The 273,528-nt window shown below is 38.0% G+C and overlaps 1 protein-coding gene, 3 long non-coding RNA genes and 1 pseudogene across 8 annotated transcripts, besides 5 other annotated features; 2 read left to right on the plus strand and 3 right to left on the minus strand.

Annotated features, from left to right (window-relative positions):
* Positions 18,291-19,871, minus strand: RNF14P1 (RNF14 pseudogene 1; annotated as a pseudogene).
* SPOPL-DT (SPOPL divergent transcript) lies at positions 97,477-108,109 on the minus strand. The gene is made up of 2 exons (NR_187149.1): positions 107,733-108,109; positions 97,477-107,294 (listed from the first exon to the last, which is right to left on the minus strand). It is a non-coding gene; the product is annotated as an SPOPL divergent transcript (long non-coding RNA).
* Positions 108,080-108,619: a silencer, noted in NCBI's record as "silent region_11986". NCBI's record gives its function as "represses an Ori minimal core promoter by ATAC-STARR-seq in GM12878 lymphoblastoid cells {active_cell/tissue: GM12878}" and the evidence as "EXISTENCE:reporter gene assay evidence [ECO:0000049][PMID:35858748]".
* SPOPL (speckle type BTB/POZ protein like) lies at positions 108,184-179,961 on the plus strand. Of its 3 annotated transcripts, NM_001001664.3 has the most exons (11): positions 108,184-108,533; positions 156,571-156,708; positions 156,897-157,018; positions 157,317-157,468; positions 158,968-159,095; positions 165,436-165,613; positions 165,696-165,751; positions 167,219-167,341; positions 171,122-171,264; positions 171,354-171,407; positions 175,350-179,961. In NM_001001664.3, exons 2-11 carry the CDS (start codon positions 156,631-156,633, stop codon positions 175,492-175,494), a joined length of 1,179 nt encoding a protein of 392 aa, NP_001001664.1. In that variant the 5' UTR covers positions 108,184-108,533; positions 156,571-156,630; the 3' UTR covers positions 175,495-179,961. The 3 variants fall into 3 exon arrangements, with proteins under 3 accessions (NP_001001664.1, XP_047300072.1, XP_047300071.1); XM_047444116.1 differs by lacking the exons at positions 108,184-108,533; positions 156,897-157,018 and adding an exon at positions 160,853-160,949 and having other exon boundaries at positions 156,643-156,708; positions 157,388-157,468; XM_047444115.1 differs by lacking the exons at positions 108,184-108,533; positions 156,571-156,708 and adding an exon at positions 160,853-160,949 and having other exon boundaries at positions 156,926-157,018; positions 157,388-157,468.
* Positions 108,820-108,869: a silencer, noted in NCBI's record as "silent region_11987". NCBI's record gives its function as "represses an Ori minimal core promoter by ATAC-STARR-seq in GM12878 lymphoblastoid cells {active_cell/tissue: GM12878}" and the evidence as "EXISTENCE:reporter gene assay evidence [ECO:0000049][PMID:35858748]".
* Positions 130,534-130,583: an enhancer, noted in NCBI's record as "active region_16594". NCBI's record gives its function as "activates an Ori minimal core promoter by ATAC-STARR-seq in GM12878 lymphoblastoid cells {active_cell/tissue: GM12878}" and the evidence as "EXISTENCE:reporter gene assay evidence [ECO:0000049][PMID:35858748]".
* Positions 130,594-130,683: an enhancer, noted in NCBI's record as "active region_16595". NCBI's record gives its function as "activates an Ori minimal core promoter by ATAC-STARR-seq in GM12878 lymphoblastoid cells {active_cell/tissue: GM12878}" and the evidence as "EXISTENCE:reporter gene assay evidence [ECO:0000049][PMID:35858748]".
* Positions 179,962-204,974: 25,013 nt separating the features above from the next.
* On the minus strand, positions 204,975-207,724 carry LOC124905958 (uncharacterized). The gene is made up of 3 exons (XR_007088680.1): positions 207,645-207,724; positions 207,155-207,229; positions 204,975-205,059 (listed from the first exon to the last, which is right to left on the minus strand). It is a non-coding gene; the product is annotated as an uncharacterized LOC124905958 (long non-coding RNA).
* Positions 207,725-208,012: 288 nt separating this feature from the next.
* Positions 208,013-223,883, plus strand: LINC02631 (long intergenic non-protein coding RNA 2631). 3 transcript variants are annotated; one of them, NR_174959.1, is made up of 3 exons: positions 208,013-208,855; positions 210,478-210,973; positions 223,666-223,883. It is a non-coding gene; the product is annotated as a long intergenic non-protein coding RNA 2631 (long non-coding RNA). The 3 variants fall into 3 exon arrangements; NR_174957.1 differs by lacking the exon at positions 223,666-223,883 and adding an exon at positions 218,952-219,666 and having other exon boundaries at positions 208,013-208,898; NR_174958.1 differs by lacking the exon at positions 223,666-223,883 and adding an exon at positions 218,952-219,666.
* Positions 250,607-251,806: an enhancer, noted in NCBI's record as "P300/CBP strongly-dependent group 1 enhancer chr2:139401763-139402962 (GRCh37/hg19 assembly coordinates)". NCBI's record gives its function as "activates an origin of replication core promoter dependent on BRD2, BRD4, P300/CBP, MED14 and CDK7 cofactors, with strong dependence on P300/CBP, by STARR-seq in HCT116 cells {active_cell/tissue: HCT116}" and the evidence as "EXISTENCE:reporter gene assay evidence [ECO:0000049][PMID:35650434]".

A 273,528-nucleotide genomic window follows, 5' to 3' on the forward strand; every position in this document is an offset into this window, starting at 1 on the left:
CTGAACTCAGATTCCCTGATCATTTGGCAAACATTTAACGAGCACCTAATATGTGCCAGGCACTGTTCTAAGAAGTGAAAAAATGGAGCAACTGTAATAAGGCAGTGTCCTGGGCTACATGGTGCTTATCTACCGAGTGAGATAAAGCATAAGCAATGAAATGCACATTATGATGAAGTCGAACAGTAACAACCATATGACAAAGATTCAAAATACAGAAAGCGAAGAATGTTCTTTAAATTCTAAAGGAACAAAAAGTGCAATAAGAGGAAACTGTATTGACTCTTACTTCCAGAAAAGACACTTGAATACATTGAAGCCTTCCGCATTCACCTTCCTCTGTCACAAAGTCATTCTTAGAAACATAGTGGGAAGAGATAGGAGGCACTCTCAAATTTCTTCTGGAGTGTCAAGAACCACCCTCCTATTTCTTATCAGTTTGGTTTTGAGAGATATCAAGCCTCATCACTTTCTCCTCTAAATACAAGGGAGATCTTGTGTTTTTATATTATTTGGGCAATGGTTCTGCTTTGCAATACCTGTACTGCAGTTTCTTCAGGAACAGAAAACAGAAGAAAACAGTCTACCTGTTTTGTGGGTTATATGTGAAGTGTAGGGGCCTCTTCTTTAACCATTTGATCCTGGTGACACATGGCTAGGGCATTTTCCATACCTGTAGGGGATCCTGAAGCCTTTAGGTGCATTGGTAGCCTGAGGTCCATGACTGCACATGGGCTCCCTTCCTTTCCCAAAACACCCAGGTTACAAAATGTTGCATTAAATTTCAGAAAGTTCATTGAAGACCATCAATAATAATCTTCCTGAAGACCCCTTCAAAACACAATCATGTTTCTCTGCATTATGGAGAATGAGTTCTAACTGGCTTAGGCAGGGAGAATTGCAATCCAATAATGCACATGTTCAGAGGCCTCTTGGCAAAAGGGCTTTGGGCCACCAGTCTGCACTGTTCAGGGAGCAAAATTCACAGGGATGACTAGTAGTACTATTAACTGCTGTTATTAAAAACAAGAGGATACCAATTTTCTTAATTTTAAAAAGGAGCTTTAAATATATATGTAAAAATGGTTGCTCCTGAAATTCATAGAATAAATACAATGGAATCCTTTAAATATTAATTCTCAACTCTACCCATATATTAGGATTAGAAAACTCTACAAATGAAATTAAGAAACTAAGTAAATAAAGAGATATTCTATGTCTACGGATGGAAAGACTCAATATTGTTAATATGTCAGTTTTTCCTGACTTGATCTATAGAATCAATGTAATCCTAATCAAAATTCTAGCAAGTTATTTTGTGGATAAACACAAACTAATTCTGAAGTTTATATGGAGAGGCAAAAGACCCAGAATAGCCAACACAATGTTAATGGTAAAGAACAATGTTGGAGGCCTGATATTAACCAATTTCAAGAATTACTGTAAAGTTACAGTAAACAAGACAGCATGGTATTGGCAAGAGAATAGACAAAACAGGGTAGAAAGCCCAGAAATAGATCCATGTGAATATAGTCAATGGAAATTTGACAAAGGAACGAAGACATTTAAAAAGAAAAGATAGTCTTTTTCAATAAATGGTACTGGGGCAGCTGGACTTCCACATGCAAGAAAAAAAATAAATTTAGACACAAATCTTACATCCTATACAAAAATTAACTCAAAATGGATCATAGACTTAAATGTAAAATGCAAAACTATAAAACCCTTACAAGATAACAAAGGAGAAAAAATAGATAACCTAGAATTTGGCAATAACTTTTTATATATAACAACAAAGGCACAATCTAGGAAAGAAATAACTGGATTTTATTAAAACTAAAAATTTATGCTCTGGAGAAAGGAGGTGGAGTAATATGGCCTGACCAAATATAAACTTCTACTGATCATCACCCCTGACAGGAACACCAAATTTAACAACTATCTACACAAAAAATCACCTTCATAAGAACCAAAAATTAGGTGAGTAATCACAGTACCTGGCTTTAACTTTCTATCACTGAAAGAGGCACTGAAGAGGGTAGGAAAGACAGCCTTGGATCACCAATGCAACTCCTCTCCCATGCCCTGGCATAGAGAGAATATGTGTGTTGTGGGGAGAGAGACTGCAGTGACTGTGGGACTTTTCCTTGGACCTTAGTGCTGCCCCGTCACAACAGAAAGCAAAACTGGGCTGAACTCAGATGATATCTATGGAGGAAGGGTTTAGTCAAGTGCTAGCCAGAGAGGAATCACCCATGGAACTTGAGTTTCATCAAGCTTAGCCACCACAGGCTAAAGTGCTCTGGGGTCCTAAATAAACTTGAAAGGCAGTCTAGGCCACAAGGACCGTAACTCCTAGGCAAATCCTAACACTGTGCTGGGCTCAGAGCCAGTGTACTTGTTGGGCATGTGACCTAGTGAGACACCAGCCATGGCAGACAAGGGAGTGCTCTTGCTACACCTCCCCAAACCCCAGGCAGTGCAGTTTGCAGCCAGAAAAGTGACTCATTTCTTCTATTTGATGAAAGGAGAGGAAAGAGTAAAGAGGATTTTGTCTTGCAACTTGGATGCCAGCTCAGTCACAGTAGGATAGGGCAGCAGGGAGAGTCATGAGGCCATTACAATACACCCTACCTCCTGGAAAATGTTTCTGTATACACCCTGAGCCAGAAGGGAACCTGCTGCCTTGAAGGGAAGCATCCAGTCATAGCAGGATTTATTCCCTGCTGACTAAGGAGCACTTGGCCCCTGAATAATCAGCAGTGATACCCAGGTAGTAAGTCATGGTCCTTGAGCGAGATTTTGAGACATGCTGACTTCAAGTGTGAAACAGCACATTTCAAGCCGTGGTGGCTGTGGTGATAGACTCTTTCTGCTTGAAAAAAGTAGAAGAAAGAGTAAAGGGAACTTTGCCTTGAACCTTAGGTACCAGGTCAGCCACAGTGGGAGAGAACATAGGGTAGGCTCTTAGAGTCTCTGATCCCAGGCCTAGGCTCTTAGATGGCATTTATAGATCTGCTCTAGGCCAGAGGGAAAGCTCACTGCCCTGAAGGGTGAGTCCTAGGCTTCGCAGCATTCACCATAAGCTGACTGAAGAGCCCTTGGGCCTTAAGGAAACATAAATGGTAGCCTGGCAGTACTCCCCATGAACCTGAGGTTGTGGTGGCCACAGGGTGAGGTTTCTCTACCTGTGGAAAGGGGAGGAAAGAGTGGGAAGAATTGAGTCTTACGGTTTCAGTGCCAGCTCAACTGCAGTACAATAGAACACCAGGTAGGCTTCTAAGATTTTTGACTCCAGTCTCTGGTTTCTGGATGGCACCTGTGAATGTACCTGGGGCCTGGAGGAGCTCATCTCCCTGAAGGGAGAAACACAGGCATGGCTGGCTTCACCACTTGCTGATTATAGAGCCCTAGGACCTTGGGCAAACATAAGCAGTAGCCAGGTAAGGGTTACAGCAGACCTTGAGCGAGACCCGGTGCTGTGTTGGCTTAAAGTCTAACCCAGCACAGTCCCACTGGTGGTGGCCACAGGGTTGCTTGTGTCACTCCACCCACAACTCCAAGCACAGAGAGACACTGCATTTGTTTGGAGAAAGTAAACGGAGAGAGCAAAAGTTTCTGGTAATCCAGAGAATTCTTCCAGATCTTATCCAACACCACCAAGGTGGTACCTCTATGTGTCAGAAAGAACCACAGCATTACTGGGCTTGGGATGCCTCCTAATGCAGATAAAGTTTAGATCACAACACCCAAACCCCTTCAAATACTTGGAAAGCCTTCCCAAGAAGAATGAGTACAAACAAGGCTAGACCACAAAGACTACAATAAATATTATACCTAAGTCTTTAATGCCAGACACCAATAAACATCTATAAGCATCAAGAGCATTCAGGAAAACATTACCTCACCAAACAAACTAAATAAGGCACCAGGGACCAGTCCTGGAAAACAAAAGATATATGATCTTTCAGACAGAGAATTCAAAACAGCTGTTTTAAGGAAACTGAAAGAATTCGAGATAACACAGAGAGGAATTCAGAATTCTATCAGATAAATTTAACAAAACTATTGAAATAATTTAAAAGATCAGACAGAAATTCTGGAGCTGAAAAATGCCAGTGGAATACTGAAGAATGCATCAGAGTCTTTTAATAGCATAATTGATCAAGCAGAAGGTAGAATTAGTAAGTCTGAAAACAGGCTATTTGAAAATACACCGTCAGAGGAGACAAAAGAAAAAAGAAAACAAAAACAATGAAGTATGCCTACAGAATCTGGAAAATAGCCTCCAAAAAGCAAATCTGAGTTATTGGCCTAAAGAGGAGATAGAGCAGGAGGAGTACAAAGTTTATTCAAGGGATAATAACAGAGAACTTCTCAAATATAGAGAAAGATATCAATATTCAAGAACAAGAAGTGTATGGAAAACTAAGCAGACTTAACTCAAAGAAGACTACCTCAAGGCATTTAATAATGAAACTCCCAAAGGTCAAGGATAAAGAAAGAATCTTAAAAGTAGCAAGAGAAAAGAAACAAATGACGTACAATGCAACTTTAAGATGTCTGGCAGCAGACTTTTCAGTAAAAATCTTATAGGCCAGGGGAGAGTGACATGACATATTTAAAGTGTTGCAAGGAAAAAAAAAAAAAACTTTTAACCTAGAATAGTATATCTGGAAAAAATATCCTTCAAATCTGAAAGAGAGATAAAGACTTCCAGACAAGCAAAAGGTAAGGGATTTAATTAACACCAGACCTATTCTACAAGAAATGCTAAAGGAAGTTCTTTAGTCAGAAAGGAAAGGATGTTAATGAAATCACCTGAAGGTCCAAACTCACTGATAGTAATAAGTATAGAGAAAACACAGGATATTATAATGTGTAATTGTTGTATATAGAACTACTCTTATCTCAAGTAGAAAGACTATAAGATGAAGCAATCAAAAATAATAACTACAACAACTTTTCATGACATAGCAAAACGAGATATAAATAGAAACAACAAAATTTAAAACCAGGGGGATTAAGTTAAAGTTAAGAGTTTTTATTTTTCTTTTTGCTTATTTGTTTATTTGTTTATAAAATCAGTGCTAAGTAGTTATCAGATTTAAATAATGGGTTATAAGATAGTATTTGCAAACCTCATAGTAATCTTAAACCAAAAAGCATACAACAGATTATGTAAAAAATAAAAAGCAAGGAATAAAGGAATAAAAACATACCACCAGAGAAAATCACCTTCACTAAAAGAAAGACAGGAATGAAAGAAAGAAGGAAGAGAAGTCCACAAAACAACCAAAAAACAAATAACAAAATAGCAGAAGTAAATCCTTATCAAAAATAACATTGAATGCAAATGGACTAAACTCTTCAACCAAAATACATAGAGTGCCTGAATGAATTTTTTTAAAAAGACTCAATAATCTATTGCTACAAGAAACACATTTCACCTATAAAGACACAGACAGACTGAAAACAAAAGGATGGAAAAAGATGTTCCATGCCAATGGAAAACAAAAAGGAGCTGCAGTAGCTATATTTACATCAGACAAAGTAGAGTTCAGCACAAAAACTGTAAGAAAAGACGATGAAGGTCTTTATATAATAACAAAGGGGTCAATTTAGCAAGAGGACATAACAATTGTAAATATAAATGCATCCAACATTGGAGCACCCAAATATATAAAGCAAACATTATCAGAGCTAAAGAGAGAGATAGACGCCAACACAACTACAGCTGGAGACTTCAACACCCCCATTCAGCATTGGACAGATATTACAGACAGAAAATTTCATGAGACTTAACCTGCATTACTGACCAAATAGATCCAATAGCCTTTTACAGAACATTTCATTCAACAGCTGCAGAATACACATTCTTCTCATCAGCACATAAATCACTCTCAAGGATAGACCATACGTTAGGTCACAAAATGAGTCTTAGAAAATTCAAACAAATTGAAATAATATCAAGCTTCTTCTCTGACCCCAATGAAAGAAAACTAAAAATCAATAACAAGAGGAATTTTGGAAACTCTACAAACACGTGGAAATTAAACAATATGCTCCTCAATGATCAGTGGGTCAATGAAGAAATTAAGAAGAAAATTGAAAAATGTCTTGAAATAAGTGATACTGGAAATATAACATTCCAAAACTTATGAGATACAGCAAAAGCAAGTACTAAGAGGGAAATTTATAGCTATAAGTTCCTACCTCAAAAAAGAAGAAAAACTTCAAATAAACAATCTAACAATGCATTTTAAAGAGCTAGAAAAGCAAGAGCAAACCAAACCCAAAATTAGTAGAAAAAAATAATAATAGAGAAGAAATAAATGAAATTGAAATAAAAATGCAAAAGACCAATTAAACAAAAAGTTTGTTTTTTGAAAAGAGAAACAAATTGACAACCCTTTAGCCAGACTAAGAAAAAACAGAGAAGATCCACATAAATAAAATCAGAAATGAAAAGAAAAACATTACAACTGATACAGCAGAAATTAAAAGGATCATCAGTGTCTACTATGAGCAACTATATGCCAATAAATCAGCAAATCTAGAAGAAATGGACAAATTCCTAGACACCAAGATTGAACCAGGAAGAAGTCCAAAACATCAAAAGACCAATAACAAGTAATGAGATAGAAGCCATAATAAAAAGTCTCCCAGTAAAGAAAAGCCTGGGAACTGATCGCTTTATTGCTGAATTCTACCAAACATTTAAAGAACTAATTCCAATCCTACTCAAACTATTCCAAAGCATCGAGGAGGGAATACTTCCAACTCATTCTACAAGGCCAGTATTACCCTGATACCAAAATTAGCTAAAGATGCATCAAAAAAAGAAAACTACAGGCCAATATATCTGATGAATATTGATGTAAAAATCCTGAGTGAAATTCTAGCAAACTGAATTTAACAATATATTAAAAAGATTATTCATCATGAACAAGTGGGGTTTATACCTGGGATGCAAAGATAGTTCAGCATACGCAAATCAATCAATGTGATACATCATAACAACAAAATGAAGGATGAAAACCATATGATCATTCCAACTGATGCTAAAAAAGTACTTGATAAAATTCAACATCCTTAATTTTAAAAACCTCAAAAAACTGAATATAGAAGAAACATACCTCAACATAATAAAAGCCATATACAACAGACCCATAGCTAGTATTGTACTGAATAGGAAAAGACTGAAAGTCTTTCCCCTAAGATCTGAAACATGACATGGACGGTCACTTTCACAACTGTTTTTCAACATAGTACTAGAAGTGAGTAATCAGACAAAAGAAAGAAATAAAGGGCCTCCAAATTGGAAAGAAAGAAGTCAAATTATCCTTGTTTGCAAATAATATGATCTTATATTTGAAAAAACCTAAAGACTCCACCAAAAAACTATTAGAAATGATAAACAAGATCAGTCAAGTTGCAGGATAAAAAATCAGTATCATTTCTATATGCCAACTGCAAACAATCTGAAAAAGAAATTAAAAAGCAATCCCATTCACAAAAGTCACAAATAAAATTAAGTACCTAGGAATTAACTTAAACAAATAAGTGAAAAGCCTCTACAATTACAACTATAAATCACTGATGCAAGAAATTTAAGAGGACACAAAAAATGGAAAGACATTACATATTCATGGATTATAAGAATCAGTATTGTTAAAATGTCCATACTACCCAAAGCAATCTATAGATTAAATGCAATCCCCTATCAAAATACTCATGACAGTCTTCACAGAAATAGAAAAAAAAAACCCCAAAACTTATATGGAACCACAAAAGATCCAGAATCGCCAAAGCTATCCTGAACAAAAAGAACAAAACTGGAGAAATTATATTACCTGACTTCAAATTATACTACAGAGCTATAGTAAACAAAATAGTATGGCACTGGCATAAAAACAGACTTACAGACCAATGGAACAGAATAGGGAACCCAGAAAAAAGTCCATACATTTACAGGAACTCATTTTCAGCAAATGAGGACATACATTGGAAAAGTACAGTCTTTTCCATAAACGGTCCTGAAAAAAATGGATATCTATAGGCAGAAGAAGAAAACCAGACCCCTATCTCTCACTATGTACAAAAATCAAGCCAAAATAGATTAAAGACTTAAATCTAAAACCTCAAACTATAAAACTACTACAAGAAAACATTGAGGAAACTCTCCAGGACATTGGACTGGGCAAAGATTTCTTGAGTAATACCCCACAAGCACAGGCAACCAAAGCAAAAAGGACAAATGGGATCACAGCAAGCCAAAAGGCTTCTACATAGCAAAGGAAACAATCAACAAGGTGAAGGGGCAACCCACAGAATGTGAGAAAATATTTTCAAACTACCCATCTGATAAGAGATTAATAACCAGGTGATATAAGGAGTTGAAACAACTCTATAGAAAAAAAAATCTTGTAATCTGATTTTAAAAATAGGCAGAATATCTGAATAGACATTTCTCAAAAGAAGATATACAAATGGCAGATATAAAAACATGCTCAACATCATTGGTCATCAGAGAAATTCAAATCAAAACAGAGACATTATCTTACTTACTGTACACTTTCTGTACATTGGGGAAAGTACAGAAAGAGACTGTATTTCCCCAGTGATGTTTATCCAAAAGTCAGGCAATAACAAATGCTGGCAAAGATGTAGAGAAAAGGGAAACCTCCTACTCTGTTGGTGGGAATGTAAACTAGTAAAGCCACTATAGAGAACAGTTGGAGGTTACTCAAAAAAAAAAAAAGGAAAAACAGAGCGACCATATGATCCATCAATCCTATTGCTAGGTACTCAAAATAAAGGAAATGAGTATATAAAAGTGATATCTGCATTTCCATGTTTATTGCAGCACTTCACAACCACCAAGATTTGGAAGCAACCTAACTGTCCATCAACCAGTGAATGGATAAAGAAAATGTGGTACATATACACAGTGGATGATTATATACACATTTCAGCCATTAAAAAAATGAGATCCTGTCATTTGCAACAACATGGATGGAACTGAAGGTCATTATGTCAAGTGAAATAAGCCAGACACAGAAAGACAAACTTCACATGTTCCACTCATTTTGGAAGCTAAATTTAAAACAACTGGACTAGTGGAGATAGAGAGTAGAATAATGGTTATCAGGGGCTGGGAAGGGTAGTGGGGGTGGGGGCTAGCATAAATGGTTAATGGGTATAATAAATAGAGAGAATGAATAAGATCTAGTATTTGGTAGCACAAATACAAGAATATAGCACAAGGGTGACTACAGTCAATAATAGTCAAATATAGTCAAATAGTCAAATATAGCACAAAGGTGACTATAGTCAATAATAATTTAATTGTACATTTTAAAATAACTAAGAGTATAATTGGTTTGTTTGTAATACAAAGGATAAATGCTCGATATGATGGATACCTCATTTACCCTGATGTGATTATTACACATTGCATGCCTGTATCAAAATATCTCATGTACCCCATCAATATATATACCTACTGTGCACTCACAAAAAATAAAAACTTAAAAAACTTCTCTGTGATAAACATTGTCAATAGAATAAAAAGAGAAGCCTAAAACCAAAAGGAAGTATTTGTAAATAACATATCTGATGAAAGACTCTTATCCAAAACATGCAAAGAACACATAAAACTCAACAATAATAAAAAACCTGATTTAAAAATGAGCCATAGACCCTAAAAGACACATCATAAATGAAGATATACAAGGAGCAAATAAGCAATGTCATAATCAGGGCAATGTAAATTAAAACATAAATAAGATACCACTACACAGTTATTAGAATGGCCAAAATCCAGAACACTGAACACCACCAGATGCTGGAGAGGATGTAGAGCCATGGGAACTCTCATTCACTGTTGGTGGCAATGCAAAATAATACAGCCACTTTGGAAGACAGTTTGGCAGTTTCGTACAAAGCTATATAAACTCTTACCATATAATCCAGCAATTGTGTTGGAGGCCAAAAGATTGAGGGTCATGATCAACTCAGTATACCACTGGAGGCTATATGAGTAAACAGCAAACAGTCCTTATAAATGCAGAATGTTGGCAAACTGACAAACTGCGTCTGCTGCCCAGAAGGAATGTGGAAGGCAGTCACGACCCAGGCACAAGTGTTGCTTGTGATTAGGCACATCTGAAGCCTGTTAGCAATAAATGAACCTGTGATCAATTAAGCAGCTGACCAATCATCACCTCCTCCCTGCTCTTTGTCCCCAGTAAATACGAAAGGCTGTCGAAGCTCAGGGGCTGCCTTTGCTCACCAGAAGCAGGTAGCTCTCTTCTTCTTCTCCTGACCCCTTCTTTTAAAACAGTTTCTTTTGTCTTAAGTTTTCATTTCTATGTTCGTCCCTTCATTCAGTCTCATAATAATGGTCTCAAGTAGTACCAGTAGTGACAGTCTCAAGTAGTAACTGTGGCAGTCAGCCACACAATTGCACTCCTTGGTATCTATTCAAAGGAGCTGAAAACTTACTTCCACACAAAAACCTGTACATGGATGTTTATTGCAGCTTTATTCATAATTGCCAAAACTTGGAAGCAACTAAGACGTCCTTCAGTAGGTGAATGGATAAATGATGGTATGTCCAGGCACAATGAATTGTTATTTAATGTCAAAAAGAAATAAGTTATCAGGCCATAAAAAGACAGGGAGGAAATACAAATGCATATTACTAAATGAAAGAAGCCAATCTGAAAAGGCTACATACTGTATGTTCCCAATGATATGACATTCTGGAAAAGGCAAAACTATGAAGATAGTAAAAAGATCAGTGGTCTCCAGGAGTTAGGGGATTAGTATAGTGTCATACTATAGTATCATAATCTGCATGGTGAGTATGTGTAATTAAAAATTTGTCCAAGCTCATAGGATGTGCAGCATCAAGAGTAAACCCTAATTTAAACTACGGACTTCGGGTGATGGTGATGTGTCAGTGTAACCTCATCAACTGCAGCAAATGTACCACTCAATGGAGGATGTTGGTAATGGAGGAGGCCACACAAGTACAGGGGTAGAGGGACATATATCTCTGTACCTTCTGCTCAGTTTTGCTGTGAATCTAAAACTGCTCTAAAAAATAGTCAATTTCTTAAAAAGAAAATAAGTACTAGTGCTATAATGTATATGAATCTTGAAATATTATGCTAAGTAAAAAGCCAAACACAAATAACCACATATTATGTTATTTCATTTATTCAAAATGTCCTGAAATGGCACATCTATAGAGACATATCTAGATTAGTGGTTTCTATAGACTGGGGTTAATGAGTAAGGAAAAGAGAAAGCTAATGGCTATGGGGTTTTGGCGAGGAGGGAAGATTAAAATGTCCAAAAATTAGTGTTGATGGTTGCAAGGCACTGTGAATATACTAAAAAGCACTTAATTATACAGTCTAAAAGGATAGATTTTATAAGATGTAAGTTGTATCTCAATCTGTTTTTTAAAAAGATCAGCCTCTAAAAATTTCTTCACCAGGAAAGTTCTATTAAGTGTGTAGTCAACGATAAGTGTGTAGTCACTATTAAGTGTGTAGTCACTTAAGCATGACATTAAGGTAACTTTTTTCAATCCATGGGCTCCACCCATTTCTTTTTTTAAACACTTTATTGGGGATGATTAGCATACAAAAAACTGCACATAATTAATGTGCACAACTTGATGAGTTCAGAGATAAGTGTATAATCTTGAAACCATCATCACAACAAAGGTTATAAACTTGAACTCATCACTTGCCAACATTTCTTCCTGCCATCTTTATTATTTTTATTTTTATTCATTTATAAGCATTTTCTTTTGTGGTAAGAGGTCTTAATAAACAATCTACCCTCTCAGCAAATGTTTAAGTATACTATACATTATTGTTAACTATGGGCCCTTCGTTGTACAGTAGACCTCCAGAACTTACTCATCTTGCATAACTAAAATTTTGTACTCTTTGAATGACACCTCTTCCTTTCCCCTCCCCCCAGCCTCAGATGACCACTATTCTACTCTCTGGTTCTACGAGTTTTACTATTTCAGATTCCTCATAAAGGTGGTTTTATGCAGTACTTGCCCTCCTGTGCCTGCTTATTTCACTTAGCATAATGTCTTAGTTCCATTCGTATTATCGCAATGGCAAGATTTCCTTCTTGTGTAAGGTTAATCATATTCCATTATATGAATATACCACGTTTTCTTTATCCATCCATTTGTCTATGGACATTTAGGATATTTCTATATCTTGGCTATTGTGAGTAATGCTGCAATGAACATGACAGTGCAGATATATTTTTGAGATCCAGATTTCAATTTCTTTGAATAAACACTCAGAAACGGGATTGCTGAATCATATGGTAATTATATTTTTACTTTTTTAGGAAACTCCATACTGTTTTCAATAGCAGCTGCACCAAGTTATTACATTAATAATACATTAATACATTCCCACCAACAGTGTACAGGGTTCCCTTTTCCCTACATCCTTGACAAAACTTGCTACCTTTTGGGTTTTTTAAATAATAGCCTTTTAAACTGGTGTGAGGTGATATACCATTGTTTTGATTTGCATTTCCCTGACAATTAGTGATGTTGAGTACCTTTGCATATACTTGTTGGCTATTTATATGTCTTCTCTGGTGAAATGTCTACTAAATCTTATATGTTTTTGATATTAACCCCTTATCAAATGGATGGTTTGCAAATACTTTCACCCATTCAGTAGGTTGTCTTTACTTTTTGTTGAGTGTTCTCTTCGTTGTGAAGAAGCTTCTTGGTTTGATATAATCCCACTTGTCTATGCTTGCTTTTGTTACCTACGCTTTTGGTGTCATATCCAAGAAATCATTGTCAAATCCAATGTCTGGAAGCTTTTACTCTGTTTTCTTCTAAGAGTTTTGCTTCAGGTTTTGCACTGAAGCCCTTAAATCATTTTGAGTTGATTTTTGTATATGGTATGAGATAAGAATCCAAAGTCATTCTTTGCCTGTGGGTATCCAGTTTTCCCAATACCATTTATTGAAGAGACTATCTTTTCCCCATTATGTATTCTTGATACCATCATCAAGATTAGTTGACTTTATGTGTATAGTTTTGTTTCTGGGCTCTCTATTCTGTTTCATTTATCTATATGGCTGCATTTAAGTAAGTACCATAGTGTATTTATTTCTGTAGCTTGTTATATATTATGAAATCAGAGAGCATGAACAGCTTTGTTCTTTATTCTCAAAATTACATTGGCTATTCAGGGTCTTTTGTGGTTCCAAATAAACTTTAGAATTGGTTTTTTTCTATGCCTGCAAAAATTGCCATCAGGATTTTCATAAATATTTCATTGAATGTGTAGATTATTTTCAATAGTATAAAGATTTTAACAATATTAACTCTTCCAATCTATGAACACAAAACATCCTTCCATTAATTCATGTTTTTAATTTTTTCAACAATATTTTATAATTTTCAGTGTAGAAGTCTTTTGCCTCCTGGGTTAAGTTTATTCCTAAGTATTTTACCTGTTTTGATGCTATTGTAAGTAAAATTTTTTCTTAATTTCCTTCTCAGGAAATTCCTTGTTGGTGTATCAAAGTGCAATTGATTTTTACATGTTGATTTTGTGTCTGAAACTTTACTGAATCTATGTATTAATTTTTATATTATTTTTGTGGTATCTATAGGCTTTCTACAAATAAGATGACATCATTTGCAATCAGGACGATTTTTACTTCTTCCTTTGTCACTTGGGTGTCTTTTACTTCTTTGTCTTGCCTATTTGCTATGGCTAGGACTTCCAGTATTATGGTAAATAGGAGAGGCAAGAGTGGCATCCTTACCATGTTCTGGATGCTAGAGGGAAAGCTTTCAGCTTTTCACCATTGGTATGATGTGAGCTGTGGGCTAATCATAAATGGCCTTTATTGTATGAAGTCATTTCCTTCTATATATAATATGTTGAGTTTTTATTATGGAAGAGTGTTGAATTCTATCAAATGCTTTTCTTAAATCTATTGAGATTATAATGTGATTTTTACTCTTCATTCTGTTAATGTAAACCATCCTTGCATCCCAGGAATAAATCCTACTTTGTCATAGTGTATGATCCTTTTAAACATGCTGTTGAATTTGGTTGGCTAGTATTTTGTGAAGATTTTTGCATCTATTTTTATAAAAGATATTAGCCTATAGTTCCTTTTCTTGTGGTGCCTTTGGTAACTGAATGATGCCTCAAAAACTGAATTTGGAAATGTTTCTTGTTCTTTTCTTTTTTTTAAGTTTATGACAAATTGGTATGTCTTCTTCTTTAAATGTTTGATAAAATTATCCCTGAAGCCATCTGGTTCTGGGCTTTTATTTATTGAAAGGTTTTATTATTATTATTATTACTGCTTCAATGTCCTTACTTGTTATTGGTCTGTTCAGAAGTGCTATTTCTTCTTTATTCTGTGTTAGTAGGTTGCATGTTTCTAGGAATTATCCATTTCTTCTAGTTTGTTCAAACTGTTGATGTATAATTGTTTGTCAGAGTCCCTACAATCCTTTTGATTTTGGTGACATCAACTGCAGTATCTCTACTTTCATTTCTGATTTTATTTGAATCTTCTCTTTTTTCCTTAGTTAGCCTAGGTTTGTTAATCTTCTTTATCTTTTCAAAGAACAAAGAATTTCATTGATTCTTTTTCTATTGTTTTCCTATTCTGTATTTCATTTATTTCTACTCTATTTGTTTTTCTTCTGCTAAGTTGGGACTTCATTTTTTCTTTTTCTAGTTTCTTGAGGTACAAAGTTACCTTGTTAATTTGAGATCTTTCTTCTTTTTCAATGCAGATGTTTATTTCTATAAACTTCCCTTTTAGTACTGCTTTGCCTATATCCCAAAAGTTTGGGTATGTTTTGTTTTTGTTTGTTTCAAGATATTTTTTAATTTCCTTTTTTATTTTTATTTGACCCAATAGTTATTTAAGAATGTGTTGTTTAATTTCCACATTTTTGTGAATTTTTCCAGCTTCTTTCTATTATTGATTTCTAGTTTCATTCCATTATGATCAGGTAAAATACTTTAAATGATTTTAATTTTATTGAATTTGTTGAGAATTGTTTTGTGATCTAGCATGGACTCTATGCTGGAGAATGTTTACGTGTATTTGGGAAGAATGAGTATTCTGCTGATATTGAGTAGAATGCTCTATATATGTCTGTTAGGTCCATTTAGCCTATAGTATTCTTCAGTTCTGCTGTTTTATTGATTTTCTATCTAGATGATCTATCCTTTATTGAGAGTGGGGTATTAAAGTTACTTATGGCCAGGAGCAGTGGCTCACGCCTGTAATCCCAGCACTTTGGGAGGCTGAGGCGGGCGGATCACAAGGTCAGGAGTTCGAGACCATCCTGGCCAACATGGTAATACCCCGTCTCTACTGAAAATACAAAAAACAAAATTAGCTGGACATGGTGGCACGTGCCTGTAATCCTAGCTACTTGGGAGGCTGAAGCAGGAGAATTGCTTGAACCAGGGAGTCGAAGGTTGCAATGGGCCAAGATCATGCCACTGCACTCCAGCGACAGAGTGAGACTCCATCTAAAAAAAAAAAATTACATACTAGTATTATGTTTCTATTTCTTCTTTCAATTCCAAAATGTTTGCTTTATATACTTAGGGTCTTTGATGTTGGGCGAATATATATTTATAATTGTTAATCTTTTTATAAAGTTGGCCCTTTATCATCATTTAATGACCTTATTTGTCTCTTATGTAATTCTTTGATTTAAAGTGTATTTTGTCTGATATAAATGTAGCCACTCCTGCTTTCTTTTGGCTACTTTTTACATGGACTATCTTTTGCCACCCCCTTCACTTTTAGCCTAAGTGTGTCACTTAAATTGGGTCTCTTGTACACAGCATACAGTTGGCTATTACCTGTTCTTTTAAATCCACTCAGCCATTTATGTCTTTTGATTGGGGAGTTTAGCCCTTTAAATTTAAAGTAATTAGTGATAGGTAAGTACACTACAATTAACTTGACATTTTGTTAATTGTTTTCTGTCTCTTTTATAGTTTTTCTCTTCCTTTCTTCCTCTCTTGTTATCTTTATTGTGTTTTGATGGCTTTTGTAGTTATATACTTTGATTCTTTTCTCTTTATCTTTGGTGTATCTACTGGAGGTTTTTTCTTATGGTTACAATAAGGCTTGAATTGAACATTTTATAATTGTGACAGTCTATTTGAAGCTGACAACATCTTAACTACAATTGCATACAGAAATTTACACTTTACTCCTCCACAACTTTATGTTATTGATGTCAGATATTACTTCTTTTTTATATTATGTTTCCATTAACAAATTTCTGTTGTTACAGGAATTCTTAATAATGTTGTCTTTTAACTCATTATAGTGTTAAAAGTAATTTATGTGTCACCATTACAACATTACAATATTCTTTGTTTATCTTTATATCGACCTTTATAGTGAGATTTATAATTTCATATGTCTTGGTGTTGCTGTTTAACTTTTTTTTTTTTCATTTCACTGTTAATACCTCTTATAAGGTAGATCTAGTGGTGACAAACTCCTTTAGCTTTTGTTAGTTTGGGAAAGTCTTTATTTCCCCATCTTTTATTTATTTATTTTTTTTATTTTTTTTGAGACGGAGTTTCACTCTTTGGCCCAGGCTGGAGTGCAGTGGCGTGATCTCGGCTCACTGCAAGCTCCGCCTCCAGGGTTCACGCCATTCTCCTGCCTCAGCCTCCTGAGTAGCTGGGACTACAGGCACCCACCACCATGCCCGGCAAAATATTTTTTTAGTAGAGACGGGGTTTCACCATGTTAGCCAGGATGGTCTCGATCTCCTGACCTCATGATCCGCCCACCTCGGCCTCCCAAAGTGCTGGGATTACAGGCATAAGCCACCGTGCCTGGCCATCTCTCCATCATTTTTAAAGGACAGTTTAGTTGGGTATAATACAGATACCCAGCATCAGCAATATAATACAGATTTTTTTTTTTCCTTTCAGTATGCTGAATGTATCATCCCATTCTTTCCTGGCCTGTAACATTTCTTTCTTTTTAATAAGATGATTTTAAAATTTATTTTTATTTTTAAGATTAAGCATCCCCTTTGACAATCCAGAAACATAGTCCTTGCTCACTCTTTGGATACACACACCTAAAACAGTTAAAAGTGATTCCTCAATTTTCAATGACACAGTAGGAAAAAAGAATATGTTCTCAAGCAGCAGTTCAATTTTTCTGTCCTCTTTTCCAAATAAATCTTACTTTGCTACCAAGCCACTCATCAAACTATAAGAAAAGACAATTTTTCAAAAAGCCAAGAAAACCCAGAAAAAGGAATAGGTATCAATCCAAAATTATCACCCAAAATACTGCCATTGCAAAAAAAAAAAAAAAAAAAGTGGAAGCCAAATTCCCATAGCTTGTTAGAGAAGATATTTAAAAAGAATTCAGAAAGTCAGGACTGGAACTACAGTGGTATAGACAGATTATACTGTCACTACAGGCATATACGGTGCTAAATGTGGATAATTCAAGAACTTTCAACTTGGGAATATATTAGGCTTTCTCCTATTCCAGCAGAGGAAATAAAAACAGACATTGCTGGAATTAATATTAAAAGTGTCCTTACAAACAGAAGGTAGGGCAAAGGTAAAGAGGGGGAATGTGGAACAAAAGTAGTAAAGACAAGTCATTTTGAATCTAGGCTCTGATGCCCAGGAAGGTTGAATAGAACTTAAATTCTTCTGAGCCAGTATCACTAAATTCTAGATTTGGCCTGAAACCAGTGGACCATATACACCACTAATAAATATCAAGTGCCCAACAGTATTTGTGGTATTACAAAATATTTTTAAAGTATTATAAATTTCCATTCTGAAAAGCAGTATATCAAAATAACACTGGACCACCCAGTCAGTTACAGAATACAGGGCTCCCTCCAAAGAGAACTGACTTGGCCAAAATTTAGGTTGGAAAGAATGTGAGTAACATGGAGTAAATTAGATCAGACTCGCAGTATAATTTTCATAAGCCTTCTACCCACCCCTGTTGTAAGGAGTAGTACTGAGGGAGCTCCAACAGAATGCCTTAGAGGGATGCTTCTCAGAGACAAAAAGGGTCTCTAAGTTTAACTCTTGACCCCTCTTTTCCTACCTAAAGCTTTGAGGAGAAAATAAATATTTAACTATTCAGTGCTTTGCACACATTATATTTAATATTCTGTTCTTTCATTTTCTGAAGCTTTGGCTTATAATTTTGCTCAACTTACATTACATTAAAAAATGTATGAATGCACCTTCATCAGTAGTACCACATGAAAATATAAAACTTGTTCTTCCATATATTCTATACAGGAAGAGTGAATAAATAGTGCCATAAATATCCTGCAAGGCTACTTTGTGTACTTGACAAAAGATTAGGGAAAACCAATCCACTTCCATATCTTGAGCAGTCATTAACTAGTCTTCAATCCCATCTTCCCAAATATCTCCATTAACATCCACAGCATGAAACAGCCCATTAAAACATGATGAGGTAGGATCAGTGAAATGTTTGTAAGAGTCTGCTCTAGAGAAAGAACCCATGCAAATCCAACAGAAATATTGCATACAGCCAGTACATGTCATCTTATTACATTCATCAATTTCTCTATGGGAGTTCCACAACATGGCAGCCCTTTGAGTTCTTTTCTAGCCCCTCCTTACTTTCCATCTCTTCCAGTGCCTTCTGAATCACCCTCTTACGATACCTTTGTTACAAAAATCTTTTATTGGCCTCATCTGCATTCAGGGATTTATTTCATAAGTCTATTAATTTATCTGCAGTCACCTTACATAGAGAGACCCCATGGTAGGTCAATTTGCCCAAGGTACAGAAGGCAAAATTGCAGCTAGAGCAGATGCCCATGCTGCAGCCAGGATTCTGCATCACGGGCAGCTGGGCAGCATGAGCAGGGGCAGTACACCACATGTGCCATCAAGTTCAAAGTGGACTGGAGGAGAAGGCAGTGATAACAGGCACTAGCTCTTTGACCTGACCAGGAGTGGCCATCAAAGGACACTTTGGTTTTGGGCAGTTGAGGCATTGGACCTGACCATCTCTGATCTGGAGTTCAAAGTCGTCCTTCAGACAAGCTTTGCAGTATACATACCTGCCCTCCAAGAAGTACATGCATTCACTGCCCAGCTTCTCACAGAAACATATTGCACAGGAAAAATTTACTATTAAAGCATTTTATGTGCTGAGCTTGATCAAAGTCCAAGATTTTCTGGATTAGACTTGACAGTGATTCCACATCCGCACAGCTCTCTCATCCACAATTTCCTCTTGGCCTACATTAGATCCAGCAGCTCCTCCAGTATCTAGCTTTGTGCTGGGAGAGGCTTGGGCTGTCATTCTCTACACTTATTTCTGAGAACCCATCTTGAGCTCAAAAGGAGAGACAATATTCAAGTACACTAGCGTCTCTTCCTTAACAAACTGCATCCAGGCAAAAAGGACCATGCTGCCATGGTGTTCTTCCCATAGGATGTCTACATGCTTGCATAGAGCAGATAGCACTCACAAATATCTTGAAATTCTGTGGCAAATCCAAATGGAACCTGGTTTCTCCACTTTGAACAGACTCTGCTTTTCTAAATTCATCCCCATCATAAATACTCTCCAGGGCCAACAATTCACCCTCCTGAGCTTCTCTGTCTTCTGACAACATTTAATTTTCTGAGGAACTGTTAATAACAATCAGAAGAAAGAGATATTAACACTGCAATCTCTGTTTCAGTTCAGAGTGGAGTTCATGCAAATCCCATTTATTCTCCAGCTGGTGGAGCTGAGACTGCTGAAGCTGGATATGCTGGCCTGTAACATTTCTGCTGTGAAGTCTGCTGATGGAAGTTCCCTTTTGTGTGAAAAGTTTCTTTCTCTTGCTGTTTTTAAAATTCTCTCTGACTTTTATAACGTAATTATAATGTTTTTCCAGTATACCTCTTCGGGTTCAGCCTATTTAGGAATCTTTGGGTTTCATGAATCAGAATGTCTATTTTCTTACCTAGATTTGGAATATTTTTAGTCATTTTTTTTCTTTTTTTTTCTTTTTGAGACAGAGTCTCGCTCTGTCTCCCAGGGTAAGGTGCAATGCCACAATCTCAGCTCACTGCAACCTCCACCTCCCAGGTTCAAGCAATTCTCACATCTCAGACTCCCAAGTAGCTGGGATTACAGGTCCCAGCCACCATGCCTGGTTAGTTTTATATTTTTAGTAGAGGCGGGGTTTCACCATGTTAGTCAGGCTGGTCTCGAACTCCCGACCTCACATGATTCACCCACCTCGGACTCCTAAAGTGCTGAGATTACAGGTGTGAGCCACTGCGCCTGGCCCATTATTTTTAAAAATAAGATTTCTTCCCATTTCTCTTTTTATTTTCCTTCTTGGACTTCCATAATGGGTATATTGTTTCATTTGATGGTGTCCCATAACTCCCATAAGATTTTTCACTCTTTTTTGTTCTTTTTTCTTTTTGTTCTTCTGACTGTATAATTTCAAATTAACTGCCATTGAATTCACCGACTCCTTCTGTTTGATTTAGCCTGCTGTGAAATGAAGATTGCTAGTAAATTTTTCAGACCAGACATTGTATTCTTTAGTTCCAGGATTTCAGTTTGATTCTTTCTTATGGTTTCTATTTCTCTGTTGAACTTCTCCTTTTGTTCATGTATTGTTTTCCTGATTTAGTTTCATTGTCTATGTTGTCTTGTAGCTCCTTAAGTTTCCTTAAGTCTACTATTTTTAATTATTTGTTAATTTTTTTTAGATCTCTATTTGTTTATTGTCATTTACTAGTGTTCTATTGAGTTTCTTTGATGGTATCATGGTTGCCTGATTTTTCAGGATTTCTGTAACCTTTTGTTAATGTCTGTGCACTTGAGGAAGCAGTCACCTCTTCTAGTTGTTACTAACTGGTGTTAGCAGGGAAAGATCTTTGCCAGTCAACTCAATCAGATATTCCAGGTATATAAACTGGCACAGTTCACAGGTCAGCTGGGGGACAGTGTTCACAGGCATGTGTGTCTTTGGTGGGCCTGTTGCAGGTATTTGCAGGGGGCAGTCCTACTGTTGGGGTCTGTGGCTGGCCTGGGCTGCCACTGGAGTCCACAAATGGGTGTGGCTACCTTCAGGGTCTATAGGAAGGTGGGGTCACCATCATGTTCACAGGTGGGCCTGCTGCTGAGTCTACTGCCACGAAGCTCCATTTACTTTCTTTGTGCCTTACACAAATTATGAAAGCTTATTAAGTTTGTAATTTTCCATCAGTTATGGAGATCATACTTAAAGTACAGTTGTGACAATTTAATATTATATCATAGATAAAGTACCTGGCATGAGTTTTTGTCACTGTTGTAGAATAAAATTACCAAGGAATGATGAGGAAAGGCTAAAATAAATCCCATGATACTGAATTACAGTCAGAGATATCAGCATAAACCCATGTTTATTTTAAAATATTTGCAAATAGATACAGGAATAATTATTGATATGTATGTATGCATGACTTAACATACATATACATATTTCCTAGCTTTGTGAGCAGAGAGGACTTAGAAGCAGATATTCCAATATCAATCAGCACATCTAATATCCATATCTTAATTACTAAATACTATTCTCCAATAAAGAGAATAAGAACTCCCTGGAGAAATGGCTGATTCTAGGACCAGGGCAGCAAAAATACAAATAAATCTGGACCATCTTGTAGTGCCAGAAAAAAGAAAGCGCTTTAACAATAACAAAACAAAGGATGGGTACATAACAATAGGACATAAGAGCCACCTGAAACATTTTTAAATGGGCAAAGATGGAATAATTTTAACAAAATAAATAGAGATAATACTGGATTATGACCACCCAAAATTAAATAAATATCCAGTTCATACTAATCTAAACAAATGATTAAATACATAAATAAACTGGGGAAAATAAACGAATATTCTTTAGAAAAGAATTTTAAAGAAGAAACAGAAAGGAAATTAAGGAAAAATAATATCACCATTACATACTATGATACAGGCTGGGAATCCCTTATCTGAAATGCTAGGAGCCAGAAGTATTTTAGAATGTTTTTTGATTTTGGAATATTTTTATTATATTTACTGGTTGAGCACCCCAAATCTGAAAAGTCGAAATTCAACATGCTGCAATGAGCATTTTGTTTTAGCATTGTCAGTGCTCAAAAAGTTTTGGATTTTGGAATTTTATATTTGGGATACTCAACCTGTGATGGCTGTAGGCAGGATCCATAGATGAATGCTAAAATTTGTGGGTGGATCTTTATAAGGAAAGAGTATATTTGCTTAGACTTAAAGTATCATGCTCAAAATATTTATCAATTACTGTGGTGGTTTTAACATTTGTTCACAAATTCCTCGTAAGTATTCAGTGAAGAAAGCTTATATCACTAGTAGTAGTCATGTTGATTTCACATACCTCTGATAACATGATATGACGCTATCAGAGAATGTATCACCTCCGTGATATTCTTCTTGCCCCGAACCTCAGTCAAATCATGAGAAAACATTAGAAAACCCCAAGCTGAGGGACCCTCTACAAATACCTGACCAATATTCTTCAAAACTGTCGAAGTAAACAAAGAACAAACAGAGACTGATTAGAGGAGACTATGATGATGTCATGATGACTAATGCAATATCTGATATCCTGGATTTAATTCTGGAGCAGAAAAAAGACATCAGTAGGAAAACTTGTGAAACCTGAATAAAGTCTGCAGTTTAGATAATATAATAGTATGCCAATGTTAAGTCTTGGTTTTAGTAAATATACCATGGTTACATAAAAGACTAATGTTAGGGGAAGCTGGATGAAAGCTATTCAGGCATTCTCTCATCTGCACAATTCTTCTGTAAATATATAATCACTTTAAAATAAAAAGGTTTTTTAAAAAACTGCTGTATATCCTTAATAAATAATAGCTATTATCATAGCTTTCTAAGATGACTCCTCTTCTATTGATTATACAATCCACTTTCCCCTTTTCTGAGAAAAAACTTCCTCCTTGGCCTCCAGATCCCTTTGGTTATAATGGTGAGTTTCCCATAAATCACATTAGTGAATATGGTGCCTCCTACTACATACCTCCTTATGCCCTGCCCTGTCATAGTTGATTGGACCAGGAATGGGGCCCTTGACTGAAACTGAGCCAATGAGCCCCTTTCCCAGGGAATTTCAGATTCCAGATACATCTGTCTGACATCTTGACTAGGGAGATCTATTTAAGAGCTTTTAGAAGCTATTTTCTAATATCTTGCCTGAGAAGCGAAGAAGCAATTCTATAGCAAAGGAGCAGAATAAAACAGACATGCCCTGAGAGGGAGATAAATCGGTAGAGAGAAGACTACCTGGGTCACTGTGGAACTCCAGCCTTTAGTTCTGAATTCTACCTGCTTCCCTGCCCTTAGATTCCACAAAATAACCACTTTCCCTGTTGCTCTTTAGGTATAAACTGGCTAGATTTGGTTTCTGTTAATACAATTAAAAAGTGTTAATATAACCACTTTGTAGCAAATGACTTGCAATGCATCTAGACTCTATTTCCTGTTGTGTTTGCTTTCCAATAATTCAGGTCAGTAATTTTTTAGTCATATTTTATATAAGCTATTTGGTTAAATTACCTCTATGTTTACATGTATACCACACCTTTTCTATTCTGATCATTTGTTTATTCTGTGTTCACTCTCCAAAATGCCTTCATTTTATCTCACGCCCCAATTCTATCTATACTTCAGGGCTTGATTAAAATGTCATCTCTTTCATGCAGACTTCCCTGTCACCCACCCAAAAAGAGAAAGAAAAAAAATCCCATGTCCCCTTATCTGCACCTTTTGTGGCAATTATTTCTTTTTATTTGCATAATTATTTACATATATTTATTTTCTTTCCTCTTAGATATGAAGCTACTTGAGTTCACTATCCCTGTTCTTATTCAGGCACCATTTCAAGAAATATTTATATAATAATGTTAACACATACATTAATTTCAACTGCTTTAAATAAGACAGAAATGCAAGATATTAATAATATTCAACAGCATCTTTTTCCCGTACTTAATAAGAAAAAAAATTTTAAGTAAAGTTATCTCACACATACTTCTAAAAATATATTGGAAAATAGCTTCATCACCCTGGGTTTGGCAAAGATGTCTTTTTTTTTTTTTTTTTTTTTTGAGACGGAATCTTGCTCTGTCACCAGGCTGGAGTGCAGTGGTGCGATCTCAGCTCACTGCAACCTCTGCATCCCAGGTTCAAGCGACTCTCCTGCCTCAGCCTCCCGAGTAGTTGGGACTACAGGAGCGTGCCACCACACCCAGCTAATTTTTGTATTTTTAGTAGAGACGGGGTTTCACCATGTTGGACAGGATGGTCTTGATCTCTTCACCTTGTGATCCACCCACCTGGGCCTCCCAAAATACTGGGATTACAGGCGTGAGCCACCGCGCTTGGCCAGATTTCTTAAACAGGACACACAAAAGTACTAATAAAATAAAAGTGAATACATTACACTATATTAAAATTAAAAATTTCAGTTGATCAAAAAAGTATAATTTAAAAATGCCATTAAGATGGGAGAAAATGTTTGTAATATACATAAAAGACTAAAACCCAGATATTTAAAAATGTACAAATCAATTTTTTATTTAAAAAAGGACACATTCTAATAGAAAAATGCACAAAGACTTGAGCAGGTCCTTCACAGAAAGGGATATCTAGATGGCCATTAAACTTATGAAAATGTGCATGACATCCATAGTCACCAGAGAAATAATGCCTATTAGCCATAGTGAGATACCACTTCACACCTGCCAGAAGAGCTGAAATGAAAAAGATGGAAAAAAACAAGTGTTGACAAAGTGGGTGAGGAAGTAAACCAGGAGGCATTGCTACTATGAGTGTAAGCTGATGCAATTATTTTAGAAACTAGCTCAGTATGATGAACTAAAGCTGAACACAGGCATAATTTATGACCCAGTAGTTCACACCAATGCATGTATACGTGTGTACATCAATAGACATGTATAAGAATGTTGATAGCACCATTATTCATCATAGCCAGAACCTGGCTATGTTCATACAGAAGCACATTATACAACATTCACACAGAGGCCCATTAAATAGCAATGAGAATGAACAAATTATCGCTAAACTCAAAATATATGGATGATTGTATAAACATAATATTGAGTGTTTGTTTTTTAAAGCAGGAACAAAGATTTTTCTACTGTGGGGTTCAGCTTACGTAAAGTTCAATACTATGCAAAACTAATTAGTGATGTTAGAAGTCAGATTGTGGTTATCTTTTTTCAGGTGCTAGTGCCTAGGGTGCTGGTATATTCTATTTCTTAGTCCAGAGACTGACTATACAGGTGTATTCACTTTGCAAAAACCCAGCAAGTTGTAAACTTATAATTTGTACACATTTCTTTATGATGGTTATGCCTTAATAAAATATTTTTAATAAAAGGTTTTTACATATTATTTGCAGCAACAATTTCACTGCCTTAGGCACCATGCCAAAGAGTTGTGTATGTATGAATTACATACCCTTTTAATAGCACAAAAACTATTAAAATCAATATTTTTATATTACACCTTTAAGAATTAAGAGGTAAAATTACACAGTGATTTATTCAGCAGTACAAATGGAAACAATAATAAGTGTTTATTGATTCTGAAATTATGGAGGCCTGAGAATTTAAATCAGAGTTTCAGTATGCTGAAGCAATTCATTTGTTCAAATCACCTTGGCATTTATGATTAGCTAGAATTTGATTAATCGGGGGTATATGTCATCATCTTGCAGTGTGAAAGTATCCCCCCAAGTCTCTTTTCTTTTCCTTTGGTGTATTTTGATCTGGGGCGTTCTGGGACTGTCCTTAACATTATAAGCTCATTTGGAAAGGCAGATAATGCTTAAAATCTAGCCAAGTGGGTTATGGCTCCATTAAAACTATCAGAAAGATCAGTAGAAAGAAGTAATAAGAATCTATCTAGGCCAAGAAACAAAATCTGCTGTATGCTATAGAAATCTCCAGAAAAAAGGTGCTTCCTTCCCACCTCCAATCCATAGTGAACTTAAAACAATCCCTAGGACTTCAAGGCCTAGTACAAAAACATTTTGTTAGGTTTTCTGGGTTTCAGCGATTTTTCTCAGTAATTAGATTTAAGTTCAAATAGACATTGGTACGCCTGGAAGAATCACAGAAGGCACTACAGGGCATAAAGCAACAAGGAACTGTGCACCTCAGAGTAGGAGGGGTTGCTAGTTAAGGAAAGGAAAAGGGAGCCCTTTATATTGTATACATTTTTTGAGACTCAAAGATGTAAGTGATGGTTCAGGCCAGTTAACCCTGGCATGCTAAATATTTGCTAGTCACAACTCACCATCTTGTTCCTTCAAAATGGGCACTAATGTTATCCACAACCTTGCCATTTCACACACACCCTCAAAGAGTTCAGGCTTCTTCCTGGGTTTCATACTTTAGGGGTCTTCACAAATTCCTCTCTCTCTCTCACACACACATACACACACACATACATACACATACACACACACACACACACACACACACACAAGTATACCTATTAAAAAGCACATATGTGCCTCTGCCACTCAAGACCCTGTCCTTGACACTGGCATCATGTCACTAGAACCCTGTACTGCTCAGTTCCCAGGTAATTGCTATTCCACACCTCTTGCCCTACAAACTCAACTGTGCCCTTATGTGGTGAATGTATGAGGACTGTGCTAATTCCAGTATCAGAGTCAGAAGCTGCCTCCCAGTTGCTGTGGATTGAATGTGTTCCTCCAAAGTTCATGTATTGGAAACAATCCCCAAAGCAAAAGTGTTGGGAAATGGGGCCCTTTGGAACGTGAATTGATTAGTGCCACCATAAAAAGGGCTTGAAGGAGTGGGTTCACTTTCTTCTGCTCATCTGCCATGTGGGGACACAGCAAGAAAGCCCTAACCAGATGCTAGCACCTTGATCTTAGACTTCCCAGCGTCCAGAACTATGAGAATATAAATTTCTGTTCTTAATAATTATATTCAGATGTCTTTGGTATTTTACCAATTTTTAGTTATGTAAAAACCATGGATGTAATTCACATATCTTTTAATTTGGTTTTATATGTGCTATAAAAGTTATATTAGAAACAATTGGAAGATAAAATATATGTTATGTAACAGCTTTTAGGATGATTTATCACATTTAAATATTAGCATATGGCATGTAGGCCTCCATTTCTTTATCTTGCTGCAGACTTCACAAATGTAAAATGAAGGTCTGCAATAAGTCAGATAAAACTCTATCACCTCATTAATACCATTTGTAGTTTTTAGTCTTCATATTTATTCTCTGATGTGAAGGTTATTTTTTAAAAAGTAAAAACAAAAGAATTATTAGGAGTTTTAGCACCAAAACCTAATGTAATATTATACTAGTAACTTTTTTATCTTCCTAAGTCTTTTAATAATCAGAGGTGGTTTTTCCTGTTTTCAAATGTTAGAATCTGATTATCTTTTAATCAAACATTAGTTTATTCATAATCATCTGCATTTTTATTTTTTATTTACAGGATACTTTATATGCATAATATTTCCCAAATCTGCCTAATCCTAAAAAGTCACATGGACCACTTCCAACACACAAATTTCTACATCCCAACCTATATCCATATTTCCTGTATCGAAATATCTAGGAAAGAGAAGCTTGTGTATCTTTTTTTTTCCTTTTTTCCCTCTTCTCTCCTCCCCTTTTTAACGAACACCTGAAAGGATTCTCATCAAAGAAGTCTGAGTAACACTGTTTTGTAAGGAAGCATTTTTCAGTGACGAATCACAGATTATTATTCAACTTCTCCCAGCTTGTTAGGTCAAAGAACAAACATAGGTCATCTCTTTTATGACCTAGAGTTGGGTCATATAACATCTCTCTCTCTGTCTCTTTTACTCTCTTTCTCTCTCTCACCCTCCTCAAAACCAAATGTCTTTTAGTAACATCTTACAGTTATTCAAAGCACTTTCACATCTATAGTATTGTCTTAATTTATTCTCAAAACCAGGCTATGATAGAGGTGTTATTATCCTCAAGTAGTAGATTGAGAGACTGGACATAGAAGGGCTGAGGATCCTGTTGACATCATCATGTATCTAGGCACAGATGAGACTAAACTAGGTCTCCAGTTCTAGTGTCAGTTAGCTCTTACAGTATGATATACAACCACAAAAACTCAGTGGTATTCAGCAAAGAGCATATAGTTTGGGTTCAAGTGCCTGAGACTGGGCTGGGGCAGCTCCTCTTGTGCATCTCATACTGGAACTCATGCTAGAGGCACCTGGGGCATAATCTTCTCCTGGCACTGCAGAAGCACAGTGCAGAGGGAAACAAGCCTAACCACTCATAAAAAATTTCAAGCCTCTGATTACATCATACTTGCTAATTTCCCTTTGGCTAAAGCACACCCAAGTCAAGGAGGCAGGAAGCACACTCTAAAATGCTAAAATGAAGCCATAGCAAAGGAATGAATCAATTATTTTACCAGAGCCAAGGAAAACTTTGCATCAGTTATTCAATCTACTTCACTCAAAGGCACAGTTCTTTCTACTAGATCATACTACTTTGACCTTCAAACTTTGACATTGGCTTATTTCCATGGCTTACTCTGGCTATTTTAAAATTTGCTACATAGGAAAAAAGTAATTTTACAAATAATGTATAATTAAAAGTTCATCACAAATTAGTGTATTACCTTATACAAAAATAATAAATATAAAACAAATGTTTCAGTAAATAAGAGAATATATTACTAGTTCAGCTTGCTGAGTCTACCATAAAATAATGTTTCATGCTAAAAGTTTTGTCTATTGTTTGACTAAACACTAAAGAGCTTTCTTTTAAGCAAATCCACAAGTAATAGTAGAATAGCTAAGAATTTGTACAGTTATGAAATATAAGCTTAGAAAATGAAGAAAATGTTTTTAAATGTTAAATTTCTAAGTCTATACCTTCAGGCAATTGCATATCTTGAATTTTGAAATTTTCTTTTTCAAATAATGACTAGGAAATTTGTTTTAAAAAGTCAGTTTCCTGTTATATTCTGTAGACAAATATTTTTCAGAAAAAAATTTAATATTAACACTTTAATCACTAAGCAGGAGTTATTAATAATGGAATTCCTTGAATGAACTATTGTTTTCAAAAGACACATATATACATTTTTTAATTTAATTAATACTTAATCATAGGAAGCAAGTTTTTAATTGGACAAAAGGTAGACTCTGGCATCATGAAATTTGGGTTCTAGTAGGTCAGTTCAAATATAGTTAGAGCACAGGCATAAAACTGACTCTGTTATCAAGTTGCTTGTGAAACATGTTGAAATAAAAGTGATTGTATTATTAGTCAAAATATTATCTGCCCATACATTTGGGAGGTTACACTTTCACCTTATGAAGTATCAGGCGTAGTTATTTGCCCAGCAGTGACCTCCCTGTGAATGCATTATACAATCCTGCCCTGCTGACTTCAGGCATATATACCTTGAGGTATCCCTCCCTGCAGGAGGATTGTGTGTCCCTGTGATGGTGAACCCAGGACTTTTTTAACCAATGAAATATACCTGGAAATGACCTGGGCCACTGGAAGAAGAAGATTTGGGTACCACTGTATGGTTATGCCATGCTCTGTTCCCTCTCTATGATGAGGCTGTACACATTTCCCATTGATACTGCTTCCTCTGCCTTGATCACAAGCAGAGATGTCGAACAAAGTTTCAGCTGACCTTTGATAAGCCAGCCGTAATGTGAATGAGAAATGAATCCTTGTCTTTGTAAGCAACTAAGATTTGGCTTAACATTCTACAGACTAAACTTATACTCTACAGCCTAAACTTACTGGTATAGAAATTGATCCCCAAAGTGAGTGTTATCATAACACAAAACCTGAAATACGTGGCATCAGCTTCACTGCTGGACAGTGGATAACCAGGAAACTTATGTACAGTGGAAAGATGTGACCCTTACCATGTAGTGGCAAATTGGAATAACTAGGAAGAAAGATAATGTACGAAATGAGCTCATGGCTTTAAGTGGAGAGGTTGGGAGACATAATGTTAGGACCATTCTTTGGTTGCTATTGGATGCATTTGGTAAGGTACTGCAAAGAAATGAACTCAGAAAAGGACTGACGGCTTGTAAATAAGAGTCAAAGGAAATAAAGAGAGCACAGAAATTTGTGGGCCTTTCAGTTTTGAAGGATGCAACTGTTTTTCATCTCCAACTGGTAAAACATTAAACCAAAAGAGAAAGCTTTGGGTGACAAAGGCCAATTTGAAAAGAAGTTTCATGGGAAAGACAAAATCAAGCATGTGACCATAAAACCCATTGTGAAACTTCTGAATCAATTAAGAAATCAAACAAAAATCCTTTCAGTTAGACAAATGGCAGAAGGAGAACATACTAAGGATGTGCCTTCTGTGAAAATCTCATCAGCTTACAATGCCCAGAATTAATATTAGGAAAAGGAGCACATATCAAGAATTGTTGATGTAGGTATTGGTACAGGAACTAAATAAAATAAAATAGACAAAAGGCCATGTAAATTTTTGAGAGAGTTGTACTCAAAAGATCATCCAGTCTGGACTAAATAAGAATGACTGAGACATAAAGTAACTCTTGGTCCTGAACTTTCTGTGAGTAGTATATCATTTGAGGTTAAGTCAGGAAACCAGAACCACTATATGTATCACAAGGAGAGCATCCATCGAAGTACAGAGAAACAACAAAAAAAAGAAAAGAAAAAGGAATAAGGGATTTAATATGGGAATTAGAGTTTATACAAACATGAGTGGAGCTGGGAAAGTAAAGGGGTTGGACGTAGAACTTGAGAAATTGTCACTAACGATTTTATCCTGATGTGCTGGCATGGGAACACAAGTTGGAGCTTGCAGGAAAATATAAGTAACCTGTGTGTGTCACTGCCAAAGAGGAACTGGAGAACCTGGCAAAGAAGGAACACAGGGAGAGTCTTGTGTAAGCCTCTGTGGATCCACAAGCCAAGATCAGGTGGGCTTGAGGCAGCTGTTGGTCAGCATGGCCAGCCATCAAGATGAGTTGGAGCAGCAGAGTTACAACCAGAGACTCACCAGGCACCTCTGCAGATGATGCCTGATGCGAATAACCTCCCAAGAATGATGTCCTCTACTCTTATCTGCCTTCCAATCTCACAAAATTTCTTTTAATGGACCAATCCATCTGACAACCATACAGAGAAGATTCTGAGAAATGTAGTTCCTAATCTTAGACAGGAGCCCAGGTGCTAAGTCAACAGTAGACAATTCAACACAGAAAGGAAGCAGGCTCAGAAGCAGCTGGGGGTGAGGGGAGGGCAAGGAGAGCATTTTCTAATGTGGCCAAAGATGATCATGAAAAACATAGGAACTCCCAGAAGATGAGGCTAAAAGTCATAGAATACAATGGACTGAAAATCTACTTACATGAACAGAGACTAGGTGACTAGGCTATGAACTTGGAACAATTCTGCACTGCCCCCCAACCACCCCCCTTGCCCTGCCACTGCACCCCCGGCTCAGTAGAAGAATCTTGCTTAATAGGATTTCAGAATATCTATGGACCAGTAACTGCTCTGTGCATCTCATTGTTCTCCTTTCCAAATAGAAGAGTTAACTGTCATTATCCTGTCCCTGTTCTTCCATCCAATCAGTGTTCAAGTCATTTTATATACTTTTTAAATACAGTTTGACAGGTACCTGCAAACTGTAGCCTTCAGGCCAAATCTGGCTGTCTCCCATTCTTGTTAAGTACAGATGTCTTGGAATGCAGTTCATTAGGATTTCTATGGCTGTTTTTGCATTATAAGGGCAGAGATGAGTAGTTCTGACAGAAAATGTAGGACCAACCCACAAAGCCTAAAATATTGACCAATCTGGCTCTTTGCAGAAAAAGTCTGTCAACTCATAAATAAGATCTACACAATGCAATTGGTGGCTGTTGCAGGAAGTCAGGGACCCCGAACGGAGGGACGGGCTGAAGCCACAGCAGAAGAAGATAAATTGTGAAGATTTCATGGACATTTATTAGTTCCCCAAATTAATACTTTTATAATTTCTTACACCTGTCTTTACTGCAATCTCTGAACATAAATTGTGAAGATTTCATGGACATTTATCACTTCCCCAATCAATACTCTTATAATTTCCTATACCTGTCCTTACTTTAATCTCTTAATCCCATCATCTTCGTAAACTGAGGATGTATGTCGCCTCAGGATCCTGTGATGATTGTGTTATCTGCACAAATCGTTTGTAGAGCATGTGTGTTTGAACAATATGAAATCTGGGCACCTAGAAAAGGAACAGGATAATAGCGATTTTCAGGGAACAAGGGAGATAACCATAAAGTCTGACTGCCTGCAGGGCCGGGTGGAACAGAGTCATTTTTCTCTTCTTACAAAAGCAAATAAGAGAAATATCACTGAATTCTTTTTCTCAGCAAGGAACAGCCCTGGGAAAAGAATGCCCTCCCAGGGGCAGGCCTCTAAAATGGCCACTCTGGGAGTGTCGGTCTTATGCAGTTGTAGATAAGGAATGAAATATGCCCTGGTCTCCTGCAGCGCCCCCAGGCTTGTTAGGATTGGGAAATTCCAGCCTGGCGAAATTCTAGTCAGACCGGTTCTCTGCTCTTGAACCCTGCTTCCTGTTAAGATGTTTATCAATGACAATATGTGCCCAGCAGGACATGGAAACTCTAGTTAGTAATTCTAATTTTGCCCTGGCCTTGTGATCTTGCTCGCTCTGCCCCCAATTGTCTTGAGATATTTTATTGCCTTTGAAGCATGTGATCTCTGTGACCCACACCCTATTCATACACTCCCTCCCCTTTGAAAATCGCTAATAAAAACTTGCTGGTTTGCAGCTCGGGGGCATCACGGAACCTGCCGACATGTGATGTCACCCCCAGAGACCCAGCTGTAAAATTTCTTTCTTTTGTACTCTTTCTCTTTATTTCTCAGACCAGCCTACACTTAGAGAAAATAGAAAAGAACCTACATTGAAATATTGGGGGCTAGTTCCCTCGATAGGTGGCTGTGTCTCTCAAGTCTCTCCTTTAATCTATTAGTTCCAGAGATGGCTTCATTGTAGTATGTTAATAATCTTTCTAACTTCTTTTTACCACTACATATTACTCCATCATGTGTATGTAACACAGCCTTCAACCAGTCCTTTTATGATGGGCTCTTGGGGTTTTCTAAGCCTTTTGCTGCAATGAGTAGCCTGTGCAAATGTCATCTTGTTTTTTCCCTCCATTTTATTCAAAATAGGTTCCTAAAAGTAAGATTTCTGTGCCAACTAATAAATATTGCCCACTTGCCCTCTGCTTGAAATTGTACATTTCTTTATTCCAACCAACAATGTATAAGCATGCCTCATCCAGCTAGCAGGGATACTGTCAAACTTTTGAATTTTGGCCAATCTCCTAAATGGGAAAAGGGATCTAAGTATAGCTTTAAATTGTTGAACCCTTTACCAATGATGCTGAATACCTTTGCAAATAGTTAAGGGCCATTTTTATTTTTTTCTATCTTACTTAAATCTCTTGCCATTTTTCTATAGGATTTATAGGATGTTTTTCTTCTCTATTGTTATAAACTCTTTGTATACTCATAGTATTAAACTTTGTCTTTGATATACATTGCAAACACTTTCCTCATTTTCACTTTCCTAGTGTTTCCTTGTTTTTGCCATGAAAAGTTTTTGGATGTTATTATTTTGAATTTTTATGCTGTCAAATTATTAATATTTTTCTTTACTGCTCTTGTATTTTGAGTTACATTTCCAAGAGTTTGTCTTATGCCTAGGATATAGGTTTGCACCTATGATTTGTTTCAGTACTTCTTTGATTTAATTTAACTCTCTGGCACATTTGGAATTTGTCCTAGTATGCAGTAAGGAGAATGAGACCAAATTTCTCTCTATTGCCATCTACTTATGCCAACACTAATTTATTTAAATAAGTTATTTACCCCACTAAGATTATTTTACACTACATTTGCGTATGTATTTGGGTCTATTTTTTTCTTTCAACCTTTGCTATAATGTTATACTCTTTTAATTTAGAGATTTTGTAGTATGTTTTAATATATTTCAGGATTAGTCTACCTTTTTTGGTTTTTTTTAAGGTTCTTATGTCTACTCTTGCTTCTTTTTTTTTTTTCCAAATAAACTTTATAGACAAGTTTTCTAGTTCCAGAAAAAAAAAAAAGATGGCATTTTTATTAGGAGTGTATTAAATGTATTAATTAACTTAGAAATAACTGATATCTGTATTATGTCAAATTTTACTAACCAAAACATATCTCTTCTGGTTGTTCAACTGTACCTTTGAATCTTCCAATAGTGAGTTATAGTTTTCTTTACAAAGGTTGGAGACATTTCATGTTGAGCTTATGTATAGGTGTGCCTGTATTTCTGTTTTTAAGCATAAATTGGGTCTTCAATTTTATTATTACTTTAAATAATCTCTCTCTCTATATATATATATGTTTATTCAATTTTGTATGTCAGTTTTAACTCTGCAATTTTATTACACTATTGACTATAGTAATTTTTACATAGATTATTGATTTTTTGTCACATAATCATACCATCTGAAAATGGAGATAATTTAACTTAATGCTTTATTCTTTAAAATATCAACTCTTAATTATTGATTTTTAAATTAGATTATCCAGAAATGAAGAGGTCTGTTTTTACCTTTCAAAAAACTACACAAGAATCTGAGATGATACATTGGCTTTCTTTTCTTCCTTTGTTGTATTAATTAAATAAGTCAAATGCTAATTGAGTGGCAATTTATAAAACAATTTTACAGTGAAATCTTTAAAATATGTTAAAAGCTCTCAAGTTTAAAAAAATGTGTAACCTCAAGTTTGCAGGTTTTATCTATTACTTAATTGGAAAAGTTACAAATAGAAAAAAGGATCAGCTCTAGGCATAACTATCAAACGGTTAAAGTTTAAAGTTTTCTCTCACAATCTGTGACCCTTTCTTAAACCTCTATTTCCCCCAAGGATGTTTGGTTATCATATTCACCCCTTATACTCTAAGAACACTTATAAAGAAAGCCACCCAACCTTGGATATCCTTTTTATTCCTGTCCTTCCTGGCTCCCATCTAACGTAGCAGAGGCTGAGCTGCTGTCAAAGTAAGAACTTTACCTAAGCACTACAAGCATAACCTGACTCTGTTTAATCTGGCATGTAAATATGATTCCCAAAAGGAACCAAAAAACAAACAAACCAAAGCAAATGATATGGTTTGTCTCTTGTGTCCCTACTCAAACCCCATCTCGAATTGTAATCTTCACATGTAGAGGGCGGGAGGTAACTGGATCATGGGGATGATTTCCCCCCTGCTGTTCTTGTGATAGTGAATGAGTTCTTACAAGATCTGATGGTTTTATTAGGCAGATTTCCCTATTCTTGCTGGCTCTCTCTCACCTGCCACCATGTAAGACGTGCCTGCTTTCCCTTCCACTATGATCATGTTTCCTGAGGCCTCCCCAGCCATGCAGAACTCTGAGTCAATTAAACCTCTTTGCTTTATAATTTACCCTATCTTTACACCAGTGTGAAAACAAATACAGCAAACAAACAAAAGCTAATGTGAATGAAGCACTGATGACTAAGTAAACTCAGAATGACTTTTCAGACTTTCAACAAAAATGGTATTTCTTTTTCTTTAGCTAGCACTCTTTTAACCAGCCATAAGGAGGGCCACAGAGTTTCAGGTATGAAAAATATCGTAGCCTCATTTGACTCACCTCCACCCCTTTCCCTTTACAGGCTTAAATTCTCCAACCAACAGCCCAATAACTGACAACAAAAATGACTGGCTGGACTTAGGACAGAAAATCTGTTCTGTGACTTCTTCCTATCTCCTTAGTTCCAATTGAAAATTTGAAAATGAGAACCTTTCAGTTCAAGTGGGACCAAGCTAGAACATGTGCAAAAATCAGTACAAATCCATTCTTGTGACTTCTAAAACATAGTAGATACTACGTGCTATCTATTGCATGAACGTGTTGATATGTTTATGTCAACAATATTATATTTGACTATGAAGGATACTACATTTTATTAAATATCCAGAGATTACCAAGGGGACTTTATGATCAATGTCAAACTCTACAGTAAGCTTTGTACATTCATTTTCTCTGGTATGCAGACATAGTTATAAGTAAAGGTTTTCTCCAACTTTGGGTAGAATCACTTTAAAAATTCAGAGTTGGCCAGGTATGGTGGCTCACGCTTGTAATTGTAGCACTTTGGGAGGCCGAGGTAGGCGGATCACCTGAGGTTGGGAATTCGAGACCAGCCTGACCAACATGGAGAAACCTCGTCTCTACTAAACATACGAAATCAGCCAGGCGTAGTGGCAGGGGCTGTAATCCCAGCTACTCGGGAGGCTGAGGCAGGAGAATCACTTCACTTGAACCTGGGAGGCAGAGGTTACAGTGAGCTGAGATAGCACCATTGCACTCCAGCCTGGGCAACAAGAGTGAAACTCCATCTCAAAAAAAAAAAAAAAAAGAAAAGAAAAATTCTGAGTCAATAAATAAACTTAGAGAGTCTCGTATATCGTCAGTAAAGGTTTTGATGAGTTGGAATTTCCAGAACCCAAGAAATGAAAATGGAAGTGTAAAATAGTACTCATAAGGGAAAACATCAAACAGATTTCTCTTTGCCACGTATTTCAGCAAGTTTTAGATTTCAATCAGGGTCTGACTTTGGATTAAAGTTAAAAGTCATAGTATCAGTGACTGAATCTCAAATTGCCTCTGAAATATAGTGACAGGCCCACCAAATGATGAAAGCACTTTCAATCACAAGGAAATCTTCCTTTAGGTTTCCTTCTCTGAACACTCCTTAATATTTAGCAAATATATGTGGTATTAGTGCTGATAGTATATAATATTTAAATATGTGTTGGTTAATAAACTCTTAGTTCTTAGAATTCAGAGTCTGTTGTATTTTTCTTGTGCTATCTACTAAACTTAATAAAAGTCAGAGAGAACAATGTGATGTTCAATATATGTAGAAGATTGATTTAGACCATTAAGTCTTGTGAAATAACAAATATATTCAAATTATAGATGAGGACCCAGAATTTAATCTAGAAACAGAGATTCAAAGGATTTTTAATAGACTTTCATGAGGCTAGGAATTATATTTTTCTTATCCTTGCCTGGTATTGCAGGAGTTCATAGCGCAAGGATTTTTTTTAAAGGCACAGTAAATATGTGCTAAATTAATTAATTAATGAGTTAATTTTGTTCTCAAACTTGTGTTTAGAAAATACTGAAAATCAGTAGAGACCTTCATGAATGTTATGCAGAAAGGGAAGAAGGTCTTCAGACATTTTCTTCTATGCTGCATAAGCACAGATCTCTGCTCCTGTTTTCCCTCTTTCTCAGATACCTGTAACTTTTGCAAGTTAACTCCACACATCTGGTAGCTGATAAGTTCTAACTGACATTTTCCAGAAACGTTTGAAACACCAGTGTCCCTTTAACAATCCAAATGGAGGGTCTGAATAGTGGACTTTAAGCACGAAAGGAACGTAGGGTTCTAGTGTGGGGTGTACACGCACAGGTGAGAAAGTCAGCTTGAAGTTCTGTCTCCAAACCTTATAACAGCCTAATGAGGTAGATACTATTATCCCCTTTTAAAGATGCAAACACTGAGACTCTGAATGGTGTTTCTCAAAGTGTGGCCCTGGACTGATAGCATTAGCATCACCTGGAAACTTGTCAGGAAGATGCTTGAGCCCATTTCGGACCTATCGATTCAGAGACTCTGGGATAGAGCCCCACACATCGTGTTTCAGCAAGAAGCCTGGGTGATTCTGGTGCATACTAAAGTGTCAGAATCACTGCATTAGAGAGCTTAAATGATTTGATTTGCCCAGGGTCCCACACAGATGGGAAAGGCAGAGCTGGTAACTGAATCCAGGCATCGAATGCCAATATCTCACTTTATTTCACCCCATTTCCTCATGTTGGAGAGTCAGTCACCCTCCACTCTCTCAAAAGGCCAATCCTGTGCTAGAGCTGAAATTCAACAAGGAAAAAGATGAAGCCACTTCCTAGGAGAGCCTCACAACTTCAGAATGTTAAAGACTCTTAAAAATCAGTTTACATATAAAGTCCAAATAAGTATATAATCTTCCTGATTAAAATGGAACACATATAATGGTTTTTGCTATGAAAATACAGAGATCAGGAAGGACTTTTCACTCATTTCATTCAGAGATTTCTCTAAAATTGTTGTTTATAGATCTTAAAAATGACTTTCTTCTCTTTATCTAATCTGATCCTGACAATGAGTAGATGTTTAAAAGAGGTAAAGTAATTCATAGTAGGATACATGTATTTCGTGTCTTAATAGCAATTTTCCCTTTCTTGACCTGAGCTGACCTACAAAATTCTCTAAGAAGAGAACAAAAAGTAAAAAAAAAAAAAAAAAATACTCTGAAATGACTTTGTTGGAAGTAGCACAGTACATTGGTTAAGAATCTAGGTTTTGGGCCAGGCAGTGGCTCATGCTTGTAATTCCAGCACTTTGGGAGGCCGAGGCGGGCAGATGACCTGAGGTCAGGAGTTCGAGACCAGCCTAGCCAACATGGTGAAACTTGTCTCTACTAAAATACAAAAATTAGCCGGGCGTTATGGTGAATGCCTGTAATCCCAGCTACTCAGGAGGCTGAGGCAGGAGAACTGCTTGAACCTGGGAGGCAGAGGTTGCAGTGAGTGGAGATTGCACCACTGCACTCCACTCCAGCCTGGGTGACAGAGAAAGACTCCGTCTCAAAAAAAAAAACAAAAAAAAAAACAAAAACTAGGTTTTGGAATTAGAATCACCTGGATTTGATCCAATTCTGACAACTTACTATGTCCAATAATTTATTTAGATTTCTTGTGCCTCAGTTTTACCATCTAAAATGAAGATAAAAACTACACCTACTTCACAGAGTAGTTGCAAGAATTTTATGAACTTAAAAAAAAAAAACTAGGTTCTGGAATTGGAATCACCTGTATTTGATCCAATTCTGACAACTTACTATGTCCAATGGTTTATTTAGATTTCTCGTGCCTCAGGTTTACCATCTAAAATGAAGATAAAAACTATACCTACTTCATAAAGTAGTTGCAAAAAATTTATGAACTAATACAATGAAGCACTTAGCACAGTTTCAGCACAGAGTAGATGCTTAATAAATGCTGGCTTATTGTTATTAGTGTTACTACTATCATTAGCCATGTGAAAATACTACAGCTAAGCTCCAGGTTTGCTATTTGTGCATATAGTTATTCATTCAACACATTCCTCCCCTTTATGTCATTCCTCAAGATGTTTTGTAGGGCCCCTTTAATTTTCAGTAGGTATTTCTTCTGCCTGTGTTTCATCTCCCCGAGGACACAAACCCACACATTCACACACCCACTCATTCTCATGACTCAGGTTGTCACACTCACATCCCAGAGTCTGGGCCTTTTTACCAAAGCTGATTATAAGAGTGAAGATAACTGCAGAAGATCTTTTCCCTGAAAGTGTCCTTGCCACCAATCATCGCCACCTGTCATTTTTAGTGATTCTTTGGTGTTAAGATGAACTATTTCCTCACCACATACCCCTTTTTAAACAAAAATGCCACTGAAAATGGGTAACTTACTAAATCATCAGTGTAAATAAATTATCGAATTGAATGAAAGAAAAATGTAGATCTTGAGTATGTTGGATTCTTCAGGGAGAGGAAGTAAAAGTTCTCCAGTGGGTGACTGGAGGTGTCAAGAGCAAACCTGTGCATTAGACATTAGTCTGTAAAAGCTGACAAAGGCCTTTGCCTTTGAAATCAATACAAAGTTGCAGAAGTGTCTTTCTATGCACACATTTTCACCTGAAAAATGTTAGCTCCATGATTTACCCAGGATCAGGGTAAAAATACTGAGCGCAAATATCTACAGTCATATACACAGCAGTGTCATATGGGTAACCTCTAACTAGCCTAAGCAAACCAGATAAATAGAATGATAATAAAAGAGAGAATATATAATTTCACATACATGTACCTCCATGAAACCTTTAAATAGAACCAAATACACAAAGACTCCAAAAATTTAAATAAAGATAGTCAGTACCAATCTTTCCACCTACACATATTAACCCACCAACACTGGTCTAATTCATACCATAGAAGTACCCAACCTAGGCAAGTTCAATGCTAACATTAAGGAGACAAACAATCATGATGGTTAATTTCATGAGAGTCTCTTTTGAGAGTAAGGAGTCTGGGTCCTCATTAAATTAGCTGACTTTAGATTCCCAAAGTTGCAAAATTAGCATCTCCACCCTCCCAAAGCCATCACCATGTAGCATGGCCAATTACACTCAACAAGCATCAGCATGTTTGGGCTTTAAAAGCTGCAGTCAGTTGCTGTAGATGAGTTGGGCGTGTTTCCAATGCCTTCCTAAGTATGAAAATAAACATATATGGGAAACATTCAGTGAAGCATCTGACAGCCAGTTCAGACTGGCACCTTTATCCCTTTCAGTTTCATCTGTCTCTCCCAGTCAGTCAAATGACTAGGCACCAGTAGTGCTGTGGTGGGGAGGGGGCTGGTGGTCCTTGCAGAAGTCCAGGTGTTTTGCCTAAACACTGATTATGACAATGTATCCTACGGTGGTAGGCATTCTATCTGCAAAAGCCTGATAACTCTATCAGACTCTGCTCGATCAAGCGACTCCAGAGGCCCCCTTTTCATCTTCAGCTTGAGGCAGATCTCAATGGGCTGAAAGAGTATGAGAAACTGAGATAAGTGCAGGCTACAATTACAGAGATATGTCTGTGCTGCTGCAATTAGAGTTGTGTCAGCGCTTCTATTAACCTTTGCATTGCCAGCATTTTCCCATTTGGAATTCCAAGTGAGTAATAGCATTTAAACTAAGAAGAAACACAAGCCACTGCCTGAGTTGCAGACCCGTGAAAGGGGTGAAAATGGACAGCAGCGATAGGACAGTATCTATTGAGCTGCTAAACAAGCCAAGCAGGGATTGGGAAAGTTTACGAGAGTGGCTCCCACACCACTGTTCTTTTGTACTGTGATGTTGAAACAATTTCTGGGGATAGGGTGGACTATTACTGTGTCACTGAGAGAAGCTGGGCACTGGTAGGATCTCAATAATTTACTGGGCCTTTCCCTTGCCTGTATTAGATTCCCTAACCAAATACTCCTTTTAAACAGTTTAGAATAATGATTTTCAGACGACTTTGAAATGAAATATACAGAATTTGTGATTATCCAATGAGTTTAATAACTCTTTGTATTTATGCCCATTATGGCATTCAAGCCTCACAATAATCTGTATGATGCATGGAATATGTGTTGTTATGTCCCATTGACAGAGATTGAAGATAAAAAGCAGAGAAGCTAGGTAAATTGCCCAGAATCACACAGCACGTTAATTGCAGGACCAACACAAACCCAAGCCTATTAATTAATATCTGGAATAGATTACATTAGTTTTCACCACTAAGGAATAGAAAACTAAAGTATCTTTTCTTCTCTATACCACAAACCAGCCGTCAGTTGCTTCATCAAAAAAAAAAGAAAAGAAAAGCTCTGGTTTTGAGAAAAGTTTATCATAATCTCCACTGAGAAGTATTTATCAATTGTATTATACATAACACAGTTTTTTTTACTACCCTCCTCAAGCACCTAAAATCTTTTTCACTAAAATTATTGTTCACCCCTTTGTTATTCAGCTCTTAAACTCTATTAAAACTGAAAACAAGACAATGATCTTCTCCTAGAAACCAGATTCTGTCTCTCCTCCATATTTGATTTGCTTCAAGTATCCAAGCATAAAATTAAAATGAATGATACAGCCACTGTCTTTTTACTTACCCCCATCTGATTCTCTTGCCCCAAAAGCTTAGTCTTAGGAATGTAGAAATGGAACAAATTTGAGTTTGGTTGATTATTATTTTTTTATTAATAGGATTAAATATTAATTATGTTAAACTTTGTTTATAAATCTGGTTTGGAATGCTGTTTTCCCGTCAAAACTTAAGGGCAATTTCAAGTTTATCTGGCCCAGTGATCTGACTGACATTTCAGCTGTATGTCAAACCAGTTTGGATTGTACAGGCCTGAGTTGATTATCAAGAAATCTAAGGCTAAATTTCAAATAGCTTTGGGCTAACTGAGTGATTCCCAAACTTGCTAAAATAAAAATAACCTGGAGCTATTGTTAAAAACATAGATTCCCAGACTTTTCTGGAATCTACAGTTTTAAGATGTGCCCCAGGTGACTACTTCTCTCAGCTACATTTGGGAAACATTGTGCTAAATGTTCATTTTAAGTGGAAACCAAAAATAAAGCAGGGATTTTTATTGACTTTTTAAAAGATCTTAGAAGCTCCTCTTAAATCAAGAAATTCAAATTAATGTTTGTCAAGAAAACTTGGGAAAATAAAGACATTATCAAACATGGTCATCGCCTACTATACACATATTTCAAGAAGTTTTTGTTATAATCTTTCTGTAGGCATCAATTCTTTCTAAAATTTGTATCACCAGCAGCTAAGCCAGGTCTACACACTGTGCTTGGTATAGAATGCTTAAAAATATTTCATTAAAGAATGAATGAAAAAATGACTCAAGTCCCCACTTCTTCAAGAAGTTCACACCCATCTTTCCAACCACCTGTGATATCTTACCTCTCTTTCTCATATGCATGTTATAAATAGAGCCTACAATGCACTTGATCCCATTGTATGCAATTGTTCCTCTAAGGCAGCACATTGTGGTAAAAAGAAATATGACTTTCGGTTCAGGCACCCATGGACAAATTTCTTAACCTAGAATCAACATGTGGATATGATAAGTATTTTACAGGGTTCGTGAGGGGATTCAATGAGTAATGCCCACCAAGTATTATGTATAACCTCTTTAAAACTACCTAAGTCTTCTTATACTTAATACAATGCCAAGGTCACTGCAAGAGCTTGGTTTATTCTATTTTCCTTCCATTCTTCCTTCATTGAATAATCTACAAATCCTGCAAGATCAGGGACCAAGTCTTACACTTCTTTATATTCCTTTGCCTCTATCCTTTGTCAGTTATTCTGAGCATATATGTTCAAATAATTGCGAATTTAGAAAGATCAAAATGAAATGGCACAGGAAAATAACAGTACAGAAATAAAGAGAGAGCACTGAAAGAAAAAAATACTTAAAAAAATTAAATGCTGGAGGCCAGGCGCGGTAGCTCACGCCTGTAATCCCAGCACTTTGGGAGGCCGAGGCGGGTGGATCACGAGGTCAGGAGATCGAGACCATCCTGGCTAACATGGTGAAACCCCGTCTCTACTAAAAATACAAAAAAAAATTAGCCGGGCGTGGTGGCGGGAGCCTGTAGTCCCAGCTACTCAGGAGGCTGAGGCAGGAGAATGGCGTGAACGCGGGAGGCGGAGCTTGCAGTGAGCCGAGATTGCGCCACTGCACTCCAGCCCAGGCAACAGAGTGAGGCTCCATCTCAAAAAAAAAAAAAAAAATTAAATGCTGGAAAGAGTTGTCTTCTCAATAATTATCCCACGCACCATGGAACTAGCCCTCAGTGCAGAATTAGAGTTGACATCCTAAGACGGCCCAGCAGGAGTTGTTTCTCACAGCAGTAATTGTTTGCAGTTTTGTTCACTTCCAGTAACTTAGATTTCAGAACAAAGAGTAAATGTTTGATTTTTACCTACACTGCACAGTATTCTCTCTGCAATATCGTTTTTATTTGCTGAGGCTTTTCTGCTTATCTGCAAAGTTCAAAGTTTCTTTCAAATATAATTCATGTAATTTTTAATCTTTAAAGTCAAATGGAGAGGAAAAGTAATACTATATACTGCCTGTAGCCCAGAATTCTCCACATTCCTAGCTCCAAATAAAAACTAAAAACAAATGGGAAGACATGTTTTTGTTAAATTTTTTTAAATATTTTTTATTTTTTGAGACAGGGTCTCATTCTGTCACCCAGGATGGAGTGTAGTAGTGCCATTATGGCTCACTGTAGACTCAACTTCCTGGGCTCAAGTGATCCTGCCTCAGCCTCCTGAGTAACTGGGACCATAGGCAAGCACCAACATGCCTGGCAATGGAAAAAATAGTTTTTCAGGTTGCTTTCATTAATTAACTAAAGTAATTTAGAGCTAAAAACCCACCAGAAGTCTTTTTACAGATGAGTTCCAAACTGAGACCTAAAGAAGGTAAATGAACCACCTAAGAACAAATCAATCAAAATTCCAACCAGGATGAATAATTTATATCTAAAGAAATTTATAAAATCATTACATTTTAGACCCACAAATGGTCTTAGAAACACCCAGGTCTAAAATATCACTCTCAAATAGAAATACGCAATACAACATTCCTGATGGTGCTGCCTGAATATTACCTCTGAGAGTTAATCACTTGTCACAATTAGACAGCTCATTCAATTTGTGAGATATTTTGTTTTCATATCTAGCCATAATATCTTTCCTTCTACTCTTTGTTCCTGGTTCTGATATTTGAGAAACTGGTTAATGCTGCTTCCTTTTCTCTTTAATATTTTCACATTTCTTTTAGGCATTATACTCCAGATTTTTTAATAGTCAAATAATTGTATTTTATTATTTTTTAATTTATTTTAAGTTCAGGGGTACATGTGCAGGTTTGTTACATAGGTAAACTTGAGTCATGGGGATTTGTTGTACAGATTATTTCATCATCCAGGTGTTAAGCCTAATACTAATTGGTTATTTTCCCTAATCCTCTACCTCCTCCCACCCTCCACCCTCCAATAGGCCCCAGTGTGTGTTGTTCCCCACCATGTGTCCATACGCTCTCATCTTTTAGCTCCCACTTATAATTGAGAACATGCAATATTTGGTTTTCCATTTCTGTATTAGTTTGCTAAGGATAATAGCCTCCAGCTCCATCCATGTCCCTGAAAAGGACATGATCTTGTTCTTTTTTATGGCTACAGAGTATTCCATGGTAAGTGTGTGCCACATTTTCCTTATCCAGTCTGTCACTGATGGGCATTTGGTTTGTTTCATATCTTTGCTATTGTGAATAGTGTTGCAATGAAAATATGTGTGCATGTGTCTTTATAACAGAATGATTTATATTCCTTTGGGTATATACACAGTAATGGGATTGCTGGGTTGAATGGTATTTCTGTCTTTAGGTCTTTGAGGAATTGCCACACTGTCTTCCACAATGGTTGAACTAATTTACACTCCCATCAGTAGTGTATAAGCATTCCTTTTTCTCCACAACCTCGCCAGCTGTTATTTTTTGATTTTTTAGTAATACCCATTCTGACTGGTGTGAGATAGTATCTCATTGCGGTTTTGATTTGCATTTCTCTAATGATCAGTGATTTTACTATAAATTTTTAAATATTTCATGACCTTGGTCCCCTCCAGATATTCTGTAATTAATATTGATGAAGATAACAATAGAGAAAAAAATAATTATCAGAACAACCTATATTTATTGAGCGTTTTCTATGATACGGCATTGTAACAAATAATTAGCATTTACTATCTGTTTTGTCCAGTGCTCTATCCACAGCACCCAAGACAGTGCCTGACATACATTAGGCATATGATGAATGTTGGTTGACTGAAGCCACCTTCAACAAACCCTTCAAAGTAGGCATAATTATTCCTATCAAAGAGCCAATATATATCACAGTTGGAATTTGAAGATAAGTCATTTTGACTACATAACTTGATACATGCAATTAACCATTGTGCTTTAGGCTTACAAATGTTCTTCTCTCAAATTGATTCCATTTATTAACTATTACAGTAAGTCCTCACTTAACATCGTCAATGGATTCTTGGAAACTGTAGGTTTAAACAAAGAGATATTCAACAAAACTGATTTTACGATAGGCTAATTGATATAAATAAGAGTTAAGATCCTGTGGCATATTTCTGGTCACAAAAACATCACCAAACTTCTTAATAAAGACCCACTTCTAATAGTAAACATTGAAATAAATGTGGCCTACATGTACATTTCAGAAAGATTAATAAAAACAAGTAAGATAATTACTTAAATCTAATTTTTAGTGAATCAGTGAGTCACAGCAGTAGTAGTCGTGGTGGTTTCAATCGAGAAATAAATGTTTGCAAAGTGAAAGTTGTAATGAGCACCTCCAACCACCACACAGTCCAAAAAACCATAAATATGTTATGCTCACTGAGTGCTTTTATGCCAAATTGTTTATTGTCCTGGATTTGTATGATTATTGTATACTTTACTAATTTTTATTTTACCATCATTTCTATTCATTCTTCATTTTCCAACCTGATTATTCCAGTTCAGGGTCTCAGGTAGCTGGTGCCTTTCCTGGTAGCTCAGGGCACCAGGAGGGAACCAGCTTTGGACAGGACACCATTCCACTGTGGGGCACACACATGCACACACACACAGACACACACATATACATACACTCTCTCAGACTGGCATCATTTAGACATACATGTTAACCTAACATGCACAGTCTTGGTATATGGGAGGAAACATAAGTACTTGAGAAAAAAATCCATGCAGACATAAGAAGAATATGCAAACTCCACACAGACAGTGACCCTGTCCCAGAATTAATTTTTTTCATTGATGGCATAATAAAATGACTTTGCACAAAACGATGTTATTTGAGGATATGCTGTATAAGTAAAAGTTCTGCATCTAGAAGTGGACTGTATAGTATTCCAGAATGCTGTTCATGGGAGTTGATTCCTATAATATACAAATAAGCTGTTATTTCTTGATTCCTGACCCCTGCAAGCTACTACTCTATTTCTTTTATTCCCTTTTCAGAAAAATCCTTTAGAGTTATCTGCCTTGCTGTTTCCAATTCCTCCTCTTCAGTTACCTTGTAAAACCACTTCATTTACTTTCTCCCCAAATCCTCCATGAAAATTGTTCATTAAGATCTTCAATGACTTTCACTGTACTAAATCCAGCAGTCCTAGTTATACTTGACTTATCAGCCACATGAAACACAATTCATCCCTCACTTCTCTCCAATACACTTCATTCCCTTGCCATCCAGGACAACTTTCTTGGTGTCCTCGCACCTCACTGAGCACTCCTTCTCAGTCTCAATCCTCTTTAATCCAGAGCTCTTGGTATTAGTGTGCCCCAGGGCACAGTCCTCTTTATCTATACTCACTCCCTTGTGATCTCATTCTTTCTCAGGGCTTTAAACACAATTTCAGTGCAAAGACTCTCAACTGTCACATTCCTGCCCATAACTTTCTCTCCACTGCCTCATTTTAATGTCCAACAGAGAACCAAAACAAAATTCCTGCTCCCAACCATTCCAAACCCACTCTACCCACAGCCTTGCCTGTCTCAGTTGATGGAAACTCTATCCTTGCTGAAGGTCAACACTCTTGGAATCAACATTGACACTTCTCTTTCTTTAACATATAATCTGTCAGAAAAATCCTAAACCTTGATTGTTTTCTTTTTTAAAAATCTGATCATGTCACCCTTCCACTCAAAACCTTGCAATGGCTCTCCACTTCACTTAGAGTAAAAGCCAAGTCCTTAACTGGCCTTTCATGTTCTGCCTGATCCATTCCTCTGTTACATTAAACATCACCCTCATTAGCTCACTTAATCCTTGCAAAAACCCTATGACAGTTTGTTATCCCTACATTGTAGATAAGGAGACTGAGGCTCAAAAAAAGTGTTTTTTTTGTTTTTTGTTTGTTTGTTTGTTTGTTTGAGACAGAGTCTCACTCTGCTGCCCAGGCTGGAGTCCAGTGGTGTGATCGTGGCCACCAGGAGTTGCTCAAATCTCTGCAACCTCCGCCTCCTGGGTTCAAGTGATTCTCCAGCCTCAGACTCCCAAGTAGCTGGGATTACAGGGACATGCCACCATGCCAGGCTAGTTTTTGTATTTTTAGTAGAGATGGGGTTTCAACATGTTGACCAGGCTGGTCTCAAACTCCTAGCCTCAAGATTCACCCACCTCAGCCTCCCAACATGCTGGGATTAAAGGCATGAGCCACTGGGCCAGCCAGAAGTTAAGTATTTGATCTAAGATTAAAAGACTAGTGAATGATATAGCCAAGATGTGAACTTAAGTAGCGGTACTCTTTATCATTCCATTCACTGAACCAAGAAGAACAGACGTTCATTGCAAAACCCCAAGGAGGCAAAGAAACAGATGGTACCTGGTACCTCTAAAAATGAGAGGTGGATGTAGGACTAAAAACAGGTAGAGTCACTGAAAATCTGATTAAAATTTTAGTCTTCACTTTGCATAGACAGATCCTCTCCAACCTTGGAAGAGGAACTGAGACTTATATGATGGTAAGGGAGGGCCAGAGAGATACAGAACTGGGGAATACTGGACATAAAGAGCCAAATCATTCCCCAGTCTAAAACGAGATCGTATTTTTCCTTGTATTTCCCATAACTTTTTCCATGAACATTTCAAAAACAATTTTTAGAACATTAGCATGGAGTAGTATAGACCTGGCTAAACAGCTTAGTCCAAAAATAATGAAAATGACAAGTCTGCATTCAAAGACAAACTACTTAATGACTAATTTTTTTAATTGGTTCTAGGCTGAGACCTTTGTATAACAAGTTTCAGCCTAGAGAAAAATTTTTATGCTGTAGTTATGAACTGCTGATAATAGAAGATTTAATGGAATTTCAAATAGGCCATTAATTGTAACATGCCAATATAATAACAGGAAGATTAAAATATGACTAAACTAAACAAGTTCAATACAGCTTAAGGACTTTGTTTGAAATTAAACTTTCCCAAGTATATATTTTGATATCAAATCTTGAAAAGTTAAATACTGAAACAGCAAAAGGTTTTTGTGGCAAATTTCCATAATATTCCTGAATAGCTTACTCTAACAACTTTGCAACCGTATGAATTAGAAATTAGATCAAGCATAAAATAAATTGGGATAAGACAGTTTTGTGTGTATTTATAATTTCTTATCCTTTTCAAAAGAAAATTCTGTGAAATGTGATTCTTGAGGGTAAATTTTGAGGTGTTTGTGACTTTTAATTTATTTCTCACAATATGGGGTTGCAAAACAGTAAAAAGGATTGGATGGAGTATTGTTGTTGAGTATATTGAGTGTAAACCTTGGAAAGGACAGGTGGTGTATAGAGGGATTTCATTCTGTTTGGGGAGAACAAAGAAAAAGATATGGTGGTAATGGCTACTGTGTTGTTTTTCTTAGGATGGTACCATGTTGGAAAGAATTACATAGATTCCAGCTGTATTTTGTATTACCATGTGTATACCAAAAAGACTCGCTGGTGGGTTGGATGTGGGAGGTGAAGAGAGGAAGAAGTTAAAAATGATGAACAATGCCGGGCATTGTAATTCCCAGCACTTTGGGAGGCCAAGGCAGGCAGATCACCTGAGGTCAGTAGTTCAAGACAAGCCTGGCCAACATGGTGAAACCCCGTCTCTACTAAAAATACAAAATAAGCCGGGCATGGTGCTGCACACCTCTAGTCCCAGCTACTCAGTAGGCTGAGGCAGGAGAGTCGCTTAAACTCGAGAGGCGGAGTTTGCAGTCAGCTGAGATTGCACCATTGCATTCCAGCCTGGGTGACAAGAGTGAAACTCCACCTTAAAAAAAAAAAAAAAAAAAAAAAAGATGAACAAGTTCCTGGCTTGAGCAACTAACAAAATGATGATGTCATTTGCTGAAAGAAGATGAGTAGAGCAAATAAGTTCATGGGGTGTGGAATCACAAGTTCTGTTTGGGACTTCTAAAGTTTGTGATGCTTGTGAGTCATCCAACAGGTGAAATCAATTAGGATGCTAAATATCCAAGTCTGGAGTCATTATCTCCACTAAACTAAGGACATCAGCAACAGTGAACACAAAGTTGGTCAGATTCAACATTATATAAGCACAGAGTAGGTGGTCACCTTGAAAATGCTATGACGTAGTAGCAAAAGTCTAGTAGGAAAGTGAGGAAATCTAGATTCTTGTTTTTCTCCTCATTCCACTATCTAGCTGTGGGATTCATTCTAACTTTCTAGAACTCACAATGGTGCAATTGTTTATAATATACACTCCCAATTCAGAAAACTGGGGCCAAGTTCTAGTTGTGCCTCTTACCAGCTGCGTAACTTCAGAAAAGATAAAATATTTGTCCCTCAGTTTCCTCATCAATAAAAGGGGGATATCATTATAACTATTTCATAAGATTGTCTCGAGCATTAAATTACCATGTGTGTTTATGCACACATACACACACAAGCATAACTTAAGGTTGTTTCTGAAACATAATAAGTGCTAATTAAGTGTTTGTTATTATTATAAGATGGATTAGATTATAATAACATCTTTTAGATTTTATCTATTAATAAGATCCTTTCTTCTAAACAATATTATGTAGAAACTCAATATGTAAATATATATATAAGTAATAAAGAGGGAATCGCTACGGCTGGAATGTAGAACCCATATCCTACCAGCTTAACAGTTTCCCCTCCCTTTTCCCTGTCAATAGCCTCAGTGGAAGATCTAGAAAACTTCTGATTCTCTTTTCTGAAAACCATCAGACTAGATAATCTTTCCAAAGTGAGAGAGAAATAAAGATGTTTTCAGACATAGAAGCAATAAAGAGTCTAAAAATAGATCCTCACTAAAAGAACTCAGTGCTTTGGCAATAACAGTAGTGAAGCTGGAGGTTCAGTCCGTCTTACTGGAGGGATGCTTCTTCTCTACTCCTATATTCCCTTCCATATGGTGGGTCTTCCACTTGCATCACAGCCCGGGGCTTCCTCTCCCCACCCCACCCCCAGCTCACTAGTCCTCCTCTGAGAAAAGTATCTTAATATGATGGGAAAATTTGAAAGGAGAGACGGGGTGTAAGCAGTGCAGCCACTTCCTCTCTCCTTCTGCTTGGGAGCCAGTTGTCTATAGGAAGAACCTTATGCTGTGCTGCTTCCATATGGTACTATCCGGGCACATTGCCACCCACTGTCAGGGGGCTTTTGCTATCATCCAGAACTGCCTGTGATGTGGTTTGTATAGTTATCTAATTCTGGGGACTGGTATTAGAAAGCCCACTTGTCCACCAGTAGGCAATTTTTCAAGTATCAGCTCTGTCGGTAACAAATATCACATTTGGGTTCCCATATGCCTTACACTTTTGTTTTTGTCTTATTTTTAATGTACTCAGAACTTGGATGACAAGATGTGTGCTATTTAGAAGACCCCCTTGACCTCCAATAGTGTGGGGCAAAAACAAAAACAAAAAAACAGTGAACTCAAAAATACATCAAATATGCTGGCAAATTCCTGAGATAAGAAGGTTCCAGATCACAAAAACAAAAGTTATCATGCTAAAGAGGTTGGATTTTATCCTGTAAGGAGTCAAAGGTCATTAGAACACTTTAAAGAAAAAGTAAATGGCCAGATTGGTATGTTTGATTATTTTCTCAGACAGGGTCAACATAGAGAGAAGACAGTACTGAAAACTGGCTAGCATCAGGTTAAAAAGAAAAGGCAGCATTTTCTGAAGGCCAAATTCACCTGCTTTATAACTTTGTCTAAGGCTGTCTCAAATGATGATGTCATGTTTTCCCAACCTACTATCTAATTTTAAACAGATGGTCAGCCTGTTCCATAGATTTCATTAAGTCAAGCAATCGGATAAGCAAATCTTGAACTGCATTGGGATCTTTATCATGCTGTTTCAAAGATGCTTTACAACTTTCCATTTAAAAAAAAAAAGAATGAAGTAATGTTGTTTCTCTTCTGATTTCCAAAGTTTATATTTTCATGGCATATACATGATACATTATTATTTAGAATTTTATTGTGTAATTTAAAAAGGCAAAATACTGATAATCACAGAGTGATAGCTTAAGAACTAAAATTTGTGGCTATAAAATAGGTCATTTATCACAAAATTAGCACAATTTTAAAATGTTGATGCAAAACAGATGTATACTACATTGCAGCATTTGTTTTCTCCCTGCATACAATTTGTTCTTTTTAGTAATTGTGAGAATATGTCAAGTACCTAATAGTACCTCTTAGCCATAAGCTAGGCCTTAAGCTCATACTTGGTTCCTTGCCTTTCTGAGTCCTCTCTTTTTGTGCAATTCCTCTGAGAAGAATGCTTCCAGCAGAACTGATTTTGACATAGAAGTAAAGTTAATAGTTTCTGCTACAAACATTTATTAAGTTCCATAGTCAGCTAACACTGTCCTGGGCACTGGGAATACTGTAATGAATAAGCAAGAGAGGACACAGTCCATGGTTCGGGAAGATCAAAGTCACACACAAGCGAAAGCAGTAGTAGTAACACCCCATCCTCAATTCCTAAGGGTTCCCCCATCCCGACGTCCTATCAGGAAATCCCCTGATGTGTACACTACCTGATGAGGAACTTTGTTGAGGAAACACAAGAAAGGGAGGGAAAGGATACTCACCTGCCTAGGCAAATCAGCCAAATCACCTGAGATGACAAACATCATAATCATAGATTGCCCTGCTTCCAGGAGGAGCCATTTGGTGACTTAAATCATTCAGCTGTTTCGTTGTTATTCTTTGTTTTATTGTGTTTTCTTCAACACAGCTGCTAAGTACTCCCTTTCTTAGCAGGGAAAAAAGTGCAGGCCTAGCTATTTCTAAAGTCCAGCCATTAGTTCCCTAGGAAACAAAATATATTAATACGAAAACTCTTTTAGTAAGAAAAAGCCTACCCAAACTACTTGGAAGAAACAGACTCATCTGGCTTTCTAGCTGGGAAGTTCCACCAATGAACTTCAGGCATGGCTAGATCATAATGCTCAAATTACGTCTTAAAGATTTGACTTTCCCATTCTATCTCTGTTTTTCTCTGGGCAGATTCTTCCCACATAGTGGCAAAGATGACCACCAGCAGCTCTAGGCTTCCATCATCTTTACAGAAAAAATGCCTATCCCTTGCCCTCCCCACACCAGCAAACTGTCTCTTTCCTCATAGTTTCAGCAAAATTCCAGGGATTGTCCTCAAGAGAAATGCTAGAAAGAAAAAATATGTATATCCACTTTAAAAAAAAGTATATCCACTTTACACAAAAGCCCTGTAATATTTTTAAAGACTTTTAAATAAAGAGAAGAAAATAACAAAAAAAAATCAAATTACAATGACAAAAAACTATATAATTTTTTTATAGATCTCCCTCTGGAGTTTATGGAAATGTCAGTGGAATTAAGCCAGTTATTTCTTAGCTCCTTTCACTGACTCACTTCTTGTTGTACTGTTTAGAACGATCTCTGCCTAACTTTGTTGTTTAGGTTTTTGTTTCCAGGATAATGCTCATAGGTTTTCCCAACTTCTTGGTTGCCATCCTCTCTTTCTAGTGATATAGCCAACAATGAAATTATGTAGCCACTAGTTATAGGTAACAGATCCAAAGAGAGCCAAGTAAGACTTGTATCTTCTCAGAAAACTACAGGCTTTCTAGATCTAAGGTCTTCTGGCTTCACCTAGAAAAGTCAATTTACTTAATTCCTTGATGCTTGACCTATGCTTTACTCCAATATTTTTTTAAAAATGGTTGTCAAGCACAGAGCTGGAAATTTGTCTCTATGGGACTGGAACATAGAAAGCTGGTGCTGGGCTTTGAGAAACCCTCACAAAAGAGGACAGAGACCAGGCACTCTAAGGAAGATGAAGATTATACACATTCTCTCAATCTGGGTGGGCCTCTTGCCCCTGCCATTCTCTCAGGCTGTAGAAAAGTGGAGACAATGAAAAGTAGTCAGCCCACTACCTGTGGCTAAGAGGAAAACAAATTCTTCTCATATGGTAGGAAGAATGCACCTGTACTGTATCAATGGAGAATTACCTGGGCATGATCAAGATTAAAATAAATCTCATGGCAGAAACAAACAAATATTTAATGCAAAGTAAAAGGATCCAGCTTGGAAGAAATTATAGCTTAAAAATGAGATGGAAATACCTCACAGTTGCTTTAAGCTATAGATGAATTTAATAAGAATACAAATTCAAGGGATTTTAAAAATGAACTGAAAAATGAGTTGATCAAACAACAGTTTGAGATCAAAAAGAAGATTGTCAGTCTGAGCAAAAAACAATTAAGGATGGATAACATTGTTCTCAGGCCATAAAATTCATTGGCTCTTCTCTCTTCTTTCAAATAAAATAGGGCTTAGGAACTCAGGAAATAAAGCAGACTCATTGTTTGAAGAGCTTCCCTAAGATACCACCTGTTTCCTGCTTTAAAGATAATACACCTTCTCTTCAAATTAGGAAAAGATCAAGGCTTCACGAAGACTTTGGTGGAAACTTGGCAAATGCACATGTGTGCCTGCACACACACTCACCAGTGGAAAGGAGTAAATATTTGAGACCTATTGAAGAGTTAAAGTCTTTGTGTTCCTTCAGCAACATCACATAAAATGACAAGTATGCGCTGATCATTCTCACTGGCCAACCCCTCAATACCATTGCCACCACTACCATTCTCTGACCTTCTCTAATATGCTGTGGTCTGGGAAAGCTGACCCCTGAGGACTTATCACCCTTGTTCCTTTGTCCTTGGGCTTCCAGTTGGGCAGGAGATCAGAAGGTAGGAGGAGGGAGAGGCCAAGATGTTTTTTCTCCAGTTTTTCCCTGCTGCTTTGTAGGTCTCTGGCAGTAGATATAACACTCCACACTCTGCTGGTGTGAGAGGGGACCCTCCTTTCTGTGTTCATTGTCAGTTGACTCCAGGAACTCTACCTCCTCCCCTTGTGCCTGCAGCAGCTTCAAGCAGTGGTTAGTCTCTGGAATCTCACTATTGCTTATTTTTTTCTCTTAATCTCATTCTCACCTCAACAGTACTTCTTAATTTGTCTAAATTTTAAGCAAATAGGGCAAATTCTGTTTCCTCACAGGATCCAAACTGAGTTGCAAATACAGATACTGACTGGCCAAATTGAGAAAAATGAATAATTTCAAAGGAGCAAAGAAAATAAAAAAGGTTCTGATAAATATAGAATTGTTCTCATAGGGAAATGGCTAAAGATAATAATAGTGAATGTAAAAAAGAAAAGAAGGAAGAGAAGGAGGACCGATCTAAGAGATTAGGGGGAAACTAATATATAAGAGAGTTAGATAAAAAGGATCTAACATAGATACTGGGTTGTAAAGCACCAAACAAATACAAAAAGTTATTTGAAAATATGAAACAAGAATAATTTCCCTGAATTGAAGGCAAATGCTGCAGACTGAAAGAACACACTGAATTTGAAAGAAATTTGACGCAGAGCAGTCAACGCCAATTTATATTCTAGTTAGGTTATTCTCCTTATGCTAGTTGTGCTACTATCAAGCATTAAGGAAAAGAATTCAAACAAAAAAGACCAAAAACGCCAATCACTATCACCGGGGAAGTAATCACACTGGCCTCAGATTCCTTGACAATTGGAGATTGGTTGTACCGATCTTCATGGTTCTGGGAGGAAATCATAGTTAATAGTACATTGTAATAGTCCTATTATGTTAAAAATAATTTTTAATAAAACTAGGAAGGTAGATAGAATGAGATGACAGAACATATGTGACTGTTAATGTCCTCATCATTTATAGCAGGGAATCACTATTAAAACTGAGAACTTAAAAAAAAGACTCCAATTCCAACCTTTTTTTTTTTTTGAGATGGAGTTTTGCTCTTGTTGCCCAGGCTGGAGTGCAATGGTGCGATCTCGGCTCACCACAACCTCTGCCTCCTGGATTCATGTGATTCTCCTGCCTCAGCCTCCCAAGTACCTGGGATTACAGGCATGCGCCACCATGCCTAGCTAATTTTGTATTTTTAGTAGCGACAGGGTTTCTCCATTTTGGTTAGGCTGGTCCCGAACTCCTGACCTCAGGTGATCCACTCGCCTTGGCCTCCCAAAGTGCTGGGATAACAGGCGTGAGCCACCGCGTCTGGCTCCTCCAATCTCTTAACATTTGTGTTTTTCCAAAATTTCTTCCACAGTCTTAGAGGAATATTTTACGTTGAAAGAAAAAAAAAATATTTATTTGAAGCTTACACTTTCATCAGGGTGTTTGGGAATTTTTGTTTGGTGTGTACGTATGCACATGTGTGTTTGGGTCATAAAGAAATTTGCTTGTTTCTTTTTCACTTTAAAAAAACATCTGTAGGCCAGGTGCAGTGGCTCACATCTGTAATCCCAGCACTTTGGGAGGCTGAGGCAGGCAGATCACCTAAGTCAGGAGTTTGACACCAGCCTGGCTGACAGAGCGAAACTCCGTCTCTACTAAAAATACAAAAATTAGCCAGGCAGGGTGGCACATGTCTATAGCCCCAGGTACTCAGGAGGCTGAGGCAGGAGAATGGCTTGAACCTAGGAGGCAGAGACTGCAGTAAGCTGAGATCGTGCCACTGCACTCCAGTCCAGATGACTGAGCAAGACTCCGTCTCAAAAACAAAACAAAACAAAACAAAACAAAACAAAACAAAACAAAACAAAAAAACTACAATAGGCCAGGCATGGTAGCTCACGCCTGTAATCCTAGCACTTTGGGAGGCCAAGGCAGCTGGATTGTTTGATTTCAGGAGTTCAAGACCAACCTGGGCAACATAGCTAAACCCCATCTCTACAAAATATTAAAAAATTGTCTCGGCATAATAACATGCACCTGCAGTCCCAGCTACCCCAGAGGGTTCCTTGAGCCCAGGAGTTCAAGGTGGTAGTAATCTATGATAGTGCCACTGCACCTCAGTCTGGGCTACAAAGTTAGACCCTGACTCTTTAAAAAAAAAAAAAAAAAAAAAGTCGTCTATAATATAATCATATTTTAAAGCATTTCCTTCCTGTCTAGCTGTCTATTTTTTAAAGAAACATGCCTGGATAAAGTTCATCTAATATTAACCAAGTTTCTTCTTATGTGGTGAGATTTAACTGATTTTTAAATCTCTATGTTTGTACTTTTTGCAGTGTTTGAATTCCTTCTAAAAATACACTTAGTATTTACAAGAAAAGATAGAATAATTTATTTTATTAAAAATAAGACTGTAAACAAGACAAAATATTAACCAACAACTATAAATCTCTTTATGGAGGGATATGAATCATCTTAGTGTCCTTCTTTTACTTTTTTCTGATTGACAAATAATAATTCTATATATTTATGGGGTAGAATGTGATGTTTCAATACATGTATACATTGGGAGATGATCAAATCAGGGTAATTAGCATACCCGTTACCCCAAATGCTTATCATTTCTTTGTGGTGAGAACATTTAAAAACTTCTCTTTTAGTTATTTTGAAATATTTAATACATTAACTATCGTTACCTTGCTGTGCAACAGAGCAGCTAGAACTTATTCCTCCCAGCTGTAACTTTGTACCTGTTGACAAATGCCTCTCCTTTTGTCCATCTACCTCCCCCAACCCAAGCCCCTGGTAACCATCATTCTGCTCCCTACTTCTATTTTTTTCTTTTTTTTTTTTAATTTTAGCATCAGAATTACTTGCAAATCTGCTCTCTCCTTCTATGAGCTTGCCTTTTTTAGATTTTACGTATACATAAGATCACATGGTATTTGTCTCTCTGTGCCTGACTCATTTCACTTAACACAATATCCCCTAGGTTCATCCATGTTGTTGAAAATGACAGAATTTCAGTTTATTTTTTAAGGACGAATAGTATTCCATTATGTACATATACCACATTTTAAAAATCTATTCATCCCTTGATGGAAAGTTAGGTTGTTTCCATATCTCGGCTATTGTGAATAATGCTGCAATGAACATGAAGTGCAGATGTCTCTTTGGCATACTGATTTTAAATCCTGTGAGTATATACCCAGTAGTGAGATTGCTGGATCATATGGTAATTCTATTTTTAGTTTTTAAAGAAATCTTTATATTATTTTCAAAATGTCTACTAATTTACAATACCACCAAGAGTGTATAAGGGTTCCCTTTTCTCCACATCCTCACCAACACTTATTATCTTTTATGTTTCTGATAATAGTCAATCTACAATTGTGAGGTGATATCTCATTGTGGTTTTAATTCGCATTTCTCTGATGATTAAAGATGTTGAGCATTTTTTTCATGTATCTGTTGGCCACTTTAAGAAGTGTCTATTCAAGTCCTTTGCCCATTTTTAAATAGAGTTGTTTTCTTGTTATTGAGTAGTTTGGGTTATTTATACATTTTGGATATTGGCTCCTTATCCCATATGTGATTTGCAAATATTTTCTCCCAATCTGTGGATTGTCTCTTCTCTCTATTAAGCTTCTTTTACTTTTTAATAAAAGTTTGTTTCATGTCTTTGCAAAACAAGGTTCCAGACTTCATTTGAGAATATGCAGGGAAGTTCAATAATTTGTGACAGCATATTGCAGGGTAAAGAGTACTCAAGCTTTAGATTGAACCTAAGTTAAATATCAATTATCTATTGTTATGTAGTAAATCACTCCAAACTTAGGTAGCATAAAATGACTACTATTTTATATACTTATGACTTTGTGGGTCAAGTAGTTAGGCAATGTACAATGATAATAACTTGTTTCTGTTCTTTGATATCTGGGACCTCACCTGAGGTTACTTAAATATCCAAGAGCTGGCTGGAATGGCTCAATGGAGGCCATATGTCTGGAGTCTTGGTTCTGACTCTTAGCTTGGGCTCCTCATATTATGGTAGTCTCAAGGTTCCAAGAGGAAGCATTACAAAGAAGACAAACTCCCTAAGTCCAAGTGCTTAGTAAGCCTCTATTAATATCATGCTTGCTAATGTCCCATTGGCAAAAGCAAGTCCCAACGTCAAACCTAGACTCAATGTGGGAAGGGCATACACAAGAAATTTGGATCTTGGCTCTATCATTTTTGACCTTGACAAGTAATTTTATTTCCCTGAGTCTCAAAAGAGTTTTCTTTTCTGTAAAATGATGATAACAATACCCAATTCACTTGGTTTAAGGGATTAAATGAGACAAAAGTATAGCTAACAGAGAACCTAAGAAATAGTACATGTTTAATAGATATTAATTTTCATAATACTTATTATAAAAACATAAAGGGTACTTTTGTTTAAAAATGGTTGCACAGCTTATAAACTTACCTTTTGAATAAGTTTTATACAGTTTTGATTAGCACCATTTTAAATCTGTTTTTCAGTGTTTTTATTTACTTTGGGTCCCCCACACAAATTCTGTAAGTCCTTCTATGCAATGGTTACCTTATTTTCTATTTCCTTTGTTTCTCATCTTAACTTTTATTTTTATAGGCTTCTAATCAAAAGTACATTTTCCATTAAACTACTTGGAGGACATCTTATTTGATCTTCATGCAACCTTATGATATAGATAAAGAAAGTACTATCTTCACTTCACAGTTGGGGAAATTATGGCTGAGAAGGGTTAAATTAATATCTAAGATCATCCATTAGCATAGGCAAGACTATGTCCAAAGTCTCAGTCTTCCCAGTCTTCAGAGCTGTAGACCATAATATATCTTTCTAAATTCTCATGAGCCTCTTAAGAAATCTTTGTGAACATTCCAGAAATGTTATCATTGCAATGTTTCTACAATCTTTTCATATGTTGATTTACTGTCTAATAATAGAAACAGAATCCACCATAGTTAAGAGAACCTAACTTACTTTCTCCAGATATCAGATGCAAACCTGTTATAATATTAGTATGTATTTAACATTGTAAGAATATGCAGGAAACTTCTGGCTGTAAAAGGGCTCTTTTCTTTGTATTCAAATAAAAAAGGACTTAGAAGCTCACCGATTAACTGGAGAGTGTTGAAGGGAGACTCCTTAGAATATACCTGTTTCTGCTTTGTTTCCTTTAATTAAGAAAGATCAAGGTCTCATAAAGATGCCAGTGGAGGCTGGGTGCCGTGGCTCACTCCTGTAATCCCAGCACTTTGGGAGGCCAAGGCAGGCGGATCACCTGAAGTCCGGAGTTCGAGACCAGCCTGGCCAACATGGTGAAATCCCGTCTCTACTAAAAATATGAAAATTAGCTGGGCGTGGTAGTGCGCACCTGTAATCTCAGCTACTTGGGAGTCTGAGACAGGAGAATAGCTTGAACCCCGGAAGCAGAGGTTGCAGTGAGCCACAATCGCACCATTGCACTCCAGCCTGGCTGACGAGAAAGTCCGTCTCAAAAAAAAAAAAAAAAGAGGCAAGTGGAAGCTTGATATTTGCAGATGAGTCTCACATACCAACACACATTCATTCATACAAGCATGCACACACACGTACACATCAGCGGAAACGGGTAAATGTCTGATATCTGTATACTGATATCAAATGTTAAATTCTGTATAATCTTTTACAAAAGTAACACAAAGATTGAGGAGGAGTACAAGATTTTGTGTACCAATTAGAGATCTTCAGTTGCAATGAAAAAGGCTAATACTGGCAAACTTGAAAAATAAAAAAGGACTTACAGGAAGGATATGGGTGGCTCACAGAAGCAAAGTAATAACTGCCGAAGTGTGCTCAGCAAAGAACCCAGGGATGCAGGTAGCAAGAGCCAAGTAGCAGGAACTACTCTGTGGTTTTATTAGGTCACCTCTGTGGGGATGAATTAGCTCTGTTTTTCCCATCTTTATATCACTCTTTTTAAAAGTTAAATCTTGAGCAAGAATGTTTGGTTGGTCCTTATACTCACCCCTTGGCCAGGTGAGGACAGGGGACTTTGACAGTTAATAAGACTACAAACATTGGGCAAAAGGTAACTCAAGAAAGGAAATCATCGTATTATAACAAGAAGAAAAGAATGCTGGACCACTAAAAATTAAATTACAGACCAAAATGTCTTGTTTAGATTTAAAACATTTTATAGAAGGAGATATTTGCCCCAGATAAACCCAGTAGCTAAGCTGATTTAAGATTATCCCATTTAATCATTACAGAGACTTACATTAGAAAGTTCTCAGTACATCAGGTTAGAATAATTTTATATTATTCTCTTAGTATGCTACTTACAGTTATCTGTTTTATTGTTATTAAACCTGTCACTTAAAAACATAAGCAGCACAATATAGTTCATTCCAAACTACACTTTCTTTCATCTCATAATTACATTAGAAAACACTAAGCCTTCTGCTACAATGAGATAATACAATTCCTAGATGTTCAAAGACACATGGCAAACAACGCCTAAAAGGCAATGTTATCTTACAGTTAAATATGCCTACCTCTGAGGGTTTTACCACTGCTAACGTGCTTTTAGAATTCTGAAAGAGATGTACTATAAGAATGTCAGTGATTGGCAAATCATTACATACCAAATACCTAGAGAAAAATGATAGTAAGAATTCAAAACAAGATAGTGAGTATATTTTGAAATGAATTTTGAAAAACATACATGGAAATTAAAACCTTTTCTGCAAACTGCCATAACTGTTTTCCTTGATTATAATGAGACATTGGCAGAACTAAGTATTTGATATCTATAATCATTTAAAAGATGAAAAAAATGGCAGATAGGAGACAGGACTAACTTGCAGCTCCACCTGAGATGGATAGAACAGCACGTGGAGACTCATATTGTGAACTTTTGCTCTAAAAACTACCACAGGAACATATCAGAAAAACCAAAAGAATACAAGAGACCCTTTGAAAGAAGCAGGTTGCTGCTACAAACTCCGTGAGACAGCCAAAAAACTGAGTGCCCAAAGTGTGAGAGGGGAAAGTCCACCTTCTAACACACACTCTCACTGGGGAACCTGTCAATCCAGATCACAGGAGAAAGATCTAACCTTACCTAGATCTGAAACAAATGTAGAGAGCCAAGAGAAATACAAAAGTAGAAGAAGCAGTGGGAAGAGCCCTTTAGGCACTGCCAGTCCTCAGGGAAGCCATTTCTGATTTTATCTCACAGGGATCCCTGGGGAGGGCTGCCAGTGGAAATGGGGGAAGGATCCCAGGGAGAAGGAAACTTCTAGCAGATCTCTGTAATAATTATGACCGAACACGAATTTTCCTGGACACAATTGGGTGGGTGGGGGCAAAAGGGAAATGCAAATAGGAGCACAGAAGCCATGGCCAGTAGGTAGGGGTGGGGCCTGAAAGCCCTGCTTACTTTCTTAGCAGGAAAGCTTGTAGCCTGGGGCAAGATCTCAGCCCTGCTCACAGGCTGCCTGGATATGCTGTTGATGGGGCATGATGGGAGTGAGATTGGCCTTGCTGGCTGCATGGGAGTTGGGTGATGCCTGTCACTGCTAGCTTTCCCCTACTTCCCTGGTGATCTGTATGAAACAGAAGAGGCAGCCATAATCTCCCTGAGAATATAACTCCATTGGCCTGAGAACCACAGCCCCCATACCCCAGGGCAGCTGCAGCAAGCCCTGCCCAAGGAGAGTCTGAGCTCACACCACCTAAACCTGCCCCTACATGATGGTCTTTCTCTACCAGCCCTGGTATCCAAAGACAAAAGATATAATCTCTTGGGACCTCTATGGCCCCACCCAACACCTGAGAAACCGGAATACTTATTCAGGCAACCTTAGGGCAAGCTTGTATCAGCTGATGCTCTTTTTTTTTTTTTTTTTTTTTTTTCTGAGATAGAGTTTCGCTCTTATTCCTCAGGCTGGAGTGCAATGGCACGATCTTGGCTTACCGCAACCTCTGCCTCCCGGGTTCAAGAGATTCTCCTGCCTCAGCCTTCCCGAGTAGCTGGAATTATAGGCATGCGCCACCATGCCCAGCTAATTTTGTATTTTTAGTAGAGACGGGGTTTCTCCATGTTGGTCAGGCTGGTCTCGAACTCCTGACCTCAGGTGATCCACCCACCTTGGCCTCCTAAAGTGCTGGGATTACAGGAGTGAGCCACTGTGCCTGGCCCAGCTGATGTTCTCTTGAAAGCACCATCTCCTGGCTGGAGACCAACCAATGGCTAGCAAAACTAGCACTCAAGAAAACCAGTGCACTAAACACAACTACAACCAAGGACCTTCACAGAGTCCACGACACTCCCTTACTACCTCCACTGGAGCAGGTGCTGATGGCCATGGCTGAAAGACCTGAAAACCAATCACATCACAGGACTCTTTGCAGATACTCCCCAGTACCAGCCCAGAGTCTGGCAGCCCCACTGGGTGGCTAGTCTCAGAAGAGCAATAACAATCACTGCAGTGCAGCTCTCAGGAATCCCCATCTCTAGGGAAGGGGGAGAACAATGGGACAAAAGAATCTGAACAGCAGCCCTTGAGTCCCAGATCTTTCCTCTGACATAGTCTACCCAAATGAGAAGGAACCAGAAAAACAATTCTGGTAATATGACAAAGCAAGGTTCTTTAACACCCTCAAAAGATGACTTTAGCTCACGAGCAATGGATCCAAACCAAGAAGAAATTTTTGAATTGCCAGTAAAAGAATTGAGACTGTTGATTATTAAGCTACTCAAGGAGGCACTAGAGAATGGTGAAAACCAACTTAAAGAAATTAAAAAAAAAATACAGGATATGGATGAAAAAATCGCCAGAGAAATAGCATAAATAAAAAACAATTAAAACTTCTGGAAATGAAAGACATACTTAGAGAAATGCAAAATACACTGGAAAATCTCAAAAACAGAATCAAACAAGTAGAAGAAAAAAAACTTCCAAGTTTGAAGACAAGGCATTTGAATTAACCCAATCTAACAAAGACAAAGAAAAAAGAATAAAAAAAAAAAAAAGAAAGAACGAAGCCTCTAAGAAGTCTGGGATTATGCTAAATGACCAAACCTAAAAATAATTGGTGTTTCTGAGGAAGATGAGAAATCTAAAAGTTTGGAAAACATATTTGAGGGAATCAGTCAAAGAAAATTTCCCTGGCCTTGCTAGAGAACTAGACATCCAAATTCAAGAGGCTCAAAGAACACCAGGTAAATTCATCACAAAAAGATCATCACCTAGGCACATAGTCATCAGATTATCTAAATTCAAGATGAAGGCAAGAATCTTAAGAGCTGTGAGGCAAAAGCAACAGGTAACCTATAAAGGAAAACCTATCAGATTAACAGCAGATTTCTCAGCAGAAACCCTACAAGCTAGAAGGGATTGGGGTCTTATCTTTAGCCTCCTTGAACAAAACAATTTTCAGCCAAGAAGTTTATATCCAGTGAAACTGAGGTTCATAAAGGAAGGAAAGATAAAGTCTTTTTCAGACAAACAAATGCTGAGAGAATTCACCACTACCAGTGCCAACTGGTAGACTACATACACTACAAGAGCTGCTAAAAGGAGATCGACATCTTGAAACAAAACCTCAAAACAGAAAAAACAGAACCTCCTTAAAACATAAATCTCACAGGGCCTATAATACAATACACAATGAAACAAAAAGGTATTTAGGCAACAACTAGCATGATGAGTAGAATAGTATCTCACATCTCAATACTAACATTGAATGTACATGGCCTAAATGTTCCACTTAAAACATACAGAATGGCAGAATGGATAAGAATTCATCAACAAAGTATCTTGTTGTCTTCAACAGACTCACCTGACACATAAGGACTCAGATAAACTTAAAGTAAAGTGGTGGGAAAAGATATTCCATGCAAATGGACACCAAAAGTGAGCAGGAGTAGCTATTCTCATATCAGACAAAACAGACTTTAAAGGAACAACAGTTAAAAAAGACAAAGAGGGACATAATGATAGAAGAACTAGTCCAACAAGAAAATATCACAATCCTAAATATATAAGCACCTAACACTGGAGCTCCCAAATTTATAAAACAATTACTACTAGACCTAAGAAATGAGGTAGATCGCAACACAATAATAGTAGGGGACTTCAATACTCCATTGACTGCACTAGACAGGTCATCAAGACAGAAAGTCAAGAAAGAAACAATGGACTTAAACTATACCCTAAAACAAATTGACTTAACAAGTATTTACAGAACTTTCTACCCAACAACTGCAGAATATACATTCTATTCATCAGCACATGGAACATTTTCTAAGATAGACCAAGGTGTATCTTGTATCAGCTGAAGCTCTCTTGAAAGCTCCACCTCCTGGCTGGATAGACCTTGTTTTGTGGCTAATACCATATAGGTCACAAAACAAGACTCAATAGATTTAAGAAAATCAAAATTATATCAAGTACTCTCTCAGACCACAGTGGAATAAAATCGGACATCAACTCCAAAGGAACCCTCAAAATCATGCAAATAAATGGAAATTAAATAATCTGCTCCTGAATGATTGTTGGGTCAATGAAATGAAGATGGAAATTAAAAATTATTTGAGCTGAACAATAATAGTGACATAACCTATCAAAACCTCTGGGATACATCAAAAGCAGTGCTAAGAAGAAAGCTCATAGCATTAAATGTCTACATCAAAAAGTCTGAAGGAGCATAAATAGACAATCTAAGGTTATATTTCAAGGAACTAGGGAAACAAGAAAAAAACAAACTCAAACCCAGCAGAAGAAAAAAATAAAAAGGATCAGAGCAAAACTAAATGAAACTGAATCAAAAAAATCTGTAAGACAAATGAAACAAAAAACTGGTTTTTTTTTTATTTTCTTTTTCAGATGGAGTCTCTCTGTCGCCCAGGCTGCAGTGAGGTGGCATGATCTCGGCTCACTACAATCTCTGCCTCCTGGGTTCAAGCAATTCTCCCTGCCTCAGTCTCCCAAGTAGCTGGGATTACAGGCACCTGGACCATGTCCGGCTAATTTTTTTTTTTTTTTTTTTTTTTTTTTTTTTTTTTTTCTTTTTTTTTTTTAGTAGAGACAGGGATTTGCTATGTTGCCCAGGCTGGTACTGAACTCCCGACCTCAGGTGATCTGCCCTCCGCAGCCTCCCAGTGTGCTGGGATTACAGGCGTGAGCTACTGTGCCTGACCAACAAAACTGGTTTTCTGAAAAGATAAAGAAAATTGATAGACCATTAGTGTGATTAACCAAGAAAAGAAGAGAGAAGATCCAAATAAGCTAAATTAGAAATGAAATGGGAGATATTACAACTGATACCACAGAAATACAAAAGATTATTCAAGTCTACCATGGACACCTGTATACGCACAAACGAGAAAACCTAGAGGAGATGGATACATTCCTGGAAAGATATAATTCTTCTAGTTTAAACCAGGAAGAAATATAAACTGTGAACAAACCAATAACAAGCAGCAAAATAGAAATGGTAATTTTTAAAATCACCACCAAAAAAAGACCAGGACCAAATAGATTCAGAGCTAAATTCTATCAGACATTCAAAGAAGAATTGGTACCAATCTTATTGACACTATCCCAAAAGATAAAGAGGGAATCCTCCCTAATTTCATTCTATGAAGCCAGTATCACCCTAATACCAAAACCAGGAAACGACATAACAAGAAAAGAAAACTACATACCAATATCCCTGATGACTATAGATGCAAAAATCCTCAACAAAATACTAGCTAACCAAATACAACAGCATATCGAAAAGATAATCCATCATGATCAAGCGGGTTTTATACCAGGCATGCAGGGATGATTTAACATACACTAGTCAATAAATGTGATACACCACAAAGGATTAAAAACAAAAATCACATGATAACCTCAACAGACGCAGAAAAATCATTTGACAAAATCCAGCATCCTTTTATATTAAAACTCTCAGCAAAATTGGCGTAGAAGAGACATTTCTTAAGGCAATCAATGCCATCTATAACAAACCCACAGCCAACATTATACTGAATGAGGAGAAGTTGAAAGCATTCCCCCTGAGAACTAGAACAAGACAAAGATGTCCACTCTCACCATTTCTATTCAACATAGTACTGGAAGTCCTAGCCAGAGAAGTCAGACAAGAGAAAGAAACGGCATTCAAATTGGTAAAGAGGAAGTCAAATCATCGCTGTTCACTGATGATATAATTGTATACTTGGAAAACCATAAAGACATGTCCAAAAAGCTTCCACATCTGATAAATGAATTCAGGAAAATTTCAGGATACAAAATCAATATACACAAATCAGTAGCACCGCTATACACCAACAGAGGCCAAACTGAGAACCAAGTCAAGAACTCAATCTCTTTTATGATAGCTGCAAAAAAAAAAAAAAAAAAAAAAAAACCACTTAGGAATATACCTCTATTGGTCCATTTTCATACTGTTGTAAAGAACTGCCCAAGACTGGGTAATTTATACAGGAAAAAGATTTAATTGACTCACAGTTCGGCATGACTGGGGAGACCTCAGGAAACTTACAATCATGGCAGAAGGTGATGGGGAAGCAAAGCACCTTCATCACAAGGTGGCAGGAAGGAGAAGTGCCCAGTGAAGAGGGAAGAGGCCTATATAAAACCATCACATCTCATAAGAACTCACTATCATGAGGTCAGCATTGGGGAACTGACCCCATGATTAAATTATCTCCACCTGGTCTCTCCCTTGACACGTGGGGATTATGGGGATTACAATTCAAGATGAGATTTGGGTGGGGGCACAAAACCTAACCATATCATTCTGCCCCGGGCCCCTCCCAAACCTCATGTCTCTTTTACATTTCAAAACAAATCATGCCTTCCCAATAGTCCCCCAAAGTCTTTTTTTTTTTTTAATACTTTAAGTTCTGGGATACCTGTGCAGAACGTGCACGTTTGTTACATAGGTCTACACATGCCATGGTGGTTTGCTGCACCCATCAACCCGTCATCTACATTAGGTATTTCTTCTGATGCTATCCCTCCCCTAACTCCCATTCCTCATCAGGCCCCGGTGTGTGATGTTCCCCTCCCTGTGTCCATGTGTTCTCATTGTTCAACTCCCACTTACGAGTGAGAACATGCGGTGTTTGGTTTTCTGTTCCTGTGTAAGCTTGCTGAGAATGATGGTTTTCAGCTTCATCCATATCCCTGCAAAGGACATTAACTCATCCTTTCTATGGCTGCATACTACTCTATGGTGTATATGTGCCACATTTTCTTAATCCAGTCTATCATTGATGGGCATTTGGGTTGGTTCCATGTCTTTGCTTTTGTGAACAGTGCTGCAGTAAACATATGTATGCATGCGTCTTTATAGCAGAATGATTTATAATCCTTTGAGTATATACCCAGTAATGGCATTGCTGGGTCAAACGGTATTACTGGTTCTAGATCCTTGAGGAAGTGCCACACTGTCTTCCACAATGGTTGAACTAGTTTACCGTCCCAGCAACAGTGTAAAAGCGTTCCTGTTTCTCCACATCCTCTCCAGCATCTGTTATTTCCCGACTTTTTAATGTTCGCCATTCTAACTGGCGTGAGATGGTATCTCATTGTGGTTTTGATTTGCATTGATCTAATGACCAGTGATGATGAGCTTTTTTTCATATGTTTGTTGGTCACATAAATGTCTTCTGTTTCTTTTTTTTTTTTTTTTGAGATGGATTCTCACTCTGTCGCCCAGGCTGGGGTGCAGTGGCACGATCTCAGCTCACTGCAAGCTCTGCCTCCCGGGTTCACGCCATTCTCCTGCCTCAGCCTCGCAAGTAGCTGGGACCACAGGCACCTGCCACCACACCTGGCTAATTTTTTGTATTTTTAGTAGAGACAGGGTTTCACCGTGTTAGCCAGGATGTTCTCAATCTCCTGACCTCATGATCTGCCCGCCTCGGCCTCCCAAAGTCCTGGGATTATGGTTTTTTTTTTTTTTTTTTTGAGACAGAGTTTTGCTCTTGTCACCCAAGCTGGAGTGCAGTGGCACAATCTTGGCCCACTGCAACCTCCGCCTCTGGGGTTCAAGCAATTCTCCTGCCTCAGCCTTCCAAGTAGCTGGGATTACAAGTGCCCACCAGCACGCCCAGCAAATTTTTGTATTTTTAGTAAAGACGGGGTTTCTCCATATTGGCCAGGCTTGTCTCAAACTCCTCACCTCCGGTGATCCACCCACCTTGTCCTCCCAAAAATGTCTTCTTTTGAGAAGTGTCTGTTTATATCCTTTGCCCACTTTTTCATGGGGTTGTTTGTTTTTTTCTTGTATATTTGTTTAAGTTTCTTGTAGATTCTGGATATTAGCCCTTTGTCAGATGGATAGATTGCAAAATTTTCCCCCCATTCTGTAGTTTGCCTATTCACTCTGATGACGGTTTCTTTTGCTGTTCAGAAGCTTCATTCCAGCACTAACCCAAAAGTCCAAGTCCAAAGTCTCATCTGAGACAAGGCAAGTCTCTTCCACCTATGAGCCTATAATATCAAAAGCAAGTTAGTTACTTCCTAGATACAATGGGGGTAAAGGCATTGGGTAAATATAGCTGTTCCAAATGAGCGAAATTGGCCAAAATGAAGGGGCTCCAGGCCCCATGCGAGTCTGAAATCCAGCAGGGCAATCAAATCTTAAAGCTCTGAAATGTTCTCCTTTGCCTCTATGTCTCACATCTAGGTCATGCTGATGGAAGAGGTGGGCTCCCATGGCCTTACACAATACCTAACCAAGGAGTTGAAAGACCTCTACAACAAAAACTACAAAACACTGCTGAAAGAAATCATAGATGACACAAACAAATAAAAACACATCCCATACTCATGGATGGGCAGAACCAATAATGTCAAAATGACCATGCTGCCAAAAGCAATCTAAAAATTTAATGCAATTCCCATCAAAATATCATTATAATTCTTCACACAACTAGAAAAAACAACCCTAAAATTCATATGGAACTAAAACAAAAAAAAAGCCTGCATAGCCAAAGCCAGACTAAGCAGCAAAAAAACAAATCTGGAGGCATCACATTACCTGGCTTCAAACTATACTACAAGGCTATAATCACCAAAACTGCATGGTTCTGGTATAAAAATAAGCATGTAGACTAATGGAACAGAATAGAGAACCCAGAAATAAAGCCAAATACTTACAGCCAGCTGATCTTCAACAAAGCAAACAAAAACATAAAGTGGAGAAAGTACACCCTATTTAACAATTGGTGCTGGGATAATTGGCAAGACACATGTAGGAGAATGAAACTAGATCCTAATCTCTCACCTTATACAAACATCAATTCAATATGGATCAAAGATTTAAATCTGAGACCTGAAACTGTAAACATTCTAGAAGGTAACATCAGAAAAACCCTTCTAAACATTGGCTTAGGCAAAGACTTCATGACCAAGAACCCTAAAGCAAATGCAACAAAAACAAAAATAAAAAGGTGGAACTTAATTAAACTAAAAAGCTTCTATACCGCAAAAGAAATAATCAGCAGAGTAAACAGAACCCTCAGAGTGGGAGAAAATCTTCACAAACGAAGCATTCAACAAAGGAATAATATCCAGAATCTACAAGGCAATCAAACAAATCACAAGACAAAAAAAAAAAAATCCAACCAAATACAAATAATCACATCAAAAAGTTGGCTAAGGACATAAATAGACAATTATCAAAAGAAGATATACACATGGCCAACAAACATATTTTTAAAATGCTCAGTATCACTAATTATCAGGGAAATGCAAATCAAAACCACAGTGCAATACCACCTTACTTCTGCAAGAATGGTCATAATTAAAAAATCCAAAAATAATAGATGTTGGCATGGCTGTGGTGAAAAGGGAACACTTTTACCCTGCTGGTATGGAAAAAAATATGGAGATTCCTTAAAGAACTAAAAGTAGATTTGCCATTTGCTCCAGGAATCCTGCTACTGGATATCTACCCAGAGGAAAAGTCATAATATAAAAAAGACACTTGCACATGCATGTTTATAGCAACATAATTCGCAATTGCAAAAATATGGAACCAGCCCAAATGCTCATCGATCAACGAGTGGATAAAGAAAATGCAATATATATATATACATATACTATGAAATACTACTCAGTCATAAAAAAGAATGAAATAATGTAATTCGAAGGAACCTGGATGGATTTGGAGACCATTATTCTAAGTGAAGTAACCCAGGAATGGAAAACGATGCATTGTATGTTCTCACTCATGAGACGGAGCTAAGCTCTAAGGATGCAAAGACATAAAAATGATGCAATGGACTTTGCAGATTCAGGGGGAAGGGTGGGAGGGGAGTGAGGGATAAAAGACTATACATTGGATACGGTGTATACTGCTTGGGTGATGGGTGCACCAAAATCTCAGAAATCACCACTAAAGAACTTATCCATGTAACCAAACACCACCTGTTCCCCAAAAACCTACTGAAATTTATAAAAAATCATTTAAAAGATGGAATAAGGAGCTGGGGTTATTGGAGTCATCTCTCTACCTCATTCCCTGACTTTGTTCAGGGAATGAGGTAGAGAGATGAAATTCTGTGAGTTCTCTAGCAGTTTTTCATAAGGGTGGATAAGAACTCAGGTGAACCTATAGGGTTTTAGAACTTAGAGAACCTAGAAGTAAAGAGTTCTTAGAAATCATCCAGGGCAAACTCTTCATATAACAGTTTCTTTCTTATCATTCATGTGGTTTATAAGTCTTATCCAAAGATAGTAGCAATCCTAGTCATGCTAATTCTAATTCACTACTTACCCATAGTAGAGTGGAAACTTTTACCAAAATATCTGGAAACAGTTTTAAATTGTTTTTCTCTACCAGGATGCCCCCATGTTGAAGGAAGTAGGCAAAAACTGTGATAAAAATATGAGCTAGTCCTTTCTCTTTTGAATGCCTTAAAAACACCCAAAGAATCTGTGAGCTGGTAGAAACCCAAGAGGCTACTTCTTTATACATTCTTTGTCTTGTTCTGAAAAATAATTTACGGCAGCTTTAGAAGTCAACTAGTAAAACCTTATTTCCCACAGAGGAACCTTCTCTATGACATCTCAAATTGATATTTTCTTTTATTCTTCAAAGATGAAACACATTCACAAGTATCTTTCCATTGATAAAGCTGATTATTAGAAAAAGAAATCTCCCCTATATGGATTTACATCCTCTTTCCTAGAATATACACTTTATTTAATACAGTCCACCTTTAGGACTTCTTTCAAGATCATAATCTGTCCATAATCTTCCCAGCAACCCTAGAAATTTATCTTCCTATATCAAAGAAATGGCCTAACAGAATCACTTGTCCACTGTCAACAGTAAGTTGCCTCTTCTGATTCTGAATCAGCATCAGAATCACTTGTTGTACCAATTCATAGGCTCCACTACAGACCTAAAGTATCGGAATCTCTAAAGATAAGACCAGAGAATCTACAACTACTACATATCAATAAAAAAAATAGAAACAGAAATTTTTAGACATGAAGTCCTTGCCCATGCCTATGTCCTGAATGGTAATGCCTAGGTTTTCTTCTAGGGTTTTTATGGTTTTAGGTCTAACGTTTAAGTCTTTAATCCATGTTGAATTAATTTTTGTATAAGGTGTAAGGAAGGGATCCAGTTTCAGCTTTCTACATATGGCTAGCCAGTTTTCCCACCACTATTTATTAAATAGGGAACCCTTTCCCCGTTGCTTGTTTTTCTCAGGTTTGTCAAAGATCAGATAGTTGTAGATACGTGGCGTTATTTCTGAGGGCTCTGTTCTGTTCCATTGATCTATATCTCTGTTTTGGTACCAGTACCATGCTGTTTTGGTTACTGTAGCCTTGTAGTATAGTTTGAAGTCAGGTAGCGTGATGCCGCCAGCTTTGTTCTCTTGGCTTAGGAAGGACTTCATGTCTAAAACACCAAAAGCAATGGCAACAAAAGACAAAATTGACAAATGGGATCTAATTAAACTAAAGAGCTTCTGCACAGCAAAAGAAACTACTATCAGAGTGAACAGGCAACCTACAAAATGGGAGAAAATTTTAGCAACCTACTCATCTGACAAAGGGCTAATATCCAGAATCTACAATGAACTCAAACAAATTTACAAGAAAAAAACAAACAACACCATCAAAAAGTGGGCAAAGGACATGAACAGATACTTCTCAAAAGAAGACATCTATGCAGCCAAAAAACACATGAAAAAATGCTCATCATCACTGGCCATCAGAGAAATGCAAATCAAAACCACAATGAGATACCACCTCACACCAGTTAGAATGGCAATCATTAAGTCAGGAAACAACAGGTGCTGGAGAGGATGTGGAGAAATAGGAACACTTTTACACTGTTAGTGGGACTGTAAACTAGTTCAACCCTTGTGGAAGTCAGTGCGGCGATTCCTCAGGGATCTTGAACTAGAAATACCATTTGACCCAGCCATCCCATTACTGGGTATATACCCAAAGGACTATAAATCATGCTGCTATAAAGACACATGCACACGTATGTTTATTGCGGCACTATTCACAATAGCAAAGACTGGGAATCAATCCAAATGTCCAACAATGATAGACTGGATTAAGAAAATGTGGCACATATACACCATGGAATACTATGCAGCCATAAAAAATGGTGAGTTCATGTCCTTTGTAGGGACATGGATGAAACTGGAAATCATCATTCTCAGTAAACTATCGCAAGAACAAAAAACCAAACACCGCATGTTCTCACTCATAGGTGGGAATTGAACAATGAGAACACATGAACACAGGAAGGGGAACATCACACTCTGGGGACTGTTGTGGGGTGGGGGGAGGGGGGAGGGATAGCATTAGGAGATATACCTAATGCTAAAAGACGAGTTAATGGGTGCAGCACACCAGCATGGCACATGTATACATATGTAACTAACCTGCACAGTGTGCACATGTACCCTAAAACTTAAAGTTTAATAATAATAATAATAAAGAAATTTTTAAAAATTATACTTTAAAAAGACCAGAGAATCTGCATTTTAAATAAGCATATTCTGATTCTTGCATACACTTAAATCCTTGAACTAGTGCCTAGAGGATAGGGATACAAAGCTAATATGGATTCGACCATCTTAAAACTAACTCCTAGAAAAATGCTCTCACTCTACAAGAAAAAAAGAGCATCGTTATCTGAAAGCTCCATAGTCCCCAAAGCAATACATTAACATAGCTATAGGAATCCAGTGTTTGGCTAGTACTTACTCAGTCTGTTGGGGGCTAATTGTTCAAGGGGTTGCAGTCTTCATGGAGAAAGTACACAGAAACAATGAAGAATAAACTAGCACCAGATCCAAAAGGTTGGGGGTGGGGGCAACCCTATGAAATGTTGCTGTCATTTTACTCCATGAATATGAACAATACTTCAACATACTTGACATTTAAGGAAAGCTTGGTTTATAATAAACTTTGGATTCTTGAGAGGCTTTTATGAAATTTTGTCTTTAGTAGCACAAAGTAGGGTTAATCCAATTCTATAAGCCTTAAACCAATACTCCAGAGCGCAGTTTGTTAAGAACCTATGATTGAGTTCTAGACTAACATACCAAATGTATCTCAGGGTTTAATCCTTAGATGGCTCTTCTTTTCTCTATCTACATTCAATCCTCTGGTATTCTCATGGCTTTCAATATCATCTATACTCTGCTAACAGCTAAATTCTCTAGTTCAATTCTCTTACCTGAACTCTAAATTCATACCCAATTGCTTATTTGACATTACTGCTTGGATATCCAATACACATCTCAAACTAAATATTTCTAAAACTGAATGGTTCATCACTTTCCAAACCTGGTCCTTTTGAAGGCTATGCCATCTTAGTTAACTGCAAATATATCTTTTCAATTGCTCAGGCTATAAACTTCAAGTCATCTTTAATTTCTCCTTTTCTTTTTTCACCCCAAATTTGATTTTTCAACACATCTTCTTGGCTCCTTCTTCAAAATACATCTAGAATCTGACTTCTTCTCACCATTTCAACCTCTACCACTTGATCTGAGCCACCATCTTCTCTTGACTAAATCTATTGTGATAGATCTCTAACTGGTTTCCCTAGTTCTATGCTGTCCTCGCTCTAATCCATTCTTTACCACAAAACCCAGAATAATCCATTTAAAACTAAGCTCAAAGATATCATTCCATTACTCAAAATTCTTCAGTGTTTCCTCATCTCACTCACTCAGGTTAAAAACCAAAATCTTTACTATGGCCTACAAGACCCTACATAAATCTGGCTCTTCATGACCTCTAAGATTTCATATCAAACTATTATGCATCTGGCTCATGCTGCCCCAGTACTCCTAGCTCTGGTCTCCCAATGATGTCATCATGTTCCTGCCTTAGGGGCTTTGCACAGGCTTTCCTCAGATATTCTCATTGCTTACTTCTTTGCCATTTTAAGTTATTGCCAAAAAATATCACTTTCTCAGTCAATAACCCCGACTACCCTGTTTAAAATGTACTTAGTGCCCAGAACTACTTACCCTTTTTTCTGCTTTGTTTTTCTTTCATGTAATGTCACCTTTTAAGATACTCTATAATTTACTTTTCTTTTTTTTTTTTTTTTTTTGAGACAACGTCTTGCCCTGTTGCCCAGTCTAGAGTGCAGTGGCACAATCTCGGCCCACTGCAACCTCAACCTCCTAGGCTCAAGCCTTCCTCCCACCTTATAATGTACTTTTTCACTTTTATTTATTATCTACCTTCTTCCAGTGGAATATATAAACTCCACCAAAGCAATCATTTTTGTCTTGTTTTTTATTTCCCCTCTCTCTGTCTCCACTGTTTTATTTCCAGTACCCAGAATAGTTCCTGGAACAAAATAGGTTTTTAAATAAATGATTTTTAAGTGACTCAGTTAATAAAGAAGTTTAACTGGCTTTGTGGCCCTGATAGGACAGGTCACTTAACCTTACATCCTGTGTATCCTGATTTGTAAAATGTGATTCATGATTCTTATTAAGGTGTCTTCCACACTCTGAAATTAAAGTGATGCTCACAGATCCATAGTTATGGAAGGAAGCCCAGTGAAGTTCTGGGGCACAGCCTGGCTGTTTGAAGACGGTTGTAAGCCAAGCTGCTGTGGCCATGAGAAAGGCACCCAGTGGTTCCTGTGATAAAGACTGAGTTTCAACAGAACTTGGTGTTAAGGAGAATCAGAGGTTGCACTACCCTCTCTAAAATAGTCATAAATAAAATCTGTCTGGTGGTTTCATCTTTATATCTTTTTTCTGCTTTGGGCAACCCAAGCCTTGTTCACTGCCTCTACTCAGCATGATTTTGTAAATGCTAGCCACACTACAGAGTTTAAAGGTATGAAATATCTAATTAAAATGAGACTTCTGGTGGGAATAGCTTTCAGAGAGTAGTAATATGACTAGACAATATTTAACAAAAAAAAAAGTCTGAGTCTAGGAGTCAAGGGAACTGGATCCTAAATCTGGTTCTGTCACTGTGTGACTTCAGAGAAGTCACTTAGCCTTTATGCCTCAGTTTTCTCATTTGTCAAACCGGGATTTGCCAGCCCTCAAAGGATAATTGTAGGGATTGCATAAAATAACAGATAAAAAAGTACTTTTAAAGTTTACAAATGCCCTGCATGTTTCATCCTTTTAAAGCACTAACGATGTGTTATGTTCTGAAAATGACAGAGAATTAAATGTGATCTTCACTCATAAAACTAGGAGATACAATCCTACAGGTTCACAATTTACCTAACAGGATATGACATGATCACTGGGAGATACTCCAGAAAAGAGGCTGTTGACAGAGTGGAAAAGTCAGGCATATGCAATTATAATGTTGAATCCAATCATCATCATGAGTTCAGGGTAGATATTTATGGATCATTATGGAGACCAGGAGGAACCTGACATTTTGAGTGGGTGGTAGAAGATTTTCTTTGGAGAGGTAAAGTTATCAAAGACAAAGTCACTTCCAACTTAAGAAGCAGATATTTTACAAGCTGTACATTTCATCCATTTAACAGGCCCTAGCATTTGCTGCATACAGAAATTAAGTTTGGTTGACATGAGAGCATACTGGATATTCTGAGTGCCACACTTGGTACCAGCACAGCTGTAATCAGGACAGATTGCAATAAGGATACCTTTTTCTGGGTCCACAGATACTGACAAAATCCATGTTTTCTTTTTCCAGGGCCCAGCTCAGAAATCAGCGCTGATCAAATAAAGCACACATTCCCTTTGGCACTAAATTTGACTCGGCAGCGTCTGTACAGGGATCCTGGCAAGTAAGAGAATCATTTTTCTAAGCCATGGCCAGTCCCTGGAAGTGAATTTAATCATAGTATGGTGTTCCAAGAGGGGAAGTGAGAAATTTTCAGAGATGGGCAGAAGGGAAGATATAAGAATAATCATAACAAGATTCTAAGGGGGAAAGCCATATTGAATTAAACTTTAGATAATCTACAGCAGCTCTGCAGTGCCCAAATAAGTGCCTATAATACATGTGTTAATTAATGAAAGAATGAAACCTAGTCAGGGTCGGCTAAGTATCTATAATTGTATTCATTTGGTTGCAGAACCAGAACATTCAGCCTTTAGAATCACTGGGGATTGGCTCACCGCTGTGTGGAAGCACAACTGTTATTTCTGAATGCCATCCACGTGGCTCAGCCACTGAGATGAAGCACCATTCAGAAGAAGCAAATGTGTGCTCTATGTTTCACCCAGTCTGATTTGGCCAAGATCACACAGATAGGTTCTACAAAGAAAGCACTATTGCCATTATCATCGAAATACAAATCTACTTTTGGAAGACAAGTGCCTTATAAATACACCAATTGAAAAACAAGCAAAGTGAATTTAAGCTACGTAAGTATGAGGAGATTCTTTAACAGAAATGCCCTCTTCTAAGTTTCTCTGCCAAATCTTCTTACTACATTTAAAGTTCTCAAAACCTTTTTGTTTCATGTCCTTGATTCTGGTCTCTTCAATGACTTTAGCTACTCTTTAGTACTTATACAGAGAAACTTCTCTTATATGATACAGTCAGGGAATGCAATATCCCAGCTCTACAATATTCTGGCTTCTGGAAAGATATGCTTTTGACATACCATATAACATTTTCAACAGGTTTCGAACAATAATAATACATGATATTCTATTACATCATATTATATTAAATCATATTATAATAATATATGGGTACTTGTGCTGAATGTAGTATAATCTTCTCCTGGTGACTCATCAAGTATTTTAGGATCATGGTTTGTCTGTTTTATTGATGCTCACAAAAGCAAAACAACTATGCCAAAGTGCTGGTGAGTGAAGCATTATATTGAATAGATTCCTGCTAAACCCGAGAACATCTTTGCCCTGAAACTATCTGGTATCTAGATAGCTCATGGTAACCCTAGGCATTTGCTGTCAACATAACAAGATCAGCTCTACTTAGTTTCCCAGATCAAACAAGATCAGTTGTGCTCTATTTAGTGCAGTTTAACGTCTTCCTGTGATTACATTCATTTATGTTTTAGGTTTTTTTTCACAATAGACTCCTTCTTTTGTTTTCATTTCAGATTGTCTCCAGGCTCCAAGATTTTATTTTTTCATAGCAATTTCTTCCCCTCGATGCTTATTTTAATGCTATGCACAATAAATTCCTCAAAAACTAGCCACTAACTGGTACTTACTGGCTATGTTTTGTGAAACAAAAATTACAGGAGGCCATTGTTTTAGGATGGAATTCCTGCACTAGTCCCTAACAAATTGGACCAAACCAAAACAGGGTCACTCATGCTAAATGGCACATAATCAAACTAAAGCTTTAAGAAATCAAATAGATCCCAAATGGACCAACTTTTCCTGAAAATAGGAGACTCCAGTCTACCTGAGTCAGAGTAATAAGGAAGTCCTCTCTCTTTGAACCTGCACAAAAAAGTAACCTGATATTAAATAATCAGTTATTTTTATTCTTTTTTTTATGTGGGGTCTCACTCTGTCACCCAAGCTGGGGTGCAGAGGTGCAATAATGGGTCATTGCAGCATAGAAATACTAGGTTCAAGAGATCCTCTCCCCTCACCCTCCTGAGTAGCTGGGACTAACTACAGGCACACACTACCACGCCCAGCCAATTTTTTATTTTGTTTTTTGTAGAGATGAGGTCTCACTTTGTTACCCAGGCTGCTCTCAAACTCTGGACATCAAGCAATTCTCTTGCCTCATCCTCCCAAAGTGCTGAAATTATAGGCATGAGCCACTGGGCCCAGCCCCACTCAGATTTTTATTTTATTTATTTTATTTTATTTTATTTTATTCTAATTTTTTTTTATTTTTCAGATGGAGTCTTGCACTGTCACCCAGGCTGGAGTGCAGTGGTGTGATCTTGGCTCACTGCAACCTCCGCCTCCCAGGTTCAAGCGATTCTCTTGCCTCAGCCTCCTGAGTAGCTGGGACTATACGCGCACACCACCACACCTGGCTAATTTTTGTATTATTAGTAGAGATGGGATTTCACCATGTTGGCCAGGCTGCTCTCGAACTCCTGGCCTCCTGATCCGCCCACCTCAGCCTCCCAAAGTGTTAGGATTACAGGTGTGAACCACCGTGCCCAGCCTCAGTTATTTTTACATTGCTCTTTTCCTTGTCCCCCCTTTACAAAACCCACTGTTCTGCCATTGCCCAGTGGGAGCTTTACTCTATCTTGAAGAATAGAAGCTGCCCCAATTCATGAGCCACAGATAAAAACCAATTCTATCTATAACTAAATTTGTTGTAATTTTGTCTTTTGACAATTTTATATGGCGAAAATAGCCATTGTGCTAAGTGAATAACCAAAATGTTCTTGTAAATAACATAAATTTGTGGTTTCCTAGTATACTCTGCAGAGCTCTGGGATTCTCTAGATGTACTTCACTGACCACTGTGATATGAGGAGGCAGCTAAACTCATGTCAGTCTGCGCATCCCATATCCTTCAAGCTGAGCAACTCTGTCCTAATCCTTTTTCTTTTTATTTATTTATTGAGACAGGGTCTCACTCTGTCATCTAGACTGGAGTGCAGTGGCTCCATCACAGCTCACTGCAGCCTCGACCTCCTGGGATCAAGTAATCGTCCTGCCTCAGCCTCCTGAGTAGCTGGGACTACAGGCATGTGCCACCACACTCAGCTAATTTTTGTATGATTTTAGACGTGGGGTCTCCCTATGTTGCCCAGGCTAGTCTCAAACATCTAGTTTCAAGCAATCCTCCTGCCTCAGCCTCCCAAAGTGCTGGGATTATGGGCAAGAGACACTGCACCTGGCCCTTGTCTGTTTTATATAGTGGGTTTCTACACAAGATTGTGTGTAAATGTGTTTTATAGCAAAAAAAATAGTTTGACAATTAGTAACATTGACCCAGCTGCTAATTGACAGTGAATATTTCACTTCAGTGACTCTACTTGTTTGTTGACAAAGCTACTACTGAGCAGGGGCAGTGATATTGTCAAGTCCTGTTTGTGTGTGTGTGTGTGTGTGTGTGTGTGTGTGTGTGTGTACAAATATTTTTAAATGCTTACCAATGGTTCAATACTGAATAAAGCCTATGTACTCCCAATGATTACTGTCCAAAATAGCATTATGCAAAGTACTTAACTGAGCTTCCACCTTATGATTCTAAAAGCTAAGCAAAAATGCTTGTCACTCTTTTGAAGATATGGGTTATAATTATTGGAGAAGCACGTTCACATGCAGTTTGACTCTTCTCCACGTTGGAGTAATTACCCTGCATTGTAGCTGGACTCAGGGGATTTTGAATGTAGTAATGAATTGCTGCGAACCTTCCAAGAAATACAGAACCATATGTCTCAGGAAATGGGTTGGAGGCTGTAGCTATAGATAAGAACGTGGGAAGGGAATGCTAGTACTTCTAAAGACAACTGTGTAAGGTTATGAATTGAAATTCATTGCTAATGTGGATGAAGCTGGAATGTATTTTTCCCATGATGTTTAGTGTGGAATTTGTCATAGTAGCAGGAAATTGGATGCTAAACTTTTAAGTTGCTTTCCAGTGATTAAAGAACAGAATGTCCAGATTCTTAGAATCTCCATACTAGAAGTTCAAATTTACATGTAGCTTATGTTATCTGGATGGCTACAATTATAAACTCTCAGAAGCTTAGGCCAGATCATAAAAAGGCCAAAATATGAGAATGAAACCACTGAGAATTAAAATACAGAAGTTGAAAGTCACCAACTGTAGAAGTTTCATATTCAAGAGATATTTTCTTTTTCCTGAGGAGACATTTTCTTTTTCCTGAGGAGATCAAAATCCAGTCAAATAATCAAATGTAAATAAAAAATATAACAATCAATCAAATCCATCTGTAGAAAGGATGGGATGTGTTTATAGAAGCCCAGTAATTCAAACCGAAGCTAGAAAAGGTGGTATCAAAACTAAAGATTTATAAAAATTTGTACTATCCAAGAAGAAGAGAGACTATATCTAGGTCACCTGAGGTAAATTCTATCAATAAATAAGGGTGGTTCACCAAGCTTACAGCCTGCTAAGACAATATTCCAGATCTCAAGCTTTCTTACAGACAGGAGACAATCTTTCAGATTTCAAGAAAGAAAGAATAGATAAAATAGACATCTACAGTCAGTTGACTTTAAGTAAAAGAGATAATCCTATATCATCTGAGTGGCCCTAATTCAATCAGTTGAAAAGCTTTACAGCAGAATGGTTTCCTGGAAGAAGAAATTCTACCTATCAGCTTCAGCTTGATACATTTTGGACTTGTCTAACCAGCTCCCACAACTGCAGCCTGGGTGACAGAGTGAGACCCTGACTCAAAAAAAAAAAAAAAAATCCTTAGTGTATATTGCCTATTAGTTCTGTTTCTCTGGTTGAACTCTGACTGAACTTCTCCATTAGTTGCCTGACAAAGGCAAAGTCTTCATCAAAAAGAAGTAAATAAAGAAAGAGGAAGACTAGTGTCAAGCAAACAGAGGATTAAATTTAAAGGAGTGATAAAGGGAATCCCCCGATGATGGTAACTGACTAAAAATCCCTGGGACAACACTTGTGAACCGTATTCAATAGGCTGTCTAACGTCCACAAGGTAAACAGGAACAGATACTTGCAAAGTGAAGTTTACTCACACGTGTCAGATTAGTGGAAGTTAGTAGCTTGAGAGGAAGACAAAAGTCAGAAAGAATTTAAAACATTATTGACAGTAATTCTTAGTGACTAAGACAAAAGTTGCCCAGCAGTTCATTGGTGGAACCACAGAAGTCTGTCTGGAGTTCACTGTAAGCCCAGGAAGCAGGGACATCAATGAGACTGTTCTGGAGCCTTGCATGTGCCATAATTATGCTTTTGCCTGAGATTACTATTAATATAAACTTCACATTCCAAAGAAGAATCTACTCTCCATTACAAAAGCCCAAGGTAAAGAAAGTCTGAGCAATGAACGCTTCACCATGGTTTCTTGTATTAGAGAAAATGAAGGTTTCTGAATAGCATTTAAAAAATGATCATGGAAATATGCCAGGAAGGAAAAGGTTTCCAGGAGGCAAAGGGGAATTAAAACATGTGTTGATAGAAAAATGTGTTTAGTTGATAGAAAGAAATTCAGAACTATTCAGGTTGTGCTGTGGAGAATAAAACTTTCGTACCAGAGTGACAACTTTGATATCTCTCAACTATCAGAGTCTATAAAGTAAAATCATGTTATTTAGATATCAGCATCATGTTTTTGGCTCAACTTAGTCAAAGACTAAATTTAATGCAACTTTAGATGTAAATTAGATTGTTAGGGAAAGGAATGCCTTCTGAAGTTCTGGGTAGTCCAGAAACCATCAAGTAATGAAATTAAGCAAGGAATTAAGAGCAGTGCATTCTATTAGACCTCAGGTAGGTTTATGAAATTTCATTTAGGTGAGTCATAGATGCAGAAGTGCATGAACAAGTTATAGATAGTAGTTATGGCTCTCAAGGATCAAACAAGCAGTGGCTTCAGGGCTTTAAAGATATTTCTTGTACATCATGATCTGAGGATTCTAATGAAAGAATTGGAGATACAATGCCTTATTCTTTAGTGTATTTTGTCTTACAGTAATAAAAACAAATGCATTTATATGTGTATATATGGATAAGCACTATAGTATTACAAATTAGGCAGACTGAGACATGAGGCATCCTGGTACCTTCGCAATTTGTATCAATAAGAAAGGAGCAGAAGCTGAGACTTTGAAGAACATAAGACCTGCCAATCTTGAACAGCTAGCTTCTGGGGGACTAGCCAGGAATTCCAATGCCCAAAAATCAAAAGATATGGAAGCCCAATGCTGAGTAACTAAGGGTCCCCATCAGTCAGGTAGGGAAAGCATCAGAAATCCATCTGATGTTGATTATAACTCTTGTCACAGCAAGCTTCTTGCCAGGAGCCAGGATCCACAGGAGAGAGGCTTGATACAAGCCACATAGGGAGTTGGAGTCACAGCCAAGCGAATTGCAGCTTGAGGAGTATCTCAAGCCCAGCAAGGAAAGCGTAGCAGATTCATGATCTGAATTAATATGGTGGGTAACAGGGGAGAAACAAAAACCCTGCAACAGAAGGTTTACATGCTCCAGGAGCTTGGCAGGACCATACCAATTACAAATCAGGAATAATACTTCTAGACTGTCTATAGGTGGTGCTAAGAAAACTGCTTTTACTACCTGACCTGGTTAGGCTCTGCTAGGAAACTGGAGTCACTGGGGGCAGCCTGAGAGGGGCATTTTTGACTTCAGCTGGATAGACCTGGAGAATACAAAAGTAAAGAAAATAAGTTCATTAAGGACAACAGGCACATATCTCTAACTACATAAAAAGAAGCGATGCGAGTCCTATTTCAAAGCTATTATATATGCTGTGTCCAAGGAACCCTTGTCAGTAAGGAATCAGAGTTTTTAATGAATAGGGTTATGGGAGTCCTATGCTATACATTTCTAAGCAGGTGAATGAAAATAAACTCCTGCACATTTACTCAGACAGATATTTGTTCAGTGTGGTAACAGGAAGTGTTATGTTTTGATCTCAGTAATAGTTCATGAAGCCTACTGGACAATCATGGAAATGATGATCAAAGCAAGGATATAAATAATCTATACATCTATACTTTATTTCTCCAGTAGAGTGTGAAAAAAAAATCTCATTAGCCTTTGAAAAAACTTGAGAAATAAAAGCAGATGTCTTAGGCCGGGTGCGGTGGCTCACGCCTGTAATCCCAGCACTTTGGGAGGCCAAGGCAGGTGGATCACCTGAGATCAAGAGTTCAAGACCAGCCGGGCCAACATGGCGAAACCCCGTCTCTATTAAAAATACAGAATTTAGCCGGGCATGGTGGCGCAAGCCTGTAATCCCAGCTACTGTGGAGGCTGATGCAGGAGAATCACTTGAACCCAAGAGGCTGGGGTTGCAGTGAACCGAGATCGCACCACTGCACTCCAGCCTGGGTGACAGAGCGAGACTCTGTCTCAAAAAAACAAACAAACAAAAACAGATGTCTGAAGAAGTCATCAAGAAAAGCAACCAGTCAAAAAGAGATTTTAAACAGATACATCTTTAATGAAGTGGCTGAAGGTGTTTTTGTTGTTTTGTTTTTTCCTGCTTCATCCCAACTGATCCCACAGAGTGTTGGTGGTAGGATGTTGAATGGCAGGGTATCAATCAGCACTTTTCCAAGTCTGAATGGGCTGTCATTCTACTTTCTTTGGTAAGAGAAGACTTAAAGTGGATGGAAAAATGCCTTGGCCTACCAAAAGAGCTTTATTCAGCAACCCAATCCAATTACTTTCCCCTCAGTCCACAGATACAGCAAACCTGGACCTGGAAAACTTGGAATACATCTTCATCTGTCCCTCTGATATACTTTCAAGGGAAAAATTATGAAGTCACCCCTTATAAAGGCTGTCCTGATTCACAGAATATTCATTCAGTGGCTTTTCTTTATTTCATTTCTCAGAGTTCTACTATTTAACAACAAAAATTAAAATTAAAATATCCTTTAGTAGTTGGGATACTTTTTTTTTAAGAGGATAGGTAACTTTTTCTATCTAGTTAATGGTTTGGGGATAGACAGGCACATCATTTCTAGATAAATAGATCTCCTACAAAGAGTCAAGTAATTTCTGTAACTTTTAACTTTTAATTTAACCCTAATATAACAGCCAATGGTTTTAGTGCTATAAGAGGTCTGAAAAGATTATCTTGCCCTATCCCCTATATTCTAACCAATAAAAGATAAGTAGACACATGCCTTCATTTTATGGAGTTCAATGCTACGCTCAGGTCTCACAGCAAATAAGAGGGTAGAGAATCCAGGACATGTTTACCTCATGGGGAGAGCCTTGATCTACCACACCATGCTGCTTCTCTTCTAGATCTGTGGCTGATTTAAGCTGTGTTATTATAAACCAGGCCATAGACATTAACTCAGTAATTGAGTTTTGTGAAATTTCCAAGCTAGATGAAGGTGATTAAAGAGTGTCTTCTCAAAAACAACTTTAATATTAAAATTTAAATAGGTCTTGTAGAGTAAGTGTGGGTAATAATGCACATTTTTCCTCTTAGTAAAGCAGTAAATAATAGGAGAGTCATTGTTTATAATTTGTAATATTCTCATACCAATGCTTATAATTATACAATTCCTTCATATCACAGTGAATATATTCTGGTTGGGGATAAAATTCAAGTCAAGACTGTAATCAAAGAAACAAAAAAAAAATGAAATCACTATACAGAAAGATATGGTAGCACATGCTGGTGAAGTGTGGTAAAAAAATTTGCATGTGTTCCCTGTGCCCCTTGGTGGATAAGACTAGAAGACCTGATAAAGAAGGATATAGGAAACCTAAAATGGGATATTTCCAAATTGGAATAATGGGCTTTACACTATGCTACCCTTATTCCAGAGAAAGCCATCATTCTCCACCAAACATAGCTAAGCCAAAACCCTGGTTTTCCGAGGTAGCAGATTACCACATGGTATGCACTAAGAAGTGAGAAGTGGTGTTTCTGCAGATAGTCTGAAGATGGTTGGGTGGTGACTCAAGCCAGCCTTTGAGAAATCCTTATTTCCAATGGAAAAAGTGGGGATATAGAAAATACAGTTTACTATCAAAAATACATCTTGTTATAGGCTGGGCCCAGTGGCTCACGCCTGTAATCCCAATACTTTGGGAAGCCAAGGCAGGTGGATCACTTGAGGTCAGGAGTTCAAGACCAGCCCGGCCAATATGGTGAAACTCCGTCTCTACTAAAAATACAAAAAGTAGCTGGGCATGGTGGCGGGGACCTGTAGTCCCAGCTACTCGGGAGGCTGAGGCACAAGAATTGCTTGAACCTGGGAAGCGGAGGTTGCAGTGAGCCAAGATCACATCACCGCACCCTAGTCTGGGCATCGCAGCGAGACTCCATTTCAAACAAACAAACAAAATACATCTTGTTATAAAATGTTATTAAAGTTATTGAAGCATATATTTCTGTGAAATATTTTTAACATACATTTTATGAAACTAGAGGTTTGATTTTTTACATTAACAGTGTAGACAAAGACCTCTATCTGGTAAATTATCATTTCTAATTCCAAGTGCATGTGACCATACATATTCCTATCTTATTTTAGAATAAAATTTTTTTGGTTTTTATATTGCTTGTAAAAATGCAGATATTTTATAACAAGATCTACAAATTGATTTTTCAAACACTGTGGTAACAATATTTAAAGGCAAATTAATATAAACATGATATGATTGATGATACTTAGAAATATTTTTATTTTTCAAAAGTGGTAGTCTTTTAAATTTTACACTTGTAGGTAAGAATATTTCTGGAGAGCATGTCTAGACTGATTTATTCATATAAGTGTTATTTTATATACTGGTTTGTTCCTAAAAGAAAGTAAGGGACATTACAAAGGTAAAAACCGTATGAATTTATGTTCAGATGGCTAGGTTAATTCAAGGAAATACTGTAGACAGTTGTATTTGTCAGTATAGGGTAGGTTATACTTTGGTTGAAAAACATATATTAGTAGATTAATAAAACAAAATTTTGTAACTTGTTTACTATAAGTCTGTTGTAGGACAAGGTGACTCTTCAGGCTAAAGTCCTTCATCCAAAGACTCAAAAAATTGATGCTGCATTTATCATCTTCCAGTGGGTTTCAGAGCATATCATTTTTAGTTTTGTCAAAATTTTTTTTAAAGAATCATTTAAATGGTATATGATGCTATCAATTCTAAATTTTGTTCTAAGCCACAAGCATCTATTGATATAATGTTAGGATATATATTTTTTTGTTTTCTGTTTTTGTGTTTTAGGGAGGATGATGCCTATATATATTTGCACATTGAAATTGTTTCTAGAATAACAAATAAGTTCATGTCAATGCTTACTAAATTTTTTTTGTGTGTAATTTTTTTGTTAAACCACTTTATTGAAGTATGATTGATATATTAAAGGTCATAAATATTAAATGTACACAACATGATGGGTTTGGAAGTAGGCATACACCCATGAAACCATCACCATAATCTATGCCATAAATCTACACATCACCTCCAAAGTTTTCTCCTGCCCTTATTATTATTGTATGTGTGTATGATAAGAATATGTAACAAAAAGTCTACCTTATACATTACAGTATTGTTAACTATACGCATTATACTGTACAGTAGATCTCTAGAATTTATTCATCTTGTATAATTGATACTTTGTACACTCTGACTAATACTTCCCCATTAATACCTCCCCCCAGCCCCTGCCAACCATCATTCCACTCTCTGCTTCTATGAATTTGACTATTTTAGATTCATCATATAATCGAGATAATGCAGTATTTGTCTTTCTGTGTCTGGTTTATTTCACTTAGAATAATATCTTCTGGGTTCATCCATGGTGTTGCAAATGGCAGGATTTCTTACATTTTTAAGGCTGAATAATATTTCATTGTATGTATATACCACATTTTCTTTATCTATACATCCATCAACAGACATTTAGGTTGTTTCCATTTCTTGGCTATTGTCGTGAACCTAGTAATACAGATATCTCTTCAAGATCCTAACATTAATTCCTTTGTATAAATACCAAGAAGTAGGTTTATTGGATCATATGGTGGGGTTATTTATAATTTTTTGAGGAATCTTCTTATTGTTTTCCATAGCAGCTGCACCAGTTTACATTCTCACCAACAGTATACAAGTGCTCCTTTTTTTTCCACATCCTGGCCAATACTTCTTAACTTTTTTTATTATTAATACTCCTCCTAATATGTATGAGGAAATATCTCACTGTGGTTTTGATTTGTTTTTCCCTGATGATTAGTGATGTTGAGCACTTTTGATATAAGTGTTGGGCATTTGCATGTCTTCTTCGGAGAAATATCTATTGTGATCCTTTGCCAATTTTTAACCAGATTATTTGTTGTCGGGCTTTTGGAGGATTTTTTGGTATGGAGCTGTAAGGGTTCTTTATATATTTTGGATACTAATTCTTTATACAGACATATGGTTTGCAAATATTTTCTCCTATTTTGTATTTTGCAGGGTAGGTTTGTCTCTCACTTCATTTGTTTTCATTCATTGTATCTTCACAATATTTATACTTGTCACATTGCTTTCTAAGTGATATTTGAAAAGCGTGTTTACATGGTATTCTTGCAATTGTAAAATCCTCCCAGAAAAACTGAATCTTTTACATTATCATGCCTTATTTTCCCTCCCTTTAAACCAGTTCTATAAGCATTTAAAACCAGTGACCTTGATAGGGATTTAAAGTGATACCATCTCACACTAGTCAGAATGGCGATTATTAAAAAGTCCAGAAACAACAGATGCTGGTGAGGATGCAGAGAAAAAGGAACACTTTTACACTGTTAGTGGGAGTGTAAATTAGTTCAACAAATTAGTAAATTAGTTCAATTGAAATTAGTTCAATTGTGGAAGATAGTGTTGTGATTTCTCAAAGATCTAGAGGCAGAAATACCATTTAATCCAACAATCTCATTACTGGGTATATACCCAAAGGAATATAAATCATTCTATTACAGTCCGGGTGCAGCGACTCATGCCTGTAATCCCAGCACTTTGGGAGGCTGAGGTGGGCGGATCACTAGAGGTCAGGAGTTTGAGACCAGCCTGACCAACGAGTGAAACCCTATCTCTACTAAAAATACAAAAATTAGACAGGTGTGATGTCATGTGCCTTTAGTCCCAGCTACTCAGGAGGCTTAGGCATAAGAATCACTTGAACCTGGATGGCAGGGGCTGCAGTGAGTCGAGATCGCACCACTGCACTCCAGCCTGGGGTGACAGAGCAAGGCTCAGTCTCAAAAAATAAATAAATAAATAAACCACTCTATTATAAAGATATATGCACCTGCATGTTCATTGCAGCACTATTCACAATAGCAAAGACATGGAATCAACCCAAATGCCCATCAGTGATAGACTGGATAAAGAAAATATATACCATGGAATAGTATGCAGCCATACAAAGGAATGAGATCATTTCCTTTGCAAGGATATGGAGGGAGCTGGAATCCATTATCTTCAGCAAACTAACACAGAAACAGAAAACCAAACACTAGATGCTCTCACTTATAAGTGGGAGCTAAACAATGAGAACACATGGACACAGGGAGGGGAACAACAAAAACTGGGGCCTTTCATGTGGGGAGGTAGGGGGAGTGAGGCCATCAGGAAGACCAGCTAATGAACACTGAGCTTAATACCTAGGTGATGCAGAATTGGAAAAAACTACTTTAAAGTTCATTTGGAACCAAAAAAGAGCCTGCATTGCCAAGTCAATCCTAAGCCAAAAGAACAAAGCTGGAGGCATCACGCTACCTGACTTCAAACTATATTACAAGGCTACAGTAACCAAAACAGCATGGTACTGGTAACAAAACACAGATATAGACCAATGGAACAGAACAGAGCCCTCAGAAATAATACCACACATCTACAACTATCTGATCTTTGACAAACCTGACAAAAACAAGAAATGGGGAAAGGATTCCCTATTCAACAAATGGTGCTGGGAAAACTGGCTAGCCATATGTAGAAAGCTGAAACTAGATCCCTTCCTTACACCTTATACAAAAATTAATTCAAGATGGATTAAAGACTTAAATGTTAAACCTAAAACCATAAAAACCCCATAAGAAAACCTAGGCAATACCATTCAGGACATAGGCATGGGCAAGGACTTTATGTCTAAAACACCAAAAGCAATGGCAACAAAAGCCAAAATTGACAAATGGGATCTAATTAAACTAAAGAGCTTCTGCACAGCAAAAGAAACTACCATCAGAGTGAACAGGCAACCTACAGAATGGGAGAAAATGTTTGCAATCTACTCATCTGACAAAGGGCTAATATCCAGAATCTACAATGAACTAAAACAAATTTACAAGAAAAAAACAAACAACCCCATCAAAAAGTGGCTGAAGGATATGAACCAACACTTCTCAAAAGAAGACATTTATGCAGCCAACAGACACATGAAAAAATGCTCATCATCACTGGCCATCAGAGAAATGCAAATCAAAACCACAATGAGATACCATCTCACACCAGTTAGAATGGCGATCATTAAAAAGTCAGGAAACAACAGGTGCTGGAGAGGACGTGGAGAAATAGGAACACTTTTACACTGTTGGTGGGACTGTAAACTAGTTCAACCATTGTGCAAGACAGTGTGGCGATTCCTCAGGGATCTAGAACTAGAAATACCATTTGACCCAGCCATCCCATTACTGGGTATATACCCAAAGGATTATAAATCATGCTGCTATAAAGACACATGCACACGTATGTTTATTATGGCACTATTCACAATAGCAAAAACTTGGAACCAACCCAAATGTCTAACAATGATAGACTGGATTAAGAAAATGTGGCACATATACACCATGGAATACTATGCAGTGATAAAAAAGGATGAGTTCATGTCCTTTGTAGGGACATGGATGAAGCTGGAAACCATCATTCTCAGCAAACTATCGCAAGGACAAAAAAACACCGCATGTTCTCACTCATAGGTGGGAATTGAACAATGAGAACACTTGGACACAGAAAGGGGAACATCACACACCAGGGCCTGTCATGGCATGGGGGGAGTGGGGAGGGATAGCATTAGGAGATATACCTAATGTAAATGATGAGTTAATGGGTGCAGCACACCAACATGGCACATGTATACATACGTTAACAAAACTGCAGGTTGTGCACATGTACCCTAGAACTTAAAGTGTAATAAAAATATATATATATAAAAACTACCTAGGTGATGGGTTGATGTGTGCAGCAAACCATCATGGCACATGTTTACCTGTGTAACAAACCTGCACATCCTGCACAAGTACCGTGGAACTTAAAAGTTGAAGGAAAAATAAATAAATAAATAAATCTAGTATTGATTTGGGTTATTTCAGTTTGTGTTCTCCAAATAATATTTGTTCAAAATAAAGTAATTTAGAAAATGCTCTAAAATGTGAAAGACTTACAAGAATGTGAATGTAAGACAATATCCTTTAATTTTGAGGAATACTTTTGGACAAAGTATTAAGAGTCTATTATGTGCTTGGCATCATACTAAATAATAAGAGAAATATAATACAAAGAGGCAGAAAGAGATCAGAAAGCTGGAGATGTGGGTACCTCACTGGTATCTCACACACTGTGGTGTGCATGCCATTTTGACTCAGAAGGCAGTGGTTGGCTTTTCTCAGAGGGTGATATCATGCTGATTGCTAAATGAAGAAGAAAGTAAACAATGTGAAATTTTAGGGGTAGGACATGAGGAGGCAAGGTGTGAATCATACCAGGCCAAAATGGCCATAACATGGGGTCTAGATTTATGTGTACTAGGAAGCAGTCCTTGGGGTATTTTTTGTAGGGATGTAGTATGAACTGATTCATATTTTTCACATTGCTCCCTATCTTGTACATAGAAAATAATAGTGTCTTGGTGGCAGAGTGGAAGGAGAGATTTAATAGGAGGCGAGGGTTTAGTGTAAGTGGGAGCTGAGAGAAGGAGGCTTGGATCAGTAGAGGAGATGAAGAGAAATGGACAGAATTCCATAAAGAAATTCTAAAGACAGGCTGGGCGCAGTGGCTCACACCTGTAATCCCAGCACTTTGGGAGGCTGAGGCGGGCAGATCACCTGAGGTCAAGAGTTGGAGACCAGCCTGGCTAACATGGTGAAACCCCATCTCTACTAAAATACAAAAATTAGCTGAGCATGGTGGTGCACACCTGTACTCCCAGCTACTCAGGAGGCTGAGGCAGGAAAATCGCTTGAACCCAGGAGGCAGAGGTTGTGGTGAGCCAAGAACATGCCACTGCACTCCAGCCTGGGCGACAGAGCAAGACTCTATCTCAAAAAAAAAAAAAAAAAAGAAAGAAAGAAAGAAAGAAAAAAGAAAAAGAAATTCCAAAGACATAACGGACTGGGAAAATATTTGAACCTCATATTGCTTTTCTACAGATCAGTAAGAAAAAGACTGGTAACTGAAAGTAAAATGAACAAGGAATGTTAACAGGCAGTTTGCAGAAAAGGAAATAAAAAATGCTAAATATATGTTAAGCTGTTCGATTTCACTCTTAATAAGATAAATGAAAATGAAAATTACACTGAAATGTATATTTACTAAAGATTAGCAAAAAGAAGAGAGCTTAATAGAATATAAACTTGGGGAGGGTAGAAAGAAATATTCTCATACATTTCTGGGGTGAATGTAAATTAGTATACTGTCTGTGATGGACAATTTGCAGGTATCTATCAAAATCACACAAGCACTTATTCTTAGACCCAGAAGATTCTCCTCATTGTAATTTATCCTAGAGATAAACCTTTATTCTACATCCTATAACAGAGGCTGTCAGTGCTCTGCTCATGTTCATCAGATCTGCAGCCTTCTACCAATGACTCTCAGAAGCTGGTGTGTATTCACTTCAGCTACCTCACTCTTGAGGTTAAATAACTGTGAGGAGTGTGTTTTTCTCCTTTCTCAGATTTCCTCATTTGAGCTTCCCATAAGGTTAAACTCCAGTTGCCCATGGCAGTACCTTGGCTCGATACTGCATTGGATGACTGCCTTCTTTTCCCTGGATCACTTCCCTCTTCCTTTACTGGTTTTCCCAGTACTTCTGAATAAATTACTTACAATCAAGATTTGTTTCTGGAGAAATTCAACTAAGACAATCAATCCAAGCCTTTTCTCTGAATGTTCTTTCTACTTTTAGATTCCTAACAGGGGTGCTACTGGCATTTGGGTAGCATATGTCCATGTCATATAATCTTGCCATTACCTTTCAGGATGTTTAGCATGTCTCTTCTTTGGACACAGAATTCCACTAGTTACTGTGACAGCCAAAAACTTAATACATGCATTTCCATATTTCCACGTGTCTTTCTCTCTCCCCTGGAAACACAGCTTTTCCTGTAGCCCTCTCAAGTAGAGCCAATATCTTCTCTCAGATGCCACATACCACTAGGCCAGTGGGGGGCTCCTTACTGCTTCCAGATCATTTTCTCTTCTTCCCCTAAAACCCCAGCTTTTAATATCATATTTTCCCACCATATTGCTATGATTCACTGTATTTCCCTTGACCACTCCTCCTTATTCCTTAAAGATTTAGCCTTTAGCTGATTGACATTTTATCAAACACTATTCCTATAATAGTTCTTGGTGATTGTAATATTCACGTGGATGATCCTTTCAACTCCATGGCCTCTCAGTTCCTTGACTTTCTCTCTTCTCTTCTTCAATGATCTTATCTGTCCTTCATAAGAGAACCTCCAGAATCTCCTACCAAATACCTACCTGTATCTCTGCATCTGTGCCCACCTACTGCCTTCTTTTCTGTTACTATAAATGAACACCCTGTGCCTATCCAGACCAACATGTCTTCTAGTTCTAATCCTATACTTTCCTCCCCACTGAAGGATATAATTCTAGCAATTCATCTTGCTCTACCTGCGTCCCAAATTTTTCCCTCTTCATAGCAGTCAAATATGCTGCAATTCTGCCTATCTGAAAATGATAATATGCTCAACTGGTTTTTATTCTACTTCACTGGCTACTTTACCACAACCTACTTTGCTAGTTTTGCCTTGTCTCTTTGATTCTAACTATTGGAGGGCCCCCAGGGCTAAGCCCATGAACTTTTCTCTATCTATGCTGCTTACATTATGATTTTGTTAATTTCTGTGGCTTTCAATATCACATATAAAATGAAAATTCCAGAATTTATTTATCCAGTTTGATCTCACCTCTAAATTCCAGACTTATATATCCACTATCCTTTTTGATAGCTCTATCTGGTACCTGATAAATAGTTCCAACTGGAAATTTTAAAAACCAAATTTATATCCTCCTATCCAAACATGCTCACTCAATAATCTTCTACTTAGGAAATGGCATACTCATCATTCCATTTGCTCAGACCAAAGTCCTGGCATCATTTAATTTCTCTTTCACACTCTACATCCTTACTTTATCAGCAAATCTTTTTGGCTCTATTTATATTAAAAGTATAAATAGAACTCAGTCACCACTTGCACCTCCATTGCCCCCAACTTTCTAGTCCGAACCATAATCCTTCTTTAAAATTTCAATAGCCTCCTGATTGGGTTCCCTATTTTCATTTTCCCCCACAGTCTAATTTCACTACAGAAGTCAGAGTGATCCTTTTAAGACTTAAATCAGATCATGTTATTACTTTGGTCAAAACTCTGTATCTTATTCGGAATAAAGGTGAATGTTCATGTAACAGTTCACAAGACCAGATAGAATCTAATCCCTCAGGCACCATTCCAGTCTCCTCTTTAACCTCTGAATAAATAACTGGAGAATGGAGATAGGTTCCACATAGATTTTTGGAGGCAGAACTATTAAGACCTGCCAGTGGATTTGATGTGGTAGGATTAGGGAAAGAGAGCAATAAAACATGGTAAACAACTCCCTAGTTTTTGGCCTGAGCACCTGGATATATGATTGTGTGTTAACTCTCATGGGAAAGACTAGGGCAGGAGTAGGTATGGGCCTACCTAATGCGTATTTGTAGGATGTGGTTACAGCAAGTAGATCCGAATTCTGTCATATACATGTTAGGCTTTAGGTACCTACTGGACATTTAAGTGAAGATTATGAGTATGCAGCTATAAAGTCTGGTAAGAGAAAACTAGGTGAGTGTATTTCATGAAATCTATAGAAGATGCTGCTGTTACTAAAAGGATGCAATGTTGAGAGATTTTGATGCTGCTGAGAGATTTAGGAAAAACTGAACAGAGGCTGACAATGAATTAGATACATTCAGGTCATTGGTAACCTTGTGTAACCTTATTAGTGGAAAGATGGGATGGGTTAGGGACAGAATAGAAGGAGTGAAATGGAAGATAGTTTATACAACTAACATGGTAGTAGAAAGATAAATTGATTCTGATTGCATCTATTTTTAACCATCATTGTTGTGATATAATTAACATACCATAAATTTACCCATGTAAAGTATACAATTCAGTGGTATTCAGTGTATTCAAAAGATTGTACAACCATCACTACCATCTAATTCCAGAACATTTTCAATACTTCCCAAAGAAACCTCACCTTTATTAGCAGTCACTTTCCAATCTCCCAATCCCTGCCAATCACTATCTTCTTTCTGTCTCTATGAATTTGCCTACTCTGGACATTTCATGCAAGTGAAGTCATACAATACATGGGCCTTTGTGTCTGGTTCTTTCGCTTAGCAGTTTGCAAGGTTGCAGTGTCTGTCCATGCTTTATTCCTTTCTATGACTAAATATATTCAATTATTTTATGGATATACCATATTTTATCTGTTTATCAGATGATAGACATTTGGGTTGTTTCTACCTTTCGGCTGTTAAAGATAAGGCTGCTATAAGCATTCATGTATGAGTTTTTGTGCGAAAATATTTTCATTTCTCTTGGGTACGTCCTAGGAGTAGAATTGCTATGTCATGTAGTAACTATATGTTTAGCAATTTGAGGAACTGCCAGACTTTTCTAAAGTGGCTGCACCATTTTATATTCCCACCAGAAATTCCAACCAGATTTGGGTCTTTTAAAAATATATTCCATCTCTACTTAGCTTTCTGAACATTTGGAACATAGTCACAATAATTGTTTTAGTGTCTCTCTCTGCTAATTATATCATCTGTGCCAATTTTGGGTCTGTTTTGATTGACTGGTTGCTCTCCCCATTATGAGATATGTTTTTCTTTTTCTTTGCATGCCCGGTAATCTTTGATTGCATGCATACTTTGTGAATTTGTTGGGTGCTGGATACTTTTGAACTCTCATAAATCTTCTTGAGTTTTGTTCAGGTATGATGTTAAGTTACTTGGAAACAGTTTGATCTTTTCAGATGTTGCTTTTATGATTTGTTTGGCAGGTTGAGAGCAGTTCTCAGGCTAGGGCTAATTATTTCCCACCACTGAGGCAAGACCTTCTTGAGTACTTTATCCAGTGTCTATGAATTATGAGTTTTTCCAATCTGGCCGGTAGTGGGAACAGACACTACTTCTGGTCCTATGTATGTTATGGCCACATGTTCTCTCTACCTCCTCCAGATGGTCCTTTTCTAGGCCTCATGTAGTTTCTTCATAGTCATGATCAAAACTCTTCTGAATACTTAACAGAGATCCCTCTGCAGACCCCCAGGCTTTACTCTGTGTAGCTCTCTCTCTCCTCTATCACTCTTTCCTAAGAAATCTCACTGCGTTGATCTTCCTGGACTCTCAGCAATGTTGCCTCAATTCAGAATCATAACTGGGCTTCACCTCTGTTCTCCTACCACATGTCATGACCTGAAAACTCTCTCAAATTAGTAAACTGGGGCAATAGTAGGTCTCATCCATTTTATTTCCTATATTTCAAGAATCACCATGTCCATTGCTTGATATCTAGTGTCATAAAAACCATTGTTTCATGTCTTTTGTCTGTTTTTGTTGTTGTTTAGTTGTTACAGGTAGGAGGGTAAATCTAGTTCTATTACTCCACCTTGATCATATATTTTTTCTAAATCAGAGATAGCAGGGAGGACTCTGAAATGGCCCATCGTCAGTGCCTTTCCTTCCTTATTTATGATGAGAATGAGAGCTTTGACTCAAATCATTTCTATGTATATTTACATAGTTGTTTCTCAGATCTTAAAAAACAGATGGGGCAAGCACTGATACCTCAAATAGATTTCTTTTTTGGAAACAAAATATTCCACTGAGGAATAGTCATTTATAGTATGGGATGCTAGCCCAAGCTTTGTCCTGGCAGAGTTTACAGATCCAAATGTCTGCACAGAGGCTTGACAGATGTGAAGCGTAGGCCAGATGTAATATGTGATGAACTGAGAACATGACAGTGAACTGGAGAGGCAGGCTTGGTCCAAAGTCCTTCAAATTCAAAAGCATGACGGCAAATAAAAGTGCCCTAACTTTCTGACTGAACTTAATCCCACTGTCTGCATCCAAAACTCTGACCACCCGCCTCAGTTATAAGATAGTTTTTATTTATTTATTTTTCACCAACCACAATAAGCAGCACTGAATAAGATTGTTTTATTAAAATATCTTGTACAAAAGTATCTTTAAAAGAGCAATACATATTATTAATTTTTGTACAGTGATATTATTATTAATGCCCGTAAGTCCTTCAAAGGAGGCTCACTGTCCCCCAAAAGAAGATTAACTAGGAGAATGCAAAATCATAGATGAGGAAATAAGTGTAATTTTCCTGAAGCAGTAAGTATTTTACCAATCTCAGAATGTTTGTCCACAAAGCTTAGCAATATACTCATGTCAAGGACAGTAGTTACATCTCTTTTATCTTCCCAGCAAAAAGTAACTCTTTTACTACAACCAGTTTCACCTGTTTTGCAACTTGCTTTGGTCAATATTTTCTTTAGCTGGGAAGAAAGCTAACTGACACAGTGGAGATGAAAAACTGGTTTTAGAAACCTATTGATATAAGCTAGAAGAGACATATTTGGAGACCTGGAATCAATATTTTAAATACAATAATTTCTAGACTTTACATAGTTATACTTTGGTTTCCAGTTCTCTAGAAATTAAATGGTAGCTAAGACTACCATATTAGGAATTGAAATATGAATGATTCTACAGACCATGACTTAGCTGTGATGCTCATAAAATTCTAAGTCCTGCAGCTACTCAAGGTAGTCCATACAAGTACAAACCCAGAATATATGAGTCAAGAGTGAAATATATGTTCCTACTAATATTCAATCTGAGTTACCTTGCCTTTTAAAGGACATCAAAGGATTTCAACATACAGTAGTCAGATATAAAGTGTTAGTGTGTTTTTTTTTAACACCTAGTAAAAATAACAATGTTATTAATTGTATGAAGAAGAAAGGACATCTTGGTTAGGTAGTCCGACCACAATACTTAACAGGAAGATTAGCTTCTCCAACGTAAATACTTAGTAACACACACTACTGCTGTGACAATCACCACTGACTTTCACTGTAGGGTTTTTGGATCTTTAAGGTTATATTTTATGACTGAACTGCATTTTTAAAAGATTTTTCCCAAATAATCTATGAAAAGCCAGACTTCTTTTAATTATTGTTTGTTTTAACAACTTATATCAAAAAGAAGGCACATCTTTCCAAGTAGGTTTTGTTAAATCAGTGGTTTTCAATTTGGGGCGGTTTTGTCTCTTTTTTTTTTTTTCCTAGGGGACATTTGGCAATGTTGAGAAATGTTTTGTTATAACTAGACAGGTGGGTGCTACTGGTAGAGATGCCACCAAAAATCTTACAATGCACAAGACAGCTCCCTACAACAAAGAATTATCCAACCTCAAAGGTCAATAGAACTGAGATTGAGAAATCATGTGTTAAATCAAGACTGTGATGTTGTTAAGCTTCTGTATAAATTCTAGTTGAGAAATACCTTTGTGGTAACTTTTAAAATTACAATTGTTTCAAGGAAAACAACTAATTTAGGCTTATTTACTATTTCAAAATAATAACTTCTTATTTGCTTAGCATTTTATCGTTAAAAAAAATTTTTTTTAAATACAGACAGGACCTCTCTATGCTGCCCAGGCTGATATTGAACTCCTGGGCTCAAGTGATCCTCCTGCCTTGGGCTCCCACAATGCTGGGATTATAGGCATGAAACACCATACCTGGCCTTTTCTTTTTATTTTCTTTTAGCCTTTTATCTTTTGCACAATCCTTTCATATGTTTCATCTCATTTTCTCCTCATAGATTTGTGGTGAAATTATCTTTTTTCCTGTTCTGCTATCAAGGGCACTGTTGTGCAGGACAAGGCTATAGGATTCAAACAAGCCACACTGATTCACATTCTGAATGAAAAACCCAGTGCTCTTTTGCTATCCTATCCTACAGCAGTGACATTCTTGTTAAGGACACTATATGAAAAGAAATTTAAAAATAAACAAAAACAAATCATTGTGTACCTCTGGGGATGTGACCCCAGAAGATAGGTGTCATATGCTCTAAGAATGGAGGAAGCAGGAGAGACACAGGTTGGGTATGGGAGGTGAGGAGCAAGCATGGGGAGTAAGAGGTGGAAAAAATAATGACATTACTAAAGCCATCGGGGGAAGCACAGGCAGATTCCTAAACTGAATGTGACTGCTTTCCTGTGAAAATCATTCCTTCTCCCCTAAGCAGGGTAAGACCCTTACGAAAACACAAAATGGATAAATCTGCTGAATTCAACTAGAAAAACAGAAACCACACTTATTTCTTCAAACAAAGAATGTGATACAAGGAATCTGTTGCACAGGTGATGGAAAAACTGAGAAGAATCCAGGGGAAATTCTTCCCCAGAGAAGCAACCACAGGAAACTATTACACTTTTAAGTAGGTGGCAGGAGGAGGTAGTATTGTCAGATCCCAGGGCTGATTTCATGGTAGGCCTGTCCAGCAAGAGAGGGAGCCGCTGGGGAGACAGCTGCAGGGGATGGTGCCTAAGGCAGAAAGAGATGGGGAGATATATTGGTTTCTCCTACCCTCCAATCACCTGACAGTGCTCCCTGTTAGCCTAGCCCAGTAGGAAGCCAGCTGACACATGGGTCTGGAAAACAGCCTGTAGAAGCCAGCTTAGATAAGGACAGAGAAGGGCAGGGGAGGAGTATTTTCCAAGACTAGCAGGCTAGTCATCACACGTCCCGCGGAGGAATGCCAATGGAGGAACACCATGGATTGGTTCAAGTGATCAAGTAAATATTCCAGGAACTTAATCATGTTTTCTTTCAAAATAAGATGTTTTAAGTCTATCTTGGACCAAACAATTAAATAACTAAAATTAAAATCAAACTCAGAAGAGAAAGAGTATTTAACAAATGAAGCATGGTACCTTTTTGTATAAATATCCAGGCCTTTTAGGGTTAAGTGATTACCACAGAGAGAAAAGTTTTTTTAAAATAGAAAATGGAAAGAAAACAGCTCTAATAGGGGGGATTTTGTCACACCTGTTTTGCACACAGTAGGCTCCACAGTCAAAATAGACGCAAATTCTTGCTGAGCTTTTGACGACATGAAAATAAAGGCATTCATCACCTTTCCTCTCAAAATTGCAGACTGTAGCAGAACACCATTTTTAAAAGGCTAGTCTAATTTCCTTTCTGGGGGAAAAAAATGAGAAAGGAAACTAAAGAGACAAAAATATATAATTGCAGACTCTCCCTCTTAACTGGATCACTGTGTACCCAAAATATGTGTAATTTAATTTTAAGAAATATATTGAAATTGCAGAATCACTAGTAATTCAGTGACCTCAGAAATCCTGGAACACAAAAGCCAACTATTAATGGCTATTTCAACTGAGTAATGGTTAACATTTACAAGAGACGTAACCTGGGGTAATTGCTGGGGATATTTTGGCTTTCTTGTACATGTTCTTAATCTGTATAACTGATCAGAAAAGCCACAGAGAAGTGTAGCAGGGATGCCACATGTAACTGACTCATAAAAGGCTCCTTTAGAGAAGGAGACACTCAAAGCACAGGGAAATGTAAGCAGGCACCTTAAGTAGGAAAATGTGAAGTGTGATTTCTGGTAGCTGTCCTACTTGGGACACAAATGGCCTTTGCTGGTCAGTCCCAGCAGGCAGGGAAAGACTGAAGCACCCAATATGCAATCCCAGATCAGGGCTTTGAAGGGGGCTGGGGCTCCAGAGAGCCAGATGAAGCTGCAGCCTTAAGAGAGTTCAGTTATCATTTCTACAGGGTCAAGCAAACAAATGCCATAGTCCAAAGTGGCAGTCGCCTGGGGGCAGGGTCCTCAGAGGTGGAACAAGGGCTTGAAAGGGAATCTAGGGGCTGGTGAAACTCTTGAAATCCAGGCAGGCCAGCTTGCTTTGGGAATAAGGGGAGTGTTTGTCTGAGAGCTGCTGGCAGAAGGTGAGTAGCCAAGACAGGGGATCAGGCAAAGAAGCCCATTAGGATATAGAAACTGGGCAAGAGAGAGATTTAAGTGATGATGGGGGTGAGGGGCTTGAACTGCATCATAGAGACGTGTGTGTTTGCTTTCCTCCCAGAGGCATTTTTCTAATCCTTTAAGGCTCAAGTTCTCACTATAGGTGCAGTGCCCAGAGCTCATAAGCATTTCCCAGTCTTATCAAATTGTTTGAGAGCTGGACAAGAAAATGGCCTGGCTCTAAAACACAAAGCAAATTATAAAATGCAATTAATAAATGTTTCAAGAGGAAAATTATATGATTTCCTTTAATTTTCATAACAAAACGTCGTGCTTTTCATGTGGGATAGGACATTTTCCAGTGTTTGATAGGATGTGTGATGAGGCCTCTGAAAGAATATCCAGGGTTTAGGTAACCCTTGAATTCGCCTTTCTTCTGCTTGGCATAGTTCAGGCAGGGGAGGTCCAATGTGTTAAGACTTCAGCAAGGTTGGGCAAAGAGTGGAAGGCAAAAGCCCAAATCACCATAGCCAGAAATATGGGGGAGGGGAGTAGAAGAGACTGGAAGGAAGGGTGTCTGGGACACTTGCAGAGGTTGGCTCGACTGAGTGCTGAGAGATGCAGGCATAGTGCCCCTGGGAGATGGTGCAGTCTGGTTTCTAATTTTGGAAATGGTCATACCAGGGTTTCCAATTCGGCAGGCAGGCTAGCAGTGAAAGACTGAAGTGTAGGAGAACCATCTGGAGGCCAGTGGCCATTCAGTTTTGTGTAGGGGTATAAATACAGAATTGACAAAAGCAAGACAGGGCTTAGTTTCTAAAGCAGGGAAGCAGCAGAAGGGAAGTGACGACTGAACAGGAGAATCTGGTTCTTCTGAGGCACCAGACCAGTGGAAAATCAGTGAGTCAAGGAAAACTGAGGTCCAGAGGTTCCAAGGCTCCTGGGTTTACTTAGTGTCTGATTGGCTACAAGGCAATTTCAGGAACACCACAGAAGGTCAACCAATGAGAATGGACTTCTAGATTGCTTGTCTGGGAGCAGGGCCTAATTCTATTCTATATGCATCCTCGTTGGGAGAAGGGGCACCTGAGTCTAAGTGAAACAAGGGGTGATCCAATCTGAGATTACCCTGGAGACAGGACCCCTTTGTGTGTCCAGAGAAATAGGCATGGAACTGCCATTTCTTGAGTCAGGTTCCAAGGTGACTGGGATGAAGTGGCTCCAATTTAGGAGAAGGACACAAAGACAGGAAACCACCCAGTGCGCACTGCAGGGGCAGATGTTTAAACAAACTCTTCTAGCCAGGTACAGCCCTGATAGGGAGGAGGGTGTGTCTCTCTGAGAAGACCACAGACCCTGACCTGGAGACATGGTGATGACTGAGCAGAGATAAAAGAGGAGGAGACCGATCAGTTGCACCTCTAGAGCCAATTAGGGCTGGTGCAGAGGCTGGTGGCCTCTGGCTGAACAGAGTGGAGAGCTTTAGACTTCCCCTGGGTCTGTATCCAGGTTCCAGGGCCAACCACAACTCCTCTTTCTCTGTTACCTGAGAGCAGAGAAGGGGCAGGGCCAGGGCGCCAGCAGGAGAGAGCTTAGCTGGCCAAGCTGAAGAGAGAGGTCATTAGGGACTAGATCATGGCAGCAGCGACTGCCTGGATCCTGGCAGAATAAAAGAATTCCAGCAACAGTAAGTGACTTTGGAATAAGAGCCCTCAGCTGATGCCTGGAGGGATGCTGTAGGAGTTTTGGATAATCTTGTAGAAAAGATCATTTTTATTGTTTTTCTTTTATTACACTATGAATAGAGGACCTGCAGGTAGGGTAGCCAAGACTTTTCCCAGATGATACATTCCCCAGCAGAAGTACTGCTATTTCTAATGCGTGAGGCACTAATGATAAAGAATCTATGGATTACTAGCATTTCAAGAGCCTCAACCACGTTTTAAACCTAATTCAAATGAATATTTAACTCAATGGCTATAAGATGTGGCAGTATGCCAACCATTCAACTTATTCTTCACATTTTTCACAAGAAAAACAACAAAAATCATCTCTCCTATAGACCTGACTGATTGATTATCCAAAGAACCAAAGCAGTAAATTTATGAATGTGTATTTAATTTGAAACAAAGAAGCATTCTGAAATATTTGACATAATGTGACTGGGAACATAAAGGTAAGGGTGTTGGCCGGGCACTGTGGCTCATGCCTGTAATCTCAGCACTTTGGGAGGCCAAGGCAGGAAGATCACTTGAAGCCAGGAGTTCCAGACCAGCCTGGGCAACATGGTGAAACCCGGTGTTTAGAAAAAATAAAATGAAAAAAAAAAAAAAATCAGCTGGACTTGATAGTGCATGCCTGCAGGAGGCTGAGATGGGAGGATCCCTTGGGCCCAAGAGGTCAAGACTGCACTGAGTTATGATTGCACCACTGCCCTCCAGCCTGGGTAACAGAGCAAGACAGAATGGAACGGAATGGAACGGGACGGGGAAGGGACGGGGAAGGAAAAGGAAAAGGAAAGGAAAGGGAGAGAAAGAAAGAAAGAGAAAAGTAAAAGAAAGGAAAAAAGGAAAGGAAAGGAAAGAAGGAAGAAAGGAAAGAAAAGAAAAAGAAAAAAAGAAAAGAAAAGAAAGAAAGAGAAAAATAAGAAAGAAAAGAAAGTAAGAGAAAGGAAGGGTGTCAATGAAGGACTTAAAGGACTTAAAAATGGTCCTGTTCTCAGAATTCAGGGTAGGCCCTGTTCTGAGTTTCCTGAGAATTCTCTGGGAATGATTTTTGAGTGATAAGTACATCAAATGTATGGGTCCTTTTTTGCCATAGGCATCACTAGACAAGGCTTACAGGTGGAATTGCTTGAGTTCTGAAGTTTTTTGTATGCTTAAGAAGTCAGTATCATACAGTATAAAAGTACTATAAAACTAGGAATTCACAACAAGGTGAAAAGCCAGAGGCAGAAAAATGAAGACATGGGAAGAGAGAATGAAATTACGTGTACAATAATTTACAAGTTATTAATATTAAACAAGGGTTTGGTATTTCCTTCCAGATAAAAGGCCTAATATTTATTACAGTGAAAAATAATCAGCAAATAAGTTGTCATTTCTTTCCACATTGATTCCAGAAGCTAAATGTCATTTTAATTGTATAAGTGTTAGCTTATGGAAGTTGGGACTGAGTTTGGTTTCCTTGAAGAAAATTTAGGAAAGAAGGGGATAATGATTAGAAAAATATGTGGGATGCCAGGTATGGTGGTGCGCATCTGTAAGTCCCAGCTACTCAGGAGGCTGAGACAGGATTGTTTAAGTCCAGGAGTTTGAAACTGTAGTGAGCCATCATCATGCCTATGAATAACCACTGCACTCCAGCCTGGGCAACAAAGGGAGATCCTGTCTGTTTAAAAAAAAAAAAGAAAAGAAAAGAAAAAGAAAAAGGAAAAAAAAAAAGTGGAAACCAGCTTACTAGCAAAGAGCTTGGTGGACTGCATTAAAACGTGTAGGGGCATTAGCAAAATCTCCAGCAGCAGCGAGCCCAAAAAGTACATCACCGAGGATTCATAAAGTATTGCATGCTTTTTAACAAGCATATTCCTTGCTTTTTTATCTCTACATGGAAGACAATAATGGATTTGTGAGTTTTGTATAGCTTCGTTTTGGACAACTAGAATTGGAAAATTATTGTATAAACCAGGTGGTGGTATGGAAGGCAGTGGTGAGTCCATCGTGCCTACACAGCCATGAAATGGGAGCATCTGTGGTGTTTAATTTAGAAGAGGAACAAGATGCTACAGTCACTAAAATATCAAAGTGGGAAGCTTGATTGGTTCTTCAGGCAGAGCCTCATAGGGTTGGGTCATGGAGATCCAGAGTCTGAGGCTCATCTGTTTATTAAATTCAGAATGGCTGTTTTGATCATCTTCACTAACTGCTGACATAATTATAGGAAGTAGAACTTCCAAGTTGGCCATATACACTGAGGAGTATAAATAGTTTCCTATAGAAAATCAACAATAAGTAGCAAAATAAATATGCAAAAGTTATATGCATGTTTTTTCAGTAGGCTTTTAGGCAGGACAAGTTGGGTGATCCTAATGGTTAATGACTTAAACGAAGCAAGCCCAATACTGACCTAGCAGAGGCAAACTGTGCTCTACACTAATGACAAAGCTGTTATTTCTCTATTTTAAAAATTTATTTACGGCAGCAATAAATGAAAGCCTATCATATCTCTCTAGTTTTCCAATAGGTATCCAGTAAGTAGGAAATCAAATTAAGAAGGTAGTTCTTTAGCAGACTGGTAACAAAGCATCAAGCTTTAGTAAGCTTTAATCCAAACTTACTGACCATAAAACCATCTTTTACTTTGCTAAGCCATCACAGTTTTGTTAGCATTACTTACAAGCCATATTCACTCTTACTATTTACTATCATTTTATTAGTGGGTAAAGTCATTGAATACTGCAAGCAAGAGAGGAATGGTGTGTCCTAACACTTAGGGTAAGGAGATCAAGCCTAGGGAAAAGACTCTCTGAGAATACCCTGAGGAGCAATTTGACATCCTTGTGGTGGAAGTTTATTGAATCAGTTCCCAACTTCAGCCCAGTCAACTGTGAAGGGTCAGCATCACTCTTAACTTCCAATTGGAAATGTACTTGATGGACTTATAACTTAATTCTATGAGTGTATTATATTTACTAGGTGTCTTATAATTTTTAATTATGGGAAGAGAGGGGGTGACATACTACGAAGGGATTGAAAGAGCTAAAAGGCTTAGTCAAAAATTACATGTAATTTTTGCTGTATGTCACATACCATAAAGTTAACACGGGTGGACAGTGAGTATAGCAAATCGTTTCAACTGTTCTTTGCTGGTGTTTGGAGATGGTTAAATGTTTACACAAATATTTCCTCTCTCCACCAACTCTTTCCCCATTCCCTAATGCTCACTTCCACTTCTGTTTTTTAACTTTTGGAGTTCCTTGATCTGCATAAACATTCTACCAACTCAGCCCAAGGCAACTTTGAATTTTATGGTTACATTGCTAATTTTATCTTTATCTGAAAACCTTTGGCACAGATTTTGTCTTAAAGCACGTTTTGTCTTAAATAAGTCAACAGGATTGCTAACGTAAGGTCAGGTGCTAATCCCAGCATTTTGGGAGGCAGAAGTGGGAGGATCACTTGAGGCCAGGAGTTTGAGCCCAGCCTGGGCAATATGGTGAGACTCTGTTTCTACTAAAAATACAAAAATTAGCCGGGCTCACGCCTGTAGTCCCAGATACTTGGTGGCTGAGGCACAGAATTGCTTGAATCTGGGAGGTGACCCAGGATCGCGCCACTGCACTCCAGCCTGGCGTACAAAGCGAGATCCTGTCTCAAACAAACAAAAAGAAAAAAGAAATAAAAAAGACAGCTAATGTAGTATTAATTTGAAATGAGGGGGATCTGCCTGTCCAGTATTCAAATCCCAGTAACCTCTGGATGAATTACTTGCCATTTCTAGTTCTTGTCGCTTAATTTTAAGATGGAAATTTCTACGTTGAAGTTTTAGAGAGGTTGTTGAGAGAACAGAGACGATACAAGTCCATGCTTAGAATACTCAGTACATAGCAAAATAATAAATATTTTCCCTCTGCCCTCTCTCTTTTCTTGGAAAGCCAGGTAAGCAATGAGAAGTTGGTTTATGGCCAGGTGTGGTGGTTCACGCCTGCAAATCCCAGCACTTTGGGAGACCAAGGTGGGAGGATCCCTTGAGCTCAGGAGTTCGAGATCTGCTTGGGCCACATAGCAAGACCTCGTCTCCACAAAAAATTAAGATTACCTGGGCGTGGCACATTCCTGTAGTCCCAGCTACGGGAGGCTGAGTTGGGAGGATCACTTTAGCCTAGGAGGTCGAGGCTGCAGTGAGCTGTGATGGCACCACTGCACTCCAGCCTGGGTGACAGCCCTGTCAAAAACAAAACAAAACAAAAATTGCTGACGTATGCACAGTTAAAGCAAAAAGAGTTGGGATCCTTGAATGACGTTCATGTCTGTTCTGGCAAAGCCGGGATTGTTGGTCCCCCAAACTTCTTTAAAGAAGTTTACTCCTGGTAGCTCGATTAAGTATCTTTGTCCCATGGCCGTGGGGAATAAAAAGTTCAGTTGTCACCCCCTTTTTAAACTAAATGTCCGAAGAGACAAGGCAATCCCATCCTCTCTTCACACATTTGTGCAGGTGCAGCTTTATTTCCCACCGTGCGGTCCCAGGAGGCCGCCTGGTCTTCTGCGCTCACTTCCTAGGCATCCCTGGCCGCCCCTCGGCAGCCTCTCCTTCTGGCCTGAGACTTCCAGCTGAGCCTCATCCCCTCCACCTGAAAACTGCTCCATGGGGCACTTCATCTACCTGGAAAGTTCTCGATTTCCAACTGGAGCCTGTATACTGCTGGTTGTGTCTCAGCAGTTATTACAGCTCTGGGCTTACAACGGGAGCTTAGCAAAAGTTCCACCCTGGCTTCCTAGACTGCTACAGCTCCAAGAAAAATCCTGTGCGCACAAACGGCCGCCGCCTTTGGCGTCTCCCGCGGATTAGACCAGTTAGGAGGTCTCAGTAGGCTTTTAGGCAGGACAAGTTTTACGCCTGGCCAAATAAGGGTCAGACTAAGCAAGGCGCCTCCGTGCGCCTAGCCAGAGCGGTGCCGGCTGCGGAACCTGCCCCGCCGGGAGCCTAGTGCCATGCAGCAGCGGCGGCGGTGGCGGCTTCCCAAGCGCGGCGGCAAATCCGGGCCCGCCCGGAAGTGCCCGGCGCTGTAGGAGGGAGCAAGGGCCCAGGAGCCGCCGCCGCCGCCGCCGCGCGCACGCGCCCTCGCGGGCTGGAGCCGGGGCTGGAGTCGTAACTCGGAAGCCGGAGCCCAGACGGGCCCGCGGCGGGGGGGTGGGGGCTGCGCGGGGGCGGGAGTGGCGGAGGTGGCCGCCCCTGGCGGCGGGTTTGTTTATCCCGGGGAAGAAGTTTAGGAGCGGGAGATAGGGAAGGAGGGCGGGTCGGGGAGGAGGGATGCGGTTCGGCGGAGGCGGCCGCCACAGGGACTTGCCGCCATCACCCCTGCTGCCACCACCGCAGCCTCGGGCTCCCAGGGCGGACACGGCCACCGCCTCAGCGGGAGAGGAGTCTCCACCAGGACTGACCGCTGCCGCCCAGCACGTCCAGGTAGGCGCCCCTTCCCCTCCCCCCAGTCCCCGCGGCAGCCCCAGGCGCTTGCTCCCCTCCCCCGGCTCTCCGTAGACCGGCGGCCTCCTGCTCGCGCCTCACTGCGCCCTCTGCTCTCTGGGTCCCGGACCCCTGCTCGGGCGGCGAGCTCCGGCCTGCTCTGGGGACTACCTCCCACGCCCCCGGACCGCCCTTCCCTCGCGCGGCGGCACCACTTTCCCCGGGGTTGCCCCCAATCCCTCCTTGATTTCCCAGCCTCCACCTTCCAGGATCCCCTTTAGTTTTACCCCCGGGCCTCGCCCCTTCTTTTCCTCTGGCTTCTCTCCTCCTCTATACCTGTATACCTCCACACCTGCCCCTTTTTACCTGAGTGCTGCCCAAAGGCAGAAACTGCATGCTCTGCCACCGCGCAGCGTCCACTTTCATACCTCCTCATCCCAAATACAGACACTTGAAACTCTCGTCCCTGTTAGCCCATTTTAGGCAGAGTTCTCAGCTTCGCAGACCGCTCACTACCTCCAGTCCGGTGGTCATGCCTTTAACCTCTCTTTAACCTGCTTTCTAATACATTTTTGCTCACTTATACCAGAGTACATCAAGCTAACCGCGCGGTTCGGGGTCCAAGTCTTCAAAGAGCCCACTTGTATTCCTGCTGCTCTCCTTTTTCCTAATTCTTTTTGAGTCAATGTATTTGTATATTGATTCAACATAAAAGAAAAGGGAAGGTAGCATTTTCTCTCTCAAAGCAGTCACACAACCCAGTAGAAATAAGATTCACCATCTGCTTATCCTAACTTTCGCTTGTCTCTTTCCTGACTGAACTCTGTCATTCAGTGATTCTTTCCAGGCTTCTGATGCTTTGTCTATTTTTGAATAATCTTGGGCCTAGTTTGACCCATTGTGGTACTCACTTTCCCACTTGCAATTGAATCCACTGTTTCTTGGACTAGAAACTGACAGAGGTAAAAGGTTCATACCTTGAAAAATTACATCTCTCCTGCCACGATGAGATTGGTGGAATATTTCAAATTACCATTTCATCATTCTTGTGAGAAATGTTGCCTAGTGGTTAAGAACTCTTCTCTAGAGCTCAGACTAGTATATAGTTGCCAGGGTGTAAACCCTTGCTCTGCCATCTACCAGCTTTGGCTTTGGGGAAGTTACTTAATATTTCTTCGCCTCAGTATACTTACAGCTGTAAAATGGGGTTATGATATGACATCACAGGATGGTGCTAGTAATTGCACAAGTAAATACAAGTAAAGTACTTAAAACAGTACCTGGCACAGGGCAAATATCTGATAAATGCTATCATCACTTCTTGGTTTGACTTGATCTGGCTTGTGGGTAGATTAATTCTAAGACAGGAAGGTGGGAATGGAAAGCTACTTTCTTATTCTTTGACATTTAACAACCTTTTTTGATATAGATAGCATGTATAATTTGTTATTGTATAAATTAATTCCTTCTGATTTGAAAACTACAGGGTTTTAGCCCACCATTTTCAAGGCAGCTAACTACCAAGCTACAGATAGGTCAGTCCTTATTTCAGATGTCTATTTGGAACTTCTACAATTTTACCTTTGTTTTGAGAATAAACAAAGTGAAAGTACTGTGTATAACAGATTCATCATACTGGAAAATGAGATTTTACAGATAAAAGTTTTAGTACTGTAAGTTAAATACTCAAAACTGGTGGTATTCTTCATACTCATCTGACCTTTATCTTCAATCACTACTCGAGATAGAGCTTTGGCTTGTCTTCCTTCAGAAGACTGGTGGCCGTTTTCTCTTAATGTGTTATGTTCATTCATATTCACATGTCTTCTTGGCTTGGTGTTTACAGAATTTTACTCACTTTAAAAAATGCTGACAGTTTTTGCCGTATTTGCTTACCTCTTGTGCACTGTTGCTTACTTATTACATTTTTAAAGGACTCACATTAAAAGATCTGAATAGATATTACTTTTGTGTTGTTTTAAATAGTAAAAGTTTGAAATCACTATTTGCTGTCCTAATTACATGTAAAAATATGTACATATGTAACTATCAAAATAAAAATGTTTTTCCATTTATAGTTTAAAATCATTCTTGTGCCACCATGGAACATGTTCCATACTTGGGGGTGACACTGTTTTTGGTAATGCTGTTCCCTGACCTAGAATAACCTTTGCTCTTTCTCCTGTATATCCAGGTTCTACCTGATTTTCATCTCTCACTGCTTCCACATAGTTCCTTCCAACATTTAGTTTCTTGGCTTTCCTAATGTCTATATCTGCATTTTTGGCCATGAATTTATATAAACAGGGCAGGTTGAAGAAAAATAACTCCCCTAGAATCAGACTTTTAAAGCTTATAGAACTTTGAAAGGGTGGGATAAAATTGACATTTAACATCTACTCTATGCCTGGCACTGTTTCTTAGTTTTGTAAATATTCTTTCCAAAAATATTTAATGAGCATCTACCATGTGCCAGGCATTGGGGATACATGAGAGTGGCCCTTCTCAACCATGTTTCTGGGTGAAAATCAAACCCTAATGCTCTGAGGCATCTAAGCTATGTAATGAATTATCTCATCTCCTGTGCACCTAGAATAGTACTAGCTACGTACCGTTCTTGAGAGAACTAAAGCAGTAGTTACTCCAGTTTTTGTAGGGCTTAATTTCTGCAGAGCCCTAGTTGAGAAAAGCTCCTGTACAGAGAAGAGTAATATGCAGTCTCTGCTTTTTTGTAATTTTATTCTGATGTGGCACTGACAGGCAGTTTATATATATTAACTTATTTAAACCCATAATAATTCTTTAATAAGACTTTTTTATTCCTATTTTACAAATGAGGAACTTGAGAAACAGATTACTTAACTTCTGCAAAATCAGACAGTTGAGAAAGTTTTGCAGCCAGGCAACATAGTTCTCATCTATTACTCTTTTGCCTCTCACACCTTTCACTTCCTTGTTGATTTACTTTAGAGAAGACTCACTTCCTTGTTGATTAGAGAAAATTCTTCACCTTTCTGAATATCTTATTTATTTATTTTTTATAAATTTAAGCTTCACAGCAGAGTTTCCTTCTCTTTTCATGTTGTTTAGTGAAGAAAGTAAAGGAGATGTAACTCTTTTAAAGTACTTCATCAAAAGTCTTATGTCAAGCCTTATATATGATTAAATATTGAAGGCATTTACATTTAGTGGTCATGCTCACTGTTTTGTTTCCTTACTTGGATTTGTTAACTTAACAAAAGTTTATTAACAACCCATCTGTGCCAGTCTCTGGTGACATGTAATGGAAAGAGATTACTTGTATTCATGGAGGCAGAAGTCTGTTTGGGGAATAAAATAAAGAAAAAAAATTATAGGCCAGGTGCCTTGGCTCATACCTATAATCCCAGCACTTTGGGAGGTCGAGGTGGGCTTATCACTTAAGGTCAGGAGTTCAAGACCAGCCCGGCCAACATGGTGAAACTGTGTCTCTTCTAAAAAAAAAAAAAAAAAAAAAAAAAAAATAGTTAGTTGGGTGTGGTGGCACACACCTGTAGTCCCGGCTACTTGGGAGGGTGAGGCAGGAGAATCTCTTGAACCCCAGAGACAGAGCTTGCAGTGAGCTGCACTCCAACCTGAGCAACAGAGTGAGACTCTGTCTCAAAATAAAATAATAATAATTATAAAAATAATTAGTTACCATTACTGCTACAAAGGAAGATCATTGTGAAGAACAAAGGCACACCAATCCATTAGGGAATGCTTCTCTGAAGAAATGACTTTTAGACAGAAACCTAAAGGATGAACTGTAGTGACCCAAGTGATGTTGGCAATTTCAACTTTCTGGACCTGGAAGGTCCAGTAAGAACTGAACTTCAGCACGTGAGGTTGGTTGATGGGGAATAGACTGGAGCAGATCACCATGGCCAAAATCCACGCTAAGCATTTTGTACTTAATCCTAAGAGCAATAGGAAGCCACCAGAGAATGTTAAACAGCTGAATAAGTTACCCAAATTTTTGCTTTAAAAAAATCAGTTGGCTGCTCTGCAGAGAACAGGTTGGAAAGAGGCAAGTGTAAATACAGGGAGACTAATTAAGTCATTGCTTCTCAAACTTGTCTGTGTTGAAGGACCAATTTTGTTTTAATTTTCTATTCATTCTGGTATTTAGTAACACACAATAAGATGTTTGTTTTGGCAGTGTCAAATTGCTGTAAACGTTCCTAAATGCTTTCTCTAGGTTTCTATATTTATTTCATTTCAGACCAGTAGCAAAAGTTTTTGGACCAGTGTCAGTGCACAGGTCACAATTTGAATAGCGTTGAGATTAGCTGTTACAATAATGTAGTCAAGAGTTGGTGGAACCTTGGTTCAGGATGGCAGTGATAGAGATAAACTAGCCTGATTTGACAAATAAATTTTGGGAGGAAAAATTGATAGGATTTAGAGATGGATGAGATTTGGGGGTCCTGGGGAGAGGAAAAGGCTGACTTCCAGGGCCAGTAGTTCTTGTGCCTAAGGTGAGAGTACTGGGGGAGGAGCAGTTTTTTATTTTGTAGTTTCAGGGAAGGGGGAGGTATTGGTCATTTTTCAATTGGAGACTTACTAAACTTGAGACTGAGACATATAAGTAGAGATGCCTAGTAGCAATTGGATGTATAGGTCTGGAGCTCAGCAAAGAGGTTTGGACTGGAAATAAATTTGGGAATAGTGTACAGTTTATAATTGATGTCTGGGAGTGAGGGATGAGATTGCTTAAGGAGATAGTATGGAGAAGATAAGGGGTCTTATGAGTAAGCCCTATGAATCTTTCACATTTGAACTTTGGTAGAAAGAAATGGAACAAAAGAGGCTGAGAAGGAAGAAGCTAGAGGTTGGAAGAAAATTTTGTTGGTATCACTGAAGCCAAGGCAATAGACTGAAAAAGAAGGGAGTGGCCAGTTGAATATTTTGAATGCAACTGGGAAATTAAGTGGCAAACTAAAGAGCATACGCTGAATTTAGCAACATGAAGAAAATTTTATATTTCTGGTTGTCAATACACCCATAAACTGTTTGATGATGAATTTTGTATTAATCTGCCGAAGTTACAATCCTAAATTAAAATAAAATATTAAATCTATAATATGAACCATATCTGTCTTCCTGAGTTCAGACGTGTTTTTAGTATCATCTGGCTGTTCTATAAGTATCTAAAACTTTTCACAGCTTATTCATTCATAGTATGTATTTTTTAAATACTCACTATTTATCAGACACTGAATGCTAGACTTCTAGGTATGGGATTAGAATTCAGAGACTAGGGACCATGAACGATTAAACAAATATTTGTTTTTCTTGTGTGATTAGTGCTGTCGTGGCAGTTTATTCAGGTTGCCTTGGAAGCACAGAGCAGGGGCATCAGGGGAGGCTTTCAAGGAAAATGACCCTTGAGCAGAGTGTTTCTGAAAGTCAAGTTACACAGGTGGAGAAGACGAGTTAAACATAGGTGGCAGAGGAGTTTAAAGAAATGATACTCCAAGTAATTTGAAAGCCTGCAAAGGCAGAAATTGGGGCTAGAGTACACGGGTAGTAGGTTGGAGAGGTTGGCCATGCCATTTAAAGGTTTCTCACTTGAACTTGTATCTTTTTTGGATTTTTTTTATTAATATCCTTACCACCCATATAGTCACTAAATGTGGAGGTATCTTTTTAATATCTTTAAGAATTAAATATTTCTTTGTTTTAGTATTTATTGCCCAAGGTAGTGTTTTATTTTTGCTAGTTAGCTTTACATTATATGTATTAAATCTATACTTACAGGTTCATTCAATAACTGATAGCATAAATATTTTAGTTATATTCCAGTGACTTATTATGGAAGAAATTTTATACATGTAACTTTTTCTCTCAATTTTAGGGAGTTTAAAAGGAAAGCCTTGCTAAGGATTGGTGAAGATGTAGTACTAAACCTTGGGTATATGGTCAATGATGGTGTTTCTGGGCTCAGTAGAATGACAGCCATCCCCTGATAGCTTAAATGTTATTTTAGGTGGTTGTATTACATCAAAAAGTCTACAAATCCCTGGACTTTTCTCTTGGACCATGGGTAGAATACAATTTATCTATAGACATGGATAAACTTTTTGAAGAATACTGTAGTTGGCAAAACCTTAATTGGCAAGGGCAGGGTCTCATAGAAAATAATGGGATAGAAAGGAAAATTATGTTAAAATTAATTTTATTCTTTCTTTATTTATTTTCTATTTTTTTGAGACAGAGTCTTGCCCTTTTGCCCAGGCTGGAGTGCAGTGACGTGATCTCAGCTCATTGCAACCTCTGTCTCCTGGTTCAAACAATTCTCCTGCCTCAGCCTCCTGAGTAGCTGGGACTACAGGCACAGCCACCATGCCCAGCTAACTTTTGTATTTTTAGTAGAGATGGGGTTTCACCATGTTGGCCAGGCTGGTCTTGAACTCCTGACCTCAAGTAATCCTCCCACCTCAGCCTCCCAAAGTGCTGGGATTATAGGCTGAGCCACTGGGTCTGGCCAAAGTGAATTTTAAAAACACAGTAAATGAAAAGTTCTAGAAGACATCCAGTTTATTTTATTTTTTGGCAGAGACGGGTCTCACTGTCTTTCCCAGGCTTGTCTCAAACTCCTGGCCTCAAGGGAATTAAGAAAATTATAACTTTAAAAATTTATTTTTACTAGTTCATACTGGCTTTAAAATCTTTTGCTCTTGCCTTCTCCTTGGTTTTAAGTTTTGTTATGTCTTATATAACAACTGTGTGCTTTTCATGTATTTATTATGGCTCTTACAGGTACCCTTTTAGAGGCGTTTTATCTTTATGTTGAACATAACTATAGCTCCTGTTTGGTATTCTTTATACCTGCTTATATGTTCTAAAAGAGGTCAGGATAATTATTAGCATTATATTCTGAATTGTGTAATACATGAGACTAAACTTTACATAGGTAAAAGCTAGCAGATTAAAATGATTTTTTTATTCTCAAGTATGAAATTTTTGCACCTCAAACCATGGTTGGGACAGGTTAGATAGGAGATACGTATATGTATATATACCTAAAGTGAAGGTATGATGAAGATACTCATCTCTGCAATACGAATATATTTAGAAAATACTCCCCTTCCCCCAACACACACACTTCTTTGGAGTTGGTGTATTTGCTTTCATCCTATAGTAGATAAATAAGTAAAAATATTTAGGGTTAACAATTAAAAACAAAGAGGTGTTTTTATTTTCTGCAGAACTGAAGATTGATAGTATATCTAAAAAGTAGTATGCTTTTGAAATATTATTTTATAGGTATGAGCTGAGATTAAATTCAAAAAACAAAAATAACAAAATATAATGTTATATTTATTGACAAAGAAAATACCATTGTTTCCTGTTTGGGTATGTTTTCTGAAGCAAATTTAACAATTTTTTTCTTGTGTAAAATAGATTTGTATCTCCCCTCCTCGAACCCCCCAGTTAGGTGATTTTTTAAAAAAATAGATTTTATGTTTTTGAAGCTGTTTTAGGTTCACTGAAGAAGTTGAGCAGAATCTACAAAGATTTTCCATACATCCCTCGCACCCATACAGACATAGCCTCCTCCATTATCACCATTCCCCACCAGAGTGACCCATTTTTTAAACTGATGAATCTGCATTGACCCATCATTATCATCCAGAGTGCATGGTTTACCTTAGATTCATGGTTGGTATTGTATAGTATATTCTATGGGTTTGGACAATTTTTATGACATCTATCTACCATTATGATGTCTTTCACAGCCCTAAAAATCCTCTGACCTAGGTCTATTCATTCTTCCTTCCTGCAACCCCTGACAACCATTGATCTTTTTACTGTTTTGCCATTTCCAAAGTGTGTAGCCTTTTCAGATTAGTTTCTTTCACTTAGTATTATGCATTTTAAGTTTCCTCTATGTCTTTTCATGGCTCAATAGCTCATTTCTTTTTAATGCTGAATAATATTTTGTTATCTGGATGTACCACAGTTTATCCATTGACCTACTAAAGGACATCTTTGTTATTTACAAGTTTTGCAGATTATGAGTAAAGCTGCTATGAACAACCTTATGCAGGTTTTTGTGTAGACATAAGTTTTCAGCTCTTGGTAAATACCAAGGACCATGATTGATGGGTAGCATGGTAAGAGTACGTTTAGTTTTGTAGGAAACCACCCAACTGTCTTTCAAAGTGGCCATACCATTTTACATTCGCATCAGCGATGAGTGAGAGTTTTTGTTGTTCCATATCCTTGTCAGTATTTGGTATTATGCTGCTGTTGGTTGAAGTAGTCTATAGATGTCCATTATGTCTAGTTGATTGATAGTGTTGTTGAGTTCAAACTTGTCCTTACTGATTTTCTACCTGCTGGATCGGCCCATTTCTGTTAGAGGGGTGTTGAAGTGTCCAACTACAATAGTGGATTCATCTATTTCTCTTTGCAAATCAGATTTTGCCTTACATATTTTGATGCTCTGTTGTTAAGTACATATAAATTAAGAATTATGGAGAATTTACCTCTGTATCACTTTATAATACCCCTCTTTATTCCTGATAACTTCCTTCACATTAAAGTATAATTAAGTGATCTTTAAGGTAAAGATTGCAATAGTCTCAAGGTGTTTTTTCAGCTGTCATTTGGATATATTTTTTAATGTTTTAGGAAATTCCTCTGTAGTTTTTTATAAGACAAAAAAATGAAATAAAATTAACAGTGAGTATAAATTTGTTCTGAGATTGCTAAAGCAAGTACAAATACAGGAAGCTACCAAATGTCTAAGTGAATTTAATTTCATTTAATTAAATTTTTTTGGTGACAACACTTAGGATCAGTTTAAACCTTTACTAACTGTTTAGGAATTAAGTTTTGGTAGAAAAGCTCAAGTGGGGCATGGGCACACACTAAGCAGATTTGATCATTTCTCATTGCATTTAAAGTGCAACCTTTATCCTGCATGTAGAATTTAAAAATAAAAATAATAAATGAAGTACATCTTTTAAAACATGAAAATACTTTTTCCTGTAAGCATTTTATCAATGGCGTTTGAGAACTGGCTTGAATTGTGGAGTATCTTGGTTTATGCATTAATATTGTTGATGATTTTATTTTCTCAAGTGTCTGATTTATTTTTACTGTTGTCTCTCTGCCTCTCCCTACCCCCAAGTGTTTTATCAACAAAAATTGCATCTTTAAGTTGTGTAATGAAACCAGTATTTTTTCTTAAGAGGGTATACCAGGTGTATTCGCACATGGGCCTGAGAAACTGACAGCTTTCTACAGTGTAAAGATAACCTTTACATCAAATTTCCTTATAGATTATTTTATTAAAAGAGAAGAAGTACCCTTTGTAAAGCACTTGTGTCAGACAGACACTGTGTTGAGTACTTAAGACATTTTATCTCATTTACTTCTAATCACTAACCCATGAGGTATAGATAATACCATAATTTTTTGAATCACAGTTGCTGTCAATTACCAGATGGATTATTATTTTATGTACCGCAGAGAGAGAGAACTGCGGATTATAATTGTAAGATGCTATCAATTTCAGAAATGTTAAAATGTGACAAAAATAGCTGTCTTAGAATTAGTGAAAGGTGGAATTAGTGCTACCTTGTTTTGTGGTTGTCACTCAGGATTCTCAAGACAACTCACCTCCCAAAATGAAGTCAAGTCTGGACAAACGTAGGTCTGCTTTACTCCAGAGCTCTCCAGGCATCAGAGCATAGAGACTAGGAGCATACAGCCACCCTGCCATTTAATAGCTGTATGACTTTAGGGAAGTTACTTAAAGTCTTAGTTTTCTCTTCTGTAAAATGGAAATGGAAATGATAATGGTAAAACCATATAGTTGTTATGAGAACTGAATGAGTTGTATATACATTTATAATGTGCTTTCCATGAGGTTAAATGCTTTGCATATATATTGGTTAATTAAATTGGTTAATTAAAACAGTATTGTTTCTGATCTAAGTAGATGCTTGCTTAAAAGGGAGAGGAAAAGAGCCTTATCAAATGGTTCATTGATATTTTGTGCACATAATGAATATTAAAATTATTAAATCATTAAAATATTGATTTGTCTTTTAAAATTAATGTAAGATTGCAGTCTTGACAATTTTGACATCTAAATTACATTTTTATTTTCATAAAAATAATACTGTATAAAGTTTTAGCTGAAATCTGCTTTCCTTTCATCTCTGTTATGACATATTTAGTCAGAATATTGATGTGCTATGATGGATATCTTGAAAATAACCTGTGATGTAGTTGGGATTCCTGTCAACCTCATAAGAAACTGATTCAGAAATTTTTTTAAAGGGTTTCAGTATTATTGACGCGTGTTTTAATTTCAGTTAAAATATACTGCTTTTTCATTGCACAGTGTATAGAGGAAAGATAATACCGAGACAGTTTTTGTAATAGTTTTATATGCACATGATTTTGTTGGTTCACCTTGAGATTTAAAATCTTGTCATCTTGCTGAACCACAGTTCTATAAAAATAAAATATAATATTTTCGTATACCCTGATAACAAAAATGGGTTAAGACCTTCCTTTGAACTTCTTGCTTTTTCCTTCATTCCCACTTTTGCTTTGTTTTCATTGTTTTTTGTTTGTTTGTTTGTTTATTTTGGACTCACATTATTCATTTACTTCACAAGTAGTTATTGACTGACTGTTAAATACCAGGTCCTGTATTTACAGTGATGAATTGGAAATAGCCCTTGACCTGGAAGAACTCACTATTTGGGATTTATTAAGTGTCTAGTCATTGAGTACTTAGGCATGGTGCCAAGGACTTTATATATACATCTTTTGTTTTAATCCTCGTAACTACACTGCTAAGGTAGGTCAGTGCTTCTTGAATGTTTCTATTAAATAGATGGCAGAGAAGAGGAAATTCTTGGGGAATCAAAGGGAGGTGACAGTCTGAGTGTGGTAATGATGGTGGTGAAGGGGGAGAGCTTTGATGTTAAAATTCTTTTCAATTTAGTGTTTTCTCTTACAAATGTTTTGAGGCCATGATGGCTCACGCCTGTAATCCCAACTCTTTGGGAGGCCAAGGCAGGAGGATTGCCTGAGGCCAGGAGTTCTAGACTAGCCTGGACAACATAGCAAGACATTGTCTCTATAAAAAATTTAAAAATTAGGCCGGGCATAGTGGCCCACGCCGGTAATCCCAGCACTTTGGGAGGCCGAGGCCGGTGGATCACCTGACGTAAGGAATTTGAGACTAGCCTGGCAACATGGTGAAACCCCGTCTCTACTAAAAATACAAAAGTCAGCCGGGTGTGGTGGCACACACCTGTAATCCCAGCTACTCGGGAGGCTGAGGCAGGAGCGCTTGAACCTGGGAGGCGGAGGTTGCAGTGAGCCAAGATTGCACCACTGCACTCCAGTGTAGGCGACAGAGTGAGATTCCATCTTAAAAAAATGATAAAAATAAAAATAAAATTAAAAAATTAGCCACATGTTGGTGTTGTGGTGCACGCCTGTAGTCCCAGCTACTCAGGAAGCTGAGGCAGGAAGATCACTTGAGCTCAGGAGTTTGAGGAGGCAGTGAGCTATGGTCTTGTCACTGCGCTCCAGCCTAGGAAATAGAGCTAGACCTTACCTCAAAAAAAAAAAAAAAAAAAATTGGCTTTTGCATTCTGTTAACATACCTTTCTTTGTTTTGATATAAACAAATTTTTAATGTAAAAAAATTAATTAGCATGAGGGAAGATTCAAAAAAGTATCCTGTCCCAATTTTAGGGTAGAGGGAATATGGTACTGGGAGCAGGATTTTATTATACACTTCAGGGCATCAAGGGGGCTCATTTATTTGTTAAACTTTTTTTGCTTTTTTATTTTAAGTAAACTTTTGAAGTGTAACATGCAAAGACATGCACATATCATCATACAGCATGTATGGTGTTTTATCCTGGCTTCTTACCTTAAACATACATATATGGTTATGTGATCCATAAACCCCGAATATCTGAAACAGGTCTCAGTTAATTTAGGAAGTTTATTTTGCCAAGGTTGAGGACCTGCGCTGGGGTAACAGCCTCAGGAGGTCCTAAAAACATGTACCCAAGGCGGTCAGAGCATGGTTTGGTTTTATACATTTTAGGGAGACATGAGACATCAATCAACATATGTAAAATTAATATTGGTTTGGCCCAGAAAGGCAGGACAACTCGAAGCTGGGAGAGAGGGCTTCCGTTTGAGTTTCTGATTTGCCTCTCAGAAGGAGGCAATCAGATAATGCATTTAGCTCAGTGAGCAGAGGGGTGACTTTGAATACAATGGGAAGCAGGTTTGCCCTGAGCAGTTTCCAGCTTGACTTTTCCCTTTAGCTTAGTGATTCTGGGGTCCCAAGGGTTTTTTCCTTTCACAGATTCAAGCATGTTGCCTGTAGCAATAGTTTATTCTCACTGCTTCATAATATTCCACTGTATGACTCTGTATATCATGATTTATCTGTTTTACTGTTAATGGACATCTAGGTTGTTTCCAGTTTGGGGCCGTCATGAATAGAGTCCCTGTAAAATATCCTTGTATTCCTGTCTGTGCATGTCTTTTGGTCCCATGTGTGCATTTCCCTGGGTAATGTACCTTGTAATATAATCACTGGGTCATATGTGTGCCTTGTTCAGTTTTAGTATAACCCAGTGATTTCCAAAGTTGTTGTACCAATGTATAACCTCATCAGTAGTAGATGAGAATTTCTAGTTGTCCCACATACTCTGGAACATTGGCTTGATATTCTGTCTCATATATTTAGCCATTCTGGTGGGTGTAACATGGTATTAAGTTGTGGGTAGGCTATTTTCTCAAAATAAACATGATTCCTTTCCCTACTCCTACCCTTGGTCCCCTCCTTTGTGAACACCAGGGGAACGTGGAACAGACACCTGTATATTTTCATAAAACCTATCAGATGATTCTGGTCACCTTGCCAGTTGGTAAGATGCAGAATATACAACAAATTTAAGTATAATTTAAGGAAAATGAGACGGTCATGAAAATTATAGCTCCGCAGTGTAGTTTATTGACTTTCTGACAAATAGTGCACTTCTAACTTGATAAACATGGATGAGTTTTAAGATTTTGCAAGCTGGTGAAAAGTTTTGTAGGCTTTTTTATTTGACTGAGTGAGTTTGCAACATTGGCCCAAAGCTCTAATTACACAATGCTGGAATGCGCTTGTTCTTACTTGACCATCTACCCAGATTGCAGGTTGTGTTCATTCATTATTCTGTGGGGTTTTGCTACAGTTGAAAGAAGGGGAACACTATATGAGCAGATCTTTCTCAATTTTCAGAACTTGAAAAAAGTTGGCAGAATAAATTTTACCATTTCCTCACAGCATGCTGTGTGTTTTTATGTCTAATTTCTTGTTATTTGTGGAGTTTTTCTTTTAAATTTCACAGAAGTGTTGCTAAGCTGTATTTTTTGTCATTTTGTAGTGAAAATCCAAGAGTGCAAAAAATATTTTTCCCTTGAATCCTTTTCAGTGTTAAGATTGTAATTCTTTTCTCATTCCTTAATCATTGTAGATTATGTTAGAATCATATGTAGAGAAGTGTCATTCCTGTACCTTTTGGGGATAATATTTGTTGATTTCTTCTTTTAAGATATGCACATCGACTCTTAACTCCAGATAAGCTCATAGTTTTCCCTTTCTACATTTTATATGCCTAACTTTTTACAGCTATTATTTTTATAACTGGCTTCATTTCTTACTGCTGCAAAGTACTGTTTTAAGGTAGAGCAGCCATTTGGTAAATACTTGTGCTCTACATATTCAAAAGTATTTACTGATTATTGCTAGTCACAGGACTATTGGAATTATTAGCTCATCATCAGAAGAGCTAAGATGTCATTCATTATTTGTAAGATTTTTATTTTGGAATAAACCTGTTTGATGGCAATTAGCTAAAAAACAAAAAAAACAGAAGTACATGTTTAGTGAAAGCATAACTTATGAAGCTGCTATTCTGCTTTTTAAGATTTTTTTACAGCATTGTTCATCAGCTCAAAGAAGCAGATAGTGGGTGGTTAGATTGATATGGAGTGGAGGGTTTACAGGATGGTTGCGGTAAAAGAACAAAGGAGTGAAATGTTAACCATGCTTGCTAGAGCGTCTTTGAAGTTGTGATGTATTGTGGGTTTGAGGTTTGACGAGGAAGGAAGTGAAGGCATAATGGGAATAATGACTTAAAAAATGGGAAGAGGCTAAGGAAGTATTGGTAATAAGAGATATTGAGGGATTAAATTGATGACAGAACAGGAATAAGGTCTGTTGTAAAAGATACACTGAGGTTTATTTTCAGAGTTGGTCAAGCTATTCTAGCTAATAAGTTTGTTTGGAAAAGATTGCTATAATGTTATGTGGGTGAGATCATTCAGGAATGTCAAGGAATTTGATGCTGGTAGGTTGAAAGTCCACAGGGTGCACTCATCCAAGGTGATGATAGAAATAGTGAAGAAAACTGTGGAGGGAGACAAGTACTGATGAAGTCCTTAATAAGGGAACCTAACTACCAGTAGAAGAGGTGAGCCCATGATAGCCAGGGAAAAGAGGGGAAGAGGGTATAGCATTTGACTCACACAGTTGCCAAACAGTTTTGGAAGAAGGCTGGAAAAGTGGTCTGGAAACAACATCAGGGAGTTGAAAGAACTCTTAATTGCTCCATATTCCTTTTTTCTAGATCCTTCACAGGTGTAAGAAAAGAATATTATTTGAGCAGTTCTGGTTTATCTGCTTTAATTGAGTATTTACCTCCTTGACCTTATCTTCATAATCTTTGTTTCACCAGTGCCTGACCTATTTAGGTACTTTATAAATGTTTGTTCCGTAAATGCTAGACAAATGTGAAGTTGTGCCAGTGTCCTGGAATTCTAGAACAAAGAGCATTGCTTAGACATTTAAAAAACTGATTTGAAAACTAGTAAAAGAACTGTTACTTTAACACAATTATATTTTCAAAGTATGGAATTAAGTACCATAACTATGAGACATGTTTGTGTTTACAGGCATAATACGGGAAATAAATTACATAATTTTTTACATAAATAGGTGGATGACAGGTTCTTGATGGATTATAGAGGGTGGTTGGGATGTTAGAGAGAATATTCTTGATTTTTAGAGGTTGGCAGGAGTATTGTGGAATCGATGCATATCTTTTAGAACTTCCGACAATTATTACACCTCTGATCTCTGACTGCTGCTTACTTTGTTGTTTCCTTTCATTGGAGCATTAGGCTTTTGAGGATTGAATCGTAGCAGATTAATTTTGGGGCAAGATGGGTAAAGAAATCTTCAGTAATTTTAAGTAAAATATTTCTTGCCGGGTGCGGTGACTCACGCCTGTAATCCCAGCAGTTTGGGAGACTGAGGCAGGAGGATCGCAAGGTCAGGAGATCGAGACCATCCTGGCTAACATGGTGAAACCCCGTCTGTACTACAAATACAAAAGATTAGCCAGGCGTGGTGGCGGGTGCCTGTAGTCCCAGGTACCTGAGAGGCTGAGGCAGGAGAATGGCGTGAACCCAGGAGGTGAGCTTGCAGTGAGCCAAGATCGCGCCACTGCACTCCAGCCTGGGTGACAGAGCGAGACTCCGTCTCAAAAAAAAAAAAAAAATCTGACCTAGGCCAGGGCACGGTGGCTCATGCCTGTAATCCCAGCAGTTTGGGAGGCCGAGGCGGGCGGATCACCTGAGGTCAGGAATTTGAGACCAGCCTGGCCAACATGGTGCAAAAATACAAAATACTAAAAATACAAAAATTAGCTGGGTGTGGTGGCGCACACCTGTAATCCCAGCAACTTGCAGGGCTGAGGCAGGACAATCACTTGAACCTAGGAGGCGGAGGTGGCAGTGAGCCAAGATTGTGCCATTGCACTCCAGCCTGGGCAACAAGAGCGAAACTGTCTCAAAAAAAAAAAAAAAAAAAGAAAAGGAAAAAGAAATTCTGACTTGGTAAATGAAGAAGGAAGAGAAATAATGAAGGCAAATGACTCTATTATGATTTTGTTAAAAAAAAAAGAAAGAAAACTTTGGAAGTGGCGGAAGCTTTAATAAAATGTTTAGCCAAATTGTTCTGAAACAGAAAAGGTTGGGGAAGAATGAGAGAAGGGAGAAGGAGAGAACATAGTTTTTATTATAGATGAATTTGTTTTAAAACTAAGGTAAATTTGAAAAATGCTTAGGGTTAATATTAGTAGATCCAGAATTTGCAATAACTGTGCAGGAACTACCCTAAGTATAGACCTTATCTCCTGTAATACTCCTGTAATATGACTTTTATGAGTGAAGAATTATTCTCTTTCTGAAAATGAGAAAATTAAGGGCCAGAAAAGGAAAGTAACTTGTTCAAGAGTATAAAACCTAAGTTTCTTTAATTTACAAAGTTTTATACACAGACTTTACAGATACATTTCAGTGAGTTTCGAAGGAGGTATTCACCATTGAAACAACAGCCAAATCAAGATATAGATCATTTCCATTACTCCAGAAAGTTCCCTCAAAGGTTATACAATTCCTAACGGACATGTTAGACATCAATCTGTCTTTTTCCAACTGCACATCCACATTGCTTGTATTAAAAGGCAGATTGGAGCTACTAGAGATAAGCAGTGTGAGAAGAGCAGAGTTAATAGCTGGTGTATACCTGATGGAGAGCCAAGCAATTAAAGTTTAAACAGCAAGAATAAAACCTTTAAAACTATATTTGGACAAATTTAACTCTGCTGTCTTTCATAGTTCCCAAGATTATTTCTATTTTGTAAACAAGCTCTATCTTTGAGTTTTATATTGATACTCATATGAATAATTTATTGAGTGCTTTCTATTTACCGGACACTGTACTAGGTGTCTTCTGTACATTCCCATTCAATATACCAGTCATTTGAGATAATTACCATTTATTATTCCCATATTATAGACAAGAAAACTGAGACCCAGAGACCTTACACTGCTTTGGGATTGAACCCAAGTCTGATATCAGAAACTAAACTTTTAACTGTGATGGTGTTCTCTGGATCATTCTGTAATACTAAATTATTTTTGGTGCTTTATTTTAGAAGGCATTAAATTATGTACTGTTTTGTAAACATTAATTCTTTACTAGTGGTTGACTTCTTATCCAGTCAGCATATCTTTGCTTACTTTCTGTCACATTCTATACTAGGCAGTGGTTGCATAAAGATGGAAATATAGTAATCTCAAGGAGCTTAGCATATTTGATGAATTGGAAAAAATCATAGTGTTTTCACTTAAAAATTCTGGATTCAATTTCTGATTTGTTGGGCTTTAAAAAAAAAAAAACAACTCTGTGACCTTAAGTAGCATTGCTTTTCTGTGTTTCAGTTTCCCTATATGTAGAATAGAAGTAAATACTTAACAGGTTTGTCTAGAGGATCAAATGAAATATTGTATGTGAAGAATAAAGTTTAGGTGGGAGGATCACTTGAGCCCAGGAGTTCAGGACTGGCCTGGGCAACATAGTGTGACCCCGTCCCAAAACAGACATAAAATTATGCAGGTATGGCATGCACCTGTAGTGCCAGCTACATGGGAGGCTGAGGCAAGAAGATTGCTTGTCTGGGAGGTCAAGGCTGAAGTGAGCCATGATCATGCCACTGCACTCCAGCCTGAGTGACGGAGTGAGACTCTATCAGAAAAATAAAATAAAAATAAATTTTTAAAAAAGTAAAGTTTTAATGTGTAAAGCAAACTCTTACAGATTATTATACTATTAACTACAATACATTTGATTAATTCTGTATGGGTGGCATTTTTTGTGAAAGTTCCAGGTAGCTAGGGAGTAATTTTTACCCAGGAAAATGGTATAGGGACAAAGGGTGGTTAGTGAAAGTTTTACGGAAGAGGTGACATTTAAGATTAAAATGCAGTGTTGGTGCTTAAAGAGATAAGGTTAAATTATCTGTCACTAGTTGAAATAACCTCCTCTATGAGCTGAGTAAAAGAATGTTACTATAGTTTATAAACTAGAGCTTGAATTAAATTGACTAAAAATTTTGTTATATCAAAAATGTATACTTTTCTATTCCATAATGTTTTATAAAAGACTAATTATGCATAGGTAATTTCTGATTCCTTCTGTCTTTTAAGAGCTTTAAGCCATTGCTGAAATTTGCAAAACTTTGTAGGCCAGTGCTCAAGTAAATTTGTTTTTAGAGACTGTAGTGAACTTGAAGGTACTGCTTTGGCATTAAGAGTATCTGGATGATCCTGTTCCTTTTATCGTGTTTGTGTTGCTTAAAAATATATACATACCTGCGTACATACATGTACACAGACATACATTTGGGTCACAACATTTGGTTTCAGCTATTTGTAATTTTTACCAAAAAAGGCATGGTCAGGTTTTGCTATTTTGTTTATTCACTTAAGCACATTGGAAGTTGTAGAAGATTTTATCTGGAGGACCTCTGAGAGCTAGTTCAAATTATGAGGTTAGAGGCTGTCTTTGTGTTGTTCTTCCTTGTTTCTACATGGCCTACATTAGTGTAGGTTCCCCCAAAATACTCAAATGGGTCAATGAATAAGAGAGAAAGAGAGTGAACAAATGAATGAATGATTTTTTAAAAAAAGAAGAGGCTGTGCAACTTTCCGTTGTGAGTAGTCACCTAACTGCTAGTCTGGCCCATTGTAGTTTACTACCCTGTTTATATATTACTATAATTTGAAATCTTACCTCTTATAACTGTAGTTATAAACTGTGATGCTAACTGAATAAAGTTGATTTTTAAAAATCCTAATACTGTATAAGACTATTAACATAGGTACACTGGGCTTCGTCTTTTCTTATATGCCTTGTTTATACAATATTATTAATACATAATAGAAAAAATTGGACTTGTCACAACTAGCATGCCATATAAATGTAGTTGTTTGCAAATGATGATTGTAAAAAATGGTTTCCAGAGATCCAGAATATCTTTAATATGTTATGCTATAGGAAAAGTAATCAGGTTCTGCAGTGACCTGTAGTTGGTATTTTAAAAGAAGGTAATTGCAGTGTGAGGAAATTATTTGGTGATGTTGAGTAAATCTTAAACTAGTTTATGAATCTGTATTAACTTATGGTGGAACTGGACAGAGTTTAGCAATTCTTGCCTCCAGTTCTGTCTATAGCCAGAAGCTCAGTGATGTGCCAAAGAATACATAGCCTGAAATGTGAAATGGGTAGAAGTAGAATCCAAGTATCTCAGCACGTGGACCCCAGAGCTTTTTTTTTTTTTTTTTCCATTTTTACTGTTGCCATGGAAAATGACATTATGCCTATATCTAGAAATGTTGTTAGATGATTTCTTGCTTTTAATCTTTTCTTTGAAAATACATTAAAGCAACAGAAATGAAATGATTTTGTGGCGTTATATTGTGTACACAGGGGTTCACTCTTAGTTTAATTTTTAGTTGTTTTTTTTGTGTGTGTGGGAGAACCCTGGCAGTAAGTGACAAGGCAGCAGTAAACAGAGGCTCTAAATCTTCTCTTTTATAACAGCATGTGTTAATAGCTTTTAGGAATTATCAAGTAGAAAAAGAGTTGTTCCAAAAATATCTGGAAGTCTTTACCCTTGTAAACTTTTCATGTATCTATAAAATGTAATTAAAACTACCTCCTTGCTTTCAGTGTTGGAGAATGTTGTGGATTTCAAAAGAGATTCCCTAACATTGGAATAAGACCCCCCAAAAAAGAAGTTGAAAGTAAGCCAGTTCCTTAGCATAGTACCCAAGTAAAATGGAAGACTTATTCAGAGATGGAGGACAAATGAACACCTGGGGGAATGATGATGAGTTTTTTGTGTGTGTTAGCGGTATTGACAGCTTCCTAGTTCAGCCTTCAGACTAGAACAGAGGTTCTTAGTGTGAGATCCCAGGACGACCTGAGACTTTGTTAGAAATGCAAATTTGGGAAGCTGACCCGGACCCGCTGAACCCTTAACACCCGGATTGAAGCCCAGCATTTTGTTTTAACAGGCCCTCCAAGGTAATTCTACTGCACACTTAACTTTGAGACTTACTGCCCTAGAAAAACAGAAAGCCTTAAGGTCTACCATTGTAATCACTTGAGGGGGGATTGTTGCTTTAGGACCACATGAAATTGCCAATATTCTGCCTTTGACATACAAAAATGTCAGTGTCATGTAATTCAACCTGATACAATTGACTGAAAAAACCTGTCAGACTTTGAAGGGAGGTTGCCTTTTGCTTGGGGCAGAGAGCTCACACTACAGAATAGCTATTTCACTTATGCCTCAAGGACCCAGGTAAGTAAACTATAAGGTAAATGAAGGTATTTGTTCACCCCCACCCTTTTTTTTAAAACTGGGGTCCTGTGTAAATATATTACCAACGCCAGTTACTTCAGTGTACACATCCCTCCCTTCCTTTCCCCCAGCTCTGTTGGCTTCCCCTTTAAATAGAAATATATATAACTAAGAAGAAGGAATATTTTTTCCTGTCCTTAGCCAATTTTTTTTTCTTGAAGGTTCAGCTGTTGCCATTACTGCATCTTTAACCACCCCCTCTTCTTGCCCCTGCACATTCTTTTCTATAGCAGTGGTGTCCAGCTCTGCCACTTAGTCTAATCAGTCTTCTGAAAGACACAGCTGTTTCTATTTCAGAGACGAGCCTATCCATTTAGTACACATTTTAGTCAACTTTAAGTAAACTGGTTTTGAGTAATTAAAACTACAAGATGGACTTTCTGTTTTCACGTGTAGGTCAAAATTAGCTATTCCATTAATTCTCTCAAAACACGTAACTAGCCCCCTTCCTTTTTCATTTTATTTTTAAACCAACACTGAGTGTTGTGCTAGGCTTTGCCTTACAGAAATTAATAAACTAGAGATGATATTATACTTAGGTAATACCACAGCCATGCACATAAACTCTATAGTAAAAGACAATAAATGAAGTAGACTAATGAGGGTGTATATTAGTCCGTTTTCACACTGCCTATAAAGACATACCTGAGACCGGGCAGTTTACAAAAGAAAGGTTTAGTTGGACTTACAGTTCCACGTGGCTGGGGAAGCCTCACAATCGTGGCAGAAGGCACATCTCACATGACAGCAGACAAGAGAAGAGAGCTTGTGCAGGGAAATTCCCGTTTTTAAAACCATGAGATCTCATGAGACTTACTGTCACAAGAACATCACGAAAAACACCCACCCCCATGATTTAGTCATCTCCCACCAGGTCCCTGCCACAACACATGGGAATTATGGGAGCTATAAGATGAGATTTGTGTGAGGACACAGAGCCAAACCATATCATTCTGCCCCTGGCCCCTCTCAAATCTCGTATCTTCACATTTCAAAACCAATCATGCCTTTCCAACTGGTTTTGAGTAGTTAACCCCCAAAGTCTCAACTCAAAAGTCCACAGTCCAAAGTCTTATCTGAGACAAGTCCCTTCCACCTGTGAGCCTGTAAAATCAAAAGCAAGTTAGTTACCTCCTAGATACAGTGGGGGTACAGGCATTGGGTAAATATAGCTGTTCCAAATGGGAGAAATTGGCCAAAACAAAGGGGCTCCAGGCCCCCATGCAAATTCAAAATCCAGCAGGGCAGTCAAATCTTAAAGCTTCAAAATGATCTCCTTTGACTCCATGTCTTGAATCCAGGCCATGCTGATGCAACATCCTTTGGTCTCAAGCAGTTCTGCCCCTGTGGTTTTGCAGGGTACAGCCTCCCTCCTGACTGCTTTCACAGGCTGTTGTTGAGTGTCTGCGGGTTTTCCAGGCGCACGGTACAAACTGTCAGTGGATCTACCATTCTGGGGTCTGGAGGATGGTGGCCCTCTTCTCACAGCTCCACTGAGAGGTGACCCAGTAGGATTCTGTTGGGGGAGGGCTCTGACCCCACATTTTCCTTCCTCACTGCCCTAGCAGAGGTTCTCCATGAGAGCCCCACCCCTGCAGCAAACTTTTGCCTGGGCATTCAGGTGTTTCTATACATCTTCTGAAATCTAAGCAGAGGTTCCCAAACTTCAATTCTTGACTTCTGTGCACCTGCAGGCTCAACACCACATGGAAGCTGCCAAGACTTGAGGCTTCCACCCTCTGAGGCCACAGCCTGAGCTGTACCTTGACCCCGTTTAGTCACAGCTGGAGCGGCTGGGACCCAGAGCACCAAGTCCCTAGACTGCATAGGGCAGAGGGACCCTGGGCCCAGCCCATGAAACCATTTTTTCCTTCTGAACCTCCAGGCCTGAGATGGGAGGGGCTGCTGCAAAGGTCTCTGACATGCCCTGGAGACATTTTCCACATTGTCTTGGAATTAACATTTGACTCCTCATTACTTATGCAAATTTCTGCAGCTGACTTGAACTTCTCCTCAGAAAATGGGATTTTCTTTCCTATCACATTGTCAGGCTGCAAATTTTCCAAACATTTATACTCTTTCCCTTATAAAACTGAATGCCTTTAACAGCACCCAGGTCACCTCTTCAATGGTTTGCTGCTTAGAAATTTTTTCCACCAGATACCCTAAGTCATCTCTCTCAACTTCCAAGTTCCACAAATCTCTAGGGAGGGGCAGAATGCCACCAGTATCTTTGCTAAAACGTAACAAGACCCACCTTTGCTGTAGTTCCTAACACATTCCTCATCTCCATCTGAGACCACCTCAGCCTGGATTTCATTGTCCATATCATTATTAGCATTTTGGTCAAAGCCATTCAACATGTCTCTAGGGAATTCCAAACTCCCTATCTTCCTGTCTCCTTCTGAGCCCTCCAGACTGTTCCAGTCTCTGCCTGTTACCCAGTTCCAAATTCCCACATTTTCCTGCCTCCTTCTGAGCCCTCCAGACCGTTCCAGTCTCTGCCTGTTACCCAGTTCCAAAGCCACTTCCACATTTTTGGGTATCTTTTCAGCAGTGCCCCACTCTACTGGTACCAGTTTACTATATTAATCCGTTTTCATGCTGCTGATAAAGACATACCTGAGACCAGGCAATTTGCAAAAGAAAGGTTTAATTGGACTTACAGTTCCACGTGGCTGGGGAAGCCTCACAATCATGGCAGAAGGCAAAAGGCATGTCTCACATGGTGGCAGACAAGAGAAGAGAGCTTGTGCAGGGAAAGTCCCGTTTTTAAAACCATCAGATCTCATGAGACTCATTCACTATCATGAGAACAGCATGGGAAAGACCCGCCCCCATGACTCGTCTCCCATCGGGTTCCTCCCACAACACATGGGAACTATGGGAGCTACAAGATGAGATTTGGGTGGGAACACAGAGCCAAACTGTATCAGGGTGGTACAAGTGTTTCACATGAGCTGACTGGCAGTCAGTAACTGATTTCAGTTTTCCAGATAATTGACATACTGTGTTATATACTGCTTTTTTTTCCTACTTAATAGTGCTTTTTTAAAAATAGAAGTTGTGGCTGGGCATAGTGGTTCACACCTGTAATCCCAGCACTTTGTGAGCCAGGATGATTGCTCAGGGCCAGGACTTTGAAACCAGCCTGGGTAACAGCAAGACCTGCATCAGTATAAAAAGTAGAAAAAAAAAAAAAAAAAATACACAAAAAACAATTAGCAAAGTATGGTGGCACATGGCTGTATTCCCGGCTACTCAGGAGGCTGAGGCAGGAGGATCTCTTGAGCCTGGGAGGTTGAGGCTGCAGTGAGCCTTGACTGTGCCACTGCACTCCAGTCTGAGTTAGAATGAGAACCTGTCTCAAAAAAAAAAAAAAAAGTTGTAATTGTATCAATTTTTGCATTACATGAGAGAGTAGAGACAATAGGGTATCATCCATTCTCACCTTCACTCCCAGTTTTATTGTGCTTGCTTTTACTTGTGTTAGTGATTTCTATAATGTTCTATATGTCCTTTATTAGCTCTAGATAGTATTACCCATGTTTCTGAATCATAGTCTTGTTCCTTTCCTTACTCCTTCAATCTCCCAGTTTTAATTAGTTGTTAATTTTGCATCATCAAGGTATTTGCATTTTGTTCTGACTATAACTTTTTTTACTTTTTAAATCAATTCTAATGATTTTTTAAATCTAGAAATAGATGATTATATGAATATTTACTTTAGAACAAAGTGGAATGGACCCACAGAGTATGAAATGTAATCCTGTGTACATGAAAATTTCATCAATTGAAAATTTTCCAAGTGGAAAATTCTAGTGGATTCTCATCTGATTGTTGTTGTTTCCTACTTTTCCTCTAAGGTTATTCAGCTCTGTTGTCTTCACTTCCATGTTTTCTTCATTTGGTTAGAGCTGTGGTCTTTAAAATGAGACATTCGTGTAAAAGGCACACAAAATAATTTAGGGGAGTATCAGGATTTATTAGAAATTAAATTGTGTGTTAATTTTTATCTGTAATTTTTAATTTTTTAGTATGTTTTACAATACATATATTAATATAGTGATGTATATATTTTATAAAACTATACTGAGAGTATATTCTGATTTTTTTTACTCGTAAGGGTGTGCCATACAAAAAAATTTAGAGTTTAATTGGGTTCAGAATACATTTTAAATATAGGATGTCAAACTTTTCAAGTATGTGTTGTCTGAAAATGTCCTTTATTTGGTCCTCATTCTTAAATAGAGTATGGAATTTTTTTTTTTTTTTTTGAGACAGCGTCTCACTCTGTCACCCAGGCTGGAGTGCAGTGGCACAATCTTGGCTCACTGCAACCTCCACCTCCTGGGTTCAAACAATTCTTCTATCTCAGCCTCCCAAGTAGCTGGGACTACAGCACCTGCCACCACACCCGGCTAATTTTTGTGTTTTTAGTAGAGACAGGGTTTTGCCATGTTGGCCAGGCTGATCTCAAACACCTGACCTCAAGTGATCCACCTGCCTCGACTTCCCAAAGTGCAGGGATTACAGGCAGCAGCCATGGCACCCAACCTGAGTATGGAATTCTAAGTTCAGCTTTTTTTTTCTTAACAGCATTTACCCCTTGCCTTAATACAGTATTCAGATTTTAGTCTGACTTGTTCCTTTGTAGATAACATAGAAGTTTTAGGATTTTCTTTTTTTAATGGAATTTTGTAGTTTTATCCAGATGTGTCTAGGTATAGATCTTTTTTCAGTAATCATTCTTGGCAGTTGATGAGGCCTGTCTATGAACTTGTGTCTCCCTTCAGATTATGGAAATAATCTTGTGTTTTTCTCTTTATATATCTCCGTTGTTCCTAGTCTTACCTTCTTTAAGATCACCTGTCAGATCAATACTGGACCTCGTCAATCTGACCCACAGTTCCCTCATTTCTCATATTTCCTATATTTGTGTTTTTAATCTGTCTCCTCAGAAGTTGTCTTTATCTTTTATTTTCTATTAATGCATCAGTTATGACTATATTATTATTTATCTTGCACATTAAACTTATTTTGTCATTTATTTTTAATCAAGAAGTCTTAGTTTCTGACCACTTTTTCAAAGCAGCTTGTTCTTGTCTTATTCAATTGTACTTTAAGAGAAATTTTTTAAAAGTATACCATTCAGTCCCCTGAATTGTCTCCATTTCTATGAGAGTTCTTTGTTAATTTTTTTCTTCCCATTTTGGACCTTCTCTTTTATCTATTAGTTTTCCCCAAATGTCTGTTATCCTTGGCTTTCCGTTCATATATTAGGATGAGGGACTGTGTTGCTAAAAGATGGTATCTGGCTGTCATGGTTTTCAGGGCAGTTGTGTAGATCTGTTTCCCCAGCATCCTCTTCCTTGAATGGGAAGGTTATGGACACTTTCGGTACAAGTGGGCAAGGTGTCTCAACGTGATGACTTCCCTGAAGTTGCATGCGTAAGCTGGGAACTGTTACACATGTCAAAGTAAGGAGGGCTTTATTTTGTGTGGGAGAGTGCTCTATTTGATTTCTGTTAGAAGTTATCTTTTCTCCTTATTTTTCTTCGCATCTCATTCCTAATGTCTGCTATGATATTGAGAGTTAGTCCAACCTGTATCCTGTTTGTCTCTCAGGAATTGGCGCTCTCACAAGAGACATACCCAGACAGGTGTCCCTCTTCCTTTAGAGGGCAATTGTTGGGCTTTGGCGTGATGGTAAAAGCTACAACTGCCACCCTTGGGGAAGGGTAGAGCCCCAGCTGTCTCATCTAGCCTAAATACTGTTTCTAAAATAATTACTCTGAGGCTTGCCACTTGGCCTTTTCCTGCTCTTTGTGTATGTGATGAAAGGTTAGTTTTTCTTTGGGCCTCCTTGAAAGAAACATGGATACTTACAGTACCCTGGATTGTGATTTATCTACCTTTATATCTCTGCTAATTTATTGCCGTTCCTCTGACTTGAATTTTTAAAAATGTCTGATGTACCAGTGTCACACCCTTTCTTATTTTCTAACGTTGTTATTGGTTTATTTTTTTGTAAAAATTTGTTGTCATCTCATTGAGTATCGTGTTGGGAAATAAAAGAGATTGATAAATGTGTTCATTTCACTGCCTTGAACCATATGCATTTTTCTCAAAGTTCCGTCTTGGGTGCAGTATGTGACTCAGGTATCTAGAAATCAGAAAATTACTAGAAAAACTGTATACTTTGTCACATATGAATTGATAAGACAGTATGACTCCCTTTTGTTCTGGGTTATTAAAACTAAGCATTATCTGTTACTTACATGCTGGAAAGGACATGTCTTAAAGAATTTAGTGTAAGCTTGGACTCAAATCCAGTCAAGCACTGCCAAATTTTAGTGCTAAGACTTTGGGTAGGTTACTTTGCATTTTTGCGACCTAGTTTACTTATCTATAATATTGATAGAGGCAGTTATTATCTTCTTCTTAGAGTTAATTTGAGAATCAATTAGATAAATACTTAAGCCTGGCATATTGAAAACCTTTAGAAAAAATCTGTTCTCATCGTTTTTAAATTGCCTCTCTTCAGGAAAATGTTATTTATACATTTTAGATAGCCCCTTCCTTATAGTACAGATAAGTTTCTGCAAAGTTGGCTGTGAAGCAGATTATTATAAAACAAATTTCAAAATAGTTCTCTTTGTAATATTTGGGGAGAAAAATTATGAGTTGAAAGCTCTTGGTGAAGAAGTTTGTTAGTGGCTTGCTGGAATGAGTAGAAAGTATACTTGCAGAGAGAAGTTAGCTACTAGAAATGGTTGTCCCTCTTAGGAAGCACCTGCTGGAATAGTAGAGCTCTTTGCATAATTGGGCTCATAGGAAGCCAATAAGTAATACCCATCTCGTATCATTTTTCTCTGTGTACTTCTATAAAGCCATAATGAATATGATGTATTCTTTATGGCCCTTTTGAATATGTTTTTGACCACCCCGTTTCCATATTGTACTTCATTGTTACCTTGGTCATAAATGAACTGTTTGTGTAGGTATGTGTGTGTGTGTATGCATGTGCCTGTGTGTGTGTGTGTGTGTGTGTGTGTGTGTGTGTGTTTGCGTGCGCGCGCGCTTCTGCATTCTCCTTTTTCATTAGTCAACTTCTCTGTTTTTCCACTAGTACCACTCTGTCATAATTACAGTTGCTATATTTTAGGTTTATGTTTTCTACTTCTAAGTCTTTCAACTTTGTTGTTCATGATTGCTTTGGTATTCTTGACCCATTTGCATTTCCATGTAAGTTTTAGAATCAACTTGTCAGTTTCCACAAAAAGCAGCATTGGGATTTTTATTGTTATTACATTGAGTTTATATGTTAGTCTGAAAATACATAATTTTTTTAAACTTTTATTTTAAGTTCAGGGGTACCTGTGCAGGTTTGTTATATAGGTAAACTCCTGTCATGAGGGTTTGTTGTACAGATTATTTCGTTACCCAGGTATTAGTTAGCCTAGTACCCATTAGTTCTTTTTCCTAATCCTCTCCCTCCTCCCACGCTTTACCCTCTAATAGGCCCCTGTGTATGTTGTTTCCTGCTATGTGTCCATGTGTTTCCATCTTTTAGCTGCCACTTACAAGTGAGAACCTGTGGTATTTGGTTTTCTGTTCCTGTGTTAGTTTGCTAAAGATAATGGCCTCCAGCTCTATCCATGTTCCTGCAAAGGATATGATCTTGTTCTTTTATGTGGCTGTGTAGTATTCTGTGGTGTATGACATTTTTTTAATCCAGTCTACCATTGATGGCATTTAGGTTGATTCTATGTCTTTATTGTGAATAGTGCTGCAGTGAACATATGTTCACTGTGTGTGGACACATGTGTGCATGTGTCTTTATGATAGAATAATTTATATTCTTTTGGCTATACCCAGTAATGGGATTGCTGGGTCGAATGGTAGTTATGTTTTTAGGTCTTTGAGGAATCGCCACACTGTTTTCCACAATGGTTGAAGTCAGTCTGCATATATTGAAATTGATGTCTTTAGAATAATGAATTTTCTAATTTATGAATACTGTATATCCCTTCATTAATTTAGCTTACCTGTACTTTCTCTTAATATCATTGTGTAGTTTTCAGTGTAAAGATGGCATCCTTCATTAGATTTATTTCTAGGAAGTAGACTTTTAAATTATACTTTGGTATCTTTTAAAATTTTTGCTTTCCAATTGTTGCTAACATAAAAATATAATGGATTTTTATATGCTGACTTAGTATACAGCATCCTTGACAAACTTCCTTGTTATTCCTGTTAGTGTGTCTGACTTAAGCATGTTAACTGTGAATAGTGACCGTTTTCTTTATGCCTTTCCAATTCTTATGCTTTTCATTTATTTATTTTTGCCTTAAGGTACTGGATAGGACCTCTAGTACATGTTGAATGGAAGTGGTAGTAGTGGTCTTCTTGCCTCATTCCCGTTTCTCAGGGAAACCTTACTGTAGAGTGAGTGTGTGTGTGTGTGTGTGTGTGTGTGTGTTTTAAGACACTTTTAAAATTAAGGATTTATTCCTGGTTTGTAGCGTTTTCATCTTGAATGGGTACTGAATTTTATCAAATGCTTTTTCTGCAACTATCAAAGTGATCTTTTCCCTCCTTTTTCTGTTAATGGGCTAAATTACATTAATAAATTCTGATTTTGATCTAGTCTAACGGAGTATTTGGGCTTATGTATAAATGTAATTATAAATAATATAATTATATACTTATTTACAATCTTTCCCTTTTTCTCTCCTTTTAAAAATCTATTTTATTTTTAGTTATGCTGTCTTTTCTTGTAGTGGTTACTGTAGAGATTACAGTATACTTCATGGAGTTACTTGAGCTACTGCCAATCATTATTTTTACCCCACTTCCCCAAGAATGCTAAAACCTTAGAATACCTTTTTCCCCATGAAGAACACTTTTTACTCCATTTATCCCTCATGGTTTTTACATTACTGTTGGCATGCATTTTAATTCTACTTATATTTAAGCCCCAAGATATTACAATTTTTCGTTGGCCAGTTTTGGAAAATTCTTACTTACCTCTTCAAATATTGCTTCTCTCTTTTTCTTCTGTGACTCCACTAAGTAGGTGTTAGACTCTTGCACTGTGTCTCACGTTTGCCTTAGGCTCTTTGTAATACCTATATTTTTTTCTCTGGTTTAGTGAAAATACCTTCATTGATCTTTTAAAAAGTTTTCTAGTCTTACCTTTTGCTGTTTAGTCTATTCAACTTATATTAAGTAGTAATTTCAGTTGTTTTCCAGTTCTAGAATTTCCATTTGATTCTTTTAAAATTAAATTATTGGTAAAACTCTGTTGCCTGTTGGGTTTTTTTTTCCTCCTAGCTTTTATTCATAAGCGTCTGTTTTTTGGCAGCCTGATAATTTTTTATTGAATAACTGTCATTGTAAAAATTGTAAAGGCTCCAGATGATAATCTTTTAGACAGGATTTATTTTTTCTTTTCTTAGACATGTTAGTGTGGGAGCTGATAACTTTTATCCAATCAGGGACTAAAGTGAATCAAGACTGTTTTAAGGCTATTTGTACATTTGATTTGTCTTCATACAGTCTAGTTTTACTTTACAGGCATTTCAATTTAGAGTCTTAAATTCTTGGGACACTGTCTCTGGCAAATCTCAACTCTAATCCTTGTCTTGTTTGCAGTATAAGACGTCTGAAAACTTTGCCTCTTGGCTTCCTGCTGCATGCAAAGTCAGCATTTGGCAGAAGTCTTAAAGAGCACCTCACCAGGATCTTAGCCCCTTGGATATCCTGTTTTATCTCCAGCGCCGTAAGGCCAACAGAATCTTTGCTGATAGTTTCACCCCATGGCAGTGGCTCTGTCTGGGTAAAGTGTGGATTCTCGCTCTTGCATTATGCTTAGAATCTGCAAATATTCTTGGGGAGAAAAGTGGCTGTAGTCTGTCAGCCCAATTTATTTATTTATTTTTGTTCGCTTTTTTTTTTTTTTTTTTTTTTTTGAGATAGAATCTCGCTCTGTCGCTCAGGCTAGAGTGCAGTGGCACGATCTTGGCTCACTGCAAGCTCTGCCTCCCGGGTTCACACCATTCTCCTGCATCAGCCTCCCGAGTAGCTGGGACTACAGGCGCCTACCACCACGCCCGGCTAATTTTTTTTTTTTTTTTTTTTTTGTATTTTTAGTAGAGACGGGGTTTCACCGTGTTAGCCAGGATGGTCTCGATCTCCTGACCTCGTGATCTGCCCGCCTCGGCCTCCCAAAGTGCTGGGATTACAGGCATGAGCCACAGCTCTGGGCCTTGTTTTCGTTTTTTACTTCTGTAATGACTTGAAATGTCAGCCCACCTTTAGGTTGTTCTCCCTTCTCTAGAATCTTGTGACCTTTTGTCCTGATTGCTTGAGCAGCTCTAGATACCTTTAAACATACTTATTTTTATTCAAGTTTTTCTATTTCTCAGCAGAATTTAGTTTACCTGCTAGTTACTCCATTATCCCCAGAAGCAGAACATCCCATGGTAGCCTCTAAGTACTTTTTATATACATTAATTGTTTTGATCATTACCAGGCTTATCTCCCCTGCCCATCTGTACCATCAACTGTCACCAGTAAAGTTTTACTTACTGTTTCTACTCCAGTACTCACTTTGTGCTAAGGGTGTGTATATGTATAAAATTTCCTATTATCCACTCAGCAACCATAGGGCAATGAGGTGCTATAATAATTTAATAAACAAAGGAGAGGCCCAGTATCTATAAGATCACAGAATTCATGGCAAAGCACTGATTCACATTGGTCTCAGTATATAGCTCTTGTTATTAAAGTCTATGCTATTGTTTGTGGTCTTTCTATAATCTTGTTTGCTTCCTATAGAATACAGCTCAGGGAATATCTTCAGGACATTTTCTGTGTCCTGAAGTGCTTCATTATCACTGTTACAGTACTCTCTCATATTATCATATTCAAAATATCTCCGTGTCTGTATCCTCTACTATGTTATAGTTTTTGCCAAGAGTAGGGAATGTGTTTTATTTATCTTCATACCCCAGGTTTCGTTAGAGTGCATGATATATCTAAGCATATAATAAATGTTCATTGTATTTCCCTAAAGTCATCGTATACTTAATTTGAATAGATTTAAGAAATTTATATGTGTATTACTATTTTATCACCTTTATAAACACTTATTAGAATCTTAATTATTCTCCCTGGTACAGTCTTAGCAAAACTGTTGAACATTATATGTTATATATTATATTAACTCTTTTTCATCATATATATAAAGTTGTTTTGACCTCAGGCAGTATTTTGTTATAACATCCTGAAGCAGTTCAGAGGACTTTTAGCATAAATATGGTAGTATTTCAAAATTGTAATTTACCATTTGTTAATTGTAGAATTAATAAACAAAAATACTGTATGTATAATTAAACCACAATTGATTAAGCTACCTCCTAGAAGATGAATGAGCTGATTGCAGATGACAATGAAAGACGTAGCTCATAAACATCAGTCTCATTTTATAACTGGATAAAATTTTGATAATGCTCTTTAGACAGCATGATTTTTTTTAACCCTACTTTGCTGGATAATTTATATATTTTATTGGTCTAGAAGCTTGATAGCTAACACACTTGATATACTGCAAAATTGAAGACATTTTTTAAAGAAACAATAGTTTTTCCTTTGGGTGATTAAAAATAACGATTAGTACTTTATTCTCTAATAGTGGCTAATATAGACTCAATAGTTATAGAAGGTGTTTTATAGAGTTGACCCTCTGTATCCACCGATTCTGCATCTGAGGATTCAACCAACTGTGGATCAAAAATATATGGGAAAAAAAATTAACAATACAACAATTTAAAAAATCTAATAAAACAGCACAGTATAACAACTATTTACATAGCATTTACATTGTATTAGGTGTTAAGTAATCTAGAGATGATCTAAAGATACCAGAGGATATGTGTATATCAAATGCAGATATTATACCATTTTGTATAAGGGACTGGAACATCTGTGAATTTTGGTATCCATGGGAGTCCTGGAATCAGTCTCCCATGGAAACAAAGGGACAACTTTGATTACTTTTTAATCACAAAAGAAATGTGTATATATGTGCATATGGACTTCTATGTGCAGGTATTTTTTTTAAATGAGGCAAAATTCATATAACATAAAATCTATCATTTTTACTTTTTTAAAAAGTACAGTTCCGTAATGGCTTAGTACATTGACAGTGTTGTGCAACTAGCACCTCTGTCTAGTTCCAGAACACTTTTATCAGTCCCAGAGGAAACTCCATAACCAATTACTTACCATTTCCCCCTCCCCACAGGTCTGGCAACTACTAATCTGCTTTTTGTATGTATGGATCTGCCCAATATTTAAAACAAGTGAAATGATACAATGTGGCCTTTTGTGCCTATCTTCTTTCACTTAGCATAATGTTTTCAAGATTCATTCATGTTGTAACATGCATCAATACTTTATTTATTTTTATGACTACATATTATTTCATTGTGTGACCAGGCTTAATGGCTCACACCTGTAATCTCAGCACTTTGGGAGGCTGAGCTGGAAGGATCTCTTGAGCCCAGGAGTTCAGGACCAAACTGAGCAACAGTGAGATCTTGTGTCTATAAGAAATAAAATTACCCAGGTGTGGGCAGTGAGCTGTGATTGCATCACTGTATTTCAGCCTGAGTGGCAGAGCAAGACACTGTTTAAAAAAAGGAAAATTCATTGTGTACATGTACCACATTTTAAAAATTCATTTATTGCTTGATGAACATTTGGATTGTCCATCAATGAATGGATTATTAGCTAGTAACCTTTTGGCTATTGTGAATACTGCAGCAAAGAACATTTATGTTTCAGTCATTTGAACACCTGTTTCCAGTTCTTTTGGATATATACCTAGGAGTAGAATAGCTGGATCATGTGGTAATTCTATGTTTAATTTTTTGAGGAATCCTTAAACTGTTTTCCACAGCGGTTAAACCATTATACATCTCCACAAGCAATGTCCAAGGATTCCAGTTTCTCTACATCCTCGTCAATGCAGGTGATTCCCCACTCCTTTTTTTTTTTTTAATAGCCATTCTAGTAGCTTTTTTTTTTTTTTTTTTGGTCTTTTTCAGCATTTTTACTGTGATCCATGTGTTTGTGGGTTTCTTTGCATTTAACCTACTTGGAGTTGATTGAGCTCCTTAAATGTGTATATTATTGCTTTTCAATAAATTTGAGAAGTTTTCAGCCATTTTTTTTAGTTATCTTTTTCTGCTGCTTCTGTCTTTCTTCTCCTTCTGATACTCCCATTATATACATGTCAGTGTGCTTAAAATAATGTCCTACAGTTCTCTGAAGATGTTCATTTTTCTTCATATTTTTCTGTCTGGATTGTATAATCTCTACTGATTTGTCTGTAAGTTCACTAATTCTTCTATTTGTTCATATCTACTGTTGACCTCCTCTAGTGAATTTTCATTTCAGTTATATGGTTCAGCTCCAGAATTTTTATTTGGTTCTTTTAAAAAAAATAACCTTTACCTTTTTGTTGACATTCTTTATTTTTTTTGTGTGACATTGTCATCATACCTTCCTCTAATTATGATTTCCTTTAGTTCTTTACACATACTTATTAATGGCTATTTGGAATGCTTTGTCTGTTAAATCCAACATGTAAGTTTAATCACAGTTTCTGTTATCTGTTTTTTTCCCCAGCATATGGGTCATACTTTCTGTTTTTTCATGCCTCGTAATTTTCTATTCAAAGCTGGATATTTTATGTAGTAAATTGAGAAATTCTTGGAACTGGTTTCTTCCTTCCAGTGCATGCTGTTGCTTCTTGCTTATTTTGTTTATGGACTGTTTTAGTGGAGTCTATTTAGTGCCCCCCCCCCACACACACACACACGCACACAGTGTTAAGCCTCTGATGTTGCACCTCTGGGGAAGCAGCCTTGGGTATTCCCAGTTACCCTGGGTGATGGTGGTTTGGCAGGGCTTTCTTTTTGCCTGACTACTCACATCTGTTAAGGTCCATTAATCTAGTGCTAATTGCACTGTTTTCAACAATGCCCTGGGGCATTATGTTGTTCTGCAGACTCATCAACTTTGGTTTCCTTTGAAGAAATAGTTCCCTAAGTCAGTGCCTGAAATTTCTTCCGAATCCAGGTGGGCTCCTCTCAGCTGTGTCTTTTCCTGTTTTTTTTTGGGCAAATCAGCTGTCCTGTAGTTTAGCCTTTGTATCCATTGATTCCTCCAGTCTCTTCTCATTTGCCTCTCACAGCCTCTACTGTTTTTCAGATCATGCTTGCCTGTTTCCTTGCAAATGAACTTCTTTTCTCTGGGAAGAGATTAAAAGCAGTCTGCTTTATGGTCCACTTCTTTCCACAGGCAAACATCTCCAAGCCCAGGCTCTGGAGTAAGGAGGAAGGAACAATGGTATTTCTTTCCCAGTGTATCTCTACTGTAGGAGCTGTGCTGGAGGGAGGCAGTAGCCTCAGTTCTTCTTATCTTCACGCTCTTTGTATGGAACCCACAGTTTACAAGCCAAGACAGCAGTGATTGGTACCCTGACAGCACCATGCCCAAAGTAGAGCCTCCACCTTTCCGGCAGTGACAGATTTGAAGAAGGGAGCCAGCCCCTTACCTCTTGGTTTCATTCACCTGTAACATCAGCATTAAGTAGCTAGAGGTGTAGCAGCATGAGCCAAACAAACAAACAAAACCCCTCAGACACCGAGTTGAGGAAGGAAAGGACTTTATTCGGCTGGGAGCATCGGCAGACTTACATCTCAAACAACCGAGCTCCCTGAGTGAGCAATTTCTGTCCCTTTTAAGGGCTTATGACTCTTAAGGGTGTCCACGTGAGAGGGTCATGATCGATTGAGCAAGCAGGGGATACATGATTGGGGGCTGCATGCACCGGTAATCAGAACGGAACAGAACAGTACGGGGATTTTCACAATGCTTTTCCATACAGTGTCTGGAATCTATAGATAACACAAGCAGTTCAGTCATGGGTTGATTTTTAACTACCAGGCCCAGGGCGTGGCATCGGGCTGTCTGCCTGTGGATTTCATTTCTGCCTTTTAGTTTTTACTTCTTTTTTCTTTGGAGGCAGAAATTGGGCACAAGACAATATGAAGGGTGGTCTTCTCCCTTAGAGGCAGGATGAGAAATGTTGACATCCTTCCTGTCACAGGAGGACATTGACTGGACCTGTTGGAAGAGGGAACACAGTGCTTATGGCTACACCAGTCTAGAGTGGAGTTTCTGACTCCTTGAGTTAGGACAGAGCAGCTCCTGGTTCAAAGACCACAGACTCTCACTTTTCTCATAGTCTCTACTAAATTTTCTTGAATAAATGTTTCTTCATTTGTTCTGTGCTTCCAGCAGTGTTTTTATATTTTTCACCAAATTTTCTGGGGAGTATGTCCATGGAACTCCTCAAGTTGTCACGCTGAAAGTTTTTTTCATTAGTGGTTCAGTCTCTGCTGGTTATGGGGGTCTGTTCACATTTTCGGTTTCCTCTTGAGTCAGTTTTGGTAGTTCCACATTTGTGAATTTTAAAATTTTTTCTTCTGTTACTGATTTATAGTTTCATTCAACTGCAATCAGAGAGGATACTTTGTATAATTTAAATTTTTTTAAATTCGTCGAGACTTGTTTTGTGGCCTCGGTAGCATATGGTCTGTCCTTGAGAACATTCCATATGCACTTGAGAAGAATGTGTGTTCCACTGTTGATGAGTGAAATGGCTGTTAGGTCTAGTTATTTTATACTGCTGTTCAAGTCTTCTATCTCTTTATTGATCTTCCTCGTTCTCTGCATCATTGAATGTTGGGTATTTCTGTCTCCAGCTATTATTGTAGAATTGTCTATTCTCTCTTTAATTCTGTTAGTTTTTGCTTGATATCGTTTGGGGCTCTATTATTTGGTGTATATATGTTTGTACTTGTCATACCTTCTTGATGAATTGACCCTTTTATCAATAGATAATATCCTTTGTCTCTCATAACAATTTTTGACTTAAAGTCTGTTTTGTCTTATGGTAGCATAGCCACCCAGCTCTCTTCTGCATGAAATACCTTTTTTCATCCTTTCACTTTCAACCTATTTTTGATTTCCATACACAAGAACCCTTAAAAATATTCTTCCAGTCTTTTCACATTGCCTATCTGTTGGATCACTTCTTCAGTGCTTAGCCAGGCCATTTGCAACTCTGCCTTAGTCTTCACTTCCTGTTGGCTCAGCAATGTCAGCCAGCTTAGGACCTTCTTAGCTGTTTTCTTTTTTTTTTTTCTTTTTATTATACTTTAAGTTTTAGGGTTCATGTGCACAACGTGCAGGTTAGTTACATATGTATATATGTGCCATGTTGGTGTGCTGCACCCATTAACTCATCATTTAACATTAGGAATATCTCCTAATACTATCCCTCCCCACTCTCCCCACCCCACAACAGACCCCGGTGTGTGATGTTCCCCTTCCTGTGTTCGTGTGTTCTCATTGTTCAATTTTCCACCTATGAGTGAGAACATGCGGTGTTTGGTTTTTTGTCCTTGCGATAGTTTGCTGAGAATGACGGTTTCCAGCTTCATCCATGTCCCTACAAAGGACATGAACTCATCATTTCTTATGGCTGCATAGTATTCCATGTTGTATATGTGCCACATTCTCTTAATCCAGTCTATCATTGTTGGACATTTGGGTTGGTTCCAAGTCTTTGCTATTGTGAATAGTGCTGCAATAAACATATGTGTGCATGTGTCTTTATAGCAGCATGATTTATAATCCTTTGGGTATATACCCAGTAATGGGATGGCTGGGTCAAATGGTATTTCTAGTTCAAGATCCCTAAGGAATCGCCACACTGACTTCCACAATGGTTGAACTAGTTTACAGTCCCACCAACAGTGTAAAAGTGTTCCTATTTCTCCACATCCTCTCCAGCACCTGTTGTTTCCTGACTTTTTAATGATCGCCATTCTAACTGGTGTGAGATGGTATCTCATTGTGGTTTTGATTTGCATTTCTCTGATGGCCAGTGATGATGAGCATTTTTTCATGTGTCTGTTGGCTGCATAAATGTCTTCTTTTGAGAACTGTTGGTTCATATCCTTCAGCCACTTTTTGATGGGGTTGTTTGTTTTTTTCTTGTAAATTTGTTTGAGTTCTTTGTAGATTCTGAATATTAGCCCTTTGTCAGATGAGTAGATTGCAAACATTTTCTCCCATTCTGTAGGTTGCCTGTTCACTCTGATGGTAGTTTCTTTTGCTGTCCAGAAGCTCTTTAGTTTAATTAGATCCCATTTGTCAATTTTGTCTTTGTTGCCATTGCTTTTGGTGTTTTAGACATAAAGTCCTTGCCCATGCGTATGTCCTGAACGGTATTGCCTAGGTTTTCTTCTAGGGTTTTTATGGTTTTAGGTCTAATAAGTCTTTAATCCATCTTGAATTAATTTTTGTATAAGGTGTAAGGAAAGGATCTAGTTTCAGCTTTCTACATATGGCTAGCCAGTTTTCCCAGCACCATTTATTAAATAGGGAATCCTGTCCCCATTTCTTGTTTTTGTCAGATTTGTCAAAGATCAGATGGTTGTAGATACGCGGCATTCTTTCTGAGGGCTCTGTTCTGTTCCGTTGGTCTATATCTCTGTTTTGTTACCAGTACCATGCTGTTTTGGTTACTGTAGCCTTGTAATATAGTTTGAAGTCAGGTAGAGTGATGCCTCCAGGTTTGTTCTTTTGGCTTAGGATTGACTTGGCAATGCAGGCTCTTTTTTGGTTCCATATGAACTTGAAAGTAGTTTTTTCCAATTCTGTGAAGAAAGTCATTGGTAGCTTGATGGGGATGGCATTGAATCTATAAATTACCTTTGGCAGTATGGCCATTTTCACGATACTGATTCTTCCTACCCATGAGCATGGAATGTTCTTCCATTTGTTTGTATCCTCTTTTATTTCATTGAGCAGTGGTTTGTAGTTCTCCTTGAAGAGGTCCTTCACATCTCTTGTAAGTTGGATTCCTAGGTATTTTATTCTCTTTGAAGCAATTATAAATGGGAGTTCACTCATGATTTGGTTCTCTGTCTGTTATTGGTGTATAAGAATGCTTGTGATTTTTGCACATTGATTTTGTATCCTGAGACTTTGCTGAAGTTGCTTATCAGCTTAAGGAGATTTGGGGCTGAGACAATGGGGTTTTCTAGATATACAATCATGTCATCTGCAAACAGGGACAATTTGACTTCCTCTTTTCCTAATTGGATACCCTTTATTTCCTTCTCCTGCCTGATTGCCCTGGCCAGAACTTCCAACACTATGTTGAATAGGAGTGGTGAGGGAGGCCATCCCTGTCTTGTGCCAGTTTTCAAAGGGAATGCTTCCAGTTTTTGGCCATTCAGTATGATATTGGCTGTGGGTTTGTCATAGATAGCTCTTATTATTTTGAGATACTTCCCATCAATACCTAATTTATTGAGAATTTTTAGCATGAAGGGTTGTTGAATTTTGTCAAAGGCCTTTTCTGCATCTATTGAGATAATCATATGGTTTTTTTCATTGTTTCTGTTTATATGCTGGATTACGTTTATTGATTTGCATATGTTGAAGCAGCTTTGCAACCCAGGGATGAAGCCCACTTGTTCATCATGGATACGCTTCTTGATGTGCTGCTGGATTCAGTTTGCCAGTATTTTATTGAGGATTTTTGCATCAATGTTCATCAGGGATAGTGGTCTAAAATTCTCTTTTTTTGTTGTGTCTCTGCCAGGCTTTGGTATCAGGATGATGCTGGCCTCATAAAATGAGTTAGGGAGGATTCCCTCTTTTTCTATTGATTGGAGTAGTTTCAGAAGGAATGGTACCAGCTCCTCCTTGTACCTCTGGTAGAATTCAGCTGTGAATCCATCTGGTCCTGCACTTTTTTTGGTTGGTAAGCTATTAATTAATGCCTCAATTTCAGAGCCTGTTATTGGTCTATTCAGAGATTCAACTTCTTCCTGGTTTAGTCTTGGGAGGGTGTATGTGTTGAGGAATTCATCCATTTCTTCTAGATTTTCTAGTTTATTTGCATAGAGGTGTTTATAGTCTCTGATGGTAGTTTGTATTTCTGTGGGATCGGTGGTGATATCCCCTTTATCATTTTTTATTGTGTCTATTTGATTCTTCTCTCTTCTTTATTAGTCTTGCTAGCGGTCTATCAATTTTGTTGATCTTTTCAAAAAACCAGCTCCTGGATTCATTGATTTTTTTGAAGGGATTTTTGTGTCTCTATTTCCTTCAGTTCTGCTCTGATCTTAGATATTTCTTGCCTTCTGCTAGCTTTTGAATGTGTTTGCTCTTGCTTTTCTAGTTCTTTTAATTGTGATATTAGTGTGTCAATTTTAGATCTTTCCTGCTTTCTCTTGTGGGCATTTAGTGCTATAAGTTTCCCTCTACACACTGCTTTGAATGCATCCCAGAGATTCTGGTATGTTGTGTCTTTGTTCTCGTTGGTTTCAAAGAACATCCTTATTTCTGCCTTCATTTCGTTATGTACCCAGTAGTCATTAAGGAGCAGGTTGTTCAGTTTCCATGTAATTGAGTGGTTTTGAGTGAGTTTCTTAATCCTGAGTTCTACTTTGATTGCACTGTGGTCTGAGAGAGTTTGTTATAATTTCTGTTCTTTTACATATGCTGAAGAGTGCTTTACTTCCAACTAAGTGGTCAATTTTGGAATAAATGTGGTGTGCTGCTGAAAAAAATGTATGTTCTGTTGATTTGGGGTGGAGAGTTCTGTAGATGTCTATTAGGTCTGCTTGGTGCAGAGCTGAGTTCAATTCCAGGATATCCTTGTTAACTTTGTGTCTCGTTGATCTGTCTAATGTTGACAGTGGGGTGTTAAAGTCTCCCATTATTATTGTGTGGGAGTCTAAGTCTCTTTGTAGGTCTGTAAGGACTTGCTTTATGAATCTGGGTGCTCCTGTATTGGGTGCATATATATTTAGGATAGTTAGCTGTTCTTGTTGAATTGGTCCCTTTACCATTATGTAATGGCCTTTTTTGTCTCTTTTGATCTTTGTTGGTTTAAAGTCTGTTTTATCAGAGACTAGGATTGCAATCCCTGCCTTTTTTTGTTTTCCATTTGCTTAATAGATCTTCCTCCATCCCTTTATTTTGAGCCTATGTGTGTCTCTGCCTGTGAGATGGGTTTCCTGAATACAGCACACTGATGGGTCTTGACTCTTTATCCAGTTTGCCAGTCTGTGTCTTTTAATTGGAGCATTTAGCCCATTTACATTTAAGGTTAATGTTGTTATGTGTGAATTTAATCCTGTCATTATGATGTTAGCTGGTTATTTTGCTCTTTAGTTGATGCAGTTTCTTCCTAGCCTCGATGGTCTTTACAGTTTGGCATGTTTGTGCAGTGGCTGGTACCGGTTGTTCCTTTCCATGTTTAGCGCTTCCTTCAGGAGCTCTTTTAGGGCAAGCCTGGTGGTGACAGAATCTCTCAGCATTTGCTTGTCTGTAAAGGATGTTATTTATCCTTCACTTACGAAGCTTAGCTTGGCTGGATGTGAAATTCTGGGTTGAAAATTCTTTTCTTTAATAATGTTGAATATTGGCCCCCACTTTCTTCTGGCTTGTAGAGTTTCTGCCGAGAGATCAGCTGTTAGTCTGACGGGCTTCCCTTTGTGGGTAACCTGACCTTTCTCTCTGGCTGCCTTAACATTTTTTCCTTCATTTCAACTTTGGTGAATCTGACAGTTATGTGTCTTGGAGTTGCTCTTCTCGAGGAGTATCTTTGTGGCATTCTCTGTATTTCCTGAATTTGAATGTTGGCCTGCCTTGCTAGATTGGGGAAGTTCTCCTGGATAATATCCTGCAGAGTGTTTTCCCACTTGGTTCCATTCTCCCCATCACTTTCAGGTACACCAATCAGACATAGATTTGGTCTTTTCACATAGTCCCATATTTCTTGGAGGCTTTGTTCATTTCTTTTTATTCTTTTTTCTCTAAGCTTCTCTTCTCACTTCACTTCATTCATTTCATCTTCCATCACTGATACCCTTTCTTTCAGTTGGTCGCATTGGCTACTGAGGCTTGTGCATTCATCACGGAGTTCTCGTGTCTTGGTTTTCAGCTCCATCAGGTCCTTTAAGGACTTCTCTGCATTGGTTATTCTAGTTAGCCATTCGTCTAATTTTTTTTCAAGGTTTTTAACTTCTTTGCCATGGGTTTGAACTTCCTCCTTTAGCTTGGAGTAGTTTGATCGTCTGAAGCCTTCTTCTCTCAACTCGTCAAAGTCATTCTCCATCCAGCTTTGTTCTGTTGCTAGTGAGGAGCTGCGTTCCTTTGGAGGAGGAGAGGCGCTCTGATTTTTAGAGTTTCCAGTTTTTCTGCTCTGTTTTTTCCCCATCTTTGTGGTTTTATCTACCTTTGGTCTTTGATGATGGTGACTTACAGATGGGTTTTTGGCGTGGATGTCCTTCCTGTGTTAGTTTTCCTTCTAACAGTCAGGACCCTCAGCTGCAGGTCTGTTGGAGTTTGCTGGAGGTCCACTCCAGACCCTGTTTGCCTGGGTATCAGCAGTGGAGGCTGCAGAACAGCGGATATTGGTGAACAGCAGATGTTGCTGCCTAATCGTTCCTCTGGAAGTTTTGTCTCAGAGGAGTACCCGGCCTTGTGAGGTGTCAGTCTGCCCCTACTGGGGGGTGTCTCCCAGTTAGGCTACTCGGGGGTCAGGGACCCACTTGAGGTGGCAGTCTGTCTGTTCTCAGATGTCCAGCTGCGTGCTGGGAGAACCACTGCTCTCTTCAAGGCTGTCAGACAGGGACATTTAAGTCTGCAGAGGATTCTGCTGCCTTTTGTTTGTCTTAGCCCTGCCCCCACAGGTGGAGTCTACAGAGGCAAACAGGCCTCCTTGAGCTGCGGTGGGCTCCACCCAGTTCGAGCTTCCAGGCCGCTTTGTTTAGCTACTCAAGCCTGGGTAGCAGTGGGCGCTCCTCCCCCAGCCTCGCTGCCGCCTTGCAGTTTGATCTCAGACTGCTGTGTTAGCAATGAGCGAGGCTCCCTGGGCGTTAAGACCCTCCGAGCCAGGTGCGGCACATAATTTCCTGGTGTGCCGTTTGCTAAGACCATTGGAAAAGCACAGTATTAGGGTGGGAGTGACCCGATTTTCCAGGTGCCCTCTGTCACCCCTTTCTTTGACTAGGAAAGGGAATTCCCTGACCCCTTGTGCTTCCCGGGTGAGGTGATGCCTCGCTCTGCTTCGGCTCATGCTCGGTGCGCTGCACCCACTGTCCTGCACCCACTTTCCGACACTCCCCAGTGAGATAAACCCAGTACCTCAGTTGGAAATGGAAAAATCACCCATCTTCTGCGTCGCTCACACTGGGAGCTGTAGACTGGAGCTGTTCCTATTCAGCCATCTTGGCTCCACCCCCCACCTGTTTTCAAGCATGTGTTTGCCCCTGGGCATACCCATAGCTTTCTAGATTTCCTGGAATATGTGGGAGCTTTTCAAAGCTTTTATTCCCCAGCTTCTTCCTTCCCACGGTTTTTTGCCTGGTCATTGCTTGTGCCAGCTCTGATTCCTTCTCTAGGTGGCTATAACTAATACATTTGCCTCTTAATGCTTTTGATAAATGCCATATCCCAGAATGCTGTCCCCTACCTCAGGGAAGCTCCAAGGCAGGTGAAACTGGCCCTTCAGTCAGTCCTTCAGGGAATTGCCAGACTGGTCAAAGTACATTACAATATGTTTTAGAATAAGGTCCATCTTGCTCTCTTTGGTACCAGCACCGTATACCAGGAATGAAGGCAAGTGACTTTATATCAGCATCCTGTATCAGGAATGAGGGCTGATGACTTGGGCGGACCACCAAACTAGGGGAGGGAGCCGTAGTAAGCAGGTTTGTTAAAATGCCACAGCCCTTTCTCACTGAAATTCAGTAGCTTGTTTCTTCATTAAGCATTCCCTTAGCTGTTAAGTTTTGTTTTTGTTTTTTTTTTTGAGACAGAGTCTTGCTCTGTCGCCCAGGCTGGAGTGCAGTGGCGTGATCTCAGCTCACTGCAAACTCTGCCTCCCGGGTTCACGCCATTCTCCTGCCTCAGCCTCCCGAGTAGCTGGGACTATAGGCGCCTGCCATCACACCCGGCTAATTTTTTTTTTTGTATTTTTTAGCACAGACAGGGTTTCACCGTGTTAGCCAGGATGGTCTCGATCTTCTGACCTCATGATCCGCCCACCTCGGCCTCCCAAAGTGCTGGGATTACAGGCGTGAGCCACCGCGCCCGGCCAGCTGTTAAGTTTTTGATTCAGTTCCAGAGTTTCAAACAAGCTGATTCTGACCATTTCACCAGCTATTCATTTCTTTTGTGGACGGATGGAGTTTTGGAGCTCTCTACTATTTTGTGACATCTATGTGTATATACATTTTTACATATCTACGAATTTCTACCTATATAGTTTAGTGATTCATAGATATTTTTAAAGAATGTCAAGAAATTTATTGGTATGATAATCAACAATTCAGGATACAGGTTACTTCTGGTAAAGAGAGGAAACATGATGGTGGTAGGGACACACCAGGATGGTGGGTACATGATTGTTTGACATGTGATTCTTTTTTTGTTTTCTGAATATTTGAGATTTTTATATAAAATTAGATAGTTGTGTGTGTCTATATGACATATATAAAACATTGTGACATTGAAGCATTTTGTTGAAGTAGAAAGTCTTGTGTATGTTTATTTGAATAACAAATCTTGCTTTCCCTTTAATAAGTAAAAGTAGGAAATATCACACTTGAAATGCTTAAGACTAGTTTATATGATGGAATAGGGGAGAATCTTTTACTTATTTGTTGATGTATATAGATTGATTGTCTTGTGTTTTTCTCTAGATCTTAGTTTCATTGTACCCTCTCTGCAACCTTTTTCTGTAAGAATGAGAATAGGAAGGCCTGAATGTTAGTAGGTAGTTGATAGTCTGCTGTTTTTATTTTCATTTTTCTTCTTATGAAGAGGAAGAAAAAAATAGAATCCTGGAAATAGCACTGAAGTGGACTTTGGGAGATCTTTGTCTTTGTTCTTTGTTCTAATATTCATTCAACAGTGTAAATTTGGACAGTTATTATTTTCTGTGCCAGTCCTCATTTGTAAAATAAGAATTGGAACAATAGGTAAGGCCTGTTTAAGTTTTGTAAAATATGGAAGGGCAGCATGATTCTATGGAAAGAGCATTGACTTTGGAGCCAGGCAAATTTGTGTTCATCTATTTTCTAATTACTTTAAAGTAAGCTTTCTAAACGCTTTTCTCATCATTAAGATGGTGTATTAACACCCATCTCACAGAGCTACTGAAGAATGAACAACATATATAATATCTTGTAAAGTGCTCACACATACAGTCTGTTCACTCAGATTCTCCATACCTTTATCTTGTAACTACATCCTTTGAAGTAAAGCTGGAGAGAAAAACAAAGAAATCCTTGTAATCTTTTATGTAGCTTGCTTTTATTTTTTTTATTTTATTTTATTTTTGAGATGGAGTCTCACTCTGTTGCCCAGGCTGGAGTGCAGTGGTGCGATCTTGCCTCACTGCAGCCTCCACCTCCCAGATTGAAACAATTCTCCTGCCTCAGCCTCCGGAGTAGCTGGCATTATAGGCGCCCGCCCCCATGCCTGGCTTATTTTTGTATTTTTAGTAGAGACAGGGTTTCACCATGTTTGCCAGACTGGTCTTGAACTCCTGGGCTCAAGTGATCCGCTTGCCTCAGCCTCCCAAAGTGCTGGGATTACAGGCGTGAGCCACCGTGCCTGACTGTAGTTTGCTTTTATATATGAATTACATTTGAAGTGTATATGAAGTATATTTTTATATATGAGGTCTGTTGTGAGTTATACTTCAGGAAGATAATAACTCTTCTAGAGATATTGAAGAACTTTCTCTTTACCCTCCAGGGTTTCTAAAAGTTTTTTATTTATGTTTTTTGTTAGTATTAAATTATAATAGTATCTTTTTATAAAAGCTTAAAGATTCAGGTTAATGTTTTCTTTGATTTCTTTCAATTTACCTTCTACCCCAGGATCTATTACTTAAACAGTAACATAGACACAAGATCTTACGTATTTTCTGTAGTCCATATGAGTTTGAAAATAACCATGTTTTCCACTTTTAAAAATAATTACTTATATTTCTGTATTAATTAAAACATAACACATTTATGAAATATGAATAAATAAAAATAAGAAAAAAATCTCATCAGCCAGAGATAACCTTTTAATATTTAGATGTATTTGACGTTATCACTGAAATGCCAAAGTGCAACTCAGTGCCTCCACCTGCCAGTCTGTTTTTCTTTATGCACCAGTACCTCTATATACTATTTATATTTATAAAAGCAATGTCTTGTTAGGCATACTGTTTGATTTTTTTTAGATATATAACATATCCTGAACACTTTTCCCTGTCATTAAGAAAATTTAATACACTCTTAATGGTTGCACATTTTCCATGTATTAATAGTGCAGAAATATACTGTGCTCAGAATTATCTTTTTCACAGTTATAATCATTTTCCTAGGATGTATTTACAGGATGAATCTGACAAAATTTCTTTTGATACTAATTATAAAATTGATCTATAGCAAAGCCTTATCCCCAGTATAGTGATGTCTGCTTCTCTGCAATTTTGCTGGCTGTAGGGTTTGACGGTTTAAAATAATCTTGGACAGTGCAATAGGTAGAAAACGTTATGGGTTCTTTTTCTATTTCATTGATTACAAGTGAAGGTAAACTTTTTTTTTTTTTTTTTTTTGGTAATCATTCTTCTGTGAAATGCTTGCTCATCTCATCATTTTTGTGTGTGTGTGAATGTTTTTGAAATCAATGCAAGTTGCCAGAAAACATATAAATGCTTTCATGGACATCAAATAACACCATCTGCATTTTTATACTTTTAGAAATTGGTAGCTTGTATTTTAGCGTCATTCCCTTCTTGCCAGAAATCTCACTATGAAATAATAAGGGAGATTATTATACTATTTATATTCCCACAAGAAAAGTATGAGAGTGCCTCTCCTCTTACACTCTCACTCATCTTTTGGATTTTTCCTAGTTTGATAGGTAAAAAGTGGCTTTTTAATTTAGTTTTAATTTTTATTTTTCTAATTATAAGTTTCTTTCCTGTGAGTTATTTGCTTATTTTCTTATTTGTAAAAATTCTTCATATATTAAGAAAATTAGTTATATGTGCTATATACATTTCAGATAGTTTTCTTTGTTTACTGTTTTTGAAATTGGTCATAATGGTTTATTTTGTCAGGTTTTTTTACAGTCACTGGCAAAAGTATTGACCAGGACACATCCCTCTCATATATTACTAGAGATTTTTCTAACAGATAAGTCTAATAATCATTACTCTTTCAGTACATTTATTTAATTAACTATGAATTTGCCTAAAATAAATATTCAACTTTTGTTTCTGCTCCTGTTTCTACTCCCAAGTCTGTAGAAAACAATAGTGGTCTGTCTTGGAGAATGTTCCACATGCACTTGAAAATAATGTGTGTTCTACTGTTGATGGGTGAAATGGCTGTTAGGTCTAGCTAGTTGTTTTACACTGCTGTTCAAGTCTCCTATTTCTTTTTTTATTTTCCTGGTTCTGTGCATTATTGAATGTTGGGTATTGCTGTCTCCAACTATTATTGTAGAATTGTCTATTCTGCCTTCAATTCTGTTAGTTTTTGCTAGATATAGTTTGGGGCTCTATTATGTGGTGTATATATGTTTATACTTGTCATACCTTCTTGATGAATTGACCCTTTTATCAATATATAATATCCTTTATCTCTCATAACAATTTTTGTCTTAAAGTCTTGTTTTGTCTGTGGTAGCATAGGGTTCTGCAGACTTCAGTATATATATTGTCATGTAATCTTGAAACCCTCTTACACCTCCAGAGTGCACTACTTATGTAGCTTATTCTGATTGTGCCTCTTTTAGTAAGTTACAAAGCAGCAGCATCTGGTCACTAATATCCTGGTTAGGTTATGAAGAGGTAATTATGCATACCATTGGATACAGTACAAGAACAGCTACCTGGGAGGAAATTTTATGACATAGTACGTCTCGGCAAGAAGCACTCTGTTAGGGATGAAGTCTTATCAGAGAACCTGTTGTCTGAGATAGACGTGGAGTTTTGTAGAAAGTCTGTATTTCTTCTTACAGAGTATTCATTGCCTGTTACATTCCATTCTATGTTTTACTTGACGAAAACTTCTGGAGTCTGACAGATGGGTAACTAGTATTTATAGTTCTAACTTTGCAAACCTTTTGGTTTTCATGACTATGTCAATAAAAAGGTGAAGGAGGATGAACCAGATATTAACTGATGTCATTATGTTTCCATGATATTTTGTGATTTTATGTATATGCTCTTAAAACTATATGTTATTTTAAAATTTGTGATTTTTTGGAGAACATGCCTTTACAAAATAATCTTATCTATAAATACTAAGTTTGTTTAGATTTCAAGTGTCACATGTTACAAAAACTTACTTCTTAAAATCATTAAATTTATCTAAAATTCTCACATGTTCCTTCATAATCTAGTTTGGGATAGTAATTGTTTCATGTCTGTTTAAATATGTCTTCCCTCTTGATTCTGTCGTTTAAACTTTTTAATCAGTACATCAAACTTCTTTCCTTTGTAGGTAAGGTACTCAACTGTGTGGGGTACTACATAAATCCTGAAAGACTACAATAAAGTGGTGATGTCTCGGGAACCCACCCCACCTCTACCTGGAGATATGTCTACTGGTCCCATAGCAGAAAGCTGGTGTTACACACAGGTACATGCTCTTAAAAATCCCTCACTTTATGTCACTTATAAATTTTACAGTATGTTGAGAATAGTATTGTGAAACACTTTGCCATAGTTATTAGAAGTGTTAGAAGACTGGATCGTAGGATGTTGAACATGTAACAAGTTAAAAGTATTACCGTCATCATTATAAAAGTGGTTTTCTGAATCTCTTAGGTTAAAGTAGTAAAATTTTCCTATATGTGGACCATTAATAACTTCAGTTTTTGTCGAGAGGAAATGGGTGAAGTGTTAAAAAGTTCAACATTTTCATCTGGCCCAAGTGACAAAATGAAATGGTAAGATTTTTGTTTGCTTTGAATTTTTGTTTTTTGTTTTTGATGTGATCATCAGCTGCTCATGATTTTGTTATCATTTTTCCTGAATGAGTATTAATGTAATTTCATATTAGATTGGTAGTATGTTCCTAATAGTGTGGGGAATTATAAAGAACTGTGAGGATGTTGACAGGAGTGCTGTTTGTGACATTAACACATGATTTCAGTGTTCTCTCTCTCTCTTTCTCTCTCTCTCTCTCTCTCTCGAATGCTTTTCAAGTATTATATTCCTCCATGTGAGCTTATTGTTTTATTTTAGGTGCCTGAGGGTAAACCCAAAGGGATTAGATGATGAAAGTAAAGACTACTTGTCCTTATATTTGCTTTTAGTCAGCTGCCCCAAAAGTGAAGTTCGAGCAAAATTCAAATTTTCCCTTCTGAATGCTAAAAGGGAAGAAACAAAAGCAATGGGTAAGTGATTTGCAAACTAAGTGAAGACATTTCTGTATAACTACATATTATGACTTCTTCTGCACCTTTACCTAGAAAAGTCTGGGACTTTTTTCTGCTAAAATCTGCTTAACCTGAAACTTTTAATTTGACCATTATTTAAATCCAGCATAGAGCTATAATTATTTTACTGAGTCTTAGACTTCGTAAAACATGTAAAAATGATTAATAATATTACTTCTTCATGTCCTAAAATGACATCCAGTTGTCACTTAGAAAAATAGTTGCTGTTAGGGCAAGGTGCCTGGTTCAGTGCTTGGCATATATAATACGTGCTCAGGAAGCATTTCTCTCTTGCCTTTTTTTGCCAGGTAATAAAATCTGAAGAACAATGAGAAAGAGATAGAGTGCCCTGATACTTTGTCACTAGAGTTTTTTGAGCAGTAGATTGAACACTGACTGAAAGGAGCCATTTTTCTTAGTTTCAGGGCCTATTAATTTCAGTCCAAAATTCACATATATAGCCAGCTGAAATGCAGTAGCCTGAGCTTCATAATAGAAGAGTGATGTAGGAAATGTACGTTGTGTGTGGCAGGAGAATAATATTTTCTAGAAATGAATCGCAGAATCAAGTAACTTGATTACAGAAAATTCACATTCACATACATTTTTAAATAATGTATTGCTAAAATAATATATATTTTCACATTGTCTCACCTTAAGATAGTGGAGTATTTCAGGTAGATTGATTACTAATTTTCCACTTCCATTTTATTCTTTGTATAATAGATAATGAATACTTTCTGTAGAGGATCTTGTTTACTGCCTAGTATATAGTTGTTATAGACTACCTTAGGCATTTGAAATATTTGCTTCAGATGTTTATTAAATCTATTACAAATTACACAAAAAGCATCTTTTGGACTTTTATGAAAAATTCTTTTTAGGGGAGAGGAGGTTATGTCTAGAGACTTAGGAATGATAAAGGACTTTCTTTATCTTTTTCACAGGTTCATGGATTTTTCTATAGTTGAATAAAAAATCGGTGGGATGGGTATGTCAGGAAAGCTTAAACATGCCTTGATATTTAGAACATCCATTTTTGAAGGGAGAAGCAGGAAATAAGATGTATGTTTCTTACCAGATTCTGATATTAGATGATTAGTGTGCCTATACCAACATATTTTGATCCTATTTCATTGTCTTTTAGGGCCAATCTTAGATTGTTAAAAAGATCTCTTCCTTCTCCATGTGATTTGATCTGACTTTTCTATTTGAGATCCAGAAGTCTGAAATTGAGCTCATTGACAATGGCCAAAATTGAGTAGGCATATGGAGTTACTGTTTCTACCTGACTTAAAACTCTTATGACATTTGATTTATAAACACAAATATCGGTAACTTTTATGATGGATGTATTGACAAGTCCTGTTTTCACACATTTTATTTAACTGTGTTACCATGTTTAAAAAGTCTCTTGGATATTTATTTTATTTAAACTCTATTCTGTTTTCCACCAGAAAGCCAAAGAGCATATCGATTTGTGCAAGGGAAGGACTGGGGTTTTAAAAAATTCATTAGAAGGGACTTTTTGCTTGATGAAGCTAATGGTCTTTTACCAGATGACAAGCTTACATTATTTTGTGAGGTGGGTACATCTTTTATTCTAAGAACCCCATGGTTTATTTAGTGATATGGCAAAAGTATAAACTGGATTAATAACACTTTAAAATTAAGTAATTGGTATAGTTGATTGAGTTTCATTTGTAAATTCTTGACTAGAAAAAGCTTAGAAAATTCTTGACACAAATCAGTGTAATGACCCAGTCTGGAAACACTCTGTCATATTTCTAGCTATAATTTGTGTGTACACTTATACTACAACATACTACATCCTTCTTCCTCTTGAAAAGATTGTGAATGTGAATATGTGAACATTCCTAAATATTTTCTTCATTCTGAGTAACTGACATAGATTGTCAATTTTTAAAAAATTTTCAGATTGATTGTATTAAACATTATTACTGAGAATTTATCAGTTTGAACCCGAAGTACCTGGAAAACATTGAGAAGCTTTCTGATTGTTCAGGCGGTTGGATTAATCTAATTAAATAGCATTCTAAGAAATAGTTCTCAGATTTTTAAGATATGCCCGTGTCTATTGACAAACTTATAAGGTGTAATTATGTGCATAGAATGGGATATTTTGAAAGTTACTAGCATTGCCTCTGCCAATAATGTACACTTATGATTTGTCCTAATTTGATGTTTGGATTTGCTTTTGTCATGTTATCATTAGGTAGTTTTATCTATATGAATTTTTGAGATTCACCTTTGGACTGAATTCAAGGATTATATTTTTAACCTGTACAGTTTATAGAGAATATACATCAGTAACAATTTTATCAAAATGTTTAAGGCAGTTGATAATTTTCATAAGAAAGATAGTTGAAAAGATTTTTATCATGTACTCAACATTAGATATATTTCAACAGATTATCATGGACAGATGAGTGTCTTAGGAATATAATAACTTCTTAACTATAAGCTGTAATCTTTTTATAGTAAGTGTATAAGATTTCTTGGCAAGATTACAAACTAATTGTATGACATTATGTCAGAAGAATAATTGAAATATGCCTCCAGAGACTATATAATTGCATCTTATTTTTTACTTAGACAAGTTAAATGAACTGTATGATGAATTTATTATGAATACAATTATTTGGTTGACAAACACATAGCACAAGTCTTATCATTAAATAACTGGGAAGAAAACAGTATTTGTTGCTGATCAGCAGATATTCTAAGTAGTAGTCTAAATAAATATAGGTTATGCTATATAAAATTTTTAGCATCCTTACTGTAGAGTCTTCCAGAATTTTAGCAGTTATCCTAAATTTCCACATGTAAATTGTTTAAATGTTAATTTAGAACAGAAAGGATCTTAAAGGCTATTTAATCCAATTTTTAACAAAAACAAAAAATGACCAGCTAAAATAGTTTTAGAAATGAACCTTTTTAGAAAATACCTTTTTTTTTTTTTTTTTTTTTAGAATTGAAATAGTGTTTGCAGATATTTTCCTAAGTACACTGTGCTGGAACCTAGACAACCAAGAAATTCAGAAATAAGGCTGAAATTAAGATTTTTTTTTTGTATGCTTGGTATCCATATGCTACATGCTAGTGACCCCCAAAAACAAAACCCAACATGACATATATTTTAAAGTTGGCATCAATCAGATTCATTTTTGGATCCTGAAATATACATCTTTTTGCTGATATAGGTATTTATACCCTGGGCACCGTATTTAGCATAGGTGGGCAAAAGGTACTTTTAACTAACATTCTTCATGCCCTCCACTGTTTGTTCCACCCCGCTCACGGATGCCCTTCCTTCTACAGAATCTCCAGCACTGCTTGCAGAAGAGGAGGAAGCATTGCACTACCCTTCCTAAAGAACTGCCTCCTCCCCCTCCCCTGCAAGTGGTGCTGTAGACAGGTAAGGCAGTTGGGTGCTACCCTTTTTGCACAAAGCGTAACTTAATCTTGCAAGTTCCCTACAGTGGTTAAAGTAGCCAGAGATAGAGATTGGTAGCAGTGTAAGCAGCTCTGCCCTCTTTCCCAAAGTGATGCAGAAAATAGGAATTGAGAAATAAGTAGGAAAACTAGAAAACTGGTTAGTTTAATTTATCTTTTGAAATTCAACAGATTTTAAATACTCAGTCTACAGACCCATACCATTTCATGATATACAGGAAAAATGTATGTACAGATAAAATATATATAAACAAGTATTTCATGAGGTTTAACTAGCTCCTTTTTAAGGACACATCTTTTTTCCCATCCTGTTTATCTTTTGCTAAGATAGTGTCTTAGTCCATTTCGTGTTGCCATTAACAGAATACCTGAGACTAGGTAATTTTAAAAGAACAGAATTTTTATTGGCTCATGGTTCTGGAGGCTGAGAAGTCCAAGATTGAGGCTACATCTGGTGAGGTCCTTTTTCTCACATCATAACATGGTGGACATCATCACATGGTGAGAAAGAGACAGAAGAGGTGAGGGGAAGAGTGGGGGTTGTTGGAGGGTAGGAGGGTGTGTGTGTGTGTGTGTGTGTGTGTGTGTGTGTGTGTGCGAGCCAGACTCGCTTTAATAAACTCATTGTCTCAGTAAACACATTAATCCATTCATGAGGTTAGAGTCCTCATAACCTAATTACCTCTGAAAGGTCTCACCTGTCAACATTGTTGCATTGGGTATTAAATTTCCAACATATGATCTTTGTGAAATACATTCAAATCATAGCAGAGAGCCTTTCTGTTTTAAAATAATTATATATGATAGTGGGAGGAAGTTGGGATTTATTTTCTAAAAAGCCCTTTCTTGGCAAAATGAAAAGTTGACTACCCTATTTCTGTCACCAGATTTTTTTTTTAAATGACACCAATCTATGAAAATCAAAAAGTCTAAAACTCGCTATTCTGGAAGATATTCATGTGAAATTCGACTGTTAAAAGTTTCTCACTTTGGAGCCGGTGTGGTGGGTGTTTGGCTAGTTGATTAAAATGGCAAAATTGTAGTACTATTTAGCATTGGAAATTCCTGGCTTTTAGAATTAGTTGGAAAATTCAGATTTCGAAAACTGGAACCAATAGTTACCTTAGCTCTACATTAGAAGAGACCCAAATTTTTCAGGATAGTCACAGATTAGATCCCTCAAATGTTCCTTGTCTGTCTAAACTATGTTCTCTGAGTTGAGCCAAAAGCAAATTTGAAAAAGGGCTGTCAAATGACTTTGAGGTTTTGCTTTGCAACATTTAACAATTTTGAAGATTGCACATTTGCCTCTTTTTTTTTTTGAAAGAAGCATAACTTTGACCTCAGGAAAGAATCTCAGCCTTTTTCCTGAATTTTTTATTCTAGGTTCCATTCAGTAAGAGCATTCATTACCTGCATTTGAGTATGTAATAGATAAAACCAAATTTTTAACATTTTCTTAAATATAGGTGTCAAGAAAATAATCAGAATCCATTGCATATGTCAATTTTTAATTAGATCATTAATTTATGTTCTATAAGAAGTCTCTTGAATACTCTTTGGAGTATGAAGTATTAATTATGTGTCTTAGTTAAAATTTGTGGTTGCTGTGATAATACTGTGTAGATAGGTATGTCAGTAATACAGATCTTCTGAATTGTTCTTGCTTATACAAAATACAAATATAACATCAATATCTGTGTCTGATAATATTGTCTTTATTTTTTAATCCTTTTATTACCTGATTTTTTGCCAAATTTCTACATTAAATACGTTATTTTGAATTTAAGAGACAGTGAGTAGAATTCAAGAAATCATTTCTGAAATTAAATACATCATCACATTTTGTAACTCTGCTGTATGTATCATGCAAGCCATTGAACAGATCCAGTTTTTTCTGTCTAGAAATTTCAAGAGCAGTGCTTGATATGAACAAATAAATGCTGTTAGGGTCTAAAGACCTGATCCCTTACGAAACCTTGAATATTAACACCAACATTTTTTGTGTCTATATCATTAGGTTATAATGTGTAGTAGAACAGGGCAGTTGGGTAAGGATTAGTGAAACTTTTTTATAGTTATTAAAATTTTAGACATAACTTGATTAAAAACTTGATAAGATAGGAGCACCTTTATTGGCAGATTTATTTATTTATACAATATCTTGTGGCTCCCATACTTAGAGAAACATCTCCTAAGATTGTTGTAATAAATGCTTATTGGTCATAATTGTGTTAATTTTACTAATTTTTAAAAATATCAGAAAAATATTGTACGAAGAGCCGTAAAGAAAGGAATCTGGGCCAGGCACGGTGGCTCACGCCTGTAATCCCAGCACTTTGGGAGGCTGAGGCGGGTAGATCACGAGGTCAAGAGATCGAGACCATCCTGGCTAACACGGTGAAAACCCATCTCTACTAAAAATACAAAAGATTAGCTAGGAGTGGTGGCAGGCACCTGTAGTCCCAGCTACTCGGGAGGCTGAGGCAGGAGAATGGCATGAATGCAGGAGGCGGAGCTTGCAGTGAGCAGAGATCGCGCCACTGCACTCCAGCCTGGGCGACAGAGCAAGACTCCGTCTCAAAAGAAAAAAAAAAAGAATCTGGAGATTTAGGTCTAGTCTTCCTTTGGTACAAGCCAGCACAGTGTGATTTGGAACACTTTGTTTACCTTGTCTTTATCACAGTTTGAAATCTCTTTGTAAAATAAGGTGAATAGATTAGATGATTTCTGTGACACATATGATTTCAAAAGGTTAATACGTAAATTGAGGGCAAAAGCGGTTAATAAAAATATCCTCAGAAAAATAAAGATTTTCTAGTTTTTCTTTAGAAGTGTGTATTCATTCACATGAGATATATGTTTGTATGTCTGGATGTATTGGGACTTCTAAGACTTAATCTTCTCCAAACATTTTACATTGGACCATTATTAGACTTTGTTAGCATATTGGTAGTTTAGCAAATTTATTTATTTATGATTCTGTTTTCTGCATAGTTTACTGTATATATGTGTGTCCTTATTTATACTTTTATTTAATAAAAGCCTAATGAAATATTGTTAAATTAATGCAGCTATCTATTGCTGTGTAACAAATGATCCCAAAACTTAGAAGTTGAAAACAGCAGTAGATAAGTAATGTAGCACTTTTTGTTTTGTTTTGTTTTTTAAAAAAGTCATTTACTTTGAAACATTTACTAGTTAAAGTAGTATTTTCTTTAAGTGTATTTTTTTACATGTATTAAATGTAATGTGAAATTTTTAATAGCATAGTAGAATCCATTTTTTAAAAAAGTGGTCTGCAGCCAGGTGGTATGGCTCACTCCTGTAATCCCAACACTTTGGGAGGTCAAGGCAGGTGGATCACTTGAGGTCAGGAGTTCAAGACCAGCCTGGCCAACATGGTGAAATGCCTTCTCTGCTAAAAACTACAAAAATTAGCTGGGTGTGGTGGTGCACACCTGTAATCCCAGCTACTCAGGAGGTCTGAGACAGGAGAATTACTTGAACCCAGGAGGCAGCGGTTGCAGTGAGCCGAGATCACTCCACTGCACTCTAGCCTAGGCAACAGAGCCAGACTTTGTCTCAAAAATAAAAAATAAATAAATAAATTTTTTTAAAAAGTGGTGTGCAAGACTTAATAGTGTTTTAGGATATTATTCAGTATGTGGTCATCTTTTATGGGAAATAACTTGATCCATATTATATTGGAATCTCCATAAAAATAATACTGTAATCATACCTTTTATTGATTATTTCTTAAGTAAATAAAAGTCTGCAAATCGAACTAAATTATGTTGCTCTTGCTGTTGATCTTCCATAAAAGATTTTCATGAACTTTAATAATTACAGTTGCTTTTGTGGAAGTTTTTGTACCTTAAAATTTAAATCAGTTTAATATGTATTTAAATTAGTTTTACTAGAAGTGAAACATTAGGAATAACACTTTAAAAACTTCTCAATTTGCATATCATAGGCTGTAATTTTATCACTTTTTATACGGTAAAAAGTCATTTTGACTTTTAAACAAAATACTATGTTTATGTACATATAGTAAAATTTAAATGTAGGTAGGTTTGAAGTGTAAGAAAATAAAAAAAATTTTTTTCTCCACCTCACAAAGATGTACTTTTGTTTGAGTTTATATCATATTGTGGCTTTTCTATTGAGAAATATTTTTGTAATTACTTTAATAATCAAGCATTCTAACCAATTGATAAGCCATTTATTTACATAGAATAAATTGAAAAAGATCTATATTTCTAATTTTTTCATTTCTCTCCTTTAAATTGTGTTTTTAATTTCAGTTTCTGGATATTAGAAATTTTGATTAGGAGTACATTGAATTATCCAAATAAGCTTAAACATAAAAAATTGAAGTATGGACTTAAACTAATTACTGATATTACTTTGTGAAAGTGTTTTTCTTGCTGTCCCTTTTTTATTAGGTGAGTGTGGTCCAAGATTCAGTAAACATATCAGGACATACTAATACAAATACTTTGAAGGTGCCTGAGTGTCGTCTAGCAGAAGATTTAGGTAATCTCTGGGAAAACACAAGATTTACAGACTGCAGTTTTTTCGTGAGAGGACAAGAATTTAAAGCTCATAAATCTGTGCTTGCAGGTACTTTCTAGTTATGGGGTAATATAGTACATTTAAAAAAATGCATTTATGCATAAAATAATGATACATAATCTTGTTACAGCTCGATCTCCAGTTTTTAACGCCATGTTTGAACATGAAATGGAAGAAAGCAAAAAGGTAAACATGGCTTAAAGGCTAATATTGAATTTATATAAACGTAAAGTAGTTGGGTGTATGTTTTAAAAGTAATAGTACAATGTTCTCATTGTCATACTGTGATAAGCAGGGAAAATTTTTACAAACAGGAAAAAAATGTGTTCTATAATAGAACAATAGATGTAGCTCAGTGTGGATGTGCAGTCAATATTCCAGAGAACAGCTATTTTTTATGCCCTTCTGGTAGGTAAATTGGATAGTTGTTATCCAAAAGGATAGTTATCCAAAGGACTATTCTGGTCCATAGCTATTTGAGAAGTCTCTGTTCAAGGTATATATTCTCCCTTTGTAAGACTTTATGGATTGATTTTTGGAATCTGTTTTCTAGCAACAAAAATAACATAGATGACATCAGTATTATTGTATACCAACTGTAATCAGGATGTTACCTACTTGACTTCCCCAGATGTTTCTCTTTTACTTGTCATCATGAAATGTAATTATGTTAGAGATCAGAGGTTGATTCTTTGCTGTTTGCATAACTTGTGAACCGTAGGGCTCCAGCTGGACAACTCCAGAGTTTTTTCATGTGGCTCAATTTTATTCTTTCTGCAGAACTAGATGCTGCAATAAAATAACTGCTTTCTTTCTCCAAGTTTTGGTTTGGGGAGATGCTATGATCAGCCTTCTGATCACTTCCAAGTTGGGAGACATCAATGATGTCATATACTATTGACATCAAGGGGTCAGAAAAATTTGCTGTCATTTAGTTAGATATTTAGCTTTATTGATCTCAGCAAAGAAACTAAATACAAAAACACGCAGTAAAAAAGCACTCTTTGGACTTGACTATTTTTCAGGTAAGCAAGGAAGTGCCAGTATATGATAATACATGCCATTTTTGCAAATGGGAGAATTCTGAGGTAGTGGGCTTTATTGTTACCTCTAGTACCTTGCCCTACTTTTGCTTAATTCTGGGAATTAAGAACTGTTTGTTACAGGATCTTAGGTGTTGTATTAGGACCTAGGGATTCAACAAAGAAAGGGTTAATAGCCAGTGTCCTTTAGAATACTGGTCAGAAACTTAACACAGATGTATTTTATTTGGCTTATAGTTTTCTGTTTGTTTACTTGTTTTTTTTTTTTAACTTTTTAATTGAAAAATTGGGGCTCCTTTTTCCACATGGTGGTGCTTGGCTTGGTCTGAATATCAGGATATGGGCTCTCCAGCTGGTCATGGTTCCCACCTCTCCGATAGTGTATGCTTTTCCTCTTGGACTTGTCCACTTCACTTTGCCGAAGTACTTAATGAAGTTTACCTACCTCAATTTTAAAGTAGAATTTAGAAATATCTGTGTATGTATATTTGAGTTATACACTATTTTAGTGTAGATTTAGGGCTTTTAAATTACTGTCAAAGATTCACTTTGGTTCATTTGTGTGTACTTTTTTTTTTTTTAACATTTTTGTGTTGTTTTTCGATATCAGAATCGAGTGGAAATAAATGATTTAGACCCTGAAGTTTTTAAAGAAATGATGAGATTCATTTACACAGGGAGAGCACCAAACCTTGACAAAATGGCTGACAACTTGTTGGCAGCTGCAGACAAAGTAAGTAATTAGGTCTTAAGGAACCAAAATATACCCTCAAGCTTGATTTATATAGAAAGCTGTCATCAAATGAAAACTCCAAATAACTCGTATTTTGTAGATGGCTCTTGAGAGCTTTATGAAATAGCATACAGTGGGGTAATCTGGAAATGAAATTTTTTTTTAAAAGTCATGATGTGAAAGTATCTTGAGCCAGAAGGAAGTGGCTTTTTTCTTGGGAGAGTAACCTGTAAACTCAGTCGTTTTGAGTGTATATGGACTTCCATTTAAAAGAACACACACAGTGACATATATAATTTTCAGATATTTTTAGTCTTGAGATATAGTGCATGACCTTTTTTAAAAAAAGGAAAAAATATTGGATATTATGTAACTTAATTCTCTCCACATAGAGATTGTTTTTTTATTATGACAGCATAGAGCAAAAACAATATTAATAATTTTATAATACTTTTTTGTAATGATGATTTTTTTGAAGGTAGAGAAACTGCAAAAAACATCAGAAAAATCTCTAAGCCAATGGTTTTCAATCCTAAAAGCACATTCAGTATACAAGTTCACATATGCATGTATGTATGTATATATGTACGTATGCATGTGTATGTGTCGATGGATGGTATGTGTGTATATATACACATCATTTGAAAAATGTTACCATTGGGGAAATTGGACCAAGTGTGTATATGGAATCTATTTTTTCTGACAACTGCACATGAATCTATGACTGTCTCAATAAAAACTTAAATTAAAAACACCATTTACAATAGCAGCATCATCAGTATTAAATACATAGATATACATTTGAAAAAAGAGGGTTAAAACCTACACATTGAAAATTACAAAGGTATTATGTGATGCTGAGGTTTGGGGTATGATTGACCCCATCACCCAGGTAATGATGATAGTACCCAATAATAGGTAAGTTTTCAGCCCTTGCCCCCCTCCCTCTCTACCCCCTCAAGGAGTCCTCAGTGTCTGTTGTTCCCATCTTTATGTCCGTGGCATTACACAGGATACCTTTGTAACAAACCTGCACATGTATCTCCCTGTTTCTACAATAAAAGTTGAAAAGAAAAAAAGAAAATTACAAAATATGCCAAAAGAAACTCAGGAAGACTTAAATAAGTACATAAATCTTGTCCATGGACTGAAAGTCTCAATATTGTTAAAATGTCAGTTGTCTTTAAAATTGATAGTAGACGCAGCATGTTCCTCTCAAGATCCTAGCAGTCTTTTTTCTTTTTTTTTTTTCAGAAGTTGACAAGCTGATTTAAAATTTTATTATAATAACTTTGGGGAAAAAAAGAATAAAGTAGAGGACTAACACTACTTGATATCATGACTTACTATAAAGCTTTAGAAATTAAGACAGTGTTGTATTGGTGTTAAGATGGGCAAATAATGGAACAGAATAAAGAATATGAATATGAAAATAGACCATCACATTATGAATATTTAATTTTTGACAAAAGTGCAAAGACAGTTCAGTAGAAAAAGGATAATCTTTAAACAAGTGGTGCAGGAGCAGTTGAATACCTACATGTGCACCTCAAACCATGTATACAAAGTAAGGCAGGCCTCGCATGGTGGCTCACGCCTGTAATCCGAACACTTTGGGAGGCCAAAGTGAACAGATCACTTGAGGTCAGGAGTTCAAGACCAGCCTGGCCAACATGGTGAACCCTGTCTCTACTAAAAATACAAAAATGAGCTGGGTATGGTGGTGTGTGCCTGTAATCCCAGTTTCTTGGGAGGCTGAGGCAGGAGAATTGCTTGAACCCAGGAGGCAGAGGTTGCAGTGAGCCAAGATCATGCCACTGCACTCCATCCTGGGCAAAAGAGCAAGATTCCATCTCAAAAAAAAAAAAAAAAAAAAGTAATGCAAAATGGATCATAAACCTAAAATCTAAACCTCTAAAAGAAAACATAAAAGAAAGTGTTTGTGATGTTAGGTTAGGCAGAGATTTCTTAGCTGTGACACCAAAAATTCTGTAAAAGAAAAAAAATGATAAAATAGACTTCAATAAAATTTCAACTTCTTTTCTTCGAAAGACAGAATAAAAAGATTAGCCACAAACTGGGAGAAAATATTTGCACAGCAGATATCTAATGAACAACTTTTATTCAGAATATATCTGACTTTTGTATTCAGACTATATAAAGAATTCTCAAAACTCAGTTATAAGAAAACAATGTTATTTCTAAAAGACAAAACGTTTGAGCAAACATTTTCTGAAATAATGTCTGAAATACATAAAAAGATATTCTAGTCAAGCATGGTGGCTCACACCTGTAATCCCAACACGTTAGGAGGCCTGGGCTGGAATATCACTTGAGCCCAGGGGTTTGAAACCAGCCTATGCAACATAGTAAGTCCCCATCTCTACAAAAAAAAATTTTTTTAATTAGCCTGGTGTGGTGCCATGTGCCTTTAATCCCAGCTACTCAGGAGGCTGAGATGGGAGGATTCCTTTAGCCCAGGAGGTCAAGACTATAATGAGCCCTAATTGTGCCACTGCACTCCAGCCTGGGCAACAGAGCAAGACCCTGTCTCAAAAATGAAAGATACTCAACATCATTAGGTCGTTAGGGAAATGTAAATTCAAGCCATCATTAGATATTCCTGCACATCATTATAATGGCTAAAAGTACAAAGACCATACTAAGTGTTATCAAGGATGTGGAAGAATAGAATTCTCATGTTAAAGACACGGAAAAATTAGGGCTCTCGTGTGCTGTTGATGGAAATGTAAAATGGTACAACCACTTTGGAAAAGTGTTTGACAGTTTCTCAGAAAGTTAAACATAAACTTACACTGTGATCCAGTGAGTCCAATTTTAGGTTTTTACCTAAGTGGAAAGAAAGCATATGCCCATACAGACACTTGTATATGACTAACAGCTTCATTTGTAACAGCCAAGAACTGGTAACAACCCAAATATTCATCAGCAGTTGAATGTGTAAAACATATTGTTGTATATCTATGTATGATGGAATAAAAAGGATTGAACTATTGATAGGCAATAACATTCATGATTCTCAAAATAATTATACTGAATGAAGGAGTCAGACAAAAACAAACATGTAATATGTTATTTCATTTATAGAAAACTCCAGAAAATGCAGACTAATCTATAGTGATAGAAAGCATATCAGAGGTATCACCTAGGGTGGGGCAAGAGGGAAAGATTACAAAGATGTAGAGGGAAACTTTGAGGGACAATTGGTATATTTATTGTAGAGTTAATGATGGTTTTATGGCTGTATAAACTTAGCAGAAGGTGAACCTTATGTGTACTTTATTGTGTGTCAGTTATACCTTAGTAAAGCTGCTCAACATGTTATATAACATACACTAATACCTGCAAGAATGTTTAGTGGTTATAAATACGATTTATTTAACGTTACAATGAATTCATCCTTCAATACTGAGTGGTGGCAACATGCAGTATACTTGGTGGTACACATTAGTGTTTGAAGTAGTAGACAAGAGAAGTATATTTATTAAGAATATTGAGTAATAAGGTAGCTTTTTAGAATAAATCCTACTTCAAAAATACGCTTATGCAAATTGCAGTTTCCTAAAGAAAATTAGTCTTTCTTCTAAGTGCATTTGTTTATATTTACTTCGTATTAGGTTAAAACAGTAACTTAAAGAATTTTAAAATAATCTTAAATAATAATCTATTTTACCCTTATTTTCCAAGTTGCAAATGTATCATGTATTCAGGAACTTAGTTGGAGTAAATGTTTAATGGTTATGTTTTCATTTTGGATAGTATGCACTGGAACGGCTGAAGGTCATGTGCGAAGAAGCTTTGTGTAGTAACCTCTCAGTAGAGAATGTTGCAGATACCCTTGTCCTTGCAGATTTGCACAGTGCAGAACAGTTGAAAGCACAAGCCATAGACTTTATTAATAGGTAAGCTATGCTTGTATTTCAGTGGGCATGACAACTTCAATATTTTTTCTCTGGACTTTTTTTTAAGTATGTTTAAATCTTCAATGCAGGTGCAGTGTACTTCGACAACTTGGGTGTAAAGATGGGAAAAACTGGAACAGCAAGTAAGATGACATCAGTTTCTGACTCAAAGTTGCTCTACATAAGTGAGATTAAGTGTTTGCATAGCCTTTTGTTCATCTACAATAAGTATGAATCCAAATGTTACATGAAGCAAACTGCCAGTTATTAAAAACAAACAAAGACTACTTAGTGGATTCCTGAGGCTATGCTCCCTTGTAGGTCAGCTTCTAATGCAACCTCGGATGGATGCTGTAATATCTTAAGCGCATAATGCCATGTAGTATATAGCAGAGTCCAGGTATTGCTAGAGATCTAGTCCATGCCCCTTCAGAAAGCATTCCAAAAAGTGTGGGAAATAATTCATTTACTCCTATGAGGAATGTTACCCTCCAGATTTGCTGAGAAAGCCTTTACATTTGAAGGCTGACTCACTGCTTCTTAGGTTAGCCAGGTACCTTGAGTAATATGCTATATTAGGCTAGCTTCCTAATAGTCCAAAAATGGTAGCAATTTGATATTCCCTTTTCCCTAGTGAACCTGTAAGGGGTTGGATAGTTGCTATATCTTTCTAAGACTGGATCTTGTGAATATGAACATACTATTCTACTTTTTTCCCTTCTCTTACTTTTCATGACTTTTATATTCTTTGTTATTATTTGAAATCACAATGGGGAAAGAAGTCAATAGGTTGAAGTGTTTGCATCTGCTTTTGATTAGTTTTGCCTATAAACCCTTAAATTTCCTTTCCTCAAATTATCAAAAGTTGATAAAAGAAAGTGGGAATTTTTTTTTTTTTTTTGAGACAGAGTCTCACACTGTTGCCCTGGCTGGAGTGCAGTGGTGTGATCTCGGCTCACTGCGAGCTCCACCTCCTGGGTTCACGCCATTCTCCTGCCTCAGCCTCCCAAGTAGCTGGAACTACAGGCGCCCGCCACCACACCTGGCTCATTTTTTTGTATTTTTAGCAGAGACGGGTTTTCACCGTGGTAGCCAGGATGGTCTCGATCTCCTGACCTCATGATCCGCCTGTCTTGGCCTCCCAAAGTGCTGGGATTACAGAAGTGAGCCACCGTGCCCGGCCAAAAATTTTTAAAGAAGGAAATGAATTAGTTTGTTGACTTAATTATTTCCCATTGCTTTAATCTGTTTTGATATATGTTAAGTTGTTTAACTGAGTTCATCTTATTAGTTTGTAGATTCTGTTTTCTGAAAGTAAAAAGTAGTGACTACTTTAAAATTATTGGTTGTCTTGTATAATACGTTGGTCAGTGTATGCTAATATGATATCATTATGGCATTTGATCCTAGAGAAAAATTGTTTTGAGTTTAAAGTATACTATATTAGCATCAAATGGCAATTTATGATCCTTTGTACTTAGCCATTTTCAAGCTCTAGTTTTACTCTAAGGAAATACTTCACATTTTATAACTTTTTCAGTGTCAAAAAAAATAGCTTGTTTTGTACCCCCTTGGAGAAGCTGTATTCATATTCATCAATAGATATTTATTAATAAATGAAAAAGGTGTAATTGGTATCTATGTGATTCTAAACAACTAATTGAAATTTTGAACACAATGACACACTGGTATTAGGCTGATGCAAAAGTAATTGCAGATTTTGGCATTACTTTTAATGGCAAAAACCACAATTACTTTTGCACCAATCTAATAATTTGATGTTTGCCAACTTAAAAAATTGTTTTGTTGGTATCAGCTACTATTTAGTTCAGCAGACATTACTCTAGCATCTTCTGTGTTTCAAGTACAATGCTAGGGTGCTGCATATAAAAAAAATTTCAAGGGAAAATTCTTGGTCTTGGGAAAGTTATCTAATAGAGATAGATATATAAATATATCATTTCATTATAATATGGTAAGTAATACAATAGAAGAGAATATGTACAAGCACTTGACTAACCCTGGAAATTTAGAAATGGCTTCCTGGATATAGCTGAGTCTTAAAACACAAATAGGAGTTAGCAGAAGTAAGAAGGAAGTAGCAAGCATTGCAGACAGAAGGGACAGCATGAACCAAAGTATAGAAGCGTAAAGTAGTAGTTGATCATTCATTTGACAGATACTTATCCTTTATTATCCAGTAAATTCCCAAGTCACAGTGCACAGTATAGAGAATACAGTGGTGAGCATGACATATATTTTCCCTGCCTTCACGGAGTTTATGGTCTAGCAGCAGATTAAACAGCTAATTGCAGTAAAGCGTGATGATAGGGAATATGTAGCATACCCATAGGAGCATATAGCAGAGACTTAACCTAATCTAGGAATCAGAGCACAAAACTAAATGCCGGAAATATTGTAGAGGTTACCTTGGTGAAGAAGAGGGAAGAGAGGAAGAAAAGTACACCCCAGAAAAAGGAAATGAGATGCGCAAAGTTTTAACAATGAGAAAGAGCAGTATAGTGTGTGTGTGTGTGTGTGTGTGTGTGTGTGTGTGTGTGTGTGTGTGTGTGTGTGTGTGTGTTGCGGGCGGGGAGGTAGTTAATGAGAAGAAGCTGGAGAAAGTAGGCAGAGATCAGACCCTGAAAGGCCATGTAAAATAACATTAGAATTTTTAGATATTCAGAGTAGTAGGTGTCCAGTAAAGGGTTTTCACCCAGAGTGGGACATGATTAGTTTTGCATTTTTAACAATCTCTGCATGCAGGGTGGAGAACGAATTGTGGGGAGGTTGCGGTGGCAATAGTAGTTGAGAAACAAGGTTGAATACAGGTAGACCAGTTGGAAAGTTACTAGAGTAGTTCAGGCAAGAGATGAACGGTGGAAATTAGACTTGATTGGTGACAGTGGGGCTAGAGAGAAAAGAAAGTAAGAAATATTTTGAAGGGAGAATCTAATATTTGGATATTATTTGGATGGTAGATGGCATAAAGTAGAGAATTGAGGCAAGGAAGGGTAACTAGATTTGTTGCTTAAGCATTTATTTACGGTTATTGTTTGGTGAGAGCATAGTGTACATAGGGTACAATAAGCAGTTCAATATCAGAGTATAAAATGCCAGATCATGGAAGTGGGAGGTAGGAAGTGGGGGGTAGAGTAAGAAACCAAACATAATATGATGCTGTATTTCTCTTTCTAAAAAACTTGGATATGGGCAGTGGGGAACAATGAAGAGGGCCTCATATAGTCATATTTGTGTTACCAAGGGAACATTATGGAAGCTTGGTTTAAGAGGAGCAGGAAACTAGAAGACCACTTAGGAGTCTGTTGTCATAATCCAAACGTGAGATGATGTGGGCCTTAAACTGGGATTCAGGACATCTTTGAAGCCTTTCAAACCTTAAAATAAGGTTTTGATGATTGGAGAGGAGAGTCTAGGGTGACTGCCAGATTTCCAGCTTGCATCACTGGATGATGGTGGAAGCTTTAGGTGACTGGAAAGGTAGGAGGAAGAATTTGGGGTTGGGGAGAGGGATGATGAGCTCTCATCTGACAATCCTGAATTTATGGGTCTTGAGGCACATCCAAGTGAAAAAAACAAGTGGCTGCGAATGAACCTTGTGTGGAACCCTAGAATTTAGCAAATCGGTAGTTAACATCATTGAATTTCATAGTTAAAATTGTGAAGAGTGGATGAGATAGAATTAGTAATGCATGTTAAGGGGGGAGAGTAGAGTCCAATATTTGTAACTCAAGAGAAAATCTGCCTTATAAGAGGCATGTAAAAGAAGAGAAAGGGACTCTTGAAAGAGCTGGTACAGAAATTGTAACAATGAGAGTTGAACTATGAAGACCCATGTCACATACTTTAAGGGAGCCGAACTTCCAGAAAAATTTAATAGTTTCAGTTGCCACAGAAGATACCAGTAAGATAAAGATGGTATTTTAATAAAAGCAAATGATTTGAATACATAGGTAAAAAGTGTTCAAATATTTTGAAATTTGCAAGTTTTTAAGAAATTAACAGTGCAATAGTGCATTTTGAAAAGTATTCTTTAGTAAATATCTTTTAATTCTATTTTTCAGCCAAGCAACCGACATAATGGAAACATCAGGGTGGAAGTCCATGATTCAGTCTCACCCTCATTTAGTAGCAGAAGCCTTTCGAGCACTAGCATCTGCACAGTGTCCACAGTTTGGCATTCCACGCAAACGGCTAAAACAGTCCTGAAATCTTCCATGAACAGTTGAAAAATGGAATTGACTTTCACTCCTCCAGGTCCAGAAGGATTCTAATACACAAACCATAAGCAAGAGTTGTTTCTGTTATTTTGTCCACAGAACAGAAGCTGAAAAAGCATATTGCTTGCATTTCAGGTGGATAATTTATGGTTTATTCTTCAGCTTTAAATTAGACTGATTAATTCACTTCAAGGCCTTAAATTATCTTCAATGACTTGTCTTGTTCATATAATACTTTAATTTTTTTTTATTGTGCCTTGTCATTTTGACCAAGGCTATGCAGGATTGCACTAGCTCCATAATGCAGTAATATTGATAACTGAAGATACTAAGTTTCAAAAGGATCTTCCATTATTTTGCAAAAAGAAAAATGAATTTTATAGGGTTTGTCCTATGCTATCTCAAAGTTTAAGTTCTCTTTAAAAGCACTTGTATTGGAGATTACCAGTAATATCTCCAATCTAAGTTCTATAAATATGGGAGAACCCTCTTACCTTCAAGGTAAGTTATGGCAATACACTGCTTCAATTCTAATTTATTTTTCATTTCAGGGGGCAAATATGCAATGAGTTGGCCTAGATTTTTAGTGACATTTATGATGTTTGTCTTGTATGTTAACTGTCCAACAAACTGTGGGTTTATTCTAAGTTTACAATTATTGAGAACTGATTGAGGTTAAGATTTCATGAAGAAAGCATGTATTGTGTGGAAGTAATTTTTTTTTAATTTATACTGACCTACATTTATACGAAGAATTCTGTACATGTTAAAAGTAAGGATGACCAAATGCAAATTTAATGAGTGGGCCAATTAAGAAAGATACATATGCACTTTTACTGTGTAACTTTTGTATGCTGAATGGTACATATATTTTTTTGCTTTTGAGGGAATTAATAAGGTATAATTAATTGTGTCTTAACTTTTCAAAGAAATTTTTAGATGGAGGCAACTGGGATGTTTGTGATAATAGATGAGAAAGACATCCTTGATTGTAGTTAAATTGGTTTGGATTACAGATATTCATTATTGAATTGACTCCTATTTTCTCACACTTTGGAAAAGACACCTGAACAATAAATGAATCCTGGATAGTCTACTCTCCTTCAAACAATTAACTGATACTTGCCTTTGGGAGATGCATACAAAAGGAGAGAACCCTTAGACTATGTCAGGTCACACTAGGAACCTCCCCTCACTCCCCGTTTTTCTTCATTGTGTTTCAGTTACTGTACTAACATTGTGGATGATACTGAAATTCTGCATAATGTGAACAGGATAAACTATTTATAAACTGCTTTTCATGGGCCAGTTCTTTATTATAAATGAATTTTAGCTTTAAATGCATATACACGTTCAGTGTTTGATAGTTGTGTTCTTAAGGGAGGTTTGTTCTGGTGCATTGTCCTGGAGAAGCAGAAGCAGTCAGTGTTGGGGTACCACATCTGACTTACTGTGGTGGTGACCAGTGTGCTTCTTAAGGGCAAGATTTATATTTGACCACAAGGGAAAAAGTGTGTCACTGGAAAAAAACGCATATACCTATGTTTGCAAACATAACTATTCTTCAGATTAAAATTTGTATAATTTGTTTATTTAATGTTTGAATTCAGGACAAAAGAAAAAATGAAGCTTGAGGTGTTTTCAAATAGACCTTATTTTTGCTATCTCTTTGTTAGGTGTTAACTGAAGCAATTCGAATATGTCCAGATTCATTTGGATTCATATTTACATTGAAAAAACTCAACTAAGCATTTGTTATCCACAACAACCTAGAGTTTAAAAAGATCGTATTTTCACCTGTCTTCATTACTTTCTATGTAGTTTCATTCTTTGTCGTGGTAACTTAAATTTGAAATTGGAAGAATCTCTTGGGATAGAAGAAAGATTCTTACCTGGTGATGGAACTTCATACTTCATCCTGTGTAAGAGTATTATGGGAAGTAGAAATTCACTTCCTTAAATCCATCGTAAGATTGAGCCTCAAGTTTGCAATATACAATTTTAAAAATACACATACATACATACATATGTATACATTTCCAGTTTTAAGATTTTGCGAGGGTCTTATAAGAAAACAAAAATTCCCTCAGGCTATAGAATTATGTTGTCATATATCAGAAAAGTACTGATGTATCCATTTATATCCAATGCGCACCACACCGGCACATTGTGATTTAATTCACCGCTTGAATCTATATTTCTAACCACAGTGACTTCAGTAAAAATACCGTATAATGAACATTTCAGCTTCTTCTTACTTACTCGAGAGTTTATTGCAAATCTTAAGGATTTTATTATAAAGATTTTTTTTTTAGTTTGGTAGCACATTTTGTACCAAAAATGTCAAACACTGTGCTGTAAGAATATCCATGTTTGTAGAAATGTCCACTTTTCAGATAATATAATGCCTACCATTATACTAACAGAATCATATGGTAGTTGATTTATTTTTTTATTTATTATGTATATTTTTGGTATTGTGGGTTCTTGAGGCAATGATAAAAACACTTAATGTATTCTGACATGAGTGCTCTAATAGCCTCCTTCTCCTCATTTTTAAACTGCATACATTACTTTCAAAATAGGTATAGATACTCTGTCCCGCCTTTTGAGCTATTAGCCTGTTCCTGTTTCCCTTTGTCACCTAAGCAAGGCTTTTTCTGAGAAGGTAGTGAATGGTTTCAAATGTTGCATACTATAAGAATAATCATTGGGTAACTGTTGTTTAGACCAACACTTAGAAATACTATATTTGTGCCTTTTCATTTTTAATTTTAATGTGTGTTGATATTTGGAGCACAAATAATGAAGGTGCCATAATATGGCTTGCCAATGTTACCTCCTTGAATAGTCATGTGTCATTGTCTTGAATTGGTAATTGGAGAACCTTGCATGAAATATGTGATCGTGTGTGTGTGTGTGTATGCGCGTGTGTGTCTGTGTGTTTGTGTACATACCTGTATTTGCTTGGGGCTTGTGTGTGGTATGTTACAAAGAGTGAATTTCTGGAAATAGAAATCAGTTAAATGTTGAAAGTTCAGGTTAGCAGAAATATTTCATTTAAATATGCTTTACTTTGGAGGACAATTGATTAACAGAGGAAATGATAATTTTCAAAAATGTGATCAATTTACTGCATGATGAAATGTGAAAACAGTGCCTTTTTAGGACATCAATTATAATAAAATTGTTTTAAAATATTAACAAAGATCTCAAAAAGTTGTCATGAACATTATTCATTTATTTTTAAACTGGATCTAAATAAGAGCTTAGATGGCCAAAATTAGAATTAATAATATACCCATTTAAATTTTGTTCATAAATTTAAAATCTTAATCAGAATTCTTTATAAAATGTGGGTCATAGATATGACCCAGTGTTACTAAAATAGAACAGGGATTGTGAAAATCCAGCTCAACATACTTAAGTATACTTGGCTTAGAGCCAAGTATACTTGAAGAGGTGAATTATTCTGACTTGGACATGCATGCTCTTTGATGGATAAAATAAAAATATTCAATTTATTCTTACAAAAGAAGGTGGGTGGGTGAGTGGGTTCGTTTTAGTGTTCTCAGATTATAAAGACAGCTATAAAGACAGCACTTTCCGCACACAAAGTGTATTTTACAAACCTTTTTTATACAAATTAATGAGCTCTACTTTATTTAAGTGTTCATGGAATGATGTAAATTTTAGGTCCAGTTGAACAAATATTGAGTGCCTATCATATGCAAGACTAACTCCTTACTAGGAATGAAATCACACAGTGTCTTCTGTTTGCAGTATGTGAACTTTATGTTTGAAAAGAAATTATTATATTTAAATTTTTTTGTTGTCAGAGTTTATCATTGTATACTGTAACCCAGTAAATTTTGCATTCAGTTTTAAAAAATGAAGATGTAACTTACCTGAGTCTCATTTTTGAAAATGAAATTCTGCAAAAATTATTTAAAAATTAGTTCTTGGGGAAATTGATTTTCAAGATTCAAGTGTATAAAAACTTATATTGAACTTTTCAGCCTCGTTTTTAATTAGCTGATGTTAATGATAAGATACATAATACATGTATCTTGTTGCTGAAAATATTTTTTGCATTTCAACACATTGAGTTAAAATAAAGTTGTTACTACTTATTCAAGATTAATTGGCTTATCTTGTGTTTATTTGAAGAATACATACTCTTCTTTTTCAGGTTGGTATGATGCTTTGCAAAAGAGCCATGTATTTGATACGGTAAATCATGCATAGTAATTGTCTTTTCTACATAGGGGAGCTCTTGTTTTTTGGAACCAATTGAAGACATTCTTAACTGTAAAATATTAATATGCATTTATTTTAATATGTATGAACCATCAATACTGGATGACTTATTCTAATGCTACGTACCATTAATGTAACAGAGATCACCTTTTCCCTGTCATTCCTATCCTGTCTTAATTTCAGTTATCCCAGACAATTTAATCATTTGATGCTATCAGAAAGCAAATTGGGGCAGGATATTCCTGAATCAGTTTAGTAACAGTAACGCAATTAGTGCTTTAAAATTATGGCCAATATAGTAGTAGAAAGGCACAGTGAAAAACCTTCCATGTACCTCAGACACACATACATGCACTGAATTTTCCCTAATAGAATGAAAGAGGGTTGAAAAATTTAGCACATCATCTATGCAAGTATAGTAAAGTAAGATAAGTGGTTAATAATATTGTAAATGTTACTAATGAACTCTGTGTAACCTTTTGCTTCCTCCTCTGCTGCAGCCAGTCCCCTTAATACTTTGAGAACACTGGGATGTGATGTCTCCGTCTGCCACCTCAGAATCATTTGTTCCTACGAGAAGGCCAAGAGTGGTACTTGCTTTGATCACTGTTTTTAAATAGAAGACACATTGGTAGAAATCTTTCATATAATATGTTGCTGCTTTTGGGGGGGTGTTGGGGAGTACCAGAGAGGTCTGCATGCATCTGCAGTGTACACTGGCAAACAAAAGGTTTGTCATTCCCGTTGTCCTGTTGTGCTTCCTTTCCACCTCTCCCTGGCTGTTCCCCCACCCCCTTGTTCCTTTTGTAAAGGATGCAGGTGTAGTCTTGTGCCAGTCTGTGACATAACACCTGAACAATTTCTATGGTATCCTACCCATTTGCTCAGATTCAAACCAGGCCTTAATCGATAACAAGCAAAGAGAAAAAAAGGTGGGATTTGTAAATAACAATTACAGCAAAAAAAAAAAAAAAAAAAAAAAACACTGAGAACTCTGCTATTCTGCTTAAAATAGATATATTGCCATAAGGAGAGGTTTTTAGAATGTGTGTTTTATAAAGTCCTAAAAAAATTGTGATGGTCATTATAATAGGCAAAGATGAAAAATGAGAATGGCATGAGTTGAAAAAAGGTACTAAAGTTAGATGCATTAAATTTGATCAACACCAGAAATGATAAAGCAGACATTTGAATCAGTAGAAGACAAGGTTGAGAAATGTTTCCAGATTATGAGGACAAGAATAGAGAGATGAAGAAAAAGACAATTCAGTTTAATTTATATTAGCAGTTAATTAAATGGAGTACCTGGCACTGTGTGGAGCTGTTTGCAGTGATGAAATAGTCTGTGTGTTCATGAAGTTTATTTTCTTGAAGAAAATGCAGTCATATAATAGCATGTGATAATTGTGATAGGAATACAAGAGGAGCCCCTAGCCTAGGGGTGAGGGTGGAAGTCCCAGATGGCTTTTCTGAGTAAGCGATGTCTAAATTGAGATTCAGTGGAAATTAAGCAGCTTAGTGAGGGTGTCATCCAGCCCATTATTTGAAGTCTTAGAGGCTGACCAAGGTTCATATAGAACATTTATAGAAATGAAAATGAAGATGGCTATATCCTACTGTGTAAAGGGAAGAAAGGACTAACATAAACCAGTAAGACAGGGTTACAGTTTATTATAGGCCTTATTAAAGGAACCTGACTTAACCTGGGAGGACTGAAGTGTTTCAAATGGGGGTATGTCATGCTGATCAACAATCTATCAATCTTCACATAGTTTGGAGGGGGCTTTTTCCATTAAGGGGAGATTTAAGAGGAAACACTGAAACAACTTGAAAATAAATTGTGTAGGTAGAAGGGAGAAAGAGGAGTTAAGAGTGGCTTCCAGGTTCCAGGTTTTGTGTTTGGCTAACTGGGTGGAGGGTAGTATTGTTCCCTGATACAGTAATCACAAGAATGGGAATATTTTTGGAAAAAAAAATTTCATTTGGAGGCTGTTGAACTTACTGTTCCTATGGTGCATTCTGTTCCTATGGTGATTCAAAGATCAGATGGTTGTAGATGTGTGGTATTATTTCTGAGGGCTCTGTTCTGTTCCATTGATCTATATCTCTGTTTTGGTACCAGTACCATGCTGTTTTGGTTACTGTAGCCTTGTAGTATAGTTTGAAGTCAGGTAGCATGATGCCTCCAGCTTTGTTCTTTTGGCTTAGGATTGTCTTGGCAATGCAGGCTCTTTTTTGGTTCCATATGAATTTGAAAGTAGTTTTTTCCAATTCTGTGAAGAAAGTCATTGGTGGCTTGATGGGGATGGCATTGAATCTATAAATTACCTTGGGCAGTATGGCCATTTTCACGATATTGATTCTTCCTATCCATGAGCATGGAATGTTCTTCCATTTGTTTGTGTCCTCTTTTATTTCGTTGAGCAGTGGTTTGTAGTTCTCCTTGAAAAGGTCCTTCACATCCCTTGTAAGTTGGATTCCTGGGTATTTTATTCTCTTTGAAGCAATTGTGAATGGGAGTTCACTCATGATTTGGCTCTCTATTTGTCTGTTATTGGTGTATAAGAATGCTTGTGATTTCTGCACATTGATTATGTATCCTGAGACTTTGCTGAACTTGCTTATCAGCTTAAGGAGATTTGGGGCTGAGATGATGGGGTTTTCTAAATATACAGTCATGTCATATGCAAATGGACAATTTGACTTCTTTTCCTAATTGAATGCCCTTTATTTCCTTCTCCTGCCTGATTGCCCTGGCCAGAACTTCCAACACTATGTTGAATAGGAGTGGTGAGAGAGGGCATCCCTGTCTTGTGCCAGTTTTCAAAGGGAATGCTTCCAGTTTTTGCCCATTCATTATGATATTGGCTGTGGGTTTGTCATAGATAGCTCTTATTATTTTGAGATATGTCCCATCGATACCTAATTTATTGAGAATTTTTAGCATGAAGCACTGTTGAATTTTGTCAGAGGCCTTTTCTGCGTCTATTGAGATAATCGTGGTTTTTGTCTTTGGTTCTGTTTATATGCTGGATTATGTTTATTGATTTGCATATGTTGAACCAGCCTTTCATCCCAGGGATGAAGCCCACTTGATCATGGTGGATAAGCTTTTTGATGTGCTGCTGGATTCGGTTTGCCAGTATTTTATTGAGGATTTTTGCATCGATGTTCATCAGGGATATCGGTCTAAAATTCTCTTTTTTTGTTGTGTCTCTGCCAGGCTTTGGTATCAGGATGATGCTGGCCTCATAAAATGAGTTAGGGAGGATTCCCTCTTTTTCTATTGATTGGAGTAGTTTCAGAAAGAATGGTACCAGCTCCTCCTTGTACCTCTGGTAGAATTCAGCTGTGAATCTGTCTGGTCCTGAACTTTTTTTGGTTGGTAGGCTATTAATTAATGCCTCAATTTCAGAGCCTGTTATTGGCCTATTCAGGGATTCAACTTCTTCCTGGTTTAGTCTTGGGAGGGTGTTTGTGTTGAGGAATTTATCCATTTCTTTTAGATTTTCTAGTTTATTTGCATAGAGGTGTTTATAGTATTCTCTGATGGTAGTTTCCGGCCGGGTGTGGTGGCTCATGCCTACAATCCAGCACTTTGGGAGGCTGAGACAGGCAGATCGCTTGACCCTGGGAGTTCAAAAACCCCATCTCTACAAACACTGCAAAAATTTTGTATTTGGGGTCATGATGGTACGGGCCTGTAGTCCCAGCTACTCGGGAAGCTGAGTGGGAGGATCGATTGAGCCCAGGAGGTTAAGGCTGCAGTGAGCCAAGATCACACTACTGCACTCCAGCCTGGGTGACAGATTGAGACCCTGTCTAAAAAAATTAAAAAGAAAAAAGACACTTTCCATGTGTTTGTGTGTGTGTGTGTGAGAGAGAGAGAGAGAGAGAAAGGGAGGAGGAGGAGGAGGAGCAGGAGGAGGAGGAGGAGGAGGGAGAACTGTTAACATTCAAGCATAAAAGAACTTAGCACATCAAAGTCTTGATCAAATCTATTCCTCTTGGGATTTAAGGTTTTAGGCTGAATGGACAAGTGTTTCCTTTTAGTAATAATTATACAATTGAGCCCTTATTTGGTATAAGATACAGTGATGCCAAAAGAAAAATACAAAAAAAGACATGTCCTTTACTTTAATTCACCTTGCTGACAATTAGAGAAACAGTTATTAATTAATAATGATCAATCTTGCTAGATATTTATAAAAAACAGACTTTGTTCATTTTCTCTGTTGGTGTCCATTTTCTGTTTCATCAGTGTGTCCTCATTTAGCTTTATTACTTACCCTTTGTTTCCTAGCTTCTTAAGGTGAAGGCTTAAATCATTGATTTTTATATAGTTCTTTTCTTATGAGCATGTAAAGTTTTTAATTTTTCTCTATCTGCTACCTTAATTACATTATATAATATTTTGTTGGATGTATGTTCATTATCACAAGTTCAAAATATTTTCTAATATGCCTTGGGATTTATTCTGTGGCTCATGGATTTGCCTTCTATATTTGGGAGAATTTTCCTAGGTATCATAGTTTTATTGATCTCTTACTTAAATCTCTGGTGGTCAAATAATATGCTCTGTATAATTTCAATCAGTTGACATTTGTTGATACTTGTTTTATGGCACAATATGCTCTGTGAAGGTTTTATATGCATCTGAAAAGAATGTGTTTTCTGCAGTTAAGTGTTGTGTGTTATAAATGACGATTAGGTAGAGCTGATTGATAGTACTATTTATATGTTTACTCATTTTTGTTTCCTTTTTTCCAGCAATTACCGAACAATGGTGTTAAAATCTCTAACTTTATCCATGGATTGGTTTGCTTCTCCCTTTAGTTCTGTTAATTTTTTATTTGTGTATTTTGAAATTCTGTTATTAAGGGCACACATATTTAAGGTTGTTATGTCTTCTTGATTCGTTGATTTTTTTTAATTTTCACAAAAGATCTTTATCAATAGTGAGACCCTCTTCATTTTAGAGTTACTTTAATGATTACTGTTGTCACATCAGCTTTTTATATTGTTTTAAAAGTTATCTTTCCCCATTCTTTTACCTTCAGTTTACTTCTCTCTTTAAAAAAGTGTGTTTCATGTAAATAGCATATAGTTGGATCTTGCTTTTTATCCATTGTGAAAATCTCTGCACTTGGAGTGTTTACTCCATTTCAGTTAATGTGATTAGTTTTAAGTTTGGGTTTAACTCTTCCATCTTGATATCTAGTATTTATTCCATCCATTTTTTATTCCCCTCTTTCTCCTCTCCTGCTTTATACTGAATGAATTGCACTTTAATGTTCTGTTTTATCTTGCATGTTCAAACTTTTGCTACAATTCCTTTTATCTGTTTTCAAGTTACCCTAAAGATTACAATAAGTACCTTTAGCACAGTCTGTTTCAACTAATACGACACTTCACATACAGCAGTCTAATTCTGTTCAACCTTTTGTGCTTTTATCTGCTTATATTTTACTTCTACACATGATATAAAACACAAGATACATTTTTTAAATTTAAAATAGGCAAGAGTTTTTAAAGTACATTTAAAACATATATTTATACATACGGAGTTTTGTTGTTGTTGTTTTTGAGACGGAGTCTCGCTCTGTTGCCCAGGCTGGAGTGCAGTGGCACCATCTTGCTCACTGCAAGCTCCACCTCCCGGGTTCACGCCATTCTCCTGCCTCGGCCTCCCGAGTAGCTGGGACTACATACAGGTGCCCGCCACCACGCCCGGCCAATTTTTTGTATTTTCAGTAGAGATGGGGTTTCACCATATTAGCCAGGATGGTCTCAATCTCCTGACCTCGTGATCTACCCACCTCGGCCTCCCAAAGTGCTGGGATTACAGGCATGAGCCACCGCACCTGGCCCTTTTTTTTTTTTTTCTCACAAAAAATGTCAGTTACATTTACCCAAATATTTACCCTTTCAGGGCTCTTTGTTCCTTCTTTCAGATCTTTATTTCCTTCTAGCATAATTTCCATTTAGCCTGAAGAATTTCTATTAGCATTTCTTCTACTGAAGCTTTTGTGTGTCTCAAATTTCTTTTTATTTCTCCTTCAACTTTTAAAATTTATTTTTTCTTTCTAAAGTGATCAGAAAGAATCCATTTTTAAATGACCATTTCACTGGATATTGAATGCTAAGTTGATAAGTGTTTCCCACCCTGCCCCCTACAAGACTTTAAAGATGTTATTTCATTGGGTCCTGGTCTCTGGTTTTTTTTTCGTGTTTTGTTTTGTTTTGTTTTGTTTTGTGGTGGTTTGTATTGTTCCACTGTGTGTAATATGTGGTTTTTTCCCCTGCTTCGTATGCTTTTAAAATTTGTTCTTTATCTTTGGTTTTCAGCAGTTTTACTGCAGGTACGATTTTCTCTGGATTGATCCTCCTTAGGATTTCTTGAGCTTTTTGGATATATAGTTTGGTGTCTTTCATCAGTTTTCAAAAAAAATTTTTAAATATTTTTTCTTCCTCATGCTCTCTTTCCTCTCCATCTGTGACTCCAATTATGCATATATTAAATCATTTGATATTGCCTCACATATCTCAGATGCTCTGTTTTGTTTTGGTTTTCTTTTTTTTATTCTTTAACTGGTTTGTTTTTCAATTTGGGTATTATCTATTGACCTATTTTCAAGTTCACACATTATTTCCTAAATCGAGTCCAGTTTGCTGTTAAGCTCACCTAATGAGTTTACTTCCAGAATTTCCATTTGATTCTTTCAGTGTTCCAATGCCTCTACTAAAATTTCTTATTCTCTTCATGCATATTGTTCATCTTTCCTGTATCCTCAACATTTTTATTATAGTTTCAAATCTTTGATAATTTCAATTTCTAGGCCATAGCTGGGTCTTCTACTATTTCCTATCATAACCATTTTATGTATGTTGTCAGACTTATTGGCATAAAGTTGTTTGTTCATTATATTCCCTTTTTGTTAACTTTTAATGTTTGTAGGACATGAAGTAATAGTGCTTCTTCGTTTCTAATTTTGGTACTTTTTTCCCCTTTCTTGATTGCTCTTGGTAAACGTTTATCAGCTTTAATCTTTTCACAGGTCAATTTTGTTATCTCTTGATTTTTTTCCTGTTGTTTATTACCTATTTTATTGATTTCCAACTTGTCTAATTATTTCCCTTTTTCATTATGCTGTTTAATTTTTTCATTTTTTTCCTAGCTTTTTAAGTTAGAAGCTTAGATCATGGATTTTACACTTTTATTCCTTCCTGACATAGCATTTAAAGCCATAACTTTCCTCTAAGAAAATCTTATAATAGCATCTTACAAATTATTTTTATTGTGTTTTCATTATTGTTCCATTTCAACCATTTTCTAACTTCCTCGTGATATTTTTCTGTTATCATGGAGTTATTTGGAAGTGTTTTAGCTTGATTTCCAAATAGCTGGAATTTTTCTATATAGCTCATTTTTAATTTTTATCTCAATTCTCTGGTGGCCCGAGGATATACTCTAGCCATTGATATTTACTGATGCTTGTTTTAGTACTCAGCATGTAGTTTCTCTTGGTAAATGTTTCAAATGCATTGAAAAGAATATAACTGTCAGTTGTTTTCTGTAGCAATCCACAAATATCTATTAGGTCCAATTGATTGGTAATGCTATTCAAATCTATACTTTACTAATTTTTGTGTGCTGTTCTCTATCAGTTACTGAGAGAGGGATGTTGATCTCACCAACTATAGTTGTTGAATTGTTTATTTCTCCTTTCAGTCCTGCCCATTTTATTTCTTATATTTCAAGCTCTTTTTATTAGATACACATGCATTTAGGATTTTTATGTTTTCCTAATGAATTGATCTGTTATCATTAAATAATACTCTTCTGTATCCCTGATGACACTCTTTGTCTTGAAGTCTACTTTAGCAATATTAATATACACTACCTTTTTTAGGCTTACATTCTGATGGTACACATTTTTCCACACTTTCACCTTTCACTATCAACTTGATGTTTTTATATTTACAGTGAGTCTTTTGTGGAAAACACATATGTTGGTCTTAGCTTTTTATCCAGTCTAAGAAGCTTGCCTTTTGATTGGTGTGTGTAAACTATAAATATGTTATGTAAATGTTATTGTGTAATTACTGATAAGTATGAATTTGCATCTACTATCTTAGTATTCTTTTTTATATGTCCCGTCTGTTTTTCATTCTTTTGTTCGTCTCCTCTCTTATGTGTTTTTTTAAAAAGTTTTCAATATCCTAATTTATTTCTTCTGTTTCCTTTTTAGCTATACCTTTTTTCGTTTTTAGTGGTTATTCTAGACATTACAATGTGTATCCTTAATGAAAAAGATTAGTTTACTTAATGTTGCATCATTTCATGTAAACTATAAAAAATACACAACTGTTTAATTTCATTTATTGCTTCCCCACCCTTTGCACCACTGTTGTCATACACTTTATTTTTAAATACATTATAAGCCCTACAATATCCTGTTGTAGTTATTTTAAATAGTTAATATATTTTTTTAAAAAATAAGAGAAGAAAAATGAAAAAAAAAATTTCTATTTATCCACATATTTACTATTTCAATGCTCTGTACTTATTCCTGCACATCTGAGTTTCCATGTAGTATTTTTGCATGTATTTATAGAGCGCTGGCAGGGAGTTTGTGAATAAGTTAATGTTTGATAAATAGAAAACTAAAGCAAATATACAAACAAAAATATACAATCAAGAAATAGCCATATCAACAAGTTTGGAATTTGGAAAGAGGAAGGTAAATTCCAGAGTGAAGAGTTCAGAGTTGGCAGGGTTTGTCTCCAGGAAGCAGGAATTGACAAAGCATGGAGCTGCTTTCTCAAAATAAGTTTTGTTTTACTGTTTGACTCTTTATATTATGTACATGTACTACTCTGATAACAAACAAAAATTGTTAAGCTAATGGGAATATCCAAGTGAGAGGGAGGGCATGAATATACAGGAAACAGGCTAATGGGTTGTGTATAATTTCATGCACATTGTGATGGTATTCAATAAAGTAAGAGACCTTAAATAGGAGAAAGGATAGTTACTCTTGTCCATTTTAACAAGAGGGAAGGAGAGAGTAGGATCAAACTAGGTTATGGTAGGTTTTGTTAATGGTGGCAAATGTCCAGGTTACAATCGGTGAATCCGACCGATCTACAGCAACCTCAATTCTTGCCTCCTCAGAAGAAAGAATTCTACTTAGGGTCAGAAGGTAGAAAAAGCGACCGAGGCAAGTTTCAGAGCAGGAGTACAAGTTTATTAAAAAGCTTTAGAGCAGGAAAAAAAAGAAAAGTACACTTGGAAGAGACCCAAGCGGGAACTGTGAGGGTCAACTATGCCATTTGACCTTTTGACTTGGGGTTTATATGTTGGCATATTTCCAGGGTCTTGAATCCCTTTTCCCATGTTTCTTCCCTCAGGGTGGGTCACCCACACAGTGACCTGCTAACACTTTGGAGGTAAGCATGTGCAATGTGTTTACTGGAGTTGTACGCATGCTTGCCTAAAGCATTCTTCCCATTTCCAGTGGAATGCCCCTGGAAGGTTATACTCTGCCATTTTGCTTCTTAATGTGCATGCTTGTGCCCACTCACCCAATTCCTGAATATTTTATTGGCAGCTGCTGATTACCAATCTCAAGTGTATTTATCTATTGGGAAATTGCCTCTCCTTGGCACTGGCTGGACCAGTTATCATTTTAGTATGACAACTGCCGGCCCATCAGGAAACTGCCTCCTCTGGCACTGGCTACAACCAATTGTTATTTTAGAAAGTGTGATAACTGCCGGACCATCATCTAATGGTCACCTCTGACATTTCTGGTGGTGGGATGGGGGGTAGGGCAGTTGGTGGGGAACCCTCTCCTGCCCCACTCCTGCCTGACTAGCTACCTACTGTAACAGTTTTGTATATATGGTAGTAGGAAACAGGTGTTCTGGTTCTGTTTTCTCTATGAAGAAATCAGCATGAGAGTGAAATGAAAACGCAGAATCAAAATGCTTTTTACCTGAAAACTAACAGTGATAAAGATAAGATTTCTTTTTCATTTTCAAACTTTTGATTAACTTTTTTTTAGTTATTTTTGTTGTCATGTTCATCCTTATAGCCTGATATGTTACTTCTTAGTTTATTTTATCTGTATTTCCTTTTAGGGTTTCTCCTTTCCTTCCACTTAGTCTCAGGTTTATTTTCTGAAAAGACATTTGTAGGCTTTCAAAGGTATGTTCTTTTTCTGCTCTCTGAATAACCCAAATCAGCTTTATGACTGTCCGAGAGCTGTTAGCATCTGAGGAAAAAATCATAATTGTCCATGTCATCTCTGTAATTTCTGAACCCCTTCTGAGCTTTGGATGGTATATAGTCAAGATTTCAAACAAGCTTAAAATCCAGTAGTGGGTATAGAGCAAAAGTCTCCTCCTGTGCATAACTTTCTGTCTTAATGAGCCAGATAGATGTGTTTTGTGCCTGGAGGAAGGATTTGGTAAATCTGATAGTAGTGACTAGAGAGATCTGCATAGATATTGAAGGGACACTCAATCTAAGTCGGATGATTAGGACTTGGGTCAGCCAATCAGTTGTATTTCCCTGCTCTCAGCACATACTGATTTAATCGGAGCTATTGGGAATCAATGTCTGCAATTGAATCTTTCACTGCTTACTGTGTAATCTTGGTCAAATTACTTATCCCCTGAGTTTATTGCCTCATCTTTAAAAATGTTGATAACTTTACTATCTCATAAGAATTTTGTGAGGATTGAATGATAGAGTAGATGTGAATGCAGCTATCTTTTTTTTTGTTTGTTTTGAGACTAGAGTTTCTCTCTTGTCCTCCAGGCTGGAGTACAGTGGCGCCATCTCAGCTCACTGCAACCTCCACCTCCCGGATTCAGGAGATTCTCCTGCCTCATCCTCCTGAGTAGCTGGGATTACAGGCATGCGCCACCCACACCCAGCCAATTTTTGTTTTTTTAGTACAGACGGGGTTTCACCTTGTTGGCCAGGCTTGTCTCGAACTCCTGACCTCAAGTGATCCACCCACCTCATCCTCCCAAAATGCTAGGATTACAGCCGTGAGCTACCGCGCCCAGCCTGTGAATGCAGCTATCACAACTGGCAAACATGCAGGTACATTCTGACTACTGGAGAAAACAGCTCTCAGTTGCCCTCCACCACCAACTGACACTTGGTAGTTAACATAAATAACAGCCTGGTCAACATGGTGAAAACCCATCCATCTCTACTAAAAACACAAATTAGCCGGGCATCGTGGCACTCGCCTGTACTCCCAGCTACTCAGGAGGCTGAGACATGAGAATCACTTGAACCCAGGAGGCAGGGGTTGTGGTGAGCTGAGATCACATCACTGCACTCCAGCCTGGGTGACAGAGCGAGACTCTGTCTCAAAAGAAGGAAAAGGAAAGAGAGAGAAAGATAGAAAAGAAAAAGAAGAAAGAGAAGGGAAGGAAGGAAGGAAAGAAGGGAGGGAGGGAGGGAGGAGGGGAGAAAGAAGGGAAAGGAAGTCAGGCAAGAAATTGTTCTTAGGGGAGTCAAGAGTTTTCACCTTTCATTGAGGCCACTGGCAATCCTTTTGAGGTTCTGATGTGGGAAGTGTGAAGACAAAGATGACACTAGCATAGGAAAAGGGAAAGAGGCTGAGATTGGGAATAGGAAGAGGACAAAGCAATTCCAGGACAATAGGTGCTGAGGTCCCATCTCAAGTTCATGGCCATGAGCACAGAGGGTAGGAGCAGACCCAATATTGCCCAACTGTGCTGATGTGCTAGCACGAAAATGTAGGTTTAGAGTGAAACTAATGAAACTTCAGCTTCAAGGCTCATCACTGCACACATGAGCTCCTTTAAAGGCTCTGGGAGGGGTTCTAGTAATGCAATTGCATATTCGTATATTTTCATAAGATTTACAAAATAAAATATTTGACTGCCATTGATTAAGACGTTGGCCTCTATTCACTCCCCAACTTTCTGTCACTCTTCCCCTAGTGTTGGGGAGGTAATGGAGTGGCTACAGGCGTTAAGAGGTTCCAACTAAGGAAACTTGAGTTGGAAATCTATTTCTGCTGTGTTTTGTGGGATCTGTGCATGTGGGACACACAACAGGTTTTAGAAATAATCTTGCCCACCAGGCTAACTCTCTGAAACTGTAAAAAAGGTGAAAAGCTAGATGTTGTACATGATATAAACATGTCGTCTTGCAGCTGGCATTGAAGTAAATGGGTAATTAAATAGAGAAACAATGTTTGAAATATATGGAGCCAAATGGCCTGTGGGAAAGCCTTCCAACTCTCAGATATGTAACATTTCAAGAGGTAAATTCAATTCTCATTAATACCTAGACAAAATGGAAGTTGTGTTCTGTAAGTATATTTTCAGAAATGCACATATATAATTATCAATGCATAATCATATTTTTCTTTTTTGATGGAATTTGTGTGAAATTTATCACATTTTCTATGTATGTAGGGCGCAAAGCCTGTACAAGTACTCCTAACAGCTATACAGCTTCATGACATGTGAAGTCATGTTTTATGCATCTTAACATACTGCATCTCATTACCAGTAATAAGTTGTGAAGGCAGAAGTTTTTTAAAAAAACTATCAGTCCTGTAACACAAATTTCATCAGCCATGTTTCAGACTAAATTTTGTTTCCATTACCTTTTTAGAGATATTAGAAAATTGTCAGTATGAACAAGTGCCCTTCAAAGGTTTTACGCCAAACAAATTGTGGGAAAAGAAGAAGTATAGTGTATATCAGACAATTAATAAAACATTGTGTTGTTTACATTGATTTTGTGATGTCTATGTCAGCTTTTCAAGGTTTGTAATTTATTATAATTCCTTATCTCATTTGAAATCTTCACTTTTCTAACTAATTTTTTTATAATAATTTAGTTTTTTTATAGAGGCCCCCTAAAAATGTATAAACTTCAAGCCTCACAATACCTGTAATGGCCCCTGACAGTGAGAAAATGCAAGATAGGACAGGTGTTCTGGAAAGGGACATTAGTTCACTCCTAACACTGCTGAGAGCATCTAGTTTATTACTAAACTGGAATGAATCATTCCACAGATGGGACTACTCTCAGAAATTGACTTCTTTGCTTTTAGTGCCTAGCTATGGACTCTCTAATTCTGCGTAATGGATCAGCTGCATTCTAGAGCAGATGTTGTCCAAAGCCTTTGGGTATCTTTGTGCTTAATGACTTTCTCTTTCAAATGAGCATGAGACTTCTCAAGCCTTCCTGTTTCCTTCTAGCAATATGGGGCAATCAGGACATAGGACCTTGAGACACCAAGATAAAAGTTTGTGATGTTCTCTCTGTTATTGCTCCAAGGAAACACTTTACCTTAATTCTCTCTCTCTTTAAAAAAAAAAAAAAATTAGGGTAAACCAAGGAAATCCCACTTACGTTTTACTAATTAGAAGTTGGGCTTACATTTTTTCTGAAACAGAACCAGGTGCACTGTGTTTCAGTGATTACAAATGCAATATTAATATTGCAGATATTCACAAGGTAATATTTCAAATGCAAACTCCTATTAAGAATGTGTTCAATTTATTCTGTTACTAGCCATCAAGAATCTCTGTAAACTTCCATAGATCTTGTCATTAATTATACATTGAAAATAGTAAGGAGTAAACTAGGTTTCCACTGTGATTTTTTTTTTTCTCATGGAATTCTAAAGAGCAAGCCAGCCCAATAGATTGATTTACCATAGTATTAATTCTCATTTAAGGGACAGTTGTCATACTGCATTGGGTAGTTTCCTCTGATCTTTTTTCAGTTTTGCACTTATCAATCTCGTACTTTCTAAGGCCAAGTCCCTTGATGTTTCCCTAGGAGAAAAATGGCTTTCAATACATAGACAGTAAAGAAAAAGGTGGACAACTTCAAATCAATTTAAAGAAGAGCTAATTATTTCAAATTTGACTTGCATCCATTTATTTATTTATTTATTTATTTATTTATTTATTTATTTATTTATTTTTGTTGTGGTTGAAACAAGCTGTCCTTTAATAAGACCACCTATGTTCTGTTTCTCAACTCTCAGGAAGTTGACTTCCTGAGCTGGGGAATGAAATGCCAGAAGAACAAATAGATGAAGCTGCAGCATCTTGCTGATCTGTAAATTCAGTGTTCCTCACAGCAACTCTATGCCTTCTGCCTGGATCAGGTATCTGCTCGTTTGTGTGTTCCAATTGGGCAGCATCTCATTTCTTCCCTTTCTCTCCAAAATTTTCCTTCATTTTATTTTTTGTAGAAAGGCCTTTAAGTAATGGCTATCTTTATTCCTTTTGGAGCTCATGGTATAATAAAACATTTACCTCTGTATTTGATCTACATTTAAGTTTAGTGATTTCCTATCTTCTTGGTCAATGCTTGTACCTCTTAGGGTTCTGAGTCTGTTCTATGAAAAAGTTGCTCAGAACCTCTCCCAAAATTGCCTTGGTTTAAGTGACCTTCTGCTTACAATGTTCAAACCTTTTTTTTTTTTTTTTTTTTTTTTTTTGGCTGATCCTTACTTTTTTCCCCTCGATTTCCCTGTTCTTTATTATTCTCCCTGGCCACACTTCTGCATTTTGTTGTCATTCAAAAAAAGCTGGAGAGAGAAAAATTACCTGGTAATTCTTATCCTCTCTACTGGGAGGATAAGGTGGGACTCATTCCACCTTGACAAGATGACTACTGATGACATCAAACAAGAGGACAGATTCTGCCTAGAGACCATTGGGATCCGACGCTGGGTTGCAACCAATGGTGAAATCAGAACATCACACTTACTAGGAGAGACTTTGTGAGCCAGTTATTTCAGACCAGTAGAAGTGAATTATCGTGAACTTAGAGTAAGAGGGAAGTATTTCTTAAGTTTCTCTTGTAGTGAACTGGAGTTTATCTCTCTGCTTCTGGGAGAGGTACCAATGTAATCCTGCTTGAAATGTCATTTTGGGAAAATATTTATTCATGGCACAGAGAAGTTTGAAAACCCTTGGATGAGATCGTATATTTTTCCAGCCACCTGAAATTGAGGTTTAATCTGTATTTTTATCTGTGTTTAATGCACATTCCTCACTTCGTCCCCAGGGTTCTCCTTAATAGTTTATTTCCTGAGTCTTCCTCCACTTACTCTAACCAGGGATATATCTTCAAAGGTCCAAATGACAACAAAATTTTGTGTATATCTTGACTCTTTGATAACACACTCAGTGTCCTTCTCTCTCTCTTATGTTACTGTCTGAACTCAAGGCTTAATTTATCAAATTACATCTGACTACTATTTAGGTCCTCCATTTTCTTAGATAGGGAAGATCACCAGTTATACCAACTATAATTATTTTTATACCACACCTTTTACAAGTAAACTTTAAAATACTATAGGAACTTTAAAAATTAAAGAAAAACCAAGACAAAATGTGTCAATCATTAAATAAGTTTTTGAGATTCCAGTTAGCCAAGGCAAAAAGAGAAAGCTAATGAATTAACATTATCCAATGTTAATGGATCGTATCCATTACCAAAGGAAGGCATCAGTTCCTCAAATAGCATTTTTCTAAATTTTGATTTCTTAATGTAATTGATAGATTACAACATTTCAATAAACCTAGTATCTCCCATGTTCTCCGATACTCTCATATATCTTCAGAATCTATAAAATGGTAATAATGTAGTAGTCTCATTTTATCCAAGGGGCATATGTTCCAGGACACCCAGTAGATGCTTGAAACCATAGATAGTATTGGACTCTACATATTCTATTCTTTTCCTATACATACATACCCATGATAAAGTTTAATTTATAAATTAGGCACAGTAAGTTTGCTGAGGATAACTAACACAGAAACAGAAAGCCAAACACTGCATGTTCTCACTTATAAAGGGCAGCTGAACAATGAAAACACATGGACACAGGGAGGGGAACAACACACACTTGGGCCCTGTCAGGGGGTGGGAGTGGCAGGGAGCGAGAGCATCAGGATAAATAGCTAATGCATGTGGGGCTTAATACCTAGGTGATGGGTTGATAGGTGCAGCAAACCACCATGGCACACATTTACCTATGTCACAAACTGGCACATCCATGTATCCCAGAACTTAAATAAAATTTTTAAAAATTAGGCACAGTAAGAGATTAACAATAATAACTAACGATAAAAATAGGACAGTTATAACAATGTGTCAGCACCATTACTGTTGCCATTATTAAGTAAAATAGGTTTATTTGAACATAAGAGCTGCAGTACTGGGACAACATATCTGATAACTGAAATGGCTTTTATGTGATTAATGGGTGGGAACATCTACAGCACAGATAAACTGGACAAAGAGAAGAGTCACATCCCAGCTGGGCTGGAGTGGGATGGTGTGAGATTTCATCAAACTACTCAGAATGGGGTGCAATTTAAAACTTATGAATTATTTATTTCTGGAATTTTCCATTTAATATTTTTGGACTGAGGTTGACCACAGGTAACTGAAATCACAGAAAGCAAAACCACAGATAAGTGAGCTGGAGGTGGGGGACTACTGTAATAGTAACTATTAAAAATCAACATTTTTGTAGGTCAGAAATAGTTAAATATTGCCAATTTCTCATAGGTTAACCCCATATCTCATGGAGTTAAAAAGATCAGTTATATAGAGAAAAGTTTCTCCCACGCCATCTCCATCTAAACCTAATGATCCTTTCAATGGTTTATTGTATCTTCTTCCAGAATATCTGTATATCAATGTAAGCAAATAAAAATATCTATTCTTTATTTTTCTCCTTTTCTTGGAAAGAGTACACCATATTCACCGTTATAGGTCTTGCTCTAAAAAAAAATGTATCTTATATATCAGTAGCTTTCTGTCACCCTCCCTCCTTTTTTTTTTTTTTAATAGTGTAAGTATTCCATTTTAAGAATGTAACATGAGATACTTTACCAACCCTGACTGATGACTTTTCAGGTTTATGATATTTTTTGTAAGATGACTACTGATAACATAAGACAAATGTTTTGCTATTATAAATAATGTTGTAGTGAATAACATTGACATTATGTCTATGTATGCAGATTGTATGATTAAGATAAATTCTCAGAAGCAGAGTTGCTGAATCAAATGGTAAATATATTTGCAATTTTGATAGTTACTGCCACATTGCCTCCACACAGCCAGTTTCTGCTCCTACTGAGTATTGAATGAAAATGCCATTTCTCCACAGCATCATCAACAAAATGTGCTGTAAAATGATTGAGCTTTTTGCCAATATGATAAGGGGAAAGTACTGTTTTAGTATGGTTTTAGTTCGTATTTTTATTATTATGAATAAAGCTTAGTATTTTTTCATTTAAATATCATTTGTATATTTTTCCCCTAAAAAGTTTATTCATCTTTTTTCTCCCTTTACTTTTAAATTATGGATCTTAGTCTTATCATTTTCTGGGAGCTTTCTGTATATTAGGGAAATTAGCACTATGTTTCTAATATAAATTGTAATTATTTTCCCCAGTTATTCACCTATATTCTGACTCTGCTTATGTTTTTGTTTTACCGAGTGCAAGATTTTATTTTTATGGGTGTGAGCATATATATTTATCTGTTTTTTCTTTAATAGAGTTTAGATTTTGAGTCATAGACCTTACTCCAAGGTTATAAAAGATTTTGCTATGTTTTCTTCTAGTATCTTTATTTTTCAAAAAAGACATTCAATTATTTGACTCATATAAAATTTTTCATTTTATAGAATGTAAGATTTGGATCAACATTATTTCTTTCTTAATGTGGCTAGTTTTTCCATCATCACTTATTGAAAAGCCCAGCTTGTCAGCCTTGTCAGGTGGCATTTCAGATGCCACCTTAATTTATGTCTGTCTCTGAGTATTTATTTTGTGCATTGCTTACTCTGCTTAATCTTTCGCCTATAACACACTGTTTTCATTATGGAGAATTTATCATCGGTTTTAACGTCTGGTAGTCCTAGGCTCTTTCCAATGCTCTTCTTTTTTAGAGTTTTAGAATCACCTTTTTTAAGTTATTTGAAAAGTATCCTCTTGGTTCTTTTGAGATTACATTTCTAAATTAATTTAGGGAGAAGTAACATTTTTGTGATGAGTCTTTCACTCAAGAATACCTTTTTATTTGCTTAAGTCTCCTGACCTTCTGAAATGCTTGCCTCACATAGGACTTATACAGTTCTTGTTATTTTTACCCCTAAGCGTTATATCTTTTTTATTGGAATTAGAAATGAGATTTTTGTCTTCTATGACATTTCCTGACTTGTACATTTTCTGATTTCATGGTATACATGAAATCTATTGATTTCTGTATATTAATTTTATACTCTGCTACCTTATTGAGTTCTCTTACTGCTTGTAGTAGTTTTCTAGTTGATTTTTAAACTCCCCAAATATTAAAATCACATAATCAGAAAGCAGTGGTGGTTTTATCTCCTTTTTCATTTCATATAAGCAATATATGACTATATTATCATTGTATAAAAATGTCAAACAACCTAGAAAGATTTTGAATCACAAACTAGAATCTTTCCTAATTTCCCCAATCAACTATCTTTCCCAAATGTAACCACTCTTCATCTAAAGCTCTACAGACCTATTTCCATTTCCTTTATCTACATAAAACAATACATGTTTGTTTTATATTTTCATATTTGGAATATACTTTATATCCTATACTTTTACATAGTTGTCTTTTAAAATATTTTTTGAAACAACCACAAACCTACAGAGAAGCTGCAAGCACAAAAGAAAGAACTTATTTTACTAACCACTTGAAAGTAAGCTGCTGACCCAATAACTCTGAATACTTTAGTGTGAATTTCCAACATACAAGGATGTTATGCAATAAAATCAAAATCAGGTAATCAACATCAATGCATCAAGACTGTATATATTAGTTAGGTCAGGGAAAAAGAACCAAAAGGATAAGTGCATGTATATAAAGGGATTTATTATAAAGTATGCACTCCCATGACTTTGAAGGCTAAGTCCCACAGTCTTCTGTCTGCAAGCTCGTATAGTTTGAAGACCTGAGAACCAGAGAGTTGATGATGTGGATTCTAGTCTGAGTCTGAAGGCCTGAGAACCAGGAGCATCAGGGGTAGGAGAAGATCAACATCCCAGCTCAAGCAGTCAAGTAGAGAAAGAATTCGATCTTCCTGCACGTTTTGTTTCATTCAGGCCCTCAGCAAACTAGATGGTACCCACCCATATTGGGGAGGGCCATGTGCTTTAGTCAGTCCACCAATTCAATTGCTAATCTCTTCCAGAAACACCCTTAAATAACATTTTACAGGATATCTGGGCATCCTGTGGCCCGGTCTAGTTGACACGTAAAATTGACCATCACACCATCTAATCTGAGACCCCATTCACATTTCAACGATTATCTCAATATTCTTTGTGGCAAAAGGAGCCAGTTCAGTGTCACATGTTGCAATTAGTTGTGATGTCTGTTTACCTTCCTTCAGTCTTTCCTTGACTTTCATGACCTTGACATTTTTGAAGATTACTCTCAATTATTTTGTAGAATGTCCCTTAGGTAGGTCTGATTTTTTTTCCCTCATGATTAAGTTCAGATTACACACAGGAAAACAGGGACATTGAACATTTTTAAGTGCTGTTGGTTATCTATATATCTTCTTTTGTAAAGTGCTTGTTCAAGAGTTTTATCTACTTTAAATGTTTTTATTTTATTGTATTTATGATTATTAATTGTTTTTATTAATTTATAGTAATTTTTATATTCCAGATATAAATCCTTGGCCAAATATACCATTTAAGAAAATCTTAGTCTGTGATTTGTCTCTTCATTTTCTTAATGGTAACTTTTGAGGAACAAGAAGTTTTACATTTTGATAAAATATAATTTTTCTATTTTCTATGGTTAGTAATTTTTGTGTCCTGTCTAAAACAATTTTTGTCTACCCTACATTCATGTTGACATTTTTTTCTGTTTTCCTTTAACACATCCAAATTCTAGATTATACATACGGCTTTATGACTCATTTCGAATTGATTTTTGTGAATGCCATTGGGTAAAGTTTCAAGGTTCTTTTATTCTTTTTAAATTTAGAATGGATATCCTGTTCTGTTGATCCTAGTGCCATTTTGTTGACAATACTCTTCTTTACCCCCATGAATTGCTTGATACCCTTCTGCTGTCTTTGTTAGGGTAAAATTCATATAACATAAAATTAACCATTTAAAAGTGTACAGTCCAGTGGCAGTCAGTGCCTTCCTGAGGTTGTGCAACCATTGCCTATATCTAGTCCATAAATTTTCCATTGCTCCCAAAGGAGACCCCATGTCCATTAAGCAGTCACTCCCCCATTCTGCCTTCCCTGATACTTTTTTTTGAAAATCAATGAGCTGACCAATATGTTCCGGTCTCAATTTTGTTCTACTAACCTATATATCTAGTCATATGCCAGCAAAGCAAGTCTTTGGTCACTGTAGCTTTATAGCAAGTCTTAAAATCATGTTGTAAGTTTTCCAACTTTATTATTTTTCAATATTATCTTGACTACTCAAAGTCCTTTGTATTTCTCTATAAATCTTAAAATTAGCTTGTCATTTTCTATTAAAATAAAGCCTGGTAATATTTTGGTTCAGAAGGTATTGAATTTATAAATAAATTCAAACTTTGAGAAGTATTGACATCTTAACGATATCGAGCCTCTGAATCTATGAATATGTTATATTTACACACTTGTTTAAGGCTTCTTTAACTTTTCTCAGGGAGTTTTTAGTTTTCAGTGAATGAAGCCATTTAATCCTAGAGTTTTCTTTGTGAGAATGTTCTAATTACACATGATTTTAAAAATAAATCTAATGTTATTCTCTATTTCTTCAGTATATTTTGGTAAGTTGTGTTTTTTAAACGTATTTCTCCAGTTCATATGTTATTCAATAGTTGGCATTATGTTGTTCTTAACATCCTCTTTTTATCTCTTCAGTATTGGCAAGCTGTGTCATAACATTCCCTCTTTATTCCTAAAATTGGTAATTTGTGTTTTATCTCTTTTTGTCTTGATCCAGTTTTGCTAAAGGTTTATCAATTTTATTAATATTTTCTAAAAGTGAACTTCTTGTTTTAGCTTTTCATATTGTTTTCTATTTCCTTACCTTTCATTTATCTTTATTATCTCCTTTCTTTTACTTACTTTAGGTTTGATTTTCTCTTCTTTTTGTAGCTTCTTAAGGTGAAATCAATTGAGCTTTATTTTATAGCCTTGCATAAAATGTTTCATCCTGGTGAATGTTTAATGTACATTCTGCAGTTGTTGGGTATAGATTTCTATGTTCAATATAGAAACAAACCTACATGTCAAGTTGGTCTATTCCTTAGATACTTAATACATATATAATTTATTTCAATACCTGGTAAGAGGTGGGTATCTAATTTTTTTCAAATATATACCCCTTGTTTTAATATCTGTCACAGTTGATTTGAAATGACACCTTTTTCATATCATTACTATCCTCGACTTCTATATTACTTCTTGGGAGTCACATACACAATTACCTAATATAAGAACTGCCATAAAGAACCAGTCTTACCAATAATTTACTAGAAGTGTATTTTATTTATTTATTTATTTATTTATTTATTTATTTATTTATTTATTTATTTATTTATTGAGACAGCTCTGTCGCCCAGGCTGGAGTGCAGTGGCGTGATCTCAGCTCACTGCAACCTCTGCTGCCCGGAGTCAAGCGATTCTCCTACCTCAGTCTCCCGAGTAACCAGTAATTCAGGTATGCGCCACCTTGCCTGGTTAATTTTTGTATTTTTAGTAGAGATGGGGTTTCACCATGCTGGCCAGGCTGGTCTCAAACTCCTGACCTCGTGACCCGCCCGCCTAGGCCTTCCAAAGTGCTGGGATTACAGGCGTGAGCCACCGCACCCGGCCCTTAGGGTATTTTATAAACAGACATAATTCATCAACACCATTAGTTCCTCTTTGCTTCTCCATGGTATTCTAACCTATTATATATATATGTGTGTATATATATAATATACAATGTGAACATATATGTTTAAATATTTACATATTTTATATATTCTACCTTATATATATTTTAACTACAAAATTACTAGATATGTTTAGGGCCATGCTAAAAGCCACAGCAACCCAACTATATAACAAATCACTATGAAATCAATGACAAGGACAGCGCACTTTTATAGAAACCATGATTTTGCTAAATAAATGCTCAACCTATAATAAGTAATTTGAATTGGCTTGAATTGCTGACATCTTTTCTTAACTCCTGGAGATAATACTTGTCAGAGTGCTGGGGTCTTCCTCTGATTGAACTGTGAATGAGTTCATAACATGTTCCCTTGGAAGAACTTGTTCTTTTTAGCTTGGTGCATCCCTCTGAGCTTAGCTAGCAGGAGTAGAAAGCACTATTCCCATGAAAGAGATGGTGTGAGTAGACCATGTTGGCTGTTTGGGTGTGGGCATGTGGTAATTGACTAACAAATGCTTTCTCTGGCCTCTGGGCTTTTTATCTTTTCCTCAGCCACCTTGGATAGAATTAATTATTTTCTCTTAGAGGCTTAGAACTCTCTTAGGATGTTGATCACATACTGGTTTGTCCTATTATTTGAAGACATGAACTACTCTACCTACCAAAATGTTCCTTTAGAGGCCAGAGGCCATGTCTTTATCATAATTGTAGGTGTCACTGAACCTGGCCCTCTGCTTTAGCAGTTGGGAAGTGTAAAGATTAAGCCCTCTGCGGGCACACTGACTCACACCTGTAATCCCAGTACTTTGAGAGGCTGAGGTGGACAGATCACGAGGTCAGGAGATCAAGACCATCCTGGCCAACACGGTGAAACCCTGTCTCTACTAAAAATACAAAAATTAGCTGGGTATGGTGGCACGTGCTTGTAGTCCCAGCTACTTGGGAAGCTGAGGCAGGAGAATCACTTGAACCTGGGAGGCAGAGGGTGCAGTGAGCCGAGATCACGCCACTGCACTCCAGCCTGGCGACAGAGAGAGACTCCTTCTCTGAAACAAAAAAAAAAAGTAAGCCCTCTAGATCACCAGAAAACAGGGTCGGAGACACAGTGCTAGGGCTGTCAAGCACGGATGCTGCTTTCCTTCCTCGGAGAAGGGTGTGGCCTATATGATAATGTATTTGGCTCCAGAACCAGCTCAGTCTGAACCTTTTAAACAAGAATGCCAGGATTGTCAGAGTTATTGTGGACTGGACAATGGAAGTCCCAAGTTTAAAAGGCAGTGGGAAGGCAAGTATTCAAGGTGTTTTCTGCTCAGGATTCCTAACCAGGTCAGAGAGTGTCACCAGCAGCTGTGCACCATCTGTGAGTCAAAGCTTCAGGGAGAAGCTCTCCTAGACAGGCTGTATCTGATTCTGCTCCATACTGCTGCCTGGCTTCCCTTAATGTCAGGCTCCTTGGCTGAATAAATTAGGAATTTCAGGTCTATGTATGTAGTATTTTCCCACCAATCTCTAATCTGCATGAAATGCCAGAAAGAAAATTGAAAGCACTGTGGTAAAGGAGAGAAGAGAAGCTGTAAAACAATGAAATGTGCCAAATGAGACTATAGGGAAATCCAGCTGGATGCCTAGACAGAGTGTGTGTTTTCTCTACTTAACTTACTGGATGAAACAGTGGCGGTGGTTGTTAGTGGGGGTGGGGGGAGATGATTGTAAATTAGGGGGAAAAATTGAACCAAATAGCTACTTTGCATTCAGCACACAGTAAAAAAATATACTCAGAGGAGCCCTCGATTTTAAGAACCAATTGATCACGGCACGTTTTGGCTATGAGTAAAGAGCCACATATGACCAAAGCTGTGTGCAACAGCAAAGCACAGCAAACTGTGGCTGCCAAGACTTCCGATTACACCATTAATAAACTTCATTCCTTGCTTAAGTATCTCAAACTCTCTAGCACTCTGTTTCCTGTTCTACTAAGGGAAAGCTTGAACCAGGCTCTTTTAGTCCATTTATTTGTCTCCTAAAAGTCAAACACAGTGCAAAGACATGAGCAGACTATGATGAGAGAGTCCCTGCTCTTGAGGTCACATTCCAACCAGGAGAAAGTTCAGTATCTATCTTTATACACAGCCAAATCCAATAAAACTTTATCAAATTCTTTTCATTTAAAAATCCTATGGCTTCATGGAGGAAATGAGATTAATAAAAGTAGCTTGAAAATTAAAAGCACAGTACTAATGCAGGTTTTATCATCATCACCCCAAAACCTGAAAAAAACCAATTTACATTGAATTTGCAATTGATTCATGGTTTTGTTCTTCACGAGGAAGAAAAAGTTGCAGACAGTATGTTGTAGCAAAGATTTATGCAGAGAAAGGTGTACCTCTGTTTATGGAAAAATAGTTTATTATTCATTTATCCACTCATTGCTGGATGTTTTAAGCAGATTTGTATAAACTTTGGGCACCATTTGGATATAGTTAGTGGTGGTTTAGCTATGGCGTTCCAAATATACCCCCTTAAATAAAATTATCTCCCATGGCAGAAAAAGTTATGTCTGCTCTTGGTGTGAATATAAATAAGTAGTATTAGAAGGCAGTTTGGCAGATGCAACCAAAATTTCTACCAAAATGTTGAAAAAGAGTATAATTTGTAACCTAGCAATTCAAATCCTATTCAAAGGTAATGTACCTGCCAAGGCATATATATAAGGCTCTTTGGTGCAGCACTTTTAAAAGCAAAAAGTAGAAATGGCCTAAATTCCAGAACTACAGGAATAGTTAAAATGCTGGGCCACTGAATCCAATGAAATACATCTAGAGATACAAACGTAAAAATATCTCATGGCACATTACTACATTTAAAAAAAGCAAGTCACAGAATAATACATTATTTTTTACTTAATTTATGTAAAGGAAGCTATACACATGTCTGTATACACTAAGCTATATCCAGTAGTTACCTGAAAAAAAAAAAAATTCTAGTGAACTATAAAAGAAGAACTTAGTTTTTTGGGGTTTTTTTTGACTTCTATAGTTTTGTGTTTCTTGACTCTTTTAATGAGAATGTTGTCTTTTATTACTTGTGAATGATTTTCATTTTAATAATTAAAATATAGAGAAAAATAGAGTAATGATTCATGTTGCCTTGTTCTGTCAAATTAAATGCTGTGCAAGAATACAGTGGTTAAGAACATGAACTTTATATAGTCAGACTAACCTGTGATCCAAATCTGCTCCTAATACTTATCAACTATGTGACTTTGTGTAAGTCATGCAACTTCTCTGGTTCTCCATTTCTTCATCTGTACAATAAGAATAATAAATGTAAATGAGATAATTTGCATAAAGTATATAGCACAGTATTTGGTATGTAGGAATTATTTGAAAAGCAGTAGCTGCCTTTCTTCCCCTTGTCTTTTTAAAAATTATTATTTATATCACCCTCATCATCACAAAATGATTTCAATTAAGTATACACATGGACTTTTAAAACTCACTTTACCAGTATAGATATGTATATGCATACTCATATGCTGTGGGGAGGTCCTATTTCATGCATATGTTTAGAATGGCCACTTTTTTCCATTAAGTTCCTATGGTACTGAGCCAGCGAGCCATGAGCTATACTGAATAAAGTCCCAGGGAATTGACTTTTTGCAGCATTACCCTAAGCCCTGGGTAGGACAGGCTTCTGCCTTGGGCTCTGTATGTTAGAGGACCCACATCATCAAGTCCCTGAGACGCCAAATTATATACCCTATATCCTTGAAAGAATAGTTATTTGTGGAGATTTGCGGGCTTAGTCACTGCCAACTTTGGAAACAGACACTAATTTGGAGTTTGAGGAGGATTTGGGTGGCAGGAGCACTTGATAAGAGAAAAGGCAACTTAATTAATTTATCCAGTCTTCCCTCTCTGATATCATGAGTGCTCTAGATTTTTGTCTAACAAAGTATCTTTTCATAGTAGTGTTCAGCATCCATTTTCTTATTTCTCTTTGTGTTCTAATTTGTGATTCAGGAAGGACCCATGAATTAACACTGTGCTACAGCACACATGGTAACTGAGGAACATTTTGTAATATATAATAATCCAATAAGTGTATAAATACACACATATATAAATATATAATATATAATACATATATACATTATATATAATAATATGCACAATATATATTATATATCTATATAATGCCAGAAATTTGATATCACCTCTTTACATTAGCAACCAAAAGGACATTGAAAGCTAGAATTCTCAAGTTTTAATTTTATACGAAAAGTAATAAAAATCAATAAAACACAAATATTAAAAACAGCTTTTCTTTGCTTTTTAAATGTTTTATGTTTTTAATGGACAAATAATAATTGTACATATTCCTGGGGTATGTAGTGATGTTTCAATACATGTAATGCAGAGTGATCAGAACAGGGTAATTAATTAGCATATTCATCATCTCAATCATTTATCATTTCTTTATGTTGGGAATGTTCGATGTTTTCCTTCTAGCTATTTGAAACTATAAATTTTTAGCTATAATCATCCTACAGTACTATAGAACACTAGAACTTATTTTTCCTATCTGGCTATAATTTTGTATTCTTTAACAGATCTCTCTTTCAAAATAAAAGTTAATCAATGACAAGCCTCCGAAAATGGTGCTAACATGGCTGATAAAGGAAAAGGTGCACAAGCCAAGAGTTTGCTCCAAATCTATCTTTGTACTTGGCACTCTTTTGTGTAATTCCTTTGTGCTTATTACTAGGAGGCATGGCCTTTACTGTGCCCTTATCCATGACATTATTGGGAATAGTACATAGATTATATGTAATATTTTCTGGTTCTTTTAAAATATGAAATGTTTTGATTAAACCTTACAGCATCTCTTGGACACATAAAGAAATACAAGTTGCACCAAGAGAGTTAAGCAAAAGATGCTCAAAAAGAAAATTGTAGTCATCACAGAAAATCAAAGTAATTTATAATTAGAATAAATTTTATAATTAGTATAATTTGTGCACAGTTATTTGGTATAAATGGATGGGTGCTATTAATAATGCTAGAAAAAGTTTACAAAACCCTAAACAAATCTAGTCTTCTTTTACTTTTAAAAGATTTAACACACACACATATTATATGTATATAACATATCATAGTATTTTAATTATGAAATGTATTTTTATAAGTAATAGAAACTACATGTGAGTTACCCAATAAAAATGACATATCAATAAAATATAAGAAAATTTGAAGTTGGAAACAAAAATGACTCTAAGGAGAAACAAATAATATGTGCAAATAATCCTGAAACTAATTTTTTGTATTTTTAGTAGAGATGGGGTTTCACCATGTTGGCCAGGCTGGTCTCGAACTCCCGACCTCAGGTGATCCACCCACCTCAGCCTCCCAAAGTCCTGGGATTACAGGCGTGAGCCATCGCCCCCAGCAACAACAACATAATTAGTACATTTTCTGAAATAAAGGAAAGACAGTAAATTCTGTGAAATAAATATATAATAATTTATGAATTTTGTATGTCTTTATTACTCATCCTAACATCATCAGCCTTTCAACAGAATACCCAGACAGACCATCTGATATTTTGCCAACTTTCAGTTAAATAAAAACCACAGCTTTCTAATACCTATAAAAATTTTGTAGTAATGAAGGTGTATTTGTCAAAATAGGAGAACAGAACATATTTGGCTTAACAATTTGTAGCATGAAATATAACTTTGAAATAATTGGACATATGCTTCTTGGGTCTCCATTTATGTTCTTATCCGGAGCCCTGAAAATTTTAGGGGTGGGCTGATGTGTTATACTTACACAGGTGACCCTTCTACCCATACAAGGAGCAAATAATCATAAGTGTTGCTGGTCTTACCACAGGGAAAGTAAAGCATCCTGCTGGAGTGAGGAGTGAGGCATTGCTGGTTTTCTACAGAAGCACTGGAGCATTTCAAGCCCTTGGGCTTGATTCATGACATTCTTTCTGTCTAAGTGACTATAGAGGAGGAAAATACCCTCTCCCCCACATTCATCCAGACACTTCCTATTCCCTCTTCATGTGCCAGTGTTGTGGTGTGAATTGTGTTCCCTAAAAAGATATGTTAAAATTCTAACTCCCTGTGCCAGTAAATGTGATCTTATTTGGAGATACGGACTTTGCAGATCTAATCAAGTTAAGATGAGGTCATACTAGAGTGGGGTGGGTCCAAAATCCAATAATTGGTGACATCATAAGAAGACTGTGAGAAACACACAGAGACCCAGGGAAGAGGCCATGTGAATGAAGATGGAGGCAGAGACTGAATTTAGGTTCCCACAAACCAAGGAATGCCAGAAACCACCAAAAGCTGGAAGAGGAAAAGGAGGATTCTTCCTTACAGACTTCAGAGAGAGCATGGCCCTGAAAACACATTGATTTCAGACTTTCAGCCTCCAGAATCATGAGAGAAAAAATGTCTGTTGTTTTAAGTCACAGCAGCTGTAAGAAACCAGTACAAGTATCACTGTGTTTTAAGCCTGTGGGCCTGACTCATGAGTGTCTATCAGAAATGCCCTCTCCTCTATATTCACTTAGATGTTTCATATTTCTCCTTTGCATGTCATTCATGGCTTTCAGGAAGACTTTTTTGGCAGCCCAGGGCAGGTCTGGCTTTATGCTACCAGCAGCCCAGGGCAGGTCTAGCTTTATGCTGTCAGATGGAGTGGGCTATAAGTAGAATGTGACCAGGCTGATGGTGATGCTGCTGCTTCTAGCCTGGCATCATACTGGTTTTCCTCTGCAGTTGAGAAGAGTCATGTGCAAGCTCGTGGCAGCAGCAAGTCCTCCTAATATGTCCCTGGTATCAAACTAACTCATTAGACTGTGGTAGCTGTGGTTGACTCCTGGTTTCTCCCAACTCCACCCTTTTGGCAGGCAGCAACCCTGGCCAGCAGCTGCTCATGGTCTAGGAAGGACAGCTGTCTTAACACCCATTCATCTGTAGAGAGCAGCCTTTTGGATCAGCGGATGGCTCCACCAGATGCTCAGCTTGTTTTCAGTTCTGGAGTCTGAAATCCCCAGTGCCATCTACCTGGCATCAGTCTCAGGTGCAGCATTTTCATAAGGACCCTGATGTCAGCAGCTGCTTGTGTGGGTAACACTAGGTGAAATCATCCACTTATGTTCTCAGGTTAAGAGTTGATTAGGCCAATTGTATCCAGATCATTTTCCCTTATGAACAATGGCAGCTGCATGGCACATTTTTCAAAAATTTAGTCTAAAATACATGAAAAATATACTGTTTTCCTTTTTCTTGGAAATGGGAAAATAGATTTGGACTCAGTTCCTGAATTATATTTTCTCTCTCCCTGGGTTTCAATAGCAAGCCTAATGTAACTGTGTGTAAAAAGAAGTATTTTAATTTGGAGGGAAGGAGTTTGCCCTCACCACAAATCAACATTCTTTTCTCTATAAAACACTTGAGCTTGCATATGCAAATGAACCCCATGTAGGCATAATAATTAGTCATTCTTTCACAAAGAAATAATTGATGAACATTGTGGTATATGACAGACAGCATTAAGATACGTCAAGATTCTTTTGGATCTCTCAGCTTGTCAAAAAGCAGATGTCGATTTTGTGGCCTTGCTGGTAAAACATTGGACTCTTTCTCTTGGTGCACAATTTAGTCACCTTCTATAATTTGCTTTGAAATGAACAAGATCTGGCATAATATATCTTCTATTTAATGAGCAATATTACAAACAAGATTAAAAGAAATGGCTATGAAGCTATTGTCTTTGCAAATTGAATTTGGCAAGAGACGACTACAGACAAGTAATGAACTTTCTAGATACGTCACAGGGACAGATCATCATACTCCAGAATGGCATAGCTTTCTTTACAAACTTTAGTAAATGTATGGGAGAGCTTGTCATTCAAATACTAACAATTACAGAGATTCTAGGATGAATTCCAATAAGCTCATGTGGTTTAATTTTAGATGCAAACAGAAAGAAATCATTATTCACATAATTTTTGTTGTTAACCTTTTGGAGTAAAGTTGACAGAGTTGGAAAATCTGTACATTTAAAAAGTGTTACTGTTTATGATTACTGCGTTAGTCTGTTTGGACTGTTATAACAAAAATATCCTGGATGGGGTTGCTTTAACAACAAACATTTATTTTCCACGGTTCTGGAGGCTGGGAGGTCCAAGATTGAGGTGCCTGCAGATTCTGTGTATGGTGAGGGCCTGCTTTCCAGTTCACAGACAGCCATATTCTCACTGTGTTCTCACAGGGTTGAAGGGCAAGGGGCCTCTCGAGAGTCTCTTTTTACAAACTGTGCTTATCCCATTTATGAGGGCCTCACCTTCATGACCTAATCACTTCCAAAAGCCCTACCTCTAAATACCATCACATTGGGGATTAGGTTTCAACACATCAATTTTGGGGGAGCCATAGAGATTCAGTCCATAGCAACTACTAATGTTAATAATAGCAGTTACCATTTACTGAGTAGTTACATATGGTAGCCACTCTATTTAGTGCTTTCCATTTAATCCTCACTGCCATAGAAAAGAGATAAGTAACATTGTTATTCCCATTTTCAAATTAGCAATGTGAGTGTTTTAACCATAAACTTGTCCGAGATCAAGAGTTAGAAAAGAGAAGAGTCAGAATTCCACGTGTGCCCCATGACTTGAGATTCTGCACTTTTATTTGCAGGGTGAAACATCTCACAGTGGAAGAGGAGCATTCTGTGTTGAGAATTTCCATTGACGAAGCCAACTGAGTGGCCTGATTCCCTTGGACCAGCAATCTAGAGCTAGGGAAGATGTTGCCCCAAGGAAGAGGCACAGCAGACACTTGGCTCTCCTCTTGGGTTTCTGCTTTCTCTGAGAAAACAGAAGTTTGAGGCCTCTAGAAGCACTGCATTCCCTCCAAAGGGAGGTTGTAGATACATTAATTAATATGATTTTAATTCAAAACTTCCTGAGGCAGATAATTCTAAATGATTATCCCAAAAATATTTCCAACACCCTTCTTTTTACCACCCACTGGCCCCCAAATCCTCAATTTTCCAGTCTCCCTTGAGCTAAGTGTGGCCCTATGACTCACTTCCAGCCATGAAAACAAGTGCAAATCTGTTAGGAGTATGTTCTGGGGCAATTTTTGCTCTCCTGATGAAGACAAAGGCTGTTGATCCACTGAACCCACCCAGGTAATCACTTATTTTGTTCTTGTTCTAAGAGAAAAATGACCCCAACTATTAAAGTTACTGTGAGTTGATTAGTTTGTTTCTACTACCAAATATATTCCTAACTGCTACAGCTTTCAATATTTAATCATATTTAAAATTTTTCTTATGCAGATTAAATAGGTCAACAGATAAGGTAATTAGCATAATATTATCACCATTTTAAAGGCAAGGAGGAGGAGGCAGGCATGGTGGCTTACATCTGTAAATTCCAGCAACTCCAGAGCCTGAGGTGAGAGGATTGTTAGAGGCCAGGAGTTCAAGACCAGCCTAGGCAACATAGAAAGACCCCCATCTTTACAAAAAATTTAAAAAGTGTGCCTGTAGTCCTAGCTACTGGGGAGACTGAGGCGGGAGGATCACTTGAGCCCGGGAGTTGGAGGCTGCAGTGAGCTATGATCACAACACTGCCCTCCAGCTGAGTTACAGGGTGACATCCCCATCTCCAAACAAAAAAGATAAGGAGAATACAATCTAGGGTGACATAGCTACCAGTGTAAGAGCTGGAGCTGGTATTCAAGCCTTCCAGCTCCTGCCTGGGTGCGCTTTAAAACACTTAGTGAAGAGGCCTGAGCGGTAACCATCAGGGATGTGGATGTTGTGGGTTTTTTCCTCATCTTTTCCATTAGATCCACATAGAACTCAAATATCACTGCAGATTGATTTCAAACAGGGAAGGAAAAAAATACATTCGATATCCCCTGAAAGATGAAGGGAATCATTTATGGAATAGAGAGAGTTAGATTACCAGATGTAATGAATATGCAAGAGAATTCTTCAAGCACACAGAACAGAGAAATGGAGAAAGATGAAAATAAACTTCTATTATGGTAGTGAATTGGCTAAGGAATTAGCACAGGCAAAGGGAAAAGGAAATCACCTAAATATTTCAGTGTGCTCATTTTATTCAAACGTAAGCAAAGAGAGCTTAATGAATGCAGCCTGAGTGGAGAGAGAGAAATGAAAAAGAGAGAAAGAAAAAATAATGAGGAGAGAGGAAGAAAGAGGATGAGAACTTGAGATAACTCTAAACTGGAGCAACCATGTGGATTCCTTAACTGGAGGAACCAGGAATCAACATACATAATATAGATTTCCACCTTTTCTTCTTCCTATCAAGAAATCTAAATGGAGTCTTTAAAAGGTTCCTGTTTTGGGAGGGGAACAACACACACTGGGGCCTGTCGGGGTGGTGCTGGGGAAAAGAGAGCATTAGGAAAATTAGCTAATGCATGCTGGTCTTAATACCTACTTGATGGGTTGATAGGTGCAGCAAACCACCATGGCACACGTTTACCTATGTAAGAAGCCTGCATATCCTGCACATGAACCCCAGAACTTATAAAAATAAAAATAATTTAATAAAAGATTGTGTTTAAAGTCCTTTCACTGGCATTTGGAGAAAGTTGAATGATGTTCTACGTTGATGGCTGCAGGCAGTCAACTTTGTGATGTAGACAGAGGCTCTCTTTGGCAAAGATGTTAACTCCACATAGCCTGATATCTAGCTAGCTTTGGCCCAAGGGCATTGAAATGTACATTTAAAAAGCAAATGTTTGAGAGGCATAAGCCATTGCCACTCAAAGACATACCAAATCAGAACGTTCCATAGATGTCTAAGCCAAAAGATGGGTAGAGGACAAAGAGTTTGGGTGTGAAGGCAGTGACACAAGTTTGGAGCATGAGGCTCTGATTAGCAGGCCTGGCTGCAGTGCCATGGAAGAGAGGGTTAAAGGTATTCAGATGAGATGCACTACCTGGCTCAGAGGACAGAGGGATGATCAAAGAAAAGTTTGTCCAGCCCTATCCAAAGTGGATTTGTTTTAAAATCGTGTAATGACTCTGATCCCTGAAAGATCTTATCTACAACACAAGTTGTAGTTACCATTTTCATATCAGTGACTCACAAAAGTATATCTCTTGTCTGATCCTTTCCTTTGAGCTATATTCCTTGGTTTCTGCTGCAGAATGAATAACTTCAGAAGCTTAGTGGTTTATGACAATGCTCACAGGTCTGCAGATCAGCTAGGCAAGGCACTGCTCAGCTGGATTAGGCCAGACCCAAGCACCTGGTTGTGTTTGGGTCAACAGTGCATCTTAATTCTAAGGCTTGGGCTAGAGGGGCAGTGGCTTGCTAAAGCATGCTCTTCTCATGAAAGATCACAAGAGGACAAGCCAAACATGAAAGCATGTTAAAAGTCTCTGTTTGCATCTTGGCCACTAACCTTCTACTGACCAAAGTAAGTTTCAGGGCCAAATTTCAAATCAATAGGTGGGGAAACATACCCCTCCCACTAGGAAAGTTACATGGCAAAGACTGTGAGTGTAAAATTCTATTGCAAGTGAGTGAAGAATTGGAAACAAAAATCCAACATGCCACAGAGCTCTAACCCCATTTATCTAGGTGCCTAGGAGAGATAAATGCATTTTGATATCTCTAAGTCACTTTAAATTCAACATGAGCAAAACTACACTTATGATCCATCTCCTCCTCACTCCATACATGCACACACAGCCCATCCCTCCTTCAGCTTCTTCTGTCTTGGTGGATGGCACCACCATCCATGCACCTACATGGATAAGCCAAACCCTAGAGTCACCCTTGACATCCCTCTCTCCATCACCCTTTCTAAACTAATCAATTGCCAAGGCTTACTGATTTGTTTTCTAAATATCCCTAGAGTCCATCTTTCTCCATTTCTAATACCACTATCCTTTGCTCAGGCTGCTATTTTTGCCTGTGTTCCTGCAGTACATCCTGTCTGGTTTCTTTACATCCATTCTCACCCACTTCTATCACAGCCTTTGCACTATAGACAGTGATCATTTTAACAATGCATATATATCTTATCATTATCTTGTTTAAAGCTGTCCAGTTGCTACCCGTTATCCTCATGATAGCTATCAAAGTCTTAAACGTGGCCTATAGGACCTGCATGATCCAGCCTCTTCCTAACTGCCATCCCATTCTATAACCCATTCTGTCCTTGCCCCCTGCACCCTGGTAACACCCGCTTACTTCAGTTCCTTCTCAGCTCTAAGCTCCTCTGATGCAGGGCCTTTGCCTGTGCTGCCCTCTGTTCTAGGTAGCTCTTAACCACATTCTTTGCCTATTTGAGTTTGATTCGTTCCTCCTATCTAAGCTCAAGTGTCTCTTTCTTGGAGAAGCTTTTTTCACTCATAAAGACTATAACAGATCTTTGATTGTCCTCTCTTCACAACATACTTTTCCTTTTTGGCCCTCAACACAGGTTTTATTGTTATGTGATTGCCCAGGAAGGAAATCCATGAAGGAATTGGCTATAGGGGTGCTGGGCATGTGGGAAACAATTGGTGGAAGCCACTGCCATCCCTGGCACTGGAAGGGATGAAGGGGAGAGGTGGCGTCATCAGAAACCGAGAGCTGGAGAAAGCCTCATGGGTGATGGGAGGAGAAGTAGTGATGGGGAAAAACATCCCTTGGCTTTTCCCTTCCTCCTCCCCTCCAATCTCCTGCCAGAGTCTTCTGCTGACTGAACCTACCAGAAAGACAGAAGGAAAAGGAAATATAGCAGAGCAGGGGAGGAGCAGAAAACAGCTCTGAGAACAAACAAGCATAGGCTCATGACTGCAGTTTACGTATTTGTTTATGTGGTTATTTGTACACCATCTGTCTCCCATACCAGACTGCACCAGGGCTGTGTTAATGTTACTGGCCACTGATTCCTCAGTGCTTTTTACAGGGATTAATATTGATCCTTAATATTTGTTGAATTGATGAGTCAATGAGAGATCTCTAAGAATGGAAAAATAGGTATGTATTAAAGGTCTAGTGGGCACTATCTTGAGAAGGAACATATTTTCTCCCTCTACCTCTCCCTATCCCCTTTCTTTTCCAGAGGTTTCTAGTTAGAACTTCCCATCCACAGTTTTGTTGTTGGCGAAATGACAAAAGTATGAAATTGTGATGCTAGTTGTCCATATTCACACACACACACACACACACACACACACACACACACACAGAGTTTCTTTCTCTTCCCTTAGTCACAAGGGCAGGGCCCTGCGGAAGGTCTTTTGTAGTTTGCAGAACCTGTTTGTGACACCGAAGAATCTGTGGGAAACCAGATGCCAGCCTCTTGTTTTCCAAGGGGAATATTAAATAGCGGCTATCAGTCACTCCTCTGACTTTGAACAAAATTGTTTAAAAATCAAAGTGTTTATGTCCATAACCATGTCACCAAATGATCAAACCAGGTTATTTGCAAATGTGTGTGTTTATTTATTTATTCATTTTTGAGATGGAGTCTAGCTCTGTTGCCCAGGCCGGAGTGCAGTGGTGCGATCTATGCTCACTGCAACCTCTGCTTCCCAGGTTCAAGCAATTCTTCTGTATCAGCCTCTTGGGTAGCTGGGGCTACAGGCACATGCCACGACGTCTAGCTGATTTTTATGCTTTTTAGTAGAGATGGAGTTTCACCATGTTGGCCAGGCTGGTCTCGAACTCCTGACCTCAAGTGATCCGCTCACCTCGGCCTCCCAAAGTGCTGGGATTATAGGCATGAGCCACCGTGACCGGCCTTAATGTGTTTTCGACCCTATTTTCAGAATCTGTCATGAAAGTCTTTTAGACTGTTTTGGGGAAGCATTGATATTTGGGGCAAGCTATCATTTGGAAATTACAACTTTAAGGAGAGATTTTTATAACCATAGCCATGGATGGGGCGGCGATGGTGGCCAGAATCTCAGAAATAGTGAGACAAGTCTCCAGGCTTTATTGCCAACTGATTCTACCTGCTATGTAAAACTGTGTAAGAACCTCCCAGGATTCCCATCTTGGTGTTGGTAGGAGAGTAAGGCAGACATAGACCAGGGTCAGGGGCCCATGAACACTTCCTTGCTTTTAGTGTTCTTTCCTTGATACCCTTAGTGACTAATGTGGGAAAGGCAGTGGTGTTCCTCAAACATCCCAGTTGCTTCCTCACGTTTTTCAGCACCTGCACAGGTAGGCAGGGTTACAAGACTGGTTCTGGCTCAGGGACTGTGACTGAAGAAGATGTGTGTCATTTCCAGGCCAACGCATAGACAAGCCACCGTGGCACCTGAACTGGACTTGTGTTGAAATGCACAGCTTGCATGGCTGAGTAACACTGGAGGGAAAGTGTTCTAGAGACTTATTTGGACCCACAGCAGAATTTGTATGAGCAGGAGACCTCTGTTATGTTAGGCTACCGAGCTTATTACTATAGCATAAGCTGGCCTATTCTGACCTATTCTGACCAATGATGTGTGGATACAGTAAAAGAAGGAAGACTTCTAAAGCTTTTGTCTGGTTGTATTGTTCTGCCTTTTCTTCTGTTGATTCTCTTTCCTTTGAGAGTGTAAGGAGTACATTGGGGTGTGTGATGTTATTATATATATATGATTTATATATATATATATATCATATATATATGTTATATATATATATATCATATATATATGTTATATATATATATATATATCATATATATATGTTTTCATCCTTCCTGACTCATAACTCCCATAGCCCTTGTTATAGGCTTTTCTTATAATGTTGGGGTGAATTGAGCCTCAGAAACAGGCCTCAGAAAATAGAAGTTTGCTCTCTGATCTTCTCCTGCCTTCGTTTCACCTGCTCCTTTGTTTTCCTCCAAAGCAGGACTCTAATCTTCCCCAACCTATCCAAAAAGAAATTTTATGACTTAGCTTGTCTGATTGTAGATCATAAGACCCCCATCTCAGAAGGAGCCCTGCCCCATACCTGGGAGGAAAGAATACTGCACAGAGAGGCCAAGAAAAATCTGAACAGACAGGCCTTGCTGGGTTCCTCACTCAGCCTATTAGTATTAAGTCATACCCTTTTTATCAGATCTCATGTCTACACTGTTGTCAATCATGCCTACCCAATGAAGTCTCCATAAAAGGCCCAAGAAGACAGGGAGCTTTCAGATAGCTGAACACATGGAGGTTCCTGGAGGATGGTGAGCCCCGGAGGGTGGTGAGCCTTGGAAGCTCCACAGCTCTCCCCATACCTTGCCCTGTGTAACTCTTCATCTGTATCCTTTCTAATATCCTTTCTGATAAACCAGTAAATGTGTTTCCTTGTGTTCTGTGAGCTGTTCTCACAAATTATTCAAATCTAAGGGGCTGGATGTCATGAGACCTCTGATTCATAGCCAGTCGATCAGAAGCACAAGAATAACAACCTGGGGTTAGCAACTGGTCTCAGAAGCTGGGCTGGGGTGGGGTAATCTTAGGGACTGAGCCCTCACTCTGTGGGATCTAACACTATTTCCAGGTAGGTAGTGTCAGAATTGAGTTGAATTAGATGGCACGCAGTGGTGTCTGCTGCAGAATTGATTGCTTGCTTTTTGGTGGGGAAAAACCCCCACATATTTGGTAGCAGAAGTCTTCTGTGATGATTGATTGTTACTGTGGTTGAGAGCAGAAGAAAAACAATTTTAGTTTTTCCACTCAAAGGGTGAAAAATAAGCCTAAAAATTTAGTTAATTTGGAGTTTGGTTGTGACAGTCTTTATTTCTGATATATTGAATCTAGGTCTAATAATAAGAGGAAGAACTCTCGCTAAAAGTGGACAGGCCAAATTCTTTCAAAGCCATTGAACTTCTACTATAGGATACCGCCTATAGAACATTCCTGGGCAGAATCTCCAGGCATCATGTGAGGTGGGAGGTGGTGTTGGAAGAAGGCTTCTTACGCTTCAAATTACATCCCACCATTGCTCAAGAAGACATATTTGTTGGACTAATAATATTTTGTCTCTGTTAACATTCAACACTTAAATGAGTACTTAGGAACATATTGAAGATGAAAAAATGAAATACCCTCTTGAGGCCCTAAAGGAGTTCACAGGGTAATGCTTTTTTATTTTTTTATTTTTAAAATTATTTTATTTTTTGTCTCACTTCTATCACCCAGGCTGGAGTGCAATGGCGTGATCTTGGCTCACTGCAGCCTAAACTTCCCAAGCTCAGGTGATCCTCCCACATCAGCCTCCAAAATAGCTGGGACTATAGGAGCATGACACCACGCCTGCTGAATTTTTTTTATTTATTATTTTTAGTAGAAGTGAGATTTTGCCATGTTGCCTGGATTGGTTTCGAACTCTTGGGCTCATGATTGGCCCTCCTCAGCCTCCCAAAGGGCCAAGATTACAGGCATGAGCTGCCATGCCCATCTGGTAATGCTTATAATCACAGCAAGACATTAAAACCAGTGTCAGTCATGAATAAATAGGTCAGGGTTAGATTTCTAGGCTGTACAAGACTGAATCTATTTCATTACACTGTTTTATTTCTCTTGTATCCCTTATCACAATCTGAACTTTTACAAAATTAGCCAAACTTCCTATTATCTGCTCCCGCCATTAGAGTGTGGCACTGCAAGAGCTAGGAGTTGCCCGTTCATCACTGTATCTCCAAAGCATAAGAGGGTGCCTGGTACAAAGTAAATGCTTGATAATCTATTTGATAAATGAATGAATAAGTGAATAAATGAAATAAATGAATGACAGGGTGGAAAAGTGCTACTGTCTGCACATATGGACTCACTCTCTGGGGAAGTCAAGGCTGGATGGAGATCAAGTTTGCTCACAGAGCAGGGTGAGAATTTTGGGAGTCCAGGGGCCTAACTGATGGGGAAGGTGAGAGAATTGTTCTAAAAAAAAATTTGAGAGTGGAAAAGGAAAAGCCACCGTCACAGTTTTGCCTTATAGCCAGTGCTAGAAGTTTGGCCTGGTTACATGGTTAACCCTAAAGAATTATCTAGAACCACCTCCTTAGCACTATCTGAAAGTTCACATCTTCTGACTGAGGGCACAGAAAACCTCTGGCTGTAGAGTATCAAGCAGGGAAAATTTATTTTTTTAGGGGTGACAGGAAAAGTATTCCATGACGCTCTGTGATATTTCTGGATATTTCAGACACTATGTGGTTTCTTGAATGTCCTACGTACATTTTGATGGATTACCCAAGGACTATCTGATGAAGAATAATAGAGACATATAAATACATATGGGCTACATCTTGGCAAAATAAAGTAATCCTGAAGTAAATTCTAAGGATGTTCTGAATTGACACCTCTTAAGCACAACCGAATGTCCTGGTGGCTTTGCCTCCCACTGGGGCTTTTTGGCTCTTGTTTGGCCCCAGCGGCTGCTGCAGCTCTGTCTGAATTCACACAGGAGCAACATGATGGTGCTCAGCCCTCGCCGAAGTGTCTTGCTGAAGAGTTGGGAGATGCTTGGACTATTCAGATAGAAGCCAGCTGGAAGTACAGGGCAGTCAACACAAACCAGAGAGGCAAACTTTTGGCCAGTGAGACATGGAAAGGGAGAAGAAATACATTCTTCTTTCTCCCCTAGAGTGAGGACCAACCTGAGTCCCAGTCACCTGGAATCCCCTCAGACGAGCGTCCCTTGAGATCCAGCACATGGCAGCCAGCGTGCTGACGATTCCTTCCTGCCTACTGGCTCCTTCTTATTTCTGCCTCCGTGGAACTGTATTCTCTAATCAATATTAGCACATACATATTGCCCCAGACTGTACCTCCTGGGAACCCAGGATAAAGCACTATCTAAACATTTTGTCTTGGAATTGTAATAAACTTCAAAAGAAAAATACAACTTGAAAGTTAAATATTTATTGTGTGCACTTCTTTTCTTCATGTTTACACCAAATCATATAAAGGTCAACTACTTTCAGGACTCTGTGAAGTTTCCATTGAAATACAGTCCAAATTTCTGCCATCAGAAGTGTTCCCATGGCTGGGCACACTGGTTCACATCTTTAATCTCAGCATTCTGGGAGGTCGAGACAGGTGGATTGCTTGAGCCCAGGAGTTCAAAACCAGCCTGGGCAACATGGGGAAACCCCATCTCTACTAAAAATACAAAAAAAATTAGCCAGGCATGGTGGCGGGCTCCTGTAATCCCAGCTACTCAGGAGGCTGAGGTGGGAGGATCGCTTCAGTCCGGGAGATGGAGGTCACAGTGAGTACAGATTGCACCACTGCACTGCAGCCTGGGTGACAGAGTGAGAGCCCATCTCAAAAAAAAAAAAGAGAAAGAGAGAAAGAAAAGAAGTGTTCCCATGGATTGTAGCAAGCAGTAAAAAACCATAGGAAGAGAGTCAGCATCTTTCATCAGCAAGCCCTTAACAATTTTGATGCTCTTTAGCCTTATATCTTTTTTCTTATGCGATTGTAATAATACTACTTTTACATAAAGGGAAATTAAAAATAGGAGGTTTAACTGATGTGTTCAAAGTCAAACATTAAAAAGGCACCAGCATGGGGTCTAAAGTCCAGGCTTTCTGATCCTCAACCAAAATGTCTTACATTATACTTCCCTGCTTGATTCTCCAAACCTCACCCTGTTGAAAAGCACATAGGGAGGGGCACATGAGTACTTGGAGGAAAAAGCAAGCATATTGGCTGAAATGGGTAGAAAAGCTCAAATAATTTTTAACTTAATAATTTTAGTTTGAATAAACCCCAAATTTCAGATATGATGGAAAGCTGCTGCCTGGAAGATAACTTCAATGTTCCATTTGAGCTGTTTTTGTTCTCGATGCTGTGTCTCATGACACAATGTTAATAGTTTGGCTTGAAACCTGGAGGTATCACACAGCAGTCCAGGTACTTTGTGACAAAGTATTGAATGCAAAGTATTCTCATACTTTGAGAACCAAGAAGAAGAACACTAACTGAGAATAATAAGAGAAGGAAGAACTAGTAAAGAAATCTCGAGTTCTTTCAGGATAAAGAGTCAGGACTCTACAACTTTATTTTGTCATTTAAAATGTTGTCCAGGGCCAGATGCAGCGGCTCATGTGTGTGTGTAATCCCTGCACTTTGGAAGTCCGAGGCAGGTGGATCGCTTGAGCCTGGGAGTTTGAGACCAGCCTAGGTGACATAGTGAGACCTCATTTCAACAACAACAACAAAAGAAAAAGACAACGAAGAAGAAAATTAGCCAGGGATAGTAGCACACACCTGTGGTCCCAGCTACTTGGGAGGCTGAGGCAGGAGAATCACTTAAGCCTGGGAAGCAGAGGTTGAATTGAGCCATGATCATGCCACTGAACTCCAGCTTAGGTGACAGAGTGAGACCCTGTCTGTAAATAAATAAATAAAGTTGTTCAAAAGATCACATTTTCAAGTACATTCCTTTATGGGGGTGTTTGGTTGACATTCACTGTGAAAGAGAAGGGGTGGATTAGGGATTGTTGGAGTTGGAGTGGATGAATTGAGCTAAAGGATACCTCTTGGGGAACTGAACTGAACATCTGAACTCAGAGAACTTTTCGTGTCCTTAGAGAGGACAAGATGGAGACACAGACGAAGTTTATTGACTGCTTTCTTGATGTGAAATAAAAGGGCATCAGGGGCCATCACTGGACAAGATCGGGGATAAGGGTTCCTCCCACCAAAAAAAGCCAGGCTGCCACTAGCCCAAGTAGAGTGAGCCTTTGCACAAATTAAAAAACGGCCCAACACCTCCCATGGACCTGTGCTGCTGCTTCCCTCAGGCGATGGTTACTCTGCCGGTCGCATCTGTTCTCTGATGGGGACGGCTGCTAAAACCCCGCTAGTTTTAGGGAGAAAAGCAGCGCTCTTGGTAACCCTCCCAGCACAACTGAGATGCACCATGATGTGACTTTTAAATAGACCTGACTATAAACTTGAGGAGAGTAGAAGTACAACACAAACTGAAACTTACAACTGCTACCAGGAGGACCAATCTCACTCAGTCTAACTGCAATGTCTTTTGAGACGGCCCTTGTCATCTAGGTCCTGACCTGCAGCTATATGATAGGGATGACTCAAAATGCCTGCCTTTCAGGAATGCACCAAGAAACTCACTTTTGGAATTTCCCGGGCTTGTTCATTCAGCTGTGCAGCAGCTCACATGGAAACCACAAATCTCATTCCCAGAGCAAGGTGCCAAAGAGCAGTCTCGCCCTTCCCATTGTCTTTGGTCCTCCAGCACAGACGTCCTCCAGAGCAGAGAACAGGTGGAGAGAATTTATTTGCATCTCTCAATCACAACTCATAATTTTATTTATTTATTTATTTATTTATTTATTTATTTTTTAGACTGAGTCTCGCTCTGTCACCCAGGCTGGAGTGCAGTGGTGTGATCTTGGCTCACTGCAATTCTGCCTCCAGGGTTCAAGCGATTATCCTGCCTCAGCCTCCCAAGTAGCTGGGACTATCGGTGCCCACCACCACGCCTGGCTAATTTTAGTATTTTTAGTGGAGAGAGGGTTTCACCATATTGGTCAGGCTGGTCTCGAACTCCTGACATTTCGATCCGCCCACCTCGGCCTCCCAAAGTGCTGGGATTATAGGCGTGAGCCACTGCGCCCAGCCACAACTCACAATTTGCAAGCACAGGGCAAGCTAGTCCTGTTTTAGGATGAAGAATTTATTTAATACTTCAGGGACACACTTGTCTAAAATATTCAACTTACTTTGCTACGCAGTTTCCTTAATATTTTAGTCTTAGGTGGTTATATTTGCTGCATGCAAACCTTCCCTAAGGGCAGTATTTGGTCCTTACCTTACATGTGCATGACTGAAAAGGACTCTTTCCAGAACATGGAGAAGTTAGGGCACAAAGAAAAATTAGGGTTTCTGAACCAGAACACCAGAAACTGCATAGAGCCATAACATCTGATGCCCAGCTTTAGAAAAACTGAACCCTCAGTCCCTTCTAGGAGTAACCCAGATTCATGCTAATGAGGACAGTGGGGAAAGCCGTCATCAAAGGTGGCTCGATGGGATTGTTCGCTTTCCAATCTGTCAGACCCCAGTTCTGGCTCTGCATTTGATGATTACATTTGGTACCAAACAGGTTTATATTTCATATTTTTATGCACTCAAGTATTTACTTCCTTTTAACAGGACTAGTCTTCCAGATGTAGAGAATATCTGTCTAGCTCTGACACTAAGTACAGAGTATGTGTCAATTCTTTATGCCTTCCTACTTATTTCTGCTCCTCTTAGTTAAAGTAAGATCCATGCAATTACAAAACATAAAAAGGTTTACTCTCTCTTAATCCATACTCAGCAAAGGATCTGATCCAGCTGCCTATTAGTGGATGAGTTTTGAAAAGAGAGTAACTTCCAAATTGCACATCACCTGAAAAATGCCCCCCAATCTCGTAAAGAGACGATCCACCAAGCTACTCCCTGATTTGTACAATTGGACATTTTCCTGTGGCTGCAGAACTTCAGAATTGGCAATCTGACTATTTTAAGCAAATCTACACATGGGATACAGTCTCTCCTACTTCATATCCATAAAAAATCTACAAAGCCATGGTTCTCTGGATTTCTATTTCTCATTTTTCTTTCCTGGGCTTCAAACTGGTTTTTCAAAAATTTATCTGGGTGCCTCAAAAGTGTTTCAAAACCATGTTCACTATCTTCCATTGTAAATAGGCTTCTTCTGAATAACTTATATTAGGTAAAGTTTAGTTAAACTGGTCACTCATTTGCCAAGTTTCCTAATTCAGCTTAGACATCTGTCTCTCACTACTCTCATCTATTCTGTAATCAAGCCCAGGCATTTCTCCTTGCTGACTATTAATATCTCTTGATGCTCTTTCCTCCTCACCTCCATGCCACAGGTCTTCGCCATGCCTCCCAAGGACTATTCAGCTGAGTGATGATTTATCATGAAGGTTTAGTACATGAAGCTTAGGAGTCACACTGCCTGGGTTCAGATCTGACCTGCCACATTCTGTCTGGTCTTGGTCAAACTATTTATGTCTCTAAGCCTCAGTTTATGGAGCTATAAACAAGAGATCATATTAATATGATGATTAAATAAGATGATGCATGTAAATGTATTTATAATAGTGTGTGCTACATAAAAAGTATTATCCTAAAACTCCATAAAGTCAAAGGGCTTGCTTGTTTTATTCACCACTCCATCCCTGCTGCCGAGCACAACAGAATGTACAGTATATAACAAGTGTTCAGTATTGCGGGATGGATGAATAAGGCTTCATGATACCCCTCCAATTTATTCTCCACAGCCTTTCCAGAGTATGGTAAACTGTATTATTGTTCAAAACCGTTTCTGCTCATCCTTCTGGGAGGATATTCTACTCTGCTCCAGTGTCAGGCTTAGCTGTGTGAGTTGCTTTGGTCAATGCAATGGGAATTTTGTATCCTGGGACATATCTGAACAAAAGCTATAAGCACCTGCATGTAGTCTTCTAGGTTTTCTTTTCCTTCTCCCACAAGACCAGCAATATTTCAAGTAGAAGTTGCTCTATCAGTGGGTCCTGGAGTAAAGTCAAGTGAAACTGAGCTGAGGTCTAATAGTATCAGACATGCAGAATAAGCAAGAAATAACCCATCACCGTTTTAAGCCACTACAATTCTGGGCTTGTTCCCTCTTCCTAGCTTATCCTGGCTGGTCATTCAGAAACACATTTAAGACTGTGTTTCTCTCCACTAGCTAGAAAGTAAGAGTATAATATGTTCAGTTTGACATACACGATCCTTCACCATTTGTCCACAAATCATCTCCTCAATTTACTCCTGCCTGTCTGTTCTGAGACATTGTGTTCCAACCAAACAATTTTTTTTTTTTTGAGACAGAGTCTCACTCTGTTGCCCAGGTTAGAGTGCAATGGCAAGATCTCGACTCACTGCAACCTCTGCCCCCCTAGGTTTGAGCAAGTCTCCTGCCTCAGCCTCCCAAGTAGCTGGGACTACAGGCACCTGCCACCATGCCCAGCTAATTTTTGTATTTTTGGTAGAGAGGGCGGTTTCACCATGTTGCATGTTGGCCAGGCTGGTCTTGAACTCATGACCTCGTGATACACCCACCTTGGCCTCCCAAAGTGCTGGGATTACAGATGTGAGCCACCACACCCAGCCCCAATTTTTTTTAAGACAAGGTCTTGCTCTGTTGCCAAGGCTGGAGTGCAGTGGCATGATCACAGCTCACTACAGCCTTGACCTCCTAGGCTCAAGCCATCCCTCTCACCTCAGCTTCCCAAGTAGCTGGGACTACACGAACAAGCCACCACACCTGGCTAATTTTTTAATTTTTGGTAGAGATGGGCTCTCCTTGTGTTGCACAGGCTAGTTTTGAACTTCTGGACTCCCGCCTCTGCTTCCCAAAGTGCTGGGATTATAGGCATAAGCCACCGTGCCTGGCCTCACACAGATATTTTAACATCTCCTAAACATTGATCTGAAGACCTGTTTCCACCTCTGTCTGAAATCATCTCTGTCCTTGATGCTTGCACTTAAGAAAAACAGAACTACCTTTGCCTCTAGTTAGCTTAAGGCAGGCTATGTAGAAGAATATTAAACAATTGACAGAATCATTTGAAAGACTAAGGGAACTAACTATAGACTCAACTTCCAGTAATGATTCCCAACGCTGCACCAAGAGCCAGGCTGACAAGGGAGCTGCTGCTTCGACCATAGTCAGAAAACTGCCTTCCGAGCCTAGAGGCTGCCTCTATTGCTGCCAGCTGCTGAACTGTGCTACTTCTGTTATGACTGGCACCAGTAAAACTAGTCAATTAATCCAATTTCATACTCAAGTCTCTCATAAATGTGTATAATTGGCAAAATCCAAGTCACACCCAGACTGCCAAGTTGCAAGGTTGAGAAATGTTTTTAACTTTCTAGGCTCTGTAATACAGAAAGTCATCCTAGAAAGAAGTTGTAATAAATGCTGAGCAGATTGTTCCATACTCTCTAACACACAGTTTATTAATTTTTATAGTGCTTCACCCTCAAAGAACTTTCATGAACCTTGTCTTATGAAGACCCCTTGAGATTTGTAGAACAAAGATCCTCATTCCCATCTCTAAAATAAGGAATCTCAGACTCAGCAAAGTCACATGGTGAAGCCAAGACTAGATTTAGTGTTCCTAAATCCTAGTCCAGTTCCTCTCCCATGACACTCAGGAATCTAAGTTTCACTAGAACCCTAGGCTCTGAGCATTTGAACCTTTAGACTGACGACCGCTGCTGTTTCGCTGTACAAGGTGGCATCATCAGCAATGCAGGACTGCTCCCGGAGGAAAATCTGCCTCTGACGGGGTGGGGAGACTCAGCTCCAGGGAAAATAATTAATCCTTCAGTCTTCTGATTCCTATTAGGATAGCGTCTCTCTCATTTGTTATCTTTAAATGAAGTGAAGTGGGTGCTATCAGAAAAGTGGTGCCTCCTCCTCGACTTACCGTGATGTTGATGGGCAGGGGGAGCAAAAATATTTCCACATTTTTATTTTCACTGGAAATTTTCACTGGCAGAGATAAAGCTTTGTGGGCTGATCATACTCCTAGTAAATCCTGTTTTGCTGTTATAAAAAATCTGACTAGAAAAGAGAATTATTGATTTCCCTGAGAAATAATGAAAAGCCATTAATGTATGCATGTCTATATGCATTAAGAATTCTTGTGTGAGAATATTACTCTAATATTTTAGATGGGCACTTGTAGAAAATTATTCCGTTCCAGGTCAAAGAAGAAATAAATTTTAAAATTCAAGGATCTGGAATATTAGTTTTATAGCTTCAAATCTAGAAATTGTTGAATCCTAGAGTGTTTCAGCTAGAGGAAATCTCTGAAGTTATCTGTCTAGTGTATTTCAACCAAATTTAGAGAAAAAAATCACACACCCTTATTTCAAATAAGATGTTATGGAGAAACCTCAACCAGAAAAATAAAACTGTTCTGAATGAAAAGAGGCAAGAGGGCCAAGCCGGATATAAGTCACTTTCTCACAATTTTCCCACCCACCGGATCTCCAAGGAACCAAGGCTTCAAAAACAACAGTTCAAAAGGCACAAAAATTGTCAAGCTAAAGGCCAACTGAATGCAATAGAAATTGCTATGAGGCAAAAAGAGTTTTCCCAGACAAGGCTTTATTGGAGCTTATGCCCTGGCATAACGAAGGCAGCACAAGAGGAGAATTCTCTGGCTGACTCCCCAAAAAGAGCCAGTAGGGATTTTTTTTTAATTAGGCAAAGTGTGGGAATTGATATTGTAAACCGAAAATGAAACTCTAAGGTCCCCAAACCATCTGAATGGGTCCCTCCACTTGCCAAGGGCATTCCAAAGTTAATCTGAAAAATTAGTTGCAGGCTGTGATGGGAAGGGGGAGCCAGGCATGCCTCATTATGCTCTCCTCCCTTTTGGAATTACTAATAGAACAGACTCTTTCAATATGATAAGAAGCATTTACAATCTATTCTCTCTGAAGCCTGCTATCTGGAGGCTCATTCTGCATAATAAAATCTTGGTCTCCCCAACCTCTTATTGTGACTCAGATATTCCTTTCCATTGATAATAATTTTTCAACCAATTGCCAATCAGAGAATCTTTGAATCTGCCTATGACTTTAAAGTCCTCTCTTCCAGTTGTCTTGTCTTTCAGGACCAAACCAATGTACATCTTACATGTATCAATGAATGTCTCATGTCTCCCCAAAATGTATAAAACCAAGCTATACTCCAACCACCTTAGACACATGTTCTCAGGATCTCCTAAAAGCTATGTCATGAGCCATTGGTCAGTCATATTTGGCTCAGAATAAATCTCTTCCAATATTTTACAGAGTTTGACTCTTTTTGTCAACAATATCAGGGCTAGGGTATGCAGGGTGGGGTGGGCAAAGCACCTGAGTGGTAAGGTATGAAGGTCAGCATATCTGGTTGCCATGGATATCTTGAATAATGGGCCCTCTGGTGGTACGGCCGGCAGTAAGACTGTAAATCAATTGTGCAGCATTCCTGCCCAAGGTGGGACACTCTACAAACTTGGTTCACAACTACGGTTACATCTTGGATCTCCTAAGGCCAGTTTCTGAAATTCTTTAAGTAACAAGTATGGTCAAACATTATGAGAGCACAGAAGAACAACATAGACTGGCTATTTTCTTTTCATGACTATTGATTTGTGTGCTAGTCTGTTCTCACACTGCTATAAAGAACTACCTGACACTGGGTGATTTATGAAGAAAAGAGGTGTAATTGACTCACAGTTCCACAAGCTGTACAGGAAGTATAGTTGAGAGGCCACGGGAAAGTTATAGTCATGGCAGAAAGGTGAAGGGGAAACAAGCATGTCTCACCACGGTGGAGCAGGAGAATGAAGAGGTAAGCATCGCACGCTTTTTTTTTTTTTTGAGATAGAGTCTCACTCTGTTGCCCAGTCTGGAGTGCAGTGGTGCGATCTTGGCTCATTGCAACCTTCACCTCCCGGGTTCAAGTGATTCTCCTGCCTCGGCTTCCCGAGTAGCTGGGACTACAGATGAGTGCCAACATGTCTGGCTAATTTTTGTTTTTAGTAGACATGGAGTTTCGCCATGTTTGCCAGGCTGGTCTCAAACTCCTGACCTCAGGTGATCCACCTACCTTGGCCTCCCTAAATGCTGGGATTACAAGTGTGAGCCACCACGCCTGGCTGGTGTCACAATTTAAACCAATCAGATCTTGTAAGAAGTCACTATTGTGAGAATATGAAGGGGAAAATCTGCCCCCATGATTCAATCACCTTCCACCACGTCCCTCCCCCAACATTAGGAATTATAACTCAACACGAGATGTGGCTGGGGACACACAGCCAAACCATATCAATGGGTGTGGCATCAGTGAGGTAGTGGTGTGGGTTTGTGATCAGTGGGAAAGCATGAAAGAATGCTCAAATGTGGGTGAGCTGAAGTCAAGCCCTACCTCTACTCAGTCTCATTACCAGCCTTAGGATTTGAACTCAGGTCTTCTTATTTCCATTGTTTTCCCTTGAAAAATTCCTTGGACAAAGTTCTTGTTGGTGACTTCTGCAGCTCTCTCTTTGCCTCATCCCAAGGACTCACACTTGCTTCTCACAGCAACTTAAGGGTCAGCTGGGATGATTCTATTCATGTGGGTCTTGCCTCCAGGCTTGATAGGCACTAGGGATGAACTGAAGACACTACATTATCTTTGATCTTAAGGGGAAACAGTGTAGGTGAGTTGTTAAATGGGTGTTAAATCAAGTTTAGCCTAAAGCTGCCTCCTTACATGTTTTAAGTTTGGCCTGAAAATTTCTCTGTACATAGTGAACTATAACCTAAATGAAATTGTATACAGACTATAGCCTACTCTTGTGCCAATCACTGAGTTTTGGCCAATCAAAGGTGGCCAACTGTTCAAACCGTGTTCAAAAAAAGGCAAATGCCAAGCTGCAACCAGTCTGGCTGTTTCTGTACCTCACTTCCCTTTTCTGTATGCTACTTTCCTTTTTCTGTCCATAAATCTTCCACCACGACTGCACTGGAGTCTCTGAGCCTACTCTGGCTCAGGAGGCTGCCGGATTTGGAAATTATTCTTTGCTCAATTGAACTCTGTTATACTTAATTCAGCAAAAGTTTTTCTTTTAACAGGGGAAGGCCACAGATAGCCAGGGAAATGAAAAAATAAAGACATGGATTTTACAGAAAATTCTTATTTATCTGGTGCACTGCCTGGGTCATGACTTTTGTGCCTTACTTCCAGGGCCTGGATATTTAGAGGGACAGAGCCAGGGCAAGCTATCCTTTTTCTATTCTGCCTCTCTCTGTTTTCATCAACAACAGCTCTGAATCTCTTAAGACAGTGGCTCTCAAACTAGTTCCAAGGTTAAATTCTAACAGTGGCATGCATTTACATAAAAATTAAGTTAATTTATAGAATTTTCAGAAACTAAAGTTTACCTCCCAAAGTGCTTTTTAAACTTTGATGTCTACCATTGCTTGCCTGTCACTGAGAGCTAACAGATGTCAAACCTAATGAATATATAGCAAAGGAATATTTATGCAAAACTTAGAAGCAACTGATCCTGCTCAGGTTTGCAGCTTGTTTTTTTGTGGACCCTTGGATTCACAGGTTTATGCTGTATCCTTACAGTGCAGGCTGTCATAATTCACATAATAATAAAAAGAATAGCAATCTTTATGCTTATATATACTTAGAATATCTCTGCATTATTGCTAAGAAGCTTATAATAGCGGTAGTGTCTGGGAAAGATAAAATGTCTTGGAGTAAGAGGTGGGAGAGAAACTGACTTTTTATTGTATATCTGTTTATGTGTTGACATTTTTATCATGTGAATCTCTTCAGTTTTCAAAGAAATTAAAATTGAAATACATGTGCTTTAAATATCTCGGTGCTGGTATATCACTCCACAGATTCTGATTTAATTGGTCTGGGCTGTGACCTAGGCATTGGGGTTTTAAAAAACTCTTTACTGGCTGGGTGCAGTGGCTCACACTTGCAATCCCAGCACTTTGGGAGGCTGAGGCAGACAGATCACTTGAGCTCAGGAGTTCAAGACCAGTCTGGGCAAAAAATACCCATCTCTACAAAAAACACAAAAATTAGCCAAGTATGGTGGTGTGTGCCTGTAGTCTCAGCTACTTTGGGGTTGAAATAGGAGAATTGCTTGAGCCCTAGAGGAGGAGGTTGCAATGAGCTGAGATCATGCCATTGCACTCCAGCCTGGGCAACAAGGCGAGGCCCTGAGGAAATTAGAATGTGCAGCCAAGACTAAGAATCATTGCTCCAAGTTATTATCAGAACTTTTCCACTATTATATATTGATAATTGTAAATTGTGTATGGCAGGCATTCCTAGCTTTTTTGAGAAGGGCCTCTTGAATGTCAAAAACATTCACAGTACCTTACACCAAAGCTGACACATATTTAGTGTGTGTTGATTGAGAAAATATCAAATGTCAGAAAGTTACTATGAATTAATCTCAACAAAATTGATGTGCATTTGGAAAATCACAGTATGTATATGCATATAGGTGGGAATCAATACCAATGCTCTCTACAGGTAATTCTTATACTTCTTATATAAGATTTGTACAAGGGTTTCTTGTAAAATCCTTGGTTTCCTAGAAGTTCACAGCCCACAAGGTAGAAACCACTGAATTTAGGAATTGCTTTTCCTGGACAAGACTGTAGAGAGACATTTTGACCTCCTGGGCAGTAGACAGCAAACAGTAAGCATTTTCCTAGTGTTGACCTAAATTCTGCTTGTTTCTTTGTTATTGTTTTATTTCAATTTCTACTCATGTACCAATATTCCCCAGAACATAAACCCTACCTCTTCCCAATCTTATTATAAGACATGTTTAAATATGCAGCAGGCTTTTCTCTCTTGGTGACTTTGCTGGGGCTATTGGCTTTGTTTAGAATGATAGCAGAGAATAAACCCTGCTTCTTTCTGACCTAAGCCTCCCACATCATGACGACACCCTGCTCAACCTAGCTTTAGTGGAAATCATCTCTGCATCCTTTGTTCACATAGAGAGGTAACTAGCCCCTTAAATATTAGAAGCCAGCCTGACTTTTCTCTTTGAAGGTAAATATTAGGAAATCTCTTTGTTCCCTGGTGTTAGAGGTCAGTGGGGAAGGACTTAGTGGAGAGGCACTATGGGGAGCTTCTGAACTTCTTTTTGTAAAATAGCAGTATGAATATCAGACTCTTATCAAAGCTCATTAAAGACAGGAAAATTGCCAATCTTGAATGCTCCGAGCTTTGCCATCCCCAATTTTTTGTAGTCATGAATTACATTTACTCTTTTTCTTTTCTTTTTAACCTCCAACCAATGATCAAGTTCCACTCAACCAAAGTCTAAAGAGAACTATTAAGTATACTGTATTTGGCTTAGATACATCACCATGCCATAGTATGGTTTTTACTAAGCTGGCATGTTTTGCACGGTTGGCATGGTTTTTACTAAGCTATACACATTTTTCTGTCAGTTCTGAATACTATGGATTTTTGTCCTCCCTTGTGAATACCTGACTCTACCTTAAAGTGAAAAACAACTAAAGAAACAGAAAAGCACTTCACTCTTTGAATATGTAATAAAATATAGGGTTCAAGTTCTACCCATTTTATAAGCAAGTAAGATTCCAGCCATCAATCAACCTGTAGTAACTTTTACTTAACTGTATTTCAAAGGCATATAAGGTGAGAGTAGTAGCAGAAAAAAAGTTGGTCTCACCTAAATAGCCACATCATAGCTAACAAATAATGCCAAAAGATTCACCAGAATTTGCTTCCAAGTCCACAAGAAAGATGGCTTGTTCTTCCATAGAGTTTCTTCTTTGGTTTTTCCTTAGCCATCCTTGTGAAATTCTGTGTCTATTTAATAAAGTTTTCTCTGCTTTATTTTTATATTCTTTTTTAAACATGATCACAAAAGTAATATATGGTTATTATAGAGCATTTGGGAAGAAAAATATATATTAAAAATACCTTAAAATCACCTATACAATTCAGAGAAAACCATTCAACATTTGGTTGAATTTCCTTTTCCCTTTTTCTCTATGTAAAGTATGTGTGTGTTTACACAAATATATACATGAATTTATAAACAAAATAGGAATATACTGTATACATACACGTTTTTGTATTGTGCTTTTTTCTCTTAAAATCTATTATCAGCATTTGTTTCCCCATTCTACATGCCCCCTTCTCCATTCTTACATTCACTGCCCCAATTTCAGATCTCATTTCCTCTGTTCTGGCTTATTACAGCAGCCTCCCTACTGGTAGTTTTCTCAGTCCTCACTGAGAAATCCATCCTCAATGGCTACAGTCAGAAGCATGATTCTACAACATGGCACTGATCACATCATTCTCCTATTTTAAAAGCCTTTGACATGTTGCCTCTCCCCACAAAGTAAATTCAAGTTCCCCTTTGTTTCCTCATGACCTTCCCCTGCTTACTCAGGCCTGTCAGTCACATCCAATTGTGCTCTCCCTCCATATATTTTATGCTATTGCAGCATTTCTCAAAGTGTGGCTCACACCTGCTTCAGAACCACAGGAGGACTTTGAATAATGCAGTCTTAGGTCACACACCAGGCACCCTGAATCAAAAACTCTAGGCATGGTCCCCGGACTCTGTATTTTTTTTTTCTTTTGAGACAGATCCTCGCTCTATCACCCAGGCTGGCATGCAGTGGCTCCATCTTGGCTCACAGCAACCTCTGCCTCCTGGGTTCAAGCGATTCTCCTGCCTCAGCCTCCCGATTAGCTGGGACCACAGGTGTGCACTAGCATGTCCGGCTAATTTTTGTATTTTAGTAGAAATGGGGTTTCACCATGTTGGCTAGGCTGGTCTAGAGCTCCTGAACTCAAGTGATCCGCCTGCCTCAGCCTCCCAAAGAGCTGGGATTACAGGCGTGAGCCACCGCGCCCTGCTGACTCTATTTTTAATAAGCTCTCCAAGCACTTTTTGAAGATCCTAAAGCATGGAAACTTCTTTTCTAAGGCCACCTAAAAGAAAACACTAACATTGACTGTTTAAAGGCATTTCCCATCAATTATATACTTCATTTGATCCTCCCTGCATTGCTCTGATTTTGGTTATATCATTATTCTACTCATTAAACAGATGAGAAAACATGCAGATGATCAAAAGACAGTAAGAGATTTGTCCCATCCACATAACCAGTAAGGTCTGGAGATAAGATTCAAGTCTGCTCTTTTCAAATCCAGATTCCATGAGCTTTCACTTCTACAGTAACCAGCTTCCCACTTTGCTCTGTAAAGAGGGTGCTATGTGCTCTCTGGAGACATTCGATCATTCTTAAAGGGGGACATCACAGGTGCTCTTACCATACATATTTCCCTCTACATACCTTTCCAATGCATGTGGTTGGTGAGTTTAACCTTAGATACTTAACCTAAGATTCTCTGCCTAACATCTTTCTCTTGGCCTGAGCAAGGGTAGACTAGAAGTGCCAAGGAGTTGGTGACTGGAGCCAATGACAGATGGGAGCTGGGGGATAAATACTCCAGCTTCCTTGCCTGGAATGGAGCGAGAGGGCTCTGAGATTTGTGTTACATTGTCTCCCTAAGTTCCCAGAAGAGTTCACCGTGATGTATTGCTTGGTAAAACTTCCATTTATCTTCTTCCTTCCTCCCTGTCTCATATTCCCACTTTCCTCCCAAACTTCCTGGGATCACCTTCCGAGGAAACCACTTGAACTTATCCTAGACTCAAGGTCAGGCTCAGGGAGCTCAGTTTAAGACCAAGACCCAGCTTAAACAAGGATTTTGAATTTCAAAAGACAGAAACACAAATCACAATCACAATAACAACAACAAATATTAGTGCTCCCAGAGGTGAGAAGCCCAGGTATAAGCTTGGTTTCTGGTAGGGCCAGCTGAGTGGATGGGAAGAATATCAGTCTCTGTCTCTCTCTCCCCCCACACACTTCCACTGAGAGGCTCTGGCTCTGTTTCCCTGCCCCTTCCCTCTCTCTCTTTTGTTTTTCTTTGTACAGATTTATGCTCAGTAATCGATATTGTGCTAAGCCATGCTGGAGCCTGAAGCAAAAACAAAAATGATTCCCCATATACCTCTTTTTATACATTTTTAACGGTTAAATTTTTTCCAGGACTAGATTTTAAAAATATTATTGATGAACTTACTTTAATTAACATCAAAGGATAATAAATTTTGTTTTCAGTATAAATAAAATATTTATACTTAAAATGGTACTACAAGTTTTACTACACCCACTTTTTAGTTTTTTAAATATTTTTACAACTACTTTAATATTCTGGAAAAATTAATCACTGAGAAATATGGAAAAACATGTGTATAGAAGGTTAATTTTTCCTTTAGCCTCAAGCTCCAGTGTAGATTAGCATGACATTGTTGTTATTTAAAATTTCAATATTTTGTTCTTTATAGATTATTTTCATCACTTTTTATTTTTTAATGTCAATTTAAGCTATTGTCTATCTTTATTTGAGGGTTTTTATTTTTCAATTGGCAGACTCTTAAGTTTTGTGCCCAAGGCCAAGACCTCGCTTGCCTCACCTTGTTCCTAAGCTCTGTGTCAGCTTTGAACTGAGGGTGGGCCCTTCTCCAGCACTCTTTTACTATTGCTGTTGTTAAATATCATGGAGGGACTCTGGCTCTGATTGGGTTCCATTTCTTGCCCTTCACCTAATAACTGTTGTCGAGCAGAAAAACCCCATGATTTGCTGGTACCTGATGTAGAGAAGATGCCATGATTGACAATCCCTCTGGCACCACAGGGAATAAGGTTGTAGCAGTTTTGTAAAGAACTGGAAAAATCATATGTTCACCACATGAAACCTTTCCAAATGACCCTTCTCATTTGTCTTCCCAAAAAATTTTATACATTCTTAATTACTATTAACATCACGTTGTATTATATTTAGTTGTTTATTTATCTCGCTGCATTGATAGGCTGTGAACTCCTCAAGGGTAAGATGTGAGGGGATGTGTTCAGAGGACTAAATGGGATAAGGTGGGTAGAGTGCTTAGCAGAGTACCTGACGTAGAATGTATGCTTGATAAATATGAGCATTGTTATTACTCTTTTCTTCTTTAATTTTTGGCCCTTTGGCATTATTTGTTGAATAAACAAATTGTTTTCATACAATATGTTTTTGTCTGTGCAAGCTACAAGTCCCAGGCCTGGAGGTACATTTTTAAAAAATAAGTAAGTACTCTTTGCTCATTACTGGATCAACAGAACCACCCACATCCCTCTAATGGCAAAATCTCTCCTAATTAGCCCATTCTCACACTGCTATAGAGAACTGCCTGAGACTTGGTAATTCATAAAGAAAAAAGGTTTAATTGACTCACAGTTTTGCATAGCTGGAGAGGCCTCACAAAATTTACTATCACGGCGGAAGGGGAAGCAGGCGCGTCTTACATGGCAGCAGGCGAGATTGTGTTTGAAGGAGAAACTGTCAAACACTTATAAAACCATCAGATCTTGTGAAAACTCACTATCACAAGAACAGCATGGGAGAAACTGCCCCCATGATATAATCACCTCCCACTAGATCCCTCCCTCTACAAGTGGGGATTATGGGGATTGCAATTTGAGATGAGATTTGGGTGGAGACATAGAGCCAAACCATATCACTCTCCAGTGGTTGGGTTCTACTGCTAGCTTGGCCACTGTCTGTCTATCATTAGTTAGCAGCTTAGTCCTCTGCTGATGAGGCTATTGTAACCTCCCCGTAAGACTGTTGCTCTCAAATTCTCCTTCATGATATCTGGACACTCACAACTTAATTGGCATTAGGTAACCAAGGAGCTGAGATCTCTCCCTATAAAATGATGTTTGAATCCTTTTGCATAGAGCTGGTTATTCCAATACAAATATTTTATCCCAGGACTCACTCCTCTTTTTTTTTTTTTTTTTGGTAGGGTCTTATTCTGTCACCCAGGCTGGAGTGCAATGGTGCAATCTCTGCTCACATGCAAACTCTGCCTCCCAAGTTCAAATGATGCTGCTGCCTCAGCCTCCCAAGTAGCTGGGACTACAGGTATGTGCCACCATGGCTGGCTAATTTTTGTATTTTTTTTAATAGAGATAGGGTTTTGGTATGTTGCCCAGGCTGGTCTCAAACTCCTGGACTCAAGTCATCCACCCACCTCGGCCAACCAAAGTGCTAGGATTACAGATGTGAGCCACTGCCCCTGGCTGGACTCACTCCTTTTGAGGTGCAGACTTTTCTACATGGGGACCAGAATTATTTAAATGGTCATGTCCGCTCATGACCTAAGTGTCCATTTATTCCCTTCCTTTTGAACTCTGTATTTAGCCCAACAGTCCTCAGAATACTCAGCAGTGGATCCATTAACAGAGGTAATGACTAGCACATGGCACTAAGCCAATTTTCCCAGTGGAATTAGGCATGCTTTATTCATGGGATTACTCCCTACACATCCAGGACCACCAGGCAATCCAGTGCCTGAGGCTACTCTCCTGGGGCCTAAGTGAGATGAAGACAGTCTGAGTTTGCCTTTGAGAAAGGCAGGCTGCATGCCGTGACAAGTCCTCCTAACCATCTTCCCTCTCAAAGGCAGCTGTACTTTCTAGAATTTGCCATCTCTGGGGAACTTCCTTTAGTTTTCTTAGATGTATGATAAGTGAGGATATTTTAAAAATCAATTCTACTTCCACATGCTAAAAGCGAACAATTAAAACTTGAATTTAAAATATAATACCACTTAACGTATAATAAAAATGGGAAAATACAAAATCCTTAGAGATTACTCAGATCAAAGGTGGATGATAACAATATATTGAAAATTAAACATTGCTAAGGAAACATGAAGAAGACCTAAATACATGGAGATGTGTGCTGTATTTATGGTACAGAAGAGTCATTATTGTTGAGAAGTCAGTTCTCACCAAATTGATTTATAAATTCAACACAATATCTTTCAAAATTCCAGCAAGCTTGTGTGTAGACCTTTAAAAGCTGATTCTAAAGTTCACATTGAAAGGCAACAGATCTAGAATGGCTGAAAGAATTTTGAGTTCTCAAACCCTGCAACTACAAAAGTTATTATAAAGCTATAGTAGTTGAGACAGTGTGTAGTATTGGCACTATGATAGACAAATTAATCAATGGAAGAAAATAGAGGGTAAAAGAATAGATCTACACACATATGGTCGACTGAACTTCAATAAATGTCAAAGACAATTAAGTGAGAAAAGATACTCTATTCAACAAAGGGTGTTGAAATAATAAGATATCATATGCAAAAAGAAAAACCCATGCATATCTCATACTATATATAAAAATTAACTTACAATGGATTAAAGACCAAAATACAGAACCTACAACTATAATATATCCAGAAGAAGATGCAGGTGATAATCTTTGTGAACTTGAATTGGAAAAGATTTTTAGATATACCAATAAAAGAATGATCCATAAAGAGAAAATAATAAGTTGAACTTCATCAAAATAAAAAATTTTAATCTTTGGAAGACACCATTAAGAGAACAAAAAGCTAAATCACAGACTGAAAGAAAATACTTGTATCTGAAAAACATATCTGGCTGGGTGCGATGATTCACACCTGTAATCCTAGCACTTTGGGAGACCAAGGTGGGTGAATCCCTTGAGCCTAGGAGTTTAAGACCAGCCTGGGTGACATGGTGAAACATCATCCATACAAAAAATACAAAAAATAGCCAGGTGTGGTAGTGCATGCCTGTAGTCCCAGCTACTCAGGAGGCTGAGGTGGGAGGATCGCTTGAGTCCAGGAGGCCCAAGTTGCAGTGAGCTGAGATGGTGCCACTGCACTCCAGCCTGGGTGACAGAGTGAAACTCTGTCTCAAAAAGAAAAAAAAGAAAAAAAGAACTAATAAAGAACTTGAGTTCAGATATTCTCTATACAGCTGATTCTCATTATTCAAGGTAGTTATGTTCTATAAAGTCACCCCAAACAATGAATTATTGAATAATTTCTGCTAGGGGAAATACATGATTAGGTTCCTGTGAGCCTCTGGTCACAATTTTCATCACTGAATCAAAACATAACTTTGTTTTATATGTGATTTTGTTTAAACAAATTTTCTATTTAATACATACTGCTGATTCATTAACACTGAACTCACTGCTAACATCACTGTAACTCATGCCTGAATGAAGCTTATGGAAAATATGTATTTTATCCATAAGGCACATGATAGGCTTCTTGTGCTTAGGAACACTAGAGAGGACTTCAACACTAGAGTTAGAGTCCATTTAAAACAGTGACAACACTAACAGAAACCACAAAAATGCAAAAGACATGATGCAAGATAGTCTGTGAAAAGGACACTTGCTTAGAGAGTACACGAGCTTAAACTAGAAGGCAGAGCACTGCTTTGTTCAACCTCGGCTGGGAGAGAATATGTACCCAAGCCACACAAATTTTTTACCAGCCTATGCATGTCCATGAATGACTATGAATGTGCTGTAAGTACTGATTTTGAATTTACAAATACATTTAAGCAAGTAGGAACATTTGCAAATACAGAATCCACACATAATGAGAAACATGTATTTACATTTAATAATAAGAAAACAACCAAGTTTAAAGAAAGTTGGCAAAATGTTTGAACAGACACTTCATTAAAGAAGACATATGGATGGCAAATAAGCACATGGTTATTTAACATTAGTCATTAGAAAAATGTAAATTGAAGCCAAAAATTTATACCATTACATGTGTATTAGAAGAGTTAAAATTAAAAGGACTAATGAACTCATCAAGAAAGTGAAAAGACAACCTACAGAATAGGAGAAAAATTCACAAATCATATGTCTGAGAGAGTCCAGCACCTAGAATATATAAAAATGATTACAGCTAAACCACAGAAAGATTTTAAAAACCAAACTAAAAATGGGTCAATGACTTGAATAGACATTTCTTCAGAGAAGATACACAAATGGTTAACAAGCACATGAGAAGATGTTCAACATCATTATCCATTAGAGAAATACAAATCAAAATCACAATGAGATATGACTTCACATCCATGGAATGGCTATAGTTTTTAATGAAAAATAAGTGTTGGCAAGAATGATGAGAAGTTGGAATCCTTGTGCAATGCTGGTGGGAATGGAAAATGGTTCAACCACTGTGGAAAACAATTTGACAGCTCCTGAAAAAGTCAAACAGAATTACCACATGATCCAGTAATTCTACTCACCAAAAAATATACCAGAAAAGATTGAAAACAACCATTTAAACAAATACTTATACATGAATGATTTATAGTAGCACTATTCACAATAGCCAAATATCCACTAATGGATGAATGGATAAACAAAATGTGGTATATCCATATAACGGAATATTACTAAGCTGTAAAAAGGAAAGAAGGACTAATCCATGCTACAACTTAAAAACATTATGCTAAGTGATAGAAACCAGACACAAAAAGTCACATATTATATGATTATATTTCTATCAAACAATTAAAACAGGTAAATCCCTAGAGTGACTTCCCCATGGGCACTGTGTTTCCTTTGAAGGTGATAAAAATACTTTGGAACCTAATAGAGTTGGTAGTTGTGAATGTACTGATTCAACATTGTGAATGTACTGAATGGTACTGAGCTGTACACTTCAAAATAGTTATGTTATTTTATGGCAATTTAATTTAAAGTAGAAAAGAAGAGATTGACCACACCAAGTGTTGGCAAGAACGTGGAAAAAGTGGAACTCTACAAAGTTAGTAGAAATGTAAAATGGTTCAACCACTTTGGAAAATTTGGCACTTTCTGAAAAAGTTAGATATTCATCTACTATATGATCCACTGGTTTCACTCCCAGATTTTTATTCAAGAGAAAATAAAATTTACTAAAGAGAAAATTTAAGTCCATACAAAGGCTTATACCTAAATGTTCATGATGGGTTTACTTGAAATAGCCCCAAGCTGGAAGCAATCTAAATATTCATCAAGTGAATGGATAAACAAATTGTCTTATATCCATACAATGGAATATTACTTAGTATTCAAAAGGAATAAACTGTCAAAATATGCAATAACATGGATAAATCTCAAAATAATTATGCTGAATGAAAGAAGCTAGATAAAAGAGAACATATTTTTTATTCTAATTACATAAGTTTCTAGAAAATGCATATCAATCTATAGTATTGAAAACAGAAACCATGTTTATGGGTTGGGGGATGGGGATGGAAGATAGGAAATAGAGGGAAGAAAGATTAAAGGAGGAATAAGGAAAATTTGGGGGATGATGAGTGTGTTCATTTCCCCTCCCTACCCCCACCCCCATTCATTTAGCAACATTTGCTGCGTGCATATACGTACAATGTGGCATAAACTGTATTAGGCACAAGAAATACAATATTAAGTGTACACAATATCATTAAAATGAACTTAATGATTTAGAATTTCCCTTATGTCAAGCATTGTTATTGGCACTTTATATGCCTTATGCCATATAATTCTCACAATAACCTTATGAGGGAAGTACAATTATTCTACCCATCTTACAGATGTAAAAAGTGAGGATAGGAGAAATTAAGTATTTTGCCTCTAAATTTACACTCTCAAAAGTGGTAAGGCAGGAATATGGACCTATATGTCCTGGAGCCTACAGTCTGTGCTTTTGGTATGGTCATTATCTTGATTGTGGAGATGGTTTCGCCATTGTATACATATGTTAAAAGTCATATTGTGCGCTTTAAACATACGCAGTTTATTTTATGCCAAGTTAACGTCAACAAGACTTTTTAAACGAACAAACAAAAAGACAGACAGCATCTATCTCGGGGTATTTTAAACCAGACTTCTCTCTGCTTTTTAAAGGTTTTGATATTTCATATATACTATTGGCATACTAACTAATTCACTCAGTTCATTCCCCTTCCATTTATAGCAGGGCTCAACACAAACTATGTTATTCCTGAATATGTGTCTCAGGAGATCTGAGAGAGGAAACTCTCAAAATTGGGGATCACTGTCATTCTTCCTTGAATCATAAGAAAAGCCAAGTGCCACTGCTGCCTCCTTCTCTAAGAAGTAGTATTAGCCAGGCACTGTGGCTCACGCCTGTAATCCCAGCACTTTGGGAGGCCGAGGAGGGCGGATCACAAGGTCAGAAGTTCGAGACCAGCCTGGCCAACGTGGTGAAACCCCCGTCTCTACCAAAAATACAAAAGTTAGCCGGGTATGGTGGCATGCGCCTGTAATCCCAGCTACTCGGGAGGCTTAGGTAGGAAAATCACTTGAAACTGAAAGGCAGATGTTGCAGTGAGTTGAGATCACGCCACTGCACTCCAGCCTGGGTGAAAGAGCGAAACTCTGTCTAAAAAAAAAAAAAAAAGTATCTTATATTCATAGAGCGCTTTTCACTTTTTCAAATTCGTTAAAACATATTAAATTCACCGGTTCTCGCAACTCTGAGGAAGTCTAAAGCAGTACCCCTCAAGTGTGGTCTGCAGACGTTTACCAATCCACAGCAAGGTAGGTATGAAAACAGAGAATGAAGGTACAGAAACTGTTAGAGCAATCTGAAAGAGCCATTTTGCATCTATTAAATTTGATAATGACAATTGGGGGTTTTATGTTGTATGTTATTTTAATTTTATTTTTTCTATTATTTTCTCAAGTTATAAATTATTTTAATGAGAACTATATTACCTTGTATTTTGCAGAGTAACTGAATTGAATATTGACATAGAAAAACATGTATTGCTCCAAAATGAAAAGATTCTCTGTCTCTCTCTCCTCTCTCTCCTTAACATATAAACCTTCTGAACTCCATATGGAAAAGATGTTTACTAACCCAGAAAGGAATAGTTGCCATTTAATACAAAAGGTCAACAGTGCTGCCTCTGACATCAAACTATTGTGCTTTAATTTCTGCCTCTCCTACTTGCTAACTGTGATTTTGGGAAACTATCTACTCTGTGGCTTTTTTATTAACTGTTAAATAATAATAATATAATCTTCATCAAACCTCTCTTATAGGGTTTCTGTGAGTATATAAAAATTGTCTACAAGAGGACCTTTCACATAGTAGGCACTCAACATTAATTAATAATTTTAAAAAACAATTAGCCAAATCAGGAGTACAATAAAACAACCCAGATTTTCTTACGTTAAAATGTTCCAATTATTTATGATTATTAATTTGAAAATGATCTTCTTAACAGCAGGGCTGTACCGTATCTCAACGGTGGGACTGTGCTCTATCACTCTTTGCAACCCTTGAATCTATGCTAGTACCTGGCATGTTGTCAGCACCTGATAAATATGACTGGAACACCCCTCCCCAAGAGCTGGCATGCCCGGCTCTTCTCAGCGCCCAGCCATCCAGTATTAACTTTCAAAGTCCTGGCCTCAGAGACTCATTCAGGCACCATCCAGTTAAAAAGCAGCTCATCATTCTCCGTCACTGTCTGGCCCATTACCTGATTTATTTTCCTCACATCTCTCATCGTCTCCTCAAATGATCTTTTCCATTATTTGTTTACTTATGTACTATTTTTTTTCCTTCTTGCTAGAATATAAGGGTCATAGACTCAGGAAACCTGCTTGTATATTTATTTGTCGGATCATCACCTCGGGGCCCAATATAGTGTCAGGACCATAGTTCTGTAGTTTCTGTTTATTTTTTTATTGTATTTTAAGAAAGTCTCAATTCACAGTTTAAAATTGAAAATTTAAAAACAGTAAAACACAAGTGTGGTCCTTCACCACGGATAGTTTGAGAGATGCTGGTTTAATGGGCTTATTCACTATTTCCACACATATATAAACTGAGCTGCAGGGACGTTCAGAAACATACCCAAAGGCTGATAAGGGTTGACAGCATAAAACCTGAAAAAAATCCAGGGCCATGCACTCCTGGGCTCCTGTTCTGTGCTCTCCTCCTGCTGCTAAATCCCTTGCCTTTAGCAGGATAATACATTGAGCCTCTCAGGCTGTATAGATATGTGAGTTATTAACGTTTTTTATTGCAGGTGACCAGCAATGCTCCCCTATTCTGAACATTTCCTGATACTAGTGCAACAGGTGACAACCCCAAAGTTGCGCTGAAACAGTCGGGGGTTCCATTGCTGACTCTCTTGAACCAGGCCAGGATTTTCATTAGTACTGGATTTGCCTTGCTGAATAAACATGCTTATTTCGTTTTAATATATTAGGCTTTGCTATTCCGAACTAGATTAAGTTGTCAATCATCTCCCCCATCGAACTAGATTAAATTGTCAATCATCTCCCCCATATTTCATATTGTTTCCTCTGGGCAGGGGAATGTGTGATGTTACACATGTCTAGCCAATAAAACAGCCCTCTGGATTGAAATCTGTTCAGGACATATAGCAAGATGTCAAATTAATTGTACCGAAATAATGAGTTAGCACCAAATGCTAATTAAATATTGATGAAAGTCATCCTTTCAATTATCTTCATTATGGCCCCATGGTTTATGTTGGCATTAAGTGCTTGCAGTATGGGTATGTCTGGTAATTAGCTGTGCACTATAAAAAAAAAACCCCAAGTTATCACCCTCCATATTAAAAGCACTTAGAAACCACTTGGAAAATGGAAACTCTGAAAAGAGGCAGCACTTTTTTTCTGAAATTGTTTGAAATTCTATGAATTCAGTATTTCCTATTTGTACTGGGTACAAATTTCCTAAAGTACTAAATAGTTCTTGATTTGTTTATTTATTTTTTAAACTGGGTGCATTAGAAGTCGGAGGGCCACTGAGGTTCTGGATGAACTCTGCTGATTCATGTTTTTTGCTACTCAGGTTAACTTTTGACATCTTCTTAAACACTTCTACTGCCTTTTACTTTTCTCCTGCCTGTAGACCAAATGGCTGCCTCTGGCAAATATGATCATTATTATCATCTAGTGAATTGTGACTATGAAGCTTCTCACAGCACAATCTCGGCACTACCAGCATTAGAATCATCAGGGTTAATAATTAATATGCAGATTCCTGGGGCCCCACGGGTGAACCAACAAAGGAGAAATCCAGGGATGTGGACATTAAAGTTTGTCTAGCAATATATAACTCAGTGCTTTTTTTTTTTTTTTTTTTTTTGAGAGGGAGCCTCACTCTGTCGCCTAGGCTGGAGTGCAGTGGCACCACCTCGGCTCACTGCAAGCTCCGCCTCCTGGGTTCACGCCATTCTCCTGCCTCAGCCTCCCGAGTAGCTGGGACTACAGGCACCCACCACCATGCCTGGCTAATTTTTTTTTTTTTTTTTTTTTTTGTATTTTTAGTACAGACAGGGTTTCATTGTGTTAGCCAGGATGGTCTTGATCTCCCGACCTCGTGATCTGCCCGCCTCGGCCTCCCAAAGTACTGGGATTACAGGCGTGAGCCACCGCACCCAGCCAACTCAGTGTCTTTAATCCTGCCTGAATATTGGAATCGACCTGGGGTCTTTGAAGACATTCTGATTTAATAGGTCTTAAGTGATGCCAGAGTATATATGTGTATGTGTGGAACACGTGCACACACAAACTCACACACACGCATGCATGCACACTGTCTCTTTTTGGTGATTCTTTTGGCTTGGGTGGGGAATCACTATGATAGGTTCTTTAGCAATAAGTGCAGGAATATTATTCAACCTTAAAAAGGAAGGACATGCTGACGCATACTAAAACATAGGTGAAACTTGAGAACGTTATGCTAGGTGAAATAAGCCAGTTACAAAAGACAAACACTGTACAGTTCCACTTACATGAGGGACCCAGAGTCATCAAAGTCAAAGAGACAGAGAGCAGAATGGTGGTTGCCAGGGGTTGGGGGCAGAGGGAAATGGGGGATTTTTTGTTTAATGGGTACAGAGCTTCAGTTTTACAAGGTGAAAAGAGTTGTGAATATCGATGGGAGGTGATGGTTGTGCAATATTGTGAATGTATTTAACACCACTGAACTGTACATTTAAAAATGATTAAGATGATACATTTTACACTTTGTGTATTATGCAAAAATAAAAAATAACTGGGAAAAATGAAAACAGTATGTGCACTCTGCTATGCTGTCTGCTTGGAAGGAGGTTCTTCCTCGAGAGAGCCACGTGGCACATCCCTTCAGCTCCTTCAGATCTCAGCTCGAACGAGGCCATCTCCGAGAGGCCTTCCCTGACCTCCCTATAGAAAATGGCAGCACCCTCCACCTGATTCTGGGACTCCCTATGCCTCTACCATGTTATAGATTTCTTCTTAGCCCTTATGACCATCCCAACTGTGCCTAAAATAGACCCCATTACATAACAAGAACAAAATAACTATTTCTTAAATGAATAAATAAATCATTTCATTTCACAATAATTTTGCAAGGTATGTATTATTATCATTATTATAAAAATAATCTCAAAACATTTAACTGCAATCATGTTGTGGAGTGTGGACTTCAACTCAAGTGTGTCTCTGGCTCCAAATCTATGCTTTCTTCACTCATGATGCTCCTTCTTTGGTCTTCTAATTGCATCTTCCTTTGGCTGACACTCAGATCCCCAAAGAAGGAGGGTTAGCTGACCAACCATGTGGGGAAGTTTGAGGGATCCCCAAAGGTAAATATGACCACCACCAAATCCTTCACCTGAATGCCTTCAATGTTCAAACACTTTTCACTTCAAATAGGCACAGGTATCTTCTTATATAAGAGCAAGTCTACAGAAACGAACTGGATTTGCAGAATTTGGTATATAGAGATAAGAAATGAGGTAGGATTTGTTATCAGTGAGAATTGTTTACTGAGGAGCTAGGTTATGTCATCTCTTCTGAGGGTTGTTCATCTAGATTGAGTTATGGTTGAAAAGAGGGAATGGACTAGAAAATTTCTGAAGGAAGTGTTCTTGATTCCTCCGAGGAGCCAGAACCTAGTCCCATTCCTGCCATGTATCCGTTGCTATGAAAATTTGAGATGGTTGCACCTTTGGCTGTGAGTTGATTTCCAACACACGTTGAAGGAAGGTGCTTGCTTGACAGGGTCCAAGTTTCCCCCAGATGTTGGGAAATTGTGTCAGTATGGAAAAACAAATGGATCTGGGTGTGAAAAACTGTTTCATTAAGAAGAATTCTCCAAATAAGCCACCTAGAGAGGAATGTGATCAGCAATTATGCTGCAGAAGGACGAGTTGTGAGTCAATTCACAAGTTTGGGGAATCAGACCAGGGGGCAAGGGGTCTTTGCAATTCAACTGTCCAAATTTTTCCTACCCTCCAGCATTGCAAGGTCAGAAACTCCACTCTGGGTGTTTGCTCTTCTAGGTTAAGTGTCACTCTCAAAGTCTCCACTTTTAAACTATTAGCCCGTGGGATGACACGAGCACCATGGGATGATGAAAAGGGTGTCAGACCAGAGCAAGAATAGCTGAGTGACCTTTAAAAAGGTATTTAGGGGTTTTGTTGTGCTTCAGTTTATTTATTTGTAAAAACATTGGAATGGTATAGGCTAGGGGCGATGTATAAAAAGTGACTGGCACACCAGACAAGTGATTGATGCACATTTGGCAGTAGCTGCTTCTGTCATTGTTACACCAAGAGATGCCAGGGTATTTGGAGTTTGAAGGATAAAAATCAAGGACTAAGTGTCATTCAGGGGAATTGAGACTCATGGAATTTTTCTCCACTGAAGTGATATATTCTGGTAAATGATTGCTGCCTGGAAAATTAGCCCAGTTGGAGGTGTGTCATGCAATTCTAAAAAGCAACCCTTACCTGGCCTGGCAAACAGGTGATGACCTATGCTATGTGAAAAATTCCTGCCAGAAGAGTTCTCTGCCCTCAAACCGCACTCCTCTATTCGTTGTTAGTGATGAATTTTTTTTCTGAGTGCCAGTTAATATGCATCCTGTTAAAAATGTGAATACACTTATGTGCTGGGCATTTGCCTGCTTGTTTTCAGATGCATCCCTTCCAACATAAAACAAGCTCAGGGGGAGAATCAGATGCTGTTGGGACAACCCAGCATAGAGTCATGGAACATTATGAACTTGGAGTCTGGAAGCCCTGGGCACATATGATGAACCCTGACTATCAGTTATTGGCTGTGTGACTTTACACAAGTTACTTAACTTCTCTGAGCCTCAGTTTCCTCATCTGTAAAACTGAGGTAATGAAATCCCCTTCCTAGGTTGTCATGAGCACTAAATGAAATAACATACAAACACACTAATACTGGCTGGTCTCCAGGAAAGGCTCATGTGAGGGGGCTGCTATTAGAATCACTTGCAACATGTGAAAGGGTCTGGCAGAGACTCATAGTAAATATTCCGTAAATCTCATTAAAAATTAATTTGATTCTATAGCTGTTTTATGTTTATTCATTGAGTTGAGACAGAAATAGGAGAAAAAGAGAGCATTAGAGAGAGTTGGTTCTGTCGATTAAGACTTCTGGCTTCAGACATAGACAAAAACATTCTGTATTTTGGTTATGGCTCTTGTTACTCCTGGACTCAAACCTCGAGTGGTTTCTGTCTTACTCAGAGATAAACCAAAGTCCTCACCTTGGTCTGCAAGTCCACGCATGATTTAGCCCAGGCCGCTTCCTTAGCATCAACTCTTGTCACATTCCCCTTGCTCAGTGCATTCCATCTATGCCGGCCTTTGTGCTATTCCTAGAACAGAACAAGGAATTGCACCTCAGGCTCTTTACAATTTTCAGTTCCGTCTGTCTGGACTACTCTTCTTCATCCCCATCTTTATGGCTAGATTCCTCACTTCACGCGGGTCTGTACTAAAACATCACCTCCACAGAGAGGCCTTCCTTGCCCACTATATGTAAAACAGCACTCTCTTTGCAGCACTCTCCCACCTCCTCTCCCTGCTCAATGTATCCTCCTAGGCTTTAGCTACAGCATATGTCTGCTTATTTTATTATCTGCCTACCCTTATTAGAAAGTAATCTCCATGGCTGGGCATGGTGGCTCACGCCTGTAATCGCAGCACTTTGGGAGGCAAGGCAGGCAGATCACCTGAGGTCAGGAGTTCAAGACCAGCCTGGTCAACATGGTGAAACCCCATTTGTACTAAAAATAGAAAATCAGCTGGGTGTGTTGGCGAATGCCTGTAATCCCAGCTACTCATGAGGCTGAGGCAGGAGAATCACTTAAATCCAGGAGGCAGAGGTTGCCGTGAGCCAAGATCGCGCCACTGCACTCCAGCCTGGGCAACAAAAGTGAAACTCTGTCTCCAAAAAAAAAAAAAAAAAAGTAAACTCCATGAAAACACGGACTTTACGAGTTCGGTCGCATATTTAGAAGAGTACCAACACTTAGGAAATGATCCCTTAATATGTGTCAAACGAATTAATGAATAAGGACAAGGGGTGAGAAGGGAAAGGGAACTGACATTGTTGAGCTCTTGCCCTTTGCTGGGTGATGTGCCAGGCTTCCTCACCACTCTGTAGGATAGTCATGTTCTCACCACTACACACGTGGGCTCAAGACTCAGAAAATAAGTAGCTGCAAGTGCAAAGTCAAAATGTCCAAAATTACAGTCATGATCTTCCCTTCAACCTGTCTTGCTTCCAGTGCAGCCTAACTCAGTGAATGGCAGTGTCCTCTTACCAGTTGCTCAGACCAGAAACCTAGGCATCTTCCCCTGTGCACTCCCCTCCCTCATTGCCTATATCTAATCCATCACGAAGTCTTATTGATTTTGCCTCCTAAATACCTCTCAAGTCCATCTGCTTCTCTTCATGTTTACAGTTAACACTCTAAGTCAAGGAATCATTATTTTTCACTTAGATCTTGCAACAGCCTTTTAATTGACTCCCTTTTGCCATGATTGCCCCTCTAATAATTCATTCTTTTCAAAGAAACCTGAGCAATCATTACAAAATGTAGAACTGATTATGCCCTGCCCTCCTCTCTTGCTTAGATATTTCAATGATTTCCCATGTTCTTACCATAACACCAATGTCCTAGATTTGGTCCATCAGGCTGGGAGCCATCTTCCTTTGCCTCCTTTCTACCAATTTCCACTCTGCTCACTAGGTACTGGCCATGCTGATCCTGTGACATGTTTTAATTTAATTTAATTTTGTTTTTTAATTTTTATTTTTAGTAGAGACAAGGTCTTACTATGTTGCCTAGGCTGGTATCGAACTCCTGGCCTCAAGCGATCCTCCCATCTCAGCCTCCCAAAGAGCTGGGATTACCACTGTGAGCCATCTCGCCTGGCCCTTGTGCCATGTTTTTAAATATTCCAGGTACCTCCTCAGTTCACCCAGCACATTCTCATCACCCTCATTCCTTGTCCAGCTTTGGTGAGTTAATTCCTCATCCTTTAGGTTTCAGATCAATCATATTTTGAAAGTGTTTCCTGATCCCACAGCCTAGACTGATATGAACCATCATGGAACAACTGGCTTCTCCTTCAGGAAGTTTTTCACAATTGTAACCAAGGAATTGTAAAATTATGCCTGTCTTTCCTTCTACACTATAAGCTCCTTGAAATGGTGTCCTCTACATCTATCTTAAGGCTGTTTTTCCAGCACTTAGTGTAGTATTGCACAAAGAAAGCCCTTGGTAAGTAGTGTTGAGTTAATGAATGTAGCCCCATTTTGAATGATGAACCCAATAAGCCTAGACCCTGGCTTTGAACCTAAGGCTGCATGACTCCTAACTACACCAGGGTTCTTTGCAAAGGTACCGAGGTGAAAGGGCTGCCAAGGGACTATAGCGCAGTGGAGGAGGGAATTCCCAGCAGTCTGCAAAGTCCTGCCTGAAAGCAGGACCCAGGATGCACCTACGTGTGGGTCCAGTCCCAGACCAGGTGAACACAAGTGCTGTGTTCTCCCCCCATCACCTGGCTCCTTGGCTGGTTTAGATTTTCATTACTGGAGTTCACTTTTGTTTTTTTCCTTCTGTCTACTTTTGCAGCCTTGACAGAATATCACCTTTTAGGAGGTGCACTGCCTCATTTTGAGCTGTTAAGATAAGGGATGTGAAAGCTTAATTGATGGAGAGTGACGAGATAGGTACACCTGAAAATGAGGTGTGTGAGAGGAAATTCAATTTGTGGCGATGGTGACAGCTGAAACAGGGCTAGGCTGTTCAAGGACAGCTAGAATTAATTAATTAATTAGTTCATTCATTCATACATTCATTCATTCATACTGTGTCACTAGACACTGATATAACATGAAGTGTACAAGGAAAAAAAAGAAACATGTCACTATCTTCATGGATCTTATGTGTTAGTGTGAGAGAGACAATAAACAAATAATAATTAAATACATAGCAACATTAGGTGATGGTAAACACTTCGAAGAAAAATAGATGAGAGGGATTGAAGTGGAGCTGGATTTTTTTAGATGAGTCATCAGAGAAGGCCTCTTGAGGAGGTGACATTTAAGTAAAGATTTAATGAAGCAGGCCATATGAATACAGAAAGACTTCAAGCAGAAGAAATAAGTGGCATAGAAAGGAGTTTGGTTCATGCTTTAGTTAGAGGAGGCTAAATGCTTTAATAAATACCACCCACCCCACCACCAAAACTCAGCAGCTTGACACAAAAGAAGTTTGTCCCTTGCTCACAGCAGGGACTAGTGTGGCTTAGTGTGGCAGGGACTAATGTGGCTTAGTGGGCGTGGGGCCATGTATTCCTCCAAACATCTAGGTGTCTCTACAGCCGTTTAGGATCTTGAGTCCTCTGCCAGATCTTCTGCATCTCATTGGCTGATGAGGGTGTTATAAATAAAGTTTCAGTGCCGCAAAACAAATAGCACTCGAATATAAAATTTTCTTTGTAATTCTCAGCAACGCAATGTACTTGTATAGAAGGGTGCACCCTTACAGATGCAACAATGGTGAGCACACACTTGGACAAGGGAGAGGAAGGGGATCTTATCCCTGATGCATGTGGCCCCTGTTGCTGTGTCGTTCCCCTGTTGGCTAGGGTTAGACTGCGCAGGCTAAACTAATTCCGATTGGCTAATTTAAAGAGAGTGACGGCGTGAGTGGTTTGGCCGGAAAAGTGGTTATGGCAGAGCAGGAAATCGGAATGAGTCAGGGTGGAGAATGAGCAGGTAATCGGAATGAGTCAGGGTGGAGCAGATGATTGTAATGAGTCAGGGTGGAGTAGGTAATCGGAATGAGTCAGGGTGAAGCAGGTAATGGAAAAATGTTGCTTTACAAGGAAGTTAAGTTTAAAAGTAGAAGGCAGGCAAAGAATTGAACATACCGACATACTGACATACTGATTCTTTGAAGAGAAATTTAAAACTCCTATCTAACAAGGGAAATGGATCATGTGGCAGTTTCTACCAGTTAGGTCTGCAAATGTTATGTGTCACTTATGTTCTTATTCCACTGGCCAGAACTTAATCACATGCTACCCCTAATGGCAAGGAAGACTGGAATATGCAACTTGGCTGTGTGTCCAGTAGAAAGAGGATCGAGGCTTGGTAAACAGCTACTCAATCTCCTCAGGAGATATGAAAAATATGCAAAAGGCCAGAATGAGTGTTGCTGAGTGAATAAAAGATGAATTCAAGAGGTGGGCAAGTGCTAGGGCAGGTAAGGTCTTGAGGTCATGCTAGGGACTTTGTATTGTTTTCCTAAGTAAATTGGGATGCTACTGGAGGATTTTAAATAAAGTGATAGGCTTAGATTTAAATATTTTAAAAACACCTTAAAATCTCTTTGGAGACTATCTAGAGGGGGTAAGAAAGGCTATGGCAATCTTTCATGGGAGAAATGATACCATCGAGCAGATCATGGCTGTGGTGAAGTGCTGAGAAGTTTGATTTGGAAAATATTTTTGAGGGAAAAACCAACATAAGTTCTGTCAAATTGGATGTGGAGAATGAAAGAAAGAGAGGGAGAGGAATCAATGAAGTGTGCTGTTTGTTGTAGGCCCTAGGTAAATGGTTGTGTCATTTACTGAGATGGGGAAGAATAGAGAGGGTATGGAGACAGACATGAAGGAGTCTTTTCTAGACGTTTAGTTTATAAAGCCTACGAAGTAGCCAGCTGACGATATCAAGTGGGCAATTGGAGATGGGGAGCTCATAGTGGGAGAAAAGGGAGACTGGGGCTGGAGCAATACAGTGTGTAGTTATCAGTGTGTTGGTATATGAAACCAATAAAAACAGACCACTGTCAGTAGAGAAGAGAAGAATTTTGAGGGCCAAGCCCAGGAGTATTCCAACATTTAAAGCTCAAATCATAGGCTCATGGACTCAGAAATAAAAAGGCTCTAAGAGGTTATGAGGTCCAACCCCTTGTTTTTTCAGCAAAGAAATGAAAGCCCAAATGGTTAAACTGCTCATACAAGGTCAATTTGTGCTGCAGAATCAGGCAATAATCCAGACCCTTGGGTTACATGCCTGTTTCTTCTTAATCTATCTTATAATCAAAATAGTAATTCCTGGGATGAAGGATAAGAGAGTGAGGGGATCAATGGGATAAGAGGAAAAGAGAGGAAAACAAACTGCTGGACCATCTGTTTGCCTTCATCCTTGCAATAGGTGCAGAACACATACTATGTGAAGCACACAGTTTTAGGTGACTTTTGTATTATTTCAACTATAAGGGGGAAGGGAGAGAACTAAACATCAGCCAATACTGCAGGAACATTGCAGGAAACACATTTCAGATTCAACTGAGGGAGAACGTGATGAGTTCCTAAAAGACAAAGAAAACTCTCTCCATTGTCTTCATATTATAAAGCAGAAATTACTCTGTGTCTTCCCTTGTCTGAGGGCTCCATATTTAGGGTATGGTTGGCGATGAGGGGAGGTGAGGGCATGGCAAGAACGTAAAGGAAGCCATGAGGGAGGTGAAAACAGGGAATATGGCATTAAGGGCAGTTCCCACCTAATCAAATTGGGAGGAGGGTAAATTTGGAGACTAAAAAATAACTACAGATGCCGGCACGGTGGCTCATGCCTGTAATCCCAGCACTTTGGGAGGCCGAGGTGGGCAGATCATGAGGTCAAGAGATTGAGACCATTCTGGCCAACATGGTGAAACCTCGTCTCTACTAAAAATACAAAAATTAGTTGGGCGTGGTGGTGGGTGCCTGTAGTCCCAGCTACTTGGGAGGCTGAGGCAGGAGAGTCACTTGAACCTGGGTGGCAGAGGTTATGGTGAGCTGAGGTCGCACCACTGCACTCCAGCCTGGTGATAGAGTGAGACTCCTTCTAAATAAATAAATAAATAGCTACAAATAGTGATAAGATTAACAGTATACCAAGAAAATACTCAGGATGAGAAATAAAGTGCATGTAGTGGAGAGAAAAATGAACCTCACCAGGGAGGAGAGGGAGAATATTCCTATCTGCTGCCTCTGATTATCGTCGTGGGTGAACCAGGCAATTGCAAATAATTTAACTCCATCATTCCTTCTGGATTTGTGAATTGGAAATCTACTGCAGGGAGGAGTTTGCTCTTCGCCTTCATTTTTTTATTCATTTACATCAGCGTGTACTCACGGGTTCTTAGTTTACTCCAGGGGTTACAATATGTTACAGTCATTATTTAACACTCCAATTGGCCTGGACTTTGCCAAGGGGAGCCTCTTTAAGCTGGTTCCTGTGCCCCTTTGATATCCCCATCATTACTCTCTGGCACAAAATGTTTTCATTTCATTATGAATTTTTCATTCCAGGCCCTAGCCCTGGAGAGACCCATTTCTCCAAGAAGACTTGGTTTCTTTTAATGGAGAAAGATATTAAGAAACAAGATGTGATCTCCAGTGTTGTTGCTTCCAGAGTCTCTCATAGGGCAGTGCTAGGAAATCTATGTAGGTATGCACATATATACACCTGTATCTGTATCTATCTATCTATCATCTATCTATCTATCTATCTATCTATCTATCTATCTATCTATCTATCTATCATCTATCTATCTATCTATCTATCTATCTATCTATCTATCATCTATCTATCTATCATCTATCTATCCATCTATCTATCATCTATCATCTATCTATCTATCTATCTATCTATCTATCTATCTATCTATCTATCTATCTATCTGAAGTCAGTTTATCTATTATAAGCCAATTTGGTCCAGCACTATAAGACTTATTAGCATTCTATTTTTCTTAATTGTAATTCCCTTATCTGACAATGAAAAACCAGAGTCTCTTTATTCTCAAAATATTTATTCATTTGCTGAATCTGCTGGCTGCACCAGCTGAAAATAAGGTCCTGGATATGCTGGTGCCTCCCATCACAATTCCAGCCTCACCGAGTATAGGTATGCTGAGTATACGTTGAACCTGATGAAGGGCAAGGGGAAGGAGGAAGCCGCCTATTATTTGAGAAACTGTCATTGAAGGGGTTTCTCTCATGTGCTTCCAGCTATATCCTCCCTGCTTGTTTTTTTCTGTTTTCTCCTCTATTGTCCACTTCTGTGGCTTGCAAGGCCGTTTGTTGAGACTTTACTGTTACAATTGCCACAGGGTGAGCACAGTTTTGCTCTCAGAGCCAGTGTTGCTCAGCAAACCTGCAGCCCCAGGACACAGTGCCCCATGCTCTCTGCTCTGCCCTCTTTCCACCTCTCACCCCAAGGCCACTCAGCCTAAGCTCAGAAGGACAGGGATCCATCAGCTTCTGGCTCTCACCTTGCCCTGATGTCTCTCCCTTACTTTCCTTAAACAACAAGGAAACACACCAACAAAACCAGTTTTATTTGTTTCTGGGTCTTGTCTTATAATTGTAACTGTAATAGGTTCATTGTTTGATGCACACAGCAAGTCAATATGTGGAGACACCGAGTTGCAGTAAAGAGATTTAATCATAGGGCCACTGCATGAGGAGAGGGGAGGAAACCTCAAGTCCATCTCTCTGAGGAATTTTGGGTTAGGGATTTAAGGGCTTTGGAGAGGGCCCAGTGTGCAGGTCCTTTATTAGTCAAGAGTGCAAGGTGAAGTCACGGGGTAGGGAGATGAAGCAGCTGCATTCTCATGCTGATCTGTTCCTCTGTGGGCGTCTTCAAACTGGTTGCTGGAACTCAGGGCCTGAAAAAACATCTTAAACCATCCTTAAAAAAAAAGTCTTCTGGTTCTAACGTCAGAGATCCTGTCTAAAGGAACAGTGAGGATGCAAATCAATTCCTAAACAGTCTTATGACCCTAGTGTCAGAAATCCTACCTATAGGAACACTGGGGATGCAAATGGTCTTTTTTTTTTTTAACTACTCCCACCCCCCGCCCCCCGCACGCCACTACACCTGGCTAATTTTTTGTATTTTTGATAGAGACAGGGTTTCACCACGTTGCTCAGGTTGGTCTCGAACTCCTGAGCTTAAGAGATCTGCCCACCTCGGCCTCTCAAAGTACTAGGATTACAGGTGTGGGCTGCTGTGCCCAGTCACTACCTGACTTTTAGCAACAAGGAGGTGGGCCAGAGTGCAGCCTGATTAGTGCCTCATTATAGCTATATTTCTGTCCAGAGCCTGGCATGCAATTCTCGTTAACCCTGTGGGGACAGTTTCACAATTCTAGTCATAGAGACTCAAACTTAGTCTGTTGACTGAGTGGGGAGCAATGCCTTTCTGCTCTTAGTCTCTTAGCTCCCCACTCAGGGCTTCCTCATCCTCTCCCACTCCTCTCTGAATAGCATCCCCCCCCCCCATTCCCTCTCCTCTCAATAACAAAGCTCATGACAAGCAAACTAATGAATGTAAACAGATCCTGGAGGAAAGAAGGTGGAGTGAAGTCTTATCTTGAACTCAGCCAACCCCAAGTCCCTATCTCCCTGATCTGATGTTCTTTTGCTGCTTTTAGCAACACCTGAAGAATAGGCTGGGTAATATTCCATAGCCTGCAATGCCCCGTGGTACTCTGGAGAAAAGCACTCTACTCCAGGGCTGGGCCAGATACCAAGTGATTCATGCAGAGCCAGGCTGAAAGGAACAACAAAGCTGTGGACTGAGGGGACCCCTTGGATCATACCATGAGGTGTTCAGCTTCCATATCTCTTTAATTTATAGCACAGTTCTGAGTAATTCCTGTGTTTCAGACACAGTGCCAAATAGCAAAATTGTAGGATTGAATAGCAATGATCTTAATATTAGCAATAATAATAGTCTATTTCCTCAATTTACTACATTTACTAACTAGTTTAAGAGACAGACAAATGAACAAATGATTGCAATGTATTGTATTTTGGGGGATGCCAGAGTTATGATGGAAACACACAACAAAGGGAACCTGGCAAAGATGGTGAGGAAATGCTTTCAAGAGAAGGTCATGGGCATTGGAAGGGGGAGTAGAAGTTAGCCAGGCTGAGTATATAACAGAAACAAAGGCATTCAGGGGACAAAAACTCAACACTTGGAGGGGAGGCTTGTGTCAACTAGCAAAATGTCAAGAAACCAGCAGAATCGTGCACTGAGGGTCGGCCTGTACAGTACAAATTGGTACAGTCTTTCTCGAGGACAATTTTTGTGTCAATAGTCTTGGTCTTTGACCCTTTAATTCCACCTTTATAAATTTATGCTGAGGCAATAGTCAGAGTGGTAGAAAAAAACTTATGCACAAAAACTGTTTATCTCAATATTATTTATAATAGCAACACATTAGAAATAACTTCTTTGCCTAAGAAAATTAGGGTGGCATAATCATGGAGTGGAACACTACTCCACAGTGGCTGTGAAGACTTTAAATGTAGTGTTTTAGCTCATGATTACATTTGATGGGAAGTGTTCATATTTTGTTATTGTAGTACACAGTTGGTCGTTTTCCCAGCATTCAAGTCTCTGCTCCTTCTGCCAAAGTGGCATCATCTTCCATTTCAGAAATTCAATCCTTCTCATGGTGAAGCAGTCATGGAATCTGGGAATAACAGACCCCGCTTCTCCCATCCCTCAGCTGCCAACCCGAGGGTGAGCTCTGATGGGTTTAAGCCCACTAGCTCACCCACTTCCTCACTGGGAAGAAGCACCTCTCCTAAGTGGGGCCATGAGAATGAAACTAAGGGCTTCTGTTTCATGATTTAGGGAGGTCTTCTCTTGATTCCCTTCTGGATGAAGTGGCATATAGATATTAAGTTTAAAACTGATGTTAAATTAAGTTTAGCCTAAAGCTGGCTCCTAAAGCTTTTAAGGTTGGCTTAAAGGTTTCTCTGTGCATAGTGAATTGTGACCTAAATGGATGCTTAAACCAACTGCAACCTACTCTTGTGTCAGTCTCCAAGTTTTGGCCAATCAAAGGAGGCCAACTATTCAAACTGTGTTCTAATTAGGCAAACACCAACTATAACCCAGTCCGGCTGATTCTATACCTCACTTCCATTTTCTGTACGTCACTTTCCTTTTTCTGTCCATAACTCTTCTTTGACCATGAGGTTGCGCTGGAGCCTCTCTGAATCTATTCTGATCTGGGGCAACCTGATTCTTGAATCATTCTTTGCTCAATTAAACTCTGTTAAATTTAATTTGTCTAAGGCTTTTCTTTTAACACTGATGAGACTATTTTTTGCTTCTACAAATAATGAAGTGAGCCTGAGAATGAAGCCAACTGATGGGAAGGGCAAAGGTGACAGAATTGCAGAAAAATTTAGCTGGATTCTTAAAACAGCCCTATTTCAGGGATTTTGTATTACATGAATTAAGAGATTTATTTGATGGTTTAAGCCAGTCTGATTTGGAATTTGGGTTACTTACATATGAGAACATCTTAGCTGATACAGTTAAGTGAAAATAGAAGTAAATTGCAGTAAATGAAACTGCAAGTACACATAGATAATTTCCTACTTTTGTACACAATTTATTCCTCCAAATGTTTTTAGAAGTCAAATAATAGAGGAGGTGACAATTGGGCCGAAGTGGGAAGGTTTACTGTAAGTTGATGAAGGGACATGCAGAGGACAGTGTGAGGACAGAGGCAGGAAGGAATTTGATGATTACCAGGGACTCAAAGACAACCAAGGTGGCCGAAGGGACTGAAGGTGGAGAGGTGGGGCCAAGTGAGACTGGGAAAGTTGGGGATCAGACCAGGCACACATTTTTAAGTTAATTAAAGAGAGATGTCTTCATTCAAAGAACAATGGCAAGTAAATAAAGGTTTTAAATAAGGGGTTGGGGAACCCAAAGCTGGGACAGTATGAAGAGAGGATCAGATTTACATTTTGAAAGAGAAAGATCATTACAGCTGCAGAGTGGAGAATGAATTCAAGGGGAGGGCCAAGGCGGAATGAGAAAGATATGTAGGCTTACATCCCTGCACACAGGGTGGGTAATGGCCGGAGCACACATGTTTAGTGGAGAGGGAGAGGTGTGGGTGATTGGAAAGCAAAAATCAATGAGACTGCCTGATGGATATAGGAGGTGAGGGAGACTCCTCTGTCTGGGGTCTATAAGATTTAGAACTTATTATCAACAAATAGAAAAGATATGAAGTTTCATATGGTAAGATACTTTGACAAAATTCACATGGAGATCATAGACCACAGTGACACTGCAGTGGGCAGGGGGTGTGGGACGTGGTATAGGCCACAATGACCAGAGGAGATTCAGGGAGGAGCAGGGCCTTGAAGGAGTGGTGGAATTTGGACAGGTGATGAAATTACGTGATTAAAATATTGAAGTGGATTTTTTGCTATCTTAAAGTAAGCAGAAACTATCTGTTATCTGAGAGTGACTGGAAAAACCCAAGATTTCCTCCAGGCGAGAGAAAAGAAAACATGATTCATAGATCAGGCAGGAGGGCAGTGATAGCAAGAATCAAGTTGGTTTCTGCTTGCATCCTATTGAGTCCAGTTCATTGAAAAATGGATTGCAGCCAGGCACGGTGGCTCACACCTGTAATATCAACACGTTGGGAGGCTGAGGCACGTGGATCACTTGAGCCCAGGAGTTTGAGACCAGCCTGGGCAGCATGGCAAAACCCCACCTCTACAAAAAATACAAAAATTAAATATTAGCTGGGCATGGTGATGTGTGCTTGTAGTCCCAGCGACTTGGGAGGCTGAGTGGGGAGGATCACCTGAGCCTGGGAGTTTAAGGCTGCAGTGAGCCAAGATTGTGCTACTGTACTCCAGCCTGAGCAACAGAGTAAGACCCTATACCTGCCCCTCTCCCCCCGCAAAAAATGGATTGTATGCCCATCTTTTGGCAGAGCTAGTTATTTCTGGGAATCTGTACCCTAGGATTAGCAGCAAGTCTGTTGGAATTTCATCTAGAGCAAGGGTTGGCAAACGAAGGCCCAAGGGCCAAATCTGGCCCAAAGCCCACTTTTGTGAATGAGTTTTACTGGACCAGAGCTCCGTCCATTCTTGAGAATCACCTAGAGCTGCTTTAGCTACAGTGGTAGGCTTGAGTTGTGACAGAGACTCTTTGGCTCACAAAGCAAAAAATATTTACTGTCTTGTCCTTTGAGAGGGAAATTTGCTGATCCTTGACCTAGAGATACTGAGGTACTAGAAGTTTGCCTCCTAGTGCAACACAATTTTAGAGAGAGATATACTAATTTAAATTAAAAAAAACTCAAAAAATTTTTATCGAACAGTATTTGAGGAGTCAAATAACAGGTATAGGTAGAAAGGAAAAAAAAAACTAATGAATATTTTACCCATATTTCTCCTATGGCAGTTAGCTACTATTCATTCAATCTCTCATTCACCCAATAATTATTTACTGAGTGCATACCATGTGCCAGGCACGCGGCTATATGTAGGTGATTAGCTAGGAACACAAAACAAGGCTCCTTTCCCCTTGGGGCTTTATTCTTCAGAGGGGAAGAGAAACAAGAAAAATGAAAGTAAAAATATGCAGAATGTAGATGGTGCTACAAACTGTGGGGAAAAATAGGTCAGGAAAGGAGGATAGATAATGGGGATGAGGATGGTATATTAGGCCATTCTTGCATTGCTATAAAGAAATACCTGAGACTGGGTAATTTACAAAGAAGAGATTGAATTGGCTCATGGTTCTACAGGTTGTATAGGAAGCATGGCTTCTGAGGTGGCCTCTTGAAGCTTTTACTCATGGTGGAGGGTGAAGCAGGAGCTTGCCTGTTACACGGTAAAAGCAAGAGCAAGAGAGTCATGGAGTGGGGGTGAGGGAATGTGCCACACTCTTTTAAATAGCCAGATCTCACAAGAACCCACTATTGCAAAGACAGCACCAAGCCATGAGGAATCCGCCCCCTTGACCCAAACACCTCCCACCAGGCCCCACCTCCGGCACTGGGGATTACAATTCAACATGAGATCTGGGCAAGGACAAATATCCAAACTATATCAGATGGCTAGGGGCAGCCTCACTTGATGAGAGAGCATTAGAGCAGAGATTCAAGGAGGTGAAGGAGAGAACCATGTGACTCTGGGGGTAGAAGCCTTCCACAGAGAGGACGGGAGGGCAAGTGTCCCAAGGCAGGGACATGCCTGCTGGGTTTGCAGAAGAGGAGGAGGTGAGTGGAGCTGTGGTAGAGCTGAAGGAAATGAGATTAGCGAAGTAGAAGGGTCAGATGGTGAGGGTGACTGTAGGCACTTCGGCTTTTCCTCTGAATGAGAAAGTAGTCTTGTGACATTGTGGACAGTGGAGGAGCATGATCTGCCTTACATTCTGAAGGATCACTGCGTGCTGCTTGAGAATGGACTGTAAGAGGCCTGGATAGAGAATGAGAGCTGGTTAGGAGGCAATCATCCAGGCCAGAGGGGATGTGGTTTGGAATACAGGCATACAGTGCAAATGGCAGGTCCAAATAGGGCTCATATTTGGATTGGATATGAGGTGTGAGAAAAAGAGCAGTAAAGTATGACTCAAAGTTTTGGGGGCTGAGCAAATGGAAAGATAACAGAGGCCAGTATATGAGCAGACTTTGGGTGGAGGATTAGAGTTTGAACTTGGACCTGTTCAGGTTGAAATGCTTACTGTGAATCTACACGGAGATGATGAATAGACAGTGGGATGTATGGGTCTGGAGTTCAGGTGAGAGATCCTCTTTGTTTTAGCCCTGGACATAGCTGTTCAAGAAATTTGGGGAAACTAGAAGCCTTAGAAGGTTAAGATACTGTTGAACATAATGCACTCAAAGGCCTACAGACTTAAGGACTATTTAAAACTTCTTTAAGCACCTAGAGGCACAAGCTTTCTTTCTTTTAATGAAACTGAATTTCAAAAATAGCTTAAAACTAGTTTTACCAAATTAATAAAAATGACTCAACAAATATGACACCAATAGTCTATTGCCTGATTTTCTGGGGAAGACCTTCTAGCTGACAATTTAATGCAAAAACAAAAACAAACCAAAACAAAAACAAATTATAGCATATAAAAGTATAGAGGGTCTTATAAAATGTAAAGCATATTATAAACTTTTCTACAAAAAATTAGAATAATACCTTGTGGAGAACCTGAGTGTGGCAGTTTTTATTGAAATGGGGGAAGAGTGAGATGGTTAGCAAAGACACCGTTCTGGTGAGTAATGTTTAGAAAACCATTTCCCAGTTGACATCGGAGAGGCACATTTCTCTCATACCTACAAATCTGGATTTTCTGTTCATTTTTTTTTTAAATTGAATCCCAATAATGGCGCCTCACACTCTGAATAACACGCCTTAAGGGACACTATTTTCTTCCTCTCTGGTTTTCTCCATTTGCTGCTACCTCCCTCAAACCCATCCAAGCTCTGCCTTCTTTGCCTTGTTTTGTCCCATGAGATTCTATTTATTTATTTATATTTTGAGATTGAGTCTTGCTTTGTCACCCAGGCTGGAGTACAGTGGCATGATCTTGGCTCACTGTAACCTCCACCTCCCGGCTTCAAGCAATTCTCCTGTCTCAGCCTCCCGAGTAGCTGGGTTTACAGGTATATGCCAACACACCCAGCTAATTTTTTATTTTTAGTAGAGATGGGGTTTTGCCATGTTGGCCAGGCTGGTCTCGAACTCCTGAGCTTATGTGATCCACCCACCTCAGCCTCCCAAAATGCTGGGATTACAGGTGTAAGCCACCATGCCCAGCCTTGTCCCATGAGATTCTGACCTCTACATATTACACCTTATGGTCTCCTTTGCTTATTGGCTCATGGTTGGATTGATTAGTAGAAGACACCAGCAGATTAGAAGGCAGGAGGAGAGAAAAGTGGAGGTATTTCTTCCTGTCTTTTCTCCTTGCTCCTAGCTAAGGTTCTGGTAGTGCAGGATGTGTTTTGAAATCCTTGATGGCTGCAGCTCTTGTCTGTCATCCCCTTTCCCATAGTTCCATCTCACTGAGCTTTTGTAACACTGTTTCCTTCCTTTCTCCTTCAAGCCTGGGGTAGTGGGGACTTCCTATGGATGACTTCCCTGGATGTCTCAACAACTCTTTGTAGTTACCCTACTCTTGCAATTCCTCTGTAAATAGTCCCTTTATTAAATTTCTTTCAAAATACCTCTTCAGGGTATCATCTGTTCCTGCTGGAATACTGACCAATACATCAGCTATGCTTTTAAAGAACCATTTGACAGGTGAACTCTTATTAATTCTACAATTATGGTCCTTAATGGATGCATCCAGAACATTGTGTCTTTACTGAACTAAAGTAAACATAAGTTATTGAGTACACCAGGGGTCACTTTAGCTAGTATTAGGCAGAAACAATGAACAAAAACAGTGAAGGGCCTGGCAGCGATGGCTCATGCCTGTAATCCCAACATTTTGGGAGGTTGACGTGGGTGGATCACTTGAGGTCAGGAGTTTGAGACCAGCCTGGCCAACATGGTGAAATCCTGTCTCAACTAAAAATAAAAAATTAGCCAGGTGTGTTGGCACATGCTTGTAATCCTAGCTACTCGAGAGGTTGAGGCAGGAGAATAATTCGAACCTGGGAGGCAGAGGTTGCAGTGAGCTGAGATCTCACCACTGCATTCCAGCCTGGGCAACAGAGTAAGACTCTGTCTCTAAATAAATAAATACAAACAAAAACAATGAAGAAGAAATCCACAATCTGAGGAAGCTGGAAGCCCAGTCCCTTGTTTGTACAACTTATGTACCCATTATTTATCATTGCATCAACACTGGACCCTTACCCTGGCCAGATATCTGTTAACTAAAGTTGTATCTCAAGTCAACATCTTGTATGTAGCACGTGGTCTTCAGACACAGCTATTCTGCCATGTTATATTCATTACCATCTTATAAGAAAGTCAAGTAAAAATAATATTCAGTTATAATTATTTTTGGTTTCATTGACATGTCCTTGAACTAAGGTGCTAACACTCAGCATGGAACCCCCTATGCTGATACTCAAACAGAATCGGTATGAGAGTCAGTTTGAGAAGATTTGGGGATAAAACAGTTAAGAATTTCCAACTGGGTAATACCAAGACGTGTTTTGAAACGTTCCCCTTGACTGTTTCTTACATAATTATATTATTTGTGAGTGAGTTAATTGCCTGATCTCCCTCCATCCCTCACTACTGTGAACAGAAAGATAATCATTTTTTATATGCGGTTGATAGGGTTTCATTATATTGAGTTAGAAAAGACCTGAACAAAAAACGCCTCCCTGATTTTTGCCAAAAAGAAAGGCTGCCGTTTATTTCTTAACTACAGTTGTTATTTTTGGTAAATGTCCTCAATAAATAATCATGCTTTATTGCCAAATAACTTTATTTACTTCCTTTGGCATACATTTTGGAAATAGTTTGTTTTGTAGAATACATCAGAAAATAGCCTTGCTGAAAGCTGGGCAATTGATGGGTGCTTTGTAAAGAGTTTGTTTGGGGAAGGGTGGCTATCTAGTTTCTTCTGCCTTAGAATGATTTTCAAGTCCAAACTATTCCAACTATGCTTTGTGCAATGAAATGTTGAGGACCCCAGTGCACACTATTCTATGTGTTGGTGTGAATTAAAAATAACCTCTGTTAAATGTTACTCACCTGCCTTTGATAGACTTGTCTCAACAGAATTTTCTTTCACATCATCAATTTATATGACTGTGCAAAATTCTGTTGCATAGAAGTGCCTCAATATTTTTAACAATTCTATCTGAAAACTTCGGTTGTTTCTAATATATTTGTGTTAATACTGATGCTCCAGAGAATATCCTCATCATTTAATCTTTACGCTTATCTATGACTGGCTTCTTAGCAGTACAGCAGCTGGGTCAAAGAATAAGCAAAGCCTGTATGACTTTTGAAAATATTGCCAAATTCTCTTTGAGAAAGCGGACTATGAGAAAGTTTGCTTTCTTCCATACCTTTCAATTTGGTCAATATTTTTAAAATTTTCAGTTTGTTAGGTGAAAAACAAACCTTCATTTGCATTAATTTGACAATAGTGAGGGCAAAAGCTTTTCACATATTTACTAACCATTTATCTTCCTCACCCTTCCTTCCACCCTCCCTCTTGAGCTCTCTCCCTTCTTACTCCCTCCATCCTATAATTTCTCCCTCCTCCCCTTCCTCCCCCCCCATCCATTCCTTCTTTCCTTTCTTCTTCCTTTGAATGACAGGCTCATGCTTGTGGTTCAACTGTAACTTGCTTCCCCAATATCCATCCCACCCTTCTTTTTTAGTGAAAATACTTCAATTTTATTCAGGGCTGTCATCTGTTAAATTAAATGACAACAACTGAATTTCTCAGCCTACCTTGCAGCTAGGGTTGGCCATATGGCACAGTTCTAGCTAATGAGAACTGGAAGTTGCCAAGAGGAACTTTGGGGAAAGCCCTTTAAAATGAGGGTGGATATGCCAGCTTGTTTCATTTTGCTTTTGCCCTGTGTCTCTTCCTTCTGCCTGATATAAGACTGCATTTTTGCTGCAGGTTGTCACCATCAAGTGAGAAGGGGATAAAAGCCACCTGCTAAGGCTGGTACAGCAGGAAAAGCCTGGCCCCTGTCGGCAAGGCTACGTCATGATGCTTCCGTAACAACTCCAGACAGCTTACCCCCAGACTTATATTACCTGCAAAAAATAAATACTTCTTTAGGTTAAATCATCCTAAGTTGGGTTTTCTATTGGGTGCAGCTAATACAATGTTCTCTGTCTATATTATTGTGGAGAATATATTTGATTATTGACTAGAAGGGGTATTATAGACTTAAAGGATATTAACACTTTATTTAATGAGTGTTGCCACTTTCCAGTTTTTCTTTTCTTTTTACCCTTTTTTGTGGCCTGTTCTGACATTTTCAAAATTTAGTTGTCAAATTTATTGGGCTTTTGTTTAATGGCTCCTGCTTTAGTGATGTATTTGGAAAGACCCTTTTTTTTTTTTTTTTTTTTTTTTGAGACGGAGTCTTGCTCTGTCACCCAGTCTGGAGTGCAGTGGCATTATCTCAACTCACTGCAACCTCCGCCTCCGGGCTCAAGCGATTCTCCTGCCTTAGCTTCGCGAGTAGCTGGGACTACAGGTGCGCACCAACGCGCCGGGCTAATTTTGTATTTTTAGTAGAGACGGGGTTTCACCATATTGGCGAGGCTGGTCTCGAACTCCTGACCTCATGATCTGCCTGCCTCGGCCTCTCAAAGTGCCGGGATTACAGGCATGAACTACCAGGCCAGGCCAGAAAGCCCTTTTATAAATTTATATGATTATTCATTTTTACTTTTACATGATTATTTTAAAAAATTTATTTATCAAATGTGTCAGTCTTTTGTTTTATGGTTCCCACTTTAATGTTGAATTTGGAAAGATCTTTAATAAATTTACATGATTAGTCATTTATACTTAGTCATTTATGTGATTATTCACTTACATTTTCCTTAAAAATTTGGTTTTATTTATTTATTTATTTATTTATTTATTTATTTATTTATTCTGAGACAGTCTCGCTCTGTCGCCCAGGCTGGAGTGCAGTGGCGCGATCTGGGCTCACTACAAGCTCCGCCTCCCGGGTTCACACCATTCTCCTGCCTCAGCCTCCCGAGTAGCTACCTTTTTGTATTTTTTTTAGTAGAGACGGGGTTTCACTGCATTGGCCAGGATGGTCTCGATCTCCTGACCTCATGATCCGCCCGCCTCGGCCTCCCAAAGTGCTAGGATTACAAGCGTAAGCCACCGCGCCTGGCCTGGTTTTATTTTTTATATATACTAAACTGGAATGGCATATGCACTGACTCCCCTTCCCATACCCATGCAGACTCTGCTAATCGATTATGCCACTCATTCTTAGTGAGCGTCCATGTAGGCTGCAAATCTATTTTTACAAACCACTTTAAATGCTTTCTTGGACAGATGGAGTGTAAGTAAATAAGCAGTTGTAGACCGATCTACTGTTATCTTTAATAATATTAGTAAAGCACCACTGAGGGCAAACCACCTACTAATATTTCACAGGCTGGAAAAGAAGTTGAGAGGAAACCTTTTATTTTTTTTTTAATTGTGTAGCTTCCAGTCTAAAGAGAAGTCAGTACAATTTAAATGACGATATCCTTCAAATGACAAAATTACTGATCCACCTAAGGAATCAGCAACAATTATTTAGACAGACACATATGCTTTTTTTTTTTTTTTGACTTCTTAGTTTTACAGTATAGGGTGGTGTTGGGTACTCTAAATGTTTATGGAGGATTGGCACTTGCAGTGTTCATAATAGTGTCAATTTAATTGCAAAGGCTTAAGGAAGAGATGACTTTTTCTTTGCAAAACAGCTCAGAAGTATGAAGTAGTTATTCATGAGTTAAAAGCAATACAAGTCTTCAGGTAACAAAATGTTTTTCAGAAGGATGTGAGGAGCTAAAAGTAAAGGGAATATCAAGAGTAGACCCAGGAAATAAATTATGAAGAGCATGGTATTTGGGAGTGATGCAGATTTTTTCCTTGACTTTCAGTTTGGCCCATTCCCTTCATTCTCCCTCTTGTAACCTGCCAGCCTCCTATTTAACACACCATATGCTGATGCCTATTATGACTTTTCCTCTCGCTTTTTGCTTAAAATGGCTATCAGAGGGGCACTGCAGGTATAGCTGCACATACAATTTAAAGGAAATATTTTTTAAAAATAGGTATTTCATAGTTGCTCTCAAGGCTTAATTTATATTATTGGGTCCTGAAAGGAAATGCTTAGGCAACCTCTAAAACCTTCCTTCTAGTCTGCCACTTTGCTACTAACTGAAGATGAGTGGCTGGCTGCTCTGATATTATCGATGGTGATACTACAGCATGAAGTAGGAAGGAATAAATGGGACTGGGCTTTACTGGTTTAACCTCCAGAAGAATCACGGAGCTAAGAAGAGAGGTTGTGGGAGGGGATCAATAGTTGACAAATGAAAAGAGTCTCAGTCAGTTAGAAAGGGCATTTGTTTTCCCGTGACGTAGAAGAATAAATCACTTGTAGAATCCAACAACTCAGGATTGTCTTTTGCAAAATAACACTCTCTGTTTTACGTTACCTAAAATTTTTGAGAACTATAGTGCAAAGTATTTTTCTACATTATATGGCTGGGAAAGTAGAAGTACAACAATCCAAATTGATGCTAAAAGAGATGCAAATCTACTATCAGTGTCATTATCCAGATGAAGTACTTACTGTAACACACAACATTCATGAAATGATGCTAGGTAACATGGAATCTCTTTAGTAAAATGTGATTCCTGTTTTATTGGAAAGGATTCATTTAAGTAAAGAAACTTTTAGCTTACTGGTAACATATGATCTCTATGCTCATTTTGAGAAATTTTTCTGAAATTGTTATGTTTCTGTAATTCTTCATGTAAATCAAATTTATGTTTGGCATTAGGACTCTTGATTGGCTGCATATAACATAAGCCAATTTGAACTGCTTTTTTGGGTTATTCTGCATTTTCCCTTCTTCTCCTAGTTTCCATCCATTCTCTGCTATTGGCAAGTGGTTTGTGTCTGGCCACTCTCTTGCTCTATGCTCTGGGATGCTGAGCCCTTGGACTCAGTCTCTTGGGTCATCATGTTGGTTGACTTCTGGTTGGGCTTGGCAGTGGGAAGCCTTGTCAAATTTGAGAGTAAGAAGAAAGAGAGATCTGGATGCTTCCTTCTTTGCTCTCATTTGAGCAGTAACTACGCTCCTTGATCATAGCTCCCACCAGGTAGACAGCCTTTTCTTCACACTCTTGTTCTTGCTGGCTCTCAGAATACATTTTCTTCTCTTATCTTTGGCCTAACAATGGCAAGGGCCTTCAGCTGTTGCTAATCTATGGGCCCATCACTGTATTTGTCAGCTATTATTGTGACAACAAACAACTCCAACGTTTTGGTAGTTTAAAACAATAGACATTAGTATTTTTCTCATGAAACATCAGAGCTATGGATTTGGCTATGGCCCAGGTTCAAGTATCTTCTCATTCTGGATCCCAGGTTGAAAGAATATGATGTTCTCTTGGTATAGGCAAAAACACAAGACAGAGCTCAACTCAAACCCTACAATTGCACGTAAAGCTTCTACCTGGATAGGGACAATGTCAAGTTTACTCACATTCAAGTGGCCAAAGCATGTAACACGGTCAAACCCAAAGTCAAACAAGTGGGGATGTATACTTCTCCCACAGGAGTATTAGACGATTTGAGTGACCTTTGTTTTCTGTTAGGTCTCTGACTAATACAGTTATCTATAGAAAAAATATTTTTAAGGAAAGCTTATTACAATGATACATACAGCTCCCTTGCTGCACCCAAAGGCAGAAATTGCAGCCAGCCTTCAGGAATGAACCGGAATGTGAGACTGGAGTACTTTCCGGTCTTGCCTTTTCTCCTCTCTGCTCCTTTCTGACTGTTTGCTTCCATTTTTCTCTTTTTGCAGGACAGTTTCACTTGCTTCTCTTACTTAGATTTTGGAAAACATTATGTCCAACATCTCGTAAGTGTAATGTTCCAAGATGAACTGTCTGTTGGTCTTCATTCTAAATTCACAGAGAAGGCTTCTGACTGGCCCAGTATGGGTGAGATGCTCGTTCCCAGTGCTACAGACAGGGCACAATGGGCAAGGCCACACTGTACAAAGTAGCTGCTGGGACCCTGCAATGTAACATGGATTATGCTGACGTAAAATTAAAAGTAAAGAGCAAGATTATCGACCAGGTGCCCACCATGTCCAGACCTCTTTTTTGCCTTACGTTTTCCTTTGGTAATCGCTGTTTTGTTAAGCGGCATCTACTAAGTAAAATTGGAGTTTTTTGCTTTGCTTTTTTGTTAAGTGCAATATTTATTTTCTACCTAAAAGAAATCCGGACTTTGTGATCTGAAGGCCCTTTTTTAAAGAAAAATCTTTGATTTTCTCTATGCAATACGCTAGGTCTAAATTTTCAATTTCTTTTAAATATGGATGGAAAGTAGACATCTCTCTGAAGATAAGTGAGAAGTGTACCTGCAAATATGGATTTCAGCCTAGTAATGAAGATATTTGTAATGATATATGAAGTAATTTTGGAGGGAGAGATTTTGAATAAAAATAATGACATCTAATTATTTACATTGACCTTGATATGTCTATACAATATAAAAGTAATTGGTAGCAAAAAAAAAAAAATACTAAGTGTATTGTAGTTTAAAGTTCTTATCTTCCTTTACTGCTCATAATCTGTGTGATATAAACAACACTGTGAGACAGTTATTATAACTCCATTTTGCAGGTAAGTAAACTGAAACTCAAAGAGGTTGAATAACTGGCTTAAATTCATAGCGCTATTAAATGGCAGATTCAAGACATAAATCCAGGTTGGATTAACTCCAAACACTGTGCTTATTTGTAAATTATCTAGGATGGTGGCCGACCAGAGTAGGCATCAATAAATATTAGCTTCTTTTCTCTGTAAAGTTCCTTTCACTTCTATAATGCTATGATTTGCATGGTTCTTTCATAAAGTGAGTGGAGTGGGATTATGATAATGATAGGTTCTATTTGCCAAAATGGATGTCACAGGGACTCTGAGAATGAGTTGGCTTCCAAGATTCTATTGGGAGTGGGATCTGAGCTTAATCTTCCTAAAACAGATTTGTAATTGAAAAACATTTTTTTTTTAAATTTTCTTAGAGAAAGGGTCTTGCCCTGTCACTCAGGCTGGGGTGCAGTGGTGCAATCAGAGCTCACAGCAATCTTGAACTCCTGGGTTCAAGTGGTCCTCCTGCCTCAGCCTCCTAAGTAGCTAGGACTACAGGTGTGCACCACCACATCCAGCTAATTTGTTATTTTTTTTTTTTTTTGGTAGAGGTCTCACTATGTTGCTCAGGCTGGTCTGGAACTCCTAGCTTCAAACAATACTTTTCCCTTGGTCTCCCAAAGTGCTGGGATTACAGGCATAAACAACCACCCCCAGCTTGTACTTTCTGTTTTGACCCACCAAGTTTTGCAAAATTATGTTTCAGGGACTAGAATAATTATATTGGACTTCTCTTTATCCTAGGGTGGATAACAAGAAAGAAGGGAGAGGGCATCCCATTATTCACACAATCCTGGGGGTACTCCATTTGTGACTTCATATCCAGCCATGCACTATTTTCCACATAGTTTTCTCAGGAAGTGCTCTTAGTGTCCTTTTATTCTGGTCAAAAGTTTTAAATATCAGATATAATGTTGTATTTATTACACTACCACATAGTACATGATTGCAACTCCATAAAAACTCCATACACACAGACACACAGACACACACACACACACATACACAAAACTACATATATACACACAGATACACACACAAACACATCCATATATAAATAAAACTGAGAAGAAAAACATAGAACAAATATATTTAATTTATTAGTAATGGGATTATAGGTAGTATTTTAAATCAAAATTTTCTTTTTTTAACATTTAAAAGTGATTTATTTAAAGGAAACAATAACGAATTAGTGCATCACAACGCTTCAACTAGCCAGAATACACACAACACACAAAATGGAGCATCCCAGGCAATGGAAGGAAACATTTGTAATAATTTAAAATACCTCAAAAACTCACGCCTGTAATCCCAGCTACTCAGGAGGCTGAGGTAGGAGAATTGCTTGAACCTGGGAGACAGGGGTTACAGTGAGCCGAGATGGCACCACTGTACTCGAGTCTGAGTGATAGAGTGAAACTTCATCTCAAAATAAATAAATAAAAATAAAATACTTAAAAAACCTATAATTTAAAAAAATATATTTTTATTGATACCTGATCTTTGTACATATTTATGGGGTACGTGTGATATTTTGTTACATGGATAGAATACATAACGATCAGGTCAGAATATTTATGGTATCACCTCAAGTATTTACCATTCCTTTGTGTTGGGAACATTTCAAGTCCTCTCTTCTAGCTATTCTGAAATATATAATACACTGTTGTTAAGTATAGTCACCCTATCCTGCTATAGAACATTAGAACTTATTCCTTCTCTGTAACTGTATGTGTCCATTAACCAACCCCTCTCACCACCTCCAATACCCTTTCCAGCCTCAGATAACTATCAAACTACATCTCCACCTTCATGAGATTGACTTTTTTTTTTTTAACTCCCACATATGAGTGAGAACAAAAAGCATACTAATTTATCTCTGCCAGGATAGACAAGAAATGTATACTCTGGCTTGTCTCTGGAGAAGGGCACAAGGTAGCTATGGAAAAGAAGTAGGAAGGAGGCCTTCCTCTGTATACCATTTTGGTACCTTTTGAATTAGAAATTAAAGTAGTGCATTACCAACAAAAAGAAAGATAGAAAAAAATGTATACTCATCTGCCTTGCCTTAGTATGGGAAGTGGAATTAACATGATTCTTGAATTTTTGTTTCCTTATCTTAAGAATTCTCCACCTCTATTTTATATGGATCTTTCGGAAAACACACGTATTTAAGTAAACAACTTCCCTACATATCATTCAATGAAGCTTAATACCATATATATGACACTTTTTAAGATAACAGCTTAATCTGGGCATTGTGAAACATTCAAAAAGTATAAAATATGGAGAACCTATTTTTTAGGTGATGGAACACATAAAGAAGTATAAGTAATAGGGCAAACTCAAAGTTGTGCACATTAAATTATTACTGCAATGCCCAGCATAGACTCAAACACGCAATTCAACTAGACAAAGATCAGAGTGTGCTAGAGTATATAGATAGAGAAGATTTTGTGCAATGTTGTTGTTAGGTCATGCCAAGCTGCAGTAACACATTCATCCTAATATTTTAATGATTAAAGAACCATGTATTTGCTTATCTCTCATATAGCAGTCCAGGGTAGGTTTGGGGTTAGTTGAGTGACCCTTTTCCATTATCAGAAAAGTATTCAAACTGGGGATTTCTTTGTCTCTACCAATGTGTCCTCAGGGCATCTATCCCAGTCAGCCGAAGGGAAAAGAACACAGAGAAGTATGGGAATACTCTTGGGTGAGTCTACTCCTAAAAATGCACACACCCTTTCCTCTCACACTCCACTAGCTGTGGCTCAGCAACAAGGCCACACCATACTACATGAGATGCAGGGCTAGCCACACAGTTGACCTTTCCATTGCAATAGAGAAGTAGAATGAATTTTGGTGGACAGCTGGGAGTTTCTATCCCAGATACGGAACATCAGTGATTTGGAGGAATAAAGAAGATGACGAATGGCTTTGCTCAGGCAGGAAAAACAGTAAGTATAACAAGACTGTTAAACCTAGCCAGGACTCCATTTCTTTAGCTGATAAAGAAAACTTATTCTAGATGTTTTCTAAAATTGTTTCTGGCTTTTAAATTTCTGTGCTTCTGAGAGCTAACATTCTGTGGGTATTGTGTTCAGCTGAAGCAAGGTGCTCATGTTTGAAATGGTGCAAGATAACTCTTATGATGTGGGTAGAGTGGGTCTTGAATAATCAGTGTATTGCACTGGAGATTTTTTTAAAAATCAAGCAACAGATATTGATCAAGTACCTACTTGCGATGGTTAATTTTAAGTGTCAACTTAACTGGGTGAAAGGATACCCATATAGCTGGAAAAACATTACTTCTAAGGGTGTGAGGGTGTTTCTGGAAGAGATGAGCATTTAAATCAGTGGACTGAGTGAAGGAGACCCACCCTCAGCAGTATGGGTAGGCACCATCCTATCTAGTGAGGGCCTGGATAGAACACAAAGGTGAAGGAACAGCGAGTTTGCTCTCATTCTCTTGCTGAGCTGGGACGTCCATATTCTCCTGCCCTTGGACATTGGTACTCCTAGTCTTGGGCCTTTGACCTTGAACCATGATTCTCCGGCTTGCAGAGGGTATATGATTGAACTTCTTAGCCTCCATAATTGTGTGGGCCAATTCTCTCCATGTATGAGGATAATACATCTTCTCATACAATTTTCTACATGTCATATTGGTTC

The sequence above is a fragment of the Homo sapiens genome, chromosome 2 (genome assembly GCF_000001405.40).
Source record: "Homo sapiens chromosome 2, GRCh38.p14 Primary Assembly".
NCBI classification, from domain to species: Eukaryota; Metazoa; Chordata; class Mammalia; order Primates; family Hominidae; genus Homo; species Homo sapiens.

What these genes read in the sequence shown, in the direction of transcription:
- SPOPL (NM_001001664.3), top strand. Translation starts at nt 156,631, where the DNA reads ATGTCTCGGGAACCCACCCCACCTCTACCTGGAGATATGTCTACTGGT. An exon ending in GGAAGAAACAAAAGCAATGG is followed by an intron (nt 157,469 to 158,967) that starts GTAAGTGATTTG and finishes GTTTTCCACCAG; the next exon opens with AAAGCCAAAGAGCATATCGA. An exon ending in TCATAAATCTGTGCTTGCAG is followed by an intron (nt 165,614 to 165,695) that starts GTACTTTCTAGT and finishes ATCTTGTTACAG; the next exon opens with CTCGATCTCCAGTTTTTAAC.